The 212,471-nt window shown below is 45.1% G+C and overlaps 27 protein-coding genes, 1 long non-coding RNA gene, 1 other non-coding gene and 1 pseudogene across 44 annotated transcripts; 17 read left to right on the top strand and 13 right to left on the bottom strand.

The window, feature by feature from the left end:
• Positions 1-2,476: 2,476 nt before the first annotated feature.
• Positions 2,477-11,132, bottom strand: LOC4336589 (E3 ubiquitin-protein ligase BRE1-like 1). The gene is made up of 19 exons (NM_001419730.1): positions 10,638-11,132; positions 8,874-9,035; positions 8,706-8,793; positions 7,934-8,158; positions 7,530-7,697; positions 6,989-7,182; positions 6,687-6,770; positions 6,429-6,548; positions 6,139-6,325; positions 5,890-6,050; positions 5,727-5,798; positions 5,533-5,609; positions 5,079-5,273; positions 4,889-4,961; positions 4,705-4,791; positions 3,752-3,889; positions 3,470-3,672; positions 3,225-3,390; positions 2,477-3,089 (listed from the first exon to the last, which is right to left on the bottom strand). The coding sequence occupies exons 1-19, from the start codon at positions 10,758-10,760 to the stop codon at positions 2,958-2,960; spliced, it is 2,655 nt and encodes an 884-aa protein (NP_001406659.1). The 5' UTR covers positions 10,761-11,132; the 3' UTR covers positions 2,477-2,957.
• Positions 11,133-14,348: 3,216 nt separating this feature from the next.
• On the top strand, positions 14,349-17,704 carry LOC4336590 (acetylglutamate kinase). Its single transcript, NM_001419733.1, has 2 exons — positions 14,349-15,548; positions 17,086-17,704. The coding sequence occupies exon 1, from the start codon at positions 14,498-14,500 to the stop codon at positions 15,527-15,529; it is 1,032 nt and encodes a 343-aa protein (NP_001406662.1). The 5' UTR covers positions 14,349-14,497; the 3' UTR covers positions 15,530-15,548; positions 17,086-17,704.
• A 1,149-nt stretch (positions 17,705-18,853) lies between these two features.
• LOC4336591 (carotenoid cleavage dioxygenase 7, chloroplastic-like) lies at positions 18,854-21,569 on the top strand. The gene is made up of 7 exons (NM_001419732.1): positions 18,854-19,362; positions 19,449-19,807; positions 19,903-20,031; positions 20,120-20,251; positions 20,364-20,636; positions 20,741-21,141; positions 21,266-21,569. Exons 1-7 carry the CDS (start codon positions 18,971-18,973, stop codon positions 21,407-21,409), a joined length of 1,830 nt encoding a protein of 609 aa, NP_001406661.1. The 5' UTR covers positions 18,854-18,970; the 3' UTR covers positions 21,410-21,569.
• Positions 21,454-23,803, bottom strand: LOC4336592 (uncharacterized). Its single transcript, NM_001419734.1, has 4 exons — positions 23,229-23,803; positions 22,413-22,740; positions 22,181-22,274; positions 21,454-22,072 (listed from the first exon to the last, which is right to left on the bottom strand). Exons 1-4 carry the CDS (start codon positions 23,690-23,692, stop codon positions 21,840-21,842), a joined length of 1,119 nt encoding a protein of 372 aa, NP_001406663.1. The 5' UTR covers positions 23,693-23,803; the 3' UTR covers positions 21,454-21,839.
• Positions 23,804-26,780: 2,977 nt separating this feature from the next.
• Positions 26,781-28,114, bottom strand: TIP5;1 (probable aquaporin TIP5-1). Its single transcript, NM_001419735.1, has 3 exons — positions 27,916-28,114; positions 27,554-27,804; positions 26,781-27,488 (listed from the first exon to the last, which is right to left on the bottom strand). The coding sequence occupies exons 1-3, from the start codon at positions 28,037-28,039 to the stop codon at positions 27,054-27,056; spliced, it is 810 nt and encodes a 269-aa protein (NP_001406664.1). The 5' UTR covers positions 28,040-28,114; the 3' UTR covers positions 26,781-27,053.
• Positions 28,115-46,075: 17,961 nt separating this feature from the next.
• LOC9271254 (aquaporin TIP2-3-like) lies at positions 46,076-47,288 on the bottom strand (annotated as a pseudogene).
• Positions 47,289-56,235: 8,947 nt separating this feature from the next.
• Positions 56,236-59,441, top strand: LOC4336595 (malate dehydrogenase, cytoplasmic-like). Its single transcript, XM_015778998.3, has 7 exons — positions 56,236-56,450; positions 56,560-56,718; positions 56,797-56,972; positions 58,249-58,526; positions 58,602-58,737; positions 58,827-58,938; positions 59,020-59,441. Exons 1-7 carry the CDS (start codon positions 56,345-56,347, stop codon positions 59,109-59,111), a joined length of 1,059 nt encoding a protein of 352 aa, XP_015634484.1. The 5' UTR covers positions 56,236-56,344; the 3' UTR covers positions 59,112-59,441.
• A 121-nt stretch (positions 59,442-59,562) lies between these two features.
• Positions 59,563-63,643, bottom strand: LOC4336596 (O-fucosyltransferase 29). 3 transcript variants are annotated; one of them, NR_185095.1, is made up of 9 exons: positions 63,239-63,643; positions 62,753-62,840; positions 62,579-62,655; positions 62,413-62,508; positions 61,978-62,167; positions 61,333-61,514; positions 61,106-61,208; positions 60,540-60,871; positions 59,563-60,324 (listed from the first exon to the last, which is right to left on the bottom strand). NR_185095.1 is itself a non-coding variant. In NM_001419738.1 (9 exons), the coding sequence occupies exons 1-9, from the start codon at positions 63,431-63,433 to the stop codon at positions 60,078-60,080; spliced, it is 1,500 nt and encodes a 499-aa protein (NP_001406667.1). In that variant the 5' UTR covers positions 63,434-63,643; the 3' UTR covers positions 59,563-60,077. The 3 variants fall into 3 exon arrangements, 2 of the variants coding, with proteins under 2 accessions (NP_001406667.1, NP_001406668.1); NM_001419738.1 differs by having other exon boundaries at positions 60,540-60,868; positions 62,413-62,501; NM_001419739.1 differs by having other exon boundaries at positions 62,413-62,501.
• A 2,253-nt stretch (positions 63,644-65,896) lies between these two features.
• Positions 65,897-69,123, top strand: LOC4336597 (squamosa promoter-binding-like protein 7). The gene is made up of 3 exons (NM_001419736.1): positions 65,897-66,528; positions 66,611-66,738; positions 68,366-69,123. The coding sequence occupies exons 1-3, from the start codon at positions 66,068-66,070 to the stop codon at positions 68,857-68,859; spliced, it is 1,083 nt and encodes a 360-aa protein (NP_001406665.1). The 5' UTR covers positions 65,897-66,067; the 3' UTR covers positions 68,860-69,123.
• Positions 69,124-78,505: 9,382 nt separating this feature from the next.
• On the bottom strand, positions 78,506-79,534 carry LOC4336598 (uncharacterized). Its single transcript, XM_015779659.3, has 2 exons — positions 79,198-79,534; positions 78,506-79,047 (listed from the first exon to the last, which is right to left on the bottom strand). Exons 1-2 carry the CDS (start codon positions 79,293-79,295, stop codon positions 78,771-78,773), a joined length of 375 nt encoding a protein of 124 aa, XP_015635145.1. The 5' UTR covers positions 79,296-79,534; the 3' UTR covers positions 78,506-78,770.
• A 4,768-nt stretch (positions 79,535-84,302) lies between these two features.
• On the bottom strand, positions 84,303-89,048 carry LOC4336599 (probable plastid-lipid-associated protein 11, chloroplastic). Of its 6 annotated transcripts, none has more exons than XM_066309238.1 (6): positions 88,516-89,048; positions 88,308-88,373; positions 87,244-87,507; positions 86,188-86,636; positions 85,814-85,979; positions 84,303-84,563 (listed from the first exon to the last, which is right to left on the bottom strand). In XM_066309238.1, the coding sequence occupies exons 1-3, from the start codon at positions 89,013-89,015 to the stop codon at positions 87,408-87,410; spliced, it is 666 nt and encodes a 221-aa protein (XP_066165335.1). In that variant the 5' UTR covers positions 89,016-89,048; the 3' UTR covers positions 84,303-84,563; positions 85,814-85,979; positions 86,188-86,636; positions 87,244-87,407. The 6 variants fall into 6 exon arrangements, with proteins under 6 accessions (XP_066165335.1, XP_015633743.1, XP_066165334.1 ...); XM_015778257.3 differs by having other exon boundaries at positions 86,136-86,636; XM_066309237.1 differs by having other exon boundaries at positions 85,814-85,982; positions 86,136-86,636.
• Positions 89,049-89,183: 135 nt separating this feature from the next.
• On the top strand, positions 89,184-95,014 carry LOC4336600 (T-complex protein 1 subunit alpha). Its single transcript, NM_001419740.1, has 17 exons — positions 89,184-89,352; positions 89,487-89,551; positions 89,947-90,036; positions 90,125-90,211; positions 90,310-90,369; positions 90,479-90,529; positions 90,610-90,705; positions 90,990-91,055; positions 91,488-91,705; positions 91,934-92,030; positions 92,446-92,532; positions 92,733-92,867; positions 92,962-93,066; positions 93,558-93,686; positions 93,766-93,869; positions 94,439-94,529; positions 94,615-95,014. The coding sequence occupies exons 1-17, from the start codon at positions 89,280-89,282 to the stop codon at positions 94,696-94,698; spliced, it is 1,638 nt and encodes a 545-aa protein (NP_001406669.1). The 5' UTR covers positions 89,184-89,279; the 3' UTR covers positions 94,699-95,014.
• Positions 95,015-96,715: 1,701 nt separating this feature from the next.
• Positions 96,716-98,617, top strand: LOC4336601 (expansin-B15-like). Its single transcript, NM_001419741.1, has 4 exons — positions 96,716-96,984; positions 97,078-97,190; positions 97,536-97,729; positions 97,982-98,617. The coding sequence occupies exons 1-4, from the start codon at positions 96,822-96,824 to the stop codon at positions 98,304-98,306; spliced, it is 795 nt and encodes a 264-aa protein (NP_001406670.1). The 5' UTR covers positions 96,716-96,821; the 3' UTR covers positions 98,307-98,617.
• Positions 98,618-106,773: 8,156 nt separating this feature from the next.
• Positions 106,774-108,264, top strand: LOC4336602 (expansin-B5). The gene is made up of 4 exons (NM_001419743.1): positions 106,774-107,014; positions 107,115-107,227; positions 107,304-107,497; positions 107,597-108,264. The coding sequence occupies exons 1-4, from the start codon at positions 106,828-106,830 to the stop codon at positions 107,928-107,930; spliced, it is 828 nt and encodes a 275-aa protein (NP_001406672.1). The 5' UTR covers positions 106,774-106,827; the 3' UTR covers positions 107,931-108,264.
• Positions 108,265-112,472: 4,208 nt separating this feature from the next.
• On the top strand, positions 112,473-113,970 carry LOC4336603 (cyclin-P2-1-like). 2 transcript variants are annotated; one of them, NM_001419744.1, is made up of 2 exons: positions 112,473-112,829; positions 113,047-113,970. In NM_001419744.1, exon 2 carries the CDS (start codon positions 113,050-113,052, stop codon positions 113,701-113,703), a length of 654 nt encoding a protein of 217 aa, NP_001406673.1. In that variant the 5' UTR covers positions 112,473-112,829; positions 113,047-113,049; the 3' UTR covers positions 113,704-113,970. The 2 variants fall into 2 exon arrangements, with proteins under 2 accessions (NP_001406673.1, NP_001406674.1); NM_001419745.1 differs by having other exon boundaries at positions 112,667-113,950.
• Positions 113,971-117,116: 3,146 nt separating this feature from the next.
• On the top strand, positions 117,117-119,473 carry LOC4336604 (uncharacterized). Of its 3 annotated transcripts, none has more exons than XM_066309239.1 (2): positions 117,117-117,272; positions 117,419-119,473. In XM_066309239.1, the coding sequence occupies exons 1-2, from the start codon at positions 117,126-117,128 to the stop codon at positions 119,093-119,095; spliced, it is 1,824 nt and encodes a 607-aa protein (XP_066165336.1). In that variant the 5' UTR covers positions 117,117-117,125; the 3' UTR covers positions 119,096-119,473. The 3 variants fall into 3 exon arrangements, with proteins under 3 accessions (XP_066165336.1, XP_066165337.1, XP_015634601.1); XM_066309240.1 differs by having other exon boundaries at positions 117,121-117,294; XM_015779115.3 differs by having other exon boundaries at positions 117,133-117,294; positions 117,407-119,473.
• Positions 119,474-122,854: 3,381 nt separating this feature from the next.
• TRNAE-CUC (transfer RNA glutamic acid (anticodon CUC)) lies at positions 122,855-122,927 on the bottom strand. The gene has a single exon. It is a non-coding gene; the product is annotated as a tRNA-Glu (tRNA).
• Positions 122,928-126,371: 3,444 nt separating this feature from the next.
• LOC4336606 (zinc finger protein ZAT1) lies at positions 126,372-127,749 on the top strand. Its single transcript, XM_015779117.3, has one exon. The coding sequence runs from the start codon at positions 126,499-126,501 to the stop codon at positions 127,432-127,434; it is 936 nt and encodes a 311-aa protein (XP_015634603.3). The 5' UTR covers positions 126,372-126,498; the 3' UTR covers positions 127,435-127,749.
• Positions 127,750-138,223: 10,474 nt separating this feature from the next.
• On the top strand, positions 138,224-138,925 carry LOC136356009 (uncharacterized). Its single transcript, XR_010740648.1, has 2 exons — positions 138,224-138,382; positions 138,470-138,925. It is a non-coding gene; the product is annotated as an uncharacterized lncRNA (long non-coding RNA).
• Positions 138,926-142,006: 3,081 nt separating this feature from the next.
• Positions 142,007-143,381, top strand: LOC4336607 (protein TRIGALACTOSYLDIACYLGLYCEROL 1, chloroplastic). The gene has a single exon (XM_015778284.3). The coding sequence runs from the start codon at positions 142,061-142,063 to the stop codon at positions 143,096-143,098; it is 1,038 nt and encodes a 345-aa protein (XP_015633770.2). The 5' UTR covers positions 142,007-142,060; the 3' UTR covers positions 143,099-143,381.
• An 8,637-nt stretch (positions 143,382-152,018) lies between these two features.
• Positions 152,019-154,196, bottom strand: LOC4336608 (acyl-acyl carrier protein thioesterase TE3, chloroplastic). 4 transcript variants are annotated; one of them, XM_066309889.1, is made up of 5 exons: positions 153,565-154,196; positions 153,066-153,166; positions 152,785-152,894; positions 152,592-152,637; positions 152,019-152,282 (listed from the first exon to the last, which is right to left on the bottom strand). In XM_066309889.1, exons 1-5 carry the CDS (start codon positions 153,768-153,770, stop codon positions 152,179-152,181), a joined length of 567 nt encoding a protein of 188 aa, XP_066165986.1. In that variant the 5' UTR covers positions 153,771-154,196; the 3' UTR covers positions 152,019-152,178. The 4 variants fall into 4 exon arrangements, with proteins under 4 accessions (XP_066165986.1, XP_015634559.1, XP_025880375.1 ...); XM_015779073.3 differs by having other exon boundaries at positions 152,542-152,637; XM_026024590.2 differs by having other exon boundaries at positions 152,019-152,285; positions 152,542-152,637.
• A 3,676-nt stretch (positions 154,197-157,872) lies between these two features.
• On the bottom strand, positions 157,873-160,045 carry LOC4336609 (probable pectinesterase 68). Its single transcript, XM_015779020.3, has 4 exons — positions 159,629-160,045; positions 159,352-159,541; positions 158,460-158,905; positions 157,873-158,337 (listed from the first exon to the last, which is right to left on the bottom strand). The coding sequence occupies exons 1-4, from the start codon at positions 159,898-159,900 to the stop codon at positions 158,184-158,186; spliced, it is 1,062 nt and encodes a 353-aa protein (XP_015634506.1). The 5' UTR covers positions 159,901-160,045; the 3' UTR covers positions 157,873-158,183.
• An 11,326-nt stretch (positions 160,046-171,371) lies between these two features.
• LOC4336612 (putative glucuronosyltransferase PGSIP8) lies at positions 171,372-176,339 on the bottom strand. Its single transcript, XM_015781222.3, has 5 exons — positions 175,780-176,339; positions 173,835-174,090; positions 172,957-173,158; positions 172,735-172,882; positions 171,372-172,275 (listed from the first exon to the last, which is right to left on the bottom strand). Exons 1-5 carry the CDS (start codon positions 176,058-176,060, stop codon positions 171,738-171,740), a joined length of 1,425 nt encoding a protein of 474 aa, XP_015636708.2. The 5' UTR covers positions 176,061-176,339; the 3' UTR covers positions 171,372-171,737.
• An 867-nt stretch (positions 176,340-177,206) lies between these two features.
• On the bottom strand, positions 177,207-180,998 carry LOC107276255 (probable trehalose-phosphate phosphatase 5). Of its 3 annotated transcripts, none has more exons than XM_015779035.3 (12): positions 180,949-180,998; positions 179,740-179,829; positions 179,251-179,609; positions 179,032-179,172; positions 178,866-178,937; positions 178,660-178,758; positions 178,462-178,518; positions 178,268-178,369; positions 178,064-178,141; positions 177,834-177,974; positions 177,639-177,731; positions 177,207-177,535 (listed from the first exon to the last, which is right to left on the bottom strand). In XM_015779035.3, exons 3-12 carry the CDS (start codon positions 179,518-179,520, stop codon positions 177,476-177,478), a joined length of 1,113 nt encoding a protein of 370 aa, XP_015634521.1. In that variant the 5' UTR covers positions 179,521-179,609; positions 179,740-179,829; positions 180,949-180,998; the 3' UTR covers positions 177,207-177,475. The 3 variants fall into 3 exon arrangements, with proteins under 3 accessions (XP_015634521.1, XP_015634522.1, XP_015634520.1); XM_015779036.3 differs by having other exon boundaries at positions 179,251-179,612; XM_015779034.3 differs by having other exon boundaries at positions 179,251-179,660.
• A 504-nt stretch (positions 180,999-181,502) lies between these two features.
• On the top strand, positions 181,503-182,307 carry LOC107280654 (ubiquinol oxidase 1c, mitochondrial-like). Its single transcript, XM_015779397.1, has 3 exons — positions 181,503-181,612; positions 181,754-182,156; positions 182,248-182,307. Exons 1-3 carry the CDS (start codon positions 181,503-181,505, stop codon positions 182,305-182,307), a joined length of 573 nt encoding a protein of 190 aa, XP_015634883.1.
• A 1,556-nt stretch (positions 182,308-183,863) lies between these two features.
• Positions 183,864-187,048, top strand: LOC4336613 (vesicle-associated protein 1-3). Its single transcript, XM_015779120.3, has 8 exons — positions 183,864-184,168; positions 184,276-184,346; positions 184,460-184,541; positions 184,665-184,780; positions 184,869-185,045; positions 185,118-185,165; positions 185,756-185,833; positions 186,694-187,048. The coding sequence occupies exons 1-8, from the start codon at positions 184,120-184,122 to the stop codon at positions 186,805-186,807; spliced, it is 735 nt and encodes a 244-aa protein (XP_015634606.1). The 5' UTR covers positions 183,864-184,119; the 3' UTR covers positions 186,808-187,048.
• Positions 187,049-187,554: 506 nt separating this feature from the next.
• Positions 187,555-188,504, bottom strand: LOC112938686 (uncharacterized). The gene has a single exon (XM_026024770.2). The coding sequence runs from the start codon at positions 188,404-188,406 to the stop codon at positions 187,735-187,737; it is 672 nt and encodes a 223-aa protein (XP_025880555.1). The 5' UTR covers positions 188,407-188,504; the 3' UTR covers positions 187,555-187,734.
• Positions 188,505-191,276: 2,772 nt separating this feature from the next.
• On the top strand, positions 191,277-192,065 carry LOC4336614 (14 kDa proline-rich protein DC2.15). Its single transcript, XM_015779071.2, has one exon. It carries the CDS (start codon positions 191,393-191,395, stop codon positions 191,783-191,785), a length of 393 nt encoding a protein of 130 aa, XP_015634557.1. The 5' UTR covers positions 191,277-191,392; the 3' UTR covers positions 191,786-192,065.
• Positions 192,066-194,514: 2,449 nt separating this feature from the next.
• Positions 194,515-195,307, top strand: LOC4336615 (14 kDa proline-rich protein DC2.15). Its single transcript, XM_015779640.3, has one exon. It carries the CDS (start codon positions 194,593-194,595, stop codon positions 194,986-194,988), a length of 396 nt encoding a protein of 131 aa, XP_015635126.1. The 5' UTR covers positions 194,515-194,592; the 3' UTR covers positions 194,989-195,307.
• A 9,311-nt stretch (positions 195,308-204,618) lies between these two features.
• On the top strand, positions 204,619-205,492 carry LOC4336616 (pEARLI1-like lipid transfer protein 1). Its single transcript, XM_015779762.3, has one exon. The coding sequence runs from the start codon at positions 204,707-204,709 to the stop codon at positions 205,118-205,120; it is 414 nt and encodes a 137-aa protein (XP_015635248.1). The 5' UTR covers positions 204,619-204,706; the 3' UTR covers positions 205,121-205,492.
• The last annotated feature ends 6,979 nt before the right edge of the window (positions 205,493-212,471 follow it).

Here is a 212,471-nt window from a genome sequence, read left to right on the forward strand (position 1 = left end):
TATAGCTTTGTGGTCCTGAACCCCACATTCCAAGCAGCAAAACGACGTTACTATGGTCTGGGTTCGTGTACGGACACCGGACACTGCTGCCGCATATTCGCGCTGCCACATTTTTCTCATGTGTTGGAACTTAATTGGAAATGCCGGTTAATGTGCCTTCTCTCTGAGTAGTACTGCAAATTCCCTATGCAGCCATATAATTCCTGAGGTAACTCACTAACTCAGATGATCGAGAATTAGGCCCTGTTTTTTTAGTTTGGGATTATTATAATCCAGATTATTAGGAGTAAGCTGAAAGAAATAGACAACTTATTGAAGTAGCTTATTATAATCTGTAGCCCAACTTATTATAATCTGATAACCTCATTTAGGTGAGCTTTTTCCAGAATATTGGATGAAAAATTACCCACCATACCACCCCACTCCCTATTTAGACTTGCAAACCCAATAATCTAGGCTCTAATAATCTAGAAAAGAAACAACTAACCGCTTATTTTACTACAGATTATAACAATCTAGATTACTCAATAATTTAGATTATAATAATCCCAAACTGAAAGAAACAGAGCCTTAACCGCCATGTTAAAGCGCCCCACTAATTTATACCGTGGCAATGAGAGAGCCTGTGAAAGATGTAAAAGGCAAGCAGTTCACTAGAGAGGAGCGAGACGGTCCATCCGGTCGGGCTGAAGCATATGTGGCGCGCGGTACGCCTAGCCATGTGCCCGCCCGGAACCGGAACGATCCCTCCCATGTCCTACTGCGTACCTTCGTTGTCGGACCCAGTGTGCCGGTGGGAGAAACATGTGCGCCGCCGCGTACGAGCCCGAGCGCACGATCGGTTCTCGGCTTCCTGCCACGGCCCGAGCAAGCTGCCGCACGCGAAATCCGCCGTGCGATCCCCCTTCTCCACGAGCGGCCTGGTGCACGCATGCGCGTGCACCGTATCGCCCGCCCGCGGGGTACCGACGAAGCCAGAGTCATCAGACCAACAACCCACGCGTCCTAATTTGCCACGGATCCGCTCCCGGCTAACTGCTGGCGCGCGTCACCTTACGCAATCAGCTCGCGGTTGAGTCCGCGGGCGGGCGTGAGCGAGACGTGGCTCATCACGCGCGGCACGCGGCTGGGTTCTTCTTCGCCGTTTTCCGGGACTCCCTCAGTCCCTCTCCTTGTGATTTCGTTCCGGTGAAGGACCAGGTGGGTAGGTGAAGGTGAGGCAAGGTGGCAGCCCGCACTACAGCCTTCGGGCACGAGGACGAGGGCGTCTCATCACCGCGTGGGTCTCGTGGACGACGGAACTGTGCAAACTGCAAAGCAAATGCTCTGCGCCTCTGCCTCTGCTCCAACGTTCTGGAAGGACAAACCACATGCCGGATGATGCCCCCTTGTTTGTTCAACTTCAGGAAGGGGGTATGCCACTATGGCACTATCCACGAGTCAAATGCTCAATTTGGGTATGTCTCTGTTGTTACGATGCGATGATTGATCGAGTGCAGTCAGGACTCGCCCCGGCTTTACATGATTACAATGCAATGCGACTGAGTGGAACCCTCCAGGTGCTGACTAGCTGTACGTCGTAGAAGGCGCAGAGAACAGTATTGACCTGAACACATGTTACAGGTACACACATTCATCAACTTTTCCACAAGGAATGGAGCCCAAAAAGGGAACCAGGAGGGGGACACTTGCATTTCCAGAAGTGGAGGCCTCAAAGCGTCAAATGCGAGTGATGCCTAGCTTCCGGATTGAGGCAACTTTCACGACGTGACCCTTCACTTGAGCGTCCGTTCTCCGTAACGACTACTCGTTTCAGCTTGTTATCAGATGAATCAGCGAAGGCAGATTGCTAACCAACTACGGGGTACTAGTATTCAACAACATGCCACATGAGAGTCGATGGGGAGAGAGCGTCACCCATGAAAGAAAGAAGAGAACGGCGATAGGTAGGGAAAAGAAGAGGATGCTTCTGCCATCTCTACCAACCTGTCTCCACGGATAAAGCTAAGCATCGTCCGCGAGCTTGGTGATCAGTGTCAGCTTTCATACATGCGGAGCGTCACGTTGCCAAAAGTCAGAAGCTACTATACATCAAAAGACAAAATGGATGTATCACATCACATGTCGCAAAGGTTAGAGGATAGGAGATGTTGGAAAAGAGCTGGTGGAGATTACGCAGCTCTACAATTGAATGCAATCACCAATGGAATTGGGGGACCGTAAAGCGTTCCTATCCCAGACAAATGGGATTTCGCAAATGTCAAACTTTAAGTGAAAGGTTGAAAATTGAGTGCACAAATGGGATTTCGCACTGACAGCTGATTCATTTCTGGGTGTGCGCTTTGTGCTTAACAGTCACGCCTGCCAAAAAGAGGACATATCAAGGTTTAAGCGTACAACGAACCAAACAATCAGCATAGGTTTAGCTTAATAGCCCCAAAACAAAAACTAAAATTCAGGTACTCAGCCGTTCAGGTAAGACCAAACAAACTGCATCCAACTGAAATTTCGCTATTGCCAATCTCCTGAAATGTACAATCTGGAAAACCCGTAAGACCTACATTCTTATTGTCTGCTACAACAATGGAACTACAAGCTATATATGGTACAATGTTTCAGTATGGCGGGAAGCACCACCCCTTTTGTTGGATGTTTTTTCCCCAAAAGAACAGAATGGATATAGCAAAAGTCAGACTAATCTAGCGACTTAACTACTCCAGGAGAATCCCGAACTATACAAGGGAGCAGGAATAAACATTAGCATCACGAATGCCAGACACCTGCAATTCCATGTAGCCAACCAAATTAGGCTACTACATTCTGCTTATATGTTTGGTTGTACAAGCTAGTACTTGTCATATCTTCAACTCGCATGGTCATCTAACCATATGACCAAGTAATGACCATCAAAGTAGCTTGATCTAGATGCCTGCGATACCATCTTGAAATTAACAACCTCATATGTAGATAGGTTTCACGTCATTAGCCCCAAAACTCAAGCTACATGAAGGACATCTCCTCTGTCGGTTCCCAAGGGACTTCTGTATGCACTGATTGCAGAAGAGATGGTAGCACTTGGTAATCACAACCTGCAATTGGAATATATTAGATCTGAATATCCAATGTTGATTGCTCACTGTTAAAGTGTCTTTTGACAGGTTATATTGTTAAAAGGACAGGTTATATTGTCAAGAGTGTCAAAGAACGAAATCAAGATCATTTACCTCCTTCTGCCTATCATGGCAGATACCACACTTCAATATCCCCCTATACTCCTTGACCTCATGACGAAGCTTTTCCAGGACTGCTGATTCACGTGCCTTGGCTCTAAGAGAGCTAGCTTTCCTTGACATAACCTCCAAATCATCCTCTATTCTCTTCTTACTAAACCTGGAATGTAACTCATCTCGTTAGATCAGCTATTGGAAAAAATTAGCCCATAGAAATGTAAAATATTCTTATAGAGCACCTCTCTTTCTCAAGTTCTATAAGCAGATCAGCGACTTCCAAACGACTGCTTCCAACATTCGCTTGTATTCCATCCAATGATTGCATAAGCTTTTGAGCATCTCTGTGCACATCAACCAGCTTTCTTTGGTAATTACTCAATGAAACAGATTGTTGCCATCCATCCTCTTGAAGTTTCCCAACCCGATCAGACCACATTTTAAGCTGGGAATCAGGGGAAAATAATATTCAGCACCTCCTGGAAGGATTGTATTGGATTATACAATATTTGCGTTCAACCTACCTGATCTTCTAAGGAAACAATTTTCTGGTTGTACAGATCCATCAAAGAGCTTTCCTGCTGCAAGTTTCTGCGCAAAGAATATGTTTCCAAATGCAAAGCATCTTGTGTCTGTTTTGCTTTAACACCCTCCATAAAAATCTGCAGTGTAGATTTCACCAAACAAAAATGTTACGACTACTGAAAAAATAGTTTACTACCAGATTGATTCATCCTAAAGCTTCCATTCCTCAATGGGATTGAAATACCAAATGCAGAGTTAGCACATTTCTTATTCAATACATCCGAAGTAAACAAGCTTTACTATCAGTAAAATTTCAATAAAACATCAAACTAAAATTTTGGATCAAAACATACACAATCACTGGAACTGTAGATTTATCAGGAGTTCAGGACCCTTGGATAGGCTGCCTGGATTATCAAGGGCACTCCAAAGAGTAAGGAGCTATGGTACAAATAGCACGGCTAAAAATTTTCAATTTATCTCTACTATTAAAAGGCGCAGTCGTCCTGATTTTCTCTGGTTCTTTGACCTTGAAACAACACCATTTACCCAAAAAAAAAACTGTTGATGGTCATTTAGAAAAATGTTCTAACTTTCTTTTCAAAAAGATATCTAAATAAAGGGCAGGCAATACTCATCCAGGAATCCACAAGGATTTTTTTTTGGCAACCAGTAGTTGCTGTCCACAAGGGTTTGGAACTTTGGCCTATTTTATGAAATTCCGCATCACCAACTTAACGCAAGTAAACAGCTTTTCAATGAAGTACTGAGTCTCCGGAACAATCAAATTAACAATATAACCAAATCTAACATCCTATGAATATATCAGAAACATGAAAGCTATTTGTGCAACCAGATTTGGTACAGTGGTAAATGGGAACTCTTATAAAACTATAAGCTTGGGAGAGGATTATCTGAGATAATAGCTTTAAAGAAATCATTGAGTCACTACCTTGGTATTATCATCATCTCTTTCAATAATCTGCTGTAGCAATTGTTGGTTTTGTGCCTGTATGTCCTCATATGCTTGCCCGATACACTGGAATAGGTTAGTAAAAGTTTCAAACTCAGGATGACAATGTTTAATATATGTTTAAAGCCATACTTGAACTGCATGCATAAAAGATGGCACACACCTCGACCTCCACTCTGTAAGCTTCACATTCTTCCTGTTTAGACTTCAGCATATGGGATAAACTGACTAGATCCCTGAACACAGTGAACATTCAGCAGTAAGCATCAATTTCCTTTAGTAACCCTAAAAGAGAAGTGACCCCTACTTCAACAGTTCTAAGAGAAACAATGTTCAGAAGCATAATTCTGTACTTTCTAGAAGTCCCAAGCTTCTGCCCTGATTCAGCAATCTCAGCTTCTGCAGTTGCTAGCCTCTGCTGTGTGATTGCTTCAGCTTCATTGGCAGCCTTAACACGCTGCTCTAGCTTACTTTCATCAAGAGATGATTTCAGGGCATGAACATGAGCCCATTCAAGGAATTCCCTATCTCTGGATTCCATTATTTCCCTGCCACACACACAAAAAAAGGTTATTTCCATCACAAAATAAATAAACTTAAGTTACTGGTGATGAGTGATGAAATGTCATGGCCATAGTAGAGTGACCGTGCAATGAATTAAATACATGATAGGTAAACAATTAAACACGGCATTACACTGCACTCTGTCCTAAGAAGTGAGATGCATCTATCTCTACAAAATATCACAAGTCTTAGCCAAAAAAAAAAGTTGTGTTGAGAATTATATATGATATAAAATTGAAATACCTGGAATCAGTGGATTCACGCTTATACATATCCGCGAACAACTTAAGCTCCTTATTAGTTTGCTTCAGATCAGAAATCTACAGGGTTTTGGTTTCAATATGTCAAATTATCATGGGAGGACAAATTCCTGCAATAGCTAAACAAAACACCTTAATGAAGAGAAAAAATAAGCTGAGTCTAAACAAACAAGATACCACTGATTGAAGTTGTGTTATATCAGATCCCGCACGGGCAGATCTGCATGATGCTTCTTCATTATCACGTTCCTATAAAACAAAATAAACAGCCTGACACATTGGCGAATCAATGCCATAACACTTGCGAGTCATATGTGCAAGCCAATAACAAGCAATTTACCTTTCTGGACAGAATGCGAGAAAGTGAATGGACTTCTGCTCGCAAAGAATTCAACTCCAAGGAAGCCTCCTTGTGTTTGGTCATTTCACTCTGCATCGCGCCCATTTCCCTTGGTATCGATGACACTAAAGCTTTAAATTTTGTAATAACTTGATTCCGACCTGACAAGTGCAAACAATTCCTTATTACCTGCTTTAGCAAGACAAGTTTGAAAGTTACTCTTGGTAAAGTGAATAGTAACTACCGCACCAGGTTCTCTTGAAGCCTCTTCAAGTTTGAGAATAAGCATGTTTTTTTCATCACATAGTTTCTGAATATCCTTCTTGAGATCAGCAATGCTAGACTCACAATATGTAGAAACCCTCTCAGGAATCTCAGCCAGATCAACTTTCAAATTAAATTGCCTTTCTTGCCACACAAACTTATCCTTATCAACCTGAAACATATCAAATAGGAATTCAACAAAAGATCAAATGCTCTAGCGAGACATTTTTGCTATACAACTCTGGAATCCAACAAATCCACTGACCAGTAACCACCTGTAATTTCTCTAATAATGTCTGGTAGTGATCCAATTCTGCTTGTGACTTCTGAAGTCGATCATTAACAAGCTGAAAAGCTTTTGAAGAACGAATGCTCTTGAAATCCATCAAGATATTCTGGAGGAGATTAAAAACACACACACAAAGTTAGTCATACAGGTTCTGATACTAAAAAATTCTCCCATGCAATAAATATTAAGCATGGGCCTTCAAGGCTAAGCAAGGATGCATTCTGTGCTTGACCAATCAACAAACCTGAAAAGTTGCTATTTTGTTCAAAATTTCAATTCTCTCTTCATGTAATCTCTTAATTTCCACCAACCGCTTTGAAATCAATTCCTGGTTGATAATTGGGTCAGATCATACATATCACAGGTACTCCCTCCGTTTCACAATGTAAGTCATTCTAGCATTTCCCACATTCATATTGATGTTAATGAATCTAGATATCTAGATTCATTAACATCAATATGAATGTGGGAAATGCTAGAATGACTTACATTGTGAAACGGAGGAAGTAGTAATTTGGAACTTTAAAAATGAACGATGGCAGTTACCGATAATTCCTTGTGAGTAGCTTCAAGATCCTGCATCTCTCTTTGTTTATCTCTGACCTTATCTTCAGGCATATTTTTGTTTCCTAATGTAGGATATGGGATTCGAGCTCCTTGTGTATTATCTCTTTGAGCTTTAAGTGCTGCCAGTTTGTAGTTAGTTTCTTCCAACTCAGAAGCAGCACTGGCCAACTCCTCTTGACAAAGTAAACCAAAACATCTGGTTAGTTTTACCCAATGTATTAGGACAACGTATCTAGGTAAAAAAATGTATAGGGAAAATATGGTACAAGTCTGAAGCGCTGGCGCAGTAAATATAAGAGTACTGCAACAGTACAGCCTATTATCGCAAGAATGCTCTCCAGAAGATTGCTGGTTAATGCGTAGGGAGGATAGATAGGAGTTGATGGCAACATGTTTGATAATTCAAGATGTATAGCAGGTCTCAAATGTTGCGAAACATGTTCCTTTAAATGGCATGGATGCTTATTTGAAAGTTAAAACAACTGTAAAGAAACATCAGCACAATCTCTAAACAAGATACCTTTTAGACGTCTATGTTCAGCTCTTTTTCGGGCACTGGAATCTCTTTGATTTTGATAATCCTCTGCTAACTGCTTGTGCTTCAACTGAAGATTACTTAATGCTTGTACGACATTATTGAGGCTGGACAACAGGTTGCTACTAGTACTCTGTAGTTGCTTACTGCGGTCTACAGAACATGGATGAAATTAGTACTTCTTTTGTATTAGTACAACTGAAAGCTATACTCTCTCCGTCCAACAAAAAACGAATCTAGACTGGATGTGACACATTCTAGTACAACAAATCTAGACAGAGATATGTCCAAATTCGTTGTACTAGGATATGTCACATCCAAAACTAGGTTGGTTTTTTATGGGTCGAAGGGAGTACTAGTTAACAGAATATATGAACTAGAAGACGAACCATTTTCTGGTAATTTAGTGAGAGCAGCCAAAGCACACTCCTCATTTGCTTGCAAAAGATCACTTGATGGAAAAAAGATATCCCCAAGAGCATTAGCTGTGGATAGATGTAATGGAGGGGCATCACTTCCCAAGTGGCAACCAGGCAAACAACCTGAACTTTCAGTTGCACCAGATTCCACAAGACTTCTAAGAGTGTCCCTCTCTATGGGTGCACAAGTACCATCTGAAAAGAGAAGGTTTATAGTTAACCTGATAGGCAACTATGGAAAAGAATAGGAGCGGCCATCGTTAAAATGCATATCAAGCTCATTAACATAAATAACTTATAACTTATTACATAATCTGAAAAGTGCAGTTTTTGCAACCAAGCAGCATTATCTTAAACAATTGCCACAAGAGCAATGGACCACAAAGATGACCAGATCAAAAGGTTTTTCCATAGTGATAATCATTTGCTACTTAAATACTCCCTCCGTCCCATAATATAAGGGATTTTGACATTTTGCTTGCACTGTTTGACCACTCATCTTATTCAAAAAAATTTGTGCAAATATAAAAAACGAAAAGTTGTGCTTAAAGTACTTTGGATAATAAGTCACAAAAAAACTAATTCCAAAAATGTTTGAATAAGACGAATGGTCAAACAGTGCAAGCAAAATGTCAAAATCCCTTATATGAGGAGACAGAGGGAGTAGATGGCACTCCCATATTTCAAAACCTGTCTAGGAAAATGTAGTTGGGATGTTTTTAGAAAATAAAGGAAGTCATACCCTTTTGTACATTGTTGTGCCCTGAACCAGGGCTGGAATTAGGAGATCCACTTTTGCAAAAAGATCTTGACTTCAGGTCTGCCACAAGCTGATCAAATAAAGGGATTCAGGAAGAAACATTATAAAGTCTGTCTTTTTTGGTAAAACATGCACAAAATAATAGCTTACTTGTTCCCAAGAACTGTTGACCAAGGAAAGTGTCTCATTATGAGTCCTCTGCTTCTCTTTTAGCCCAGCGAATTTATTTTCAAGAGCACGATACTCAAACTTGTGGGCTTCTAGTTGCTCTGAGAGCTTTTGGTTTTTGTATTTGAGTACAGTAAAATCGAGCTGCCAAACAAGACAATATAAGTAGGCAGTGTGCGAAATCAAAACTAAAGATATGTGTTTGGCAACAAAGAGAAATCACTAATTCAAGCATAAAAAGAAAAGCTGAACCAACATTCAAGTATCTTTTATTTACAACTTGAAGAAGAGCAGAGCCAAAACAGAACATAAACACAAAAGGAGCCGTACTGATGATATCACCAACATGATAAATAGGTTCATTTCATGCTACAGGACAAAAGAAAAAAAAGGTTTTGTGCATGGATATTCCATATTGGACCAAATACGGTAACACATGAGTAAACGCATAAAAGGTATCATCCAACATGCCATTATACCCTTGACCTATCCCTCCCAAAATTTAACCAATCTTTTCCCATATTTCCCTCTTGTAAAATTAAATAACAAAGTAGGCGAATAATTGCCAGTTGTCACCGGTAGTAACAGCGATTAATTGTCAGTTGTCACCAGTAGTAACTTGGTGACAAATTTCATTAATATTAATTTAACGACCCAATTTAGACCTTTATCTATATCAAAAAACAATAGCATATGCTATGGAAAAATAAAAGGCGCTATGATTGTAAATAAGCATTGGCACATTATGGTATCATTGCCAGCAAGAAAATTAAATTTGTCCAAAGCAGCAGCGGAGCTAGGGCCCGGCCACCACGGGCAGGTGCCCGGGCTCCACCGTATTAGCCAGTGGATTACCACTTAATGCCCCTGCTTAATCTGCTTCTTTTAATAGAGGCTAAATCAGCTATGCAAGCAACAAAGGAGTCAAGACACAGCCTCACACCAATGTTTGCTGCCATCAGCCTAAGGCCAAAGCTACACAGTTCTCCAACAGCCATTATCTACTTTTGACAAAAAAATAATACTTATTAATCCTATAATCTAGCCCATTCGTTTAGGTTTGCCCAAGCTCAAGAGAACTTCTAGATCCGCTACTAGTCCAAAGTTAACCATTTCAATATCCATAAATGTAGCCACAAAAAACTAAGATCATTTAAAAAACTCAAAATACGAAGGTTTACCAAGGAATTGCCACTTTCTGCTATCATGAACACGGGAAAACAAGAATGCAATGTAAGTCAAGTAACAATTTCACAAGTCAGCCTCCCATCTATCACCGAGTAATAATTATAGAATACATCAATTGCTCTAAAGAACCATAAACAATCGTGCAATAGTTGCAGAATCCGAAACGGATAATGCATAGCTCATTCCTACTAGTATTTTTGTTTTCACTCTGACAGGAGGCAATATACATAGGGCTTCTTCCACTAACGACCACAACACAGCAAGACTTGCAATTGCATAGAGCTCAGCATAAGTACAAAAGCATCAAACACTTGTCAAGAATAAACTCATCGATCTATACTCAAACAGTCCACAATAGATCTTTTAGCGGATGTATGGATTCCATGACATAACAAAACAGCTAAAAATCAGTCACCATGCCACCATCTAGCTATCATACAACAACATATCAAACAGTACTACCACCATAAACATGAACTCAAACAAACAGTACTAACACGGTACCACCATAAACATTAACTCAAAACGATACAGAGCTGGCTCGAGATGCGCAAATACCTTCTTATCTTCGGAGGTGGGTGCAACCGCCAGCCGCTTGGCAGGAGAAACAGGGGCCCCGCCGCCGGGCGCGACGGAGCTACTGAGCCGCCGCTTCCGGTCGGGCTCCCCCGTGCTCCCCATAACCCTAACCCTAACCTCTCCCAGGTCCTCCGATTCTCCACATGCGGCGGGTGAAACCAAACCCCGAAACCACAAGGGCCAACCCTCCCGGCCACCTACCGGTCCAATCCACCACCCAAACCCCCGCCCCGGCGACTCCCGAACCCTAACACGCGGATCACCAAACCAATCGCACCCAAAAAAACAATCGCAAAAAAAACAAAGAGCGGATGAAGGACGGAATTGGAGCGCGGGACGAGCGGATCGCGGCGGAGGCGGAATTCGGCTAGGGTTGTAGGGGGGAAGGGATCGGATCAGGGAGGTGTGGGCGAGAGGTGGGAGTTAGCGGTGGTTTTGGCGTGTGCACTGTCAAGGGGGGAGGAGGTGAGAACCGTGAGGAGAAAGAAGAGAAGGGGGGGAGGAGAGCTAGGCGAACGGCGCAGAGAGGAGAGAGAATATGCGTGTGGGGAGGCGGAGTGAGTTATCTCGGGCGGAGGCGGCTGTTCGCCCCGCTGCACGGACTCCGTGCTTCTGTGGACAGTGGACACCAGCGGGCATAGGGTTGGACCTCCGTCAGTCGGCCTTTTAACAGCCAGCCCAGAATGGTGAGAACGACAATGTTCAATATAGATTACTGTCACAAATTATTTATTTTGTTATATATATGATAAAATATTGTTTTTAAAATTAACAGGTACTCCCTCCGTCCCATAATATAAGGGATTTTGACTTTTTTGCTTGTACTGTTTGACCACTCGTCTTATTCAAAAAATTTGTGCAAATATAGAAAACGAAAAGTTGTGCTTAAAGTACTTTGGATAATAAAGTAAGTCATAAACAAAATAAATAAATTCCAAAAATTTTTGAATAAGACGAATGGTTAAACACTGCAAGTAAAAAGTCAAAATCTCTTATATTATAGGACGGAGGGAGTAGCGTATAAGCAAGTACTGGCACCTGAACCTAGGACATGCATTATTTGATCTTCATGATAAGTCTTTCATATGAAGTTCTTTTTATACGGTGTGAATCCAGTGTATTACAATTTTCAATGTAAAGCTTTGATTATCAGTGCCATACAAGGTCATATTACTAAGCAATAGTAAGTTGTTGGTTCATGTGGTTGCAACTCTTGTTAATTAACTCAGATAGCTTGTTTTTAAGAAAAGGTTAATATGGTTATTTTGAAGTAGTCTTGGTCTTTTTCATTTTAAATTTTGTTTTACCATAGTTGAATTGGTCATGAATATAGAGAGGTTAGCCAATAATCTATTGCTTAATACTATTAGTTAAGGTTTCAGTGTTTACCACATGACGGACATGAGCAATACTCTGGTTTCTACATGTGATAATATCGGTCGATCATAACATTAATGTGGTAGGTTGGTAACGGAAGGTTAAAGCATGATAACTGTCGAGAGGCAAGATGAAAACTAAGATGTTCAGAAATACAAAGATACATATATATGAACCATTTGGTCGAGGAAAAGTAGTCCTAGAGAAGCATACCACGTGGGGAACAGGGGATGAAACATGATGGTATGAAAAAAAAAACATGTCCTCTATGCACACACATGATGTATGTGATTGTCGTATTGGGGATAAAGTTGGTTCAAATGCACAATGCTTGTTAGTACCATATTTTCTACTTATTTTTACTCAATTACAAGTAAAGGCGGATGGTGTATGGATACATTGAGAGTATCTTTTTGTTCTTCTAATATTGCATGAAGGGATGTTAACGTTTAGATATATTAGATCATATGCATGGATTCAATAAAAAAAATACATAGTACATATTCAAGCAAGATAATACTACACTATGTTATCATGTAGTGCACAAAATGACCGATTTCTCGCATCTAAAACATGACAAACATGTAAAAAAAACAAAGGTTAGCCAAACTAATTGCATTAGATATTTAGATGGGTCTTGAGCCCTTGACCCATTTTCCGTGTCATTGAAGTGCAATCTATTTATGCGTTCGCGAAAAAAAACATTTTCCATGTCACAAGGTAATTGAATAATCTAAACAATACGTTATCTAACAGTAGCTGCTAAAAAGTTCAAATAATCTAGTTAGATTTTGAAATACCTTAACCGCATTTGTCAGCTATATTAAGGCCCTCTTTGTTTAGGCTTATAAACCAACTTATAAGTCGAAAAGTCTAAGCCTAAACAAACAAACAGCTTTTCCGTTTGGCTTTTTTGAAGCCATAAGCCACTCTAGCACTATTAAGCCAAAAGCTAGGTTGGAGAAGTTTTTTTGGCTTATGTGAGGTAGATATATGACTCAACTACTAAACTTAGGACATTAAATCCACCGGCTTATAAATCATATAAGCCAATAAGCTGACTTAAAAGTCTAGACCAATAAGCCTAAGCCTAAACAAAGAGGGCCTAACATGCGGAAAAGGCTCTATGCACATAATTTTTCGTATAAAATTGTTACAAACATTGACATGGCATGATGCAAGGAAATCTGGATTTCCAATTACTCCTATCTAGTAAATCAAGAGGTTGAGAATTTCGATTGTAATAAAAAAATTAATTATGTCCAGCAAATGCTCTTAAAAAATAATGAAAGTTATTGACTTGTCCTAATCAAACTAAATTTGGATTTGCTAATATCTATATTGTTTTTAGCATCGAAGCCGCTTTTACCCAACAAAAAGGGACTATATTGCGAAGTCAATCTAGGAGTAAAGAATTTATATGCTAATCCATCGAAACAAATGTTGGGATTCCACTAGGATTGATTTGAGGGATGGCAGGATTTTGTGCAGCGCTAGCAGGAAAATTGTTTACTATGACCCGATGGAGCATAATATTTAACATGTGTATTCAACAGATGAAATTTTGAATCTGTTAGATAAAAGGAAAATGCATCCATCTTTAGTTAAAATGAATACGTTCCAATGGTTTGCAATGCCAAGAGGAGTAAAAAGAAATAAATACTATAGTTATTCCTTTCTACTCCTACGTCTTATACGGAGATAGTCTAGTTTATTATGAACAGATGACCAAAATGAGAAAGTTACATAAGTCTTTTAAAGTCCACTTCCCAATAATTTTTCCTTATGTAACTTACTCATTATAGCTTCGGTCATTTACTTCTTATTAAAAAAAACATGGAGCTACTTGGTTCCTTATTATGATGAATTTAAAGCATCTACGATGGCTATTGTTATTGATGATTGATGAATAATGTTACTCGAGTGAGAGATGCTAGATGGCTGACGGAAACCACTATGCTCTAGGCAAGATTAAGGATTTGTTCGTCTAACCCTCATCTAAAGGGATTGAGATATGAAGTTATTCCCCTCAAATTCTCCTATAATCATTTTCTTGTGAGGATTAACCGAACAATTTATGCGGAAATTGGTTTCGAGCTCAAACATGTTTTCATTGAAGTATTTTTGTTATCTTTTCGGTATAACTCTATTATATTTTTCTTCTTGTGTTGTGTCAAAAACATTTCTGCTTGTGTAGTGGTTCTTGTGGATAGATCATGTATGATCTTTCTCCGGTTTTGTGTTTCTTTTGTTTCGGAGAGCTGATCTGGATAGTTCACTCTTTCGTTTGAATCAAGTAGTCCAGTATGAGATGTGTGACAATCGTCAGACTTTGAATCCGGAGACAGTGTCAGACAAAAAAATCGTGTTCACTGGCCAGCCTCTTCTACCCTTCTTCTGATCCTCTCCCGTATAGCCATTTCGTCGAACACCTTCCCGAGCCGACTGCCGCCGCCGCCGCCATGCTCCTCGCGAAGCCCCACCTCTCCTCCTCCTCTTTCCTCCCATCCACGCGGGTGTCTAGCCCCGCTCCGGGTCCCAACCACGCAAAGCCCATCGCCGCCTCTCCCGCCCCTCGACGCTGCCTCCGTCTCGCCGTCACATCCGCCGCGGCGCCGGCTGCTTCGTCGGCGGAGGCGGCGGCGGCGCTGAGCCGCGTGGATGTGCTCTCAGAGGCGCTCCCCTTCATCCAGCGCTTCAAGGGGAAGACCGTGGTGGTGAAGTACGGCGGCGCGGCGATGAAGTCGCCGGAGCTCCAGGCTTCAGTGATCCGCGACCTGGTCCTCCTCTCGTGCGTCGGCCTCCACCCCGTGCTCGTCCACGGCGGCGGCCCCGAGATCAACTCCTGGCTGCTCCGCGTCGGCGTCGAGCCGCAGTTCCGGAACGGCCTCCGCGTCACTGACGCGCTCACCATGGAGGTCGTCGAGATGGTGCTCGTCGGCAAGGTCAACAAGCACCTCGTCTCCCTCATCAACCTCGCGGGCGGAACCGCCGTAGGTCTCTGTGGCAAGGACGCTCGCCTCCTCACCGCGCGCCCCTCCCCGAACGCAGCGGCCCTCGGCTTCGTCGGCGAGGTCTCGCGCGTGGACGCCACCGTCCTCCACCCAATCATCGCCTCCGGTCACATCCCGGTCATCGCCACTGTGGCCGCCGACGAGACCGGGCAGGCCTACAACATCAACGCTGACACGGCGGCCGGCGAGATCGCCGCCGCGGTCGGCGCGGAGAAGCTGTTGCTGCTCACAGATGTGTCTGGAATTCTGGCCGACCGTAATGACCCCGGGAGTCTGGTGAAAGAGATCGACATTGCTGGGGTGCGGCAGATGGTGGCCGACGGGCAGGTAGCTGGTGGGATGATACCGAAGGTGGAATGCTGCGTGCGTGCCCTCGCACAGGGCGTGCACACTGCAAGCATCATCGATGGGCGTGTCCCGCACTCGTTGCTGCTCGAGATTCTCACAGATGAGGGCACTGGCACTATGATCACTGGCTGAGGTGATTCATCCCGTCGTGGTATTCTCCGGTGCCTCTCTTCTCATACTGTAATGTAATTTGCATTTGATATGCCTCATGATTGCAATAAGAATTGTATTCCTCACACCTGTAGCTGGTTGAGATAGGTTCTGCCATCCGTTTGTTCTGTGACTTTGTTCGCAATGGTGACATTTTTGTAGTTTGTGCTATAAATCGAATCAATTCAGGTTAAACTGTACTCAAGTAAAGTTGTTCTTTTACTGTTGTTTGGGAATAACATGGGCATGATTCACCAGCTTCAAACCTGAGTGCTGAAAGAGTATGGGTGTAGTAGTGTTAGGTTCATAAATATGGAATGTGTGAGCTGTGAGCTTGTGACTGAGATAACCAATTCAACTTTAGCTAACACTGTCTTTTGACCCACTGATCGTAGAAGGTTTATATTAATCAGGAATACCAACTTCAACAAATTATGTACCTTATCCAGTTGTTTGCTATTAGCCAATGAGAGTATTTTCCTCCATGCCTCTACTGCCCTTTATCATCTTATCCCATTGTTGAGATATCTGCTACATCTATCATGGAATTTTTGTGAGTCATACAGCACTTCTGATCTTAGTCAAGAAAGCTCCAATGATGAAAGAAGCAAATGAAAATTCTTTAGTTTTGTTCAGCCTCATCATGTTTGTATTTAAAATGCACCTAGTATGCAGTGCACTATCTTAAAAAAATAACAGATTCAAACATTCACTTTCATTTGACACTATGCCAGTACTTCCTCTGTCTCACAAAAAACAAATTAGTATAGGATGTGACACATCCTACCTGTTCCTATTCGTAGTACTAGAATGTGTCACATCCCATACTAGTTTTTTTTATGGGGTGGAGGGAGTATAACTTCCCTGTCCCGTCGCTTCGTCTTTAGATTTGAATGTCAGCAGCTCGTTAACGGTATGACAATCGATTGACATTTATATTTTCACTTATTGTTCTATTTATTGTATTTTGCATTATTTTTTATTATTCATGACTTCTATGAAATCAACCTGCATATGTATATCTATTGTAGCTTACATATATTTTTTAAGTATTGAATATTGACATCAAGGTCTTAGTTTCCTCTTTTTGTCTTGATCTGTTTTAATCATATCATAAATGCAAAGGTACCAGCATGGTGTGGTCAAGAGTATTATAGTTTGCAAACAAGCTGTCTATTTCTTATGGCCAACATAGCACACTGGCTATTTATATACAATACAATTTGCTTTGGTATTGCTTGGAGTTCGGATCATTGTTCAATCCCAGTGTCCAGTCGGTTACTGATGGTACACATAAAACTTTGTCCAAAACATGCATCGCAATGGACAAAATAGATTCTGAGTTACTGTGGCATTCCGCCTATGGTTATTTATGTCTGAACTTGGAATAATATATCACATTCACTGTTCCAAATACTTTACATGTTCATACGTCTAAAAATTTTCGTATCTTGATTGGAATCATGGATGCTGCATCCATACTGCTTGAACATCTTTATGTGAAGTTCCAGGTTCACACTCAACTTATTTTGTTCCAGGTTTTTGTCATTCTTTTTGGAGTTGGCCTGGTGTGATATGATAGATTGAACTGTGAACCACAAGTGAATGGAGAAAATGACTTGATTTGGCACCACTATACCAAGGTTCTAGCTGTGACTCATGAGGTTTGGAGAAACTGATGGCATGGAGGGCTGGACTGGTAGAGCTCTGGGTCCTTGCAGACATCATTCCTCTGTTCTTTCCACCACCATGGCATGGTCAGAGCAAATTCCACTTGCATCTAATGGAACGGTGCCTTCTTTTCCGTATTTAAGTACTGTATTAGTGGAAACTTTCAGTCTTTCATTGTGCCATTCGTCATTTCTGATCTGTTGTGTGAGAGAAATTTTGAGAAAAGGGAGGAAAAGCTCTACCCCTTCACTTGGCGTTACAGAATCTATTCCTCATTATGTTGTCTATTTACTTTTTGTGCGATACTGATACGGTAAGCATATCGTAGTGCTGTTTAGTGTCTGTTGAGCACTTCAGCCCCTTAGAACTGTTGTGCTTAGCACTACAATGCTTGCGGCTATATAATAATAAGACATACCTTCAGATTTAAGGGGCCATTTCTGTTTAGCTTGATTTTTTTCCCCAACATGTTGTTCTGTTCATTCCTTTCGGTCAGTGTTTGTGGTAGCCATTTGTCGTTGCAATCAGTGTTTGTAGTAACCATTCCATTAGCGAAACACTTTGCTGTCCCTTAGGTGCTACAGTGTCGAGACTTGCCAGTGTTCAGCATGTATCACGTTTTTAGGACTTTCAGAGTTCATTTAGAAATCATACTACAAAACGAAAGGACGTCCTATCTGCTGCGGATGAGTTGATTCCGTTGTCGAATTTGTCTGAATCATTGGCTAGGGATGGGCTAATATTGTCTGAATCATTCGACAACAGCCGATGGCTCTTGGGGACTGGATTGTGACTTGGGAGAAGTTTCAAACTTTCCATCCTTTTCCAAGATTATTATAGCTACAGGTTCTCAGATAAAAAAAAAGGATTACTGTTACTGCAACTAGCCTTGTATTGTTCTAACAGGCCCGTTTATATATCTTTTAAATTACGTAGAGACACTGCCTCACTATTATTATTGTTTGTCACTGTTCGATATAAACAGTGTAGACGCATTACCGATTATTCCAATACTGCAAACAGTCCTTGGATTCCATTCCTTAAATGCCAACGATTCCTGGTCCAAAACACTCCAAAACGAAACCGAAAGAAATTCAGATTTAAGCAGGTCATCTCCACTGCACATACTACTCAAAGAGATGCTTAATTATCAAAAGAGAGTAACCATTTCCTTCTTGTTAAATAGATTAATCTGATATTTTAGAACAACTTTCATATTGAAAATTTTCGCACAAAACACACCGTTTAGCAGTTTGAAAAATGTGCCATCAAAATCCAAAACGAACGGGGCCTATAACTGCATATTCTCCGGGGAAAAATATTGAACTGGAATTAGCCATTGTTCAAACAGGCCCATTTATACATCTCTTTCAAATTACGTGGGCACACTGTCTCACTTTGTTTTGTCATTGTTCGATATAAACAGTGACGTATTAACGATTATTCCAACACTGCACACGATCCTTGGATTCCACTCCTAAAATGCCAATGATTCCATTTCCAAAACCATCCAAAACGAAACCAAAAGAAACACACACAACCAAATCTGTACCACTAGGCAGGTCATCTCCACTGCACATACTACTCAAATAAATGCTTAATTATCAAAAGAGAGGACCATTTTTTTTCTTGTTAAACACCAATAGTACTAGTAGGTTTATATTTGTAGAGTACTAGGTAACTCCCTTCAACTATATACTTGATTTAAAGCACGAGAAACGAGCCAACGACCGAAGGAGGCCAAGTCCAAAGATGGCAACACAAGCGATTGCACCGATGCACGCCGCCGTCGTGCACCGCCACCACGTTCTACCACCCCGCCGCTGCGTGCGCCGCCGTGGCGTCTTCGTCCGCGCCTCGGCCGCCGCCGCCGCCGCCGCCGCCGAGACGGACACGCTGTCCGCGGCCTTCTGGGACTACAACCTCCTCTTCCGGTCGCAGCGCGACGAGTGCCTCGACTCCATCCCGCTCCGCGTCACCGAGGGCGCGATCCCGCCCGACTTCCCGGCCGGCACCTACTACCTCGCCGGGCCGGGCATCTTCTCCGACGACCACGGCTCCACCGTCCACCCCCTCGACGGCCACGGCTACCTCCGCTCCTTCCGCTTCCGGCCCGGCGACCGCACCATCCACTACTCCGCGCGGTAAGTCGCGCCGCGCGCATGCAGCAGCAGCAGGTTTGTCAGTGAGAGCGACAGACTGACAGTGCACGCGTGAGTGACGCATGCAGGTTCGTGGAGACGGCGGCGAAGAGGGAGGAGAGCCGGGACGGCGCGTCGTGGCGGTTCACGCACCGGGGGCCCTTCTCCGTGCTGCAGGGCGGGAAGAAGGTGGGCAATGTGAAGGTGATGAAGAACGTGGCCAACACCAGCGTGCTGCGGTGGGGCGGCCGGCTGCTCTGCCTCTGGGAGGGCGGCCAGCCGTACGAGGTTGACCCCCGGACGCTCGAGACCGTCGGCCCGTTCGACCTGCTCGGCCTCGCCGCCGCCGACGACAACAAGGCAACGAACGCGTCTGCAGCACGACGGCCGTGGCTGCAGGAGGCCGGCCTCGACGCCGCCGCGCGCCTGCTGCGCCCTGTTCTTAGCGGTGCGTGACACTGTACCGGAGCAGCGGCCTCCACTTCGATCGATTCGGACCGAACTGATATGACGCTGGTGCGCGCGTGCGTGCGTGCGGTGCAGGGGTGTTCGACATGCCGGGCAAGAGGCTGCTGGCGCACTACAAGATCGACCCGCGGCGGGGGCGTCTGCTGATGGTCGCCTGCAACGCCGAGGACATGCTCCTCCCGCGATCCCACTTCACTTTCTACGGTCAGCTCGCCATCGCCTCGACCAACCACGCATTTTCCATTCGCTCCTCCAAAAAAAAAAATCACATTGAACGGCGTTTCCATGGCAGAGTTCGACGCCCACTTCGACCTCGTCCAGAAGCGTGAGTTCGTCGTGCCGGACCACCTCATGATCCACGACTGGGCCTTCACCGACACCCACTACATCCTCCTCGGCAACAGGATCAAGCTCGACATCCCCGGTAAGGAAGAGAAAACAAAAGAAAACTTGTCCATGGAATGATGGAATCGTGCGCGCACTGGCGTCTGATGCTGACGTTTGGTATGCTTGGTTGGTGCCGTGTTCGGGCGTAGGATCGCTGCTGGCATTGACGGGCACTCACCCGATGATCGCGGCGCTGGCCGTGGACCCGAGAAGGCAGTCGACGCCGGTGTACCTGCTTCCGCGCTCCCCGGAGACCGAGGCGGGCGGCCGCGACTGGAGCGTGCCGATCGAGGCGCCGTCGCAGATGTGGTCCGTGCACGTCGGCAACGCGTTCGAGGAGGCGAACCGCCGGGGCGGCCTCGACGTCCGGCTGCACATGTCAAGCTGCTCCTACCAGTGGTTCCATTTCCACAGGATGTTTGGTAAATTTCAACGCCACAAAAAAAAAAACAGTAATCCATATTTGCTCGTTCTTGCATTTGCACATTGCTGGAACACAACGATCATCGAGTGATCTGCATCACAGGTTACAATTGGCACCACAAGAAGCTGGACCCGTCGTTCATGAACGCGGCGAAGGGAAAGGAGTGGCTGCCTCGCCTCGTTCAGGTGGCCATCGAGCTCGACAGGACGGGAGAGTGCCGGAGGTGCTCAGTCAGGAGGCTGTCCGATCAGCACGCCAGGCCGGCGGACTTCCCGGCGATAAACCCAAGCTACGCCAACCAGAGGAACCGGTTCGTCTACGCCGGCGCCGCGTCCGGCTCCCGCAGATTCCTCCCGTACTTCCCGTTCGACAGCGTGGTGAAGGTCGACGTCTCCGATGGATCGGCGCGGTGGTGGTCTACCGACGGGCGCAAGTTCGTCGGCGAGCCGGTCTTCGTCCCGACCGGCGGCGGAGAGGATGGTGGCTATGTTCTTCTTGTAGAGGTAAGACGGAGTGCCCGTTCCATCAACATGAAGTACGAGTGTTTTGTTTTTTCTTAAGATTTAGTACAAATGTTTACTACTGAATTAACATCAAGACATGTGATGTCTCTTTGCTTCTTGACAGTATGCAGTCTCCAAGCACAGATGCCATCTAGTGGTGCTGGATGCAAAGAAGATAGGGACAGAGAATGCACTTGTGGCAAAACTAGAGGTGCCAAAGAACCTCACTTTTCCAATGGGATTCCATGGTTTCTGGGGAGATGAATGAGCATAGAGCAAGCATCAGATCCAGTCTAACTCTGGAGAGAAATTGTCTTGAAAAGGCAAGAATTTTGCCTCGTGTATTGATAAAAGAGAGTTTTGTGATAATCTGTACATGGTGGAGAGGAATTATCAGGGGAACCAAATAACTACTGTACATCCAGTCTCGGAATGAAAATTCGTCTCACCAATTCATTAAAATCCTGAAATACTAATGTTTTAAGGCAATAATTCATAGTATTCCCATAGGGTAAACATATAAGACCTCCACTGAGAATCTTGATGTCTTGGCAATTTTAAAATGAAAGTTCTTGAACTGACAACTAAGAATGATACCATCCATGATCTTAACCCATTCGACAAGAATTTAAAAGGCTAGAACATATCCTGTACACAGCTAACAGACCACCAAATGTGAAGTCGACGAATTTTTGGCATCACTTAATGCGAGCCACAGTCACCACAATGAAGACGAACACTGCGAGCATGAAGGACATTCTCACTGTATCGTCATACAAATCATAGTCCTCACTCTGAGCTTGAAAGAGCATGTTCACAAGCTTAAGTATGCTCTCAAGGAATTCCTTGATCTTTGCTTGGGTGGTTTCCATGACCCACTTCATCACTCCAGGAGAAGCAGAAGAACTTCCATTGGGATCAGCCTCCTTAGCTGAACGAAAGTACCAACCAGATTAATATCGCTTATCCAGGCCCAAATTGATCTTTTATTTTATTATTAAAAGATGTACTTAAAATGCTAAAGCTAAAAGCCACATACCATCCTGAAAGGACTTCCTGAATTCTTGCACCACCTCATTTTTCATCACGGCATCCCATACAGACTTATCAGTTGACAAGGCCATAACCATTTTCTGCATGTTGGGAGATGAATGTTAGGCAAAGACCGAAAGAATAATAGGTCATCTCTGGAAAATAATATTTGGTGCTACCAAACAAACAAGTTCATCATTGCTATACATAAATAGGAACTGAATCAAACCCACATTCACCTGGACAGAAGAATCTACTTGCAATAGGTGGAATGCATCCAGCACATTCCGATGTTCCCTTGTCAAAAGAGCAGTTGAGTTAAGGACAAGCATAGCAGGTTCAATACATTCCTCTGATGCAGTGTCTGGTGTAGAGTGTTCTAAGCTGGCTAATTGGTCAATCTTAACATCAGATGGAGTAGAATCCTCAATCTTAATATCAGATGGTGTAGAACCTTCAGAAAAATAATTAACAAACATTCCAGATGGAGGAAGTCCTGAGATGGGGGACAATGCAAGTGCTTGGGCAGGTGCATCAGAATCCAATCCAGGATGGTTTTCAAATACCCTGCATGCAACAGAAAACAGTGTGTGTTTTTTTATATAAAATATGTAAAACCAGATTGCATAAAATTAATCAACTGAAGAGCTGATAAGGTCTATCAATAACAGAGGGGATAACAAAGCAATGACGAGCATGTGTATGCAGTTGGAGAAGTACTACAAAAATTGCTTCTTTTAGCAGGATAAGTTGAAAATTGGAGATCCAACCGCATTGTACGGCATTCCACATCTAGACGGTGCATACACAACGATTTCAGGAACATACAAACATAGCTTGACCGTGGCTATAGGCATAATAACTTCCACGCAACAAATTTGTAATTAAAGGACGATTATCACCGATAACAAAACATGGAAAACCTCCCCCCCCCCCTTTTTATATTATTATAGAAGAAAATCAATTAGCAAGTAATTAAACAAGGCAGTTCCGATCTTTTCTAGATAATCAAAGATCAAAACTTGTAAACCTAAGAGCATCAAGTAGAATCTTACTCTTGGATGCTAGCAACGGCGGCGCGGACTTCCTGGTCGGTGGGCGGGGCCCCGAACGCCTCCGCGTGCTCATCCGCCGCCTCCTGGACAGCGTCGAACGCCCCAGAATCCGCCCCGACGGCGTCATCGCCCTGGGCGACGACCACCTCCCAGTCCTCATCGCCATCAAGGCGGAGCGCGCGGGACTCCCAGCACCCGACGGAGGCGATGGAGCAGGCCGGGGGAGGCGAGGCGGCGCGCAGGGCACGGGCCCCGGCTCGCGTGGCAGGGCGGCTCCCGCTGGAGATGGAGACGGCGGGAGACAGGGCGGCGCCACCGCGGAGCGAGGAGGAGCCGGCGAGGCGGACGAGGTGCTTGCCGCCGGCCGGGTTGCTCATGGCGGCGGCGCCCTGGTGGAGCCTCGCGGACGTCTCGCCCCCTCTCCAAGAGCTCTCCCTCCTCCTGTACACCACGTGGACAACCATGGCAGGGGCCTCGCCGTCGCCGGCTCGCAGCTGATGCTCCTCTGCCTCCCCCGCCGCGGTTTGTTCCTCTTCGCCTTCCGGCGAGGCGGCGTACGAAGTGGGAGAACCGGCAGATTTGTTTGGGTTCCGGAACCAAATCAGTATTCGGTTTATTATTAAGATGGGTGGGGTGGTTTGTTAACTGATGATATATTTCCGCAGGGGAAGTGTTTGAAAGTACAACTAGTAAGTTATTATCTCTATCTCTTTCTAAATGTAACTTGTAGCATATAGATAAATAAAAGAATTAATTTTTATAGGGTGTAGCTATATTTATAGCGCCATATTTTTCATCAAAAAATAGTCGGCATGTATTTACATTGTAAGTCCCTAAATTACATATGTAATTTTAGTGTATTTACAATGTAAGTCTCAAAATTACATATGTAAGTACTAAAATTACATATGTAAATTCAAAAATTACATGCTAATTGCATATGTAAGTGGGGTGTAAATGAGGTGTAACTACTGTGTAAGTGGCTAAAAAAAATCGACTGTAGCATATGGCGCCATATTTCTAGCAACTCCATTTTTATATCTATCTTTGTGAATGTTTAACTATTAAATGAAATAATGGACTTTTCATATCTACTTTGTTAATTGTACATACGCTAGTTTTTATTTTTTTTAGCAACATATGTAGTGACATACTAATTTTTAATATATCACATTGTGTTTATTTTTTTAGCAATATATGTAGTGACATAGTAATTTTTAATTGTAAATGTGCTTTTAATATATCACATTTGTTGATTTTTTGTGTAATATTTGAAGTTCTACATTTGACACATGCACTTGTATTTAGGCTAATTATTCTTTAAATGGTGACAACGTACTCGTAGACAAGGGGGTGCCCGCGATGTCTATGTCAATATCAAGATTTACTAGCCAAATATTTATGAGTTGCTTTTATGGTAAGGTGTGCGTGTGAATGTTCACGAGGGTGAATATGCGCGCATTATAAGTGTCTGTGTTTATATTATATTTTTTAAAAAATATATTATTTAAATATTAGTTCTTATTTATTTTATCATTAAATATACTTAACATTGACTTATATTTTTTATATTAGCACCAAATTTTTAATGACACCAATGAGCAAATGAAAAATCAACGGTATCATATATGAGAGTATATGAATAATTTTATGGCTTGCCTCTCCACATAATATATTATCAGTAATTTTTTATCTTAATGTATTGTAGAAAAAAGTTTATATATTTCTGCAAGAATTCAACTAGAGAAACTTCCGCCCATCATAATTGCCAAAATATTTTAAAATATAAAAAACGAATCTAAAGCTTTTTAAAAATGAAGGGATGTCCTCTTTATTTTTCCTTCTCTCACAAGGCATCGTGCAATACAGTTCGTTGTTTAGATGTCTATTCGGTCTTATTTACTACTAGTAGCGAGTATCTACGTCATTTTCGCTTTTAGATTAGAGAATGAAGCTTATCCACGTTGCGTTTAGCATTAGGTTCTGCAACAACGCATTTACAATGCGTCTATGCGCTCGTATATATTAGTCTCGATGCTTTCTCACTGACACGTGGACACAAAGAATATAGGGACGAATATATCATCCCCGACGTACCTGTCTAACTGATCGTAAGAAATTAACTCATTTTTGATAAATAAAAACAACTGCGTGCCGCCCAAGGCTTTGGTGTTGCTTACTCTAATACTTCTACTTTATTCGATTTAGGAGTAGAAAATTTTATCCTTTGGTTTGACACGGTTGGCATGACTGTAATGTATGCCGCATTTGCTACACAGCATATTGCTGCGACTTCAGGATGTCGAGATCGAACATCATATGTTAAAGGGGATTTGGTCGTATACATCTCTGTAGTCCCTAAAAAAAAATTGAACATCTCTGTTACAGAAAACGGGTTGGGTTCCACGATCACTGCGGGCGGGGTGCGTACGCGATTTTGTGGTATACCATCACATCATTGCAAGAAGCAGTATGGATAAATAGTTTTGCTCTGCTCCACTAGGATTAACGAGCCTCCACTCTTGATCATCGTATTGATTTTGCGTGTAACCAGCAGCGTCCGCCATGAGCAGTGCTTCGCCCTAGATCGTCCAAGCTGTATGCTACTACCTGTTGGTGCTCCCAGCGTAACGAGAGCTCGGAGTTGACGAATTCAGAGACCAAAAAAAGAGACGTGGGGATCACAGTATATCAGACGGCCTCACGTCGCTTTCCAGATGGCCGGGTCTCCGAACCGTAACGCGAGAGGAGACATGGTGCGCAGCGCCAGATGAGAGAGACGGCGAAGCAAACCAACCCAAAGGATGAGATTTATGTTGAGCACGAGACCATCAAGCAACAAGCATACGCCGATACGCGGATTGTGCGGCGAGATCTCCTAACCAATATGCGCATCGATTCGACGGGAGCTCACTTGGGTTTTCGTTTTGTTCTCCCCGCGACGTTTAGTTAGTTTTTCACCGTTTAGTGTCGTGGATTACGTGGTGAGAAATACCAGCGCGTTTAAAAACGTGTGCGTCGATATAAAAGATTACATGCGAAGTTTATGAAAACACTTGTTTTTCTTTTTCTTTTTTCCCTTTTATTATGGGCTTCCATCAGCAGCGTATCGCAAGTTGCAATTTGCAACCGGATACTTATCCATGACGCTCGGGCTGGTGAAGACCGCGGTTTTTGCGCTGCTTGTGCTTATTGTTACAGAAAAAAAATCCAACATTGATTAGATTATCAAATGGTTCGTGAGACACACAGTAGCTACGAGAAAACAGAAGAACGGTAAGACGTCGTTTCTCCAAACAATTTGACGATTTGATAATATGTTTCAATTATGCGTAGCATTCTCCCTTGATCAAATTCCGGTGTTGCTCTGCTGCCAGTTTTTTTTTTCGCCGGTCTGCTGCTAAATTTTGCAGTTCTACAGTATGCACTTCTCCGGTTCTGCACTAGTACTATCAGGTACTAGTACTATCTACAAGGCCATTGTTGACTTCTGGACCGTCTATATGATTAGCAGGAGCCCATTTGACACAAAAGTATTCGGCCGATTTTGTTGGGCCCTTCTATATTTTAGATCAAAGGAAGCCCATTAACAAAAGTACTACCCAAACCATCCATTAGTCCATCACAATTCACTAGGATCAAACTGCCTACTATACTAGATTACATTGCTTTCTTTCCTTCAAACATCCACAAATCCACAACCTAATAAAGACACAGATCTTACACACATACTACATGTAACTACACGAAACCAAATGCAACAAAGATTCTAACACGACAAACAAAGATTTTTCGTCAGGGTGACAGACTGCCAGAATGATTTCATCACACGACCACCGTTTGCACGCTCCCATGGCGCGCCGACTCGTTCGTCGCCGGCGCCGGCGCCGGCTCCGGCACGGTCGGGAAGACCAGGGCTTGATGCACCAGCGCCGCCACCGCCGCGCCGACCATCGGGCCGGCCCAGTACACGGCCTGGTTGCTGTAGTGCCCGCTGACAACCGCCGGCCCGAACGAGCGCGCCGGGTTCATCGACGCGCCCGTGAGCGACCCCGCCGCCAGCACGCACGCGCCCGTCACGGCCCCGACCACCAGCGCGCCCAGCGCCGTCGCCGCGGGCCCCTTCCTGCCGCCGAAGCCTCCACCCCGCGGGTCGCCGGCGACGTGCACCGTGTACACCACCATGAACGTGAGCACCCCCTCCAGGATCCCCGCCCCGAACCCGGTCATCTCCACCGCGATCCTCGTCGTCGGCACGGCCTGTGTGTGCAAACGCGCGTTAGTCTACGCAAAGTTAAGGACATTTCGATCGGAAGTGATCTTGCCTGGCCGGCGGAGATGTAGTGGAGGACGAGGCAGGCGAACGTGGAGCCGAGCATCTGAGACGCCCAGTAGAAGATGGCGCTCGGGACGGTGATGTGGCCGCCGATGGCGTAGGCGAACGTCACGGCGGGGTTGACGTGGCCGCCGGAGACGTCGGCGGCGATGAACACCGCGGCGAAGAGCCCGAACGCCTGCGCAACGGCGGTCGCCATCAGGGACGAGGCATCGGATGTTTCATCCGGCGTGAGCATCCCTGGCAACAGCGCGCGGCAAGTTCACAGAGCGAAATCACGTATGAGACCAACAAAGCAGAGCAATTCGCACGACATGCGGAACGTAGGTTGCAGTGAAACGCATGACTTACGGGCGGAGATGGTGGAGCCGACGGCGATGAACACAAAGAGGAAGGTGGAGAAGAACTCGGCGAAGTACGCCCGGAGCGCCGGCGGCGAGAAGCAGCGCTTCATGTTGGCACAGATGTTCGCCATTGCAAGTTTACCCTGTGTGTGTGTGTGACACTGTGTTTACAGAGCAGTGAAGAACACGATTACACGAATTCGCACAGTTCTTCACTACTCGGGGTGTCACAGACTTTATATAGAAGGGCCATGGGTCGCGACCGTAGGGTGAAACGTTGCTATACTTCGCAGCGGTTGCCGCCGCGCCCGCTCCCAAACTGAACCGTCTCCACGCGGGCACGCCCGTTGCGCGCGTTCGCACACCGCATGTTAGAGAACGTGTACGTGCAAACTTCACAACTTACAATGAACCGTGCATATATGGTACAGATCAATCGAGCAGTTTTGCTACATATTCTTTTGTAGGATTGAATCACAATAACTAAGCCAACCAGGGAGGTGAATGTTTGGTATACCCAAAAACCAAAAACTTTTAGTGGAAATAAAAGTTACCCTCGAAATCGACGGAGATCGGTTTGACCGAGATTGATCTATCGGTCTGACTGAGTGGATGCCGCCGGTCTGACCGATGTAGAACGATCGGTCAAACCGCCGAAGTCGCCTGCCGCTCGCTGTCGCCGCCGCCGGTCTGACTGCCGTGCTCCCGTCGGTCTGACCGCCGCAATGCCGTCGGTCTGACCACCGGTGAGTTGCCGGTTAGACCGCCGAAACCCGGTGAAACACAAATCGAAGAACTATTAAAGTAGATGACAACTTTATTGCTTCTCTCTGTGTTTACAAAGTGCACCAACAGCACTCCTTACAAAAATTTCGACTAAACTCGAAACCCTAACTAAACTATCAACTCAATTGCTCTCAAAAGCGATACCGGAAAGCCTCACGCTCCCCCTCTATTTATACATGAGGTAGGCAGCCTAAAGCCACGAACCAAACTCATACTAAGAGTCCTAAACACCTTAGGAAACCATACAGTACAAGACACAAACTTTACATAACCAATTGTACCAAATTTGGACTCCTTCCAAATTCGACTCCGCATCCCATACGTACACAATACCTCCATCGTATGCCATATGGAATCTTCACCAACCACGTGCATCAACTCTAGCCTTAGTATCCCGCATGATATCTGACCACCACGGACATCGTCTTACCACCAAGCCGACTCCCGGTCCATCACCGCAAATATTCTCCCGAGGCATCGAGTCACCTACACATGAAACAAATAAAGAAACCATATTCTGAGACCAAGTTATCACCAACTTGACTCATTGTTAGCAAACAACAGTATTACATACGTATAGTATCCATCTAGAAGCCATAACCATGAAACAATCACGGATATCCAAAGAAACAACCCGAAACCGAAACCGACACAGCGTCGGCCGGTCAGACCGCGGGCCGGCCGGTCTGACCGCTCGATCACCGCTGGTCTGACCGGCATACACAGCCCGGTCAGACCGGTCACATAAAATAGCAGTGAATCCGATCATCACCTGAAAATTGATTATCTCCAAAACCACTTCGATGATAATCTCCAAATATCAAAACCAATAATCACAGATGCCAGTATTTCATCACAGAATAAGAATCAAAACACACATTGATCTTACAATCTCCCCCTTGATGAACACATTGGCAAACCTCATCAAAAATGTTTTGGTGTTTGGAAAAATAAAAACAAAAGCGGTAAAAAGCACACTTCGTACAAATGTACACATCGTGCTCAAAAATCCAAAAGAAAACTTCTCCCCCTTTTTAAAAGAAAGAAATTCCCAATTGAACCAAAAACATGCTCTTCTTTTCTCCCCCTGCTTCTCTTAAAAAACCAAAAAATTTCCACCTTACTTCTCCCCCTTTTGACAATGATTTCATCAAGCATAGGAATTATGTTCATTAATGTATAAGAGCTTAGCATACATATAGCATATCAAGTCATGTGTTGCAACAAAAAGAAGATAAACCCATCTATAACAGAACAAGCATGCATTAAAGTATAACCATGAACCAAAAACTTTACAATTAAGCTTGAATCAACAATCAAAATTCATAATTTCATACGATTTATAATGCAACATCTTAACAAGCACATAGTTTGAAGAATAAACACTAAACACATATACCTATTGCATTTATCACTCTTTCTCAAATGTCCTTTAGCACAAAACAACCAAGAGAATTTTTTAACCTTTTCTTTTCTTGAGCCTTTTTGCTCATATTTTTCTTTTTATTCTGGGTACGTCCCTGTCGTCAAGACTGTTTCCAGGGATTTGGCACACATTATTTTGCTCACATCGAATACATCCTTGTCGTCAAGACTGTTTCCAAGGATTCGGTATTCATTTTTTTCATATTTTTCTTATTCTCTTTTTCACAATGAGCAATTAAATCTATTTGAGGAATAACAATTCAATAAAGCATATATACAAAGCATTTATAGATCAAACCATATGCTAGCATCAACATTGCATATTTGCTTAATTCAAGTATAGAATTTAAGTGTCATGCATCATCTCCCTTAAAAGCAAAATCTAAATCTCATGAAAAGACTAGAATACATACAAGCTATGCTATAGACAAATAAACCTTCAAAGTATTGCTAGCATGCACAAGAAAATACCATATGTATAAACAAAGCTCTCATTTATTAATTTTTTCTCATTGTCATATTATTGCTTGATAAAACCATGAGGTACAAACTCCCCCTCAAATCATGCCAAAAGAATTCACGAATAAGCACTAACTCCCCCTCAAAATAACCTCCAATTCTCCCCGAAAATCAAGAAAAAAATCAAAGCTTTTGAAAAAGACATCCAATTGCCAACGATATCACCAAAATTCTCAAGAATTGACATATATCCAATAGTATTAACCAAAACTACAACCTCAAATACTAGCATATGAAAAAAGCTAATAAACAAGAGAGTATAACAAAAAAAAATATGTCAATTCAAAAGTAAATAGATGTTACCTTGAAAAGCAATCGTCATCTTAAAATTGAACACTCATGGGGAGTATGCCGCCAAAATATCTACGAACAAGAAGATGTCGAGGCCTCCGTGTTGGGGTTAGAAATAAGAAATTTTGGAATCTAACACTGAGTCACACGACCACTAGAACCAGTAGGTACATACGCACTTACAAAATCAGAATTAGACTTACCAAAAAAAACTTACATTTTTGCTTCACAAAAGTCTGAGTTGAATTTCGCACAAAATTGCCTCGAGGCCGGTCTGACCGCCGTTGTGCCTATGGTCTAACCGGGCCTGGCAACCGGTCTGACCGCCGATTTACCTGCGGTCTGACCGCTGGCCGGTCTAACCGACTGGTCAGTGTCGGTCTAACCGTGGTCCTCGAATTAAAACCCGATTTTTGCTAACGTCGTTTTGCAAAAGCAATTTCTCTTTCCTTTTTCTATTTATGGGCAAGTCTAAAACAAAAACCAACCAAATGTCCATCTTTTTCACAAAAAGAACAAGTGTACTTCTCACGACAAATTTGTGAAGTAGATGGTTTTGAAATTGATGGTTTTGCAACAACAGAAGGTTTTGCATTCACAACATTTGATTTCGAAGAAGATGCATTCAAAGAAGACATGATGCCAGCAGATTTAAACACAGTGTTCTTAGGCTCAGTTTCAATCAAAATTTCACCTCTCCTAGCAACACCCAAAACAGTAGGAGGATGTCTAGCATGATGAGCATAAGAATCAAAACTTAAACCACGATTGTGTGTGCTAACCTTAGATTGATCAAGAATCATGTTGAGGTTCTTTTTACCATCAGAAAATCTTTGCAAAGAACTTTTCAAATAAAAAACCTCCTGAGTAAGAATAGCACAATTTTTGCAAGCATCCAAAAGACCTTTTTGTTTTCTATAAGTTGAGCAAGAAAACACCTCATCTTGTTTAACAATTTCTTCTATGTGTTTAACACGGCTTAAAGCATCTTTCAACTTCATCTCATTCAAAACACACTGTCGGTGACATGGGGCCGGGGGTATCGTGACTAGAGGCTTGGGTAGCCGCGATCACTCACGTGGCCCGACCCCCTCGGGGGGGGGGGGGGGGGGCGGGCCCGACGGTGACATGGCCACCCCTCCCTCTGTCTCCCCGAGGGGTCGGGCCGCTCCCGTTTCGGCCCCGAGGGCTGGGGCGCCCCGACCCCCTGTGGTGTTGGCGCCACGTGTGTGGGTTAGGTGAGCATAGCGGCCCTCACCTAACCATATTTATAGTGGGTTAGACGAGCGCGTCACGCCGCATTCAATGCGGCGCAGCGCATGCTTATCCGGTCTGTGACCAGTCGCGGTATGTGACCGGTCACAGACCGGTCAGATCGCGGGTTAGGTGGCAACAGGCGGCCTGTCGCACGCCTCGCTCCGTCCCGTCGGAATGATGAGAGCCTCTAGGCACTCGTCCCTAGACGGAGCCGGCGTGGGAACTCCTGGAGTTAGCACGTCGGTCCCGGCTAGATTCATACCAGGCTTCATCGCAACCATTACAAGGAAGTCATTTTATGAAGAAGGGCTGACGTGTGGCATGCTAAACTGACGCGTGGTAGACAAGAATGACCGGTTTGTGACTGGTCTGACGCCGGTCACGTCATCAGCAAACAACCGTGCTCCCACGTTGCACCTGCTTCCGGCGGAGTGGAGGTTGGTATGACCCATCCCATCGGAGGGTCATTCGGACAGCAGCCATTGCAAATCTCCGCCCATTAATGAAGGAAGGACAGGGTTATCCCGGTGTCAGGCGAAGGTACGAGCCAAGTTTTGGTCAAAGTAGGATGGGTCCCCACCCAAAAGAAGGGTAGGTAGAAATGGTGTATGTGGTATCCCCTTGAGATATAAAAGGAGGACCATGCCTACCAAGAGAGGGGACTGGAGGAAAAAGAGAGAAGAAAGGGAGAAGAAAAGAAGGAGAGCTCGTAAAAGGAAGAGCGGAGCTCGTAGAGGAGAGAAAGAGTGAGAGGGTCTCTCTAGAGTTTGAACTCTCTTGCTCTCCAGCTCTTTGTAACTCCTTCATACACAGATCCACCAGAACACAGGAGTAGGGTATTACGCTTCTCAGCGGCCCGAACCTGTCTACATCGCCCGTGTCTTGCGCATTTGCTCTCTCGCGAAACATTCCACAAATCGAGGGCTTAGAATCTCACCTAGCGCCCCCGGCCGAACCGGCAAAGGGGGGCCCGCGCGGTCTCCCGGTGAGGAGCCCCACGCTCCGTCATCTGGCGCGCCAGGTAGGGGGCATGTGTGTTTTTCTAAGCTCTCGTCCTCTTTCGTGTGCGCCAAGCTTTTCCCGCTCAGCCCAATGGCCGAACGGGCAGTGGCGCACAACCTCTCTCCGAGCGCTAGCGGTGACGACGGGGAGCAGAACCCACGCCGTCGAGCTCGTACTCCACCGCCCCCCTCTCGCCGAAGTCTTAGGCGGGAGGAGGCGCTCGAGGGGGTCGAAAGATCCGCGACTTCGCCGCCCACGAGCGATGGAGAAGGACGGCGAGACGGGGAGCGTCGCCTCCTCGTCTACGGCGATGGTAGCACGCCCCAGGGCGCGCTCCAAGCTGCGGGCGTGCTCTTGTGTCACCCGCCCGTCGTCCCCGATCCAGAGACTCCAGCCCAACGTTGGCTGGATGACGTGGCCGACTTGGTCATGACGGCGTAGCATCGCCTAGGCACCGGTGGGCGGTCCTCCGCCACCAAGGCCTCTGGCGCTGCTACCGCCGGCTCCGTGTCGTCGAGGCGGAGGGCGCGGCGAGCGGCGGCCGTTACCCGCCGTTCGTCAGCCATTCCCTCGTCAACGCCTCCGACCCAAGAAGATGTGCGTAGGGGGCCGGATGCCCGCCTCAGTATCGAGCGCCGGCGCAATGGTCGTCGTGCTGCCCACGCAACGGAAGGCGCTTCCTCGTCCGGAGCGCCACTTCGGTTCGGGCGCGGGGGCCAGCCTCCTGTGCCCCCGGTTGGTGGTGTCGGCTGTCGAGCCTTTGTGGCGAGCCTTCGGAACGTCCGTTGGCCCCCAAGGTTCCGGCCCACCATCACCGAGAAATATGACGGAAGCGTCAACCCCGCCGAGTTTCTCCAGGTCTACACGACCGGGATCGAGGCCGCTGGGGGTGACGACAGGGTCATGGCGAACTTCTTCCCCATGGCCCTGAAGGGACAGGCGCGGGGTTGGCTAATGAACTTGCCGCCCGCGTCGGTCCACTCTTGGGAGAATTTGTGCCAGCAGTTCACCATGAACTTCCAAGGCACATATCCGCGCCCAGGTGAATAAGCGGACTTGCATGCGGTACAACGAAGGGACGATGAGTCTCTTCGCTCGTACATTCAGCGGTTCTGTCAAGTCCGCAACACCATACCATGCATCCCCGCACACGCGGTAATCTACGCGTTCAGGGGGGGCGTGCGGCACAACCGCATGCTCGAAAAGATCGCCTCCAAGGAGCCCCAGACCACCGCGGAGCTTTTTCAGCTCGCGGACCGTGTGGCTCGCAAGGAGGAGGCCTGGACCTGGAACTCCACCGGTTCCGGTGTGGCAGCTTCGGCCGCCCCCGGATCCGCCGCTCGGTCAGGGCGGCGGGACAGGAGGAGGAAGAAGAGGTCGGCCCATTCCGACGACAAGGGTCACGTCCTCGCCGTCGAGGGCGCTTCGCGGGCCACCCGAAAGGGGAGGCCTGCGAGCGACAAAAAGAAGGAGGCCGGCGCTTCCAGCAGGGAGCGCCCGACCGGCAAGTGGTGCACCGTGCACAACACCTCCCTCCACGACCTCGCGGACTGCCGCGCGGTCAAAAGTTTGGCTGAGCGGATGAGGAAGTGGGAGGAGGAGAGGAGGCAGGAGCGCCGTGAGGGCAAGGCCCCGGCGGCTCCCTCCGGCAACCGGCGAAGTGAGGCCAAGCAGAAGGCCCCCGCCGAGGACATCGACGATGGCGACGATGACCTAGGGTTCCAGGAGCCTGGGGCCACCATCGCCACCGTCGATGGGGGAGCATGCGCTCACGCTTCTCGTCGGAGCCTCAAGGCCATGAAGCGAGAGCTTCTGGCCGCGGCCCCTACCCATGAGGCGACGCGGCGGGCGCGGTGGTCGGAGGTTGCCCTCACCTTCGACCAGACCGACCACCCGCCGTGCATTGCCCGGGGAGGACAGATCGCGATGGTGGTTTCCCCCACCGTTTGCAACGTGAAGTTGGGGCGTGTCCTCATAGACGGGGGTGCAGCCCTCAACATCCTTTCCCCCGCAGCCTTTGACGCCATCAAGGCCCTGGGGATGGTGCTTCGGTCGTCCCAGCCGATTATAGGTGTGACGCCGGGGCACACTTGGCCGCTAGGTCATATCGACCTCCCGGTCACCTTCGGTGGATCCGCCAACTTCCGCACGGAGCGGGTGAACTTCGATGTGGCGGACCTCAGTCTGCCCTACAACGCGGTCCTGGGGAGGCCCGCGTTGGTGAAGTTCATGGCGGCGGTCCACTACGCCTACCTCCAGATGAAGATGCCAGGCCCCGGTGGCCCCATCTCTGTCCATGGCGACCTCAAAGTCGCGCTTGCTTGTATGGAGCAGCGCGCGGACCACCTCGCCGCCGCGTCCAAGCCCGAGGGTGGCAACGAGAGGCTCAGCACCTCCGTCCCAGCCGCCCCGAGGCAGCGGATGATCACGTGCGACGAGGTCCCGGTCAAGGAGGTTGCCCTGGGCGACGGCCCGTCTAAGACCACACGAATCGGTGGTCTTCTGGACGGCAAATAGGAAGACGCGCTCGTCTCCTTCCTGCGGGCAAACGCCAACGTTTTCGCCTGGAGACCGGCGGACATGCCCGGGGTCCCCAGGGAGGTGATTGAGCACCGTCTTGCCGTGCAGCCGGGCGCAAGGCCGGTCCGGCAGAAAGTGCGGCGGTAGGCCCCGGAACATCAAGCCTTCATCCGCGAGGAGGTGGCGCGACTTCTGGAGGCCGGATTCATCCGTGAGGTCATCCATCCGGAGTGGCTGGCGAACCCGGTCATCGTTCCCAAGGCGAACGGCAAGCTTCGGATGTGCATCGACTACACCGACCTTAACAAGGCATGTCCTAAGGACCCTTACCCCCTGCCACGCATAGATCAGATTGTCGACTCCACCGCGGGGTGCGACCTTTTGTGTTTTCTAGATGCATACTCTGGTTATCATCAGATTCGCATGGCTAGGGAGGATGAGGAAAAAACTGCATTCATTACCCCCATAGGAACTTATTGTTATACGACAATGCCTTTCGGGTTAAAGAATACAGGTCCTACTTTTCAACGTACTACTCGAATTTCTTTGGGTAGCCAAATAGGACGTAATGTTGAGGCCTATGTTGATGACTTGGTTGTGAAGACGCGCAACCAAGAGACCTTACTCTCGGATCTAGCGGAAACTTTCGAAAGTCTCCGCTCCGCCCGCATAAAGCTGAACCCCGATAAGTGCGTGTTCGGCGTGCCTGCGGGCAAGCTTCTCGGGTTCTTGGTCTCTGCCCGAGGCATCGAGGCCAACCCCGAGAAGATACGAGCTATAGAGCGGATGCGCCCCCCAGCAAGCTTAGGGATGTGCAATGCGTCACCGGCTGCATGGCCGCCCTAAGTCGGTTCATATCGAGGCTGGGAGAGAAGGCGCTACCCCTATTTAAGCTCCTCAAACGCTCCGGGCCGTTTATCTGGACGGAGGAGGCTGAGCGGGCCTTCACTCAGTTGAAGGCGTACCTCAGTTCTCCCCCAGTCCTGGTCGCCCCGGAGCCAGATGAGCCGCTGCTACTTTACCTGGCGGCAACCCCGCAGGTGGTCAGCGCGGCGTTGGTTGTGGAGCACGACGAGGACAACCCTCACCCCGCGCATCCCCACCCTGTGTCGACTCGACCCGGGAGAGAGCAGGGAGGAGAGGCCCCCGAGCCGAACGGCGGCCCGAGGCCCCCGACGGCCGGAGCTGGCCCTCCGCCTGCTTGTCAGACGGTGCCAGGCGCCCCCGACCCCCAGGATGGCCCCGGGGCCACTGCGGGAAGGCCGCGCCTGTCGCCCTCCGACCCCGAGGTCGTCGGCACAGAAGCCGAGTGCGCCCCGCACGACCTCTCGGACGAAGAGCGCCCTGGAGATGCGGCCCCTAGCGAAGAGGATCGGCCCCGCCGAAAGGTGCAGCGGCCCGTCTACTTCGTTAGCGAGGCCCTCCGGGACGCTAAGACCCGATACCCTCAGGCCCAGAAGATGCTTTACGCTATTCTGATGGCTTCGAGGAAGTTGCGCCATTATTTTCAGGCGCATCGGGTCACGGTGGTTACGTCTTATCCCCTCGGCCAAATCTTGCATAACCGAGAGGGTACTGGACGGGTGGTGAAATGGGCAATCGAACTCTCTGAGTTTGATTTGCACTTTGAACCACGCCACGCGATCAAGAGCCAGGCCCTCGCCAACTTTGTGGCAGAGTGGACCCCGGCCCCTGAGCCCATCTCCGTCCCCGAGACCAGCTCGGGCCCCTCGCAGCTGCCTCCCACCGCCTACTGGGTGATGCAGTTCGACGGCTCCCTATCTCTTCAGGGCGCCGGTGCGGGGGTCACGTTAACCTCGCCAAACGGAGACGTCCTCAGATACCTGGTTCGCCTCGACTTCCGGGCGACCAATAATATGGCGGAGTACGAGGGACTCCTTGCGGGACTCAGGGTGGCAGCTGGACTGGGGATCCGCCGCCTCCTGGTGTTAGGCGACTCCCAGCTGGTCGTTAACCAGGTCTGTAAGGAGTACCGGTGCTCTGACCCGCAGATAGACGCTTACGTGCGCCAAGTGCGGCGTATGGAGCGCCAATTTGACGGAATAGAGCTTCGGCACGTGCCCAGACGGGATAACGCGGTCGCCGACGAACTCTCGAGGCTCGCTTCCTCGCGAGCCCAGACCCCACCGGGCGCCTTTGAAGAAAGGCTTGCCCAGCCATCGGCGCGGCCCGACCCCCTAGAGGAGACGGACGCGCCTGAACGGCCCCCGAGGCCCGTCGGAGTCCAGGCCTCGGGACCCGAGGGGAGCGCTCCCAGCTCCCTTAGATTGATTGCTTGGATCACTGAGATCTAGGCGTACCTCACAGATAAGACTCTACCCGAGGACCGCGAAGGGAGTGAACGCGTCCAGCGCATCTCCAAGCGCTACGTGCTGGTGGAAGGGACCCTCTATCGGCGCGCGGCTAACGGAGTCCTCCTGAAGTGCATTCCTCAGGAACAAGGCGTCGAGCTTCTTGCCGATATCCATGAAGGCGAGTGCGGAGCCCACTCCGCCTCACGCACCTTGGCTGGCAAGGCCTTTCGCCAGGGTTTCTATTGGCCGACGGCTCTCAACGATGCGGTTGACCTGGTCCGGCGGTGCAGGGCGTGCCAGTTCCACGCCAAGCAAACCCATCAGCCGGCCCAGGCCCTGCAGACCATACCTCTTTCATGGCCGTTTGCTGTCTGGGGGCTCGATATCCTGGGTCCGTTTAGGCGGGCCCCGGGCGGTTTCGAGTATCTGTATGTCGCTGTCGACAAGTTCACTAAGTGGCCCGAGGCTTACCCGGTCATCAAGATCGATAAGCACACCGCGCTTAAATTCATCAGGGGCATTACTGCTCGGTTTGGGGTGCCTAATCGTATCATTACGGATAACGGCACCCAGTTCACTAGTGAACTCTTCGGTGACTACTGCGAAGATATGGGCATCAAGCTCTGCTTCGCCTCTCCCGCCCACCCCAGAAGCAATGGCCAAGTGGAGCGCGCCAACGCAGAAATCCTCAAGGGCCTCAAAACCAAAACCTTCAATATCCTCAAGAAGCACGGCGACTCGTGGATCGAGGAGTTACCAGCGGTGCTCTGGGCGAACCGAACCACGCCAAGCCGAGCAACCGGGGAAACGCCTTTCTTCCTCGTCTACGGCGCGGAGGCAGTTCTCCCATTCGAGCTCACCCTGAGGTCCCCTCGGGCCACCATGTACTGCGAGGCCGATCAAGATCAGCTTTGCAGAGATGACCTCGACTACTTGGAAGAGCGAAGGCGGCGCGCGGCCCTCCGAGCCGCGCGCTACCAGCAGAGCCTGCGGCGCTACCATCAGCGCCACGTCCGGGCCCGATCACTCTGCGTCGACGACCTCGTACTACGCCGCGTCCAAACGCGTGCTGGACTGAGCAAACTCTCACCAATGTGGGAGGGTCCGTATCGAGTGATCGGCGTCCCCCGGCCGGGCTCCGTTCGGCTGGCCACGGCCGACGGCACAGAGCTGCCTAATCCGTGGAACATCGAACACCTTCGTCGCTTCTACCCCTAGTAGGGGTCAGGTGTCAGGTCTCGGGCTCGGGCCAACCCCGCGCCCTCCCAGGCGTGCAGAGTTGGCCGGGGGCTACCACATGCATATCCTTATCTTTTTTCTCTTCCGTATTTCAATAAAAGCATTTTCGATTTCCTAAGGACTGTGTCTGTGCCATTGTTTCCTTTCGAAGAATCTTGGCTTGAATTAGCACGCTCGTGCTCGATCCTGCCCTCGGTGGCCCGGGCCGGCTAAAATCGCCAAACGGGGCCCAGAACCGAGCCGTGCCCCGGGGCGTGGTGAACTCCGGGGGGGAATCGGCAAAGGCCCACAATCGGGTCATCCATAATCCTCGGTCACCACGTTCCCGGCCTGGCCAGTCTCGACACACGGATCTCCCCAGGCACTAGCCCCGACCCGCGCCATTTGAGGCTGGGACCTGGGCACGAGCCCTCGTTCAAGCCAAGACACAGAAGGACCGCGGCACAGACCATCCTCATCTCATACACACAACAAACAGAGCTGACACAAAAATTTCCTCTTTATTTGATTGCAGATTGAATTAGTTTATACAAGAAGGGGGCCCGAAGGCCTCAGAAGAAGAAAGAAAAAGCTATTTAAGATTGGCGGGGGCCTGGGGGCTCACGCCGACGCGCCCGGGTCGCCGGCCTCGTCATCGCTGTCGTCCGCACCACCGTCACCGCCCTCCTCGTCGGAGTCTGGCCTCTTCCCAAGCGGCTTCCTCAGCCTGGCGAGCCCGGACAGCCTCCTGGGCAGCTTCCTCGGCTTCCCGGAGGCGGTTTGCGGCTTCTCGCCGGTCAGCTTCCCGCCTCCGGGCCTCCGTGGTCGCCGTCTCCTCGGCCTCAGACCGGCCAGACTTGGAATGGCGGGAAGGGCGCGACGGGATCTCGCTGAGGCAGAAGAAAAACCAGAAGACGAAAAACGGGTGAGTGAAAACTTGCCTTGGGAGATGGGAGAATGAATACGGCCGCAGTGGGCGCGGGGATGAACCTGCGAGGAGGTCGGCTAAACGACCACCTTGGGGGGAGATGAGCTTTCCCCGGCATGGTTCGGTCCCCCCTATCTTGCGGAGCCGCTTCTTTTTTCGCTCCCCCTCGGGCTACGACGTCGGCACAGCACCCTCCGGGCGCCTGCTGCTGGCACGCACCACCCCGCCCCCTCGGGGAGGAGATGGGGAGGGGGTATCCTCCTGTTTCCTCTTCCCCCGGGCGTCGGCAGGGCGGCTGCCCCCCGGGCCCCCGTCACGGGGCCCAGAAGCACGACTCCCTCCCGGGGTAGATTGTTCCCCCCTGCGGCTCCCGCCCGCGCCATCGTGGCCTCGAGGAGCCCGCTCCCCTGACGCCCCGACCGCCTGCATGATGGTCAGGATGTTGGCGCGCTCTGGATCGCTGCAGAGGGGGAGGACACCTTGGGGGATGAGGGATGCCTCCACGGAGCTGAGATTCAGCACCCGTTGGATCACCACCTTGAAGTCTTCAGGGACCCAGTCCCATTTGACCCCCTGGTGGGTCCTCATGTAGTCCTCGGACCCGGTGTACTCCCAGGCGCCCCGGGCGCGCCGCTGGAGCGGCGCGATCCGGCGACGAAGGTAATCGCCGTACACCATGGCCCCCGTGAGCCCCTGGGATCGCAGACCAGCCAGGCGGTCAAGAACGGCGTCGTAGCCGTCTCCCAGATCTACCGGCGCCCGCCAGCTGGAGGCCTGCGCCGGGGGCTGGCTCGGAAGTCGGAGGCGCGCTTCGTCGGCGAGAGGGGTGTAGAACCAGTCGCTCTTCCAGTCGTCCCACTTCTTGCGAAGGACGCAGGGAATGTAGCGGTTCAGCACCGGCCCCCGCGGCTGGAAGTAGCAGCCACCGACTACCGACGGTGGCGACACCGGCTGTACGGTGAAGAACCACCGGAACAGCCGGAGAGATGGGCGCACCCCGATGAACATCTCGCACAGGTGCGCGAAGATGGCCAACGTCATTACCGCGTTGGGGGTGAGGTGCGCCATCTGGAGATCATAAAGCTCCAGAACATCCATGAAGAAAGAAGAGAATGGCGGGACCAGCCCTGCCATTGCGAAGGAAAGGAAGAATACGGACCGCCCCGGGTAGTGTGGCGCCGGGCGTCCCTCACCCAGCGCAACCACCTCCTGGCCGGTGGCAGATTCCGGCATGAATCGGCGCGGCAGCCCGGCTTGCCTCTCGCTCACGATGCGAGAAGGCGGCAGCACGCTACCGTCGAGCGGTGCGGAGCCCCGTGCCATGACACCGGCGGAGGAGGGGTTTGAGAGCGAGTGAGTGCGGCGAGGGTAGGGCACAGGAAACGAGAAGTTAGAGCGCAAGCGGCGAAGGCAAGGGGAATAATGGCGAAGAGGAAGGAAACGAATCTCTTCCTCGGCGTCTTTATACCCTTGCCAACGCTATGCCCGGCTCCTCGCTTCCCGCGCCCACTATCTCGCCCCCTCGTTTCTCGCGCCCACTCCTCCACTAATCCCGTTCGCCCGTTTGCGGCGCACGAGGCGGATGTGCGGCCGTGGCAGTCGAGATGGGACATATCGTGCGCGCGTTAACTACGCTCGCCGACCGATGCACCATCATCACATCTCTAGGCGAAACGAACCGGTTCGTCCCGATTCGCGCGCTACTCAAGTAATGTAGCGGTCTTGAAGAGGCCGCTCATTATTGTCGATCGGTTTCTCCCTTGCCGATGCGCGCGATTTGCGACCGTTGGGTTTCTGCCCGCCTGTGGGGACCGGCCCCACCTGTCACCGGGCCTAAGGAGTGGCATCTCGCCCGATCGCCTCCCTCGAGGGGGGCGGTCGCCCTAGCGTGACGCCGGCGGCTACTGTCGGTGACATGGGGCCAGGGGTATCGTGACTAGAGGCTTGGGTAGCCGCGATCACTCACGTGGCCCGACCCCCTCGGGGGGGTCGGGCCCAACGGTGACATGGCCACCCCTCCCTCTGTCTCCCCGAGGGGTCGGGCCGCTCCCGTTTCGGCCCCGAGGGCTGGGGCGCCCCGACCCCCTGTGGCGTCGGCGCCACGTGTGTGGGTTAGGTGAGCAAAGCGGCCCTCACCTAACCACATTTATAGCGGGTTAGACGAGCGCGTCACGCCGCATTCAATGCGGCGCAGCGCATGCTTATCCGGTCTGTGACCAGTCGCGGTATGTGACCGGTCACAGACCGGTCAGATCGCGGGTTAGGTGGCAACAGGCGGCCTGTCGCACGCCTCGCTCCGTCCCGTCGGAATGATGAGAGCCTCTAGGCACTCGTCCCTAGACGGAGCCGGCGTGGGAACTCCTGGAGTTAGCACATCGGTCTCGGCTAGATTCATACCAGGCTTCATCGCAACCATTACAAGGAAGTCATTTTATGAAGAAGGGCTGACGTGTGGCATGCTAAACTGACGCGTGGTAGACAAGAATGACCGGTTTGTGACTGGTCTGACGCCGGTCACGTCATCAGCAAATAACCGTGCTCCCACGTTGCACCTGCTTCCGGCGGAGTGGAGGTTGGTATGACCCATCCCATCGGAGGGTCATTCGGACAGCAGCCATTGCAAATCTCCGCCCATTAATGAAGGAAGGACAGGGTTATCCCGGTGTCAGGCGAAGGTACGAGCCAAGTTTTGGTCAAAGTAGGATGGGTCCCCACCCAAAAGAAGGGTAGGTAGAAATGGTGTATGTGGTATCCCCTTGAGATATAAAAGGAGGACCATGCCTACCAAGAGAGGGGACTGGAGGAAAAAGAGAGAAGAAAGGGAGAAGAAAAGAAGGAGAGCTCGTAAAAGGAAGAGCGGAGCTCGTAGAGGAGAGAAAGAGTGAGAGGGTCTCTCTAGAGTTTGAACTCTCTTGCTCTCCAGCTCTTTGTAACTCCTTCATACACAGATCCACCAGAACACAGGAGTAGGGTATTACGCTTCTCAGCGGCCCGAACCTGTCTACATCGCCCGTGTCTTGCGCATTTGCTCTCTCGCGAAACATTCCACAAATCGAGGGCTTAGAATCTCACCTAGCGCCCCCGGCCGAACCAGCAAAGGGGGGCCCGCGCGGTCTCCCGGTGAGGAGCCCCACGCTCCGTCATCTTTGAACAATCTTGAGAAATCAAAACACCATCGTTTTGTTTTGCCTTATTTGCACATGAAACATTGACTAAAGAACTTGCACAAAAAGCCACTTTGTATTTTTTTCAAAACATTCTTTGTCAAAATCAACTCATCAACAACACGAGCAAGTAAAGCAAATCCAAGAGCAAAAGAAGATTCCAACTTTTTAGATTTTTCAATTTCAAATTCCAATTTCTTGCAATTAACAGAATTGACATATCGCAAAGCACTAATTTCAGAAAATAAAACTTCACAAGATTGACAATTATCATCATTAGGAATCAAAAATTTTAATCTAGCAATTTCAGCATTAAGAATCTCAATAGTATGATCCTTCTCATCAAGCACAATAGAACATGTTTGAAGTTTCTTACCAAATTTGTAAGCAGCATATTCTAGTTGATCATAACTAAGCTTTTCTTCATTATCATCATCAGATTCATCAACATCAGAACTTGCATTACGAGCAATAAAAACTAAATCAACAACTTGCTTACCTTTGCTCTCATCTTCATCTTCCGATTCATCAAAAACTTTTATGAGTTTTTGGATTAACCACTTGATACAATGCTTCTTCTTCTCCTTCTCCTTCATGTTCTTCTTCTTGTTCACGTCATCCTCTTTGACTCTACCATCATCTTCCTTCTTGCCTCTCCCAAGCTTAGGACAATGCGAGCGAAGATGATCAAGTGCACCACACTCAAAACAATGATTTGGTTCTCCTCTTTTCCTGTTTCTAACATTTTTCATAGCTCGAGAAAATTTGTTAGATAGCAAAACCAAGTCCTCCTCCTCGAACTGTTCGAGTTGATCATCGGACATGGCATTAAATAAAGCAAGAACAGAAGACTTCGATGAAGAAGCACCAACATCCAAAGAAGTTGAAGACGAAACCAAAGCACTAGACTTAGAATCACCTTTACGAGAAAGAATATTCATCTCATGAGTTTTCAGTTTTGTGTAAAGCGAATCCAAAGTCAAAGTAGACATGTTCACGGACTCCTGAATAGAAGTAACTTTCATCTCCCAAATAGACATGTCAAGACCATTCAAAAAGTGACGAGAAATCTCAGATTGTGGATAATTAGCATCATAAGAAGAATCAACAGATCTAAGATCACTCAAAATTTTATTAAACCTAGAAAGATAGTCATCCAAAGCTTCTCCAGGTTTCATCTCAAATTTAATGTACTCCTTTTTGAAAAGATCACGACGAAATTCTTTAATGTTATTTGTACCTTGATGAAAATTATTCAAAGCAACCCAAATCTCATGAGCAGTTTGAAGATGAGCAACACGATCATAATCCGAACAAGAAATCCCACTCAAAAGAATATTGCGAGCTTTGCAATTCAGTTCAAAAGCAATTTTTTCAGCAGCAGTATTAATAACTTCAGGAATCACATAAGGAAGAGAAACTTTTCTCCAAATATCATAATTCTCAGCCATAATGTAAGATTGCATCCTACTACACCAATGAGAAAAATCCGTTCCATCGAAAACATGAGGCTTAGTTGAAAACTTATTAGAAGCAGCCATGGCAAAAACTCTAGATCGGTTAAAATCCAAAGAAGCAAAAAAAGCTCTGATACCACTTGTAGGATCGAATCACAAGAACTAAGCCAACCAGAGGGGGGTTAATGGTTGGTATACCCAAAAACCAAAAACTTTTAGCGGAAATAAAAGTTACCCTCGAAATAGACGGAGATCGGTCTGACCGAGATTAATCTGTTGGTCTGACCGAGTGGATGCCACCGGTCTGACCGATGTAGAACGATTGGTCGAACCGCCGAAGTCGCCTGCCGCTCGCTGTCGCTGCTGCCGGTCTGACTGCCGTACTCCCGCCGGTCTGACCACCGCAATGCCGTCGATCTGACCGCCGGTGAGTTGCCGGTTAGACCGCCGAAACCCGGTGAAACACAAATCGAAGAACTCTTAAAATAGATGACAACTTTATTGATTCTCTCTGTGTTTACAAAGTGCACCAACAGCACTCCTTATAAAAATTTTGACCAAACTCGAAACCCTAACTAAACTAGCAACTCAATTGCTCTCAAAAGCAATACAAAAGCGATACCGGGAAGCCTCACGCTCCCCCTCTATTTATACATGAGGTAGGCAGCCTAAAGCCACGAACCAAACTCATACTAAGAGTCCTAAACACCTTAGGAAACTCTCTAGTACAAGACACAAACTTTACATAACCAATTGTACCAAATTTGGACTCCTTCCAAATTCGACTCCGCATCCCAAACGCACACAATACCTCCATCGTATGCCATATGGAATCTTCACCAACCACGTGCATCAACTCTAGCCTTAGTATCCCGCATAATATCTGACCACCACGGACATCGTCTTACCACCAAGCCGACTCCCGGTCCATCACCGCAAATACTCTCCCTAGGCATCGAGTCACCTACACATGAAACAAATAAAGAAACTATATTCCGAGACCAAGCTATCACCAACTTGACTCATTGTTAGCAAACAACAGTATTACATACGTATAGTATCCATCTAGAAGCCATAACCATGAAACAATCACGGATATCCAAAGAAACAACCCGAAACCGAAACCGACACAGCGTCGGCCGGTCAGACCGCGGGCCGGCCGGTCTGACCGCTCGATCACCGCTGGTCTGACCGGCATACACAGCCTGGTCAGACCGGTCACATAAAATAACAGTGAATCCGATCATCACCTGAAAATTGATTATCTCCAAAACAACTTCGACGATAATCTCCAAATATCAAAACCAATAATCACAGATGCCAATTGTTCATCACAGAATAAGAATTAAAACACACATTGATCTTACATCTTCTTCACGAGAATTTGTGTTCAAAACCAAAAACGAAAAAGGAAGGAAACGGGAAGACCATATACAAAAGGAAGCGAGACGTGACATGGATGGAAATTGGAATCAACAGCAGCGACGGTTCGGATTCGATGATCTTCATGGGTATTCCTGCTGGCCGACCGGCTGGTAGGAGGCGATGAACACGTCGTCGTAGACGAGCCCGGCCAGGCCACCACCGATCAGTGGGCCGACCCAGTACACCCAGTTGCCGGCGAAGTTGCCGGCCGCGACGGCCGGGCCGAAGGAGCGGGCAGGGTTCATGGAACTGCCGCTAAAGGGCCCCGCCGCCAGGATGTTGGCACCGACGATGAAGCCGATGGCCATGGGCGCGACGGTGCCGAGGGAACCCTTCTTCGGGTCGGCCGCCGTGGCGTACACCGTGTACACCAGCGCGAACGTGATCACAATCTCCATCACCATGCCCTCGATCTCGCTAATTCCGGCGATGGCGTGCGTCGGGATAGCCTGCGAATTAGCAAGCCCGATTCACTTAGCTCAAGTGCGAAGTACAAAGCACAACAACGTGGCAGCATGATGGAAACCAACCTGTCCGTGGGTGGAGAACTGCAGAGCAGACACGCGACGGACGCGCCGAGCAGCTGAGCGACCCAGTAGAAGATGCCGGTGAGGATGGTGATGTGGCCACCGACGGCGAGGCCGAAGGTGACAACGGGGTTCAAGTGGCCACCGGAGATGTTGGCGGCCATGGAAACTCCGACGAACAGCGCGAAGGCATGGGCTATGGCGATCGCCACCAGACCAGCTGGGTCTAGCGCGCCGCCCTTTGTCAGTTGCCCTGCACAACAAAGATTTAGATGAGAAACATAGAATGATCACTGTGCTAAGTGGTACAAGCAGAGTTGGGATGGAAGTTTTTTGAAACATAAATAAGGAGCTCACCGTAGGCAATGGCGGAGCCGACGCCGGCGAACACAAAGAGGAGTGTGGCAATGAACTCCGCGACATAGGCCTTGATGGACGAGGCACTGAAAGAGTCGCCGCAGCTTCCAAATGCAAGCTTCACCATCTTTCTTTATGCGAGTAGAAGAGCTTTTAGGCTAGGACTTCAAAGGAGATGGTTGATCACACTGATGCAGGTAAAGCCCTTCTTCAGGCCCCCTTTTATACACACAACAGGTGACTGTAATGACTTGATGGACAGTCCTAAATGTTCACTACAATATTATGGGTGGCGTGAAATGATAACCACAAGATTGATAATCTAAAAACTAATCGTGTTTTGTGGTTTATATTGGCCGACCAACCACTCTGTTCTGCTGAACGCCTGAACTTTGTGTTTATTGTGATTGTTTAGACATGAACCACGTTAGGATACACCACAAGACAATTAGAAAGAAGCTATCGGGTCATGTATTATCTTATCTATTGGCTAATAAACATTATGGAGCATTGTAATGACTAAACTGTTGTTGGGTCATGTTCTTGATGTATTATCTAATATCTTATCTTCTTCTCTTCCTTGACTCCTAAATGTAGGAGAAATCAAATTTCTGAATATTACTTGAACAACAGTTTTTCTTGGCTGTAAAGGAACTTCTGCAATCTTGTATTGGAAGTGATATACTTTGTTGATCTTTACTTAGGTATTGCATTATGAATAGTAGTAGAAGTTTTCCCTGCAATGGAAGTTACAAAAGACAACCACTGAAGAGTATGTGAACAAGAGACCACGGTTTCTTGGTTTCTTGTGGAAGGGGGATGAGGATGCACTGGGTGGATGCAACCTAGTTGCTTGGGATAAGCTCTGTCTGCCGATCGAAAATGGCGGGTTGGGCATCATCAATCTTGGCAGAATGGGCATTGCCCTTCGGACGCGGTGGCTTTGGCTGCGGCGTGTCTAGCCGGAGCGCCACTGGGTGTCCTTCACATTGCCGCAAGATAGGAAAGCCGAACATTGTCTAGCGGCCGGATGCAGGATTGTGCTGGGTGACGGGAAGAGTTCCTTCTTCTGGACAGATGACTGGCTCCCAGATGGGGGGTCGATCCTGAACCGAGCCCCAATCCTGTGTTCCTTTGTTAAAAACAGAGGCAGAACGGTTCATTCGGCGCTGCAGGATGATGCCTGGACCGGCGACATCAGGGGAGGTCTTTCACTGTAAGCGATGTTTGAATACCTCCAAATCTGGGACCTTGTTGCCACCGTTTCCTTGAACCCTACTCAGCCTGATTTGTTTTCTTGGAAGCCTGCCACAGATGGTGGTTTCTCAGTAAAATCAGCCTATTCACTCCTCTGCACTGGGAAGACACGCTCGGCGGTTGGGAAGCTGATTTGGAAGTCTCGCGCGCCGACCCGTTGCAAGTTCTTCATGTTCCTTGCCATACGTGGAGCATGCCTAACGGCGGACAACCTCCAGCGGCGAGGATGGCACTTGGCTCCATACTGTCACCTTTGCGGGAAGGATGCTGAATCATGTGCCCATATGTTCCACGCTTGCGAGTACACGAGGGCAGTTTGGACGAGAATCAGGAGTTGCCTGGGACTCTCCTGTGTTTCCCCCACGGACGACATGTTGGATTGGTGGTGTGAAGCACGCAAATCAGTTCACAAGAGATCGGAGGACCTTTGATGTTGGGGTTATCTTGGTAACATGGATAGTCTGGAAGGAAAGGAATGCACGTGTGTTTGATGGACGAGCTACTTCAGCGGTTCACCTTTGTGCCACAATTGTCGACGAATGGGAAACATGGAAGGCTGCTGGGCTACTGAGCGCAATCGCTGGCGGTTAATTTCCTGAGGTTTTAGCAGCTGTGCTTGTTTATTGTCTTTATTGTTGTGAAGTTTTTTTTGTAACCTAAGCCTTTTCTGGTTTAGGGGCTGCTGTAAAACTCTCTCCTTCTTAATGCAAAACTTGGCCGGTTATCTTTGCCAGCCTGGCGAAAATTAATTAGCCCAAACCTGAATTTTGTTGTTACCAATCATTCATGTAATTTATGACCGAAGGTTCAGTTCAAAGAGCGGTCGGAAAAGGGATTGTGACAGGAATCCAATGGACACTCTGGAGTAGGTAAGGCTAGCAATTAAATCAATTGAGTTCGTGGCTGGTCCGGCAATTGAAATAATAGGTTTCAACAATATGATAATGCTAGAATGAGTGGTAATGACTTCATGGCATGAAGGAGATGATTAGACGACCAAACCAGGCAAACTTCTTTATGCTATCCTCTGTAGTTGCTCAGCTCATTATTTGTGCAGTCAGCATTTGTGCAGAGTTTCTTGGAATTCACTTTTTCATACAAAACAGAACGGTGGATAGCTCATCTGGTACTGGTAGGGAGCTACCAGGAGCAAGCCCTGGCCTGGGTTCGAGTCCCTATCTCACCATTTTCTTCTCTCTCAAAGCTAAAAAAAAGAGTAGTATTTGATACCAAGTCTCTCCTTATTATCACAATTTTTTCATACAAAACTTGTTCTTCGGGCATATGAAACAAAAAATTTATGGACCACAGATAATCAGGAATTCATACGAGTTTCCTCTGAAATGGGAATGGGGTTTCTGGTAGTTCATACCAAATTACTAATCAATGTCATTAGCACTTCTGGCGGTGGTCATACGAGCTCAAGCCAATAATGGCATAGATTAGGTCCTTGCAAGAAAGAGAAAGAGTAGATACTTTGTCATGCCCCTATTCATTATGCAAACTTCATTTGGTGTTTAGGCTTAAACAATGCCTTAATGGTTCTTTAGCTTATCTCATTAGGCATATCATTGAGAATACCCAGCATTTCAGAGACTGGTGGATGTTTTCTTTGTTCATTTCCTGACCTGTTTCTGCAGATACAATCAAGCCCTCTGATATTCTAATGCAAGCTGCACTGAGCCATACAACCTTGTGCTCACATAATCTCTATAACTTTTTGGAAATGGTTAGATATCTCCAACATTACAGAAGGAGATAGGCACCTAAACAGGTCATAACATTTCACCTGGTTTGGTGTTTCATCAGTAAACCAGTTCCATGACATTGGGAATGTCATTTTGTCCCTTAAGGGGATGTGCACTCATCCTTTTTATGTGGGCAGTGTATCAGGTGAAAACCAGGCATTCTGTGTAAACTTGGAAACTCTCGATCAAGACCACAGGATGCTCATCTGATGGCTAGGGATAGAGGTGGGCCAATTTTGCACTTAACCGCCCACAATTAGCCATAGTAATCTCATTTTTTTGCAAATCACCCTCCGCCAATCCCATCGTCGCTTCGTGTGGCCGCTGCGGGCGTCGTTTCGTCTGGTCGCCACCCTCCGCCCGCGAGTCACCGCTCCCTCGTCCGCGATTCGCCGCCGCCGCAACAGCCCCGGCCCCAGCCGTGCTACTGCATAGTCATTTTCTGGCATTTGGGAGCTGTTGCTGTAGATTGAAGATGTTGACAGGAATCTGTTGCTGCTGTCCTAGCAAGTTATCTGTGTTATTATCTGTCCTAGCAAGAGATACAAAATTCTGTGAATTGTGTCATCTGTGTTGTTACCTGTGAGCAGCTCTGTGAATATGAATGTTGTTATCTGTGAACTTCTTGTGAATGGGCATGGTCTAAATTCAGTAATATTTTCAAGTGTTCAAATTACAGTCACAGTGAAGATTGTCCTTTGAAAGACAAACTTTTTCAATTTGCCTTCTTGGGTCAAACTTTTTCAACATCGCAGTGAACTGAAAATCCAAAAGCTGAATGATTAACTCAAAATTTAGCACAATTGATCTGAAAATTAGCAGCAATAAGCTGAATGATGCCACTAGTAAAAAAAGTGTTTATAATAGTACTTTGCTCAATTGAACTTAAAAGGTTACGGGAACTTGAAATATCAGCCAACAACATTGTTTGGGCAATTGCGTGCATCATGATCCACTGCTTGCTTACATTTTGACACTTCCGTTTATTTGTATCCTTACTTCCACTTCCAGCCTTCTTCTCCTTGCTCTTCCTAATGTTCAAATGTTCTTTGCAACTTACTATTATACTCAGAGAAGATTTTGGCTGTGGTGTGCTTGGATGTTCAAGGTGGACTCCAACTCCGGCGTCGATGGTGATGACGGCATGATCCATGGCGGTAGCCTCAACAGAGGCAGAATCAACAGTGACTACAGGTTCACCATCCACTGCATGCAGGCACGTTAGCAAGGATCAAAATAATTTCTATCAAAGTCAAGATGAAAGCATTATAGGAGAAACGACTAACGACGGCATGAAGGGCTGCCACTGCCAATGCCGAAGTGGGCGTTCGTGCGTGCGTAGAAAGGATGTCGTGCGTGCCAGACTCCATGCCGTTGCACACGCTGGACTCCATCACGGTTTCGTGAGGCGCACCTCGGCGGGCCTCACGAAACGATGGCGCGTGGCGCACCTCAGCGGGCTAGTGACGGAGTTGAGCCGGCTGGGCGGGCCTGCATTCGTGGCCAGGCGCGAGGGAGCGATTCGCGGGCGGAGGGCGGCGGCCAAACGAAATGACGCCCGCGGCGGCCAACCGGCCACACGAAGCGACGCTGGGATTGGGCGGGGGGTGATTTGCAAAAAAAACGAGATTACTATGGCTAATTGCGGGCGGTTAAGTGCAAAATTAGCCCACCTCTGTCCCTAGCCATCGGATGAGCATCCTGTGGACTTGATTGAGAGTTTCCAAGTTTGCACAGGATGCTTGGTTTTCACCTGATACACTGCCTGGCTATGAAAAATTCTAAAAACAATTATAACATAAATAATTGTGTGAGATATCATTACACCAACATGCAAATTTAAATCGAACTAGACAACTTGGAATACAAATCTGACTAGTAGTATTCAGTGTGTATTTCTGTTTTTCACATTTTGTAAATCAAGTTTGAAATTAGTTTTTTGCAGGATGATAAATAACTAATTGACCAATAGTTTTATTTTTAAAGTGTTCTATAACTATTTGATTAGTATTTCATACTTACAAACAAACGTGGGGACATACCTTTAGGGAATGAAAAAAAATTCAATAACATTTGCTTCCATCGGAAGATTTTGGTGCCATATACTTGTAGGATCAAGGAGGCCGACTAGAGGGGGGTGAATAGGCGGTTTTAAAACTTAATGGCACTTAAACAAAACTAACCTATGTTGCTAGGCAAGGTGAGGTGCAAGGTTAACTAAGCAACTAAGTTAAGTTTTGCAAACATAGGTGATATGGGCTCAAATATGTCTCTATGAAAGTAAATTGCACAAATGTAAATGCAACAAATAAATGAGACAAGAGACAAGGAATTTTTCACTGAGGTTCGGAAACTCGCCGGTTTCCTAATCCCCGTTGAGGCGAGCCCAACTCCACCGCTCAACCACGAAGCCACCGCACGCCCCCTTGGTCAAGGGGTGGGCAAGGTGGGAGCCGGCCCACGGAGAGGACTACCCAAGCCTCGATCACTAGGGTAGTTCTTCCTTCACTCCGAAGGTGGTGAACTCCAAACCACTCACAAACGGCGCCGGGCCTCCTCCACAATCTCCTCGGAGAGGTCACCGGGCAACACCTCCACAAGCCGTCTAGGAGGCGGCAACCTCCAAGAGTAACAAATCTAGGATGCTTGCCGAGGATGATCAGGTGCCACACTAGCAATGAAGCAATGCACTTGGATTGGCTTAACTCACTCTCTAACACCTCACTAGATAAACTAAGTGCACAAGGGTGTGAGAGCTCTTGCAATGGTTCAAGATAATGCAATGGAGTGCCAAAACCTTACCCTTGCTGCTGGGGAGTAGGTATATATACCCAACCACCAAAACTAGCCATTGGAACCGAAATCCCCAACTTTGTGCTCTGCCGGTCAGACCGCCGTTGTGAGGCCGATCAGACCGGACCACTTTGTAACGGCTAGAACAGGGAAATTATTGGGCCCACTCAACCTGGCCGGTCTGACCGCAGTGTAGTGGCCGGTCAGACCGTCCATGGCTCGGTCAGACCGCCGTCGGCTCGGTCTGACCGGTTGCGGCTCTAGCGGCTCTGTATCGCCACCAAAAACCAGATCAGTGCAACAGACCAGTGGGGCCGGTCAGACCGGCCTTACCACACCGGTCAGACCGGCTAACAGACCCGGTCAGACCGGCCTAAGGCCCACGGTCAGACCGCATGTCACTTTTCAGCTCAACCGACCGTTAGTAAAACGGCGATATCTCTTGACTCGGGTCTCGGAATTTGGCGTTCTTGGACTCTATGGAAAGCTTATTCAAAGGACCATCCAACCCATGAAAAATCCATCCAAGAAAAACAACTAAAGTCAAGGATAAAGGGCTCACACTCCAAAGGATATCCACCGGACATACCCACAAGATGTCACTCACTCCTATTGGACATGCCTACTTCTCTCTTGGTTTAGGACTTGAGAAAACTCATCACACTTGTTTAGACAAACCCACAAAATGCACCTACATGCATATGAACTAATATGGCACAAGATCATCAACAAGCTCGCTTCATAGACCCCTATTGATAGTACGGCGCCTATCTAGCAAATCCGGTCTACACCAAACACCAAGACCGGGAAAAGACTAAGAAAACATTCTTAGCTACATTATACCTTTGCCTTGTGCCATCCATCTTGGGGTCAAGCTTGAGCCGAGATCAACACTTGTGACCATCCGGTTGAACCATGTTTATGCCGAGGTCTTGTCCATCCTTTGTCAAGACTTTATTCTCATCACAAGCTTGACTTCATTCTTGCCAACATGACGATGTCCTTGGCTTGGTGACCACTAACCCATGGTGTCATTCATTAGCCTCATCGTAGTGGGACCTATTCCTTTTCACACCTCAAAGGAGAACATTAGTCTCAACAAATCGGTTGTCATCCTTCACTTGATGACCAACCGGTTGCATATGAAAGATATGGATATGTTTGTTGAGTATTCATTAACATCACAAGTGTCATATACTCGTATGCAAGCTCAAGTGCAAATATCCGATATAAATAATAGGTGAACAACATAGATCTAGAACATGCACAATAAATGTATAGGATTTGCTCCCCCTAAATATATGCATACAAATAAATATACAAGAGATGCAAGTGTATGCATAATTAGAGAATGACCAATGGGGATTTATCCTATACATATAGAGAAGGCATATGAAGTAATGATGTAGACCAACATAAAACATATACCTTCATGATCTCCATGTTCTCAATGTAAATGAGACTAAATAAGATAACATTCGAGTAAACATTAGTCTCACACTTATATATCAATTACATGGAAATCATATATATGAACCTATCAAAAAGTAGGAGATAAGAAGTGGTACATATCGTTTTATCTCCATGCATTTCATCCTTGTCATGATTAAGGTACATCACAAAAGAATGCATGTCTTCCGCATCTCATTATCGGGAAATAACCTAGTAGACAACTTATGCAAAAGAGAGGTTAATCCCATAAACATCGGTTTATCATGTATCACCAAAGTAACAATTACGCAAATTGTTTAATCCAAGATCTTTCAATCTTTTCTCTCTTTGGTGATAGATAATAATTCGATATAAACAATATAGAGAGATGAGATGAAAAATGATTTCAAATCAAGATAGAAATCTTATAATAAACAAAAATATAAAATAAGCTCTCCCTCAAGATGTGCATACATATGGATATGAAGGAACGCATATGCACATAATCAATAAAGATCAAATAGGAAGCTCACACTATATTTTGGATCCACAAGAGAGACCAAGTTAGAATATGTGAAGTTTAATACATACCTCTCATCATTTTTACTTTTGTATCCAAATGAGACTAGTCAAAGAAAGGCTCATAAAAATGAAACGATTAGTCTCATATAGTTAGATTTGTCATTAATCAATTAAGGCACTTGAACTTACAATACTACAAAAGGCCATGCTCTTCGGTCTCCATAAATCTTTGGCTGTGTTTAGTTCAGCGCAAAGTTTGAATTTTGGTTGAAATTGGAGATGATGTGACTGAAAAGTTATGTGTGTATGACAGATTGATGTGATGGAAAAGGACTGAAGTTTAGATCCAAACTTTGGATCTAAACACAGCCTTTAAACCCTTGTCTTTCTCTCTGAGTTGATTGTTGAATCAGGCATCCTATTGCTTGCTGTTATGGTCTACGCGTACCAGTGCAGATTAAACTTTTGTGTACTTGTATCAGTTCAGTATTAGGGTTAAGACTTTGTTTACCAAAGAAAAGAAAAGCATGCAGTTTCGCACATCTTCCTTAATTGCCAAAAGAGTAAATTTCACGAAACTACATATAATTTGATCAAACTATCACAAAACTACACATTTAAGAACGTGTTTCACAAAATTACAGGTTTAGTGTTAAATTTATCACGGAACTACAGATTTAAGATATTATATCACAAAACTATAGATTTAACAACTATTTTATCACAAAACTACACATTTAAAAACTATTTATCATAAAACTACAGATTTTATAACTTTTAATAAATAATAATACTATGATCCAAGTCTAGAATATGTAGTTCTGTGATAACTTCATCACTAAATCTATAGTTTTCTGATATGGTGCATTAAATCTGTAGTTCCATGAAAAGTTTGACGTTAAATCTGTAGTTTTGTGATAAACATTCTTAAATCTGTAGTTTTGTGATAATTAGACCCCCAAAGTATCTGTAATTTTGTAAAATTTATTATTGTCAAAATCACTTGAGACCATCAAGTTCATACTATCGGTCTCATCTTTTTGCTTATACTTATACTTATTAGCTAAAATTTAAAGTTAATTTTAAAGTTTTTTCATTGAAGTTTATTTTTCAGCTTTTGCTTTTAAATCGCCAAGAACACATATATAAAAGTTTTATTCATAAATTATCTTTTGTTTGCAAATATGCCGTTTCGCTTATGCTTAAAATAAGCCAAATGGCTTCCTATGAATTCACATCAGCCAAGGTTGGTAGTTCCGTTCACCTTCTCAACATTATACCAAGCTTTGCAGTTTGCACCAGGAAGCTCCATTTCTTGCAGAAATCAGCATGGAATCTGAGCCTTTAGCATCAAGTTCATCAAGGTAAGCCAGTAAGGTATCATGGTGTATGGCCTACTTGGTGCTATTTGTATGAGTTGCTTCAGCTGAACCCATATCAAAGCTAGGCTCCTAAAATTTGTCATCCACATACAAATTTCACAGAGAAAAAACCATGATGTCATCCAATTCCCTCTTCCAGCGTCTGGCAAAATGGTGCCCGTGGTTACTGAGAGATGAGCCGAAGAAGCCTGTCAAGGTTCTTGTCACCGGCGCCGCAGGTAATACAGAACTCGGAAGCTAATCAAACACTTAAGCAGCTAAACCAAAAATACGACCAGAAGTCGAGAAAACAAATTCACTGACGACATTTTGTGCTGTTTTTTGCAGGGCAAATAGGGTATGCCATTGTCGCGATGATCGCGAGGGGCCTCATGCTAGGAGCCGACCAGCCGGTGGTGCTCCACCTGCTGGATCTGCCGGTCGCGGCCAATGCTCTGAACGGCGTCAGGATGGAACTGATCGACGCTGCGCTGCCGCTGCTCAGAGGTGCGTGACCTTGTACCTTCAAGTTTCCCTCGTTGCGCTGGTCGCCCGAGTATAAAACATGATGCTTCAATTGTGTAGGAGTGGTGGCGACGAGTGACGAGGCTGAGGCGTTCAAGGGCGTCAACGTCGCCATCGTCATCGGTGGATGGCCGAGGAGAGACGGGATGGAGAGGAAAGATTTGATTAGCAAGAACGTGACAATCTACAAATCCCAGGCCTCTGCGCTCCATCAGCACGCCGCCCCAAACTGCAAGGTGAATGACGACGCATCACGTATACGCAAGTACACAATTTCTATGCTAAAACACTACTGCTACTACGGAACAGTAAAAAAGAAACGGGCTAGAACCAATATTTATAGTGATTTTGCCGTTCAAGTGTGCACCCACGAGGTACTGTTTGAGACGATTAGCACCCATATTCATACATAATGCCGGTTGGTAATAGAAAACGACACCTATAAACTATCAGCATGTTTACATGTTTACCGTCCACCAAGTTGTACTGCCCGGTACTGGAATTGGTCGGTACCAAAACTCATCCGACCGTTCAATCCCGGATGGGTAGGATCGGGAGAGAAAATGAGCAGGGATGCGCTCAATCAGGGCGGCAGAGTTAAAGTCGTCGTTCCCAGCGCTGGTGGGCGGAGAAGGAGGATTTCTTCCCTGCGCCGAGGGGCCGAGAAGGAGTCCTTCCCGGCGCCGACGGGCGGAGAAGGAGGATTCTTTCCCGGCGCCGAGGGGGCGAGGAGGAGGAGTCCTTCCCGGCGGTGAGGGGCGGACGAAGCGGAGTTCTTCACGGCGCAGCGTGGACGAGGTTGACACACTCTTGGCGGCAGTGGTGTTGGTGGGAACCATATCACCCTATCTGCCCGACTCACATCCATCTATTGCACATAATTATATTTTTGCCCTTCCACCTTAGTTCTTAGGTCGGTACTGTACCAGGGACAGAATTGGTATCAAACTCTACCAGCCGTTGGATCGGGCCAGATCCAACGACTAGGAATTTGGTACCGCCCGGTACAAGTACCGGCCATTGGACGGTAAAAAACAAATAAACTATACTTCACGCAAATTATAGGTGCCGGTTATTTCACCCAACTAGCATCTTGGTGTGGGTCCACTGGTTATCACGACGAAGTAATTGTTGATGGCCCTCACTTAAAAACAGGCACCTATATGTTGATATAGGTTTCAATTGTGTAATCGGTACTGATGACTATTATTATCGGTGCTGCCTAACGGATGCCAGTTAAAACTTTTGATATTTATGTTGGGTTCCTAACTAGTACTCCATCCATTTCACAATATAAGTCATTCTAGCATTTTTCACATTCATATTGATGTTAATGAATCTAGATATATACATCAATATGAATGTAGAAAATGATGTTTAAATTTATTAATATCAATATAAATGTGGAAAATGTTAGAATGACTTACATTATGAAACGTATGAAACGTATGAAGTACCTATTAGGATTTCTATTATAAAGTCAAACCAGCATGATCTTGCCGGAGTTTGCAGGTCTTGGTCGTGGCCAATCCCGCGAACACCAACGCGCTCGTCCTGAAGGAGTTCGCCCCGGCAATCCCGGCCAAGAACATCACCTGCCTCACCAGGCTCGACCACAACCGCGCCCTCGGCCAGGTCGCCGAGAAGCTGAACGTGCACGTCGGCGACGTCAAGAACGCCATCATATGGGGCAACCACTCCTCCACGCAGTTCCCCGACGCCAGCCACGCCACCGTCTCGACCGACCGCGGCGAGAGGCCCGTCAGGGAGCTCATCGCCGACGAGATATGGTACGGAACTCGTCAAGTAAAAATGCATGTGTGGTAACGAGTTCTGATAGTGGCTCCACCACCATGTGTCGACAGGCTGAGGGAGGAGTTCGTCACCGACGTGCAGCAGCGAGGCGCGGCGGTGATCAAGGCGCGGAAGCAGTCGAGCTCGCTGTCCGCCGCCAGCGCGGCATGCGACCACATGAGAGACTGGATCCTTGGAACCCCAAAGGTCCATATCCCCTCCCCTGCATACCTTCCTCCGAATTCCGATCGATCACATCTAATAATTCCAGCATTTGCTCGTCCTCTCCTCATCAGGGTACGTGGGTGTCCATGGGCGTTTACTCTGACGGCAGCTATGGCGTCCCCGAGGGCGTCTTCTTCTCGTTTCCGGTGACCTGCGAGAAGGGGGAGTGGTCTGTCGTGCAGGGTGAGCTCATGGAATCCTTGTGATTCAGATACATTGCAGGATGAGATCAGCCTAAGAATGTTCGCTTTGTTCGCACTCCAGGTCTTGAGATTGACGACTTTGCACGCTCCAAGATGGAAACCTCGGCGACCGAGCTCAAGGAAGAGAAGTCCATTGCTTATGAGTTTCTCTGATCTGAACTGCAACCGAGGTCCGAAGCAGAGCTTCGGTTAATGTTTACTAAAAAGAAATCGTTGCAAGGGTTTCGTCAGTGATGTTTCTCATTGTCACGCAGTAGATGATCCCGATGATCCATGGGTGGTGTTGTTAGCTGGTGATGCTATCACGGTGCATCTCATGATTTCATCAGCATTTGTTATGTTGTGTATCGATGTTGCATACTTACATCTGTGAGTCGAAATTTCCCCCATCTGTGTTGTATACCCAGCCAACAAGGAATGCACTTGTTGTCATCTACCCCAGTGGCTGATATTTAAGAAAATAAAAATCAATTGACTGGTGAATAGCAATCCCATGAAATTTATGTTTGATGACGATTTGATTAGATTTGCTGAGTCATTGATTAGTACTGCACAGCCATGCAACAAAGACGTTACATTCATATTGCTTCAAAAGAACCAGACTGGCTCGTTAAAAGGAAATAAATTACACGTAATCACCGCAATTTTCAATTTCCAAGTTTCTGGTACAATGGCATTTCCCTTCAGCAAATAAGTTCGTTGCTGTGAGGTTCTACCAGACAGAAGATGGGACGATTGAAGCACACATCCAAATAATTGATCGTGTATACCGTACAATTTACAGGGATAGCATATCGAGCTAATGACTACAATTATCGTGGCAGATTCTTTACCACAGTTTTAACAATTAGTGGAACCAAACTGAAGCTGCAAATCAGCAGTTTGTCTGTCATCGCTGCACACTAACCAGTTCTGCTGGGTCTGAACCACCAGACTACCAGAGTGCCATGAGTTAAAGCCGGTAAGAGTATTTATCCACCACGTCTGCTTCTGTCTGATTGGGTTTACATCCCTGTTTTCTTTGCTTAACAAACATGTATTTTCCCCAGTGCAGCAAGGGACGTGCTCAATCACCCAGCATTCTCCGTTCTCAAGTTGTCTGCCTCACTACACTAGAGCTCACAAGTTTTCAGCTCGCGCTGTGACTGATCTATTGACTGGTATTCTTTGGCAGATGCAAGATGATGGAAATTCATTGAAATCATCTCTTCCTGGTCTGATATCATCCGGTTCTCCCATTAGTCCCCTCTGCACTTTCTTTACCTTCTGTGAAAATATATCCCATCCCATCTGTTTCCGTCTCTTAAATAGTAAGTTGAGTTTTTTAGCATTTGGGCGAATGGTTCTCTTGTGGCCCATGTATCGCCTACAAGTAGACAGAGATGAATGACCATTAGATGAAACAAAACCACCAACGATAGACACATACGAAAAATACATGAAAAAGGGTCACACGTAGCACTAGGGAGAAAAATAGTATAATCAGGTGGATTGCATCATACCTGAAGGCTTATCTGTTTACATTCAACTATACTTTACATTTAGAACATTTAGCAAATCCATTAGAAGATAGATGCATACCTTCGTCCAGCTAAAACCTTGGCCATGTTTCCATTATTGTTTGTAACAAAAACATCACTCCCGTCACATACGATGAAATCAATTGCAGCCAATCTTGAAGAGAACGGAAGGAACGGTTTCAAATCATTCCCAGCAAGCATTTCTTTGGTGTAGTAGTTTGGAAAGAGATCCCTCAGAGGCTGGAGAGTTTCTTCTCCCCCATATATTTCTCCAGAAGCAACATACAGGTACGTGTCATTGCTAAAACCAAGAGCTCGGAGCATCAAACCAATTTCTTGAGGAGTCAGTGGACATTTGCCCCTACTGCGCTCATCCTCAGCGCTCAACTCCTGCTAGGAATCAGTCTAAATCATTTCATCATTCAAATATTGATCCATCGGTACTAATTGATCAAAAGAATACATGGACACTCAGAACTAACAGCAGCCATTATCACTCAATAGTTTTTAAGGGAAATCTGACCCAACACATCCTTATCAGTGCAAAAGAAATAATCCACAAAAAGGAAGTGCAATACCGACAAAAATATATCCAGATCCTAAGCTCACCAAGTTTCAGAGTCTTACAGGTAGTGTATCCCATCTTTTCCTAATTTCACCTAACTCCCTCCGTTCTTTATCACCACCACCATAGTAACAACCAGAAAATGCAAGCATGTCAGGCTCAAACCTGAGGAGTCAAGCAAAAGTAAAGAGGTTATTCAAAACACTCCATATGAGTACTTTCAGGGGAAAAAAACTCAGTAGTACCATTTTCAAAGAAACTAAATCAAAAGAAACAAGTAAAAGCATACCTCAAGTGAACGGCAACGTATCGTGAGCTCATGCTCCTCAGCTTGCGCACCAATTTCTCACCTAGAGTTTGTATGGAATTTGTAAATCTTAATGCATGGAAATTTACTCGGCAGCGTAACTTCTGCAATTCTTCATCAAGCTCGTTAGTGAGCCGATAATCAAACTTTGTTAGCTGCAAAGCCTGCAAAATTAAACTGTTAAGTGCATAGGCAAACCTCTTTGCTTTTACATATCACGAGCATTCCACATACGTGTCTAATGATTTCATATAGATGTTTCCAATTATTGCATCTCCTAAACTCATACTCCCTCTGTCCCAATAAAAGTGCAACCTAGTATAGATGTGACATATCCTAGGACTACGAATCTAGACATCATAGTCCTAGGATATTTCACATCTGCACTAGGTTGTACTTATATTGGGATGGAGGGAGTGTTGAAAACAGAAAATCAGGAGGTAACTTCATAATTGACATATGAAGCTACCAAACTATCCATACCTCACAAACAATTGATTCTTCCAATGTTCAAGTAAAAAAAAAATTCAAATGTTCTTCCAAGATGCACAATATGATTAAAATGTGTCGAGGAAACAATCACAAGCAGATGATAAATTGATCAATATGAAGCAATGTATTACTTACTCGCCTTCGCATAAGGATAGGCAAAACTTCATCAATGTAAAAATCAGGCATGGATTTCCTAGGCGCACGCATGGTCCATGGGAGTTTATCCATTGACATCATCACCTCATAAGGGATTCTTTTGACAATAGTTACATCCTTTGATAGGTAAGAGATGAACCAGTCCACGTCAAAAATGTCAGAGAAGTCGCTGCATATAGCACGTACCATATCAGGGTAAGTCCATCGTGCAAGGGGGTTGATGAACTTCAGAAGTTGTCCTACTCCCTCTGTTTCATATTACAAGACTTTCTAGCATTGCCCACATTCATATAGATGTCAATGAATCTAAACACATATATGTCTAGATTCATTGACATATATGTGAATGTGGGCAATGCTAGAAAGTCTTATAATATGAAATGGAGGAAGTATAATTTTAAGGTCTCAACTTACCTATCATCCTTCCAGAATGAGTGGTGATCTAACTCAGGTACAACAAGTGTGGCATTCAATATTCGGGCGACAACAACAGCATCTGTTATCTGGAAACTGAAGATCGTAATGGTAATACAATGGATAATACAAAGCAACGCAATAAAAAGTTGAAATACAGTTGTACCCCTATGCGCTGCTGATTTAGTCCCCCGCTAGTACCAATCAGCAAGTAACCAGTAGAACTGTTCTCCGGCACAGCAGCTGAAAGATGAACATATGGAATCACTGTGTTAAATATTCTTCCACTCATCTAGTTATAATTGTCCAAAAGGGAGGATGATTTAATAAGCAAACTAACATCTGAAATTTACGCTCCTCCTGCTGCATCCATAGTACAAGTTGGAATACCTCGATTTCCAAATATTTATGGGCTCGTTATTTCTAACCTGCACATTGCCAACGTTGTAAGGAAGCATTGACCAAGAACTGAGACAAATAACATGCTGATAATGACAGGACAACAGTAAACAATAATTTAAGGACTTATCAGGCAGGTGCTCACGTAGTGACTCGTAAAACCTCTGACTACCCACAACTTGCATACTATTTCCAGGTAAACCGTATGCAACAACTATATATATATCCCAAAAATTAAACTTTTTTCCGTTCAGTAGCTTTCAGTTAGTTTCCAACGATGCTGTGGTATAGGCGTGCCCACCCCAGAAAACAGACAAACTACGTCCATTTACTCCTATTGCACTCGAATATCACGTGAATTCTAAGTGGTGCCGATAAATCCCGTCAAATTATACAGTACAGACCTTCTAGGTTGTCAGAAAATTACCTGCTTGGATCGCCACCGGCTCCGGATCCGGGACCAGTCGGCGTCCGTAACGATGTGTCCCGTGAAGAGGGACACAAACCCTAGGACGAACAGCGCCGTTCCCAGGAAAACCGGCGACGGCTGCGTCCTCCTCGCTGCCCTCGGCGAGGCGCCGCCACCGTAGTGTGGCTTCGACGGATCAGGCTTCCTCCCCATCCCCCCAACCCCTCTCCCCTAAATCCCGTGCCCCTCGACTGCCTCTGTACGGAGGCCCGCCTTCCTCCGCGCTCCGTCGACGCCGGGGGTGCGAGAGCCACCGCGCCGCGCTAGATCGCGGAGGCACGGGAGCTCGCGGATGGTGCGGCCATGGCGAGAGGACGAGGCGGCCGGTGGTGTTAACGGGGACGGGAGGACCAGCGATAAGGTCCATGTGCTTTTTGGGCCCTTTCCATTCCGTTTCGTGTGACGGCCCAAGTGTATTCTACATGGGCCTAATTCAATCCACACCGAAAACGTTAGGCTAGAACGCGAGCTGGGCCGTTCGCTTTGAGCACTCCGCAGACGGCAAACCGCGCTTAGTCGCTGTTGCAGCATTGGCCCATCACGGCAGACAGGTAGAATATGCAGAGGGCTCTGGTTCACTTTGCTGTTAAAATCAACATTATCGAATTTTAGCAATACCAACATTTCTCAAGTTTTGGTATTATTAAATTGTGGTAGCGTAGGATGTGCGTTAGTTTGATACCTTTCTAATTTTTTGATAGTTTTTTTGTGAGAGGGAATTCCAAAACTACCAAATTTTGGTAGGATGAAGTTGGTGATATCATGTTTAGTTTTTTTTTAAGGAAAGGAAGAATATTTGTCTTATATATTATAATAGAGATGGTGAATAAAAGCTTAAAATGAAACAATGTAGTGGGCATGCCCGCATGGGAAAGGGAACCATGCCCATAAAAGACTTTTCTATATAGTGTCTTCCAAGCCATCGAACTCTTTTCTATGTAGTGTCTTTCAATTTTACTGCCCTTGCTTTACTAGGCTCATGCTTCCTCTTTTATATTTGTGATTAGAGTTTGAGGGGTCCATGCAATCTTCCTGAAGATTCTTGCGTTGCGTTTAGTTTATTGTCTTATCAAAATTTGATACGGTCAAAATGACAATAATACGGACAAGCCTATATTTAGACGCTAGGAAACCAAGCAAAAGTGAGAGGATTTGCATTAGATGGTGTAAAGCGTCTTTAGGAGGGCGCTACGATCGTACGATATGCTTGCATGGGAGGAGGTATCCACTTTATTATACGCTACGATCTCATCCTGTTGGACACTTCTACACCACGCCTCTTGTCCTACTCCCACTAGTAACTGCACAACGTGTTACTACACGTCACGAAGGCTGATCTGCCATCTGAAAAAGCGATGCATACGCATGCAGTGCACAGCACAGCTGTTCCGATCATCGTCTGGGCACACATACATCTGCCACCCTAACAGCAGGCACCGGAGGCAGCTAGCAGCCGCTTGCAACTTGCAACGAATCCACCCAACTTGCAACGGAGTTCTTGCAGCCTGCATTGCTGCACATGCGTAAAAGTAAAGAGAACATCTAGGGGTAGTAAAACGTATAGTACAGTACTGTAAAATGAAGAAAGGAAACAGAACACTGGTGTCAGCGGCAGTAGTACAGTGCGCGGGCGCGAGTAACCAAGGACGTGAGGTGAGGCAGCCAAAGGCAGCAGCACCGTCGCAGGGAATGGCGCAGGAAGCGGCCAAAATAGGCGTACCCGTACGTGCTGCACCGTATCCTCCCCAACGCCCAGCACGGGGATGTTATTTCCCCCAAAGCACAGACATACCCCCCATTCCCCAGCCAATAGGCACTGGGCCGCCCTGTAGCTGACACTGACAACTGGACCACCGCCGTACTGGGCCCCACCCCCGCCCGTCGCGCTGCATGCATGTACACACCCACGACCTGCCTCGCAGGCTTTTTTTTTTCACTGCCCACCAGGTACGTACCCCATGTCCCATGTACTCCACCGCGTAGCTCTGTGGATGCCTCTATGACATGTGGGGCCATGGATAGAATGGGCCCGTCGACAGGTGGGCTGCTGCGCGGTTGTCAACTGGTGCGTTGGCTGGGAGAATCTATCGTGCCGTCCGGTTCCGGATATGGGTGGGATCTTTGCGCAAGTGGCTCCCGTGATCCGTACGGACGCGGGGCACGGCTCGCCGACAGGTGGGGCTCGTCCGGTGGCACCAGAGGTGTTGGCCCGGCGTGTCAGTGTCGGGGGAGGCGCGCGCTATTGGTTGGTTGGTTGACGCGCGGTGCGCGGATGAGCGTATTGTCACACAGCGCGCGGCGTTTAATGCCGTGGCAGTCATGTCACGGCGCAGCAGCAGCGGCAGAGGCAGCGGCAGCGGGCGAGGGGGGGCCCGCCTTCGATTGAACCTGTCAATGACACAGCTCCATGTGGCGGTGGCCCCACATGTCACGAGCCACGCTCGTGACCCCACCACACACCCCAATCCTGACGGGAGATCCCACATGTCAGTACGGCGCGTGCTTCCTCGCCAGTAGGCTGCTCCTCCCCGGGGGTGCGCTTCGCTTCACAAACCCTCGCTGCCTGGCTGCTTCGCTTTATATGGAACGCCAGTGCGGCAAACCTACTCGCTGTACTTACAACCGCCGCCGCAGCCTTTTTCCCAATCGGCGCTAGTTTTCGATCCGCCGCCGTCGGCCGGAGCGAAGCCAAGCCCGCGCGACCAGGTGGCTGCTGCTGTGTAACGACGCTAGCTAGCTTAGCTGCGGTACGTTTACACATAGGTCCGTCCGTGTGCGGCTGCCACCATGGAAGGAAACGGCTGCGGCGGAAGCGGGGCGACACCACGTGGTGTCGTTGGGATGCACTGGGCTCCCGTCGTCACCTCGCCGCCTAGCCCGCAGCCGCCGTTCCTCCCGCCGGCGCCATGCAGGCCCGACGTCCAGATGCAACAGCAAGGCGGGCTGACCTGCCTCAAGCTCGGGAAGCGGCCGTGCTTCTGGGGTGGCGACGGCGCCGGCCAGGTGGCGCAGGGGAGCGGCGGCGGCGGAGGCGGAGGCGGTGGTGGTTCCGCGGATCAGGGGAAGAGGAAGGAGAAGGCGGCGACGGCGGTGCCGGTGGTGCCCCGTTGCCAGGTGGAGGGGTGCGACATTACGCTCCAGGGAGTCAAGGAGTACCACCGGCGGCACAAGGTGTGCGAGGTGCACGCCAAGGCCCCGAGGGTCGTCGTGCACGGCACCGAGCAGCGCTTCTGCCAGCAATGCAGCCGGTGCGTCAATCACCACGATCTACGTCACATGTCTAGCTCTGCTACACGCGTGCTCATAGCGGTCTTTCACTTGTACGCGCAGGTTCCACGTGCTCGCGGAGTTTGACGACGCCAAGAAGAGCTGCCGGCGGCGGCTGGCCGGGCACAACGAGAGGCGGCGGAGGAGCAACGCCAGCGAGGCCATGGCCAGGGGCTCTGCGCACCCACACGGTATACACAAAACAAACTCCTCCCGTCCCGGCCGTAACAGTTCCATTAATCATCATACTACTAGTACGTGTAGTACGTACGTACTACTCCCAGTAATAGTTAGGGAGACCAATGGAGAGGCAGGTTAGCTGCACAAACAGGAGCGTACCACTCCCAGTAGTAGGAGTACTGGTTGGTTTGATGCCGGGAAACAAGGGGAGAGCTGCAGGTGCGCACCAAAAAGCTCATCGGGATGTGTGAGACGCTGAGAGCACAGATTTTAATGCACGACTTTATGTGCACTGCGCTGCCTGCCTGGCCGGCCCAGCCAGCCTGCTTGCTTGGAGTGGCAGTGGCTGCGTGGCCACTGGCCAGGCCGACCGTGCATATGATCACCATGGCATCAACAGGAACCCGCGCGCCGGGTGGTCGCTGCGCACGCAACACGGCAAACAGTGGTTTCATCCATCCATCTTCCACTCCTTATCAAGAGCCTGTATGCTTACGGAAATCTATACTACTACGTACTAGTACTACTACTCCAGTACGCATGTACATACATACGCGTACAACTGTACAGTTAATTACGAATAGTTACTGTACGAAGGTATAGTGCTATAGCGGGACTGGCCGAAAGACTTGGACATACGGCGGTCGAATTTCATAGCGGCATTCTAGGATATTCAAGCGTGTATTGATTGATATTGATATGCTTTCATGAGTATAGTTGTACTACTGACCTTCAAAGGTAAGCACGGCTCTGCAGTTCAGAAACCTTGTATATATGTATACTCCTTTTGTCCCATAAAAAAACAATATAGTGTCAGATATGACTTATTCTAATACTACGAATTTTGATATACATCTGTCCAGATTCATAGATTTATTTTTATAGGAAGGAGGGAGTACTCCTTTTAGTCTACCACTACCTTTCTCTTGTTCTGAGAAACTATTACTCCTGCAGTAGAAAATACAGTACATGGTACTCCTGCTGCACTGACATAGATCCTGTAGATGAACATGCCTTATATTCTGTGATAACTTATGTACTCCAGTATTTATGTGGACTTTGATTTGGAGTAGGTCCTTCTGGCTGTCTTACAGAGAAATATTATGGAATGCAAGATTTAAGTTAGTTGCCTCAAACAATAAAGACATTAACAATCGTAACCACCACAAACTTTCGTGTCAACATAATCAACAACAGCATAATGGGCCTATCTTGGTTAACAATAACATTAGTACGTATTACCATGGACCTAAACTTGACATCAAGGTCGAGTGCACGTTTTTACTATGCTAGTGACCCAAAGCCCATCAGCATTATTGACCACTTGAAACCTGTTATTTGATCAACACATAGACATGATGTTGTGGAAGATCAGGTAGCGATCAGTTTGTGTAAAGATATATAGTATAGTATCAATTAGTTGTACCCGGTGAACATGCATGGTTGGTTGGTTTTAAACTTTGTAAATTTGGTTGCAAATGATCAGGGCAAGCATGCAAAAATGATTGCGGTTGAGTAACCACTTCGTTATTAGGACTGATGGTGTGCATTATGCTTTCTTGATATGACTATAACAGATGGCCACATTTCTGTAGGCACAATGATATGCATAATAACGTGTCGACGTTGTTGTTGCAGGTATGCCGGTGCTGGGACACGGTTTCCCGCCGTACGGCCTGCCGACGTCGTCGGCTGGTGCTCTCTCTCTTCTGTCATCGGCTAGAGCCACCGGCCCATGGCTGATGCCGACGCCCGACATCTCCGCCCGCTCAAGCGCGGCGCTCGACGAGCTCATCGCCGAGAACCGCGCGGCCCTCCTCTCGTGGCAATTCTTCTCCGACCGACAGCCGCCACCAGCTGGCCGTCCAACGGGCCGCAGCCCGGGCTCCGAAACGGCCGGTGGCTGGCACGCGCACCTGCAGGCGCGGCCGCCACCGCCCGGCGCCGGAGGGCAGCACGAGAATCAGTCGGGGCACGTGACGCTCGACCTCATGCAGGCCACCACCGCGGCAGGAGGCAGCGGCGCGCCGTTCCGGCCCGTGCCAGCGAGGCCCCCCAAGGAGGGCGGCGACGCCGGCTGCACCTCCGACGCGTGGACGCCGTCGCCCATGGAGGGCGCCCGCGTGGTCTGAGTGTCCGACCTGCCAGCCGCGACGTCGCCGCGCGTGCACCACGGTCCCTAGCTCCCGTGTCAGCTGGGCGTGGGAAGCGATCGATCAGTGGTGGGCGCGCGCGCACGGCTGGAGCTCTGTCCCGACGCCGCGCGCAGCCGTGCAATCAACTTGAGTTCGTTGGACAATAGTGTCTCGTCTCGTAGCAATCTATCCCGATGTAGCAGTACTGGTGCAGTGGTGGTGGTGGTGCCACTAGCTAGCAATGTTCTATTTTTTCGCTCTGCTTTTCTGATGGATTAGAGGCCAATTGGGTGGACATTATTTGGTGGTCACGGGCGTGTTTCTGCCATGATGTCGTGGGGGGAGCGACGAAATGCTGTCGTTCTCTGTTCTCCTCTTGAGGGGAATTCCAACCCAAGCTGCAGACCCCAAAGCCCTCCGCATGATCACAGTTCGACGTGTGAATTGTGACCGATGCTACCTCCGGCGCCAGACACTAAAACTACATGGCGCTTCTCCCGTGATAGTCACGTATTTGTTCGGTTTTCTTCAGTGACAAAACGTGTATTGTGACAGATACTAAAACTATGGATGTGATAATGCGATCTTATCAGGTCGTCGCATTGGGTTCTAGAAGACAGAGACGCGGTCACTGTGCGATAGTGCCTACTAGAGCGAATCCCCCAGATCCTCTCGATCGGCGGCAATGTCAGGCGGGGTTTGTTGGATGTCATGTCGGACTACAAAGTCACTGATTAGTAAAACCAAACAGTGACAGTACGTTTGGTTACTGTTCTCTTGTCCCTAACATTTTGGGTGTGTTTAGTTGGGAAAAAGGAAATTTTTGGGTGTCACATCGAACGTTTAACCGGATGTTGGAAGGGGTTTTCGGACACGAATGAAAAAACTAATTTCAGAACTCGCCTGGAAACCGCGAGACGAATCTTTTGAGACTAATTAAGCCGTCATTAGCACATGTGGGTTACTGTAGCACTTATGGCTAATCACGGACTAATTAGGCTTAAAAGATTCGTCTCGCGATTTCCTCCATAACTGTGCAATTAGTGTTTCTTTTTATCTATATTTAATGTTTCATGCATGTGTCTAAAGATTCGATGTGATGTTTTTGGGAAAAATTTTTGAGGAACTAAACGGGCCCAAAGTTGGTTCCGAATAATTTGTGCTACCCACATCGGCCATTGCTTTGATGATTAACAGCTCGCGCACGGCGCACCGGCTGATATTTTCAGGAACCTAAGACCAACACATCTTTGTCTTAGATCGATGCTCCTGGCCTAGCTATTTGTACCAGTGACCCTAAGACCGGCTACACTTGGCACAGATCAGCAGGTTCGTCAGCCCTCCGGAATACAACAGTATGTTCTGTCAACTGTCACCACATTAGATGGCTCTTCAAATTAAATTTTAGCCAACACAGTGAAAAAACTCTCTTCCAAACGAGTTCCTCGGGTGGCCAAATGTGGCCAGGCTCCTCTATTTACCAAACGAAGGGTCGCATTATCAGTCCCACCTTCAATCCGTTTCTCCGTCTCCTCTCTTCTCTGCCAACGCCCACCCTCGCGCTGATGCATCGCTGTAAAGGAAGAAGGCCAATCGTCAATGTCTCCTTTAACCTCCTCATCCCTAAGCTTGACTCCTCACTCGGCAATCACCTCCCCACGCCACCGACAACTCCCACCACAAGGGCCGCGTGGAGGCAGTGGCCTGGCTTGGCCTGGCCTGCACGCGACGGTGAAGGGTGTCAGAGTGGCAGAAGCGGGAGCCGGGAGCTCGGAAGGGAGGTGACCAACAAAGGATGAGAGGATCACCATAGCCCGTCGTTGCCACCGTTTTCCCCAACCTCCGCCGCATTGCCATTGTCTGCATCTCCATTGCTGGTGCGTGCGTCACCGCCCCTTCTTGCTCTTCCCTGTGTCGATTCCCACTGCTGGCGGCAGCAGTAACACCATGACGCCTTATCTCCCCTCACCTGCCCCGCCCTTATCCCTGCTTCCCCTTGTTGGCCACCTCGTCGTTGTCGCCCCCTACTGTCGTCGGGTGGAGAGGGAAGATGGTTGGGATGGGAAAGATAGAAGAAGGGAGGAAGAAGTAAAGAGAGGGTGACATGTGATACCCATTGTTGGATTGAGAGTGAAATGAAAAGGTTATTGGAATGAAAGATAAATTTGGCAAGCTGGCCAGATGGATATTTGGAGAGGTGATAGAGATGCTCCAACTATTGCATGTTTTGCACATACTCTCTAAAATTAGCTTGAGATATGTGCATTGATGTGATATTAACATAACTATGTTAAATTGCAAGATAAGAATTATTCATGCATGTTATAATTGAACACCCAATTAAATAACCACCATATGATGTGTACGCACACACACACACCATCGGTTTTTCATTCATTAAAAGTGCAACTGAAAAAGGGCATTAAAGTATGGTTTTGAGCCTGCATACATCTATAATAACATTATAATGGCAAACATGCAACAAATCCCCCCTGACTTTTCCAGAAACAAAAAACAAACCCTCCCCCCCCGGCTGATCAATAATTAGTATAGGAGGCAACCTAGCTAGTTCCAACTTTGCTCCCGTAGCTCAAACCAAGCATCCATGCTGGGCTATATATTCGCAATTTATTAGGAGTATACAACATTTTGCCCTCATATAAGAAAAAAATTAATTAGCACGTACAGACGTTTATTTTGACAATGTTTAATTTGTATGCAAGTCCCAAATACAAATGACATTGTAATATGATATCTCTTAAATTAGGGTGCTTTTTCGAGAGTTCATGTGTAGATATCATTACTGGAGAAACCATCTTTGCCCGGTCGACCAAAATTCACAATACTCCCGGTCTAAGTAAGAAACAGGACTAAAGAATAACTTTAGTCCCGGTTCAAAAAGCCAGGGTACATTTTGATCTTTAGTCCCAGTTCTACAAATCGTCAGGCCGGCGTCATGCTTACATTATCTTTAGTCCCGGTTGGTAAAGATCAATATTTAGTCCCGGTTGTTTATACCAACCGGGACAAAATAAAAATCCGGATCAGCCTCTCCGCATCGTTCTCCCCGCCCCGTTACTATATAACAAACACTTAGAAAAATCTCTCTTAGCTGGCTCCTCAGCTCTCCCTCTCTCTCAGCGGCGCGGTGACGGCGGCGGCGGCCTCCCCTCCACCGGATCCGGGAGGGGCGGCGGCGGTGGCGGCCTCCCCTCCGCCGGATCTGGGAGGGGAGGTGGCGGAGCGAGCTAGCCGGCGGGCGGCGAGCCAAGCAACCGGGGAAGTGGCGGGGCGGCAGCAGCGGCCTCCCCTCCGCCGGATCCGGGAGGGGAGGCGGCGGCTGCGGTGGCGCTGGGGCGATGCGAGGGTGGCGGCGGCCTCCCCTCCGTCGGATCCGGGAGGGGAGGTGGCTGGGCGGTGGCTGAAGGCGGGAGGCCGGCGGCGACCTGTGGAGCATTTTTTATTTTTTTTAATTGATGTGTAGGTTTTTATTTTTGTTGATTTGGGGATGATTTTGTGATGATTTGTGGATTGTGGATGGACAGTGAATTGATGTGTAGATTTTTTTTTGATTTGGGGATGATTTTGTGATGATTTGTGGATTGTGGATGGGCATGTATTGTGTATGATTTGTAAATGATTTTTGTGGATGATTTATGTGTGTGATTTTGTGTATGATTTGTGTGATTTTTGTGCGATTGTGCACGAGATGCAAACAACAAAACAACAGTGGAAACAGAAAAAAAATCCCTTAGTCCTACCAACCGGGACTAACAATGATTTTTAGTCCGGTTTATTTTAACCGGGACTAAAGATGGATATCTTTATTCCCGGATCTCTAGTTTCGGTTGCATAACCGGAACAATAGAGGATTACAATCCGAGAGTACAAAGCATTTCTCCGGCAGTGTATGATACGAAGTCATGGAAGGTTGATGCTATCTAGTATCATTTCTGACACAATGTCCTACCATATTATTGTGACTAATGGCATTCTCATGCTACTCCACAACGTTATTTGAATGGATGACTAGCCATTTGTGTTTGCCTTACCAACTGTTTACAAAGCAACCAATATGTGCCATTTGGCCACCACAACCTATCACATTCAAAGTGGTGAACGGGCATGCATAGAGATGGGTATTGGCATGCTATTTGTTCTATCATGCATGCTGTGCATACTGGCATATCATCGACCCCACAAGAACAAGCACAACATGGACTTGATTAATTAGCTTGCCAAAACGCTTAAAAAAAATCTCCAACGGGCAATGAATGAACACGTAGTACATGAATGTGAGCATGGCACTCGATCGAAGTTATCAGGGACAGGGACACATCGTTCCCCATGCTTTGACACTATGAAAGATATGGTACATGGCATAGTGCAGGGGAGCACTATCCAAACGATAGATTCAAGTATCTACAAATGCAAATATCTTCCGTCCACGTCGTTGGGCCCGGCGTAGCTGCGATTCTTATCTGCTCAAACTAATATAAGGGAGCAAGCTAGGATAGCTCTAGCAAGTGCTTCAAAAAATCGATCCTTCCTATTAACTGCTTAGAAACAAATTAATAATTAAAGCTCATTGTCTTTGGCTCTCTCCGGCCGACACATGTAGTAATCACTAGTTCACTACACATTGTACACTTGGGATCCATTCCTGATCTCTTTTATAAAAAAAAACTAATTAATTGCTAGGTTTGCGTACATACACACATAATATATTAAAATTATTTGACACGATCACACATTTTAAATATGACTTTTAATTATTCATCTTATTAAGGTATTATATGAGCTCTATTTATTTTGTTGTAACTTGTTTTTTTACGAAGTATTTTAAGCATGACTTCACATTTTATTTGCACTAAATTTTAATGAAATGGATGGTTAAACGCCATTACAAAAGTAATCAACAACACATTTTGAGAAAAAAACAAACGTACGGAGTACTAAGGGCTTATTTGGTTTGGAGCAATTTTATCGGAATTTTAAAAGAATGAAGTGTACCCTATAAAAATCCTATGAAATTCATGTATTTTGAATGAGCCATAAGTAAATTGTCATGGCAGCTAGCTAAAATAATTAATGTAATCCCGGCCACTCACCACCCAGTAGAATTGAAATCACGGATGGATGGAGAAATCTATAGAAACAAAACAAACATGTATTGTAAGATAGGTCTCTATCCGAGAAACGTCTAGGGTGTTTGGGCAGCTCCACAGGATAGTGGGCTAGATGACCTAGGCTCGAAGCCTAACATTTTCTAATTATTTGATATTAGGTCATTCCCTAATATTTACATCTTTAGATAGGTCTCTATCCCAACTGCATAAAAATACACGGTCTCTTAATTAATTAGGATTATTTTCCTTTAGAAACTGCGTTCGTAGAGATTAGCAATTGCGCATCCACCAGCTGCGACAGCCACAACGAGTTGTTTTCTAGTAGTAATAAGATACTAAGATATCCACTGCACCACCATTAACACGGGAAACAATTTTTAGGTTGAGTTTGTTTGGACAGTTAGACTAGGATTTTTTACTACAAGCATACTCCATCCATCCAAAATAAGCATGCTTTTAGCCTCTTTCATTTTTACAAAAAAATAACTTTATTTCCATCTTCTCACCTATTCCAAGTCCACAAAACAATGAGTTCGATTCCTTTAATATCCCACACCAACCCTCCCATAAATACTACTTTTGTATTAATGTACGACACTTTAGTCGTTTTCCAACTAGTTTTGAGCATCCAAGATCAACATGCAAAAAGAAAAAAAACATGATTGAGTTTTTCTTTCATAACTATATAGATGACATAGGAGAAACAAGGGGATATCCTCTTAAGAGTCCAGAATACAATCCCCACTGACGCCAATTACTAAGCGCACTTGAACTCCATCGACCCGCGTCAGCAAGATGATGGATTCGTTGCCTGGGCGCCTGCTTGTTGTAGACCTAGCATAGCTTCCAGTCAATTCCAGTGATGCTACCGGTTTGCTGCTGAAGAATAGCTATTCCCTCTATTTTTGAATAATTGATAGTTTTGATCAAACCATTTGTTTCAAAATTGTTTTCACCACCACACTTTTATTACTAAAATCCCAATTTTGCCCCTACTATCCTATACCTCTATTTTTGAATAATTGATAGTTTTGATCAAACCATTTGTTTCAAAATAGTTGTCACCACCACACTTTTATTACTAAAATCCCAATTTTGCCCCTACTATCCTATATCTACACTTTTGGGCCTAAATAAATCTTCCACCATAGAGTAAGCATCTAGATAGTTGTCTTTTCCCTCAATTCCTTTCCCTACCTCAACTTTATTCATTTTTAGCGTCATCTTCTAACAATTGCCAAGGGCAAATTGGCCATAAATTTTGTTGTCTTGTTTTATATGCTATGGTCAAAATGTCAATTATTCAATAATGGAGAGAGTAATAGAAGACAACAAACATCTAGGTTTGGGCTACAAGATCCAAAAAACGCACTCCGCATCCACTGCTACTTAGGTACACTGGACTATCTTTCCATCGATGTCCGCCCACGGATGATAAAGGAGGCCTGACAAACTCCCACGACCGAGGATTTCAACACACCCCCAACAAAAGGGATGCCGCCCATGGCTAGCTGAGACTATGAGGGTCGGGTTGGAGATTGACAACGATTAGTAGCTAGGTTTCACCCATGTGCCACCCGTGTAGGCGATACCTACGAGTGGAATGTCTGGCTAGAGTCCTTGTCTAGTTTTATTGTATGACAACGTATACAAGATGGATATGATTAGCTACTTACACTACTACAGAACAACTTATTCGTACAGTCCTTTTACTATTGGATGAAGAAAACCTGGCACTGATAAGGAGTTTCGCATCCACCCACCCAATCTGTGCCCAATATAGCTAAGAACCGACATAGATAAGTAGTCTACTTATGAGTGTCATTTTCTATTATAAATCGTCACTGATGATTAGTCATTACTCATTAGTGTGGGGTCTTTAAGTAAAACTGGTACTTGAGCCAACCGAGCTAATGGTTTTTTACTCGAGTTGATATCTCCCTTATCTCCTGCACATCCACTCTCTCTCTCTCTCTACCTTATCTTCTACATATACATCCCCACAACCACACTCTCTTCCCTCTTGGTGTCTCCATTCTCTCTCGATCTCCACAATCATAGGAGCAGCAGCCTTAGCCTCGGCAAGCAGTGAGAGCTGTGGCGTCCTTGACCTTCAGCGAGAAACAACGGCTTCGCCGACCTTGGCATGCTATCCATTTGAGAACTCGAGCAATTTCTTTTGTTGGGACATGGATGATGCATGTTAGGATCTGTGATTCACATATTTTTCTTTTTTTTTATTTTTCTTCTTAGTTGGGGTTCCTTAACTTAAGTTGACGGTGGAACCCCTTTGAACACCCCGCCTAAATGGGAAGGAAGCTCTAGAAAAGGAGCTCACAGTTCCTCAATAATAGACTCGCACCTGGGAGAAGGGGATCAAATATATAAGGTTGAATGAATGGAAAAAAAAAAGAAGAATAAGTTTGAACCCGAGTGAGTATGGACCATACGCTCATCTTTCGTCTCAATCTACACCTCGTTCCGCGAGAGCCCTATCCTCGTTTCGAAATAAAGGACCGTAGTGAGGATCGATCCCGGATAAGTGAGTCAGTGTAGGGACAGAGGCTAATGATTCTAAAGGTGATTTAAAACTAGAAGATGACTTTATTTGAAAACGAAATCCAAATATCAACAAAAAGATGGATGCACAATCTTCTATTTTTTTTTCTAATTTTCTTATTTGTTAGGATCTGTGTTTCACAATTTTGTTGATTCATGCATCAATCTGTCTAAATTGATTTTTTTTTCAATTGCTGATCTGGGCATCGATACATGATATGTGATTTGGACCGCGTCATCTCAATTCAAGCTGGCTCAACCTTTTTTTAGCTCGTCAATCCCATTAGTGCCTATTCTCTACATCGACAATGAGGTCGAGAGGCCATCATTGCATCGATTGTTGTGCTGGTTGGGAACCCAGAATAGACGAGGGTTCACAACCGGCACAATAGACCCCTTTTATTTGTAGTGTTTAGCTGCTTGCAGTATGTTTACAATCTTTAAAGCTATACTTGCAACTACAATCTTATATAATACTCTCTCAATTCCAATTTGATTATCACCAAAGCAAAGAGCATCGAGTCCAAAGACAATAAAACCTCGATGGCTCTAAAATTAATTATCACTAATCAATGTGTTCCATCGCTTTGTGTCCCACAGCTTGCATCACACTATAAATGTTGCATGGAGTTGAACCAATAGAAATTAATCTTAACTAGTTACATGCATACCAACACATTCAGTGATGTCCATTTACTCTTTTCACAAATAAATGAAGAGGCACTTATTATATAGGAGTACGATCATTTTAGGGATAACTCAAAAATCATATGTGATGATCAAATTGGAATGAAAAGAGTAGTCCTTTTAGTACTCCTCTAGAACTCTAGAGATAAATCTGGACATATTTTTGGGACGGAGGAAGTAGATGCTATGAGCTAGCTAGCAAACAGTGTCAAAAGAAATAATTAAACTTCGGTTATGATTAAGGAACAACGCTTGTTTGGTAGTAGTACGTGCAAGATAGGTAGCTAGCTAGGCTAGGGAGAAGAAAGATAACTCCACATACAGTGTAGAAGACGAGGGAGAAAGAAACCTAGCTACGATCCCGCGATGTCTGGTCTGTTTAGCTACATGACACCTAAAAAGGACCAGATGGTGTACATATGCACAAGAGTAGGGTCAGCTGCACCGCTGGTACTGTGGGCGAGCTAGAGCTAGCTACCACACACAGCTAATTTGGTCCTGCCGTCATCTACTATTAATTCCACTTAACTAAACTTCCCCTCATAATTAAAGTTTTGTCTTATGGCTACAGTTCATCCCAGTAGAGATCTGAATCAATATATAGAGTACTAGCTAGGAATTAAATAATCGCCAAGTGATCAGGTACGGCAAGACTGACTAAAATATTTGAATAACGGACAGTGCTGTATCAACAGGCTCATTGATCAGAGATTCAGAGTATTTAGGAGTATCAACGAAAGGACAAATGGGAGAACATGATCAGTGATGGCATTCTGGAGCAGCAATGTTGCTGATACTGGGCTGTTGTGCGCATGCAGTTTGTTGCTATAGGTAGCAGAAGGATTTGCATTGCCATCCAATCGAGGCAAAAGCAGGGGCTAAATGGATCTTGGCCACAAGCTAGCTACTCGTAGAGAGGAGGCCGTGCAGAGCTTGAGGTTTGTGTAGGAGCATGTCTTTGTCGGCCACTTTGGGTCTTTGGGTACGATTCGTTGACCCCTACATCGACATGGCTCGGCTTGGCAGCATGCAACGTGCGTGATGGCCAGTTGCTCCTCAGTTCCCCGGCCCCAAAACTACATGAAGTATAAAGATAAAGAAAATGCATGCATGCATCCTGTTGTTTCTAACAAGTTCAGGAGAAATTAATAGCTCATCTGAAATATTCCACCACACACAAGGTGTGATCAAAAGATGTAGGGATTACCTACATGCATGCATGTGATATGAGCTACTAGCAAATCGCTGTTAGAAAGAACCCGGGAAGATAACAAGAGATATATATGCAGTAAATTATCCAAGATACTAGAAAAGCATGCAAGCATAACGCAAGAGAAACACAAGCCAAGAGTGCAACATTTCAGGTAACAGGCCCCCTTAAAAGACCCTAACACACACAACTAGATACAATATGGAGTACGCACGTAGTATATGCACATCGATCATCAAACTAGCGGCTAGCTAACGAGTCTATATAGCCTAAGCGATGACGACTAGTACTGGGTGACGGCATGGGTGACCTAAACAAACAAACTAACACAAGACGTCCTTGAGCAGCTTGTACCTTCGGCCGGCCGCCTTGGTCCCCCGCCGCCCGCTCTCCTGCTCGCCGGCGCCGGGCTTGCCGCCGCCACCCCTTCCGGCGGAGGAGCTCGACGTCGTCGTGGATGACTCCTGGCTTCCGGCGCCCTGCTGCTTCCCGGCCGCCGACGAGTACCTCGCCTTCCCGGCGACGTCGCTCAGGCACCAGTCGCACATGTCGGCGCCGGCCGGGGCGGGCGCCGCGTCACCGTAGTAGTTCGTGCAGTATCTGCACGCGCGCCACAAGTCTATCAGACATGCATGGATACACAGACACCGCACAGACACACGCACACACACCCCGTGTTCGCTGCTAGCTCTAGATAGAGAAGAGATTACAGTGGTAGAGAGTACACCGGCCGGGTCGCGCGTTACGTACGAGTGCTGGAAGCGGTAGCGGCAGCGCGCGCACTGGAAGAGCTTGTCGGGGAAGCCGACGTCGCCGCACATGGAGCAGACGGTGCCGGCGCCAGCCATGGTTGGGAGAGCTAGCTTAGCTAGCTTGATGAGGAGGTGGGGAGAGGAGGAGTGGAGATGCGGGCGGATGGGAATGGAGGAGATGGAATCATGGAAAGGTAGGGACTACGAGTCCGGTTATTAAATAGTATGAGAGAGATATCTGGAGAGAGAAAAGGGGGGATGTGAGTGTGTACGTGCGTGCATGCGAAGAGAGGAAGAAAAAAGGTGGAAGGGAAGGAGAGGCTCGCAGTCGTCGCAGGGGGAGGGGGCACGCGACAACCTTAAATCCAGTGACCAGGGAGGGAGAGTACACGTCGATCTCAAAGCAGGGATTCGATCGCTAAAATCTCTGGGAAGTTTGGTAATCCGAATCAATCGGCGCACGCGATCGAAGAAGCTTTAATTTCAACTTCCGGAGACCCGAGACCAGGAGAGGATCGGAGGACAAATTAAGCGCGGCGAGAAATCAATGGACCGGTGTGCGTGCGTGAAACTTACTGGTATAATCAACATGCATGGGCTACTCGATCTAATTATGTTTGCCCGCCTGTGCAGGTCTGTGTCAGCGGAACCGTGCACGCCGGCCGTCCACCCCCGCGCGCGTGTACGTGCGCAACGATGAGTCTCGGCTGAGTCGGTTCTCGATCGCGTTACGCTTTCACGTAAGGTCATCGAGAAAAAGACATTCCAAGGAGATCAGAAAGGTACGAGTACTCCTAGCTCTTAGCTAACATAATTAACTACTATATGGAGTTAACTCCTAGCTCTCGATCATATCTTTTCGGTAACCACGATTCGACGCAGAATCATGCATACATATATCTAGAGATCAAGTATTCAAGTACTAATTAATTCCCCTTTGCCTTTTTCTGTGGGCGCATATACTAAGGTATGGGCATGTTTAGATCTCTTGATAAGTTTTTTCACATATCACATCGAATGTTTAGACACATATATAAAATATTAAATATAGAAAAAAAAACTAATTATACAGATTATGTGTAAATTGTAATATGAATCTTTTAAGCCTAATTACTCCATGATTTAACAATATAGCACTATAGTAAACACTTACTAATGGCAGATTAATTATGCTTAATAAATTCATCTCATAGTTTATAGGTGGATTCTATAATTTCTTTGTTATTAGAGTGCGTTTAATACTTCAAATCCAATATTACACGATAAAAATTTTTACCCCTAAATCTAAACACAGCGTGAACACTATACAGAAGGCACGTAGTATATGCCGTTCGCCTGATCTATCCGCTGGTATGTACTGGCTGGTTAGCTGTGTGCGCCGGCTGTGAGCGACGTGCGACGGTGTATCGTAATTAAATTCGTAATACTACTACTACCAGGTAGCTCCAGGTTTACGCTCAGAGAATCAGCTGATGGAGGTTCGGGGTTTTCCTGCGCAGCCCCGGCCGGCCGCGCGCGTCGCTTTGCTCTGGAAAGCTCGTTAGCGCAGCTCGAGCTCATCACATGCACGCCACGCGAACGCCACGAGGTGTACGATGCATGGATGCAGCCTGCACTGCACGGCCGGCGATGCACCTGTAACGCACCTGTAGCTATAGAGAGGGTGAATTGGCGACCCACGCGCGCGGCCTAACTACCAGTACTACTCCACTGACAGGGCTAACTTCTAGGGCAGTGTAGATCGTGGTCGGCCAGCCAGACGATTGGCCTGATGGCCTCAGCAACGCCGTTTGCTACAAGGTAGGAGTACTCCATTAGCTTTACTCCCTCAGTCCCAAACATTTTTAACTTTTAATATCAAAAATATTAAAGGTCCCTTCGAATCATGAGAATAAAAAAACGAAGAAATAGAAAACATATAGAATTCTAACATGAATGTAAATATAAAACAGATGATTGCAAAACACAGGAAAAACACATGCATGAATCATCGTTTGATTGGACCATATAAAAAACACAAGAATCGGATGAGATAGACTCAAAGGATTCTTACCAAGAGGTTGGACCTCTTGCTAAGTTTTCTCCAAAAACTATATGAAATAAGCCATTCCATAGAAATTTTGTACGTTTTAGAAAACTTTAATCCTTTGAATCAAAGGTTACATAGGAAAATTTTCTATAGGGTTTCAATTCTATGAAATTCCTTCATAATTCATTTGATTGAAAGGGGCCCTAAAAAGATCAATCAGATAAAATTGATGTTACTAGTAGGTTTATCATTGAACAAACTATCATACTCCCTCCATCCACAAAAGTTACACATATTACTTTTGACACCAAGACCAAGGAGAAATTAAATCACCTTGGATGTTACAAAATCAAGAAGTGAATGTAAGTATGCAACTAATGAGTATTTAGATGACTCATTGGGTTCTAATAAAGCATTTTATTTATATCTTCATTTAAGTCTTGAATGCATAAAGACTACAAATAGAAACAACTTATTTGGAAAAACTCAAATATGAAATAGGTGTAAGTTTATGGATAGAGGGAGTAATATGCAACTTATTAATGGCAAAGTTTAATTTAAGATAATGACATAAAAACCTAATATTTATTTACTTATTAAAAGAGTATATGTATCCTTTTTTTATGGTAGTTCAACGTGTTTTTTCATGTCCTATATAATATATAGGAATGTTTTCCAAAACTATGTTTATCATTTAAAGAAAATGGTACACATACTTTTTTAATATTTATTAAAATTTCTATGTACAACAAACTTACAAATATTATAATCACACAACAAATTTCTATACTTGCAACAATATAGTTTACAAATTTCTACATATTCCTCACGTATTGAAGGGTAAAACTGACTTTTTGATACTTATTAAACGGTCAACTGACAACAAGGGTATGAAAGGGATCCAAATCAAAATTCAGAGGTATACAAGGGAGTGAAGAAAATTCAGGAAAATAGAAGGGATCGGCTAAAATTTCAGGGGTATGGAAGAAATTCTCTTATTTCATTGTGAACCAAAGTAAATAAGAAGGTAGAAGTTAATTTATTTTGGGATAAAGTTTAAATTCCATAAGTTGATTTATTTTGAGACGGATGGAGCAGTTACAAATTTATTTTATTTTCTAATAAGATAAATTAGTGTGATAAATCACTCCACAAATATGTAAGATTAAATTTAATTTCTACATGTTGTAATAAAAAAACAAATTTGACTGAATATGCGTTAATTAGCTACAATCTATTTATTTTTACATATAGAAGTTAAATTGTAACATGTATGGTAATGTTACATATCAATACATTTTCTTTTTAAAAAATATTTAAATAATGTGTAAATAAACGAGGTATATCTCATGTACTATGACAAAACAAGTATGGGCGAGTCACTGTTATGTTATACGTACTCTCTTCGTCCAAAAAAGCCAACATCGTACTAGATTTTTTAGACGAGTCCCATCCAAGTACGAGGTTGGTTTTTTTTAAGGATAGAGGGAGTAGGTACTTGCCGGCCTGCGTGAGTGCTTACTTAACGTACTCCCTCCATCCAAAAAAAAGACAAACCCTTGATTTCCGTACGTTTGACTGTTCGTCTTATATGAAACTTTTTTATAATTAGTATTTCCATTGTTGTTAGATGATAAAACATGATTAATACTTTATGCGTGACTTGTCTTTTTAATTTTTTTTATAATTTTTTCAAATAAGACGTATGGTCAAACGTTGTGCACGGAAACCTAGGATTTTTCTTTTTTTGGACAGAGGGAGTAGGCATAAGCCGTACGTACATGACATTATTGACGGGTGTACTATTGATCGATCCTCGTCTTGAACCACGTCGACGTCCTAGACAGGGGAGGATATCATGGTCCCGTGTGCCTAAAAACGGGGAGCTACTCCTGTTTCAGATTAATTAGGTTCTTAGCTACTCTTTTATCTAAAAAACCAATCTAGATGTTCATTGCACTATTAAGTTATGTTATATCCCTTCAAATTTGTTTTTTTATGGAAGGAGTAGTAGCTAGCTAATTAGAGATCTCCAACTTCTCGTACGATACTTCAGAATTGAAACCTGTTTAGCAGATAACCTGATAAGAACATACTCTAACCGGTTTACTCGTCTCGATCTAATTAAAGCTGGGGCCATCCAGCTTACGAGAGCCACCAGCCGTAGCGTATCAGAGTATCAAAAGTCCTGTTCACTTTGATGCTATTTTCAACCTTAACAAGTTTTGGTAAAGTTGCTAAAAAAGTGGCTACATTTAGTTTGCTGCCAAATTTTAATAACTATATAAAAAATTCTGTGGCAACTATGCTAATATTTGGTAAGGTTTTTTTTAACATCAAAGTGAACAGACCCCCTAAGTCATTGAAAAAGAGAGCACATTAAGGGCGATTAATTTGGAGGTGATCCAAGGCGTAATTAGGTGGCTACGTGCGGTCATGATTGTGGCGATGGAAAAGCGGGGAGATGGTAGCCCAAAGCGGGATGGACATGGGCAGGGAGAGGGGAAGAGAGAGAGAGCAGCAGGTGCAGTGGGTGGCTGCTGCAGGGAAAGCTAGTGGCTGTACGTGCGCAAGTACCAGGACCACCACTGCGGCTGCCGCTGGCCAGTTCCCACAATAAACAGCATAGAGAAAAGGAAGGAAAGAAAAAGGGCGGAGAGACCCCGGGCCGGGGGCCCGATCATATCATATCATCACGGACCTGACTCAGCGAGCGTGGCGACGATAGATGGATGGCCGCTCCGATCCGATCCTGCCGCTGCTGCTGCCGCTGCCAGTTTGGATTTTATTTCCCTTTCTTGGGGGGTACGACAGCCACGCCGGTCGGCCGGCCCCCTTGCCGTGCCACGCCATGCTCCCCCAGTCGCCGCCGCGGATGGAGACGGATGCGGATAGATGGATCATTGGAGAGACGCATTTGCGTAGGGGTGCACAGCATAGCATGCAGCAGCCGCACCTATCTGCTACTATTTCCTCTATCCTAAAATATAAATATTTTTAAGTTAGTACGGGTATTAAAAAATTAGGGATAATGATTAGAGAAAGTGTGCGATTGATTGAAAAGAAAAGGTAGATGCAAAAGAATGGTTGTGATTGATTGAGAACGTAGATGAAGAAATAGCTTTATTTTAGAACAAAGTATTATGCTAAAAATAGCTATATTTTGAAACGGAGTCAGCAGTACAATGTACTTATCTCGTGGCAGGATAAATCTGCTCACGATCCACTGTCGTCGCCGCAGAGGCCGCTGTCTCAATCATCCCCTCCCTCCGGCTGGCTCGGTCCGCCGTGTCTTGGAGCTCTTGGTGCTGGACTGCTGGCTACCATCCGGGCGGCTGCAAAACGCAAAGCCGTTCCATCTCATTATGTACATCTATCCAATCCACATACAGTATACTCCTACGATAGTAGTAGATTTGCAGTGCCGAACGGCTGTTGCTTTACTGTACTATACTGACAGAGGATAACGATATGCCAGTGTGCTGTGTGCCTTTCGTCTATCAGAGTATAGAGACAGTGTAAACAAAGTACGGAGTATGATACTATGACGCGTGCCTTCCGTCTCTAGAGTAACTGGATCATTGAATTTGCAGCACGGATTATAGGATGACACCATTCGCTCTGACGAACATATCCGTATTGCATGCAAAAAAAATAAAGAAAAAGAAAAGAAAGAAAAGCTGTGAACACGTTCCTGAAAAACGAGTAATGATCCTCATCTAAAAACAGAAAAACTAATAATCCTGCTCACATTCCTAAAGAACTAATATAAAAAAGAAAAAATGGTTGCTGCTAGCAATCTACTACTCCCTCCCCTGTGTCGTCCTCGCGTGGGCGGCTCGGGGCGAAATTCTAGCCACCCGTGCCGCCACATCTCCACCCCTCTTCCACCTCGCCGCCGCTGGAGCATGCCGATGGTAAGCTAGCGGCAAGATGGGAAGGTGGCTGCGAGGCCAAAGAGCTCGGCGAAAACCACCTCGGCATGAGGAGGTGGAGTGAAGCCGGTCTTGTTTTGGTGTTGTTGGTCACGTTTAGTGGGGATCGTTTTGGTGTTAGGCTCTAAACTCTCAGTGGTTTATGCTTGTGTGGTTAGCGTGTGGTGCTTGGGCATGCACTTTGTTTTTTAGCTTTTCTCTTTAATATATTCAAATGGCTACCTTCGGTTTTTTTTAAAAAAAAGAGAAACTAATAATTCTGCTCCCGTTAAACATGCACAAGCTACAAATGTTGTTCAAATATCCTCAATCTTGAATATATTGTGGTTGATTTGTATGGATGCATACTTTAATCATACTTTTCCAGATATGCTCAAGCATTATAGCTCCTTTTGCAACTTTAAAATGATTAATTGATGTCGGCACAAGCTTTTCTTTGGAAACATCAACTGACTTTGTCCATTGTATACTAGTTTATTCAGAAATATATATAAGGATACCAGTAAGATCAAAATACTACTCCACCAAATTAAGTGTCACGCAAAGGTTTGTGGCCACCAGCAGATCATCTATAGACCAGCAGTGTGTACGATATACTATCTTCGTTTTATCCTCAGTATTTCTAAGCTGCAAAAGGTATGTAAACTAACCTTGGATTGCTTTTAAGACTCGAAGGGTGGAATCAGTGCATCACTGTCCATGGGACACCAAATCGCAGATGACCACACATGGCAGGGTCATGGAGCGTCCTTTTTCACATGGGGAGCCTTTGCCTTCTATCCTTTGAAGTGGCTCCAGTACTTGGTCAGGGAGGGCCTGCTATTACAAAAGAATTGCTTCATTACTAAGTTCAATCCACCTTAACCAAATATCTCAAGGTGAAGGAAATGGTATCCAAACAAACAAAAGCAAACTAAGAAAAATAATTCTATGCTGGTTCGTGATGAGCTGATGAGTTCACACGTAGCGTACACAAACTGCCCAACATCACACAATGTAGTCTGGCCCAGGGCCATGGTCCAACCTGTCCTCCTAAAGCCTCACCATATGTTGTTCGACTGCGACTAGAACCTGCAGTAGTCTAGTACAAGGAAGCAATTATCAGACTAGACACTTGAAACAAGCTGTTGAAAGGAGAACTTGCTATTCAGTTCAACAGTAGGACCAACGAAAGCATTTCAAAAGTATTTTGCTTCAGTGCTTCTGTTCAGGCCTGGAATATCATGGAGAAGTAGTGATGTTCAATCAATCTATCACATAGATACCTTTTCACTTACTTTTCTTAAATGACAGGGAGCATTGACGATGCAGCAAAAATTAAACCAGGTATTGAGCAGAATTTTTCCTAGATAAAGAAACGAGCAAACAAAAATAACCAGGAAAATTCAGACATGGCAAATTGAATTCTCTTCTCATTGCACTACAAATCCTGCCAGCATTCCAAGGGGGCAGTAGAAGGATAGAGTCCGATCCCTGCAAAAAGTTGATCTGATCTTCAGTGGTCAATTGATAGATGGAATGAAACATAACACTGTATCTGAAACCCCTAGAATTAGAAATCATGGGTAAGTGGTTACAGAAACTGAATCTAATGTTTCATATCATTAAGCTTGCGACACTACAATGCTACTTTTCCCAAAGCAAAGTTGGATTTGATCTCATTGACTCCTCATGAGTATAAAAGGAAAAGGAACCCTGATACAGATAAAGCAAGACCATACATAGTTTACTATCTTAATCAGATGATGGCATTCATTGACCTGATTTGCTGAGAACTTGCTTCAATGTGAAAAACTACTACTTAAAGCTGGAAGCAACAGGCAAAACAATACTAACAAAAGGTACTGAAACAGTCAACAATTCCATCATGGCTCTTGATATCGTGGGCCATAACAATATGCTGTCAAGTTCGCTAACGTAGTTCACCGTAATGGGCAGCATCTTTTTCATATGTCCAAAAGCACATCAAATACTTGGCAAGTTTGTGTTCTCTCACATAGGGGATACCTAGGTATTATTTAACCTAGACAATTCCTTGGAAGAAGAACCTTGCTGCACATGCATTACTAATCAAACTTACCATCTAATTCCGGGAGAACATAGTATTGTCTAGGAAAAGAAATGTCATAGCACGATGGTTAACACTTTGCTGAGAAAGCACAAGGCTCTGACAATCTGCTTCTTATATTCACAAGGCACATCACAAGACTGGCTATGCATTCAATCAACTTTGAATTTTAACAACTATCCATTCCATGAATATGGAGCGCGTTCAACAACTAAATAGTCCCCTCGTATGTCCTTTGCTACGCGGATGTCATCATCCAAATAGACAGTGTCAAACCTGAAAGTAGAGGCATATATTATGTAAATGTCAAAAGACCTAACACATACAAGCCAAATTTCCAAATAGATGGTGTCAAACCAGAAACTGATAAAACGAAACAGAACTGATAAACTGAACAAATGTCAAAGACCTAACTGGTAAAAATGTGTTTCCAGTCCAGCTTTATTTACATTCACTCTCTACTGATCAGGTGAAGAAAACATATACACCATCCCTAAAAATGGAGGTGGGAAAGGAAAGCCCTTGTAGATGATGATTTGGTCATCTAGTAACAAAAATGAAAAGTTTGTTAGACTTATAAATTGTTGATTATGCAGCACAGTTCCAAAAACTATTTCTGGTCATACATATTTGACACTTAGGACAAGATTCGGTTAAACTTTTAAAACTCGGATGATTAATTTTAGATTAGAATAAATTTATGATATATATATTTTTGAGTCAAATCTAAGTATACCCCTTTTTTGGCTTTTAAACTAAGCATTTGACCAATAATTTATGGTCAAAATTTTAAAAGTTTGACCAATTCTTATCTTACCTAAAATAATTATGACTGCGAGAGTAATGTATTTGATTTAATGAAATGGTTTACGATTACGTGAACACAATATCAATCCATGAATGCTAGATACGATTTCATTCCTTGAAAATTGTTGCAAACAATGCACAATATCTCGTGCTATGCTTCCACATTTTTTTCTGTCTCCTTTGTTTTTGCTATTTCATTGGAACTCAACTTGTAAGATTATTCGAGTGAAGTGCATGATACTACCAATTGAAGAATATCTTCCACTCACCATCCTTTCCCAAAGGGCGGAAACGGGACCTCCCAATTGCTCCCTCTCAACATAGCGCGTGTAAACCTGCAACAAGCAAACATAAAATAAAACAATCAGCAGTTGCTCTAATTACCACAAGCTGATGAAACAACAGACGATGATGTCTTCTTTTTGGAAAGAACAGATGATTATGTTAAGCCTAAACAAAAAGCTGGAGGAAGCCTGCCTAAAATTGACTCGCTGGGGCGGCTGGATCTCGATGGAGCCGTTCACGACGAACGCGCCAGAGGGCGGGAAGGTGATCACGTTGTTGAGGGCGCCACCGGGGACGTCGATTACCTGGAACACATCACCGGCGGCGGTGCGGAAGAAGGGGGCGTTGCGCACGATGAAGAGCTGCTCATGCTCGGTGGTCCAGAGGAGCCGCCACGTACCGGAAAGCTTGTCGGCATCGGAAACGGTATCGGATCCGGGAGCAGCGGCGGCGAGGGCGTCGATGCAGGAGACGATGTCGGCGAGGCGGGAGGGGTCGGACTGGGTGTCGAGGCCGCGGCGTTGGTCGGCGATGAGGCGGAGGAGCTCGTCCTTCTCTGGCGGAGGGCGGGAGCGCCGTGAGGGGAAGAGGGCGCGGAGGAAGCCGCCGGCGGCAGGGGGCGCGGGGGCGAGGCGGCGGTTGCCCCTCGGAATCGGCGCGAGAATTTTCGCGTGGGAGACTAGTGGCGCCATGGGCGAGGATTTGGTTTGGGTGGTGGCGGTGACGGGGGGAAGGGGAGGCGAGCTCGCGTTGCCTTCGTGAGGAGTTTGGGCCGGTATAATGGGCTGGGCTCATCAAGGCCCATCAAGTCCAAGGTCCATTTCACAACCGCATCGAACCCTAACCCCCGCGGCTCCTCCAGCAAAACCCCCCATTGCAGACGCCGACCCCCGCCTCGAACTCTCCAGTGCTGCCTCCACAGTTTTCGCCTCGCCGCCGCCGCCGTCGTCGTCGCCATGGCGATCACCGCCCAGACCCCCGACATCCTCGGCGAGCGCCAGTCCGGCCAGGACGTCCGCACGCAAAACGGTAACTCGTCTCTCCCCCTCCTGCAAGCCCTTCCCCGCCGCCAGATTCCGTGGAGTCGCGGCGGGTTTTTGTAAGATCTAGTGGCACGACTCGCCGTCCGGACGCGGGGATTTGATTTCCTTCTCTGATTGCAGTGGTGGCGTGCCAGGCGGTGGCCAACATCGTTAAGTCCTCGCTTGGGCCCGTGGGGCTCGACAAGGTTTGTACCTTGCGATTTGATCTACTTGGTTGCGCATAAATTGTTACTGTGTGTGAAGGATGCGAACTTGTAGGTTTCAAAATTGTGTGATCCGCTACTTAGAATGACGTATTTTCTCCTTTATGAGCTGCTCATTGTGATCCAGATGTAGTTCAGTCGCTTACTGATTCAACGGTGTAATATGTGTGCGGCTAATGTTGTTATGTGCTCGAAATAACTGTCAGTATCACTAAACTTTTTATGAAATCATGAAATTACAACAGTATGTGCATCAGTATCACTAAACCTAATCAGGATTAATGAAGTTAGACTTAGATCAGTTCTGCACCACACCAATCCCTGATAATTCCAAAAGGTTGGCTGGAATGAGCTAATTGAGCATATCCTTCTTGTAGATGCTTGTGGATGATATTGGTGATGTTACCATAACAAATGATGGAGCAACCATTTTGAGGATGTTGGAAGTCGAGCATCCAGCAGCCAAGGTGATGTCAGGCAGCTTAAAGGTGCCATCTCCTTTTTCCCCTGGTTGTTGTTTTGTGCTTAGTTGTTTTTTGGTCCTGTTATTGTTAGGTTCTTGTTGAGTTGGCTGAGCTTCAAGACAGAGAGGTGGGAGATGGAACGACATCTGTTGTGATAATAGCCGCAGAATTGCTAAAGGTAATGAAATGGAGCTTTCGTGTCAGTCTTTTCTTCCCTATGTATTTGCCTACCATTCTAAATATGCATTTATGACACTCTTTTTTTCTTTTTACCAGCGGGGCAATGATCTTGTGAGAAACAAAATCCATCCGACATCTATTATCAGTGGCTACAGGGTGAGTTTTGCACTTCATAATTCAGCTGCAGTACAATTTCAGATTTAAAACGAATGTTCCAGCTGCAAACCCACATTGCTTAACATGTTTTACCATCATTTACTACCAGCTTGCTATGCGTGAAGCTTGCAAATATGTTGAAGAAAAGTTGGCTGTCAAGGTAAGAGAATACTATCTGCTTAATGAATAGCAGCAGATTACTTCTTGACACCTGACACTAGTATCTATCAACATTTTCAGGTTGATAAACTTGGAAAGGATTCTCTTATAAACTGTGCGAAGACAAGCATGTCCTCGAAGCTGATTAATAGTGACAGTGATTTCTTCGCAAATCTGGTAAGTTCCTATTGCCATATATATACATTTGTATTTTCAGCTGTAAGTTTGATTTTAGTGATACTTTTTAAATTTAAATAAATATTTAGTTGATACTCTATATCTGTATATATAGGCAGTCCAATTTATTTCTTTCCAATGTCGTAGCATGCTATAATGCTTCACTGTTAAGTCTCTATCTGACAGTTAGGCATATCCGTAGCCAAATGCTAGTGCTTTAATTCACTTTCTGTAAGCTTTCCTTCAAACTGTGCTGTATAATTAACATGGCTGTTGTTTAATAGGTTGTCGATGCAGTCCAAGCTGTGAAGACCACAAACGCTAAGGGAGAAGTGAAGTATCCTATCAAGGTGAGTTACATGCTTGTGATTCTTGTTATACATCAAAGCAAAACTTTGTTGTGTGCAATTGCAATACACTGAATGAGATATATTGAATTGTGCACTTGTGCTTCACTGATTGTTCTCTTTCTGTAGCCTCTATTATTGTTTGGAAATTGTAGAGTATTACACTTGTTTGTGAGCTTTGCTACATGTGACCTTTGTTCTTTTCTCCTGGTTATGTATAACATATTGGACACCTTGAGAGCTAATAAAGTTTAACTTCTACCTTAATTATATGCTGTTATGTCATTGACTTTCTTGTTAACCAATAACCATTCATGTATGGACATGGCATTCAAGTTATTTCTCTAAAAGTACTTCGCAATAACCATTTTTTGATTTTTATATTAACAAAATCGACAGAAATTTGCTGGTAACTATAGCTCATCTGATCTGCAGAGCATTAATATTTTGAAAGCCCATGGTAAAAGTGCCAAGGACAGTTACCTGCTGAATGGGTATGCACTAAACACAGGCCGTGCAGCTCAAGGAATGCCTACTAGAGTAACCCCGGCAAGAATTGCATGTCTTGATTTTAACCTTCAGAAGACAAAAATGCAATTGGGTGTTCAAGTCCTTGTAACTGATCCAAGGGAACTTGAGAAAATTCGTCAGAGGTATGTGCATTTACTTTTTCCAACGCATTCTGATTCATTTGTTTTGTATACTTAATGAGTCAACAATTGGGGTGTTCTCTTTTATCTGATTTGCACATTTTATTTTTTTTATATTTTTATTGTGTTTTTTTATTTCTATTGTTTTGTGGAATGTGGTTGGATCCACACATAATTCTATTATAATTTATGGTCTCCAATTGTAAAACATAATCTTACTTTTCATGGCAGAGAATCTGACATAACAAAGGAGCGAATTGAGAAAATTCTGAAGGCTGGTGCTAATGTTGTACTGACCACTAAGGGAATTGATGATATGTCACTGAAGGTATGTTTTATTCAAGTAGAAACATTCTTTTATTACCTAAATATAATCTATTGACTTCGGTTGGACTGGTAAGAGCTCTGTTATTGATTGAATACTAGTACATGGACGGTATTGTGTTGATGTTGATTGAGCGTGGGTGTTTGTGGGGTATTCATTATCAATTTCCTCAGGAAACTTCTTTCATCATTGAATCTTTTTGGTCGTCCAAACTGAGCTTCTGTTTCATAATTTTAGTTAGACTTCTTTTTACTCTGAAGAGAGCTGTTTCATTATTGAATTGGTTTTGATTATTTTGAAAGAGCTACTTGGTTCATGTGGTGTTTGTGTGTTAATCTTTGTATATGTATGATGTTGATGATTCCTGGCTACTGTCTTTAAATCTGCTTTATGACTGTTCAATGGAATATCATTTCAGTACTTCGTTGAGGCTGGAGCAATTGCTGTAAGGCGTGTGCGTAAGGAGGATTTGCGCCATGTTGCCAAGGCTACTGGTGCAACTATGGTATGCCTCACCTTTTGTTTATCGAGTTGTAACAACATTGGAATACATAATTGTGCAGATGACTAATAGAATTAATAAATGATGAAGCAACTTCCCTTGCGATACCACTGTAATTTTAGTCTTAAGTTTGTTGCTTCTAGTCCTAATATTAATGCTACACAAACTGTTTGGTGCTGTCCTAATTTGGTAGTAAATTGCAGGTATCTACATTTGCTGATATGGAAGGTGAAGAGACATTCGATTCATCGTTCCTTGGACATGCTGATGAAGTTGTTGAGGAAAGAATTGCTGATGATGATGTAATTTTGGTGAAAGGAACAAAGAACACCAGCGCTGTATGTACTTTTCAATTCCAATGCAAATCTTATATTTTGTATAACAAAACCAGCAAGAGTTTAGGGGAATCACGCCTGCATTTCTTTTATGCAGGTCTCAATTATACTTAGAGGCGCAAATGACTTCATGCTAGATGAGATTGACAGATCATTGCATGATGCATTGTGCATTGTGAAGAGAACTCTGGAATCCAATATGGTATAACCTTTTGCTTCTGTTCCTTAACATGTTGGTTCCCTGCAGTTGAATATATAAAGTTCACTGTTATATTAAGATTTTTGGGAGAGTAAGAAAAAAATGTCTTTTTTTTTCATTTGAGCACTACTGTTGTCCTGTTACCACGTGAGACCTTTGATTAGACACTAACATGTTGATTAGTTGTATTTAGTGCCCCATCATTATTCTTTTGTCAATTGCTTATGCTGTACAATGCCAAATGACCATGTTTGCCATTACATTTCTTCAGAGGATAGCTTCCATGCTTTTGCAAACCAAATCAACCAAAGCAGTTAAAATTTTCACAACTGAGCCACTTGGTGCAATTCTATCTGTGTTGTCACTTGTTTCAGTCATTTATGCCTGCATTCCATCCACAGAACAATGTTGGCAGTGTATACTTCATATTAGCCGTGAATGTAGTTCTGGCATTGTAACTTTGGTGGCGCTTTAAACATGTATGTATCATGCAGGTTGTTGCTGGTGGTGGTGCAGTTGAAGCTGCATTGTCTGTATACTTGGAGAATCTTGCTACAACCCTTGGGTCCAGGGAACAGTTGGCCATTGCTGAATTCGCGGAATCTTTGTTAATCATTCCAAAGGTTTGATCACTTGTGTTCTATGTGTTTACATACTGGATGACATAAAATATTAATGTGAAGTGTGACCTTGTGATGTCAGGTTCTTTCTGTCAATGCTGCAAAAGATGCAACTGAGCTTGTAGCAAAGCTTAGGGCATATCATCATACTGCTCAAACAAAGGCTGATAAGCAACACTTTTCAAGGTAATTACAGAACATGTCTTCGTTGTTATCTGAATAAGATGTGGTTCTTTTATCTTGTACATATAGTATGTTCTAGATCTTTGAAAAGCTCTCCAAATTCTTTTTTGATGAACTTTTGGGACAATTCTAGAGATATTATGTTATAGAGTAAATTTCACAAAGCTACAAATACTTGAGCAAATTATCGCAAAACTACAGATTTAGGTGATGTATCACAAAACTATATATTTAACAATAAATTTATCACAAAACTATATGTCTGATGCCAAGTATTGCAAAACTACAGATTTAATAATAAAATTACCCCAAAACTACAGGTTTAATGTCAATTTAATCACAAAACTTGGACGTTGATAACTCAAACATACCATTAGTGCTAATGATTTGAACCCCAAAATCTGTTGTTTTGTGATAATTTTATTATTAAATCTGTAGTTTTCGCGATACTTGGCATTAAACATATAGTTAATGTTAGTCAGCCATCTATTAAAAGGAAGAAGTTAATGTGTTCCTGAATGTGTGTAATTTATCAATAGAGTAACCAGTAAATTCACTTCTGTTTGCTGCAGCATGGGTCTTGACCTTTCAAAAGGTATCATTCGCAACAACCTTGAATATGGTGTCATTGAGCCAGCAATGAGTAAAGTAAAGATTATTCAGGTTGGTATACTTAGCATAGGTCTTATCATGATGTTTGACTGAAATCTGAGGCCCTTACGCCATTTCCTTTTTTTTTCCCTTGCAGTTTGCCACTGAGGCGGCCATTACTATCCTGAGGATTGATGACATGATCAAACTTACGAAGGAAGAGAGCGGGAACGAAGAGTAACAAGCATTGACACTCATTTTTGTGATCACGAGTGATCTGCTATGTGTGATGGTTGTGATAGACCCCTAGAATGTTTGTAAGTTTTTTGTTTGTCTTTAATTAGACATTCACTTAGGATATTGTACCAAGGAGTTCCGGGAGAATGTGTATCCGTATTGTGTTTAATGCTATTTTGGAACGACCGTCACGGTTTACTCTCTAAGACTGTTGCGGGCAAAGCTGCTCTGTTTTTAAAACGAGGACCTCTTGCAGACTGTTGCGGTAAAGATACTATGTTTTCAAAATGAGGACTAATTTCACATGGAATTCATGCTGCGTTGGTTCATGTTGTGATCTCCCTTAATTCCGAAATAAGCGAATCTAGGGTATGATTTGACGAAATAAATCTGAATAAAGTCCTATCTAGATATAACATTTATATGAGTTTATGTCACATTCAATTTTTCAATTTTAGATTGGTTTATTTTGAGAGTGAGGCAGCATGTCTGTGAACTCTACTGTGCTGCGTTTGCTACATTTACCAGCTGGAAGTAAAACCAAAATTACCTCCAGCCAATGGATATGCTGGAAACGCAGTGAAGCCAGTACGGAAAAACCCCTGGTAGGCTTAGGCCCCAAAGCTCCTGTTTCGGCCTGGGGAGGTTAAATGTTAATGGGCTAGAATGGAAGGCCCTTCAGAGCAGGCCGGTTCACACCTGTGATTACGTCATGCCATACGTGCCGTGCAGATTCACCGGGATGGCGGGATCCTCGGGTTAATGGCAGAAATCAAGGCGGACAAAATTAGCCACCCGGGCACTCCATCGATTTTTGACGCGACCACAGTACTCAAAACAGCTATCCCCCGCAGTTAACACTGCACGACGACTCGTGCAAGTTACATGCAACCGTGCCTTTCGTCATCCCACACACTTTCATGCATATGCATTGCACATCGATCGCCAACGCCAAGTCGTTGCCACCAACCGATCGACTGTGTGCAGCCTACCTACATTCACGCGTGGCACCCGGAGCTCGCCCGCCCTCCCGCCGGCCAAGCGCACATGTTGGCCGCCGATGGCGTACGTACGACCGCCTAATTCTCGCTGATGTAGAGAGCCGTAGCCCGGGAGGCCATGGCCCGGCAAAGCTGCCCCGAATCCCGGTGTTTGCTCGCGGGAGCCGACGGTGCGCTCGCTCGTCAGGAGAGTTGACGGGGACGAGATTGGCGGATTTGGGGATGCGGCCGGGGATGAAACGGTCGATCGGTTGACCCGGGAGGAGGAAGAATGAAGCTGGTGTGGTGAGAGCGAGGCTAGGGGAGACGTCTCGGGATGCGCAAGCTTAAGCGGTCACCATCGCATCACGCGCGCGGGCGTGCGGGCGTGCAGTGATCAACCGAAATAACGGCCAATCTCCTGTGCACTTTTGACTTTCCATTTTGCCAATAGTAGTAGGCAGGATTCGCAAACGTAAGCGTCGTCGTCCAGCAAGTTATTGACAATGTTATGCACAAATTATAATCATGTACAGTTACCCTCTGTTGCAGATTAACACAAGCTATGCACATTAATTGTATTAGCACCTTTCTCTCATGCATGCCGCCCTGGAGGTTCAGGGTGCAATGACACATAGCATGTATGCTACATTCACGAGTTTGTTAACCAAAGATGGGCTCCAGCCAAATGGTATGGCTTCATTCACTAGCTTGCCAGATCTAGCCAGGCAGGCAGAAACTGAAAGCTAGTAATAATACCGGTAAAACTGCCATGGTCCCGATACCGATCGAATTGAGGATTGGACAAGTGAACTACACACAAAAGGACCGGCCTACTACTACGTAAATAGCTAATTACTTTTCGACTGTACTTAAACATGTTGACCCTAGCCATGTGCATTAGCATGGATATGGAACTATCCAACAGAGCAAGCAAGCAGAGCGATTTGTCTGCATACGCATGCATGCACGGAGGGATATGCCCACACAAACCCATCGTCTGCTGCCTATAAATAGATCACCTCCTTTCCCTAGCTACCTCACACACAGCCCACACCACCTCTCATCGACTCATTTGCTTGCATCTTCCAAATCCTTGCAAAGCAACAACAATCCTAGCAAGTTTAGCTAAGCAGGTATAGCAGCCATGGCTTCCAGGTTCCAGCTGATTTTGTCGACCTTCGTTGTCATTGCCGCTGTCACCATGCTTCCACGCCCTTGCGCTTCCATCGAGTTCCACCGCAAGCTCTCCAGCTGGTCCAATGGCGGAGCTACGTGGTATGGCGCTGCAAATGGCGCCGGAAGTGATGGTAAATACGTTGTCATCAGATGAGAGTTTCTTCGAAAAGAAAATTCATGCCTATGTATGTCATGTCTTAACAGTGCAATATCTGTGTGTACAGGTGGTGCATGTGGGTACCAGGGTGCCGTCTTCCAGGCACCGTTCTCGTCTATGATCGCCGCCGGCAGTCCTTCCATCTACAAGTCTGGCTTGGGCTGCGGCTCTTGCTACCAGGTACATATATACCGACAGATCAGAATATATATCTAGTATAATTAAGTCTGTGCACATACATGTACTCCCTCCGTCCCAAGATGTTTGACGCTGTTGACTTTTTAAAAAATATTTGACCGTTCGTCTTATTCAAAAAATTTAAGTAATTATTAATTCTTTTCCTATCATTTGATTTATTGTTAAGTATACTTTTACGTATACATATAGTTTTACACATTTCACAAAAGTTTTTGAATAAGACGAACGGTCAAACATATTTAAAAAAGTCAACGGCGTATTTAGGGAAGGAGGGAGTATATGCCTGTATTGCATCTAACATTGGAAATCAACAATATAATTTTTCAGGTGAAATGCACTGGAAATAGCGCTTGCTCGGGCAACCCGGTGACTGTCGTCCTCACCGACGAGTGCCCCGGAGGCCCGTGCCTCAGCGAGCCGGTCCACTTCGACCTGAGCGGCACGGCGTTCGGTGCCATGGCGAACCCCGGCCAGGCCGACCAGCTGCGCGCGGCCGGCGTCCTCCAAATCCAGTACAACCGGTAAGCGAGCATCTTTCACTTCCGTGCAAAAATTGCTGCAGCAGCAATGGCCAAAAGTCGGCCAAGCAGCAGAACACTTGCAGTTATCACGGCTTCACTCATCTTTTCTTATCACCACGCATGGACCACCGGCCACCGGGGCACATGCACTGCTTCAGCTATAACCTCCATGCATGCAACTGTCCTTCAATTCTTCTTCTCGTGTTGGTTTCTTTCAAACGATCCGATCGAACGCACGTGATGTGTGTACAGCGTGCCGTGCAACTGGGGCGGAGTGAAGCTCACCTTCGTCGTGGACGTCGGCTCGAACCCCAACTACTTCGCCGTGCTCGTCAAGTACGAGAACGGAGACGGTGACCTCTCCGGCGTGGAGCTCATGCAGACCGGCGCCGGCGCCGCCTGGACGCAGATGCAGCAGTCGTGGGGCGCCGTCTGGAAGCTGAACGCCGGCTCGGCACTGCAGGCGCCGTTCTCCATCCGCCTCACGTCCAGCTCCGGCAAGACGCTCGTCGCCAGCAACGTCATCCCTTCCGGGTGGAAGCCCGGCATGTCGTACATATCGACGGTGAACTTCTAACGATCGCAAGCAATATCTCAACTTGCATGCTTGCTGCATGCATGTGTCTGCAGTCTGCAGGCATATGTTAGATCGGTTATTCGTTGGTGCAACAACGATGTGTGCTACAGGGCTACAGGTTTGTCGTAAGTGTGAAATTAATAACGGCGAGATGCAGAGGCGGAGGCGCAGATGATTTACTAGTTCTCCCCTCCTCGCCGCAGTACGTGTCAATGATTATCGTTATACGTGTTTACTGTGTGTATTATTTGTATCAGAACAGAGCCGACCAGTGCTTATAAACGTGCTATATATGAACATATTCGCATTGTGTTGTTGTGTCTTGACTGTGCATACATGTCTCTCGGCATGCACCATGAAACTATTTTATCCCTCCTTATTTACATGTCACTTAAATGATTATGAAAAAAATTAAAAAATAAAAAGATATATTAACATGTGTTATATCACTTCACAAATATGCAAGTTCAAATTCAACTTATACATCTCGCAACAAAAAAAAATAAATTAAACTACAACTAGTAACGCATATTCAAAGTTAAATTTATTTTTTTGTTACGAGATGTGTAGGTTGAATTTAAACTTGCATGTTTATAGAGTGATATATCATATAACACATGTTAATATATCTTTATAATCTTTTTAATTTTTTATAATTATTTGAATGACATGCAAACAGCGAGTGGACATCCCCACTAGACACCAGTTTGGTAGAGTGTACCTAAAATGGTCCCATACCATTCGGTGCCCAGGCTTTGGAAAGTATGGGGGCAGTTTTGGGTTTAAGCCGAGGAATAAGTTCATCTAAGGTCCCTTAATTTTACACCGAATCCGATTTTCGTCCTTAAACCCCAAAACCAAATACAAACGGTCCCTGAACTGTTAAAACCGGGGTAAACGAGGTCCCTCGGTGGTTTAGAAGGCGGTTTTGGCTGACATGGCGCCTACGTGGATGGTTTGACTAGGTCTCCGTCTCACGTGACATTGACATGGCGCTGACGCGACGTAGACGTGGCAATTATATCTCAGAAAAATAATAAAATCCGTGGGCCCACATGTCATCCTCACACCCCCTTTCTTCCCTCTCCCTTTTCTTCATCTTCTTCCCGTAGGCGAGCGAGGCTGCGAGGCGGCGACCTCGGCAACCTCGCCGCCGCCGCCGCCGCCGCCGCCTCAGTTGCCAGGCTCCTCCCTCGCCGGACCACCGCCTCCATCCTCCTTCCCCTGCGCCGCCTCTACACCGACGCAACAGCCAGCACGAGGCGGCAGAGCTTGTTGCGACGGCGCTTCGCATGGAATTCCGGCCGCCGCTCGTGGCTCGTGGCGAAGAGGCGGAGCACGGCGTCGGAAGGGGAGAGCACGGCGTAGGCGGCGAGAAGGCGGGTCGCCGCGAAGGCGTCGTCGGCGAGGCGGCCGGAGACGAGCATGGCGGCGTGGACGACGGCGAGCTCACGCGGGGTCGTGCAACGGTCGGCCAGGAGGGACAGGTTCGGCCGGCGCCGGACGCTGCTGCGGGGGAGGCGGGCGTTGACGACTCCGCTCGCCCGCCGCGGCGCCCCTCTGCTCCGTGTCCCGGAGCCGCCGCCGTCCCCGCGCCTGACTCCCCCCGGGGCACGCGCGTATAGGAAAGGGGAAGAGGAACGAAGGAGCTAAAGCCGTGGCGAGCCACGAGCTCGTGTTGTCCTGTTGCTTCACCAAAGCCGGCGTCGTCGCTTCCCCATCACCAACGGCCTCCTGGAGCCGAGAGCGGAGGGCGACGCCGAGGTGGAGGACAACGCCGGAGGGGACATCAGAACCCGATTGTTCTGCACCACGACCAAAATCATGCAGCAACCAAGCAAGAGAAACAAATTAATCAGGATATGGTGAACATTTGAAAAAAATAAAATAAAATTCATGTCGCGGGTGCACTGCACCAAAGCGTACACCATCGTGCACGGTAGCGTTCAACAGCACCGCGACGTGCTCCCGGAACCTGCCGGCGATGAAGGTGTCCACCACGTTGGTGTTGTTCAGCGGCTACTCCGGCTTGTTGCCGTACCCGGAGACAAAGTCCACGTCGGAGAACAGGAGCTGGAAGCAGTCGTAGTAGAGCATGACGTTCTTGCGGAGCTCGCAGAGCGGCCTGTTCGTCCTGTTCATGGCAGCGTCGAACGCGTCCCTGATGCAGCCGGCGCAGAGGAAGAAATGAGAGGGGAGAGGAAGAAGGGAGAAGTGAGGATGACATGTGGGGTCTACGTGGGCCCCACCATTTTGTAGTTATTTTTTTGTGTGTAGCTGACATGTGGGCCCACCGTTTTTTTATTTTTTTTAAGATATAATTGCCACGTCAGCGCCACGTGGGATGAAGACCTAGTCAAACCAGCCACGTAGGCACCATGTCAGCAAAAACCGCTTTCCAAACCGCCGAGGGAGCTTATTTGCACCGGTTTTGACAGTCATGGACAAATTATATCTGGTTTTGGGGTTAAAGGATGAAAATTGGATTCGGTGTAAATTAAGGGACCTTAGATGAACTTATTCCTTAGGCCGAAGCTTCCAACAATTCGGATTATCCAAGGTGGGCTGGGATAGTTGATTCCAGCCCGTATAGGACGAGAGCCCAATTCGCTCCTCCCAAAGCGCAGCAAATTTGTGTTGGGCCTAGGCCGCTCTCTATCTACGTCAACCGGCCTGCTATCACAACAACTTTCCGCTAATCTCGCCGACGGCAACGCTGCCAACAAACATGATTTGCCTTTGTCCACCCCCCACCCCCCCAACCACCACCACCACACACACACCACCCCCACCGTGGCGTCGACTACATGATCGGCGGCGTAGGAGAAGAAGAGCCCATCGGTGGAAGACGATGTGATATGCCCAGATAGAGACGCGCGGGCGCGGCTGTTGTTTTCACGGGACGACGTGCGCCCCCCTGCGCGATCAGCCGTCGTCTGATCACTGCATGATGATCTCCTCGGCCCGAACAGGCGAACAGCGTTGCCTCCCACGTCCGCCTGCCCGCCCGCGCGGTTGGAGCAGGAGCTTCGCTATCAACGGCGCGTTGCACGGGAGATTCCAGCGATTCCGCGACCCAAAATATCCAATACGTTAAGATGAGACCACACGCCCGTTTCGTCACCCTCCCTGCCTATGTGCACCGCACGTTTAGCGATCGCTCCGGGGAATTTCTCGTGGGGATTGCCGATTGCGTGCGTGCGTGCGTGGGTGCGCGGCAACGATTCGGTTGGTGTAGAGGAGGATTACGTGCGTGCCGGCGTGACGGTCTGTGTCGAGGGGAACAGCAACGCTCTCAGCTCACTACGCGGCGCGAGATTCGGGGGGATTGGGCCTGCAGCCGGGCCCACACCAACTTCTCGCGGTAAACGGCCCATTTCCTTGTCGGAAAATAACTTATACTATCATACAGCCCTCATCATCTATCTATTATCTATCTATCTATCTATCTATCTATCTATTATTATTAAGACAGCTCGAAACGAAGACACCACGTTCGCTGTGGGGGCTAGAAAATCCTACATTAATCGGAGAAAAAGAAAAGAAGAGTCAAAGTAGAAATACAATTAAAAATAGCTGAAATTCAGAATTAAAAATATGCAATATGGAAAGAGGAGTCCATATAGGAACCCAATATGTGATTAATCAAAATTCGAAATAAAAATAAAATAAAATCCAAAATTAGAAAAGGAAAGGAGAGTCCAAATAGAAATAAAATTTAAAAATAGCTGAAATTCGAAATTAAAAATAAGCAATATTGAAAGAAGTTTCCATATAAGAACCTAATACGAGATTAATCAAAATTCAAAATAAAAATAAAATAAAATCCAAAATTAGAAAAGCAAATAAGAGTCCAAGTAGGAATACAATTTAAAAATAGCTGAAATTCGGAATTAAAAATAAGAAATATTAAAAGAAAAGTCCATATAAAAACCCAATACGAGGTTAATTAAAATTCGGAATAAAAATAAATAAATATAAAATTAGAAAAAGAAAATAAAAGAAGAGTTCAAGTAGGAATACAATTTAAAATTAGCTGAAATTCGGAATTAAAAATAAGCATACTGAAAAAAGAATCCATATAAGAACCCAATATGAGATTAATTAAAATTTAGAATAAAAAATAAAATAATATCCAAAGTTAGAAAACAATAAAAGAGAGTTCAAGTAGCAATACAATTTTGAAACAACTGAAATTGAAAATAAAAAATAAAAACATTAAAATAACACAATACAGTATTAAACATTTTTTTTAAATTTTTTTCTAAAATTAGAAAAATAAAAATAAGATTTCAATTAGGAATACAATTTATAAATAACTAAATTTTTTGATAAAAATAAAGATTATTAAAATAAAAGACCATCTAAAGCACATGACGAGATATATTAAGTAACATGCCTATAAAGGAGTAGAGTGGTGGCGGTTGATATGACATATAAAAATTGTTAATAAAACACCAAATAGAATCCTAATGACGATTAAAAGGAGAGACGTCAGGGAGGCCGTGAAGCAATAAAATTTAGAATAAAAAAAATAATATCCAAAGTTAGAAAACAATAAAAGAGAGTTCAAGTAGCAATACAATTTTGAAACAACTGAAAATGAAAATAAAAAATAAAAACATTAAAATAACACAATACGGTATTAAATAATTTTTTTTAAAAAAAATTCTAAAATTAGAACAAGAAAAATAAGATTTCAATTAGGAATACAATTTATAAATAACTAAATTTTTTGATAAAAATAAAGATTATTAAAATAAAAGACCATCTAAAATATATGACGAGATATATTAAGTAACATGACTATAAAGGAGTAGAGTGGTGGCGGTTGATATGACATATAAAAATTGTTAATAAAACACCAAATAGAGTTCTAATGACGATTAAAAGGAGAGACGTCAGGGAGGCCGTGAAGCAAACGAATAAGACGGTTGCCGGGACTTCTAGAAAGTAAAAAAAAATAATTTTTAGAATCACAATGACAATAAAGAGTAGGTGACAGACGGGCTGTAGATCAGGGACACAGTGACATCGTTTGGTGGCACTTCTAAAAATTATTAAAAATAAAACTACAAGTTCAATTTTTAAAGGTTCGGAACTTCTGAAAAGTAAAAAAACCAATGATAATCATGTTCGATTTTAAAATCAAAATGAAATAAAGAAGGGAGGCAGCGGGCGAGCCGTAGAGGATTACAATGGCAAAGCCGCTAACGGTTTGGCGGGACTTTTAAAAAGTAAAAATGAACTTAAAACGATAATTACGTTCGATTTTTAAATTCTCAATGACAATAAAGAGATAAGACAGTAGACGTGTCGTAGAGGAGTATAATAGCAACGTTTGACGGGACATCTAGAAATTATAAAAATGAAACCCAACGTGACAATAAACTCTAAAAACTATAAAATCCAATTTTTAAAGGTTCCAATAAGAATGAATAGAAATAGTGGTAGATCGAGCAATCAAATAAAGAAGAAGCTGAGACATAAGGGGTAGCAACTAGTGTGACTTTTAAAAACTATATTATTAGAAACACGATGATGATAAGGTTTGGTCTTTCAAATTCTTAAGACAATGAGATAGATATTTAATAAATTTTAAGTAAAATCATACTTAAAAAAATATATGATTTTGTTTGGGTGCTAGCCGCGCAATTGTGCGGGCCACCCAGCTAGTTATATTATTAAGACAGCTCGAAAAGAAGGCACCACGTTCGCTGTAGGGGCTAAAAATTCCCACATTAATCGGAGAAAAAGAAAACAAAGAAAAGGAGAGTCTAAGTAGAAGTATAATCTAAAAATAGCTGAAATTCGGAAATAAAAATAAGCAATATTGAAAGAAGTTTCCATATAAGAACCCAATACGAGATTAACCAAAATTTGAAATAAAAATAAAATACAATCTAAAATTAGAAAAGGAAATGAGAGTCCAAGTAGGAATACAATTTAAAAATAGCTGAAATTCAGAATTAAAAAAAGCAATATTGAAAGAAGATTCCATATAAGAACCCAATACGAGATTAATCAAAATTCGAAATAAAAGTAAAAGAAAATACAAAATTAGAAAAGGAAAGGAGAGTCCAAGTAGAAATACAATTTAAAAATAGCTGAAATTCGAAGTCAAAAATAAGGAATATTAAAAGAAGAGTCCATATAAGAACCCAATACGAAATTAATTAAAATTTAGAATAAAAATAAATCCAAAGTTAGCAAAAGAAAATAAAAGAAGAGTTCAAGTAGGAATACAATTTAAAATTAGCTGAAATTCGGAATTAAAAATAAGCAATATTGAAAGAAGAATCCATATAAGAACCCAATATGAGATTAATTAAAATTTTAAATAAAAAATAAAATAATATCCAAAATTAGAAAAATTAAAAGAGAGTTCAAGTAGGAATACAATGTTGAAACAACTGAAATTGAAAATTAAAAATAAAAACATTAAAAGAACACAACACGGTATTAACTAATTTTTTTAAAAAAAATAAATTCTGAAATTAGAAAAAGAAAAATAAGATTTCAATTAGGAATACAATTTATAAATAACTAAAATTTGTGATAAAAATAAAGACTATTGAAAGAAAAGACCATCTAAAACACATGACGAGATAAATTAAGTAACAAGCCTATAAAGGAGTAGAGTGGTGGCGGTTGATAGTTGATACGACATATAAAAATTGTTAATAAAATATCAAATAGAATCCTAATGACGATTAAATTGAGAGACGTCAAGCAGACCGTGAAGCAAACAAATAAGGCGGTTGCCGGGACTTCTAGAAAGTAAAAAAAAACCATTGATAGTAATATTCGATTTTTAAAATCTCAATGGCAATAAAAATGAGAAGCGGTGCGCGGGGTGCATATAAGTAACTCAATTTTTTGATAAAAATAAAGATTATTGAAAGAAAAGACCATCTAAAACACATGACGAGATAAGTTAAGTAACAGGCCTGTAAAGGAGTAGAGTGGTGGCGGTTGATACGACATATAAAAATTGTTAATAAAACACAATTGCCGCAAAGGAGGAACGTCAGGTAGGCCGCGAAGCAAATGAGTAAGGCGGTTGCCGGGACTTCTAGAAAGTAAAAAAACAAACCCCATTGATAATCATATTCGATTTTTAAAATCTCAATGACAATAAAAAGGAGAAGCAGCGGGTGGGGTGTATAAGAGTATAGTTGCAGAGCCGTCGACGGGACTTCTAGAAAATAAAAAATGAATTCCAACGATAGTTATGTTCGACTTTTAGAATCACGAGGACAATAAAGAGTAGGCGGCGGACGGGTTGTAGAGGGGCATAGTGGCATTGTTTGATGGGACTTCTCAAAATTATAAAAAATGAAACTACAAGTCTAATTTTTAAAGGTTCGGAACTTCTAAAAAGTAAAAAAAACAATGATAATCATGTTCAATTCTAAAATCTCAATGACAATAAAGAAGGGAGGCAGCGGGCGAGCCGTAGAGGAGTACAATGGCAAAGCCGCTGACGGTTTGGTGGGACTTCTAGAAAGTAAAAATGAACCAAAACGATAATTATGTTCGATTTTTAAAATCTCAATGACAATAAAGAGATGAGATAGTTGATGGGCCGTAGAGGAGTATAATGGCAACGTTTGACGAGACATCTAGAAATTATAAAAATAAAACCCAACGTGACAATAAACTCTAAAAACTATAAAATCTATTTTTTAAAGGTTCCAAGAAGTATGAATAGAAATAGTGATAGATCGAGCAAGCAAATAAAGAAGAAGATGACATAAGGGGTAGTAATTGGTGTGACTTTTAAAAACTATATAATTAAAAACACGAGAATGATATGGTTTGGTCTTTCAAAGTCTTAAGATAATGAGATAGCTATTTAACAAATTTTGAATAAATCATATTAAAATAGATAATTTTGTATGGGTGCTAATTGCGCGGGCTACCCAGCTAGTTCGATTGAATTGCTGCCACTAAGTGTTACTATACAACATTCTCCTCTAAAAGAACTATATATATTTCTCCAAAAGAAAAAGGAACTATATATGTACCATATGTACAAACATTCGAGTGGCCGGGCATGATACTCGCTACTTTGCTAGGCACGTTGCGCACGTACAGCTCACGCTCAAGTCGTACACATTATGGAGTAGCCATTTGACAAACGTACGGATGACACAAGACGAATATCAAATTGCGAATTTTCAAAGCGTTTCTAACCAACACAACTACCTTGTGAGAATAGTTTATCCAAACCCTTGCGGCTGCGTGATCACCTCCTTCATGCAAGGACCTCCGTAAAGTCCACAAGTATACTCTTCGATCCCACACACACATAGTTGACATACACATCAACACATGTACAAATTCAAGTTGCCACGTTCACCTCAATAATGCTTGGGTACACATAATTTGCTACCACGTTTGTGACCGCTAATCTTCCCTATAAATACCAACCAAATCAAATCATCTTAAAAATCACCGAGCAATCTCCGCTTAACAATCCCAGCTACCTAACCGATTGCCCAACAAGAAAATAGCAATGGTTAGCCGGGGCACTTTCGTTTTTGCCGTCCTAGTGGCGCTACCGATACTGTCACTCCCCGTCTCTGGCTACGAGCAGAACTACACTGCCGGCAGACGGAGCACCATGTCGCTGGGCAGAGGCTACGGCTGGTCCTCCGGCGGCGCGACGTGGTACGGCGGCCCGCAAGGCGACGGCAGCGAAGGTAATTAAGTCGTTGTCAAGTGGTAGTATGAACTGCATGCATGTGCGTATTTGACCTCAAGTACTCACGTTGCCATGTTGGTTAATTAATCCAAATGCAGGCGGCGCGTGCGGTTACCAGAGCGCCGTCGGGCAGCGCCCGTTCTCGTCGATGATCGCCGCCGGCGGGCCCTCCCTCTTCAAGAATGGCAAAGGCTGCGGCTCATGCTACCAAGTCAGTAGTGTATTTGTATGTTTTACCAGTCAAATGCATGGGACGTGGAGCATTCCTAACTAAATTAGATGTACAGATTAAGTGCACCGGCAACCGGGCGTGCTCCGGCCGCCCAGTGACCGTCGTGATCACCGACTCCTGCCCTGGAGGGGTATGCCTGAACGAGGCGGCGCACTTCGACATGAGCGGCACCGCCTTCGGCGCCATGGCCAACCGTGGCATGGGCGACCGCCTCCGCTCCGCCGGAGTCCTCAAGATCCAGTATAAGAGGTGCCCCGCCATTGAATTTGCAAAATTATTTCTGGAGTTCTGGTCCACTCTGCAATGTACAAGTGCAGATTTTTACTGAATTTTTACTTTTGCCTGCAGGGTGCCGTGCAGGTTTGCCATGAACGTGGCCTTCAAGGTGGACGCGGGCTCCAACCCGTACTACCTCGCCATCCTGGTCCAGTACGCGAACGGCGACGGCGACCTCGCCGCGGTGCACATCATGGAGGCCCGCGGCGGCGGCGGGTGGAAGGCGATGCAGCAGTCGTGGGGCGCCACCTGGCGCCTCAACTCCAACACCGGGAAGCCGCTGAGCCCGCCGTTCTCGATCCGGCTCACCTCGGGCTCCGGCAAGGTGCTCGTCGCCAACAACGTCATCCCCTCCGGGTGGCAGGCCGGGTTGACCTACCGATCCACCGTGAACTACGCCGCCTAATGCGGCGGCGTCGTGCGCGACTACGTACGCGCGTGTTTGTTAACGTCGCCGCGATAGATCCATCGCGAGGCAGAAGCTCGCCTCGTCGAAGTGAGTTCGGTGTGTGCGCGTCCGGGAATCGTGCGCAGCCGCGGTAAAAGAGGAGTTCGATCTGTTAGTGTTAAGTGTTCGTGATGTGTGTTCTCCCTCCGTGGCCGTTTGCAGAGCTGCTTCTAGTGACGTCTCTTGCTTGGTTATAACTTAACCGAATTCTGCGTTGCGATTTGCACTTGTATAATTGCGTTGACATGGTTGGAGACATCCCGGGCCTGCCCCAACCGGCAACCGTAGCTCGGTTTTGACGAGCCCGGCCGTGTGACGGCCTCTATTCTTGCTCTGTTTTAGCTACCGGCATAATCGTATGCAGTAAGCGATTTCTTATTTTCCAACGTCCATATATATACATGATACGTCTTCTGTTCTCTGCCGAATCAGCTTACGTCAATCTATACGCCGTGATCTGACTTTGCCGAGATGGCAACCGCCGAACCGGATACTACATATACCTCTCGTTGGCCACAAATAAGGGCAACGACACCAGTAGTTGCGATCCAAGTCGGGGAAGGCCCACGCGCTAGTCATTCTAAGAATAAGTCCATTTTCCATCCCTCAAGTTTACACCGAGTCTACATGACACCCATAATCTCCAATACCAGAAATTATTTCTGACCCCCTCAAACCTTCAAAACCGTGAAAAATTGGTTCCATGAAAATATAGACCATATTTCCCATTGTTTTTGTTGACGTGGCATACGGTGGGGCCTACTTGTCAGTGTGTCGTCAGTGCCGTTGTTTGACAAATCAACAGCAAAGACCAGTTTCCGGCGAGCACGAGGCTGCAGGAGCTGGCACTGGTGGACAACTGGCCCTCCGGCGAGCTGCCGGGGTTGTTCGGCTGCCTCTCTCCCTCCTTCCTCCTCTCTTCCCCTTGTTCTCGGCCTCTCCTCCCAAACCAGGTGAGGCTAGCTGAGCGACGCAGCGACGGAGATGGCGAGGTGAGCGGCTCGGAGATGAGGGACGGACAAATGGTGAGGTGAGCGGCGCGGCAACAGAGATGATGATGAATGGCGGAAGAGGCGTGATGTGGTGGTGGCAGCCGCTGCTGTAGCCACGGCAGCGAGAAAAGTGGGGTGGAGGTCGAGGCGGATCAGGGACGATTTCTTCGAGGGCCTTCGACCGCCCGCCGCCGTCTCCACTCGCCGAAGGAGAGTGCACATCATCCACATCTCCCCCTCTCCCAAGTCTGCACACTAAGACCACTTGAGACGATGGTTGTGCCCGTCGAGGGCTGGCGGCTGGAATAGCTCGCTGGGGAGGAGGTTGTCCGACAGGTTGAGAAGGTGGCGGGTCATGAGCTACATGCGGTGAGACAGAGAGGGGGAGGTTGTCAGCTCAGCTTCCATGTGAGGGGACTGGAGGCGGGAAAGGGGCGACGTGGCCGACGAGCCCCACTGAGCTTGAGCTTGCTCGGCATTGGTGCAAGGGAGGTGGAGGTGGGAGAGGGAAGGGGAGACTACCGGTGAGCCCCTCCGCGGGGGCTCCTCAATCGACTGCAGCAGGTGCTCCTCTCTCTTTCCCTCATCTCCCAGTGACACCAACGACACCCTGACAAGTGGGACCTCCATATGCCATGTCAACAAAAAAGGGGGAAAATGATCTATACCGTCATGGGACCAACTTTGCACGGTTTTGAAGACTAGGATCAAGATATCTGGTATTGAGGGTTAGGGATATCATACAAACTCGGTGCAAAGTTGAGGGATGACAAATGGACTTGTTCCTCTATTCTAATACGAAGCCTTCTCCATTCCGAAACAGCGCTATTACTTGAGCCCAGAAGACCCAAGTTGAGAAAAAGCCCAACACATCAGCACCCCGTCCCTCCGCCCCTTCTGTCTCCAATGGCAGCCGCGCCGCCGTTGTGGCCCCAGTCGTCCAATCCCTCCACGGCTCCACCTCTGTGCCTTCCGTGCTCCGGCCCAGCTCAATCGTACATCATTGCAGCTCCACGCTTGAGATGGCATCCCCATGTGTCGACGTTTGATAGTCACGACTAGGGTATTTGGATGGTATGGGGATCGTTGGTATCAGGGTATGTGCGAGATTAAGATAAAAGAGATGGAGACATGAATTTTTATACAGGTTCGGGCCTCTTATCTGACAGGTAATAACCCTACATCCTGTTAGCCGAAACCAGTGTTGCTCTTTATTTATCTGGATCACACAAATACAATATTTGGGATAACCTATATAGCTGCCATCGTCTTGGCTTATGTGTATGTTATGTCTTGTGGCTTTGTGGCGTGTCCCCTTTTCTCCTAGGGGGGCTTGTATTTATACCCATAAGTGCCCCCTTGTCCAAGTAAGATTAAGGAGATAAATATGGATACAATCCGAGTAGTCCTTCCCGTTTTCATATAGAACTCTATTTATTCTTCCTTATCCGGAACTCTTTTTATATACGAGGTTTGTTTCCGTATAAGACATGATATGTGGTGGGTCCTGCCGAGTTTAGTCAACTACTATTAGATATGTGGTATCCATAACCATGACACCATGACACCATGGATGTTACATATCTTCGTTGAACCATAGCTTTTGTTATTATGCTTAGTCCTTTATATGATGTGATCGTTCATGAACTTTTTGAGGAATGTAAAAGAGTAAATATGCATTACCGGTATACGGACTTAAGTTAGTGTATTAACTTATAATACGTTTGTTTTGGGTCTGATACGTCTAGACAAGTTGTTTGTTTTGGTGAATAAACCTTTTTATTGTGTACCAGACAATTTCATTCACCAAACATGCACTTGCTTGAAACTAGCTTATCCCTTCATTCCAAAATATAAGCATTTTTAGAGTTGGACACGGTTATTAAGAAAGTTGGTAGAATTAAATGGGGGAGTGCTCTGACTGGAGAATAAGTGGAGATATGTGAGAAAATTGAATAGTGGAGGTTGTGATTGGTTGAAAGGAGAATGTTAATGAAGAAATTATTATATTTTAGGACAAATTCTAAAGACTAAAAGTTGTTATATTTTTGGACGAAGGAAGTACTTGATAAATACGTATTCTATTTGCAAAAATAGTGTAAATCACTTATATACTGAAAACCTGAAAATTATCGTTGGATTAAAATAAAATGGACATAAGATTCGTCCACGTGCGCGTGAACAAATCTTAGGCGTCCATTTTTAATCTAACGGTAGTTTTGAGGTTTCAATTATATATGTGGTTTCTGCTACGTATTATGACAACCCCCCCCCCCCCCCCCAGGCTGTCACTCTGCTCTCTAACATTACTCTGTCCCGTTCAGATGATCTTTGTCCTGGTCACCGTAAGCAAGTGAAGAGCAGAATGTAAAACATGCTTCAATGAAAAAAATAATAAATCTCGCAAAACTATATATTGGTATACATTAACCAAACTATCGAAAAAAATGTAATTTTAAGACGTTGAATTACAAAACTTTAGATTTATCACTAAAGTTATCCCAAACCAAAAGTATCAAAAAATACAGATTTAGCAACAAAATTATCCTAAAACTACAAGTTTAGCATCATATTAATCACAAAACTATAACATTTATAGTTCAACTATAAAATATATAATTTTATGTTAACTTTAATATTAAATCTATAGCTTTTTATGTACTTTAAATATGTGGTTTTGTGATATGGTGCCTTAAATTTATAATTTTGGATAGTTTAGTTAAAACACCTATAGTTTCATGAAATTTATTTTTAAAAATTCTCTAGTAAACACATGCCTCAATTTGTTTACCATCCGCTCGCATGAGCACTGTCGCAAGCCATGGCCGATTGATTCGATGTCCCAGAGTGGAATCTCTTGGCAAAGATCATGCTGTACATTATCACGCCTGACAATAATAAACAAAAGCTACTTGTCCAGTGGGAGAGAAATACCAATATCCAATCAAGATCAGGAGTTCAAAAAAAAAATCTAAGATCAGGGGCATGATAACTTTGATCATTATTATCAGAAAGCAAAGCAAAGTTCTGCTTTATTCCTGCAAGCTTTATGTGCGTGCATATACCAACCAGACATCTCTTTCCAAAAAATGATCCTCACAAATGAAATAAATTAACCTTTGGCAACTTTAATTATTTTCGATGAAGCAGCTTATTGCAACCTAACCTCATCATTCTGCAAGTAGTACTGATGATGAAGAAAAACTATCAGCAGATCCATTTTTATATCCTCTCTGGATCTTCATGTCAACACCTCGATGCCGCTGTCCTATGAGTACCCAAGAACAGTATTCCCACTGATCATCCAACCTACTAAAATAGTGCAAATCTGTCGGCAGAAAGGGCCACTCCTCTCCAGCAACTCCAAGAACCGGTTGTTACAACGCCGCGGCCATTGTCGTCTCCTGCATCCATCGGTCGCTTCGACGTCTTAACAGAAGTTCCCATTACCATCATAAACTAGCTTATCAACCGGCAAGGCAAGACTAAAAAGATCAGAGGCATCTGTTCTTCACTTGCCCACAAGCCACGCGTCTCGCCGTGACACAAGACGCCGTACCTGAACAGCAGGTAGCACGTACGCGGGAAAAGTCTCGCATAGTTAAATGTGTACGGGTTCGCCGGGCACCGACGCGATAATTCGCCACTCGCGCTTGTTTTTCCCTCATAAATCCAGCCTCGTCGATCACGGATGCCGCCCCCAACCGCAGTAGTGCAGTACCAGCCATCAATCAGATCTGCCCCTGGATGCATTTGTCGTCCGCTTGATCATAAATAAGCTCGGGTGATCGGGTCAGGGGCCTCAATGGAAGGTGCCTGAAGGCTTCATCTCCGTGTCTCGATTTGTTTTAGCTCCAGTTTGCGTGTACGTGCTGAGTTTTTTTATGCCGATATCTTTTGTTTCTTTGCTCCTTCCTCGTGTCGCCTTCAGCTGTTCAGTTCCGCCATTGTTAATAGCTTCTTTTTGCCCCCACGCTTGCCTCCCTCTGGTGTATAAAGTGTCTGCATTTGCAAGAGTTCTCTGTGTACTTGTGTAGCATAGGTTTTGTGAAGAACCAAGCTTTTGCCATTGAATTCTTCAGGAGATGGCGTCCACTGAGTTAGCGTCGGATGTGTACGCGCTCCCGTGCGGCGACGACGGCACGACGGCGCTGTCGACGCCGGTGGTCGTGTCGGTCCTCGCGTCGCTGCTGGAGCGGCACATCGCCCGGAACGAGAGGGACCAGGCGGCGGCGGCGGACGGCGAGGCCGCGAGGAGGGCGCGCGCCTTCGACAGCGGCACGGTGCTGGACATGAGCCTTCACGCGTTCCTGGAGCGGTTCTCCCGGTACGCGAACGTCTCGCCGCAGGTGTACGTCGTGGCGTACGCGTACCTGGACCGGCTTCGCCGCGGCGACGGCGTGCGCGTCGTGTCGGCCAACGCCCAGCGGCTGCTCACCACAGCCATCCTCGTCGCCTCCAAGTTCGTCGAGGACCGGAACTACAAGAACTCGTACTTCGCCGCGGTGGGCGGGCTGACCGCCGCGGAACTGAGCTCGCTGGAGCTGGACTTCCTCTTCCTGATGCAGTTCAGGCTCAACGTGAGCGTCAGCGTGTTCCAGAGCTACTGCCGGCACCTGGAGAGGGAGGTGAGCTACGGCGGCGGGTACCAGGTGGAGAGGTGCCTCAAGAAGGCCCTCGTCTGCTCCGGCGAGGCGCAGGCGCAGCAGAGGCAAGCGGCGTCGGCGGCAGCCCAGTAGACGTCAGCTCCGGAGCCGCCATTCGCGCGTGATCTGCCAGTTGCCCGCCACAGGCGGCCGGCACAGCAGCCGCACGATTTGATCGCCGGCAGCTGCCACTCGAGTGCCCAGAAAGATCAAGGATGTAAATAGTTATGGTTTGCTCGTGTACTTAGGATAGGAGTAAGAATTGTGCAATGCAATTGTTCCTCTCTACCTCGATTGGTAAAAGAACTGATGCGGGGACAAGTAAAATTGATTTTCTTTCATGTTGTCACGACCGATCAACTTTGCTTTCCGGCAAATCAAGTCTTTAAAACGCTAACGGAATCGATAGCGACAAGGTAGCGAGATTACATCAAATCAACTCCAGTAGGGACCAAATATGACTACCAATTAACACTTTACCTTAACTCATGGTCCATGCCAATGGGCGAACATAGCACGCAAAATTTTCTCTGTTGCGATATGCGAATGCGTTGTCGGTGCACATTAAAAACTTTTCGGATAATAAGAGTTATTTTTAATGAATTACTCGACGCAGCACAGCTTGCAAGCTGCAGCAACTCGGCCGCCCCCACGGCAGCGTACGTACGCGGCGGCCCATACGGTACGGGAAAGGGTTCTGTGCAGGTGCAGGATCTGATTTCTGGCAACGCGGATGCCCCTGGTCCATGGACCATGGCTGAGTGAGGAGAGGACTGAGGTCCTTGTCAGCATTCCATGGCAGCATCTTGTGACGGAAATAATTTACCCACAGACTAGAGCGATGACAAAGCTTTGCCCGTTCTTGGAGGGCACCAGTGACCAGACACTATATCTGACGAGATGAAATTGCCCAGATGCAGGAAACTACGTGGAGTACATGAGGAACATTTCAGGCGAGTAGCTCTGGGCAGCTGACGGGGAGTCGGTGTGGGGGAATAGGATGAGCGTGCGACGGCGACGGCAAAGAATAGAATCGAGGCAGCGGGACGAATGGAATGGCCGATCAGCTGCGCTGTCTCGGCCCACATTCGGAGGCACGTCGGCTGTGAATCTGTGATTGGAATAAGTTGGTCCCTTAATTTTCAAAATTCGTCCCTTGACCATAAAATCAGGTACAATGCATCATCCAACTTACAAAACCAGTACAAACGAGATCCCTCAGTGATACTATCCCCGGCTTCGACTGACGTGACGCCTACATGGTTCATTTGACTACTACGTCTCACGTGACGTTGGCATGATGCTTACGTGACAATTTAATATGGGTAATAAAAAAAAGCATGAGCCCACATGTTAGTTACACCACAAAACAATTAAAAATGATGGGGCCCATGTGGGCCCCAAATGTCATCCGCGCTCCTCCGGTCCACCCTTTTGCCCTCTCCCCTCTCTCTCCTCTCTCTATTCTTACTCATCCTCACTCCTCCCTTCTTCCATCTCCCCTCTCTTCATCATCTCTTCCAAGGTGGCGGACGGGGGTGGGGGTGGGGGTGGGCAGCGAGGAGAATGGCGGAGCAGGCAAGCGAGGCAGGTGGCGGACGGAGCTAACCGATGGTGGGCGGCGACCTCACCGGTGCCTTCCCTCTTCGACCGTGCCTCCAAGGCCACCACGCTCCTGGTGCTCGTGGTGCTCTTCCGCATTATGACCCCCAAGTGCGTAGACTAGAAGTGGATTCCGCCGGTTTTCTTCTTCATTTGTTGTCTCTCTGTTACTTCCAAAGACCAAACAAAACATGGGTAGGAAAGAGAAGAGGAGAGAGGGGAAAATTTGGGAGCCCTAGATTTCGACAGGTTGGCTATAGTGAGGGGGAGTGGATGTATTGGCGCGCGGATCTGGTGGGTGCAAGAGGTTGGGTGGGGCGGTGAGATCTATGTGGCAGGGAGGAGACGAGAGGAGGAGGAGGGGAGAAGGGTGAGAGGAGAGGGGAGGCGGTTGAGTTGTCGTTGTCCGCGGACTCCGTGGTGGTGATCGTGGTAATTGTGGCGGTGGTGGGGCATGTGCTCATGGCATGGTGGAAGTTGAGGTGCGACGCGGTTTTGGAGGGAAGGAGGTGTGGCGGCTCACGCGGCTGGCCTAGGAGCCACAGGAGGAGTCGGAGTTGGTGGAAATGAAGTTGGCGCATGTGTACTAGTCAGAGCTGTTCCCGAGCACAGTGCACGCCGCGGAAATATGGATGAGGCTTTGTGGGCGTTGCCAACGGTGGTCATCTTCAGCTCCTCTGCGCCACCCACTACCGCTATGCCCTTCTCCTTGCAGTGTAGGGGAAGGAGAGAGGGGATAGGGAGAAGAGGGAGGAGTGACGATAACACGTGGGGTCACATGGGCCTCAACTTTTTTTTTATTATCTTGTGTGTAGCTGACATGTGGGTCCCACGTCTTTTAATTTTTACAGAATCAAATTGCCACATAAGCGCCACGTCAATGTTACGTGGGATAAAGACCTTGTCAAAGGAGCCACGTATGTGTCACGTCAGTTAAAACTGAGGACAATACCACCGAGGGATCTCGTTTGTATTGGTTTTATATGTTGGGGATGCGTTCTACTCAGTTTTGCGCTCAAGGGACTAATTTTGGACTCGGCGACTGAGGGACTCAAAGTGAACTTATTCCTCTGTAATTCATGTTGCGCGTTCGTGTGAATACAGTCCCGGCCCAACTAATTGCGGCAGATGGGAATCCCGTTCCGGCCCATGTAGTTGGGCACGTGTGTGGGGATCCAGTTACAGCCCAACTCGTGTTGACGGACCTGGCGGTGCGTTACTTGCCCGGTCGATTGATCAGCAGGTTGACGCAGGATGGCGAAAGGAGCCGAAAATTCCCCGGGAAGGCCTTATTTTAGAATCGCCAAACAAGGGGAGGGTGGTAATCGTAAGAATTTGGATCGCTGCCACTTATTGCAATCCAACATACGGCGCTCTCTGGAAACTTCCGAAACAAGAGTGTACAATCTCATCTAAAAAAATGTGCGATCTAGAGTATAGCAGCCGTCGCATATTCAGACGGATTTGCTATTCAGATGTGCATACGCGAATGATACTTACATGATTATCATTTTTAAAATTACGACCAAAATTTGCTACTCCCTCCTTTCCATATTATAAGTCATTTGATTAATATTATCAAAATACATTCAATGTTAAATTTAACAAAATTAATTTTAGATTCTGCAATCCGAAGGAGCCCCAAGGTACACTAGTGCACGTGCGCTGTTGTTAAAAAACTAACAACTCCAATCCTACATATATGTCAAATGGCATCCGTTGGACGAACATGATTCGTGGGCTGGTCCCTTGACTTTCAGATTCAGAGATATGTAGCTTATTATCACCGGCACGTGTCACTCCTAGGCGTTGTCAAACGTCACTAGCTAAAGCGGCCGATGCACCGCGAAACACGCCTATGAGAACTATATATGTCTATGGACGTGCAGTAGTGACGAAGTTTTTAAATTTGGATGGCTGTTTTGGACCTTCAGGTTCAGGAGAACTCGCGGCATTGCTGCGATCGTGAGTTCGTGACACCGGACGGAGGCGCGCACTTGATCGGCGCTCCCATCTCCAGGTCGAATTCGATTCCGCCGCGGCGAACCAAGCGCATGCATGTGTGAATCTTCACCGTCTTTGGTACTTAGTCGATTATCACATATATATATGTCTCGCACCGAAAGTTGATTTGATTTTTCGTCGAGACATGTTGACATTGTGATTTTCCATACAACGATTGCATCTTCTTGAGCATCATGGCCAGATGCAGCCGTCGCCGTCATCACCTCGGGCACCGCCGCCGACGGCGGCGCAGGCGTCGGGGTACAAGCACTTCTGCAGAGTCTGCAACAAGGGGTTCACGTGCGGAAGCGCCCTAGGCGGGCACATGAGGGCCCACGGCGTCGGCGACGGCGATGGGTTGGGTGCCGATGATGACGACGACGACGACGACGATTCGCTCGGCGATGAGGCCGTGCGGCGTGCGCGCGGCGGGGCAGATGATCCTTGGAACGCGGGCGGCCCGTCGTCGTCAGGGGCAGCGACACACGTCTACGAGCTCCGCACCAATCCTAACCGGGTCACGAGGAGCCGCCAGGTGTGCAAGAACTGCGGGAAGGAGTTCACGTCGTGGGAGCATTTCCTCGAGCACGGCAAGTGCAGCTCCGGCGAGGACGACGACGACGAGGACGACGTGGATCACTCGCTGCAACCGTGGTCGCCTTCGCCCGAGGCCGACGGCGAAGAGGATTCTGCACCGGCCGCCGGTTGGTTGAAAGGGAAGCGCTCGCGTCGCTGCAAGGGCACAGGAGTCGATTTGTCACCGACACCCTCAGCGTGCGCTGCCGGCGAGGAGGAGGACCTGGCCAATTGCCTGGTCATGCTCTCGTCGTCCAAGGTAGATCAGGCAGGCGTCACTGAAGCAGAACAACGGTCATCTTCTTCCGCGAGTAAGGAACATAAGAGACTGATCACGTTCATGGAGCCGACGACGTATGTACTGGATACAGTGATGGCGCTTCCCCCGCCGGCGCCGGCGCCACAGTATGTCTCGACCGTGCCTCGAGGCATGTTCGAGTGCAAGGCGTGCAAGAAGGTTTTCTCTTCTCACCAAGCTCTCGGCGGGCACCGTGCCAGCCACAAGAAGGTGAAGGGCTGCTTCGCTGCCAAGCTGGAGAGCAACGCCGCAGAGGTGGCTGAGCCATCACACCATGCAGAGGTCGCTGATCGGAGCGAGGACAATCCCGCCAAGGCCACTTCTGATGCCAGGAGGAACGTGCACGCAAGCATCGACGGTGATGGAAACGCCGGCACGAGCGATGCCGCGGCAGAACTGTCGATGGCCATCGTGCCCATAGAACCGCCGGTCGCCGCGCTCGCCGCTGCACCGTTGAAGAAGAAGGGCAAGATGCACGAATGCTCGGTCTGCCATCGACTGTTCACCTCCGGGCAGGCGCTTGGAGGCCACAAACGGTGCCACTGGCTGACGTCAAGTTCGGCGGATCACACCGCCTCAGTCCCACCCCTAGCCGACGACCTTGTCCCGCTCTCGTTCCGGCCAATGTTGGACGCACCGGAGCCCGCTCTCGACCTCAGCATCGCGGCGAACCCGCCACTGCTGGCCTCGGCCGCAACAGTCCGTCCGAAGGTCGGCGGCAGCTCGTTTCATCTCGACGCGCCACCACCGGTATACATCCCATCGTCGCCGGCGATACCCAGCCAACGGAACAAGGCTACCGCGACAACCGGCAGCCAGAACGCCAACGACGCGGTCGGGTTAAGCACCGCCGCAGCAGAGGACGAGGCGGACAGCACCACCGTCAAGAGAGCGAGGCTTAGCGATCTCAAGGACGTGAGCATGGCAGGGGAGACGACACCGTGGCTGCAAGTCGGCATTGGCTCCTCGTCTCGCGGGGGTGCTGATGATAACGACAAGGAGTGATTGATCTGCGAATTGATCAGTACATACATATATACTGTTACATTATTTCCATGCGTTTGCAATTGCATATATGTTGTTCGCATGAGCATATAAGTATTTGCCTTCTTTTTTGTGACTTTTTCTTTTCTTTTAGACTTGTAGGTTTTTTTTTCTTCTCAAGATAGTGAGTATGTTTTACAAAGAGGTAACATATGAATTTGGGAAGAGGCAGTAGACTTGTAGGATTTTTTTTTCTTCTGAAGAGAAGCAAGTAGTGAGTATTTTTTCACAAGAGGTAATGTATTAATCTGTCAAGCTGCGTGACCAGAAATTTTTTTAAAAAATAGTTGCTTCTCTTGTTTTTTCACAAGAGGTAATGCATTAATCTGTTAAGTTGTATGACCAGAAAATTTAGGTAATGTATTAATCTGTTAAGTTGTATGACCAGAAAATTTTTAAAGAAATAGTTGCTTCTCTTGTTTTTTCACACAAGATAATGTATTAATCTGTTAAGTTGTATGACCAGAAAATTTTAAAGTTATAGTTGTTTCTCTTGTTTCTTCTCGAGAGAAGCAAGTATTGAGTATTTTTCACAAAAGAGGTAATATATGAATTTAATCTGTTAAGTTGTATGACCAGAAAATTTTAAAGAAATAGGTGCTTCTCTTGTTTCTTCTCAAGAGAAGCAAGTATTGAGTATTTTTTTCACAAAAGAGGTAAATACTAGAAAATTGGTGCGCCGTTAGCACACCATCCATATAGCAAACCATATTAATACTACATATACTGTTTATTGTTATTTGTAAAAGCGTAAAATTTTAAAGAGATATTTTAGCAGTTTTTAATTTTATGCCTACAAGTCTGAGTAAACATTATATTTGTAAATATTTAAATTACAGAGGAAAAAATGATGTCAAATATATGTTGGTTGATGGTCGATTTAATTATTATTAATAAGATAAGGCTAAAAGGTGAAGCCTTATATGAAAATTGTTTGGGACTATACTAATTGAGAAAATCCCTTATATACCCCTGAAATTTTACCTAATCTCTTCTATACCCCTGAATTTTGCTTACTTCCTTGTATACCCCCAAAATTTGATTTTGATCCCTTGCATACCCCTCCCATCAGTTGACCGTTAGTTGACCGTCTATTTTCCATAAAAATGACCATTTTACCCTTGGATGAACAAAGAAATTCATGAATTACATTATTAAAAATATAAAAGCTTCTCGCATGAGACTATTATAGTTATGAGTTTGTTGTGCGATGCATTATTTATCCCAAAAATATTTTTAGATCATGAAATAAAAAACACGTATTTATTTTTTTAAAAAAAGTCATAAAAATGAGGAGCATTCATATAAAGATAGGACTACCAATGTTCACAACATTTTTTTTATGAATGCTCCCGATAAAAAAATCCATTGTCCTATTAAAATTTGAAATAAAAATTTTAATTTATTACATTTATTTTATTTTCAAAATTTATGTCAAAATTTTCTGCACTAATTATTTAGTTTCATTAGTCTTATAAAATGCACATACTGTGCACCCAAACAAAATTTTTTCAATTGTTTTTTAAGCTTATATTTAAACCTAAAGCATCTAGGGCAAAAAGGATATTTGCAACCAAACGTAACAGTGAAATGATGGAAAATGTAACGGTAGGGGCATGGAAGGGATCAAATTGAATTTTCAGGGGTATAGAAGGGATTGGGTAAATTTCAGGGGTATGAAAGGGATTGAGTGAGTTTTCAGGGGTACACAGGGAATTTACTCATAATAACTAGAGGTTTCTTATAATAGCACTAACAGTTGGAATTGTTTTTTTAACTGGTTATGAAAAAAAAGGGAAATGATTTTTTCTTTTTCTTCTTCCCATATTTTTATTTTCTTTCAGCCTAAGTATAACATTCTAAATTCTCTTTATTTATTTTACTTTTACATTATTAAATCCTCGATGGTTAAAAATCTTATCATTTGTATCTCTACCGCGCTCTCTGTTTTTTCCAAATATTTGCTTATCTTCTCAGTAGTCGAAAATAGTCATGACTCATGACTACGAGAGGACCACATAGTTCACACACTATTTGAAGAGCCACATGTGAATGGAGAGGGACACGCCTCCATATCTTCTATTGCGAGTAGTACACCATTTAGATGTCACAATTCGTAGCCTCATATGTATAATTCGGAAAACTATAGCTATACCACCTCTCTTAGGGCGTTCGTAGTGCAAGACCCTCCTCAAAGTATCACGTAGGATGAGTTAGCATATCTCAAATTTGTTTATCCTATAATGCAAAGTAACTCTAGAGATATTCTTGATTTTTCATGCCGGGCCCTCATATTTCTTACTTTAGTTCTTATGTTTTTCAAATTTATAGAATAGTCCAACATTACACTAAATACCCTAAAAATTAGAAACAAATATACAAATCTCACCTCCCTATCCTTTCCCAATTCCCTGCTTCCATATCCTAGAAAATTGGCGCACCATCGGCACACCAACTTATAGCTGGATATATTTACTCATTTAGAAAAATTATTGTTGTTGTTGTCTAGAGTTTCAAATGCAGTAGATTTACAAGAACCTATTTAATGAATTTTGAAAAGACTGAGGAACGATTAACTTATAGTAATAACCATATTTATGTAAAGATTTAAGCGTTGTAAAAGAATTAATACATAAAGCAAAATTATGTATAAAAATTATGTATAGTACTTGCCTATTTGCTTTCAAACCTTTGTTTTTCTCTTCCATTAGACAGAGTAATTAACACCTATTATTAATTGGTAAGATTAGATCATTAGTGGACCGAAAACTAAAGGATATATTTTTTGACAAGTCTCTCTAAGAGAAATTTCTTCTGCTAACATACCAGTGTCACCTACTCCTCTCTGTAGTCTCATATACGATACTCCCTCCATCTTAAAAATAATACAAGCTAATCATAGGTACAATCGAACATAGTTAGAGCAATATTATCAACAAATAGAGTAATATGGTTAATTAGTGTATGCATGGCTAATTAATTCTTCTCTACCACATTTAGATAGCCGTACTTCTCTGCTGTATATTATAATTCAACTTGAAAAAAGTTTTGCTAATGAAAGATTAACTTGTTTAAGCGTCTATAAGTACCTTTGGACAAATACTTTGGAAGATGTGTCTTTTGAATTAGTATAATTTACAGAATTTGTTAACCTATAGGAAAATTACGAAATTTATGTAAGGCATAATTTTTTAGGCTAATGACTCTAATTGTCAGCTTAATATCCAAAGCCAGTCTTTGTATTAAAAGATTACTCTTTGTATTAAAAGTTAAAACCAGTCTTAAAAAGTTAAAGCATCAAAGGTCTTGGAAATCAATATGTGACTATGTGAGTACTGACATAGTTTGTGCGTATAAATACACGTGAAGAACCATGTTATATTTTAATTTTTCTAGAGACTTCGGAAGGGTTACATATCCAACTTCTATCTTAATTTTTCTAGAGACTTCGGAAGGGTTACATATCCAACTTCTTCACAAGGGTTAGGCAAGGTGATTTATTGACTCCTGACTTTTCCTGAGAGTTAAGTGGACAGAAGAATGCAGTTTAATTATGTATACGGGAGGACACGTGGCATAATTTCAGAGTAGCCCTGGAAAATTTTGTAGAGTGCCACGTGGGCCAATGGCAGCCTGGATGCTGCACCCTGAAATCGTTATTTAAGATATGAATTTTTGAAGCTGTATGCCTGCATGACCAGAAAATAGAAAATCAAAAATTTCCGTTGCCGGGACTCGAACCCGGGTCTCTCGGGTGAGAGCCGAGTATCCTAACCAGCTAGACTACAACGAATTTATCCGTCGATGTGTAAAAAGGTCTTTCACATCACCTAGTTTTACTTTCCCTCACGTCAAACTACCGAATATATTTACCGTTCTTATATCAGTAGCTATATTTATGACGCCATATTTTTCACCAAAAAATAGTCGATATGTATTTACATCGTAAGTTCTTAAATTACATATGTAATTTTAGTGTATTTATAATGTAAGTCTCAAAATTACATATGTAAGTCCCAAAATTACATATGTAATTTTAGTGTATTTACAATGTAAGTTTCAAAATTGTATATGTAAGTCATAAAATAGTATGTAATTATAGTGTAATTAGTATGTAATCGTCTATCATCACGCGATATATGTGTGAAAATAATCTTCTCTCTCATGGAAGCACATGCAGTGGGAAGCCTGTGCGGCTGTGTGACCAATAGGCATGTATACCGACTGTAATCAACGAAAATTTATGGCGACATAAATGTAGCAAATCCGTCTCAAAAAGACCAAGTAAACATGTAGGAATATCATAAACCCTCTTTAACGAAACTTTCCGAACCAACCCGGCATTAAAGGGGACAACAAAGCTATGGCTGTGTTTTCACACCAAAACTAAAAGTTTGGTTGAAATTGGAATGATGTGACGGAAAAATTGGAATTTTGTGTGTGTAGGAAAGTTTTGATGTGATGAAAAAGTTGGAATTTTGAAAAAAAAATTACAACTAAACACGGCCTATATGTTTGATCCTTTTTCGTTTTCTACACGATGCACTACAGGTCTACAGCAAATGCATCAGCATTCGGTAGCTTCTTCTTCGCTTCGTTCATCGGTTTACGTGTCGAACAGCCAGCTAGCTGCTCACAATTAAGCTTGATGGCGCACGCGGCTCTCGTCAGCTGGCGAGCGCCGGCGCATGCGATGCGAGGCTGCCGAGCGAGACGACGACGGCGGAAACGACGGGGGCTTCGCTTCGTTCGGCGCTTGACTCGGATCGCTCCACTCCAATTCGAGCGCGAGGCAGGCAGCCACCGGGACGCGACGCTGACTTCTTCCGTAATCCTTTCTGACCCAATCCCGTTCGTCCTCGCCTGACGCGCTCCCGTCCATCCAGCCTTGCTGAATCCAAGGAGTTGTGCGAGTGGACATTACTGCACGCTAGCCCTCTCGTAGCCCTCGCGGCTTCCGTTCTTTACCCCGCTCCGCTCCGCTGCACGCACGAACGCACGCTCGTTTTGAAAGCGCGAGAGGACAAGACGGCCATGCGCGCCGGAGAGCAACGTGTGGTTTTCATCGCCATCGCATCGCGCGTCTTGTTCCTGGACTGGAGTACCATCTAAACAGTTCCGTTGCACGGAAAGCTTTGGTCCTCTGGATCCTCGACGCGACTGCAAGTGAAGTTCACAGGGTAGGACAATGACCGGAGTACTGGACCGAATCGCGGATTTGTACTCGTTCCTTCGATTTTCGTTTTCTCCATGAAAGAAAAAAAGACATCGTGGCACACACCATTGTGGAATAGTAACATAGGAAGACACTAACCCTTTGCTTCCACTGATTGCCAAGCCACTGCATTTTACAGGAGAATACAAATCTGCTTCACCTGCAGGCCCAAGGAAAGGAAAAGGAGAACACTGCATGTTTTGTAAGTATTCAGAGCTAATCACTTCGATATCATATCATGAATTCGGGATGATGATTCCAATGAATACTCCCAAAGGTTGGAGATAGGGATCAAGAGCAGAACAAGGACAGCACCAAGATGACAGAAAAGAAAAAAGAAGGTGACAGATAGGGGGAAAAACTTCACACTCCAGTAGAGTATACGAGAGGAGGAGCGAAGCAAGAAACCAACACACGCCTATGATCTCATCGCCTGCCACGCTGCCTAGTGTTCAGAACGGAATTGAAGCCAGCCAGCCGATCCCCCTTGACTTGTACCGTATCTGTACGCTGTACTAGTACAGTACTGACAGTACCAGCTACAAAGTGAAATGGAAATTTGGAAATTACCTACCGAAGTCCAAACACGCACACACACAGAAACACACAGAAACACACAAACACAATGAACACCATGCATCGGCAGCACAGTAGCATGCTACTAACATGACAGCCGTAGCAAGCATAACAAATGCTTGATCAACAATGATGCTGGATACTTGGTCGCTACTTGATGGTAGTACTAAATATGATCCTGAGTGGCTAGCTCGCTAGCTGGTAGGTGTTTATTCGGGGTGAATGGCCATCATGTACATAAATCGGGGGCGCACCTAATGCGTACCCATCATAACCAGAGAGATCCCTAAAGCGGTTAGTTGGAAAGGCTAGCTCTCGCAGATGCTTTGCTTGCTTGCCTGCTAAGTGCTAAGCTCTCAACGAGCATGCAGCAGCTGGTGCATATGCATGCCTGGTGGTTAAAATTGGCAGGAAGATAATGTGAAGGGGAGGCCAGGAGTAATTCCAGGGAGATTAAGAACAAGATGAGGCTGGATTTGGATGGGCATAATTCTGAGAGATCCGCTGATGAGATGCATGCATGCTGGCCGGGCACTCGGTCAGGCTTTGTGGGTAAGCAACTAACGTGCTGCTAATAAGGGATTAATCGTTGCCTAAACCGTATCGAGATCTTTTGTTCCCACCATACCCAGATCTTAATTTAATGAGAAAGGTATAAAAACAGTGGTGCATTGTAAGTGACTCTTGTGATTTAGACCCCGGCTGATTAATCTGCCACTTATTACTATCACTGATTCCCCAAGCCACACTCCACCCTGTGTTCGCTTTGTTCTCACTGGTCTACCCATCTTCCCAACCTTCTTGTCACCTACTCTTTGTTCCCATCTCATTCTGAGCCCTCTATTCAGACATATCTCACCCAACTTACTGAACGCCTGAGCTGCACCAAGGTGTGGCCTTTGGATGATCAGGATATAAAAATGGTGGTTTAACAAGGCAAAGCTATATTAAGGAGATCCATCAAAAGGGCAATTTGACAGCCATGAAGTGTAGTGGCATCTTCCAAGGCGGGTAATTTTCAGAGCTATTGCATTGAGTACAGCAGCATCCCACAGTACATTCCCTCGCATAGAAAGCCATATGGCACGTATGCAAAAGCCATTTCTGTATGGTAGCAAATAAAGATTTTTAATTAGGACTAATCTGATCACCAAAATAGCCACCATCTCAGCAATACAACCGCTACTGCTAAAAACTACGCACTGGACCACATGATGGTACATGGCAAAACATTAGACTCATTTCATCGAAAAGAACAATAGGCTCATTCCTTTCATCCGTACTAACAATTAACTACAAGCATCAGTCCGAAATCTTCCATACGGTTGGGCTTGGTTCTACACGAGCAGTAAAAGAAATGCTGCAAATACAACCAGTCAAGAATACAATGAGTCACCCAGAAAAAAAGGGGGGAAATAAAAGGAAAACAATAAACGAGAGGAAGCTGGCAGTTCCGCTCTATTCTAACTCCCCACGGAAGCAGCGCTTTCATCTCTCTCCGTTTCCTCTGAAAGCTCGTATTTTTAGCTCTCCTAAGCTCTGTGCCTCATCAAGCTCTATCCAAGCTCTCGCCATGGCCAAGAACACATGCAAGCTCTGCTACCGCCGCTTCGGCAACCCCCGCGCCCTCGCCGGCCACATGCGCTCCCACTCAGTCGCCGCCTCGAGGTCGCAGATCTCCTCGACGTCCTCCGCGTCCACATCCGTCGCGGTCGGCGACGACGACGGCGGCGGTGATGCCAAGAGGCCCATCCAGGGATACGTGCTGCGGGAGAAGCCCAAGCGGAGGGTCCGCCTCGCCGAGTCCGACTTCTCGGATCGCGAGAGCGAGACGGAGTACTACTCCTCGCCGCCTCACGGCAAGCGCGCGAACACCGGATCGGGCGATGTCGAGCAGGTGAGCTCGGTGTCCGACGCCACGTCGGAGGAGGACGTAGCGCTGTCCCTCATGATGCTCTCCCGCGACACCTGGCCAGCCACGCCGCCGCCGCCGCCGCCCTACCGTCTCCGCGGCGCAGGCTACGACGACGGGAGCGACGGTGGCGACGCACCTCCGGCTCCGGCCGCAGCGGCCGCGCAGAAGCGGACGCGGTTCCAGTGCCCCGCATGCAAGAAGGTGTTCCGATCGTACCAGGCCCTCGGCGGCCATCGCGCTAGCCACATGCGCGGCGGCAGGGGCGGCTGCTGCGCGCCTCCGCCTAACCCTCCTCCTTCTCCCGCTACGCCTCTCCAGCCATTGCCGGAGTGCGACGGCGGCGAGGAGGAGGGCGCGAAGCCGCATCCGCACGAGTGCCCCTACTGCTTCCGCGTGTTCGCGTCCGGCCAAGCTCTGGGCGGCCACAAGCGGTCCCAGCTGTGCTCAGCCGCGGCGGCGGCCGCATCGGGCGACGATATTCCAGCCATGATTAAAAGCAACGGCTTCATTGATCTGAACCTCCCGGCGCCGTTCGACGACGTGGAGCTCTCCGCCGTTTCAGATCCTTTCCTCTCCTCGAAGCCAGGTTCTTGAAAGCAAGCAGAGCATGAGAGAGCGAGCATACTGGCTGTTCAGTGCTCTCTCTCCTTTCGGTTGATTCCAAAGAAGATGGTTAGAGCTATGGATTCGAGAGAAAGAGCTGCTTAACCAGGCAGCCGAAAAGGTAAAGAAAATATCATAAAAAGGAGACATCTTTGCTTTGGTAGTTTTTTTTTTCTCAGTTGTTTTGTTCATTCAGCTACAAAAATTGCTTGATGCTGTCCTCCATTCTGTTCTGTCTTTTTGTTTGTTTCAAGCTACCCGAACAGTGTACATTGGGGCAACTAGCAGAGCTTAGCATCTTGCTTACTTCTTGATCATAATCTAGCATGAAAATATTCCACCGAAAAACAGAGAGAGCCACAGGAGAAAAATTATAGCTGAACTGTTGCTTTCTGTTGCAGTCTCCAGCTGTTCTTGTTCCAATTGTCCATGGTACGGGATTTGGCCAAACAATAGGCGAGATAGTAAGCAGTGTAGTAGAAAAGAAAAGCAACAAAATGGCAGTACCAATGCAGGATCAGCCTAGTAGTCCCTAGTGTGTTCATGGTTGCATCCACATGCAGGGTGCAGCAACAGCGGCATTCTGCTCCTGCTTTCTCTCCTCCCTGCTTCCACTGCCCACCACCACGACCACCTGCCTGCCCGGTTTGGCTGCTGCATATGCCGCCGTGACGGCGTCCCCCCTTCCCTTCTCACGCTAGGAGCAAAGCAGAAAAGAAAGCCTCGTACTTTGCCTAGTCCATTTTGTCCGTCTCTTGCTTGGCTGCTGCTCCGTTCATTCCTCTCACTGTGCGATGGGCCCCACTTGTCCGGCGCAAACATATGCGCTGGATCCTAACAAATCGTCTGTCTAATGCAACAGAATTGCTGTTCCTAAACTAAGCATGCAGCACTGAGAAAAAAAAATGTAGAACTTTTAGTTGTTTAAAAATGCTTGGGAGAATTAGTTGGATCTCGATGGACAGTTTGTGTGGTTTCGGCAGCAAAACTGGAGCTCGATTTTGCAGGAGCTGCTCTCCTCGTTTGGTGGGCAGGTAGTTATAAGCATGGCCCACGTCTCGCGTCCACGTGGCACCGTTCTTTTCTCCTCGCTGGGCCCACCTGGATTGCATCGGCGTGTCAGTGGCCACTGACTTTGCGCGGTGTGGGCGTTACTGACCCAGGGTGGGATTAGCACGACAATTAACGCAGTTAATCAGGGGTTAATTCTCGGTTAATGAGTCTGGCCATCGTACTTCTCTCCCCTGTGGAAGCTGTGTGGGCACGCATCCCGAGGCGGATCTCCCGGCGTAATCGGTTGGTCCACACCGAGCAGCAGGACGGGACAAGGTATTGATACGTTGGCCCGACCTTGTGCTGTCCCCCCGTGTCCGTGTGGCCGTAGCGCGGGGCGCGCCTGGACGAAGGCAGTGGGGTTTGCTCATTTGCTGTCTCACGTGGCGACACGTGATGGATCATGGTTGGACGGCTGCGATCAGGTGGCGCTTACCCTTGCGCTTTTTTTAGACGAGGCAGGTGATCTCCCTCCCTCCTTCTCGCGCTCTCTGCTTGTACTTTTCTTGCCGCTGTTAAGCCGCACCTAAATTATCTTAGCAAAAAAGTGGAATTCGTACAAGAAGCATTCGTTCACCTCTTTTCTTTTTACGGGGAGAGTGGCAGCTCAGGAAAGAATCGCTGAAAAGTACCACAAGTGTTTTTAGCGCTCTCTTTTCTTTTTTTCCCCTTCACTTTTGCTGCGCGATGGGGTCACTAGCACGCAAGACTTTCGTGAGTCGAAGAGAACCCTTCCAGGTAAGCTAAGCCACGGCATGCAGTCCTTCTGCACCATGGTTCACGCCATAGCCGTCCCATCCCCGGCTAGAATTTCCTCGCCTTTGGAGTTTGGACCGGTCTCCCACTGGCACTCAAAAGGCGACCGGCTAATCCACCCAAAACTCGCGGCACTACTGAATGGTGTAGTAGCAATAGCAACCTTTGCTCTACGATCTTATCCTTCTCTCAGTTGTTCTCACCAATGGTAAACCGGTTAAGTTGCACGGGTCAAAGCGACTCGACGGTAAATTCGGGCGATGGTAACCGCTGTGGCTATGACTGTTCCGCGCACCGCGCGCGCGAAGGGGGCAAGTAGCCTGTACGATTGACTACGGAGTCGCTGTTGATTGGGTGGTCTAGCTTACGCACCGGCGCCACTGGTGGCTGTCTGGTGAATCCCACGCCCCTGAACAGAGCGCGCGCCGCGGGCAGTTTAACGACCATCCGTTTCGCACTTGCGTGCACAGTGCGCGGCGTCGTTCGTGTGCGCTCTGGAGGAGGAGGTTTTCCGTAAGAAGAGGCTCAGAATAACGCTAGTCGTACGGGCTCGATGGCTCCATGGGTTCACCAATGGCTTAATTAGAGGCTGGATTTACGCATAATGCATGCATGGTGCAACTGAGGCGTGGAAGAAGACAATGTTCTTTTTACCTTTACCACACGCTTATACCCGGTAGAGAGAGACCTGATGCAAGTTTTGGTTTGGTTTTTCGGCAAGCTAGAACGTACAAGATCGAACATAATATCTAGATCAATAGATCGGGTTGTACACATCCCCGTGAGTTGAATGTAATCGTTTACTTTCTCCAGTATCCCTGTCCCAAAAAGGCCGAGGTGTGTAATAAATACCAACAGCTAGCTCGCGATCGAGGCCCTGCTGCCGCTGCCGACGATCGATCGGGCATGTGTATTATGGAGCAGTGTGGTACTACTATACTACTCCATGCGCACGGAGGTGTGTGCGCATCAATGAGAGCTAAGTCCCTCTCCTCCATGGAGCTAGCTAGCACAGAGTGGTCGCTGCTAACCGTCATACACACGAACGCACAGATGGATGGATGGATATATGCATCCTGAATTCTTGAAGTTTTTGGTTGGTGCAGCTAGGGCCTGCAGACTGTTGAGGAGCTACTGTTAGTAGGACTGGAAGATCTAGCGTACTCCAAGTGGCACGTAGGATTCTTGCTTGCTTCTGCAGCCAAGCCGGCCCTCTCTCCAATCTTCGTCTCTAGATCTCAGTATCTCACGAGCAAGTGATCAACTAGAGCGAACTTGGATTCCCTCACATTCAATATCATAAAAATCCTAGAGGGAAAAGAATAGCCTAGTGCTGTCTCTGCTACGTGGAAAAGAAAACATACTGTCAAGGATGCACGAAAGGAGTAAAAGGCACCTTTGTGGGGGCTAATTCTGAAACTTGGCTTGTAAGACATTATGTGTATGCCCTATTTTTGTGCTATCAAATCTGCTACAATGAATGCTTGTTCTTGCCCGTTATCATTTTTTAGTCAGATACATATGCTTTAACTGCGTTTTAACTGTAAGCAGTAAGGATAGTTCACTGGAAGTCTGGAAATGAACATCTGAAGCCGAGTTTTTACTGTCCTTGAGCAACTGCAGTACCAAATCGTGACTGTTGATTCGAGATCATCCAACGGTCCAAAAGGCGTCGGTACCTCATGGTACCGCACCTCCCATTGACGCGGTACCGTGGTATGGAGGGTAGTTTTGTACTTTCGCGTTGTATACCGATTCACGGCTTCACGCACGCGGCATCTGTTTCTTCGCTGTTTCGCGAGAGAGGAGGAAGCGCTGGGCTGAAGCGAGAGAAAGAACCCTAGATGGCGGCGGGAGGAGGGGCATGTAGCGAATCCTGGATCAGCGACTCGATGGCGGCTAGATCAGGGATGGGTGGAGGTCATCAGCGGCAGGCCCAAATCGGCCAACCGTCGGGAGCTCGAAGATGGTTGTGGCGGCGATTCATCGACGACGGTTAGGGCTGTCAAAAAAGCTCGGAGCTCGCGAGCAGCTCGAGCTCGGCTCGTCGCAAGCTCAGCTCGAGTTCGACTCGGCAAGGATTCGAGCCGAGCTCGAGCTTGTCTCGAAGCTCGCGAGCTCTACCGAGCCGAGCTCGAGCTATTCGGCAGAAGCTTGAAATTTTCACTCCCGCTACCTATCCCAATTTCTCCCGCACTCCAATTCCAAAATCCTACCACCAACAGCAGTCCATCACCTAACCATTTATTTCCCTTATATCCCCATCCCGTATCCAAACCCTAGCTCATTTGCTCTCTTCCTCGAAACATTTCTCTTCTAGATCTACAATCCTAGGCTGCTCTAGTGCTCCACTGACCACTGCTGTGGATCTAGCCAAGCACCGTCCATCCTTCGCCTCTCCTGTCCAGGAAGAACCCCATGGAGGACAGCAGCAGCCCACCGCCTCCGCCGTGAGTGACGAACCGACGACTCGGATCTGAGTAAGTTTCCTCTTCTTTCTTTGTTTTACATTTTTATTTCTTTTGCACCCACATGTATCTAGGGCCCTACATGTATTAATTGTGTAGTGTTTAGTTGCTTGATGGATGTTATTGATTTACATTGAATTTTATGGACTAGGTGGAGACATAGAGTAGTACTTATCTTGCTGTCCTCCTCTTCTGAAGAAAGACTGAAGGTTGCAGAACACCGTGTGTTTGCCATTTGCCAAGGTAAATTGATGGCAATGCTTTTCTTGTTGTACTTGTTTGATTCCTTACCTTGTGCAGAATATATATTGATAGCAGTTGGTATTTTTATTTTTTGTAGATGTCTGTAAACCTGCAAAGACAGCTATCTATAGAGATCGAGTCACCGAGCAATAGGGATGGCATAGCAGCAACAGAAGCACAACCGAATCAGCAGCTAGTACCAGGTGAAGTAAGGGGAGAAGAGGGCCAAGAGGGAAACCCAACTAAAGCCACCAGGAAAAAGAAATCTCCATTGTGGGATTTCTTTGAAGAATGCACTGTGCCATCAAAGAAGAAGAAAGGAGAAATGGAAAATAAGGTCAAATGTAAGGCATGTGAAACTCTGCTCACCAAGAATAGTAGTGGCACTACAACACATTGGCGGAGGCATTTAGAGCAGTGTGATTATCACAAGCTTCAACAAAAATCCATAAAACAACAGAATATCAATTTCCCTAGCCTTGATGAAGGTGATGTTGATCTTGATGCTCCTTGTGTTTCTGTCCCTGGTTATTATGATCCTACAAAGATACGTGAGCTTATTTGCAAAATGATCATTGTCCATGAGTTGCCATTTTACCTTGTGGAGTATACATGGTTTAATGTTTTGCTAAAGAGGCTAAACCCTTCTTACAAAAAGGTCTCTAGAAATACCATTAGAAGTGATTGTATGAGGCTTTATGAATCTGAAAAAGAAAAACTGAAGAGGACTTTCAAAGATGTTAGAAAGATAAGCCTCACATGTGATCTTTGGACCTCTAACCAAACAATTTGCTACATGAGCCTTGTTGCCCACTACATAGATGCTGATTGGTCAATGCATTGTCGTGTTATTAACTTTCTTGAGTTGGAGCCTCCACATACTGGTGTAGTTATTGCTAATGCCATTTCTGATTGTCTTGCTTCATGGAGAATTGAGGACAAGATAGCTAGCATCACATTTGACAATGCCTCAAGTAATGATAGTGCTGCTAACCTGTTGCTTGCCAAGTTTACAAAACGTGGTTCACTTTGGTTTTATGGAAAATTCCTTCATATCCGATGTTGTGCTCACATTCTGAACTTAATTGTCCAAGATGGTCTGGCTGTGATTAAGCATATAATTGACAAAGTTAGGGACACTATCAAGTACATCAAGAAATCAAACAATCGAGCATACAAGTTCAGTGCTGATATTGATTCTCTCAACCTTAAAAGTGACATGGGTTTGGCTATTGATTCCTGCACAAGGTGGGGCTCAACCTTCAAAATGCTGCAATCTGCATTTTTTTATAGGTCTGCCTTGGATGTATATGCTGCAGGAGATGCAAACTATAGGTGGCTGCCAACACCAGAGGAATGGAATCTATATTGTGAAGTCAATGATGCCCTTTCTGTCATTCATGCAGCCACTGAGGAGTTCTCAGGTTCAACCTACCCAACATCTAACCTTTTTTATTCTCACATTGTCGATATTAAGAGAGTACTAGGTCAGTTGTTGAAGTGTCACGCCCCGAGCTAGTCCTGACTGGAATTAGCCCGTGACGCTCCAAATTAACCTGTTAATCGATACCAGTCCCAGGAAAACAGTGCTGGTATCATAGAGAGACAGAATATCACAGCAACAGAGGTCTCTTTATTATAGAGTAGAAGTACAGTCATGTTGGGCTGCGGACAGATCCCGAGCTCACAACTGCATTACAAAAGGGAAACGGAAGCCAGGGCTTGGACCAAACATCATAGGCGCGACTTGGGAACTAGGTCGAAACCCTAAAACTCATCGAAGCCGGCTTGCTCCTGGAAGAACTCTTCATCAGCAGGATCCGCTTCATCTTCTTCAGCAACTGGGGGGGTTATTTATATAGAGCAAAGGTGAGTACAGGAGTACTCAGCAAGCCAGGGGAAATAAGTGTTTAATGCAGGCTTCAAGGAAAGGCTGTTGTTTTCGTAATTGATTTTATTTGAACTCTTTTCTGAAACAACTAAGTGAGTGCTTCTCAAACGACACGGATGAGACAGTGCGTCTTGTCCGAACGGAGTATGTGCAATGTATCAGTCTTTAGATTTTGAAACAAGGTTGGCACCCGGCCAACAGCTTTTCAACGGCCACCCGGGCCAACAACTTTTCAAACGGCCACCCGGGCCAACCACTTTCAAACGGCCACCCGGGCCTAGCTGATCCCGTCAGCTACAGATTTTTCAAACATCAAACCCCTTTTCACAACAGCAATTTCACAAGCAGTAGTCAAACAAAACTACGCTAAGAATCACCTCACATCCGCCCATGACCGTGGGCACGGCTGTTCGAACAGTTAGTTAACCTCTACAGAGGGGGTACACTTTACCCACACGACATTACTAACCCGGATCACCCAGCCCGTGGGGATCAGCCACGTCGGGAGACCTCCAAGCTTTCATGACAAGGCATTTCGAAAGCCGACACAGGTTTACCATATGCCGACGAGAGGGGTCCCAGACCAACAACAGGCTAGGTCCCAGACCATACTGTGCCAGGAAGCCCAGGGGGGTCCTCTCCGACACCACCCCGGCGAATCCACATGTCTCTCGGCATCATGGCTCCCCTGATAAGCTAGTTACTCAGCCAGGGGTGTCCCATTCCACCCATGTGGTCGTACTTGTCTTATGTTTGGATGAAATTCCAAGGAAACGGTCCTTAAGTGCAAGAGCGGGAAACCGTACACCCGGTACGTTCCCCGGTCCGCGGTTTTAGAAATTCATTTAGTTCGCAAGCACCGACCCAGGTGTCGGGTTTTCCAAGTCTTTTGTAAAACCCAAGTTTTACCCAAGTTGTTTTTCAGATTTTAAGTTTGAAGGCGACCGTCGATACTCGCACAGAGTGCACGAATATCGAGGCGCAACTGGGTGGTTACAAGGGGACATGGTATAACAATTAACAAAGGAAGGATCAAATGCAACAAATTAGGCAGGTCCGCCAATCTGCCTTGCAGACGGGACAACCGATTAAGTGCGATCCTATCAATGCATAATATTTTGCAAGCAATATAATTAAATTTCAAATATAGGCTCAAGATGTTCAAAGGTGGCTTGCCTTGCTCGAGATCCGGAGCTTGATCCTCGAAATCCTCGCACTGCGGGTCTTCGGGCTCCGAAACTACACGCGAAACGGGACAACTCAACAAACGGCGAAAATAAAGCCCTATTAATGACCTCTAAGCGTGCCATTAGGTAGATCTCGAGATTTGGGGAATTTTGGAAGTTGAACGGAGTCAATCGGATTTACGGTTGGGAAGATATTGAATTTCTAAGATTATTGGATTTTTGGTCTGAAGGAAAAAGGATTTAGGCCCGGGTGGCCGTTTGAAAAGTTGTTGGCCCGGGTGGCTGTTGAAAAGCTGTTGGCCGGGTGCCAACCTTGTTTCAAAATCTAAAGACTGATACATTGCACATACTCCGTTCGGACAAGACGCACTGTCTCATCCGTGTCGTTTGAGAAGCACTCACTTAGTTGTTTCAGAAAAGAGTTCAAATAAAATCAATTACGAAAACAACAGCCTTTCCTTGAAGCCTGCATTAAACACTTATTTCCCCTGGCTTGCTGAGTACTCCTGTACTCACCCTTGCTCTATATAAATAACCCCCCAGTTGCTGAAGAAGATGAAGCGGATCCTGCTGATGAAGAGTTCTTCCAGGAGTAAGCCGGCTTCGATGAGTTTTAGGGTTTCGGCCTAATTCCCAAGTCGCGCCTGTGATGTTTGGTCCAAGCCCTGGCTTCCGTTTCCCTTTTGTAATGCAGTTGTGAGCTCGGGATCTGTCCGCAGCCCAACATGACTGTACCTCTACTCTATAATAAAGAGACCTCTGTTGCTGTGATATTCTGTCTCCCTGTGATACCAGCACTGTTTTCCTGGGACTGGTATCGATTAACAGGTTAATTTGGAGCGTCACGGGCTAATTCCAGTCGGGACTAGCTCGGGGCGTGACATGAAGTCCAAAGACCCAATTCTTAAAGAAATGGCAAATGCAATGCTTGAAAAATTTGAGAAGTACTGGGGCCCAGAATGCAATACTTTGTTTGCAGTTGCTTTGGTTCTAGACCCAAGGTTTAAGATGGGTATGATTAACTACACATTCCCTGCTTTGTATGAAGAAACTGTACTTCCTAAGAAACTTGCAAATGTGGAATCCACATTGAAATCTTTGCATGCATCATATGAAAGTGAACTCCAGAGCACATCAAAGGAAAATGATGCCACCACTCAATCTACTAGTACATCTCTGGGCACTACTAGTAGTCATTTCTTTGCTGCTAGCCAATTTCATGAGTATATGAAATCAAAGAATGCTGCTAGTCTTCCTAAGTCAGATTTAAAGAGGTACTTAGATGATCCTGTTGAGGATATTCCTGCAAAAAGTTTCAATCTACTTCAGTGGTGGAGGATGAATGAATTAAAGTATCCAATTGTGGCAAAGTTGGCCAAGGATATTCTTACTATTCCCATCACCTCAGTCTCATCTGAATCAGCTTTCAGCACAGGGGGTCAAGTGATTAGTGATTATCACAGCTCTTTACTCCCATCAACAGCACAAGCTTTGGTGTGTACATCTAGTTGGATTAGAGGAGGCCACCACAAAAGCACATATTTAGTAAGTTCTTATATTTTCATGTTTCTAACCAATTAATAGAGATACACAATCTAATAATCTGTGTTTACTTGTTTGTTGCATACTAGGAGGATGATACTAATTCTATTATCCTTGTCCCAACTCAAGCTTCAACTGCAAATTCGGTTGTGGGCAGCAATTAGACTCGTTTGTCAGGTATATGTTTGAGGTTATATAAATTATCTATTGCTACCATATCAATTCCTCATCACTGATGAAACATTACCTATAATCTTTGCACATGGTTTCAGATTTAACTTTACGAAACATTAATGCAGGCATATAGTATAGCATCAACAATTAGTTTGAAGAAAGTGCTTGGAGGTTTCACATTGGCGTACTGCCATTGCCAATAGTGGAGTAAATATTTTGTGACAGTTGAAATTTGAAGTACGCTGTGTTAGTAGTATAAGTAATATTTAGATATTAGAGCTTTTAGATGGAACATATGTTGGGAACTTCCGGTGGGCTACTTTTGATGTTAATTGATGCTCTATGTTCTGTCAAGTCATTGACACATGATATTGTAATGTTTCTTATGGTGTTATACACACCGGTCTATTATAAAGTAGTAATTCTATTATGACTTATGCACTACTATGAATTTGTAATCTTTCTAGTATATACCTGTCGAGAAGCTATTATATTCTATTATGAATTTGTAATCCTACTTTGGCTTGTTAAGAAGCTTTTATTGGGAGATAAGTTCAGATTGCTGAAGGAAACAGTCTTAACGAGCTTCTACGAATCGAGCTCGAGTCGAGCCGAGCCTTGATCGAGCTCGAACCGAGCCTACCTTCAAGCTCGAAGGTAATGCTGGGCCCGAGCTCGAGCCTGTACCGAGCTTGAGCTTAGGTAGGTAAGCTCGCTCGAGCTCGGCTCGTTGACAGCCCTAGCGACGGTGAGCTCGGAGGTTTCTATGCTACATCGGCGAGCTCGAAGATGGTTGCATTGGCCGTTCGTCGGGAGCTCGGCGATGGTTGTGGCGGCGTTTCGTCGGGATCTCGGTGACCAAAAGCGGGAGGGAGATAGGCAGTCTTCAGTCTTCACTCGTTCCCTCCAGCCCAGGCGTCGCCGTCCAGTGCTGCGGCTGCGCGCGTCCGTGCGCGGCGTCTCAGGGTCTAGCTCGCCGTTGACCATGCAGCCCCCGAACGGTGGCGAGCGGGGGCACGGCAATCCGGGTCGCCGCCGTGGATCTTCAAGGTATGTGTGCCTGCTCCCGTCCTTCTTCAAGGTCCAAGTGTACTGCTTCGAGGTCCTTTTATTCAATCAGTGCTTTTCGAGTTTTATGATTTATTCATGACAATACCAGCATGGACAACGTTCCGAGGGGAAAACCAGTCATTTTGATTTCTGACAGTGAAGATGGTAAACCAAATTCTTTTTCCTACTTATTCATGTCCTTTCTTCTTTGTTTCGAACTAAAATGGTGCTTACAAACCAAAAACACGGGAAATATTATTGTAGATGATGATGAAGTTGCTAAGATATATCAAAGCGTGCGCAAGTGCTCCATTGAAAGAGGTGATTATTTTCATATAAATAATTAATAAGTCCAAATGTACAGAATGTTAGGTACTGCTAGTCAGATGATGTGCTTGTCAAACTTCCAATTTCAGGTCAATATGGACCTCGCACCTTCCCTGGATTTGATAGGTAGTACTGGTATGGGACTGAACATGCAGTACAAAATTGCTCACATTGCTGTAAGCAATTTGCCTACCATTCCACTCTATGTGTATGAGATCCAGATGACTAATTTGACAAAAGGGAAAATGGTATGGTTCACAAATCTGACTGCCCTGTATTTGCATTTGTTTATACATAAATGTCCTGAGTCTAAATGTCTTGTTTATATTTTTTAGGCCTTCAGTTTGCCATTTAGCAAGCAGTACATAAACAACCACCTTTCAACACCAATTGATGATTTACTTGTGACTCTGGTTGGATCAGCTGAATCCTTTGAGATGAGACTGAAGAAATCCAAAGATAAGCGGGCTACCTTTACAACTAGATGGAACAAGTTGGTTCAAGCCAATTTATTCGAGCTTGGTGATGTTTGTGTGTTTCTGTTCACTGAAGTTGATGATGACCTATGTATTACTCTTGAGGTTCTCAACTAGTGTAATGGATGAAGAACTTTGATGTGCCCCCTCATAATGTAGTAGTATGCCCCCTCCTAGTGTAGTATCTGCACCTTATGTAATGGATACTATGCAGCAGCTTTTGTTCAACTTTAATGGAGGCCATGCAGCAGCTTATGTTCTAAGTTAAGACAATGTTATTCTGATGTAATATATTTATCATCTATTTCCCTAAAATTACCTAGTTGTTTGCATCACTTCAAATCTGATATGGCAAGTGTACAGTTTTTATGCTACTGGAGTTGTTGATTGTTGTTGGAATCACTGCTACAAAATTAAAATGGCTGCCCGTTCTGTTCTGAAAACTAAAAACATGCTACGGAAGCTTCATCTTGATTGTTGCTGGAATACTATACTTAATTGGGCTGAAAACACACAGAACAGAAGCAGCTGGCATGAATACAAATGAGTTTAAGAAACTTTAGTTGGCTGGAATACAAATGTAAGGTGCACACACAAGAGCGTCGGACGATGCAGGAACAACAGAGACCACAACAGCAGGAAGCGACGCCCGAGTATTCCGGCTGGATGCGACGGTGGATGCGGCAGGGTGGAGGCGGCGATTTTGATGCGCCTGGCGTCGTCGTGGATGAGTCGATGCGCCTGCGGATGGCTGGATGAGACAACGAGTTCTTGCGACGGCGGGATGGATGCGCCGGGGTGGAGGCTGCCGCTGTATGCGACGACGGGATGCGCCGCTATTGACGACGGGATGCGGGTTGGACGTCTGCCGCGGCGTCCTCGACGGCGGCAGACGCGTGTTCGACGCGCGGCCGCGGTGGCGTCGAGGGTACGTCGGCCGCGGGGGAATACCTGCGATGAGACGGCGGCTGCGGCGGACAAGATGAGACGCCGGCAACAGATATTGGCGCTTGGCGGCCGCCGCAGACTATTGGCTGGGATGGGCGGTGATTAACGCTACCCTAATTTGTTTAGCCCCATCATACCCTTCCTAAATCAACGGTCAGATTACATTGGTACCTCATGGTACCTTCTTAAGGATGGGAAAGATGCTCTCTGAAGCCAAATCTCAACAGCAAGAGCAAGCTGCTTGTAGCTCTACTCCATCGAGCATGCTTTATGGAGATTTTTAGTGGCCGGAGCTGATAACATATTATTGCACTCAGGGAAATAACATCGATAGTGTGACTAGACAAGTAGGCATCCAACGAATCAGGTTGGTAAAAGACAGAAGAAAAGTAGACGGCATAAATGTTTCTTATCTTCCTTCAAGTTGGTAACTGGTAAAGGTTAAGCTAGTAACCAAGGACTTAGCCTCGACCTAGTACATAGATGCAGCCATTACAGATGAAGTCATGGAGGGGATATTTGGATGTCATGGAGCTAGTTGGAGAAAGAATAAATAAGTAGACAGCATGTTTTCTGAAAACCAATTAAGGGTTTCTCTTTTGATGGGTAGCCAAGAAGGCTAGCCTTTCTTCAAGCATGGACGGCCAAATTTAAAACTTACAGTTAATTAATGTGACATCTCAGGCTTTTAAGCATATGGTAAAGCTCCTGTAACTGTACCGTTGGTTTTACACTTGTAGGAAATGTTGAACTAGTTGCTATCTTACAGTTTTATCAACAACCTGCAAGTCAAAATTAAACACTGGTTATATTCCAGCAGAGCGAAACTATAAGTTAGCCAATGTCGGTGTTCTGTGTGCTGCTTGTTGTTTACGAGGATATTACCAACATTTGGGAATATATCAAGCATATTTTGCTCACTTTGCCCATAAAAGCTCAACTGATGCCATGCCGAAAGGAGATAGCTTGTTCTACATCATTGCCACAATGTCACAGAACAGGAAAGCACAGCAGAGGCACGAAGCATCAATGAGAAGAGTTCAAAAAAAAAAAAAAGGGAGAAGAAAAGACAGAGAATCAGTTTGTTTTTGCTTGTCCGGTAGCCATCAGTCCCTACTTCCAGCCACTAACAACAGAAGAGAGGATCGTCCTTTTCAGCAGCCAGCACCCACGAATTGACTAGGTGATCGACGATCAACTGAGCTGCCCATGTAGGGATGGCAATTTTACCATGAGTCTGGGTATCCATGGATACCCGACCTGACGGGCATGGGCGTGTGTGTGACTTTTTACCCATAGGCACGTCCGTCCAAGATCCGAAGATGTTATGGGCAATAGGTGGGTTTCAATTTTTACCCGTGAGTAACCCATGCTCAACCCGATACATATGTATTAACTACTTTTGACTCATTTCTTAATTCTTATACCATTTCTCTCGGTTCATTTGTGATGCTAACTGATACTAAGTTGTGATGTAATTCAAATTATTGTTGATAAACGGTGATTTGGTAAATTATTGATTTTATTTCTCTTTCTTAAATTACATATCTTTCAAGTTATTATTCATGTGAGATCTATTGGGTACCTGCCGGACATACCCGCGCCCGCTGGGCATGGGTACGGGCACGGAATTTTACCCGCTAACTCTAGTGGGTAGGGTTTGGGCGGACAATGTCGGGCATCGGGTCGGGCATGGTTTTGCTCAACCCATGCCCGACCCGACCCATTGCCATCCCTATGCCCATGATGTACGTACCTGTACTTGCCCAAAGGATTGCAGATTTGCAGTGTCTGTACCTATTAGCTTGGCATCGATCGCTGTTGCAACTTGCAAGCAGTTGAACACGGCAAACTAACGCATGTGCGACTCTGCCCTGACATGCAAGCCCCATTATTGAGATAGTAAGTCAATAGCGAGATAGCCACAGCTTCACTACTGCCACTAATCTTTCGTGTACGTGAATTAATTCTCAGGTTGAATTTTGCATGGGAGGATGAAGATGCAAGTAAGGATTAATGGAGGCTTATACCCGTGTGTTAATGGTGTTCTGTTCCGGATCGGGTGGCTGCGTGTGCGCCCGTTCCGTATTGTGTTTGTGATTAGTTGTTGCGCCGCTATGGTACAAAGCATGAAAAGTTAAACGAACCAATAAAAATAATTTATAAATAATATTTTTCCAATAAAAATAATTTATAAATAATATTTTTTCTAAACAACTAAAAGTCAGCAATAAAAAATAAACTACGAAAAACAAAATCAAAACCATCATGCTAAAATTAAGTTTTAAAACATAGATTAACTTTTGTCAAAGTTGACTTATCTTGGGCCTTGGCCCAGTGATCCCATCACATGAGAGCTCAGAAAGCCCAACATCAAGAAGCCCACAAGAACAACCACTACCTTCCCGCAGCACGAAGCCATCCCCATCACCTCCGTCCGTCCGACCCACCCAATCGCCCACCACCCACCCACCGCCACCGTCCCGATCTCCGGCCACCGTCATGCCGTCCGCCGGTGCCGGCGCCGCCTTCCTACTCCGTCCAATCTCCGCTACCACCCACCCTCTCATCAGCTTATCCTGTACCGGCGCCGGCGACAGCGCGAACCACAAGTCTCACCTCCTCTTCCGCCTCCACCATTCGTGCCGCCGCCTGCCCGTGCCCCGCCTCTCCCTCACCCCGGCCCCCACCGGCAGCAATAATTCTCCGCCCTCGCCTCCGCCGGCGTCCCCGGAGCCCCCGCCCCCTCCCTTCTCCAGGTGGTCCCCGCCGCGCGCGATCTGGCGGGGGCTCTCGGCGCTGCTTCTCGCGGGGCAGGTCTTCCACCGCGTCCTCACCGGCCGCGTCCACCGCCGCAACCTCCTCGCGCAGCTCCGCCGCGTGGGCCCCGGGAGCGCGGGGGTCTCGCTCCTCACCGCGGCATTCGTCGGCATGGCCTTCACCATCCAGTTCGTGCGCGAGTTCACTCGCCTCGGCCTCCACCGCTCCGTCGGCGGCGTCCTCGCCCTCGCGCTCTCCCGCGAGCTCTCCCCGGTCGTCACCGCCGTCGTCGCCGCGGGCCGGGTCGGCTCCGCGTTTGCTGCAGAGCTGGGGACCATGCAGGTGTCGGAGCAGACCGACACCCTCCGCGTCCTTGGTGCGCAGCCCGTCGATTACCTCGTGGTCCCTCGCGTCGTCGCTTGTGTGCTTGCGCTGCCCGTGCTAACCCTCATGAGCTTCGCGCTCGGTCTGGCGTCCTCGGCATTCTTAGCTGATTCGATCTTCGGTGTCAGTACCAGCATCATTCTGGAGTCAGCGCGAAGGGCGCTGCGGCCATGGGACTTGATCAGTTCCTTGCTAAAATCTCAGGTGTTTGGCGCCATTATTGCTGTTGTGAGCTGTGCTTGGGGTGTCACCACCCATGGTGGAGCCAAGGGCGTTGGAGAGTCCACCACATCTGCAGTGGTCGTTTCTTTAGTTGGGATTTTCGTTGCGGATTTCGCTCTATCATGCCTGTTCTTCCAAGGAGCTGGTGATTCTCTCAAATATGCAATGGGTTGAAGCAGGAACGCAGCAGAGAAACCTTTTGGCTTCATCGCAGCATAGTGTAGTGGTGTACATTGACATGTATGGTGTAGTGGACTCGAAGTGGTCGGCGTTTCAACATCAGCCACTCTCAGGTGAAATGAATCAATGTTCTTGTGGCATCCATTGGAAGTCGATGCTATGCTTTTTGTGTGTTGTGCTAAATTATTGCTCAACTTTTTGCTTCTATTTCGTGTATAACTTTACTATTACTTCAGAAAAGGAAATAACACTACATATGTCTATTTTGGCTTTCTAATGAATTGTTAAATTCTGATACTCCATCAGTCCAATTTAAGACCAGCTTAAGCAGCGGGTGTAAGATACATATTGCTTGCCATGGTGTTTAGAGAAAAATCACCCAAAAAAAAAATCAGGAGAGCACACAAGTTTCATAAGCTCGGTCTTATTAAGAAAGCGAAGCAGTGAATGTAGGAGAGCACACAAGTTTCATAAGCTCAGTCTTATTAAGAAAGCGAAGCAGTGAATGCAATCTTGCTATCTGAGCTTTTTAGTTATTCTTGGATGAGAAGAACTGCAGTACTTTTTGTCAACAAATCTATGAGTGTAAAACAAAAGTGTTTGTTGAGGCGAACAGCGGTTCCTCTGACTTTCTGTATGAGCTGGCAAGTGAAACAAAAGTGCTAGATACATGAAGATGGTAAGCAAGATCATTAACTGTTCATAGACCATGAATCTGGGCACCGTAGATAATGATATTTCACTATTATATGATGACATATGCAGGGACCCTGTCAGCACGCAGGATTGGCAAGCCATCTGAGCATGTGAGGTAAATCCATACCTTATTGACTGTATTTCAATCATGTGGTCTGCTTTTATTCTTGCACCTTTGATTTTCAGGCTTCACTTGATGAATTGATAGGAACAATTTTGTGAACTTTTCTGATATATTGTTATCTGACATGGATTTGACTGGATCAATTTTGTTTGCTTTGGGGGACAGTTAACCTTAACTTTATGTGAACTAGGATTGAAATGTGGGTTGCATGCCCCAACACATCTCTGAATTTATACACTGGACCTAGTTAGCTTATGCATTGAAATAATTGAGGAACATAGTTTCGTTTTCAACATGAGAGAACCTAAATTTCGAAGGTATGGACACCAATTCTATAATCCATAACCTAAATTCATGATATACCAGTGTATAAATTCGAAACTTATGCAATGGCTCTTTCAAAGTCTGACCTAAATGTATGATATACCAGAATAGACAGCTAAGTTTCAAATTCACCTAAAGTACTTTGAAACTTAGTCTCAAATTCAAATTCACCTAACTAGTGGTATATCATACACCTAAAGTACTTTACACCTCATGCAATGGACACCTAAGTTTCAAATTCGAAAGAATCTAAATTTTGAAGCTATGGACACTTGGGTTTCGAATTTATACACTGTATCTCCATCATGTGTGCCCAGGCCAGGGTAGCAGTGACTGACACGAAGAATGACGGTGCCTATCTGCATCATGGTGAATATTGGTGCTGTTGGATTGATCATTGGTGGCAAAACTGGCTCTCAGCGTCACATACCTATATATAAGTGACTGGTTGAAATCATAAAGACCAGGTTCTTCAACATACCTTGTAGATTTTCAATCTAATGTTTGTGTAGGTAGATTTTCAATCTAATGCTTGTGGAACATGCACTTCTCAAATTTATTAACCAGTGACTTGAATAATCATTTGGCATTAAAAACTGTTTCTGTTCTCCAATTGAGTCTGACTTCTGAATTTGGTATTTGAACTGGCAAGGGTCGAAGCACCTATGACATGTGTAGACCATGTTCAGTTTCAGAAAAGCACAGCCGCCGCCAAAATTCAAGCACACAGGAACTGTCTTACTACTTACTAGCTGTGTTTCTTTATATTTTAGCTATTGTCATTACCTGGCAGAAGTTTGTTGTGGTATTATATTGATGTGATCTTTTTGAATGAAAACGACTGGTATTGCCATGTGGTAGAAACGGTCAAGCAGCCGTACATTTGTTTCTCTTGCTGTTGCTTGTGTTCTCATCTAGCAACACGTGCGTTTGTGGGTTCACCTGCTGAAGTGCTAATACTTGTTCCGTGGATTATACATCTGATCGAGTTTTATCTGTTCTGTACTCGAGTGTAGTCTACGGTTATACGTGATAAAAATACGCAGCTTTTCACTTGTTGAGAAACAATCATGCAAACTGTAAATCCAAGGCACGATGGAAGATCATAATTTTTTTTTAATGGAATGCCCATTGAAATGAAAGCTGCTGAACAGGTGCACATTTGTATTGCGTATCTACATCTCATCCTCACATAAAGCGGCTCACGGCTAAGCCGGTCAGCACTAACTTATTCACTCTTTATTTACTACAGTATGCTTCATAATTCTGGTAAAAAAAATGTAGATCAAACAAATTGTGCCTTGCTCTGTACACCGGTAGAGCACATAAGGTTCATCCACTTCTTGTCATGAGAGCAACAAAGAGCCGTTTATGACAGGAAGAACTGATGTAACTTTGTCGACAACTCCGGGAACACACGGGTTGGGCGGTATTTGTTGTCGAGGCAAACGGCGGTTGCTTTGGCATCCACTACGAGCTGGGAGAAGCAGCAGTAAAATCATTGTGTGAGATCGATCGATCACCATTAGCTAAAATTAGAGAAACTTTACTATGCTTGAAAAGTACCTAAAGATAATTAAAATTTACACTAAATTATCCCAAGGTATCAAGCTTTACACTAAAAAGTATAATACCTCTTAATAAAATCACCTCTAAATTAACAGAGAATGAATTAGCTGTAGAATCCCTGTGTATTCATGCTTACCTTACGATCTGGCAGCGTCTCGATCAAATGTTCGACGATTATTCTCACACCTTTGATCTTCACGACCTTCATCCTGACGACGAATCTATCATCCTTCTGGAAATAACGCAAGGCAAATGTTTGTTAGATTTTCTCGGTGTGTGTGCCGTGACCATAAAAACATGAAGTTGATCAAGATTGGGAGATAGATGTCCAAAATAGTAATAAGTAAAACAAGAAAGAAGATGTACCCGTAAGGGCGTGTAGAACTTGAGGTTCAATTCTGAAAGAGCCAGCGCGTTGCCCGTCGACGTCCAGTAGTCCACGCCAACGCCGACATTTTCAAGGAAAACGTCACGGCCTGATACACATGAAACGCACGGTTCAGATTATTTATAACAGGTTTAGCATGCAGATGCTTCAGTTACTTTTGGAGATGTATTAGCTTACCACTGTGGATGTAGCTGGCGTAGATGGCGTTGTTGACGACGCCGTACTCGTCAAGCTCGTCGTCCTGGACCGTCATCTCGACCTCGTAAAACCCGTCCTTCGTCCTGAGAGATTTCATAATACCCAAAACATCAGAGTTAATTTTTTTTCTCTGAAATATCAAAAGATCAACAATAGAAATTACAATCTCCATTTTTAAATGAATTTATGATGATGGTGATTTTAGACATGATATTTGATCATTTATTTTATTTAAAAGGACTTTTATGTAAGTAAGTATTATTTATTCTGTGGGGACTTGTTTTAACATTAATTGTACTTTAGGTATGATATACCCTTCGTTTCAGGTTAGAAGATGTTTTGATTTTAGTAAAAGTCAAACTACTTCAAATTTAACTAAGTTTATACACAAATATACTAATATTTATAATTACAAATTAGTTTTATTAAATCAATAATTAAATATATTTTCATAATAAATTTGTTTTGAGTTGAAATTATTATTATTATTTTTTCTATAAACTAGATTAAATTTAAAGCAGTTTGACTTTGACTGAAGTCAAAACATCTTATACCCTGAAACGGATGGAGTATTTTTTATATTAAAAAATTGAGTAAGATGGTAAATATCAATGTCTGAAAGTTTACAATGTCATGCATATATTCAAAAATGAAGTGAGGAAATTAATGATTAATGGAGTAGATTGGTGAAATGATCTCGATCGAAGGAGGACCTTGAGCCGTTCTGCTGTTTTGCTGACTTCTTGGCGGGAGCATAATCCTGCAGCAGCTGCAGGCTGGGATTCGAGGCAGCAACGTGGACATCCTGAAGCAGGCTGGATTTTGCGGCATCGACGACGCGGCGAGTCGTCGGGTAGGCGTACGCCGTGACCTTTCCGAGGCTCGCCCGCCGGCGGCCGAGGGGCACCACGCGGCGGCCGGAGCCGGGGCTGGCGATGCTGCCGGCACGGGCAGGGAGGCAGTGGCTGCTGCACAGCTGCTGCTGCTGCATTGTGAATTCAGTACTAGTATCTCTAGCTGCTATATATATTCAGGCCTCAGGCTAGCTTATCGCCGCCTGAACTGTGTGTGTGTATCAACTGCTAGTGTGTAGTAGAACTCACGTTGCAATCGGCGAGCTGATGAAGCGATTGCTGTGATATTTCCCTCATGGCGGTGCATGCATGGCGCTTATATAGGTGATGATCCGTGGGACAGGAAAGGACAGGTGATTAGCTGTTCAACGCTGCACACGTAGTTTTTGCAACGGAAAGTCCAATCCGGCGTGTAAGCTAGCTAGGTGATTACCGTTCTTCTCTCTACCCTCAAAAGTCTGAGTTTGCTCGCATGCGGTTTTTGCGTTGAAGACTGTTCGGTTGTATAGAGCAGAGTACGCGCGCTGGATTTTACCTTTCCTGGTCGTCGGACCGGTCACCATGAGACAACGGCAGAGAATGAACTGGGCTTCCATATGCACAAACCACAGTGTAGTGGCACGTTTCTTGACCAGAGTATTGGGGCGCCGTCGCTGGTGGCGCACCCAGCTAAGTGACGGCCCATGGGGGTCACCGGCTGGCCGGCCGGTCGTCGACCGTTAGGGCTGATACGATATTGCGGTGATGGAGTTGGGAAGCATTAAAATACTGTTACTCCGATCCTGACAGTGTTGATTTGTCAGGTTGGGGTATGTACAGTGGGTCTGTGAGATATCGTATCTAGGTTGCGTCATTTGATCTTTCGGAAACAGTCTGCACACACGCAGATTCTTAGCAATTGCCATGCCTTACTATAATCTGAACACACAAATTTGCAACGTGTGAAATTCATATGCACTCTGTAAAATTTCACACACACAAAGAGGCATATACTACATGCTAAATGTGTGCATTTTTCACGATCGCGCAAAAAAATTATACGTCTATATTAGAAGGAAATTCACATGTGTGCATGGGACACCGACATCTAAGCCTATATACACGTGCAAAGGGTAAACTATGACAGAAATCATTTTAAATCCCCTCGTTAGAGGCAAGGCCTGCACCGTGACAAATACTATTTTAAATCCCCTCGTTGTTTGCATGCCTCTTGAACAGGTATAAAAAAAATTTAAGAATGTGTATTAATATATTATATATCACTCCATAAACATAAAATTTACAATTCAACTTCTACATGTCGCAAGACAAAACAAATTTAGTAATGTAGAAGTTGAGTCAAATTTATTTTTTCCGTTGTGACATGTTGAATTCTAAATTGGATATTTGTAGAGTGATATATCACATATTAATACATCTTCATATTTTTTAAAAAAATCGTAATTATTTAAGTGATATAATTAACGCGAGACTTTAAAATCCACTCCGGTGCGTGAGGACATTATGATCGAGTTTTGACTTCTGCTGTAAAAAACGTGCTGGTCCTCATCGTCGAAAACTAGCCACACGCTTATTCGACATGATTATTTTTTATGAAAAATGCTGCAAACAATAGTGATCCTATCTTTCATCAGAAGGAGGAAAAAATAAGCATAAACACGACAATTCCTCTGCACCAGAGAGATGTTTCAAAAACTAGATACTCTCGAGCAAACAAATTCCCGCTCAAACAGTAAAGGTTTTTACCATGTACTGGTGCACGTGCCACATACGTCACATATATTCTGATAATTCACACTTAGTCACAGCACCACTTACCGCAATTTGACAACCAGATTAGTAATAACATTTTTAAATGGGGAACTATGCCACGAGCAAAATTCAAGGAAGAGTGGTGTATTTTCTAGGTTGACCTATATATGATGATGTGGAAATCAAGCACACAGGAAAAAGTTTCGTGCGCGCACAATTAATTTGGCTAGTTATCTCTTTCACCTGACGCACCCTACGCAGTAATCTGACATTAATTATCCCATTGTTAGAGTACTTAGTCGGTAGCTAGGTTCTGACAGGAGCATGCATTATGACAGCGAGAGTTGTCAAGGTCCATGCAATATATTTATGCATGTTAATGTGGATTTCAAAAGAAAATGCCGATATATGCACGTAACCTATATGTTTTTCTCTAAAACGAGCAGAATCATTTCCTTCGTTTGCTATTTTTCTCTTCAAAGAAAAGCTCCAGCTGTGTGTTGCCTACGTGTACATGGACGCGTTCTCGTCGTCCTGCCTGCCTTGCGTGCGTGCGTCAGAGGCCGTCACGTTGGACCAACCAGCTCTCCTGGCGAGATCGGCTGATCTGGACCGTCTGGGCCATCAGGCGGAGCTGAACCGACGGCTAGGATTCGATGGGGGTACGGCGCACGAGGGCAGCAGCTAGGCAGGTTCCCCATTCCGATGAATGTGATGGCTTTACGACAACCCCGCGCGCCGTGAACGGTGGAACGTCGTCCCGTCCCCCCGATCCGGTTCAACATAGGGCGCCGCACGCACGAGCAGCAGCGGCACGAAGGCGAACGAGTGGACAGACTGGTCGCCATCGGCGGGCGGAAGGGGAGACGAGCGGCAAGCCGGCAAGGTCGCCTGCAGGGAAGGCACATGCCATCCGCGCGCGCGCGCGAGAGAGAGAGAGAGAGCGTATTGCGGCGCTCCATGCGCGGAGCGCGCGCCATGCCCGCTCCATGGCTGGCTCCGGTCGGGCGTGCGCGGTGCGCCTCCAGCTTCTCCTGCTAGCTCCCTGCAGCTACACCGCGCGCATCAAGAGACTGCCCGATTTTATCCGGGGTGTTTTCGTTCGACCTAGTATGGATATATTTCGGATGGGCACTTTTAAAATATTGGTCGACGTATATTGTGATTGATGAAATTATTATGAACACCTTGCTGTTAACGGGTAAATACTAGCACACATATTCTACCAACGCTCACTTCGCTATTTGGAAGCTTTTGCATATACAACTTCTCCAAGAACTAAAAAATTTTTAGAAAATAAATTAGAAACTTGAAGATGGGATTTTTAGCTTTTTCATATTCTCAGGAACGGAACTATCAACTAACTTTTTTTTGCGAATTTTAAACTCCCCTAAATATAGTCTATATCAAACTCCTACACGGCTAAAAAGGTATACCAATGATGTATTCGGTTTTTTTTTTCGGCTAGTGGAATTTAATCCAATCTTAATTGGCCAAAATTTCAAGCTTATGGTGGTTTCATCCAGGGTTCAACTTACCGTCGGTAACCGTGCGGTTACCGCGGTTACCGGCCGCGGGGGTACGGTAATAGAAAAACCGCGGTAACCTCCTTAAATTCAAATAAATTTAAAAAATAATTTGAATTTTTGATAAATTTTGCACGGTTTCGTACGGTTTTTTACGGTTACCGTGCTTACTGCCGGGGCACGATAACCCCGGCCCCGGTGGTTTGGGAAACCCTAGTTTCATCCATTGCGAAATCCGACTTTAACACAAACAAGACCTTCCGAGTGCGGCAGACCTTGAATTTCTTTTCCGGGGAGTGGATATTTAGGAATTCTTGTTAAGGGATAAAAAGGCACTAAGCTTTTTGCGGTCAAGCGGCCATTTGGAAACATTTCTCCCCGGCACGGTACGTTCTCGCTGATCCTGTTATGTGGGTTCATTTAGTGCTTTCGCATAGGTTACCTAGTGGATTTGTCCACGTAATTTCGTTCTAGATATTGCCACGTAGTAGCATATTGGCGAGGCTATCCGAAATCGCCATATGTATTCGGCTGCGTTCGGTAGCTTTTGATTGATTGCCCGAACTACTAAACGATATACTCCCCCTGGTTCTTGGACAAGGTTAATGTTAACCTTTTATAACTTTAACCATCAATAACTTTAAAGATATTTAGTTTAAAGAAACTAGAAAAACATATATAGATTTGTCTTTCAAAACACTATAATAAAAATAAACATGTATTTATTTATTGTATATATTATAATAAAAAAATAAGGTCAAATGTATATCTTGTAGAGCGTGTCATTGTCCAAAGCGTCAATTAAAATGAAACCGGAGGGAGTATTCTTTTAGAAAAAAATATAGAAAAGTTACTTTAAAAATTATATATTAATAACTCATTTTCAAATTTAAAATAATTAATAATTAATTAACCATACGCTAATGCTAATGGCTTATCTTGTTTTGCGTATCCTCGATCTTCTCTTTTCCTCGCATGTCAAACACAGCAGCCATTGTGAGCTAACCAGTGAAATAAAAAAAAATCTGAACTACTATGTTCAATGTTAGTAGATGTTTTGAACTAAGAATGTGCAAATTTTTAACTCAAAACTGAAAATTTTGCATAAAGTTAAAATTTCGATAGCTTTTTTCCATTGGGAGATGTTCACTACTTATACTAGTCAATTGGTGAACATTCACTCTATCACAACTAGTAATTGGATGCCTGGGACTGAAAGGTTCATCCATTGTGTGGAAAGGGTTCAGAAACCTCAGATCTCCTATGAATAGAACTTGAGCCCTTGCCTGACTAAAGCCGGGTCTCATAGATATGTAACCTAGCACAGAAAGAACCAGTGCTCAACACCCCCCCCCCCCCCCAAAAAAAAAAAAAAAGTTTCTCACATCATATCCATGAGCTCAACATAGCCATTCAAAGTTTTTGCTGAATTTGGACGATGTATTCAAACGTTGGAACGCGTGCTCACTCCAAGAAAATCAAATAAAGAATGCAGTTAGATTTATCACAGATTAGAAATGTCACTGAAGTCAAATGCTTCAATCAATTGGTTCATTTGAACAAAGACAATACGATGGAAAATGGGATACAGTGATTTATCGCAGGTTATGACGATGAGTACAGTGACTTAACTGCTACTGCCTTCAGAAGTGAAGAACTGCAGCTTGGACAGGAACTCTGGAGATATACGGGTGGGGCGGTAGTCTTTGTTCAAACAAACCGCTGTTGCCTTCGCTTCCAAAATGAGCTGCTAGGAGAAGAATATGGAAAAGTGTGATCTATGCAAAGAGCAGTTGCAAAGGAAATCCTACGACCAATTTGTGACTGAAATAACATATAGATTTCATAAGTTGGTACTATGTTGCGAAAAATGCTAGTACGTTGCTACTGATGGCATTGTGCCATTGCTGCCAAGATTTGTTACCAACATGATTGAGAATTTGAAACGTACTGTGCTTTTAATTCCTTTTCCTATTCTAAAATCTGCAATTATTTGTGCTGCATACCTCACGATTAGGCAGCTTTTCAATGAAGTGCTCGAATATCATCCTTATACCTTTTGTGCTCGCAAGCCTGACCTTAACGACGAACTTGTCACCACTCTGACAAGTCAAAGAAACAAAGGGAGAAGTTAGACCCAAATGAACCTATTATCAATATTTAGAGTTTGATCTGTTATTAGTTTCATAGTATCACATCAACATTTTTCAGTTCTGGTTTTTTCACAACTTGGGAAACAAGGATGTTACTCTCAAAGGCGCGTAGTACTTGAGGTGCAGTTCAGAGAGGGCCAGCGACTCACCGCTGCGTGCTACTGCATCTGCACTTATGCCTACACTTTCAAGTAGCTCATGACGACCTGCTCAATTTTTTTAAAAAATAAATGAATCCTTAATTTTGTCAGAACCAACCATGGTAATCATATTATTTTAATTAAATTCTAAACATGCTATAGGAATCATATTAACTGACCTAATTAATATACATGAGATGTTCTTTTAGTTTGTTTCATTGGTAGAACAGAACTCACCATGTTGGCAGTAACTAGCATAGATGGCATTGTTGACAACCCCATATTGGTCGAGTTCATAATCTCGTACCTTCATCTCCACCTCGAAAAACTGATCCAACCTGAAAATTACAAGGACTAACAACAATTTCATATCCAGGGCATCATCCAGGATCATAGAAAAGTTGAACAAGCGAGGTATATTGATCATGATACCATCCAATATCTAAAGATATCCGGACTACTCAGGGGATCATAGACAAAAGTTTTAGCCAAAGACTAACACATAATTCGGCATTACAATGCACATCACATAATCCAAAAACTGAATTCACAAGCTTTAGCACTAGAAGGCATAAAATTGGCACTTCCCCCAAATTAACACCAGTTTAGCTGTGCGGCATTGTTCCTCCCATCCAGTAAGGGTACCAGGTATTACATTCCACCACAAACCACAATTCCAACTCTTCCTCAGATTCCATGAATAGCGATGAAGGAAATTCGACGAGTAAGTGCGGACCTCAAGCCGGCGTGGGGGCTGGCGGACTGGGCGGAGACAGCGAGGAGGCGACATGTGCGCCGGGTGGCGAGGTGCGTGAGCGCGAGCGCCCGCCGTCGTTGCGGTGAAGGGCGGCCTAGCCGCGCCGGCGGGCGGCTCGGCCGGGGAGCTCCGGCGTGGATCGGCGAGAGGGCGCTGGGGAGGAGGCGCCAAATCTGGTGGTGCATTGCGCTGCGGCGGAGGGGGGGACTGGTGCGGCGGCCGCGTGCCAACGTGGTCTACGCGGTTGGGGGTGGGGGCAACCACCAGTCCACCACCACCACCACTCAGATCCGCATTGATGCCGATTTGGCAACACTATTGGTTAGTTTCTCTGTGTTATCTCCGGCTCTCCGCCGCGAAAACCAAACGCAAATTTCCAAATCCCCGAGCCCCTCAACGCGTCCGACGCAGCGGCCGCCGGCCGCCTTCCATGGCCTCGTCTCTACCTCAGGCGGCCGTGAGGGCATATGCTCTCGGTCTCGGGCAGCACGGTCGAAGGCTTCATCGTCGGCGAGGTTAATCCCCAAAGGTTCGCAATGACGCACTCTACCCTCCGCTCTGCGCTCTGCTTCGCCGCATGATCCTAGCTGTTGCATCCTCTGCAGCCCCGCGGTTTCTCTTTGGAGCAAAGATGAGGAGAATCAATACGGTGATAATTCACTAAGGTGAAATCCAATTTCTGCAGTATTTTTGGCATTGGGGAACTCGTGGATGTAGTAGTAGTACTAGTGTACTCCCTCCATCCTATAAAAAACGAATCTAAAACCGAATATAATACATATGAATCTAAATATCTGAATATATATATATATTCAGATTCATACTACTAAGATATATCATATCCGGTTTTAGATTCGGTTTTTATGGGACGAAGGGAGTAAATATATAACGAGAGTACTCTCTGGTGTGGCCTTTTTGCTCCTTCTCAACTATTTTCTCCTTTTTCACACATGCTTTTAAACTGCTAAATAATATATTTTTTAAAATATCTATAGAAAAGTTGCTTTAAAAATATATTAATTTATTTTTAAAAATTTTAAACTAATAAATTTATACTTATGTGCTAATCCATTACTCTATTTTAATGTGTGGCACCAAACCAAACAACCTATTAGTTTTCAAACTACACTAACGAACACAGCGTGTGTAATTTAGGGCTTTAGGGACAGAGGTAGTATTTGCCATGTACTGAGGTACATAGTGCTGAGTGCTACTATGCATCATTGGTCTCTAAGCCATTGTATAACAATAGTATATTTTGAACATCTAGGGTGAATACAATTTTTCTTTTCATATGGGTTTTATCTTATTCTCAAAGACATAACTATAAGGAAGGGGGATAAAAAAATAATCTCATAAGGGATAGGATTAATTTTCTATACTTGACAATAGGGAATATATTTTTTGTAGAAAATATTGGCGCCACACTATCAATAATAGATTGTTTTTCCATTTTACCCCCTTGAAGGTCCAACCATAGGTTTTTGTTTTCTTTTTCAAAACTAAGGTGTTTCCCATGATGGCATGATGGGTGAGAATTTTCTGTAGTGTTAGCTTGATATTAAGATATCTGTAGTGATTAGATATTTTTGAACTATAATTGTTCTTGACGTCTCGCTTCTAAGCTAAGGGCATTTTAATTATTTTCTATAGAAAAGTTTTAATTCCATAGGACGTGTATTGCTTATATATATATATATATATATATATATATATATATATATATATATATATATATATATATATATATATATATATATATATATATATATATATATATATATATATATATATATATATATATATATATATATATATATATATATATATATATAATTTTGAGAACTTCACAAAGAGGCCAAACGGGTCAAGTTCAATGGAACACCAATTATCATAAGAAAAATGGTGTGCAGAAATAAAGCTCTTAATAATGTCAAGAGAGATTAGAACATTGTTAAGAACAAAGCAGCAATTAGCACTACGCCGGACCAGGTCATCTCTAACGGGCCCAAACCCTCACCTTTGACGGGTTTGGTCTTGGTCAGTGATTAGTGGTCACTGATGACAAAATCACCTGTGACGGATGAAACACCCGTCACAGATAACCCATCTCTGACCGGTATATAAGTCATCTCTGACGGGTTAAAACTTGTCACCCGTCACAGATGAGTCATCAGTGACGTGTCGTAACTACCTAACCGTCACTGATGACTCATCTCTGACGGGTTGTAACTTACGACCCGTCACTGATGACAAAGCAAGAAATACAATTTTTGAATTTTAAACGTATCAAAAAACCTAAAAAAAATATTTTGAATTTTACTAGCCATCCTATACATGGTTACACATCACTACCTACAAATTCACAATTTTTCACGCAATATAACTTGTATGCTACACGTGAGATTCGAACTCAAGACCTCAACCTCCATATAGAGCTCCCTTACCAACTCACCTACTCAACACATATTGATTACTCATCCAATGTTATTATTTTGTCTATGCTTGTCTGAATCATTTAACATATATTTAACACCCTAAATGACTTCAAATGAAAATATTATCAACTAAGTAGTTATAGATCTTATCGTGTTTTATAACTTTTACATAGAAAATATCTTCATCCGATGTTGTTTGAAGAATTCAAAATTTCATTTTTCAAAATATATCTCACTTTATAACATGTAAATTTTGTGAAATGAAAATATTTTCAATTATAATGTTGTAGATCTGGTTGAGTTCTATGACTTTGATACGGGGCATGTATCCATCCATGTCATTTGAAAAAAAACTCAAAATTTTGTTTTTAAAAGTAGATCTGATCACTTGTAATGCATGTTCGGGGATGTAAACGATCTCTAATAGAAATGTTGTTAGTTATAAAGTTGTGGATATCATTGAGAGCTACAACTTTTATATAGGACATGTTTCAATTCGAGGTTTTTTGCAAAATTTAAAAATTTGAATTTTCACTCATCACTGACGGGTCATAACTACCACCCGTCAGAGATAACATTATCTGTGACGTGTGTTAGTTAAAGACCCGTCAGAGATGAGTGGTCTCTTTTGTGATGGTTCATAATACTACACCCGTCACAGATGACATGTCATCTATGACGAGCCATGGTTGTGACCCGTCACAGACGATCTGTGACGGGTTACAAGTGCAAGCCGTCACAGATGACTTCACATCTGTGACGGGTCCTCCCTGGTAGCCATATATTGAAGAGGATATTTTTTTGGCCCGTCAGAGATTACTTATCTTTGACGAGTTGCGTTGGCCCGTCACAGATGACCCGTCACTGAAGCCCGGATCTATAGTAGTGTAGGATAGTGTAAGTAAGCACGTCCAACGGAAGTAATAGGGAGAAGACAGCCACTGCCAACAATAATATGAGAGGGGGTATTGTCGGTGGAGCTGTGAGTAGTGAAGAGGGTACCGGTGTTGTGACACAATCAACAGTATCGCCGATGATGGTAGCAATGACGGTGTCATCAACCTGCAAACCTAGGGCCGTCTGGAAGGAGGAGCGGAATGCGTTTTATATCATAGTCATAAGGAGGAGCGGACTGCGTTGGCGATGATCTTGATTGTGTCGTCGAGGACAGAGTCTATAGGGAGTTGGGAGGAGGAGACCAGGGCGGCGAGAGATGTCGGCCTGCCAGGTTAGGGTTTGAGATGCGAAAATAAGAAACCTAATATGATATCATAAGAGTGTGATAGGACTCAGCGCAATCGATTGTAATACCAATAGAGCGGTGTACATATAGGCTCGTACGTTCCGTTATCTCCACAACCGATTTATAGCAACAGTATTGAGAGAGATAGCGGAAAATATGTAAAAAAAATAAATAAATATGAGATATACAAAATCTAACAAGTTTTATAACACTTGAAAAATAGATATATTTGTTATTTTAAAACAACTTTTATATAGAAAGTTTTCGCACAAAACGCGCCGTTTTGTAATTTGAAAAGCGTGCTAACGGAAAATAAGATAAAATCTTTATCTTTATGAAGAGAGAAAAGTCTGTATTTTATCTGGCCTTGGTTTGACTTTGTCCTTCAATTAGAAGAACATTAAAATGTTCACTATTCATCCCCCAACTCTTATAACTGTCTATATTTCATCCCTGATCCAAATCGGAACTCTTAGAAGTGATTGGCGCCCATAGATGAAATATGGTCAATTTCAAAAGTTGATAATGGAGACCGATCTTATAGTCGAGGGATCAAAATCTACTAAGGTCATAGTTAAGGGATCAAATTTGGATTTTTCCTTAAAGTAACAACAAAATCAATTATATATTCACTATTCACCTCACATGCATGGGTACATGTCTACATGACAAAGCTTTTAAAACAGTACTACATAGCTACTATAGATCTTGTAAAGAGCTGTGCTTGAATTCTATAGCAGCTATCATTATAAGCCGGATCAGACAAAACGAATGAACGAATGAATCTACCGCTATATACTGCACTAGTCACTTCAATACTTTATATTTATCGTAATGTTCTATTCTTCGCTTTTGCTGTACTAACAAATGTACGTTCTTGTCTCCAGTAAATTAATTGTGGTGCCGAAAAACGGCTTTCAGACGTCAGGTGTAAGCCAGTGGAATCCGTTGACGAAGCTCTTGCCGAGGAAGGGGCGCGCGGCGAAGTAGTCGAGCTCCCGCGCCCACGGCACGCCGTGCACCGCGTCGGCGCCGGGCCCCCAGTTCCTGTACATCCCGAAGAACGCCGTCCTGCACGCATGCACGCCGTCGACAACATTTGCACAGGCGTTAGCTGGCTGGGAATTGAATAATATAGTTTCATTTTTTTATCAAGTTGATCAGGCTAGCTAGCTAGCTGAAGCAGTACGTACATGCTCTTGTTGCTGGCGTGGTCCCAGTCGTCCCAGCCGCCGGGGGCGATGACGCTGTCGAAGTAGGTGTAGGCGTAGACGATCCGCGAGTACTGGCCCATGGCACGGCCGACGTAGAGGCGGCCAGTGCCGGTGACCCGGCAGTTGACGAAGGCGAAGCCGGTGCGCTCGCACGGGTCGTGCCGCCCCTGCGCCGCCACCGAGCCGAACCGCTGCGCCGTCGAGTGCAGCTCGCAGTCCTTGTAGAGGGAGCGGCCGTTGCCGAAGACGAAGTCGATGGAGCCCTCGATGTAGCAGTCGCGGAAGTAGTGCCGGCCGGCGTCGTCGCAGAGCGTGTCCTGGGCGCCGTAGAACCCGCAGCCGAAGAAGAAGGCCTTGTCGCCGGAGATGCGGAACGCCACCGCCTGCCACCCTTGCATGCCGGGCATTGGTGCCGGAGCCGTGTTCTGCCAAGCCATAGGATTCAGGAACCCAGCGTCAGCTGTTGTTTGCTACTTACATGCATGCAATTCACTGGAAAAAAAAAGTTGGCCGGCCGCGTCGATCAGGCTGTAGCCTCTCTCCGCCGTAGCCGGAAGAAGCCATCTGCTTTGGCTGCTCCAAGAACCCGAAAATACATCCCTGTACAAACGGATTCAAAATATCAAAAGAACAAGGGATACACAGAGAAGAAGAGACGCCCGGCATGCAGCATTTGCAAATTTGCAAGATGTGGCTCGTGACACTGAAGGGTTTTGTCACTTTGTCTGCCTCTCTGCCTCGGCAGTCGGCACTGTACTGCACCGCATCTCCCTGTGCGTCTTGTGAGTCGCGTACGTTGGCGGCCGGGTCCATGGAGACGGACCACTGGCTAATGCATGGCATGGCGCGCGAACGGTGTTTGCTAGCTCACCTTGAAGCTGATGTTCTTAGCAGTGAAATAGTTAGAGAGAACGGTTACGGAGGCGGTGTTGTAGGTTCGGAGCTGCTGCCCGTCGGGGCCGCGGTCGCTCGCCCTGTCGTGCCACTCCACCACCGTCACGTCGCGCCCTGCTCCCTGGAACGTGATGTACGGCTTCGTCGCCGGCACCACCACCTTCTCTCTGCACGCACACATATATCACGTCAGAAACGCAAACTCTGCACACGCATGCATGAGCATGAGCATGAGCTAACTGGGTATAGCTTACATGTAGGACCCTGCGTTGATCTGCATGATGACGCGCACGGTGTTGTTCTCCGGCACGGAGTTGACGGCCTGCTGGATGGAGAGGAAGTCGCCGCCGCCGCTCGCGTCCACCACGATCCGCCGCACGCCCACCGGCTGCCTGTACTGGTGGTGCCCGCGCGTCGGGCGCTCGCACGGCGCCGGCGCCGCCTGGCACGCCAGCGGCGGCAGGAGGCTCGTCGCGAGCGTCGCCACCGCGAACGCCATCACCACCACCACCCGCTCACGAACCATATCGATCGGTTTGCGTGTGTATCCCCCCCGTGTATCGATCACTCAAAAGCGTGACAACGTTTTCGCGCGTACGTGCGTCTTTGTCACTCAAACTTTCGCTAGCTCTCCTCTCTATATCTCTCTCTTCACATGCACGCGGAATATGTGGTGAGAGAGACCGAGACTGTGAGGCAGGGGTTCGGAATTTATAGGGCTGTGAGGGGGGAGGAAACGGCCATGCAAATAATGGAGGAGAGAGCTAAGCTATAGCCGCCCGACGGGAACACTCCAAGAGCTAAGCTAGCTGCTGGCGCTGCGGCCCCGGTTTGGAATTTCTGCTTTGGTCGGACGCCAACGGTCATGCATGCAGCTAGCTAGCATGCTTTCGATCGCTAGCTTTCACCTGGTAGTTTAGCTACCGTAGCTAACGTATAATAATTCTGCGTTAATGTTTCAGAAAAAGAGAGATATTTACGGACACTGATGAGTGATGACTGATATATCAAAATCATACAATGTACGGATACCTCGTCCATATGTTTATTCACTGAGATACCAGGTTGAGTTCCTGCACTTAGCTGATATTTTAACATTTTTCTTGTCATAGAACAATTGCAACGTCATCGACGGAGCTCTAAACACACAATAGACTTACCGATCTCTCCAAAATGTCGTCGCCCAGCTAGCTTTTGTGTATACCCCAAGTACAATTTTCAGTCCGTAGCATCTGAGTATATCTGCGTACCAAAACCCGAGTCACATCGCGTATCAACATTGCATCAAAATATGTGTTGGACATATACACCAGCTTTTCCGAATCCCTAGACGCGAGAGAGCGATGGTCCTGATATACCGTGGGCCAACACCGGATAGAGACACGGCGTGTACATGGATAGGAGCGTAACTGTGATCAGAGCATGCATGGCCAACCATAAGTCTCCCTTCGCTGCAAATTAATATGCCGTGAAACTTGGCTAGATTACAAACTGGGGACACCGAGAGATGCCACCACTACGCACGAGATAGAACAGTACGATCCCTCTGCTACCTTCCTATCGGTTAGCTGCAGGCTTTTACAGTCACAGCATGCATGATACTCCAACGACATATACAAGGTACGGAGTATATAGTATATATCACTATATATACTAATGCAAGAAGCCTAATTGATTAGCTGGGTGTCTGCAGTGTACCGGTAGGATTAAGTTAAACTAACGCAGGGAGGAATGATCCAAGAATTAGCGTACAGGCGCATCATGCCGCGCTTGCTCTCGCGGCTGCGCCCATGCGTTGCACAGCACATGCAGAGCATATGTGCGTGCGTGCCGTGCAGGTAGGTCGAAACCCCCTCTCGCGTTGGGAGGCGCGCGGCACGCCGGGCGGCACGGTGTACCCCGCCGCAAGTAGTAAAGTCGAGGCACTTTGGATCAATCCGTCCATTCTCTTTGTAGCGGCGAGTAGATCACAGCGTTAAAAGGCTAAACCTTTTCGTCTCTGATCCTTGTTCTCTTCTGTGTGTTATGGGCGCCTCTCCCTACTAATTGCATTGTCTGATATATTTACACGGCTCTTTAGTTGTTGTCTGCTGCTGATGAGTTTGAGGACCACATGGTGTTGCTAAAAATTAAGGGCCCCTTTAAATCGTATAGAAAAAACGAAGGAACAGAAAAAACACAGGATTTTGGTAAGAATGCAAGTGTAAAACAGAGGATTACAAAAACACATGAAAAATATAGAAATGACTGTTTGATTAGACCGCAGGAAAAATATAGGAATCAGATAAGAGAGATAGACTCAAGGAAAGTTTTCTAAGAGGTTAGAGTGGATGTTAATTTTCCTACGTTTTTGCTCTAGAATTGTAGGAATAGGAAAGTTTCCTACGTTTTTCCTTTTTTTATTCCTATGAATCAAAGGCATAAATAGTGTATGATTTCAATTTCTTTGTTTTTCCTCCATTTTTCCTCTAATTCAAAGGGGGCCTAAAGCAGCGGAGGTGGAGGTGTAGCGTGTACTGGTAGTATGTACTCTGAGAAAGTGAGAATAAACCTTGGCTTTTGGGTTGGGATTCATCCCTCCTTTATACCTTTTTCGCAGTGCAAATTCAGAGACGAGAAGGTACGCACCATCGGATCGGCAGCTCGGCTTTGACAAATCCGTATCGTGTACACCCATCCTGCCATTCACGCTCCAAGCTAGTACTACGTCCATTTCTGAACGCCAAACGCATCGGCGGCAGGGCATCGTTGTCTGCAGTTGCACTAGCTCTGCAGCCTGGTCGTTCTGGAACAACCGAACAAGTGCGTTAGTTACAGAGAAGAACGTTACGTTCTTCGTGTCAGACTCACAGAACCGTCGATGCAGATGGAACCGAGGAATTCTTGGAGTAGAGCGGAACAGAGAGACTAGCTAGTCCAGTACATACGGTGGCGTTCGCGGATCGGTCGGCCGGGTGGGTAAACGCAACGGTCACTTTACGCGCGCGAGGTTGGGCGGCTGCATCGCCCGGCGCTAGCTGTCACCTTTACGCAGCGATGGGCCGATGGCTCGGCGCGGCCTTGTACCGTAGTGGCACAGGGCGTCGTCGTCCCCTTGCGAAAACCTGGAGAAAAAAGACGGGTTTTAAACGTTGGAAAGTGTCGGGCGGGCGGCGAGGCAGGCGGCGAGAGAACGACGGGTCGAAGAAACGGAGGACTCTGAGAAAGAAACAAATTCCTAAAGGAGGTGCGGCTCGCCGGCCCACACGCGATCGATCTCATCTCCTCGTCCTCGGTGTTGAGGGCCCAGAGCACCAGGGTGCTCGTCCAGACAATGACATGTGGGACTCACGAGAAATATTCCGTTTATAGGCCAAGGAGAACAGAGGGGGTGGGGCTTCCGCAATCGATTATCTTTCGCACGCTCTCTCTGTGGTCGCCGGCTACACTAGCGGTAGCAGCTAGCAAACGCCCAAGTGCCCAACGTGGCTCGAGTTTGCGTTGCCAGCAATACTACCCTCCCGCCGGCCGCCGCACGAGCTCTCGCGCCTTCGCACTCCACCGCGCTAAGCTCGTCCATTGGCCATTAGAGCTCGTTCACTCTTCACACCGCACAGGATCGGCGGCTGCCCCCATCAATCTCGCTTGAATTGGCCCGGAGGTTATCTATCTATCTATTATATTATTAAAACAGCTTTGAAAAGAGACACCATATTCGCTGTGGGGACTAGAAATTCCCACATTAATAGAAGAAAAAGAAAAGAAAAGAATAGAAGAGTCCAAGTAGAAATACAATCTAAAAATAGCTAAAATTCGAAATTAAAACAAGCAATATTGAAAGAAGTTTCCATATAAGAACCCAATACGAGATTAATCAAAATTCGAATTAAAATAAATAAAATCTAAAATTAGAAAAAAAAAGAAGAGTCCAAGCAATAGAAGTTTCCATATGAGAACCCAATACGAGATTAATTAAAATTCAAAATAAAAATAAAATAAAATCCAAAATTAGAAAAGAAAAGGATAGTTAATACAATTTTAAAATAGCTGAAATTCAGAATTAAAAATAAGAAATATTAAAAGAAGAGTCCATATAAAAACCCAATACGAGATTAATTAAAATTAAAAATAAAAATAAAAATAAAACCCGAAATTAGCAAAAGAAAATAAAAGAAGAGTTCAAGTAGGAATAAAATTTAAAATTAGCTGAAATTCGGAATTAAAAATAAGCAATATTGAAAGAAGAATCCATACAAGAACCTGTTAACAACCAAATTTGGTAAATTCTATCACTATTGGCATCGGAGGTGAAGATCAGATCAAAGTGGAATCCAAGATGAAGATCGTTGCGGAAACAGAGTAAGAATCGACTGCAGTCCAAATCGGCTAAGGTCAGGTTGGCAGAGTTCGAGTCGGACGGGGTTAGCCGATACAGCCGATTCCGATAATTTGACTCGGTGTACGTCATCGGGTTCAAGTTGATGTGCTTCAAGATGATTGCCATGCATGGATAGAGTCATGGGAAGGCAATTATATCTATTAATTAGGATATTCTATGTAATTTCCTTAGAGATATGTTTGGGCAAAAGTCTGCCGTAAAGACTTATGGTATCTTAGAGTTTGTTAGAGATAATAGTCATGTCTGTTATGGACGTATCTTTTCTCGGGTATAATAGACCCGAGCCCTATGTAAAAAGGAGACATCCAATACAATCTCGGCGCATCGCCACCCTTTATGCTTTACTTTTATTTCGATGAGTTCGTGCTCTCGGGTTGAGCTGCATCGGTTTCGATCTTCAACAAGAGGTAAAACTTGTCATGAGGACTTATGTTCTCAAGATTAGTGCTTCCATCTTTATGACACTCTAATCTTGTCTATATAATTCGTCGAGTTATCATATATCTCACATAATCTTTGATAATATCTTCATCTAACCTATAATCGGCTAACATCTGTTAATGGAAGGTAGTCGATTAGGTTAGATAATGATGTTAACTTAGACTATGTGATATATCTACCACTCTATGAAACTTCCAGCGGCTTGATTGTCTAGATATTGTTTTTCTTTTCATACTTAATGCTGCATCAGTTAAGTTTGATATATTAAGTCGTGCTTAGAATTGCAATCTCTAGCCTGCTTTCTGGTTGCTGATTAGGGTAGTATCGGAGTTTCAGCCGATCTTATCTGATTTAACTACTTTTATTCTATATGCTTGATTGACATGTTAAATCTGGTTGCTGATTAGGGTAGTATCGGAGTTTCAGCCGATCTTATCTGATTTAACTACTTTTATTCTATATGCTTGATTGACATGTTAAATCTGCCCTTTATGTTAAGATCTTGTCGCATATAAGTATATTAAGCTTATGTTTAGTATATTTTACTTGCTTTAAAATCTTAGTATAGAGTAGTCGTGCTTAGAATTGCAATCTCTAGCCTGCTTTCTGGTTGCTGATTAGGGTAGTATCGGAGTTTCAGCCGATCTTATCTGATTTAACTACTTTTATTTACTTGCTTTAAAATCTTAGTATAGAGTAGTATCGGAGTATTAGCCGATACATGCTAGATCTACCTGATCGGCTATGCTATGAATTGGCTTTCATAGGTCATAGACTACCCTCACAGACCAACACATGTCTTTTCTGCACACTTTGTCCTCACTCGTGTGCACCCGGGAAGAATTTCCCGGTCGGTCACCCATCCCAAATTGCTCCATGCCAAGCACGCTTAACCCTGGAGTTCTTTGGAGATTGGCTTCCGGAAAAGAAGTTGCAACTTGTTGATATGAGTATTCTATTAATCCTATTAAGCCCTAGGCCGGGATGTTACACCCTCACCCCCTTAAGAGAGATCGACGCCCCTGTCGATCAACCCTAGGCCAGGAACGTCCTCTCTTGGCCACGTCCATGTGTCTAGTGCCAGCGCATGTGCCATGCTGTGTAACCACTCCCGGTCTACACCAGCCATGCGCACCATGCCTGCGCAACTGCGACACACGCGCCCGTGAAACCGCGAGAGTCGGCTCTGATACCATTTTGTAACGTCCCGCCTTCCCCCAGGCCAAGCCCGCTTACGTCTGATAGCTTTCATAGGTCATAGACTACCCTCACAGACCAACACATGTCTTTTCTGCACACTTTGTCCTCACTCGTGTGCACCCGGGAAGAATTTCCGGGTCGGTCACCCATCCCAAATTGCTCCACGCCAAGCACGCTTAACCCTGGAGCTGGAGTTCTTTGGAGATTGGCTTCCGGAAAAGAAGTTGCAACTTGTTGATATGAGTATTCTATTAATCCTATTAAGCCCTAGACCGGGATGTTACATGAATGTATATAATCCTACTATTAATATATATTTCGATCTAAGTGATTTATACTGTCTCGGCAAGGCGACCGATCTATCTCAATCATTTGATTTAAGTATATATCGATATAAGGATTATATATCATTAATATCTACAGCCGATCGAGTAGATTTAGTTCTGGTTTGCTTATTGATATTTGTCGATCGATGTACACATGACACCGGCTTGAAATAAATGATGTGTCATCGGCACTTAGCCGATCGGCTATCATTTATAGGATTAATTGCGGTTTCTTTGTTCTATTTCTTGTTGATTTCAAGATCAAATCAACTAGCACGCTCATACATCCGAAGGCGAGCTTTGGACCTGCACTGGAGTTAAGCAGATCTCCCAGGCCTCGTGTTTTCTGTCAACAGAACCCAATACAAGATTAATTAAAATTCAAAGTAAAAAATAAAATAATATTCAAAATTAGAAAAATTAAAAGAGAGTTCAAGTAGGAATACAATTTTGAAACAACTGAAATTGAAAAAAAAAGAACACAATACGATATTAATTAAAATTTGAAAAAAATAAATTCTGAAATTAGAGAAAGAAAAATAAGATTTCAATTAGGAATATAATTTATAAATAACTAAAATTTGTGATAAAAATAAAAACTATTGAAAGAAAATACCATCTAAAACACATGACGAGATAAATTAAGTAACATGCCTATAAAGGAGTAGAGTGGTGGCGGTTGATACGACATATAAAAAACTGTTAATAAAACACCAAATAGATCCTAATGATGATTAAAAGGAGGGACGATCGGCGGGCCGTGAAGCAAACGAGCAAGGCGGTTGCCAGGACTTCTAGAAAGTAAAAAAAACCCGTTGAATATCATATTTGATTTTTAAAATCTCAATGACTAAGGAGAAGCAATGAGCGGGGTGTATAGGAGTATAGTTGCAGAGCCGCCAACGGTTGATGGGACTTCTAGAAAATAAAAAAAAAATTCTAACGATAGTTATGTTCGATTTCTAGAATCACAATGATAATAAAGAGTAGGCGGCGGATGTGCCGTAGAGGAGGATAGAGGCATCGTTTTATGGGACTTCTAAAAATTATAAAAAATAAAACCCAACAAGGCAATAAACTCTATAAACTACAAGGTCTTATTTTTAAAGGTTCGGAACTTCTAAAAAGTAAAAAAAACAATGATAATCATGCTCGATTTTAAAATCTCAATGATAACCCGAAGCATCTTTGAAAGGAGGCACCATATTTGCTATGAAGGCTACATATTACCACATTAATCGAAAAAAAAAGAGAAAAATCTATACCATTGAATTATGATAGATCTATAATTTAACCATTGAGATTGATTGGACAAATATAAATAAGAGTCCTACTCAAACTTTGTAAAAAAGAAAACCGTGCAGCAAAAAATAAAAGTCCAAGTTATATTCGGACTCTCAAGCCCCAACCGGGCAATGCTGCACGTTCCTTTCTTTTTATCAAAGAAGCTCAGTAAAAAAGAAAATCTATCCTCTTGCTCGGTAGTCTGCCCGCTACAGCAGCAATGGCTCATACAATTAATAATATATCCAAATATTATACAAGGAGATCTAGAAATTACCAAATTAATAAGTAAAGAAAAAGAAAAAAATATGCACCAATTTATGGTGGGCATATGTTAAAAATAACTAAAATCAGAAACAAAAAATATTTAGAGAAAACTACTAAGTAGAATAAAAGATAAAATGAATTGTATTGTATTATTAAGAGATGGGCACTAGCGAAACTTCTACATACTATAAAAATAGAAAACCAAAGAATGATTAGGTTCGATTTTTAAAATCCTAATAATAATAATGAAGAGTTCTAATAGGAATAGAATTTATAAATAATTAAAATTCCGATTAAAAAATGAATTATATTAAAAGAATAGTCCAGATAGGGTACAACATGAGATTAATTAAATAAACCATAATGATAATCAAATTTGATTTTAAAATCTCAATGATATTAAAGAGAGGAGACAACGGACGAGCCATAGTGGAGTACGGTGATAAAGCCGCTGATTATTTGGCGAGACTTCTAGAAAGTAAAAAATAAACCCAATAACAATAAAGAGAGGAGAGAGTGGATGAATCATAGAGGAGTATAGTGCAGCGTTTGACGGGACTCCTAAAGTTTCTACTAATGAAACCCAACGATACAACAAACTATAAAAACTACAAGGTCCAATTTTTAAAGGCTCGAGACTTCTAAAAAGTAAAAAAAAAATTGATAATCTTGCTCGATTTTAAAATCTCAATGACAATAAACAGGGGAGGCAATGGGTGAGCCATAGAGAAATACAGTGAAAAGCCGTTAATGGTTTGGCGGGACTTCTAAAAAGTAAAAAATGAACCCAAATGATAATTATATTCAATTTTTGAAATCCCAATGGCAATAAAGAGAGAAGGCAATGGACGGGTTGTGGATGAGTATAGTGACAATGTTTGATGGGACTTCTAAAAATTATAAAAACAAAACCCAACGAGAGATTAATCTCTAAAAACTATAAGGTATAATTTTTAAAGGTCCAAGGAGAATGAATCGAAACAACGGTAGATCAAGCAAGCAAATGAAGAAGGGGTGTGATAGAAGTAAGGGGTAGCAACTGGTGTGACTTTTAAAAACTATAAAAGTAGAAACATGGGGATAATAAGGTTTGGCTTTTCAAAGCCTTAAGACAACGAGATAGCTATTTGATAAATTTTAAGTAAAATCATATTAGAAAATAAATGATTTTGTATGAGTGCTAGCCGCGCAATTGCGCAGGCCATCCAACTAGTTTATAGAAAACAATAGAAAGTTCGGAGGATTTCAATCCTATTAAAATAATTTTCTATGAATATCTTTATAATAAAGATTATAAAGAATTAAATCTTATCGTATCATTTGAAATTTCTATGGAATGAAGATCCAATAGAGATAGAGAAAACTTAGCAAGAGTTATAACCTCTTGAAAAATTTTCTTTGAGTCTACCTCTTCATCTTATTTCTACGTTTTTCATACGGTCCAATCAAACGGTTATTTCTATATTTTCTCCATATTTTACAATCGTATATGAATTCAATGTTTTTTCTATTTCTACTATTCAAAATGGCTCTTAAGATTTAGGAAAAGGGGATGACGTGGTTCCCATTGTTGAAAGAAGGTATGGATGAGAACACGTTATATTAGATAATTAAATAGAACTAAGGCTGCGCTCGTCTCATATTAGAGGGAAAATTTTTACGCACGTGAAACAAGAAAGTTCATTAGCATACGATTTATTAAATATTAATTATTATAAACTTGAAAAAATAGATTTATTTAATTTGTTTTAAACAACTTCTACATATATTTTTTTGCAAAAAAATATTATTTAATAGTTTGAAAATCGTGCTAACATAAATGAGTAAGTTGAAGTTTAGAGTTAAAGAAAAGAACATGTCCTTAATTGTTCATAAAACTTTTAGTAAGAAAATCTTATATGTACCGTTCCACTTCTAAACTAGGACAGTACCATTCCTTTACTCGATGGACTATAAATTCCAAACATGTATAACAAGAAGAAAAAATACAGCAAGTTAGTATTACCTAACTAATCAGGGGTGGAGCCCTGCGCATGTTTCCGTCGTCCCTTTGACAGAAAAAAAAAGATGAATAAAAACATATAAATATATCTACTATTATAAAAATTAAAGATATTTTTTACGGTCCTTTGGTACGTCATCCGTGTATGGGTCGGGTTTTAAGTTCGTTCACTTTTGAAAATACAGAAGGAGTCATATAAAAAATTTCTCTAAAAAAAAACTCGCATGCTAATTTGAGACGACCAGACTCCTACTACAGGATTTTCTCTCTCTCTCTCTCTCTCTCTCTATATATATATATATATATATATATATATATATATATATATATATATATATATATATATATATATATATATATATATATATATATATATATATATATCCAAACGAACTCCCCCAATGAATTTCACCTTAACTAAACCATATAACAATAATAAAAATTAAAATAGCCTTCACCTGTTGGCTGTTGCAACTTGCAACACACGGGTATTTTTCTAGTTAACAAAAATATAAGAAATACAAGTGCAAAACAAATTGTAAAACACAAAAGAATGTAGAAATAGTCATTTGATTAGACCAACACAAGAATCAAATGAGAGTGAGAGACTTCAAGGATATTTTCAAGGGGTTAAAGCTCTTGCTAATTTTCCTCTGAAATCTCTATAGAATTATCCCTTACATAAGAATTTTAGAGGAAGAATATAATTAAATCATTTGTTTCAAAAGACTTCTTAGTATTTTCTTTTTAGGATTAAAATCCTCCAATATTTGTTGTTTTCTCTACAAATCAAAGAGGCCAAAATTCATTTGAAAAAATATAAAAAATGAAGATTTTACAAAATTATATTAGTCGAGTGCTAGGCTTAGCAAAATGATGGTTTTGCCCTTGTAACCAACCCATAGCAAAAGAATAGAGCGTAGCTCAACTTGTTAGATTACTTGTAAGGGTTGCAAACTGGCAATGGGCCGGGACGGGGCCGGGTTAGGCTGGAACGCTCCCGTCCCCTCGCTCTTGCGGGTATCCCTGTCCCCGGCCCCCGAGGGATGAACAGGGCGAAAATCAGTACCCGCCCCGAGGCCCCGCAACCTAACCAAGAAAGTCGTCGATGAGGTGGACGGCGAGGTTGCAGGCGATGACGTGGCAACGGCGAGGGGGCTCAGTGATGAGGTGGACGAGGAGGGGGTGCGACGACGAGGTGGCCAACGAGGGGGCACAACGAGGCGGCGGACGGCGAGGGAGTGAACTCTGTTTGCGCCCCCTACCCACGGGTGAGAATTCCACCTTGCCCCCGGCCCCTTAGGGTCGCCCCGATGGAGAAATTGACACCCCTAGTCCCTTGTGGTGGAGCCAGCCACCTAAGTTCAAGTTTTAAAGCTGACTCGGATGTTCATATTTATGGCTAATTATTCTTTCAATGGTAAGCGATGTACCCGTTGACAGCGAGGCATCTGTGGTGATTTCGTTAATCTCAAGATATGTCGGCTTAGTCTTTCAAAGGTGCTTATGGAGGTAGGATGTACCTGTGTGCGTTTATAGGGGTGAATCTATGCGCGCAAGATATACGGCCCAATCTTCTGGAGGTGCTCATAAGGGTATAGTGTATGTACGTTGATAGGGATAAGTGTGCACGCGCAAGATATGCCGACCTAGTTTTTCATAGGTGTTCATAAAAGTGGGGCGTGCGTGTTTGCGTTTATAGAGATGAGTGCACAAACGTTGTGAGCGTTTGCGTTTGTGACGTGTTTTTTTTTAAAAGAAGAGAGCGGGAAAGATTTAAAAACACTTGTAATACACTGAAACATCGACATTGAGAGGAGGGTTTCTTCCGGGTTGAACCTATAACCTCAGTTACCTCTATCACTGGGCCGTGCCCATGAGAAACACCTTTGTCGTATCCAACGTCGTTGTCAAGACGAGACAAGACAACATTCTGAAGTGGACGATTGGATTTTGTGCCGCCATATATTTGCAAAGCTTATTACTTTGGTGTTTGCAACGTCACCACTCACCCCCCTATAGGGAAAGGCAAATGCATATCCAGTGGTAGTACATAGTTTTCTTTTTCCAATCAGCATTTTGCAAAGAACACCTGAATCTCATGATAGTGGACGTGTGGAACTGATGATATCAATTACAAGAAAGCCAAGAATGTGTTGGCTCTTTTAGAGGAGCAGTAAATGAAGTAACAAAAAAATTACTCTATAATGTTCCTCTGCAGTTCCACTTCCACAACCAACACCCCCCACACACAAACATCAAACTATGTTCTCTCCCTTTGCCCTGTATGTCACCTACGCAATTACGAAGAATATCACGGGCTCCAAAGGTTTCAGGTGGTGTTAAAGGTGCAACTGTAGTTTCATCTGCGGTTTTACTTGTACAACTGAATTGGCCATCAGAATAGCCAATGCGAATCGGAATTAGCTGATGAAATGCAATGACATGTATCTGCAATACACACCTCAATAAAGCTTCGTGAACTCGGCTGTCTGGTTAGGTTCACCAAGTCTGAATGCATCCCTTTCAATCAGGATCTGCAAGGAGCTCATTGTCTTAACCAAAGATCCCCAGATCAAGGGAGCGCAGCAAAATGCATAGGCGAACACTGCCAAGGCCCTTACAACACCGTTTAAATACCATGGGAATGCCATCACGAAGAGAGCACCGATGATCCCCAACCATGTTGTGAGGACCGCAAGGGGGTGGAGGAGGAATACATTGATCACGATTGAAGAAAAGGAGAAAGCACCAAGCAAATATAGTGGCCAACCTAGTAGCGGATGCACCGTCCGTGGGATCAGGAAGAAGGGTATGGTGTAAGCTGCAAGTATGGACCATGCTGCCACTACTCTGAGTGTTGTGAGCAAAACTATAGTACTTTTCTCCATTCTTCTGTTGTAGCACATCTTTGACAAACTAGGCCGCGCAAGTCGGGTGACTGCAATGACTCCAATGTAAAATAGGGCCTGGATTAATACAACCGGTAGCTCCGATGAATACCTGCTTTGCATCAAGTTTACATATAGTCAGGAAAGGCAACACTCTGTGCTTCAGAAATTAAGATGCAACAAAATGAATACTGTTATATGCTTCATTATCCTAAAAAACATGACAGAAGGTTGAAGACTTTGCAATCCACTACTTTATGGAACTTTATCCTGACAAAAAAAAAGAAGCACAATAATTCCTTGCCTTGTGCAACTTTATTCTAAAATGTAAAAGGCTCGATAATGACCTGTTACACATCTTTATTCTAAAGAAGATAGAAAGCAATTCACAAAGGGCATTTAACCAATCACACGAGTGCACATGATACACTGTTATGGATGATATTACCATCCATGATCCATGCTAACAAATTTTGTACATGAAGCAATGCATTAGTGGAAGATTCTATTAACATCAGAATTCAATCATGCAAATAAAATGCAAGACAAAATATCTGAGAAAATTACTCACCCCAAGTTTTCACGGCGTTGTTCATGCCAAGAAAGTCCCAGAGGTAAAACTGGCCAAGACCACCAATACCATGGCTTAAACCATGGAGCGCTAGGAAATGTAATCACGCTGTTCGGCCCACATGGAATGCTCCAGCGGAGTTTCAAATCTGAACAAATATCCCATTAGTCTAGGGGGAAAATGCATGAGCATACGAATTCGTATATGTCTATTGATACTCACAATAGTAAGATGCGTCCATTTGATAGCCTAACGGAAGACGATATGTTCCTTCAAGTTTGGTACCATTAACTGGTGGATGGAACATTGGTCGGTCAAGCAAGTCTGGGAAATAGCTAGCAAGGAAGCCCTGATCTGCACCATCTGGGTTATCACGCCCAACAGCTAGCTCATGTAGCATGTTCTTAAAAACGTCCATTGAGGGCTGAAAACAAAATAGAAAGAAAAAAAAATTCATGACGACATAAATTTCAATATTCAGGTTCATTTGATGAACTTTAGATGGTTCTGGACTAGAGAAAATCAGGTTGATTAATAAGTAACAACTGGTTAGTATGACAAAAAAAATGAGTGCACAAAGTAGGAGTTGTCATAACCATTTTGAATTTGCCTACTGCAGAATATTGTGCCAAAAAAAACAGCAATTGGCCCGTGCATTAGATAGGTTTAGATTTAAGAAGTATTGTAGATTCTGTGTTTCGCGCCCCTGAAAAATACATCTGTGCTTTGAGAAAGGCCAACAGAAAGCTAAAGACTAATATCCAGGAAGAAAACAGATTCAATATAAGCTTGCAGCTTCTAAAACCAAGCTTATTAATTTCAGGTAAAAGATTTGCAGTAAACCAGTTGGCAACAAAACTGCATAGATCTTTTAATTAAACAATAATGAAGGATTACTTATCAAATGGCAGTTAGATCACCCCTAATATGAAGTGCTAAACAAAACAGAATGCCTTTGTAGATGCAATGGACTAAAGGAGGTCGATTCATAGTCATTCCTAGTAATGAAGAGATTAAGAGCTAATATCTTTCCTTACATGGAGAAAGTTAAAAGAAATTTTGCAGAAGAAAGGAGAAACCCATATAGCAAGTAATCCTACCTGAAGCACAAAGAGCCCTGTATGGAAGATACAAGGGTTAATGAAGACAGCACAGAACTGGCCACACTGAAATAATTCATCAGTGTTCTGGAGGAAAATGTTGTCAGAGTCTAGCATAACAACTCGGTCATAGGAAACTAGGCTCCATGCATACAGCTTGTTAAGAGTCAACTTGAATCGCATGTTGAAGTTCCCTTGTTTTTCATAAGGATTCTTCAAATTCTCCACAGAGACCACCTTCACACCATCATCTTTCCTAAAGAAACAGTTGAAGATGCATAAATACTAGAAGAATCAAGACCACACAAGACAAAAAGAGCATGTATTTCAGCTGACGGAAAATATATCTAGTAACAATAATTGCATGCCAATTCTACCAGTAACTTAAGTTATCAAATGACAAACTGAATTCAAATATCATTTTTTTTCTGAAAGATGCATGTATTATTACCCCATTAATCACCTCATTGGTTCCACTAATAATGCCACTGTTATTCTTGCATGGTACTTATAAGTTACAACATCACTAATGTTCCTCTAGTTTTGTTATGTCCATATTTGTTCCTCCATGATTAGTTGTAACTTCATTAGTGCCAATAACATAATATTATATACTCTTGCTAGTTACATGACTCAATAATGGCTAAGCTTCCTGGCCCAACATGGCTACCTACTTCAACTAATCATATACCATATTAAATTGAATATCTATTACTAAACTCCACAATTAAAAATGCTCAATCTGGCCAGCACAGGTATGATATTCTCAGAACAGAGGGGAAAGGATGGACCACTAGGATACAAAGAAAGCTGACAAATTCTTCAGAACAAAGCTAGCATTCTCTGAAACTGTAAGTTCTTAGGCAACGGCCAACAAGCCATAACAGGGACAAAATCAACTCAGGTCGACATCCACATGTGGTCAGTTGGACAATATGAGGGGTTCACATGCTAGTCCAACTGGAGTATTGTAATAGAACAATGCAGTCACAATCAGCAAACTTCCATGTAGAATAATCGGCAGTGGAAATTAACAGGTCAATTCTCACCACTTTTGAACAAATCTGTAACAAAGGCCAAATCAGTAGTCCAACAGAAAAAACTGTTCTATAATAAAGCTTAGGCAATGAGTTAATCAGTTAACTGCAATTTGCGCAGCAACTTGAGGTCGAAATTAGCAGCACAAATATCACAATTTATCGAATATCTCACAACCAGGACGCACAATCTCTCTCAACAAACTTCAATGACTCTAGGCTACAAAGTCAACATGAATGCATATGCAAACTCAATGACCGTAACAAGGTACGTAACAGTTACAGGATATCATTCCGAACAAGCAGCATCTTCGTCGAATAGTACGGGGAGAAACAGTAATAGTAACCAGGACATGGCAAGGACACTGCCAATCCGCAAGCCAGAAAATTCAGAGAAAAATACAGCAAAACAAGGCCAAAAAAAGAGAGAGTAACAACAAGCTTAAGAGAAGGCAACAAACGACAATCGAAGAATTTGATACGGACAGGGAAGAAGAGATTCTAGCCATTTATAGTGGCACCGATCACATAGTCATCAATTGGCATAAAACGGCAAGCGCGGTGCTCAAATAACCAAACAACTTCATAAGAATCAGCAAAGGCAAGGTGACCAAAAAATTGCATTGAGCTACGGGAAGAGCTTTGCACTAAGAAACCCACAAATTCGCATCAAACAACAAAACAGGCACGAAGTCAACCCTCCAGCGCGTGAAAAAAAAAAGAGGAGAGAGAGCTGAATCAGACCTCGATTCAAATATACTCCAAAGTACAAATCGAACATCTACGAGGGAGACAGATTTTGATCATTACCCAGCGATCCAAGCTAAAAGACAACCGTGAGGCTAGTGGCGCGAGAGCGACATAGACTCAGAGAGAGAGAGAGAGAGAGAGGGGGGGGGGGGGCTTACAGCGCCTGGACCCAGCGCGGCGGGACATCGAGGGAGGCGATCACGACGCGGTCGGCGTCCGACCCGAGCCTCCCGAGGGATCGCATCATGACGCGCGTGGCCACGTAGAACTCGTAATCCCGGGGAGTGCCCATGTACATCATCGCCGCGTACGCGTGCCGCCGCGGAGCCACCGCCACCGCCACCGCTGCCTCCTCACGCGCCCCCTCCGCCGCCGCCGCCGCCGCCACCACCACCAAAGCCACGGCGACCCACCACCAGCGGCCGCAGCCCCGCCCCATCCCCGACGGAGCAAGGTCCTCCTCCTCCCCCACCACCTACGCCCAGATCTGGCTACGCTCGGGGGGTCGCCGGAGCCGAGCCGAGAAGCATGAGCCGGCGGGGGGGCGGGGAGGGTCGCCGGGAATGGCCGGAGACGTCGGCCGCCGGTGAGCTGGGCCTCGAGGGGGGCGGTGGAATTTCTCCCTTTTTCTTTTGGTATTTTTAATTCGGCCTCAACGGGAGTGGGAAAGGTGCAGCCGTGGAGACGAGGAGTGGAGTCGAAGTGGAGGGAGAGCAGTAGAAGAGACGCGAGACTAGGGAAGTGAAAGGAAAAAGGGTTGTTACGTGATGCCGCGCTTTCCGTTCGTTTAGACTCGGATTATGATATTATTATATTATTAATTAATATAAAGCCGCGGTTTTCGTACAAAATTTGTTTGGTTTCTGTACGAAACTTCCGGATCTTTTAAACGGCTTGACTCAAAATTCTTGCGAATTATGTACAGGTGGTGGAAATATTTATACGGGAACTTGACTCGGTTTTGAGGGTTGTTGCCATATCAGTGATATCACTCCAACAAGTCGTAATAACGGGCAACGGCTGTCAGCTTTAACGTTTGGTTTTCGTAAATAGTAGTGGTAGTAGTACTAACTTCAGAAAAGTCAGGCTCGTTTTGGGCCGGGTGAGCAAACCTGCGGAACATTTTTTTTTTCTAGTTTAAACGATATATTGTGAATTGTAGCCTAATTTCGTGAGCTTTCAGCAAAGCCAGGAAAAGATCTTATGCATTGCATGCATTCGATCATTGGGCTGCCAGCCAGCTTGTATGGATAGGATGAAGACGTCATGAAGAAATGGACACCCCGGTGACCATCATCTGCATCCACGAGGCTGACCGGATGGGGTCGATGCCATCGAACTAATTTCAATTGATTACTAAGACAAGAAGTTTTTTGTTGTAAACTGGTGTAACCAATTCATGAATTTTCGGAATCCTACCCCACAATTTAGTCTTAGAGATATAGAGAATCACGTCGCCGTCTACGGCGGGTCCAGTGAACTTCTTTTTTTCCCTGTCATTTTCAGGGGAGAAAGGGGATGCGAGTTGACATTATTGCAAATCCTGGTACCTAACCAAGATGGAGACTAATGGAGAAAATATCAGGATTAGCACAGTGCCGTAATGCTTGTGAATTTTCACTGGTAGAACTGAAAGATTGTTCACTTCATAAAAAAAAAACTACTAGAACTCTGCCTCTGATGATAAATATTAGAAGAAACGGAATAGCATCGACTGGTTCTTTGCAACTATGGGAGCTAAACTATCTAGCTACTATCCAGCTCCACGTCCGGGCACTGTAAAATTGTCGCCCAGGGAATGCTTAAACGCTAGCGTCAGCTAGCTATCCCAACTAAAACTGATTGGCTAAGCTGTCAATCTTCAAATGTTGATTGTTCCTTCCATCTCACCAAGGAACTGAGAAATTCCATCACCTACATGGCAATTGTTAAGTGAAATGACCAAAGCAATTTTGAATTAACTAGGCATAATCAGAAGGGCAGCAAAAAAGTTAAGCATGACAGGAAGGATCACTACTTCTGATGGGCCTCTCAGCATGAAAAAGGCTTCAGACTTCTTGGGCACCTGCGAAACAAGAATCCCACATCCATTCTTTCGCTCGCGAAGCACCTGGTCGTATAATAAAAAAAAAAAGGAATAATAATTGAGTTCACTAACGCTCGAAGTAAGATGGATCTAAAATGTGGTATGCAATTTCTGAAGAAAGGTGACCTTGAATGCATCTTCATCCGTTTTATCATCCCCAATATAGATAGGAAGAACAGTTTCAGAATCATCTAGCTCAAGCGATCGAAGCAAAAACTCGACGGCTTTTCCCTTGTCCCAGTTGATCATTGGACGAACCTCTAAAACCTGCATAATAGCATACCTGTTTAGCATACAAATGATGAACCGCCTATTAGGAACAGTATATTACATTGCTATCTTTTTAATCCTTCTACCTTCCGTCCAGTGGATACTTTAAGACTAGGAAAATCTTTTAGAACATTGTTGACAACCTGTGCGACCAACTTCCAGTTCTGGAGGGAAACAGGTGAAAATTATATGAGAAACTGTATTCGAGAAAAAAAAAACTTATAGGAGAAAACTTGCAATTGTTGCAAAGCGACAAGGCCACAAGGGAGGCAAGAATGTTCCAACTAAACCTTCTTGTCGACATTACGATAATGAACAGATACGCAAAACTTGTTGTTCTCAACTGTTGCACCCTTAATCGCTTTAGTGACCTCTATCAGGGATTTGGAAACCTATTGTACACAGGCACATTAGCATATAGAGTAATATTTTCAATATCATCCATCCAGATCTATTGCTTTCTGATGACTGAAACAAAGAGTACCTCAGTTATCATAGTCAGAAACTCATTTGCAGGTTGAAAAAGCTTGGTTTCTTTGGTCTGCAATAGAGAGCTCAACAATATTTTCAAATGATGAAACATGAAGGGACGTGTATGTAATGAATTCAATCGTTAAAAATGTAAGAGCAACAAATATATGTATTCATGCCTGAAACCTAAAATGATCCTACAACTACTCACCTTTTCTATGGTACTGTCTGAATCTGCAAAAGATGCTAGTATGTCCATACCATGACTCCCTGCATAGTATATCTCAGTCAGCTTGACAAAATCAAACACCTGGACATGGAGAGGCCAGCATCAAACATCAGATATGTGATTTTCATACTGACATAATTGTCACACTAAAACGTGAAGACCAATACATGTAAAAAATATATTCAGACCTTGTCGCGGGATCTCCCACTAACTATTGCTGTAGGGAAGTGCTTTGCAACACTTTTCACAGTAGCACGCATCTGAAGGAAGGTATTCAGATTGAGAATATTAGTAAGTGGCACATACATAAAGCAATGTTTCAATACATATTTTATCTTACACCAGCTGGCTTACCTCAGAGGACATGAATGCTTTCTCTGGATCATTCACAATAGGAGAAAGTGTGCCATCATAGTCTAGAAACAACACAACCTTCTTGTCTTGCGCACTAGCTACGATTTGGTCGAAGAAACATAAGGCAGAAGGACAAATTTCCTGATATAAAAGATAAACATATTAAAATCCTTTGTAGAAAACAAAGAGAATAACAGAAAACCGAAAGAAGCAACTTACTGCACGAGAATTCTCAGTGGAATCTTCATCAGACGAACCGTCGTAACCAGATTCAATGTCTGGCTTTTCACGGTTCGATGATGTCATCATTACCCCGACAAGTCCATCAACGACTTCAACAAGTTCACGCTTACTGATGTATGTCACACACAATGAAGAACATGGATGCTTCTTGGATGTAACCAAACATGGCATTAGATTTGAAGGCAGTGCCAACACTGGCTGGCTTTTGATCATGGGATTGGTCATGAGTGGCAAACCGTTGCTCATATCCACTACCAAAATGAGGTGGAATAGGCCTTCTTCAACTAGATTTAACCCAGGGTCTTGTCAATGAAAAACCACTTCTTGAGTGTTTTCTTCTTGGTGTAGGTGCGTGCACAGTTGTTCAACAGAAAGTTAGCAGAGATCTGGAAAAAAAAAACACAAGATAATAATATGACGCAACTAAACGCACATATACTTTACAATCACAAAAATGTGATTTACCTTCATGTACTCTCCAGTTCAAGAAGGTATGTGCATCAGAAAAATGACAGCCAGATAGAAAAGGCCATGTAATCCGCCCTACGCATATACCTGGTCATATAGCATTGGTGCATGCAAGAGCCAAGAGGCGTCATTTATCTTGAAAAATCTCAAAATACAAGATGAGTTACATGACATCATGCGTACATGAGCAAACTCATATAATGGCATCTATCCAACAGGAATCCCCTTTGCACCTAGATTAATCCCGCAGAAAGTAATTATGCTACATCAGCGTCCTTGTCATTGAGGAAAGAATGAAAACAACATAATGGTCGGCATAGTAAAAACTTTGATCTCAACGCTCTAAATTGAATTTTTATCCTGTGGGCAGAAAAGTTTATCTCAATATTTTGGTTGAAAAGGCCTTGGAGCAAAGTATAAACATTCCCTTCAAATAAAGAGCAAAGTACAAATATGCACCGATCTGCCCACATTGCAGAATCAAATTGTTGTTGCTTCAAATAATCTGAAAATGGCATGCCATTTACCAGAAGGATTCAGTTATTACGAATGCAATGCCAACCATCCACAGTGATAAGCTACCCGAGAAAACATTTAGCAATAAGTAACTAGTATCGATCATTAACCCTTAATGACATGGTAGGTACGCCTAACTTCTCTTTTGCCAAGTGAATCATGAGGGCACCAAAGTCAATTTGCATTGCTGTAAACTTCGATTTTAAAAACCAATCATGCATAATTTCTGTAAAAATTCAATCTGACGGTAGAGAACTACAAGGAAGTGATTCTTCAGGGGGGGGGGGGGAATATCCATCACAAAATAGACAGCACATGCATTGAGTCTATCATGGAATAAATACGATCTAAAGTAATAACGACATGTTAGACAATCAAGTTCAGAAACAGAAAACATCGATGCGATTCGTGCGCGGCATGAATACACCATGTCGCGGAGTATGCCAGAAAGGTAACTACACCATGAACAGTTCCGATCTAGTATATATGGCATTCCCCTAAAAGTATTCAAATCTACAAACTTGCACCCCGGATGTGAAATATCATGGAATTGGAAACGAAAAAAAAAATAAGGGGGGCAAAAACACAAGGCGAGCCGACAACGAATCCTCTCATTCTCGAACCGATTGAGAGCGCGCGGGAGAAAAGATCGAAAAGTTCATAATAAAAGGGAAGGGAAATGAGAGAAACCTGTGAAGAATTTGAGATCGATGTGTTGCACCAGGAAGGAGAGAGAAGAGGAGAATGGCATCTAGGCGGCGGCGTATATATCGAGAACGGAGGGGTAGAAGGGGGATTTTGCAGCCTTCAACTAGGCCTGCACCACGGTGGCCCATGGGATCGATATTGTTGTAAGGAAAAAGTCCACTTAGACTCCCTTAATTGTTCATCGAATCTAATTCGTGACCCTTAACTAGAAAACCGGGTAGAATGACTCCCCCAATTACTAAAACCGGAACAAATTGAATCCCTCGGCGGTTTTGAAGAGTGGTTTCGCTGACGTGGCATCTACATGGCAATGTTGACTTGGTCTGCTGTTGATGTGACGCTTAGGTGGCATTATAACTAACAACATACACGTGGGACCCATTTGTCATTCACATAGAAGAAGAATTTGTGGGCCCACATGTCAGTCTATCCCTTCCTCATCCTCCCCAATCTCCCCCTTATCTCTCTCCCTCCCAATTCAGCAGGGGGGCGACGGCAGGCGGGGGGCGACGGCCGCCGAGCTCCGCATCTGGGCGATGCCGAGCTTCGCTCTCGAGCCTCGGTCAGGTCTGAGCGGTAGCGGGCGCGACCTCAACGAGGAAGTTGGGCTGCGCGCCATGTCGGACTCCCAGACGCAGTCGTCGGGGTAGCGGACGGGGTCGGTGGTGGGGGTGCCGAAGTTGATGCGGGTGGCGAGGGAGAGGAAGAAGGCGCCCTCGAAGATAAAGGGGTGACCGGTGGTGGCGTTGATGAGGCAGTCGGAGAGGAAGGCCCGGGACTGAGCCAGCGCCACTAGCTTCGAGCACAGCGGCGACTGGATACGCGCGCTGCTGGAGGAGGCCGAGAACGAGCGGATGCACCTCATGACCTTCATGGAGGTGGCCAAGCCGAGGTGGTACGAGCGCACGCTTGTGCTCGCCGTCCAGCGCGTCTTCTTCAACGCCTACTTCCTCGGCTACCTCCTCTCCCCCAAGCTCGCGCACCGCGTCGTCGGCTACCTCGAGGAGGAGGCCATCCACTCCTACACCGAGTACCTCAAGGACATCGAGGCCGGCAAGATCGAGAACGTCCCCGCGCCGCCGATCGCCATCGACTACTGGCGGCTCCCCGCCGGCGCCACGCTCAAGGACGTCGTCGTTGTTGTTCGTGCCGACGAGGCGCACCACCGCGACGTCAACCATTTCGCATCGGTACGTTCGTGCGTGTGAATTCCCAATCTTGATGTGTGCTTTGTGTAGGTTTGTGATGACTGAATTATTTTTGCTTGTGATGTGCATGCAGGATGTCCATTTCCAGCGGATGGATCTCAAGGATACGCCTGCCCCGCTCGATTATCACTGATGATTAATTTTCAAAAGAAGAATATCACTGATGAAATCTTGCGGCGGCTTGTGTCCTGCTCAGCTCTGTAGTTGTTACTAGAAAACACGAGTTGCTGTTGATCTGTTGTATCCTCCCTCGACCTCCCCGCCAGGCGGACGCGCGATAGGTGCAGCGTCTCGGCGACAAGGTTGCGCCGGAGGATTTGCCACACGGGCCCACATCTGCAGCGCGTGATGGTGTAGCCGTTCTCGCCGAGGAGCGAGCGCGCCACCTCCAGGCGGTCGGCGAGAGCGGCGCCGCGCTCCACAAGGGTGGCGTGCGCGACGCAGCAGTCGGCCACAAAGGAGGAGAAGGAGGGCGACGAGCCGAAGCGGCGCCACAAATAGCCATCGCCATTGCCATCCACCGCTGCCGCCCGCACCACCGCCATCGCCATCGCTGCCGGCGGCGGTTGCTCTGCTGTTTTTATTTAAAAGATAGAGGGAGAAGAGTGCCCTGACAAGCTGGCCCTACGTTTTTTATATTTTTCCCTAATCAATTGCATGTGGGCCTCATGACTAGGCTGACAGCGAGCATAATGGGCCAAGTGCCACGTCAGCAAAACCACCCTCCAAAACCGTTGAGGGATTCAATTTGTATTGGTTTTAGTAATTGGGAGAGTCATCCTGCCCGGTTTTGTAGTTAAGGGTCACGAATTAGATTCGGTGAACAATTAAGGGAGTCAAAGTGGACTTTTTCCAATAGGCTATTTGGGCCTTTTGAGTCCACGTGAGCATTGGGCTGACAACTAATGGGCCTCAACGTGGTGTTGGCCTGTCAAGCCGGCCGTGAATTATGATGGATAAACTGAATTAGAGAAAGAACAACTGAATTATACATGGGGCATTTGAACGTTGTGCTTCTGCAATTTATGGTAAATCCAGTCGATATCTAAACAAGCCCAAACAATTTCGCACTCGTATAGTCTTGGAAGCTGATATCTCAACAATAATTGATTGCCCAACCACTACCGAATGTGCACTTTTAAGATAAGAAGGAAACAAAACTCAGGAATATCAATTAGCTGAATGTTTCAGGTTTCAGCTGCAGAGGCAGGCAGTTGAGGAGGCCTTTAGTTAGGCTTACCCTACCACACTCTACCAAATCTTGGATTACCCAGTTCTAGCTACATGATACATTATCCTTTGTGGAGGTTGTTTGACAGGTGATGTTGATTCAGAGTAGAGAACTGCAAATGCACTTTGCAGATGGAAATTTTAGCCAATTTTGCAACAAACTAGTGTGCCCATTATGAGTTCTATAAATTTCTGCATTAGGCAGTTAGTTAACTGAAATAGGCTACACATTCCAGGGGGAAAAAAATCCTAGATTAGTAGTAGTAGTAATATACTAGTATATAAAAAAGGGCATACCCAAAGCTGACACCAAAAAGAAAATCCAGAGGACTCACATCGGCAACGTTGATGTCGCATCCAACGAATGCGATTGGATTGGAGGTTTTTGCAATTACCATGACGAGCATTCTAATCCTATCCCTTAAATATGATATTTGCCGCAACGATCCCACCATAAAGTTCAGGCCAATATCCTATTCCTCCGATCCCCGAGCTGCTCCACGGAATCCAGAATTCCAGATCACCATCCGCTCATCATACCATCGCCATTTTGCCCGTATACTTTACTTCAAGAGGCAGCAACCGCTTAGCCACTTCCCGCGCCGCGACGTCCAGGTCACACAGGTTCTTTGGAACGGGAAAGGGAGCAAAAGGCCGAATCTTTTCCGCTGTTGCTGCTCCTCCTTTCTCGCTCTCGCTCTGTCCGATCGGAGCCATGAGTAATACGCTGCTTCGTGTGCACCCTTCCGAGCTCAAGATCCCCTGTAAGTGCTTTCCAAGAACCAAACTCTTGATTGTTCGCAGCGTTGGCTTCAAGCTTTTCTTGACTGATTTTCTTCTTGATTTCTTGTTTATGCGGTGGTTTGATAAGATGAGTACAAGAGGAAGAGGTCTTGCTGCATGCAGCTGACGAACAAGACCAACCAGTACGTGGCGTTCAAGGTGAATGAATACTCTGTTCTTCTTCTCGCTCTGAGCTGATGCTGCTGTGAGCATGTGATGCGTTTGGAGGAAAGGGTGACGGATTTTCGTTCTGCAAAACTGACAATCCGTAGGTGAAAACGACGAACCCAAGGAAGTACTCTGTGCGGCACGCCTGCGGTATACTGCCGCCCCGGAGCTCGTGCGATATCACAGGTGAGGTTTGCTTGATTTGCTCTACATGATTACACTATTACAGTGCTTAATTAGTTAATTTGCTCGACTTGCCGATCGGTCTGTTGTGTTCATGTCGTTACTGAAATTGTGAAATCGGTGTAGTTACAATGCAGGCTCCCGTTGAAATGCTATCCGATTACCACTGCAAGGACAAGTTCCTCGTGCAGAGCGTGGCGGTTGGATATGGGGCGACCATGAGAGACTTTGTCCCTGAATTGGTAAGTTCTTGTAGCAATCTTCATGGATATCTGATATCTCTAGCCGGGGCTTACCAAAATTTAGAGCTGATGGTGTTGTGGTTTCTAGTTTACTAAAGCGCCAGGCAGGGTGATCGAGGAGTTCAAGCTGCGGGTGGTGTATGTTGCTGCTAATCCTCCCTCTCCAGTGCCTGAGGAGGAAGAGGAAGAGGAAGAGGATGCATCCCCTCAGTCAGAGGTCATGAGCCATGGAGTGAAAATGACATCAGTGTTTGATGCTGTAACTGTAAGTAATATCATGCATTGATGTTTATTCGGTGCTACAGAGAAAACAATATCATACATGTTTCCTTCTCAGGTATCCACACTCACCGATAGGTCAGCAGACAAAGTTTCATCTGCTGAGGTAACCATTTGCTCGGTTAAAGTTTTTTTAGTCACTAAGATGAGTGATGCATAGTCTTGTTGGTTGCATTGTCATAATGGCATCCGGGTTTTACATTTTTTAAAAAATATTGAGTGTACTCTGATGCTTTTTCTATAGTAAAAATGCACATTGCACACGAGCCGATGTCCGATTTTAAAAGAAAACAAAAATTTCAGGTTCATCACAATCACATGTTAGCTAATGTAATACTAAAAATTTTCATGTCAAAGTTATCTCTAACGTGTTTTACCTAACAACCTTGTGATGCTTCTCCTGCAGAATGAGACTCTTGATGTCATTATCAAAAGTTTAGTAGTCAACTTCTTTCTTCAGTTTGTTTTGTCTGGGTAGATAAGTGACCTTGTTTGGTACCATGCCATTGTCAGTACAGCAGTATGATACCTAAAACAAAGAACCTGTATGTTATAATTCAGTGTATTGTCTTGTTTGGTTGGTTGAGACAATACTATTTAGCGGGTTATACTCAGAATTTTTTTGCAGTAAACTGACGCTTTAATCTATCAGTTTGCTCTGCCTTGCTCATATTGCATTTGCGTGTGGCTGTTCAGGGTGTCTCTGTAGAATCAATGCTGGTTGCAGAGAGAGAATATCCAGTAGAAGAAAATCAGAAGCTTCAGCAACAGATGGTAAGATTTCAGTACCTTTTTCCTGTATGTTACGCTCTTTGAATAGCCTGCCATTTCAGCGTTGGATTCTACTGCAGTACCTGCTTCTAAATCGTTTTCTTGAAACAATGTTTATATCTTGAAGGAAATAGTGATAATACTTAACTTTTTCACCCTGATTATGCCTGAGGCAACAATATTGTTAAACTGAATATGTTTGCACTAAAAAGCTGGATTGAACTCTGCAAAAATGACACGTACTCAATCAAATCTATTGGTAGTTTGGTACAAAGCGAATTATTTTTGAGTGACATAAAACCACCGAATCTGGATATCTTTATTGGATAAATATGTACAAAGGAGCTTTTGACTCCAGGAAACTGTTGAATAGCAGCATTGGTTAATCAATGAGGATATGGGATGCATTGGCGTTTGGTGATAGATAGGTGATCTTTTAATGAGCCCTAGTCCTTTAGTTTCCATGAAGGGAACATTTGCGTTACTGAGCTACAGTAGTCGACAAACTGGAGTAGGAATAATGCTATTCCTGTTTGTATCTTCTCATCTGAAATAATGATGCACCGGTAGTGGTAGGTATATAAGGACAGAATAAATTCTTTAAGAAACATGACTGAAATTGGCTTGGCATTTTCTATCTCTCGAGTTAAATGTTACCAGAACTACAATTTCAGTTACAGGCTTTTGCTAATTATGAGTTATTATGCCCTCAATATTGATGAACAACCTCAGTGTACAACTTGTAAATTCTAACACCTGATTATCACAACTGCAACACACTTTTTTTAAAACGACTGCTTAGACAAGTATTAGTTGTATTTTTTTGTCAAACGTCTGAACATTTAAATTTAATATTGCTTCAGGAACTACTTAGGGCAGCAAGATCATCTCAACAGGGCTTCTCAGCAATGTTTGTGCTGCTAGTTTTCATGTCATCTGTCTGCATTGGGCACTTCATGAAGCAGATCAAGGTTTAGTCATATGTTTACGCAAAAAGGATCTCTGTTTATTTCCACCAAGCTAACGCACCATCTCCGCTATCTATAATACTGTCACAGGCAATAGAGTAGTAGTGTACGCATAGAAAATATTCAATAGGTTGTACATTTTCAGATAGAAGACGAGCTATTTGCATTTTATTCATGTAAATTGTATAGCATAATTGAAGTACTTGTGATCTGTAATGCCGTGATAGATAGAGAAAACAAAGTTTTACTACTTCCTCTATTGACTCAAGAAGTGAAGAGATGAGCCTAGATGACAAAATGAACAGACACAGATGATTGCCATGGACAAGGACTCGTCAAGTCGTCATAGCTTTGGCCAAGCAACCCCACTAACCTATTTAAGACAAGTTTTATGCAGGATTATAATCTCTTATATGCAGAAACAAATAAGGGATTTTAAAGTCTCGGAGAGAACATTCTTGTTGTTTGCATGACTCAGATAGTTATGATAAAAATGAAAAAAAAATCAGAAGATTTGTTAACATGTAATATATGACTCCACTAATACGCAAGTTACAAAATAAAACAAATTAAACTACAACTAGTTAATGTACATTCACAGTTAATTTTTTATTGTAACATGTAGAAGTTAAATTTTATCTTGTATGTTTGTGGATTGATCTATCACATATTAATTTATCTTGTTAAATTTTATCTCACATGTTGATTTTTTTTCAAATTTTTTCATACACATTTAAGAGAGTTTAGAATGTATGCAGACTATAAAATACCAATATCTCCTTGATTTACTTCTTACAGTAAACTACTACATGTTTATGAGTAGTCGGATACCACACAAGAAACAGGAAGAGCGAAATTTAGCTACTCTACATGTTGCTAAATACTGTAGGAGGCCACAACGAAAAAAACAGCGAAATTGCAAGGGAAACAAATCTGTCAGGTCGGAACAACGTAAACGTTTTGGCGAGCCACCGACGCAAACTCAATCGCCACCCCGATGGCGAGCGCGAGCACCGCCACGGCGCCGGCTGCACCGCAGCAAGCAGCGCTCCGCCTCCATCCGCGCCGCCGAGCAGCGTTCCTTGTCGCAGCCGCCGGCGACGGCGACGGCTTGTGTCCGGCCCTGCGCTCGGCGTTGAACGTGGCGCCGAGCGTCGCCATTTCCACGGCCTCGCGCTCGACGTCGGACGTCGCCTCCAGGCAGCCGGTGACCTCGACCCCGAAGCATGACTCGGTGCACGAGCACTCGGACCCCGAGCCGGCCGCCCCGTCGGGCTGCTCCTCCTCCGCTGGCGCCGCCGCGTCGTCGCGCCGCGCCCACTTGTCGAACGCGCCCTTGAGGACGGCGAAGCGCGCCTTGGCCTCCTCCAGGTGCTCCGGCAGCGCGCCGCCGTGGCACTCCCCCTCCGCGGCGATAAGCGTCTTTAGGAAGTCGGTCTTGGCCTGAATCTCCGCGAAGAGGCTGCCGTCGACGTCGCTCCGCCGCGGGCGGGAGGACATCGCGTCGGCGAGGCAGGCGTCCAGCTCTCCGAGCTTCCTCTCCACGACGGGGTTGGGCCGCACGCCCTGCGCCGTCGCCGCCGGCGGCCTCTCCATGTCCACGTCCATGCTCGCGTCGTCGATCGGTGGCGCACGAACTACGTCTGCGCGATCCTCCTCTCGATCGATCGAGCAAAGTAGTGGGCGGTTTTTGCTTTTGTTTGAGCGGCCGCGTCGCGTGTGAGTGATGGGCTTTGAAGAGGAGTTGTGCTGTGCGACTCTTCGCCGAAACGGGCGCTTCGGTAACCGCAAAGCGGCTGTGCATTGGATTTGATTTGATGGAATGCATCGTGCCGCGTGAGATGAGGCTGTGCTCGTTTCTCAGTGGTGGGAGGAGCCACTGCAATTCTCAATGAGGCCTAACTAACCTCAAGAAATCATCAAGATCCAATGTGAATAGTGTTTACAATGGGCCAAAGCTTATAAACGTTCAGGCCTCACAGTTTCATGGGCAACTCCGCGTATCTGGGCTGAGAGAAGTTGGGGGCTATCAGGGCTGAAATCTGTGACCCATGATAGCGGTTGAGAGAAGTTGGGGCCTATCTGGGCTGAAATATTCCATGTTTCGTTTACCAGTAAGAGCATCTCCAACAGCCTCTCTAAATCAGACTCTCCAAACACCTATATAGCCAACTCTCTATCTGACTTAGCTAGTCAGACTAGTTAGTTGCTCCAACAGACTCTCCATCCATACTCTCCATTATGAATCTATGACGGTGGGACCCGTATGTCAGCCTCAAATAACCCTTCTTCCTCCACTTCTCTCCCCTTTTTCTTCACCCACTTCTCTCCTATTCCTCTCCTCTCTTCTCTGCAGTGTGGCGTGGGGAGAATAGAGGCGGCACCGGCGGGAACGGCGCGGCGGCGGAGGACGACTCGAGCGGTGCGGGGATGAAGGCGGCGCCGACGGGAGCGGTGCGGGCGGTGGAGGACGACGAGAGTGTGGCGCGAGGATGGAGGCTGCGACGGCGGGAGCAACACGGGCAGCAGAGGACGACAGGAGCGCGGCCAGCCTCGTCTTCCTCGACAGCCCTCCACCGTTGAGCCTCCCCTCCTTCCCTTGCTACTCCCTCGCCGCCGCACCCTCCCTCCCTCACCGTTGCACTACCTCCTCCGCTCTGCTCGCTGCACCAGTCAGCCATGGCTGAGGATGCGAGCGAGTGGCAGCGGCGAGCACGGGCGAAGGATGCGAGCGGACGGCAGCGGTCGACGGCGCCGCGAACAAGGGGCAACGACGACAGAGGGGCGGCGCCGGCGCGAGCAATCTGGGAGGAGGGTGAGGGCGTGGAGAGAGAATATGGGAGGGGAGAGGGAGAGGGGAAAAGGCGTGGGGCCCATGATTGGCAAGTCAATTTTGGCTGGCCAAAGTTGGCCAGCGGGAGGAGTGGTTTGGCCAGCCGGATGGCTTGGAGAGGGAGATAGAGAGTCTGTTGGAGTGTGTTTTTGTCCAAAAATGTCAATTTTTAACTTGGAGAGGAAGATAGAGATGTTGTTGGAGATGCTCTTACACCAAGCTAACGAGCAACGACTGTCTTCTTTATCTTTAACTTATATAGAAACCAAATTTTAACTCCTTCTTTAACTTATATAAATCGAACTTGATTTTTTTTAACTTATAGGAATTGAATTTTAACCAACATGTTTCAGAGTGATATATCACATATTAACATATCTTGCCATTTTCTTTCATAATTATTTGGATGATTTGCAAACAACGAGGGAATATTTCCTCAACAGTTTAAAATCCATTCATGACTATTAGTACCATCGAAATTTACTTTAGAAAACAATCGACGCACCTACGGATCGGGTGCTCGATTTTTTTTAAAAAAAAACAAGACCACACATGGATATAATCCGATGAAAAAATATTTAGCTTATTATTGAATTATTTTTAAATGTTGCACGTTGTTCCACCAAGTAGATCGGAATTGTTTCACTAAATAGATCGAAAATGTTTCAATCGTTTAAAAAGCTGAAACACAACAAAATCACCTCATAAAACATTTTGCTACAACGTATGAAAACGGTTTTTTAAAAAATCAGGCGTTGTTTCACCTTATATAAAAATAATATTTCAGCAAATAGCGAAATAATGTTTTAATTCACTGCAACATTTGATCTATACATAGTGAAACATTATGAGTACACTTACTGAAACATTGTTGGTGGAACAAAAATTGAAACGGATTCTCTAAATAAAGCGTTTCCATAATATGTGGGTAATTTGTTGCAAAAGAATATTTCAATTCACTGCAACATTTCACATTTCATCCATACATAATTAACCATTATAAGTACACTAGTTGAGAAAAAAAATGAAACGTATTCTCTTAACAGAGAGTTTCCGTAATATGTGGGAGATTTGTTGCAACGGAGGGCATTGAGTGGTGGGGACGTGTGGGAGGCAGGCGGAGACGCGCGTGGAGGAGGGCGCCTTTTTTTCGCGGAGAGGCGCGCGTGGGGGAGAGGGCGTCCGATTTTTTTTCCCGCCGGATCGGGCGCCTGCCCTAGCATTTTCCGAAAAAACCGAAATATGGGCTGGAGTGGTGGTTGTCTGGAAAGCTCAAGCAAGTTAGCATGATATGATTCCTCCTGCTTTGATTCCAGTACATGTCGACGTCCCTTCCGTGATCTATCAACCGATCACGCCAAAAAACATTCCTAATTAATTCGGTTTTTCGCCATTGGTGCATGTTACGAGGTACAGTGCAGCCATGCCATACGCCAAGATTGTGTGCTAAACTATCATCAATCACCGAACAGAAACAAACGTCAGCATGTTCCTCAAATGCAGCATCTGGGTCACTATAATGTTCTACCAAAATATATTCAGGCCAATCCAGATCAACCAGCAAATCATCCTCACATGCAAGCTCACAGCTGCACCCACTAATCATCCAGCATTGCACCAAAATTTCTCCTATAAATACTCAAGCCACAAATGCCATCAAACCATCACAACCACACAGCAATCGAGCTAGTAATCAGGAGCTCCTGAAACTCCAGAGAGCTAATCGCTCGTCAGCTTAGTGCGCGTGATCCAGCGGCAGCAATGGCAGGCAAGGCCTCGATCGCGCTGTTCCTCGCCGTCAACCTGGTGGTGTTCTCGTTGGCCAGCGCCTGCGGCGGCCGCTGCCCGACGCCGACGCCGTCGACCCCATCGACGCCCACCCCGACGCCGGCGGCGTTCGGTAAGTGCCCACGCGACGCGCTGAAGCTGGGCGTGTGCGCCAACGTGCTGGGCCTCATCAAGGCCAAGGTGGGCGTGCCGCCGGCGGAGCCGTGCTGCCCGCTGCTGGAGGGGCTCGTCGACCTCGAGGCGGCGGTATGCCTCTGCACGGCCATCAGAGGCAACATCCTCGGCATCAACCTCAACCTCCCCGTCGACCTCAGCCTCATCCTCAACTACTGCGGCAAGCGCGTGCCCACCGGCTTCAAATGCTAAGCATCGATAGGCGGCGGCGCTACTGCGCATTTGTTCCGCTGGCTATTTTATCTGGACTGTTTGATTGCTACTACGTGCTAGCTTAGCTTGCAACATTTGCGCGCATGCATGGATCGATCGACAAATATGCATGCGTGCACCTGCAAATTAAGCATGCACACGTACCATGGAGCTACTCGATTTTCCGTGTTTTTATTCGTTTCATGTGTGGGTCCTTGTATGATCTGTTGATTATTTCTTTTGCATTATGAATAAAATAAATTTCACACTTTGTTTGGAATGCCCAATGTCTGTCCGCAAAAAGAGTTACTAGCTGTTTTCGTCGTACTTAGACGTTTAAGACAAAAGTTATCAAAATTTGTGAACTTTTGACCATCGATAGTACTTTCTCGAATACTTACTTTAAAATCAAATAAATGGTATATATAGATAAATTTTCCTTGAAAAATACTAGTACTATCATAATATCATAAAGATGTTAGATTTTTAAAACTTATTCTAATATAATATTGACGGTTAAATTGTTTTGAAAGATTGACTAAATTGTGAATTTTTACTCCTTGTCAACCTATTGTGTCTGGTGCGCAATAAATGCCCGCTGTCATCTATTGGCTTGGTGACACCGCTTGGGATTATGGCATATGTCCAACGTGGAATGGGTGATGTGAACGAATGCCACCCTGGGTTTACCAAACCGCTTAGGGTGGGTAAGAAGGTTGTAAGCATATGGTGGGTAAGCTCAAAAGGGGTCAGAAACTCATGCAAAACACTATTTTTTTTTAAAAAAAAGGTGCCGTAACGGCCCAACACAAAACATTGAGATGAACTCATTTCTAATGGCTAAAAAGTAGTATGTTTGAAATATACCTGTGGAGAATGACCCATAAGAGGTATAGGACCCTTTATGGTGGGCCATAGTTATGAACCAATATATGGGTAGTCGTTAAAGATGAGCTTTGATCTCTAGAGTCTATAAGAACCATCACAAATCATGAGCATCATAAATAACGAATGATAAATACGAGCCATTAGAGAAAAGCTCTCTAGCAGGTCTTTCTAATCTATATGATTTTCAACTGGCGACCTGCATCTCTATTATCTCTCTCGCACAAGTTGAACTCTTGAAACGAGCAGCGCTCATCGTACTCATGAGCATAATGCAGATGTTGCCAGCTTACCCCTCCCCTCCCCCCTCCCTCCCCAAGTCTCTTCCTTCGCCCCCTACAACCAGCAATGCTCCCTTGCTTAACCCTCTCCACAAATAATAAAGTAACTGAATTTGACTACTTCGAGCTCGAGGATGCCATATTCGACTAGTTTGAGCTCAAGAACATAGGATCTTATGTAGTACGACGACGATAATGACTAGAGGCCACTACAGTGGCCCATATGACGGCGAGCACCAACGCGGCTACCGTCTAGCTCCTATCCCAAGCCGGAGCACCGACACGGATGCTGCTAATTAAGTGCTAACCCTCACCCATCCGAGCAGAAGCAATGAAATAGTGGCGGACTGTCGTTTCTCCCTCTCTTTTCTACACCCTCAGCCTCGAGCACTGCAAGCTCCCACTGTGATTATGTTTTTTGCTTTTTTTTTTGTCGATTTTCATATATGTCACATTTGATATTTTTTGGCCCGTTATAGATGTCTTGATCACTCACGGATGTTCACATGTTACAATGAGTCATTTCTCACAACCGAGTAATAATCAACATCGGATCACTCAATAATTAGTGATAACCTTATTGAACCGTCAGAGATGAACGGTTATGTTGTAGCGAATAAAATCAAACACAATGTAATAAATAAGTAACTCATCTGGCAGACAAAATTCAAGATCTACTCCTTTTTCCACTAGGCTGGCTGAAGAAAGTCAGCCGAAATTTATTAGAGTTAACGTCTAAGATCATAGTTTTTTTTTAAAAGAAAAACACAGAAGAGGACAAAGAGTGTCTGTTTTTATTTAAGAAGAAAAGACTTGGCCTAGATTTTAAGAGAAAACCAAGCCAAAAACCCTCACATAAGCATGGTTTGAAGTAAAAACCTAGGCTAAACCCACACGAAGAAAAAGCCAAAAAAAACCTGCGACGGCACAACGACGTGATTATATATATTGGATCAGGTAGCACAGCGACGTGATTAGATTATTTACATACGAGGCAAACCAAACAAGACTACAAGTGCATATGTTCGAATTTTCGATAGAATCATCCGACGACGATCCCGTGAGCCAAATGAAACAAAACTGCAGCCTGGAATTTATTTTCCCTCTTCTGCAAGTACGTACACTATGAAACCTGAAAACAACTTAACACGGGTGTCCTTCGTCGAATGATTCTTTCGCTGTTTATTTTCCCTGATCATTAATTATTGCATCGTTACTAATTAAAACCAACTTTATTTGGCATTTTGTGCACGTTATTAGCTAGGCACAGAGAGACAGAGCAGCCACCCCATACGCGAATATGCTTAAGCAGAATTATGACCAAAACCTTCAAGCAGGTACAAACGTCAACGTGCATTCACAAAGCAGCAATCTTGGTCTCTAGCTAGTTCTGTTCAATACTAGCTAAAGTATTTCCAGCGTACTTTCCTTGGAGAATCCAGATCAGCTTCCTAATCACCCTCACATGCATGGTTGCTCGTCATAACATATAACCAATCAGCATTATATTGCTTTAATCATCTCCTATAAATACGACGTCAAATTGAATGCCAAACCATCACAAGCACTAAGCAAATCGATCGAGTTATCAAGAGATAATTAATATCGTTTCGGTTTAGTGCGCGTGATCCAGCAGCAGCAATGGCAGGCAAGGCCTCGATCGCGCTATTCCTCGCCGTCAACCTGGTGGTCTTCTCGTTGGGCAGCGCCTGCGGCGGCCACTGCCCGACGCCGACGCCGCCGACCCCGTCGACGCCCACCCCGACTCCCGCCGCATTCGGCAAGTGCCCACGCGACGCGCTGAAGCTGGGCGTGTGCGCCAACGTGCTGGGCCTCATCAAGGCCAAGGTGGGCGTGCCGCCGGCGGAGCCGTGCTGCCCGCTGCTGGAGGGGCTCGTCGACCTCGAGGCGGCGGTGTGCCTCTGCACGGCCATCAAGGGCAACATTCTCGGCATCAACCTTAACCTCCCCGTCGACCTCAGCCTCATCCTCAACTACTGCGGCAAGCGCGTGCCCACCGGCTTCAAGTGCTTCTAAAGGCTTTATAAAGTAGCCGCGCGATCGATCCATGCACGTCTCAACGCAACAGGGGTTTATTTGGTTCCTACGTGCTAGCAGCGTGTTGTCACTTGTCATGCATGGGCATGTTCATGCATGCGTGCATTTGGTGGCAAGAAGTACGTATCTGGTTTGATTCGATATGATTTTGTTTAATTTGTGGCCTTCTCCGCGCGTACGCGAGATTATGCATCGGGGTACATGTTTGTTTTATTTTTTGGAAATTATTGTTTGATTCATATCACTTGTATTGTATTCAGTACGTAAAAATAAAGTCTCTCTGCTCTGTTATTTGTAACTGAAGTGCTTGCATGTTTACTCATCACTTTCATGTCATCGTCTAAAATGTAATGATTTTTTTAAATGTATTCTACTAAAATACTCCATCCATCCGTTTCATATTATAAGACTTTATAGCATTGCCCACATTCATATACTCCCTCCGTCCTAGAATATAGCAATCTAGGACCGGATATGACGTATCCCATGTCCAGATTCGTAGTACTAGGATATGTTCAATTCGATTCTAGGTTGCTATATTTTGAGATGAAAAAAGTATATATATGTTAATAAATCTAGACACACAATATAAAACGGAGGAAATATATGACAATGTTATATACCCCGGCCCCCAAAGATAAGCGTGCGCACACGTAAAAAAACATGTAACTTGTACTAAATTCTACACATATATATCCCACAATAAATTTAACACAAATTTCGTTTAATTGGTGTAATAGCACATACATATTCTTAACAAGAAGAGATCATAAATATATAGTTGGGAAAATAACTCATCTGCATTGTAGATATATAGTTAGTAAATCTAGTACATGAACCATTTTTTCTTAAAAAATGCATGTTTAATGAGGATGCAATCTATTAGTAGGTGCGAGCCGGAGTTTAAGCTACACGTCAACAAGTCAACAAGAGGCCAATCGGACAAGGGGTGCAGGGTTGCAGGCGTGAACATTCTCGCGTGACCTAGACATGCGAATATGCCTATGGTTTTTCCTTTTACAGCACATGTTTTTTTTTAATTTTTGGTTAAGTTTATGCACTGAAAGAGTTTACATGTTCGACTCCGATTTAAACCTTGAATTCGGAGAATTAAATTTAAAAATATACTATGCATTCAATTTTTTCTCATGAATACTTGGGATGCAAAATTTTTTGTGTAAATATACCGTCGATCTCACGCAACCGTTGCACGAAACCTAGGTGGGTGTGATGTCATGGGCGGTATCGCGCGTTCAAAGTGCGAGAGCGCACGGTCTCGCGCGGTGAAGGCACGAGAGCGCGCGGTTTCGCGCAATGGAAGAGCGAGACCGTTCGGTTTCGCGGAATCAAACAGCGAAACTGTCCACCGGTTCCATTTAATTAGTGCTTAATTACTTAATTAGCAATTAACTAATAATAATTAGCAACTAATTATCTTAATTAGCGATTAATTAATAAATAAATAATTGCTAATTAAGATAATTAGTCGCTAATTGAATCAGCATGGCACCGGTCTCGCTCAGTCCTTGCGCGAGACCGTTCTGTCTCGCTGTACCATTCCGTGAGACCGAGCGGTCTCGCGCTTTCGCCGCGGATACCGCTCACGACGTCATTCCCACGTTATTCTCGCGCAACGGTTGTGCGAGATTGACGGTATATTTACGCAAAAAATTTTACATCCCGAATATTTATAAGAAAAAATTAAATAAACAGTATATTTTCAAATTTAATTCGAATTCGGATTGAAATACTTTTACAATAAAATTTTAATAAATCATTTATATGTGTAAGAGAAATTTTACAGTGCCTCAGCTCAAAGATAACAAGTGGTAAAAAAAAGTTTTAGTGTAATTTTCATATCTCCTAATTAATAGTAGGGTATCAAATTTTACACATTTATGATGTATTTCTAATACCTCCTAGAGTACTGGACAATCACTTAGCTATGCATAAAGTTTTGAGTGAATTGCATCATGGGCCAAGTATTATTGCCTAATTTCCATCTTGGACCAGGCCATATGCAATATTTTCACTTTAGGCAAGGGTTTGTTACCATCTTTGCACATTGGGCCACTATTCTATCAATCTGTCAGTCTATCCGTTTCCATTTGCTAGCTGACTGCCACCACTACTGCACTACGCAAGCGGCAAGCCGTTGCTTCTTCGGGCATTCACCAACTCCGGCAATGCATCCGAGAGAGAGAGAGCGCGCTAGGAAGGAGGTACAGTCGAGTGCGAGGCTGCGAGCACGTGCATCGGGCCAGTTCGCGTAGAGATAGCTTCAGCCTTCAGCTGAGCTCGAGTTAATCGGCCAGAGCAGGCGAAGAACGGTTGGAGCTCATGTGCCGACCAGCTCTAAGCTTCTGTTGATCAATTTTGAGGAAGCCACCCATGCTCGATGGCAGCTCGATTGTACAAACTGAAAGGGAGGGGATGAGTGGACAGAGGCCAGCAACAATCGTGTGGAAGCCCTCACGGCACCTTGGCATCCTCACAGTGGTGGCGCACACACCAACAGTGGCAGCAGGCTGCTGAAGTTGGAGATGGTGGACAAGGGTGGTCCAAAGTGAAAAAAATAGTAAAGTTATATGGTCTAAAGTGAAATCTTTGTATTAGGGGTGGTTGTAGGATTGAGATGTCGACTAGAGGGGGGTAAATAGGCGATTTAAAAATTAAATAACACCTAATCAAATCTAACCTAAGTTGCTAGACTTGGTGAGGGTGAACTCTAACTAAGTAACTAAGTTATGTTTTGCAAACCTAGGGTGATAGTGGCTCAATTATATCTCTAGGAAAGTAAATTGCACAAATGTAAATGCGACAATCAAATGAGACAATGAGACAAGAGATTTTTCACCGAGGTTCGGAAACTCGCTGGTTTCCTACTCCCCATTGAGGCGAGCCCAACTCCACCGCTCAACCACAAAGCCACCGCACGCCCCCTTCGTCAAGGGGTGGGCAAGGCGGAAGCCGGCCCACGGAGAGGACTACCCAAGCCTCGATCACTCGGGGTAGTTCTTCCTTCACTCCGAAGGTGGTGAACTCCAAACCACTCACAAACCGGCGCCGGGCCTCCTCCACAATCTTCTCGGAGAGGTCACCGGGCAACTCCTCCACAAGCCGTCTAGGAGGCGGCAACCTCCAAGAGTAACAAGCAATGACCCGGTGTGGAGATGATCAAGTGCCACACTAGCTCTACAATGGAAGCAAATGCACTTGACTCTTGGCTAAACAACCCTCTAACACACTAGATGGATGAACACAAAGCTCAAGTGAGTGTGAGAGAGGTGCAAGGGGTGTATGCAATTGAATTGGGTGCCAAGAGAGCCCCCTTGCTGCTGGTGGGGGAGTATTTATACTCCCACCCACCAAAACTAGCCGTTGGTGGCGAAATCCCCCAACTTTGTGCTCTGCCGGTCTGACCGAAGGTATGTGGCCGGTCAGACCGTGCTACTCTGCAACGGCTAGAAAACTAGCCGTTGAAGTGCTGTCAGAGGGCCCCATCGGCCTGACCGGTCAGACCGACATGGGGTGGCCGGTCAGACCGGCCTCGGCTCGGTCAGACCGCCATCAGCTCGGTCTGACCGACTACGGCTCCGTCGGCTCTGTATCGGCCATCCCGAGCAGCATCATCTCGGCCTCCAGGGGGCCGGTCTGACCGGGAAAGTGCCGCCGGTCAGACCGCCCGCGGGGCCGGTCAGACCGGCCAGGGCACGCCGGTCAGACCGCCACTATGTGGCCGGTCTGACCGCCCCTGGTCAGGCCGAACCCAGTGAATTTGCAAATGAATGTGTGTGTAATGAAAAAGAGAGCACAAATGAAAATGCAATGACCTAATGTGGCAATTAAAATCATCTCTTTGCTAGGTCATTACCCCTCTTAATAGTACGGCGAAACTAAAATTAAACTAGCAAATTTGATCGCCCTACACCTCGATCAATTCTAAATTAAAGCGCTAGTTTTACCGTCTTCTTTCCCTTTGCTTTGCGCCGTCAATTTTAATCCATCGATAATCATCCATGCGCACATATGACGTGGACCTAACTTAAAATGTATAGCTCAAAGACAACGGTTAGTCCATAATTAGTGCTTGTCATTAATTACCAAAATTAACACCAGGGGCCTAGATGCTTCAGTGGTCTAAGCTGAAGCTCTGGTAAATTTATATGGCCCAATATGCAATTCACTCACAACAGATTCTCATGTTCGGCAAAAAGATAACATACGTGGGTTGAACCAAAAGTGTTCACGGACCTAGACCGCGTGCGAACATTCGCTCGGTGAACCCACCATTCAGAGCAGGTACAATAGCAGACTATTAGCCAGCTATAAACATATTTTAATGAGATAAAATATGAGAGAGAAGAGCAGCGGGTTACAAATTTGTATGGACTCCAAGACACAGTGTGTGTATGACAGGTCGGACCATATATTAATAGTATAGTAAGCAACTATTGTATAAATTCGTTATTAGATCGGCTATAGATAAATTAGAGCTAATAGTGGACGGCTGCAACTACAAGGGCAACGAAGCCATCACACACGTTACCTACTTACCTCTTCTGGTTAAGAGTAGGTATAATAGCAGACTATAAGCCAGCTATATTTAAGGAGATAAAATAAGAGAGAGAGAGAGAAGCAACGGGCTACAGATCTGTAGCCAGCTACAACACGAACTGCAAGATGCATGTATATATGACAGGAGAGACCAGATATTAATTGTGTAGTATATGTTTATGGGTAACTATTGTATGAATTGGCTATAAAATTAACTATAGATGATTTGGAGCGATAGTTAGCTATACTATTAAGAGCAGGTACAATAGCAAGCTAAAAGCTAGCTATAAACATATTTTAAAGATATAAAGAAAGAAAGAGAAGAGCAGCGGGCTACAGATTTGTAGTCAGTTGCAGCACGGATTTCAAGACGTAATGTGTATATGACATATGTGACTATGTATTAGTAGTATAGTAAACAACTATTGTATAAATTAGCTATTACATTGATTATAGATGATTTCGAGTTGATAGTTAGCTGTACTATTAAACTTGCTCTAAGCACGTGGGCCGGAGTGGCCTACTGACCTACTCGTCCACCCGGCTCTCGGTACACCGCAGGGGCGCGCGCGCCCGGGCTAATACACCGCGGGGAGGTCTTGTCGGCTGCGGTGGATTTCGTAGGTGCACCACGAATCCGCGCGCGACCATCCTTGGCTCGCTAGCCGGGTGGTGGACCACGTATATAGTTCTCGATCCATCAGAGAAACAAGTTCGGTACCGTATTGATTATTTATGCCGTGACCGACCCGCAAAGTATAGGAGGATCCAAAGAAATTCGCCGTCCAATATCGCAAGGATATCCGGCTACAAAACGCACATCAGCTTATACGTACATCCCTTAATTTGTAAGGTATGCCTGTACATGCACGTCCGCCCAACGCAAAAAACTTGATTGCATTATAAAAGTACAAAGAGATAAGCGAAATTATCACTAACCCCAAATAATTGTTTCAAGAGATCCAGATCTAAACCCTGCCCTTGGTACAGTGGAACATTCCCACTGCAACCGATCTGTCGAAACATACTTTAATCTCTCGTCGCCGACGGCAACAATACCATGGGTAGCGCATCGATCAAATCGTCAAGGCGTACATCCGTCCACCCGTGACCTCCCGGCCGGCCGGGACGCTGTTTGTGCCGGTGAAAGTGACGACGTTGCATGAGACACGAGAACTTGATTACGCCAGATATTTCTGTTCATATCGTACGCGTGGCTTATACTGATTCCTTGTTCTTTCTTGCCCGCTGCTTGCAGTGGCACAGAGCCGCAGGCTGGGACGCGCTAACTGTGCAGTGTGCCGCCCTCCATGCAATGGGCTCCAATCCGTGGGCTGCCGTTGGGCCACATCCTGGAAAACTTGATGGCGATGAACGTACGTACTTCTGCCGTTGACAGAGGGGCATGCATGTGTGCCCGTAACCAGTTTACAGCCCGTCGACAGATCGATCTAATTAACCATGCAAAGATGCTTTATTACACGGTCATGATTAATTGAAGAATGAATGAAGAGCACATTAGTTTCTCCACGGATTTTACATGGATCAATCCTCAGCCAGAAGTTCCCTGTAGCCAAGCAGGAGCGTAACGTCGGTGCAGCGCTTCACCCATAAGCAGGCCAACAAAAGGCCAAATACAGACAGAGTTCATCGTCTTCCAAGACCATGAGTACTGTGCAGACCTGATCACCGGCCGATACATCACAGAGAGTTCCTCTGCCACACGCTAGTGCTACTGTGCAGTCCGTGAGGTCGCGCGCGACTGATACTTCGCTTTCTATCGGTCCATGGAGCCAATGCGCGATCAACCCTGTGGTGACCAGCGCGTGCGGGCGGCCGAGCTGGCGACGATGCTGATGTGTGCGCGCTCCACGCAGGCCGCGCCGGCTAGCTCCCAAGCCAACTCTCGCCAGCCAGCTCAGGACGAGCTCGCTGCTCGCCCTGGCCCTGGCATTTCCACATGGGTTTTCTTTGATATGCCTAGCTACCAGCCATATCTTTTTCCATCTGTACCGAAGAGTAGGGAATTTTTTTAGTTTGATTCTAAGTGTGTGTTTAGTTCCACGCTAAAATTGAAAGTTTAACTAAAATTGAAAGTTTGAAGAAAAAATTAGAATTTTATGTGTGTAGGAAAGTTTTGATGTGATGGAAAAGATGGAAGTTTGAAGAAAATGTTGGGAACTAAACAAGGGCTAATGCCTGTTCTGTAAATTGATCAGAAAGACAGGAAAGTACTCCCTCTGTTCCCTAATATAAGGGATTTTAACATTTTGCTTGCGCTGTTTGACCATTCGTCTTATTAAAAAAATTTAGAATTATTATTTTTTTAGACTTACTTTATTATCCAAAGTAGTTTAAGCATAACTTTTTGTTTTTTATATCTGCACAAATTTTTTGAATAATATAAGTAGTCAAACGGTACAAGCAAAATGTCAAAATCACTTATATTATGGGACAGAAGGAGTAGCGTAGAATGGATAGTCAGGCATGGCATGTGTTAATAAATGTGCTCATCTTTACTTTCTTTAGAAGTGGTATGCTTAAATTAGTACAACACGTTATTTATTACTCTATGCGTTTCATATTTTAAGACTTTCTAACATTGCTTATATTCATATAGATATTAATGAATCTAAACACATATATGTAATGGGTAAAGTGCATAGGCGGTTCTTAAACTTATAGGGGTGTGTCATCTAGATCCCTAAACTCTCAAAATGTAGATTAAAATATCAGAACTTGTCAAAGTGTATCATCTAGGTCCCAGACCGCCACAACCCATTTAGGATCCTACGTAGCGCTAGTGTGGCGTGGCATGGCATCATCTTGATTGACAAATGGGATCCACTTAAAAATTTTCATTTTCCGTTTCTTTCCTTTTTCTTCTCCTAAATCTATTTTTTTTTCTCCTTTCTCTATGACTCGAGCACCCCGTTCAGTGGTGGCCTACAGCTGAACTGAGAGGAAGGAAAGAAGAAAGAGAAGAAAAAGAGAAGAAAAGGAAGAAAAATAAAAAAGAAAGAAGATAGAAGAAAAAGGAAATGAAAATTTTTAAGTGGGTCCCATTTGTTAGTCAAGATTATGACATGTCACGTCCGTGTGGCATGCCACATTAGTGTCATGTAGGATCCTAGAGAAGTTGTGGAGATTTGGGACCTATATGACATACGTTGACATGTTATGGAATCGGATCTGTATATTGAGAGTTTGAAGACTTAGATGACACACCCCTACAAGTTTAAGGACCACCCGTGTAGTTTACTCTTTATTAATAAATATATAGAGGAAAAATAATATTATAAGGCATGTAGCTAATTTTTAAGAGACTGTCTATCTCAGAAAAAGAACATGCTGGAGTATATTCTAACTACAAGCACATATAAAAAGAGAGAATAGGAGAGAGGAAAAAAAAGGCTATAATTAAGTATTAATGGTGCGATATATATTTATATAAAACTATTGTATGAGTAGGTCATTAGAGTGATTGTAGATAATGTATCAATTTTAGAGCTAGCGGTTTGCTGTACTATTAAGCTTGCTATAATATTTCTAAGAAAAATCTCGCTCATTCAAGTCACCTTTAAATGACTCGGATCGTGCCATGGTTCGTGCAGCTACAATACCACCTCCAATGTTATTTCTTCCCTCCTCCCCTTGTTTCCATCACAAGTCACAATCAGGGATGAATATAAAGTATTAGGTTCAGTGTCTGGTGATACCGATAACTTTTAGCAAAACCTATGGTTAAATTGTTTACTCATATAGGATAACGCCATTGCTTAAGCATGATTAGCATGCTATGATACCAGTATGTATGTTATGACACTAGTAAACCAATTTTCTAGATCGCCAGTGGTCTCAATCAAGTCACATGCCACCTCCTTCTGCACCGCCACCTCTCCTAGCCAACGTCCCCTCCACCCTCCCCCCCCCCCCCAAAAAAAAAAAGCCTTGCTAGCGCAGGCAAGGCCCCACCAGCCTTCTTGTTTTCCATTGTTCCAAGCTAGGCGACAGTTAGGTGCCCCCACCCTACTGTATTCATGGTCTCTGACAGCTTCTAACCCTATTGTTTTCCTTGTCTTGCCTCCAACACCAATCCATAGCTCTCATCCATCTCGATGGCTCAATCGACATCGCCATTGCCTAGCGACCTCCTCGCATCCTTCGCCCACTGCTAGTCCTCTGCCACTTGCGGTCATCCCTCCAAGCTTGGGAAAGCCCGCCCTTTCACCTCCCCCATCCACCCCTACCAACCTTATAATCTGCAACCTTAGCTTGTCAAGTGGATTAAAAAAGTCAACCATGTCATATATTAAAAAAATAGTGGTGGTAACATTTAATATGTAAAGTTTATTTTATTATGTTTGGCAGTTTATAATTTGAAACCTCTAATTCTAATACCATATCAAGCTGAATATACCAACTATTTCACATAAATTCCTAAGCTAAGTAATAAGACGTACAAACAATTCACTCATACTCCAATAAAAGTGTTATTCCGAAGATGAATTCTCAATCCACGAGGGGACATCCCCTTATTTCTTGTATATTACCTAAATAGTTAAAGAAAAATGATAGGATAAATTAATATGGATATATCATTTCAGAAACATGTAAGGTCAAATTCGACTTTTACTATAACACTTCACAATTATATTTATTGTTTTGTTACAACTTGTAGAAGTCGAAATTAAACTTTATGTTTGTGGAGTGATTATCTCATATTAACTTATCTTATTATTCATTTTTTTTAAAAAAAATAATGACTACTCTTACTATTTCAAAATATAGCAAACTAGTACCGGATTAGATACAACTAGTAAAACAAATCTTGATAGACTTCTAGGTTGTGTCAAATCTCATACTAGTTGCTGTATTTTAGGATGAATGCAGTTTTTATGTAAGATGGGAGAAATGATATGATGTTTCCTCTAAAGATGAAAACAACTTTCCGTGTTACTGCTAGACAATATAACCACGAAAGAGAGAGGTTAGGGTTTGTCCTTTGCAGGTTTACCTTCTATAAATATACCCACATAACCCTCTCACTAGACCATCCCCATCTCTCACTAGCTAGCTAGCTCTGATATCCTACACCGGCCTTAGCAAATAGCCATATATACCCTTAAGGATAAGCTCCATGGCATCCAAGATCCTCGTGTTTCTCTTGGCCATCAACCTCCTCTTCTTCACGACGGCCAATGCCTGCGGCTGCGCGTGCGGCAAATGCCCGACGCCGCCGCCCCCGGCCCTCCCGCCGCCGCCGCCTCCGACTCCAACTACTCCGTCCTACCATAACAAGTGCCCCGTGAACACGCTCAAGTTCGGGGCCTGCGCCGACGTGCTGGGCGCCATCAGCGGCGAGGTCGGCCAGGTGCCCGCCCAGCCGTGCTGCAGCCTCATCAGCGGCCTCGCCGACCTCGAGGCCGCCGTCTGCCTCTGCACGGCCATCAAGGCCAACGTGCTCGGCGTCGTCGTCAACATCCCGGTGAAGCTGAGCCTCCTTGTCAACTACTGTGGCAAGTGCGTCCCCAGTGGCTACACCTGCGCTTAAACAAACTTGATGCATATATATATGCGTGGCTATCTACACTCGTAGCCGCCGCCGCCGCCGCCTGTGCACGCTTGCATAGTTGCATTTACGCTGCATTTATATGTGCATGCATGCATATATAGCTATACCACCGTTGATCTTCTGTCGCAAACGTTCCACCGCGGTTCTGCAGAACTAGAGCCGTTCCAGTCGATCGAGTGTACACTTATTGGTGTGTATTTGTTTCATAAATTTGCTACGGGTTTGATCGTTTGTTCTGTTTACAAAGGTTGCAATAAGTTGGAGTCATTATATCGTGTATTTGTAATAGCACGAATTTGAAAGTTGTGAATCGTTAATATATTTTCTTATTGTCCTGTCTTTTGGAGAAAATTCAACAAAGCCATCTATCTCAGGTAATATTCTTATATATGCTACTGTTCCTTTCATGAACTTTGTTTCATTTTGAGGAAAAGGTTGCTTTTTATTGATCAATGACCCAGTAGCACTCGAGTAAGTCCTAAAAAAGTAGCATTCGATTTTCATTCGATTTAATTTTCTTCTATTTTTTTTAAAAAGACATTTTTCTCGTGCTTTGCATGAAAGGCAGGTGTTATATGGTCCCTATATAGTATCCTTTTCTGTATTGTAGTCTAAATGGTACTATATAAAGCAGAAAATGTATGAAGATGTGTATACACAAGGGAATCTAAAATTAATCAAATGTCAATTAATCACTTGAGAATCTTAGATTTTTCTGACCACCATCAGAATTATTATTCTTCTGAAGAATAGGAAGAACACATTATTTATACACCATTTAATCATCAAAGTTTTGAACTTCACATGATAATTGAGGTCTGAGGGTCGTCACATCAGATTATTAGAAACAGATAAAAAATCTTAAGCCAAGGAGGAGGAGAGCTGGGACCGTGGCCGTTGCCATATCATATCATATCATATCAGTGACTGTGGAGTATCAAATGTTGATCAACAAGGTACTACTACCTTGATTCCATAATCTAAAGAATTCTAATTTGTTTTGAAGATTTTAAGGAGGAAGGAAAAAAAAACTATGACGCCTCCAATTAAATTAGGAGTATATGAGTAGCGGGAGGTTGGTGGAGATATAGTGAGGAGAAATGTAAATAAAGAGTTGTTGAAAGAAAAAGACAAGTACTCCCTATGTTTTTTTTAATAGATGACATCATTATTTTTTAGACGCACGTATGCTCATTAACTTTTGGAGACCTCTCTTAGACCATCTCCAACAGACCATACAAATTAGACTCTTCAAACATCTATATAGCCAGCTCTCTAATTGATTTGGCAAGTAAAACTAGTTGCTCACTCCAACAGCCTCTTCACTCTAGATCTATAATAGTGGGACCGATATATCAGCCTCATAAATGTTCTCCTCCCTCCTCTTTTTCCCCATCTTCGTCTTATCCCACTAGAGATGCCGACGAGGAAGGGGGTAGCGCTAGACGAGGCAACACCAATGAGGATTAGACGGTGCGGGAGGGCGGAAGACGGCGCGGCGGAAGGTGAGGCGCCTCTTCCGCTGTCCTCAGCTCTATCCCCGTCCGCCCCCGCTACTTCAAGACCAGCACTCCAAGGATGAGCTCGACGCCGAACAGGGTAGTGGCAGTTGATGCTGGAGAAAAGGACGGCAGTAACTGTGCCCGAGCCCATGCCAACTCCATCCTCCTCCTATGGTGATGGTTGGTGCCTCTGGGCAGTGCCTCCTGCTGTCCCGCACGTTTCCTTTCCTTTGCTTCCATCTCCTCCATACAACCACTGCGGCCATCACCGCAAACGCACCCAAGCCTACACCAGCTACTTTCTCGTGGTCGGCATGTATACTGTTCCCTCGAGACTGGCACAAGGGGAGAAGGGGTAGTGGCAGGGACGTCGGCGGACAATAGCGATGTAGAGAAGAGAGATGCGTGAGAGCAAAAAAGAAGAGGGGGATAGCATATGGGGCCCACAATTAATAAGTGAGTGTGGTTGATCAAATTTGGCAAGTGATCAGTGGAGGGATTTGGTCAACCGGATGGTTTGACCATTCAGTGGGAGAGGTTGTTGAAGCACGATTTTTAACTGAAATTATCAAAATTTAGCTTGAGAAGACTGATGGAGTGATTGTTGGAGAACGGAGATGCTCCAACCCATCAGGAAAAAAGCAGCAAGGAGGTCGTGTTCGGAGCTCATCGGCCCAGCAGATGGCACCAATCAGGCCCAAACCTCTTGGGTCACCTAAAAGGTGTCACCATGGGCTTGCAGGTGTCAAGTGTGGAGCCGCAACGACCCGTACGCAGATCGGTTACAACCCCAATCCTCCACTGTCTCTGGACTCTCTCTGCGTCCGCTTCTCCAACCGCCCTCGCGGTCGCGGCGCCTCCCCCGTCCGCAAGCCTCTGTGCCGCTATACGCGCAGCGTGCGTCGTCAAGTCTCCCTCTGGCGTCGCGCATGGCGCGGACAGGGTGCAGTGACATCAAGACCTTTTCGTACGCCGATTCCCAAACTCAACGGTGTTCCCTCCTTCCTACGGTCTTACCCGGGCGTTTCGCTGTATCATCTGTTGTACGTGAAAAGGCGTGGTCAGGCCTGGACGCTGGGGAGGCTTTCGAACAGAGGAAGAGTTCCCGCCTCTCCGACGGGATGATGGAGCCCTGATCGACGGGCCGGCTGCGAGGTGCACCGGCTGTTGTTGTTAGCTTGGATCTGGGTTGGGATGTCTGTCTTTTCTGGAGCAGCCAGTTTCTCCTGCCCATCACATTTGCCTTATTTTACTAGCCGATTGTTGGCAAGATTGAGGTGGAGGGGGGACATTCTTGGGAAGATTGAGATACTTGTCACAGTATTGGACTCGTGTGTGGCATATGCCCCCCAATGCACATGGATCACTCCTCGGGTTGGCAACTTTAACTATAAGTACTAGTACTGCACTACTGCTTGGTTGTTCCAGAAACCGAAGCTTGTTTCTGCACACCTTATTTTTGTCAAGTCAACGACGATTTTCCATAGAGCTTCTCTTGGATGAGACTAGTACTTGTGCTTGCTTGCTTTTGGTGCAAAACTGCAATCTCTAATCTTCCTCTAATGATGTTAAACTGAGAGGCAGCAGCAGCAGTACTAAGAGCAGGTGCAATAGGAGGCGCTACACCGGCGCTAAAACAACCACGTAAACTACAACGATGAGCTGGCGGAGAAAAGGTATGAGAGAGAATATGAGTGGACGACTAAATAGTCGCTCAGCTACACACGCGTTTCAAGATGGTGAAAGGCTCACGGACAAATCAGAGGAAACAAGAAGAGAGAGAACCAGATAAATGAGGAATAAAATATTGTTTGCATTAGCTAATGTTAAAGCCTGTTTATTATACAAATTAACTACTCTGTTAGTTATAAATGATGTGGATAAAAGTATAGCTCGCAGTAAGCGATACTATTAACCTTGCTCTAATAAGCTTGGGGATTTGAAGCGAATATATTCTTTAGTCAGGACACAGAGGCGTCAAGCAGGGCACCGTGACTTACGGAGAGCATGCTCAGGAGGAACAAGCTCGGCGAGCGAACGTACGTACTGTTGTGTTTACTTGAAGCAAGGTTCCAACCCAAGATTACCAGGATCGATGGCGAGTTACGCACGAGGCCAACAGTACTCTTGTGAAGACTCCATGTCTTTGCAGAGTTGCAGGGTGTTGGATTTGTGGCTAGTGCTTGTTGTTGTATGGACCCACCGAGTTTTCTTTGGTTGACAAGCAGAATAGCCAGTGGAATGAACAAAAGTGCACACAGCGCTCCAATCCCAGGTAAGCACACAAAACGCAGAGGAACAAACAACAAAGCATGCATGCCATATTGCCATGCGCGGCCTGAAATCTCGGCTGGGATGGAACTGATGATCAGGGAGGTTTGTTCCCAAATTACACCGCATCTCCATATGTGGTGGACTGGTGGTCAACGTGAGAGTTCAGCAAGAACTAGTAGAACCGATGCGTAACTGATAGCTGCAATATTGATGGCCAGCACCAGCAGTGTACAGATGGTAGTAGAACACGTGATTTCTAAATTCCGGATGGGCGCGATTTATGTTGCCGCCTTGGCCCCTACTTGCAATCTTGCATGCATGCTACACACAGGTACGTAATAACAACACCATCATCACATCATTGATCGCGCCCATACGTCGGGCATGAATTCACTTGTCCGGATGTCCCACTCCAATTACCCTACCTAGTATCGTGCTAGCTAGTATAATTAGGAGCGTTAATGGGCTACAGCCCACGATTTCTTTTTTCTTTTTACAGTCCAACTTAGTTGTTTCTTTTCTTTTTTTTTCTCAAACACGTATACAAAATTCAGTCCAACCCTTAGGATTTATAGGCTAAAATTTTTTACATATTACTAGGCCCAAGAATGCATGTTTGCACACAAATTAAAATATTGCTATGACCATTTGAGCCATGACTGATAAGCAATAAAAAAGGATTAATTAAAGATAGTTTACCATTATAACTTTTATATTTATATTAGTTATGGTCTGAAATCTAATGCTAGCAAATAGAGTACGATTAAAGAATATATAAAAGGACTCCAAAATTAAAAATTAAAATTTAGACTGATTGATACATGACGATAAAAGACCATAAATTAGCAAAATAGGTGATCGATATATTTTCCCAAAGAAACAAGTGCCCATGAGATGGAGCTCCTAATGAATGCTGGAACGGACCTAACGATCATGGCGGCCGGAATTAAACAAGAGATAAGAATATTGCAATTCATAAAATGATTGTCTAATTGCATATATATGTGATCATCCGCTGTTTGAATAAGGCTATAATAATTAGTGTATGTAGAATTGTAGCTGGGTATATATATATATAATAATAGGCTGACAAATGTTGAAGATCGATCTGTTATTACTTACTTGAGTAGTTGGCACATAAAGTTATCTTATCTTATCGACGTGTAGAATGCATATTTACGATTCATGTTTCTATCAAGTTTTGTATATAGTCAACATATAGATGTCAACATATAGTTCTCACACGGCTATCAAACTTACATGTATAAACATGTGTGTGAACTTCAATTCATATTTCAAGCAAGCAAAATATCTAGCCGGCGAGCTTTCTACAAAACTACACATTCTACGATCTATTTATACCGATAATATTAATTTATTAGCAAATTGAGCATATATAAGAGCAAACAAGCAAGAATATGCACCAGAATTAGAGATTGAACACTCATATACATAAATCACTTAAGTTGCATATTAGTAATTAAGATCATCAGACAGAGTCAGAGAATGCCACAGAACGACATACTCATCAGTTGTGAGAGGGGGGATGGGTTCTAGGGCCAGCGTAGTCCAGATGAAACGCTGTGTCCACCCTTCGCTCCTGATGAGAGAGCCGGTTCGAAACCCTAACGACAATCGTAGTCTGAACTGCACCTGGTGATGCCATTGCCACTCCGTCCTTCGCCTTCGCATCGTCCCCGCTAGCCATGTGATGATCCATACTAGTACTTGATAAATCCTTCTTCTGGTTCGTTGGATCAGAACCATGAAGCTTCATGCTTGCCGCATCCTGCACAAGGGAGAAGCATGGAAAAATTAGAACAGCCAAAAAAAAGGAACACTTTATATTCCGATATATACCAAGTTATTCCTTCAACTGCACCAACCTTGTACGGCGTAGGAGGTGACGACGATGGTTTTAGCGAGCTGACCCTGCCAAGGGCACGAAGGCGGCGCGCCTCGCATGAGCCGACGAAGAGCGCAAAGAAGACGACGACGAGGAGAGCGGCGACAGCGGCAGTGAGCTTAAGCTGCATCTTGGGAGCCAGCTGAGGAGAGGTCAAGCAAGACATGGCAAGGCACTAGCTAGGCACACGAGTAGTGATAATGATCAGCAAGAAGAAATGGATATGAAGGGAGACATGAGGTGATCTTGATGGCAGTGTAATGAGCCAAGGATCGAGCAGCAAGCGTGCAAGGAGGGAAACAGAGAGAAGGGCCACACGGAGGGGTTGCCGTTGGGAATATATACAAGGGCAGAAAGTTGCATGGGTTAAGCCCGATGGTTTCTTAAAAGCTGTTCATAGTACAGTAGTAGTATTTGTTTCCCAAGTTCTATGACACAGTTAGCTATGTGCTATGTACATTGTCTTTGTTTTTTTGTATAGGAGCGGTGAGAAGGCCGAGAAGACCTAAATGTACTGTGTCCCAGAACTGGACAAGAGCTGTGATTTTCTCTTTGGTTAAGTGGGGATTAGTGCACGATCTGAAGGCCAAGACATTAAGCAAATGTAAATCCAGCCCGCTAATGATAGCTGAAAAGTTGGATCACTTTTACCGCCATCTGTTCTGGAAGTACTGGAATACTTAAGTAGGAAGCGTCGTCACGCGGATTGAGTATCGTTTCAAATTCAATTACCCCCTCGGTTAATTACATGAGCCGCTGAACACATCAACGCTGATCCATGTTTCCTTCCTTCAGAAACTAATCTTCAGTTAGTCCACTATCACGGATGCAAGTTTGAACTGAAATGCTGCATACTCCATACTGGCGTTATGCTTATGCTACATTTTTTGTACGAGCATCCCACACACAGTAAACGAGTGGGAATCGGTGCGTGAAAGAATCGGAGCAGAGGAGCACGTACTACCAGTTTATACCACACACTAGTGATTGTGTGGTAGACTGGTAGTACCACCACTTCGCCTGGGGCGCAATGCCATGCGATCCGTGGAGGTGAAAAACGACGAGTTGCCGTGGGGATTTGCGTTTGGCAAGGGAGGTTTTTTTTTGTATGGCGGAGTGGTGATCGTGAGAGATGTCGGATAAAGCTGCCGCAGCGGAGCGCGCGCCCCGTTTCCCCCCGTCTCCGTTGTCCCCACGGCGGGCGTACATACGTACGGGTGCCCATTGCTACCGGCTACGCGAATGTATAGTATACCCACCTTATGCGTACCATGCACGCGTATCTGCAGATCGATATACTTGGATCGGTTTGTTACGTGAGGAACTCGATGGGCCGGTAGGGCCGTAGGGGGTAGAAATTGTTGGATAGGCTAAGTTTCAGGAGAGGCCCAGAAAATGGGTTAGACCAGGCGGAATAAGTTCACATTGACTCCCTTAAGTAGTGACTGAATGTAATTCGTATCCTTAAACCGCAATACCGGATATCTACATTCCAACTATTAAAACGATGTAATTAGACTCCTTTAGCGGTTTTGGATGGCGATTTTACTAACGTGGCGTCTACGTAGCACTGTTGATCAGTCTGCAGCATTGATGTGGTGCTTAGGTGAAAACATATATGTGGGATCCATTTGTCATTCACCCATTT

The sequence above is a fragment of the Oryza sativa genome, chromosome 4 (assembly GCF_034140825.1).
Source record: "Oryza sativa Japonica Group chromosome 4, ASM3414082v1".
Classification (NCBI taxonomy): domain Eukaryota; kingdom Viridiplantae; phylum Streptophyta; class Magnoliopsida; order Poales; family Poaceae; genus Oryza; species Oryza sativa.

Coding starts and splice junctions, on each gene's coding strand:
- LOC4336597 (NM_001419736.1), top strand. CDS start 66,068: ATGGAAGGAAACGGCTGCGGCGGAAGCGGGGCGACACCACGTGGTGTC. Junction 66,529..66,610: donor TTCTGCCAGCAATGCAGCCG/GTGCGTCAATCA, acceptor TTGTACGCGCAG/GTTCCACGTGCTCGCGGAGT. Junction 66,739..68,365: donor GGGCTCTGCGCACCCACACG/GTATACACAAAA, acceptor TTGTTGTTGCAG/GTATGCCGGTGCTGGGACAC.
- LOC4336614 (XM_015779071.2), top strand. CDS start 191,393: ATGGCAGGCAAGGCCTCGATCGCGCTGTTCCTCGCCGTCAACCTGGTG.
- LOC4336607 (XM_015778284.3), top strand. CDS start 142,061: ATGCCGTCCGCCGGTGCCGGCGCCGCCTTCCTACTCCGTCCAATCTCC.
- LOC4336606 (XM_015779117.3), top strand. CDS start 126,499: ATGGCCAAGAACACATGCAAGCTCTGCTACCGCCGCTTCGGCAACCCC.
- LOC4336601 (NM_001419741.1), top strand. CDS start 96,822: ATGGCTTCCAGGTTCCAGCTGATTTTGTCGACCTTCGTTGTCATTGCC. Junction 97,191..97,535: donor GCTGCGGCTCTTGCTACCAG/GTACATATATAC, acceptor ATAATTTTTCAG/GTGAAATGCACTGGAAATAG. Junction 97,730..97,981: donor CTCCAAATCCAGTACAACCG/GTAAGCGAGCAT, acceptor ATGTGTGTACAG/CGTGCCGTGCAACTGGGGCG.
- LOC107280654 (XM_015779397.1), top strand. CDS start 181,503: ATGCCGAGCTTCGCTCTCGAGCCTCGGTCAGGTCTGAGCGGTAGCGGG. Junction 181,613..181,753: donor TCCCAGACGCAGTCGTCGGG/GTAGCGGACGGG, acceptor GGACTGAGCCAG/CGCCACTAGCTTCGAGCACA. Junction 182,157..182,247: donor ACGTCAACCATTTCGCATCG/GTACGTTCGTGC, acceptor ATGTGCATGCAG/GATGTCCATTTCCAGCGGAT.
- LOC4336608 (XM_026024590.2), bottom strand. CDS start 153,770: ATGCACCACCAGATTTGGCGCCTCCTCCCCAGCGCCCTCTCGCCGATC. Junction 152,638..152,784: donor AGTACTACGCGCCTTTGAGA/GTAACATCCTTG, acceptor TTGACTTGTCAG/AGTGGTGACAAGTTCGTCGT. Junction 152,286..152,541: donor AAAAGCTGCCTAATCGTGAG/GTATGCAGCACA, acceptor TTCTTCTCCTAG/CAGCTCATTTTGGAAGCGAA.
- LOC4336613 (XM_015779120.3), top strand. CDS start 184,120: ATGAGTAATACGCTGCTTCGTGTGCACCCTTCCGAGCTCAAGATCCCC. Junction 184,169..184,275: donor TTCCGAGCTCAAGATCCCCT/GTAAGTGCTTTC, acceptor TGGTTTGATAAG/ATGAGTACAAGAGGAAGAGG. Junction 184,347..184,459: donor ACCAGTACGTGGCGTTCAAG/GTGAATGAATAC, acceptor GACAATCCGTAG/GTGAAAACGACGAACCCAAG.
- LOC4336602 (NM_001419743.1), top strand. CDS start 106,828: ATGGTTAGCCGGGGCACTTTCGTTTTTGCCGTCCTAGTGGCGCTACCG. Junction 107,228..107,303: donor GCTGCGGCTCATGCTACCAA/GTCAGTAGTGTA, acceptor TTAGATGTACAG/ATTAAGTGCACCGGCAACCG. Junction 107,498..107,596: donor CTCAAGATCCAGTATAAGAG/GTGCCCCGCCAT, acceptor TTTTGCCTGCAG/GGTGCCGTGCAGGTTTGCCA.
- LOC4336616 (XM_015779762.3), top strand. CDS start 204,707: ATGGCATCCAAGATCCTCGTGTTTCTCTTGGCCATCAACCTCCTCTTC.
- LOC4336612 (XM_015781222.3), bottom strand. CDS start 176,060: ATGGGGCGGGGCTGCGGCCGCTGGTGGTGGGTCGCCGTGGCTTTGGTG. Junction 172,883..172,956: donor AATGGACGCATCTTACTATT/GTGAGTATCAAT, acceptor ATATTTGTTCAG/ATTTGAAACTCCGCTGGAGC. Junction 172,276..172,734: donor CAACGCCGTGAAAACTTGGG/GTGAGTAATTTT, acceptor GATGCAAAGCAG/GTATTCATCGGAGCTACCGG.
- LOC4336599 (XM_066309238.1), bottom strand. CDS start 89,015: ATGGCGCCACTAGTCTCCCACGCGAAAATTCTCGCGCCGATTCCGAGG. Junction 88,374..88,515: donor CCCCAGCGAGTCAATTTTAG/GCAGGCTTCCTC, acceptor TGCTTGTTGCAG/GTTTACACGCGCTATGTTGA. Junction 87,508..88,307: donor CCGCCCTTTGGGAAAGGATG/GTGAGTGGAAGA, acceptor CTCTACTTTCAG/GTTTGACACTGTCTATTTGG.
- LOC4336589 (NM_001419730.1), bottom strand. CDS start 10,760: ATGGGGAGCACGGGGGAGCCCGACCGGAAGCGGCGGCTCAGTAGCTCC. Junction 8,794..8,873: donor TCAACAGTTCTTGGGAACAA/GTAAGCTATTAT, acceptor TTATTTGATCAG/CTTGTGGCAGACCTGAAGTC. Junction 6,326..6,428: donor CATTATTAGAGAAATTACAG/GTGGTTACTGGT, acceptor GATATGTTTCAG/GTTGATAAGGATAAGTTTGT.
- LOC4336604 (XM_066309239.1), top strand. CDS start 117,126: ATGGCTGTTTTGGACCTTCAGGTTCAGGAGAACTCGCGGCATTGCTGC. Junction 117,273..117,418: donor GGCGAACCAAGCGCATGCAT/GTGTGAATCTTC, acceptor CATCATGGCCAG/ATGCAGCCGTCGCCGTCATC.
- LOC4336603 (NM_001419744.1), top strand. CDS start 113,050: ATGGCGTCCACTGAGTTAGCGTCGGATGTGTACGCGCTCCCGTGCGGC.
- LOC4336596 (NM_001419739.1), bottom strand. CDS start 63,433: ATGGGGAGGAAGCCTGATCCGTCGAAGCCACACTACGGTGGCGGCGCC. Junction 61,209..61,332: donor TACGTTGCCGTTCACTTGAG/GTATGCTTTTAC, acceptor TTGACTCCTCAG/GTTTGAGCCTGACATGCTTG. Junction 60,872..61,105: donor AAAGATGGGATACACTACCT/GTAAGACTCTGA, acceptor ACTGATTCCTAG/CAGGAGTTGAGCGCTGAGGA.
- LOC4336590 (NM_001419733.1), top strand. CDS start 14,498: ATGCTCCTCGCGAAGCCCCACCTCTCCTCCTCCTCTTTCCTCCCATCC.
- LOC4336609 (XM_015779020.3), bottom strand. CDS start 159,900: ATGGTTCGTGAGCGGGTGGTGGTGGTGATGGCGTTCGCGGTGGCGACG. Junction 158,906..159,351: donor CTAAGAACATCAGCTTCAAG/GTGAGCTAGCAA, acceptor ATGGCTTGGCAG/AACACGGCTCCGGCACCAAT. Junction 158,338..158,459: donor CACGCCAGCAACAAGAGCAT/GTACGTACTGCT, acceptor GCATGCGTGCAG/GACGGCGTTCTTCGGGATGT.
- LOC4336600 (NM_001419740.1), top strand. CDS start 89,280: ATGGCGATCACCGCCCAGACCCCCGACATCCTCGGCGAGCGCCAGTCC. Junction 90,212..90,309: donor TAGCCGCAGAATTGCTAAAG/GTAATGAAATGG, acceptor TCTTTTTACCAG/CGGGGCAATGATCTTGTGAG. Junction 93,870..94,438: donor GATAAGCAACACTTTTCAAG/GTAATTACAGAA, acceptor TGTTTGCTGCAG/CATGGGTCTTGACCTTTCAA.
- LOC4336592 (NM_001419734.1), bottom strand. CDS start 23,692: ATGGTTGTCCACGTGGTGTACAGGAGGAGGGAGAGCTCTTGGAGAGGG. Junction 22,275..22,412: donor AAGTAGATTCTTCTGTCCAG/GTGAATGTGGGT, acceptor CCCAACATGCAG/AAAATGGTTATGGCCTTGTC. Junction 22,073..22,180: donor CAGGAAGTCCTTTCAGGATG/GTATGTGGCTTT, acceptor ACTTTCGTTCAG/CTAAGGAGGCTGATCCCAAT.
- LOC4336615 (XM_015779640.3), top strand. CDS start 194,593: ATGGCAGGCAAGGCCTCGATCGCGCTATTCCTCGCCGTCAACCTGGTG.
- LOC4336595 (XM_015778998.3), top strand. CDS start 56,345: ATGATGTCATCCAATTCCCTCTTCCAGCGTCTGGCAAAATGGTGCCCG. Junction 56,973..58,248: donor ACGCCGCCCCAAACTGCAAG/GTGAATGACGAC, acceptor CGGAGTTTGCAG/GTCTTGGTCGTGGCCAATCC. Junction 58,738..58,826: donor GGATCCTTGGAACCCCAAAG/GTCCATATCCCC, acceptor TCTCCTCATCAG/GGTACGTGGGTGTCCATGGG.
- LOC112938686 (XM_026024770.2), bottom strand. CDS start 188,406: ATGGACGTGGACATGGAGAGGCCGCCGGCGGCGACGGCGCAGGGCGTG.
- LOC4336591 (NM_001419732.1), top strand. CDS start 18,971: ATGGCAACACAAGCGATTGCACCGATGCACGCCGCCGTCGTGCACCGC. Junction 19,363..19,448: donor ACCATCCACTACTCCGCGCG/GTAAGTCGCGCC, acceptor TGACGCATGCAG/GTTCGTGGAGACGGCGGCGA. Junction 21,142..21,265: donor GCTATGTTCTTCTTGTAGAG/GTAAGACGGAGT, acceptor GCTTCTTGACAG/TATGCAGTCTCCAAGCACAG.
- LOC4336598 (XM_015779659.3), bottom strand. CDS start 79,295: ATGGCTGGCGCCGGCACCGTCTGCTCCATGTGCGGCGACGTCGGCTTC. Junction 79,048..79,197: donor CGCTACCGCTTCCAGCACTC/GTACGTAACGCG, acceptor GCGCGCGTGCAG/ATACTGCACGAACTACTACG.
- LOC107276255 (XM_015779035.3), bottom strand. CDS start 179,520: ATGAGCAACGGTTTGCCACTCATGACCAATCCCATGATCAAAAGCCAG. Junction 178,759..178,865: donor GTGGGAGATCCCGCGACAAG/GTCTGAATATAT, acceptor CTCCATGTCCAG/GTGTTTGATTTTGTCAAGCT. Junction 177,732..177,833: donor CGGATGAAGATGCATTCAAG/GTCACCTTTCTT, acceptor TTATACGACCAG/GTGCTTCGCGAGCGAAAGAA.